This window comes from Amblyomma maculatum, chromosome 11, assembly GCF_055883805.1.
Source record: "Amblyomma maculatum isolate TAMU_Amacu chromosome 11, ASM5588380v1, whole genome shotgun sequence".
Lineage (NCBI taxonomy): Eukaryota > Metazoa > Arthropoda > Arachnida > Ixodida > Ixodidae > Amblyomma > Amblyomma maculatum.
Window position 1 is genome coordinate 806,731 of NC_139354.1, and position 288,358 is coordinate 1,095,088.

At 45.8% G+C, this 288,358-nt stretch overlaps 1 protein-coding gene across 1 annotated transcript; it reads left to right on the plus strand.

Moving 5' to 3' along the window:
• Positions 1 to 19,713: 19,713 nt before the first annotated feature.
• On the plus strand, positions 19,714 to 219,097 carry LOC146172637 (potassium voltage-gated channel subfamily KQT member 1-like). Its single transcript, XM_084585629.1, has 16 exons — positions 19,714 to 20,066; positions 40,256 to 40,381; positions 70,837 to 70,927; positions 91,386 to 91,512; positions 105,585 to 105,663; positions 106,964 to 107,060; positions 109,015 to 109,155; positions 199,870 to 199,980; positions 208,359 to 208,454; positions 210,585 to 210,698; positions 211,025 to 211,154; positions 212,567 to 212,666; positions 214,967 to 215,042; positions 217,650 to 217,744; positions 218,513 to 218,609; positions 218,999 to 219,097. The coding sequence occupies exons 1-16, from the start codon at positions 19,909 to 19,911 to the stop codon at positions 219,095 to 219,097; spliced, it is 1,737 nt and encodes a 578-aa protein (XP_084441755.1). The 5' UTR covers positions 19,714 to 19,908.
• Positions 219,098 to 288,358: the final 69,261 nt, after the last annotated feature.

The window sequence follows — 288,358 nt, forward strand, 5'->3', positions numbered from 1 at the left end:
TTCTTGTAGTGGCCAAAAAGAGAAGGAAAAAGAGGCCGTTGAATTTGATTGAAAGGGCTGGCCATACATTCGTCCATATTTTCCTTTCTACTGCTGACTCGCGAACAGAGTCATCCCTACCTTCGTTTCTCAAATGTGGTATATGTATATAAATTAGTTCAAGAACTACTTCACATGAAACGTCCCGCCCCGAAGCCGCATCGCCTTTTTCAGAAGTAAAACGGTTGCATGGCAAAGTGTGAACCTATGTAGTTGCACCGCTCTATAATACTTCCAGTGCGAAAACTCCCATAGTACCAATGTATCATGAAATGGCGGTATTGATTGGTCAAAAATAATTGCGCTGCATACGGATAATGGCGGCACCTGCGGCTATGCATATACGTTTCAAACTTTCAGATTGCTGGTAAACGGACCAGCACCTGAAAAATATAATCAGGTAAAAATTATAGCAGAGAAATTCTCGAAGTGACAGCCGTATAGATACTTAAGATGAAAAAGAAGAATAAACAAAGCAATTTTCAGGTGCAGATGGCGGCAATAGGTTTTATTTATCGCTTTTCGATGGCGCACAATTCAGAATCATCCGAGAAATGCACTTTTAGTAGCCGAGTTTCCCAACTGGTAGAGTGAAATATCTCTGAAATAGTGGTGCTCATTCGGCTTTTTCGAGTACCAAAAGGCGTTGAAAGGTGACAGAAGCCATTCTCCTCACCGTACACAGATACACAGACAGAGCTTGATGGGTTTCATAAGTGCTCCCATATCGAAAACAGAAGCAGGGCAAGCAACCTGCTACTCTATTTACAGGCGGTTCGTCGGTAATGAAAAATGGCAACATTGAAGGCTGTCGGAGTGTTTCAGTCTCCAAAGCTTTTTAGGTCTCCCTTTGTACATAGAAACCGATGGCACTGGCGGCGTATACGTGTAATCTGGATCGATCGAAAGGGTTTGGCGTCACGCTTGAAGCGGCGGAGTTGAGAAACAAATGAATTGCGCTGAAGAAAATTCAACGGCAAAGGCAATTTAACCCGTGACCCTCCAATTCCGAGCCAGACAACGTACCGCAAGGCTATAGGATAGAACTTTTCACACGTAATTTATTGCAAGTGGTGTTGCGCAGGAACTCGCCGCATGTTAGGAATATTTACAAGGTATAGTCATCTTGCGGTAGACAACGCGGACACGTCTATCACGTTCGTGCGGAATGGTTAAAACAAGACTTCATGTCTCCTTAGTGTAGCCTTCCACTTCATGTGGTATCTAATAACTCTATTGTAAAGAGAGTGAGTGAAGTGAGAGAGTTACTACTTTGGGAGCAGCAGATAAGTGAGTGTGAAAGTGCATGCCAGTAGGCAGTAAGTAAACACAAACAAGAAACCACGAGAAGAGGTGCTAACAGACGTAAAGAAAGCTGCCGAGTGATATCCTTTTCTAGTTTTTTTTTAGATAAAAGAATTCTTATAGATATGAGTTATGAACATGCTCTGATTTTAAAGAGAAACACTACCAGAGAATTGTGCTAAACGCACGGAAATGTCAAGGAAGCCATTTATTTCGAAGAGGATAGTTCAGGCGATGAAATATCTGGCTATTTCATGAACCTCTTGAAAGAAAGCACTAGAGCAGGTAACAAAACAAAACATAAGAAGCACACACAAACAGAAGAGCAACACTGCACTGACAATTATATTGATCTGAACCCGCACATCTTATCCTTTCACTTCACGTCTGCAGCCAAATTCTTTATCATGAACGTCCTGCCGGTAAGCGCAAAAAATCTACTTCCTTTTTCAACAATACCACTGAAGGCGTACTAACACATTCCTGATTGCACATGCTTCGAAATTTTTTCTTGCTAACCTATCCTTAATCATTTTCAGAACATTTACATTGTGAAGGTCAGATGAACATTTTTGGTCTCTGCGAATAAAGCAGCCTTTGCAGTGCACCGTGAGGATAGTGCCAGACTTCTCCGACATTGCTGCAGCGTGCTCTCAAATTTTGTCATTAATGCACCTTCCTGTTTGTCCAATGCATTTCTTTCCACAATGCAAGGGAATCTGATAGGCAATTTCCTGGATAAAATTGGAGTACCTTGTCCAGTGCACAGTTCTGCATCTAGACTTGAACTCCTGTGTTTGTGCGTGCTCCTCATGTTTTGTTTTGTTACCTGCTCTGCTGCCTTCTTCCAAGATGTGTGACCAACTAGCTCGACGTTCAACTCTATTGTTGTATCTGAACAATTTCTGATTTGAAATAAAAGCAACTCGAGGTCTATGGCGAATATTTGTTCCCTATTGGCCAGGTTACAGGAAGGTCCTGCACTGAGGGCGTCATTGACGGTCGTGTTTGTCCTCTGAGTAATGAGTACAGATAAGCACAACGACGTCAGTAAAAGTCGCAGCTGCGTGCTTGTCGATCTCTCAAGTAAACAGCAGGATGAATTAAAGCATCTGCAACAAAGCGGGGCCTCTAAATCCCCGCCAAATACTAGGACGAAATGGACTCTCGGCCCAGTTCGCTTTATCTCGAAGCTATAAGGCCGATTGTTTTCCTGTGTCTGTCCAAGCTGTACAAATGTGGACGCAGTTCCCCTGAGACCTGTATGCCATTCTCTTAAGGCAGCCCAATTAACAAGGCGCTTTCTCGGAAGAGGATGGTATAGAGCAAACAACGACGATTAGCGGATTTTGCTGACATTACGCACTAGCTTTGTCGGGAAAGCAATTTTGTCGCCTTCTTTTGTTTTTATTCATGTTCCTGAGTAATTAGATTGGGGTCCAAGTAGACGCAGAGATTGCACGAATCGCATTGGATAAACACAGCCGATGTTTGCTTAAACAAAATTAGATTGTTGTTCTTGGGGCCAGAGAAACACGAATAAGTATTGTCGCTCACGAGCCTATCTAATTAACGTTGTGCATGTGCTTTAGAGACGTAAATGCTCTATTTTTGTAGTCGAATGTCGGGAAAACTGTTTCGCAAACTTTTCTCAGCTAGCATAGAAAGGGTGATTCAAAATCATGTGATACTCTCTGTTGCGCAAAAAGCATCAGGCTAGTTTCGTACTTAGTTAAGGAAACGCGATGCTTAGCGCAACAATAAACATCGTATAGAATACTAATGCTCTCAAGGCACATTTTCACTTTCAGTATATGGAGCCTATACTGATGAATTTCTCTGTGTTTCGTCAAACGGCAAGATAATGGTCAGAGTGAGACATGATTAATGTATAACTTCGGCTTGGTGTAGGATCCACGGTAGAACAAGGGGAAGGAGGTAGCTGTGCGAACTAGAACTTAACGTAACAAGGGTTGAGTAGGAGCCTTAGTATTCATAAATAGGTTTTGACGAGATGACTTATCTTCGTATGGGCAGCACGGTCATCGCTGGCGGATTTTATATATAGTATCTTGCTTAAGAAGAAGACAAGCAAAGGAGGAGAGGGTAGGCGAGTAGCACAAGGAATGAAAGAATGTTTCCTTGGAGTTGGCTGTGTCTGAACTGGGGAATCTGGGGGCCCTGAATTGAAAAATGATATAAAGAAGAGCCAGCAGCACGAAAACGCATGATGTGAGGTACATAATTAATCATCACCAAAGACACGGTTTGGCACGTGTTTCTAGGAAGTGGTTCATAATTTCAAAATGACTTGATGAAAAATACAGCTAAAGTATAGTGATTATGAAGAGCTTTCCAAAAATAGTGAAATACCAACACACACTAAGAATGCTGTCACTAAAAAGAGGTACAGAATAGAACGCTGGTTAGTGATTTCGTAAGAAATGCTTGTGGTGTCAATATTTAGGGAGAAATTGGTGAGTACTCTCAAAGGGTGATAGTAAAATGAATTTAACGGAAGGAAAAAAAGAAGGAAAACAGTTAGGCGAGTTGTAAAAGAAAACGTTCGTGTATTCCACACATGCAGACAGAATACTCCTCAGAAGAACATCATTAAAGAGACGACAAATGTGATTAAACAGCACACAAATGTAAAGAAAGATTAGAAAAACATGGCGGTCGTGCTATATATCATGCCCACTACATAGCATGTTCGATAGCATATAGCCGCATGTTTTTTTTTTTTTTTTTTTTCTGGTAAGATAAAATAGTTGGCCCGAACTTGTTTGTTATTTCTCATCAAGTACGAATTCGGCTCAGCTCATATGTGCTCTGGGTTATTTTAGGCCGGAAAAAAAATCACACAAAACCATCCAAACTTTGATTTGAAGTGTACGCTTCCAGCATTTATTTATGTATAACTTTCCTTGAACAGCCCTTCGCTCACTACAGTTTACGCAAATAATAGAATAAATGCCTCGCTGGGTCGACAGCATGATCGAATCGTAGGATGCAATCGAATGACATGTTTTTGTTATGCTGCTGACAGTCAGTGACTAAGATTATTAGCCTTCTCCTAAAGTTTATTTGTACCACTAATTCTCACAGGAGTGTTTCTAAATGCCTTTTAGTTAAGGTCGTCAACGAAAGCGAACATGAAAGACGTGCTTTATAGACTTTTCATTATTGCGCCATAAACCAAATCGGTCCTGTTTTGAAATAGCTTTTCTGTCGGGACGAATTTTGTTTTCTCTACTTCAGCGTGTAACTCAATCAATAACACACGCTCGTCAATGGCCAGATCTCATCAAGTACCCCTGACGCCCAGGTTTTCGAAGCTTGTTAGGGCCAGCATATCTTGCTGGCGCCATGTTATTATCGTCAACATCAACCCAGAAACTACGGATTCAATCACTCCACTGACGAGCATTAAGCAGCCAAGAGTTCAATCCGAAGATTTTTTTTTAGTTTGATGTGGGCCATACCAACTTGAAATCTTGATTTGTTAGTTTTTGTTATTGCACTCTTCTTACCGCCCTCTGTCTGCCTCCGTTGTGTTTTTTTTTTTTACTGTTTTTAAGTGATATGCGACCAATGCGCTCCGCGCGAAAACAAATTGCGGGGTCGCTTAGCAGCGAATTTCTTAACAAATGTTGGCATTTAACTGCCTTATCTCAGAAGCTGTATGCATCTAAAAATTAATGCTTGCGAGAGGGATCAGAACATTATTATTTGACACGCGAATGCACTAGCTCCTTCCACGTAAAAAAAAAATCATTTTTTTCTTCACGGTTAATAAGCCCCCACTGAGCACTTCTCGAGTGGAATCCGCATCTGGCCGTCTACCATACTGCCTGCCATCCCCATTATACGAGGCAACACAATTCTTCTGCATAACACTTCGCTTTCTCTATTGAGAACATCAACCACCTGCTTGAGCAACAAGGTCATAGACGCTGACGTCTGTCGAGTATCTATCAACATAAACAAAACTGCAGCTGGTTTTTAGCCCTTTGTGCATTCTTTATCTTTCTGAGTACATCCGTCTGCGAAGTACAGCCATATTCACTTTGTACAGAAAAAAGATTGTGCTTACAGCTGGAATACGATTTCTTTCGCAAAATGCACAACTACCAATGCATGAAAATATATGTTGCTAAAAGTTCAGTCACTCTGAATGCATAAGCAGTTATGCCTGATAATTGTTTCTGCCCATAAAATTTTATCAGAAGACAATAATTTATTTCATGATCCACCCTACCGCAATATAGATTATGAGATTTTTAACAACTACTTGCAAGCACGCGGAATTAGTCGTAGTAAAGTACAATATGACATTTACGTGTGATGAGATACTCGTAGGTAAACATATCTGCACTTTTTCGCCTGCCTCGATCAGCACCAATATTTTTACGGAAGATTCTGCAGCCATTTGCGGCGAAATTAGTAAAACATCGTCTGGCTTTTGCAGTGATCATGAGTTTGAAAAGGAAGGCGAGCCATTCAGAAACATTTCTTGGCTAATTGAGACAGATGCCATCAAAGAAACTGCTTAACAGACTACAGGAAACCGAAGAGCCATCGGAAAAATGGTGCGTAATAATTTACCGATTTCTTAGAGCACTCGGCAACCATTCATCCGGAAGGGAGGTGTTATATCTCGTATTGGGACTATGAGTTGAAACCAGTGGCACAAAAAGCTGATGCGAAAGGCGGGCGATCAAGAAATGCTGAATTTCAGGCTGTCTTATAATTGATAGTTATATATTTTAGTAAGCATGACAATAGATTTCTTCTTGGCTATACTGAACGAGCAATTTTGTCTGAAGGCAATATCTTTTATATGCAGCTCAAAAGTACGGCGTCGCATCACTCATTGCCCAGCTCACTCACGAGGGTTTCTAGAGGCTATGCTGCTCTATATACAGCAGAGTGAAATAAAAGATTATTGTGTCTCTCTACATATCTTCACTTACAAATACAATCGAGAGCACTGCCTCTAACGTTGTATGTATCTGAAGGTTAGTTAGCAGGTAGTTTGCTTTCCTGCCATGTCTCGCGACTCTTGACTCCTGAGAACTTTTGCTTGTGATTCAAATAGCATTCAAATCAATATTTATTCTGAAATATTGGCATGCCTAAGTGACTACATTTTTTTTTACTTAATATGTGCTTATATTTTGTGCATTGTCTCCATGTTCAATTATTCATATGATTTTAAACTTTTCATTGACAAAAAAAGCAACGTTATGACAGCTGTGTAGTGCTTCCAGCAGAAACTACAGCCAGGAATTTTCACACCTTATAAATTAAGAAAGTGGTTTAGACGAATCTGTTATCAGCCAGAGAAACAAACTATTTATGCTCTTGAACGAATAACGGACGCAAAGTTCTTTTAAGTCTTTTCGGTCCCTTCTTTTTATATACATTAATAATATTATAAACATTTCACCTCTTAATTATTAGCCCTGTACTTTTGAAAGCATTCGAAACTTATTGAGTATTATTTCCAACTTGAATGTACATTTTTAAAATCACATCTATGTTTTATTATTCGAATTCTGCATTTTTGTAACGAACACGTTGTTAATAATACATAAGGTTGTATTACCAAAGCTTAGCATTAATTTTTAACACGGTAGCGGACTAGATAAACTTGTCATGTCCATCTGAACGTTAAGCAGAAAGCGTGTTCAAAATGGTGCCTACGTCTGGCATTCATTTATACTTACTTCATTAAAATATGTGTTTATTTAACACTATATTGAGCATAAGGTTTCGAACGCGAGGTTTTAAAGAAAAGCAGACAGAAACGCTTGAGATTACTGCAGAAATCTGCTTTGGAGAAATGCGAAAGCATGTGGTCGGCATGTTTTAGCAGCTCCTAGAGTGTCGTGACTCAGCACTTTTGATTTCATAACGCAGAACTTTTGAGTGTCATGATTCAGCACTTTCGAGTGTCATAACTCGGCGCTTTTGAGTCATGTCTAAACATTTTAGTCAAGGTCATGATTTTGATTACTTACACAAGCCATGGACTCTACTCATGCACATTGGATCTTCGACCTTACTGACTCATGAGAAGTGTCTATGACCTATTACTAAAGTATAATGACTCACATGACATGGCTAGACATGAAATAGCATTTATATACCACTTGTCATTACATACACATTCATTACATCTAATGTGACGTCATATCACACGTTACAGTTTGCCTCCAAGTTTTGCTTCCACGTTTTGCTATACGTTTTCGCAAACGTAGCCAAGTAAAGTTTCTGCATTAATAAATAAATGATCATTTTTCCAGATTGATGCATAGGAACACCACATCTCACTATAATTTCACGGCTGCTTTGTCCATGTCCTGCTAGTCAAGCATGCTGTACTTTTTATGCAGAACGCTTTCCGATGCTTTCATGCAAGTATTTTCTGCTTTTCAAAAACCGCACGTGTTGGCCGTTTCTCTTATGCAGCCCTCTCGACTGCTACTTGGCTGCTCCTTTACTAAATTTAATCGCATTTTGGTAAATACCATGCTTATTTTCGTACACGAATTTCTATTAGGTGGCGCCGTGTCCAAAAACCCTAACATTTAGATCCCTTAACCTTCACTACAAGGAAATTACGCATGGGCTATATCTAAATCTTCAATATACAAAGCATAAACCACAATTCGAGCATCGTTGTTTTCACTCGCTCCCCTTAGTTTTTCTTTTTTATGTACGCATAACGCAGCATATAACATGCAAGCTCTGATTTAGCGAATCTCTTATTAGGGGAAATGTTATTATTAGGAACGTATTTCCATCACTTTGAAACATAATCGTAATATTAATTAGCTGGACTATACCTGCTGCAGGGCAAAGGCCTCTCCCATATTCCTCCAAATGACGCGGTCCTATGCTAACTCCATCAACCTGACCCCTACGAAATTCTTAACCGCATCCTCCCACCTAACTTTCTGCCGCCCCACGCTACGCTTGAACGCTGATCACTTTAAATGCTTCGCTATAATTATGTTGTGCAAGGGACAGTAAAACGTTTGCAGTGATTTGAACGATGCACAATTTAGAAGATTTTATGAGGCTGGTAACGAAACATTGCCCTACCTAACTTCAGCAAGTCGCAACACCGATGTTTTTCTGCTCCGTAGTGCAATCAGTTGTGGGTTACACTCTATCCATCGAGAATATTGTTCACCTGGTCTGACTAGCAAGGCCGCATAATAACAGGGCTCACTGCAAACAGTTGGTGAAAATTGAACACAAAAAAAGGCATCGGCTTTGCGCGATATTAGTCACCTGCGTACGGTAGAACATGGCGAGATTAGGACGCGTCGGCAGGAGGCGACCACAGAACATAGCGATAGTGCATGAAACCATACCTTGTCGTTTACCTACGTCATGTTCTCTTATAAGCTGATCGACTTACTTTGGGAGCGCTTTGCGAGCGGTGAAACTACTATTGTTTGGTGACCACTTTTCTTGATTTAGTCTGTTTTTAGCGAGTGCGTTATCCTAATATTTGCGGTTACGCTCGCAATGATAATTTCTTTTCGCATTTAAAGTCCACTGGTGCCCTTGGACCTAATGCATATATGTATCATGATACAATTTCCTCCCGGTAATAGATTACAGCAAATAGTCTCACCAGATATGTTTGTTTGGTTTTCAGGCCTATTACACTCCTGTTAGTATTGCACCGAAGAAAATCAAAAGCATGCTAGGTTACAATTCTCCACTCGGTGAGTGGAGGCCAATAGGCGTCCAAGTGCAGACTCTGTCATGTGGCTTGCATTGTGCGACACTTCTTTGATGCTTATTGCGCACTGCAAGAATACTCTGCTTGTGTTTGATTCTTACCCACGCAAGCCGCGGAATTTTCACTGCGCTTTGATGGTAGGCGGCACGGAGAGGATGCCTTCGTTAGGGACGATTGAAAGTATGGCATCTAGCATGGTCGCTGCCTCCCTCCCGCCTGTTAGCTTAAACAGTGTCATCCAATAATATCTGGCAGTGTATTCTTGTGAGGGAAGTCGACTAAGGACGAAATGACTTCCTAGGTCATGTGGTCTTCATCGACGTACATTATGATCCATTGTTAAAGGGAGCATGAGGCCGTGTTGCTGCCACGCTTTACAAAGCACTCCCGAGAGCCAGCGGTAAACGATCGCATAACTGCATCACACTTTTTTGCTATCAATCAGTGGCACCAGAGTACATAACCACGGGCATGCTAACTTGCTCGAGTGCCCATAGAGCTCATTCATTCTTCGATTCGGAGTTCATATGTAAAGCCACGGCCTTTGAGGACAAGAGTAAGTTAGATTTATTTGATGATCGATCGTCACAAAGGCCATGTTTTAGTTCAAGCCTTGGGAGCGCTTTTGAAGTACTACGTCGAAGGGCTCATTTCTCTGATTATTGCCATTATTGGAATACAACGTCGCAATAGGTTTATGAGATGATCTCCAGCTGTGCGTATATGAAGACCGTCTCATACGGTCTTCACCTTTTAGCCAGAGCGGCCAACGGTTCACTAATGACTGAACAATGGGAACCTCTATCCACAAAGCCAGTTAGCGCACGACTACGGATAGCCATAAGATTTTCATGTTCGAAACCTCGCGTTACACGTTCACCTTTCAGTATGGCGGTGCCATTTTCAAGTGGAGTCCAGCGTCAAAGTCCAGCGTGTGTCCAGCGTCAGGGTAGTGCGGGCGGCATCTTGATGCAGTGCAGTCAGTGTAGGATCGGCATTGCTTTCAAAAAAGTGTGCTTCTTGCGCAAGTCCCAAGGAGCCTGTAAAAAAAGGCCGTCGTACTAAGTGACCACGAACTCGAGAATTTGTAAACGTTGTTTATAAATTGTTGTTATACCTGTGGAGCATTACACATAAACTACATTGTCATATACAATATGCTTTAGCATGTCAAAAACACTGCAGTAAGTCGCATTAAATGCGAAGTCGTCATTGCGAGATGTGAAAAACCAGCCAGATTTAAGACGTGGGGGCTGAGGACGGGCTGACCACTACACGGCGTGTTAAGATCATTCTTCTTCAGCATGTCCAGGGGCGATGACGAGTTGCTCGGGTAAGAACACGCAATGCTGGCTGCAATAATCTGTTTGAACTTGTGGAATGCGACACCCACGCGTTATCCTCGCAGCGGGAGCAGACGAGCAAAGTTCTCTGGGCTAGAAGACTTGATATATAATGCGGTATTTTGTGCTTCCCTGATGAGTGCTTCGGGATTTTCAGGAAAACCAGCAAGGATTTTTGTGTGAAGAATCACTGGGATGAGAGTTTGTATTCCTGCAGCTGTTGGCGTACAGAGCAAGACGTTAACGGAAAAGCGTGCAGGTAGATAGGTGGGACAAAAAACGTTCATGTCGACCACAGAGTTAAAAAGAATAGTTTCAGAAACTGAGAGCTGATAACTTGTGAAACACAGCACCAAAGACAAACCTAAGTATCACGTCGCACACTGCAAGGCTTTGTGTAAAGGCTGTTGGCAGGGTATGCGGATGGTGACGCTGTTATTGATTAATTTTTGGGGGACGGTGTGCTTTATACGATGGCAGTGTGCTGCCCTGCGCAAAACGTCTACCATGACACTTGCATCTACATTGGTGTTCACGAGGAGTCAAATGCCGGTGGCGTAGCCAGCTCGATAGAAGGCGTCCTATGTCCTTAGCCCCGTACTACTTCCCGGTGCAAAAGGTCGTTTACTGCATTTGCTTGAAGCGTTCACAAGACTGTTCCCTGGAAGGCAGAGCAGTCGAAGTCAGATCAGTGCAAGCACATAGCCGGTGGTGAGGAGTAAATGCTCTATGCTCATACTGCTTAGGGCTCCGGAGAACATGAATGGCGAAAAAGACAGCATGACAATGACAAGAGGGCGTCATGTCACCGAGCAAGAGTGTGCATATTATGTTATATTTGTCAAATCTCAGGGATAGCAGCAGGAGCCGACGGCAGAAAGGTACTTCTTCTGAGGCTGGAAGCCAGCGTGTAACCCCTACCTTCATGAGTGAGTTGAGAAACCTTTACAAAGACACGTAAATTGTATTTCTCTTGCGAGGCAAAGGGCAAACAGCTCATCCGGTAACTATTCATGCTGACCTCTGGATACTCTTAGCAGTGGCAGTATAATGGAGTTTGCTGGGAAGAATGCCTGATACCATGCACTGCAGCGATAAGAACCTGGTGAAGCCGAGAGATCTTGGATCGACACTCTCACGCTCTCATCCGAAAGGGTGGAGGGTTCGGCTTTACTTTGCCCGGCATGGTGACAGCATCCGCCTTTCTCTTCATCGACGTCATGACTCAAGGAGGAGACGTAAAGGAAGTTGGCACCGGGCTTGGTCCCATGCCGCGGAAGGAAATCTATCATGAGCGGAAGGGATCTGCGGCTACAGTTACTAAAAAAAATTAAGAGAACGCATAAGCTTCTTCTGAAGAGTATCTGTACACTGGCCCCACGACATATAACGTGACTTACTATGGCCGCATTATCAGGGGCAGACACCCAGTACAAAATAAATGGTTCTATGACAGCTTACATGGCTGAGCTAAATGCGACTTGAGTGCGCTAGCGTGTTTTGGCGCTGTTTAGCTTTATTTCCGATTCGGCTGCGACTTCCCTTGCTGGTTCTCGATCGTGTACTCGCTCTTTGCCGTCGCTTATCAAAAATTTTCAAACTTGTGCCCCTTCACCCAAGCATAGTTGCTGTACATATAGTAGACGTGGTAGTGCTTTTATCACAAATTTTTTCATCCCAAGATTTTTTAAAGAACTGGTGATTTAAAATATCACTATGTTTGTTAAAATATCACTATGGCGTGATTTGAGGCATGTATCGATGGCCCATACCCTGATGTAGAGGATTCTTTGGCTTGGAAAACTGACACAGTAAAGGTAGTAACAGATTACCATGTGCGGGCGGGAGGATGCTCGAAAGCTGAGCAGAGCGTGGTACGTTAAGACGCTGAGCTTCGCCTTCGACATGCACAAAGAGACAAGACAAGTAATTGACCGTTTCTACGCCACCCCCGTGCTCGGTGGAGCAGAGCTAACCGCACACGGGTCAGCGAATTGAACTTTCAGAGCCATCGCGTCATTCAAATCAGGCGCACACTCTGCCAGGCAACGTGGGAAGGAAAGGCTCCGTCCCCATCAAATGTTTCGGCAGGAATAAGACACACCCCAGATGATCACGTTTTCTGGCAAGCAAACCAAAATGTAATAAATTGGTTTGGTTTGGTTTGTGGGGTTTAACGTCCCAAAGCGACTCAGGCCATGACAGACGCCGTAGTGGAGGACTCCGGAACTTTCGACCACCTGGGGTTCTTTAACGTGCACTGACATTGCACAGCACGCGGGCGCCTTGCCTTTCCCCTCCATTCAAAAAGCGGCCGCCGAGGCCGGGATTCGGTCCCGCATCCTTGGGAACAGTAGTCGAGCGCCGTAAACACTGCGCCACCCCGGCGGGGCAAAGTGTAATAAATTACAAGCTTTGCTAAAGCACATTCCGTGCACACCTTGCACGCTACAGAATGGTTGAAAAGTAACGTAACCCGCGTAATAATACCGCCGTAGAAATACTTCGTCTACGATTAAAATGCACAAGTAATGCACTCAGCGGAATGATAAAAAAATCTAGAGGGCACTATGGACCACTAAAGGGCAATGAGGCGAAACCCATTATAGCGCGGTGGATCGTAGCCCTCTACTACGGCATCTCTATCTCCCTCTCTTATTTCACTCCCACCTTCCTCCCTTATGTTACGGCGTGGTATATGTGTCCGCGCAGAATTGTGACAGATACTGCGCCTTCTCTATCTTGTAAATGAATTTTAAACGCCGCTGATGCCTGCTGTACGAACGCCTTCTAGACATCTGGGCTTACTTCTGTTTGCTGTGTCGTGCGGCGTTCGAGGAAGCGGCAAACGAAAGGCGCCGCACGGACGCCTGAACCGGACGCCCGGCGGGGTCAGCTTCGTACATGCATGAATCGCCTGGTGACATCATGACGTGACGGTACATCGAGCGCCCCCTGTCGAACAGAACCAGCATTTCATTGAACGCATCGAAGTTCACCGGCGTTATATAATTCGTTTCCAGAAAAGGAAAGGCGCAGTATCTGTCACTCGCGGAATCCCGCTATTATCCTCACGGTAGACAAGGGGAATTATGAAGAGCGTTTCACGATTCGGAGCGTGACGCAGTTGGTAATGCGCTGGTCTGGGGATCCAAGGGATGGAGGTTCGACTTCCGATGGAGTCAAGGTTTATTAATTTACTTTTAACTATCGCTTTTGAAACCGTGACATCTCTGCTGACAACCTTCTATTGACAACGATTAGGCATTAAAGGCTTTCGCCTTAAAAGTGAAAGAATGCACCGAAGGTGTGATCACGTGAGTCGTACTTTGCTAATTGCCCACAATGCCCACGCAGTGACGCCAATTGGCATACCATCAGATGTTAATAATAGAGAAGCTGTCGCGTGGAGGCGGCTACAAACTAATACGTTCATGAACCCAGTCTGGTCGTTTCATGCGCTACCAGACATCAGGGACAATGATCTGTGCAAACACCGTGGGGCGAGAGGGATCTTCGACCACATAATTCGGGAGTGCCCACAATCTCCAGGGATAGGACAAAATATTACAAGTAGAGTAGCCTGGGATACCCTGCTGCGAAGCGCGGGCCCTGCGATCCAGCACCGCACCGTCCATCTGGCGGAAAAGGCCGCAACAAGCCAAGGGCTACCTGCTAGCCTCTAATCCGCCGGCGCACTGCTCCCCGTCTTCCCCGGCACGCGTGCTGGGGGCGGAGAAGAGGACTCCCATTTCCCATGGAATTAAAAGTTGTACAACCAACCAACCAACCAACCAACTCATAGTGATTGGTTACAACCAAGGCTCGCATGCTGAGTGCCTTGGTTCATATGTTGTGTCAGACCCTAATTGGACCTGTGGCCGTAGTGATTTAGATATTACAAAAGTAGCAACGTAGTAGAAAATGCAGTATCAGTAGGTGATTTCATTCGGCTGATCAATTGTGTACAATCTTCGCGATGCCTACAAGAGCTCTGCATGAATAGCTTGCTTTCGCTATAGGGATAACAAAGTAATGGTGTGAATTTTCAATTTAAATTCAGTTCCAGAAATTGCGTTGACTTCTTAACATGATGAGCCCGGTGTTTAGAGTAGAGTTGATTCTACTTTATGTCTGTCTCATTACACTGACTTACTGCTACTGTTATCAGCGCAGCAGCCAACAGGTTTCGAATGAAAGTCATAGGAGCAAGCATTAGTTTCCATGCTTATTTAGAAAATACAGGGATGACTGAGGGAGTAAGATATGTGCCACACTTTACACTTCAAACACCGTGTTTACTAAATTGCTCGTCTCTTACTGCTGTCTACATCGGCTTGATTTCGCTTGGTTTGTAGGGTTTAACATCCCAAAGTGACTCAGGCTCCGGGAGACGTCGTGGTGGAGTGCTCCGCTAACGTTGACCACCTGGGATCCTTAAAAGTGCACTTACATCGCTCAGCACGCGGACACCATTCCGTTTCATCTATATCGAAACGCAGCCGCTAGTGCTCGGGTTCAAACCGGGACACTCTGGCACAGCAATCGGGCATCTTAACCACTGCATCACTTGCTCTAGGATAATTCTATCAAATTCTGCTAAGTACGCTGTGAATATTTTCCTACCGAGTTAACGAGGCAGCAGAGTAGTATGCTAAATAAAATGTCTTACGTTTGGTGCTCTCTGTACACGGTGAAGAATGACTTTCTGCATGCGTCATAGTCTAACCCAAACAGCAGGAACCAATTTAATCGAATACCGGCTCCCAAGTAAGCGTTGCGCCATCAATCAATCAATGGTGATGGAGCGCAAGAAGGGGAGGCTCTTGGGTTGCCGTATTGAGCGCTTCTGAAACGCAAGATAAGCAGACAATGTTTTCCCACTCTGGCCTCCAGCGGGGCCTGCCCTCTTCAGCATGCAGTAGAGGCCTCCTCAAAGAAAGCTAACCTTTCAGGCACGTGTCCGCTCAGCCCTTGACGAATCCATTTTCTCTCGGGGCAGGCGCAACGGGAGATGAGCGAGGAGTCAACACCAGCTGTCGAGAATCTCCGTCAACGATTGATCCCGGCGACGTCTAACTCCTTGGGCGGGAATCTTACTATTTTCTATTCTGGAATACTCGATTTCTCAGCCGGATCCTGCTGCCCTTTTCCTCAAAGGGCGGATAGGAAGGCTGGGGCGTAAAGCACACGGAAAGGCGCTGCATGGTTAAAGCAACGGCTTCCAGGCGGAAAATTGCTTGTCTTTTGCACACCGTATGAAAAAGATTGCGAGAGGCCAGAAATAGACATCGTTTTTTTAGCCATAGAAACTGCATCATGGTAACTACCTTCACAAAAGTTTTAGTGCATCATTTGTTTATTTATCGAGGCATACGAGCAGGTCGTTTCCTTTAAAACTATAATTTTATTCTGGCTTAAATGTATGCATTGCAATAAAGACTTAAAGGGGAAATATTCCGCTAGCGATTTGGAGCCGTCATTGACCTGTGTAGTAGTTTTAAGGGGTGGTTAGTAGTCGTTGCATAAACGCACGTGCGTACAAGAACCGAAATACATTTCATTACCATGTTCATGGCATGCTGAGACCTTGCTTTCATTTATTGTCACCATGTTGAATCAGCTGATAAGGTGCCAGACTGCTGAATCCAAAGACGCGATATTGAGATTCGGCCGCTGCGGCCGCTTTTCGGCGAAAGCTGAAAGCAAGACGCCTGTTTGCTCGTTTGCTTTGAGATGGAAGTGGACGTTAAGGAACGTTTTGTGGTCAAATTTTCTAGAGCTCTACACTACGGCTTCCTTCAGAGTCTGAGTCACTTTGGGATGCTAAACTTTATAAACCGATCCAAACAAACATCTCGTTCGTTCGATTCGAGGTGGCTGCTCCTGGCCCTATGGGGCTGGTACTGGAAGGTCACCGCCGTTTACGACGGGGCTAGCCTGCTACCGAAATTTGTACCTGTTGTAGGCCGTCATTGCACCCGCCACCACTTCGGTGGTGGACGACGGCTATTGCGACTCGCGTTTTTCTTTCTCCCTCTTTTAAGGCGAAAGCATTTAATGGCTCATGCTGTCCTGGACAAAATGTGTCCCGCTTTTGTGGGCGATCTGATTGGCCAAAGGGGATAGCGTCATAGATGTCTCGACTAATCAGCGCACCACCACAGTGTGCGCGAATGCCTGCTTATATGGCTATATGGTAATAAATGAGCAATTGCTAATTAATGACAAATTAACTAATCAGTAAGTAATTACAATAATGTCTAATTAGGTAATTCACGTATTAACAATTTAAGATCTAAGTAGTTCCGTAATTCAATAAATCTTTAGTGACTAATAATTCACTTAATTAATGACTAATGAATGCTTACTAATTAAGTTCTTAATTAGTGCCGGTTGCGCAGCAGAATGCGGCACTCCGACTTCAGTCGATAAAGTCCCTCGTAATTTTTTTCTTTCTCCTCTATTCTCTCTTCTGTCCACACGAGGCAGCGGGGGTGGCTCAGCTACAGAGCCAGCAGCAGGCCCGTGCATTTTCTTCTCCTTCTTCTTACAGTCACAAGAACAATAACATTGTTCGTTTTACAAGAAAAATATTTTTGGGAGGCATGGCTCACGCAATTCATGCCTCACGAGCATCCACGTTCTATCTTATCTAGCGGACTGCAACTACGTGAGGGTTTACTTGCGTATTTGCAGTGTCCGCCGTCTCCGTAGTTGCAGAGATGAGTTTTCCTTGTCTAGTGTTCCTGCCGTTTCCATGACAACAAAAGGGGCGCGACGACGAGCGATGCTGCACCGTCGTCTGCACGGTTGTCTAGAGCGCTCGAACACCGATCTGTCGCGCAAAGGGAAATTTTAGAGCAGGGGCCCGGTTCTAGGGACAATGATGACGTTAAAACGAAATCACGTAGGCATACTCTTTGCACTGACAGTTGCACTGTGCAGCTTACAGAGCAGCGAAGTCAATATTTCACTTTGTTTACTCCGCAGCACACCGCACTCCAGCATTCTGGAAAGCTGTGCTGACGACTCTACCAACACTACTTCACTTCCAAAACCATTGCAAAGAGCGCGCGCCAAGGGAAGAAAATTTCTACTGTGCGACATAAGCACCGTCCTTGCTAGAAAAAGGTATACAAGGGGCACGCGATGTACCTTGTGTAGCAGCAAGGCTGAGGCTGTCGAATTTCTCCAGTGCAGATTCTGCAGCGCTCTCGGAAGTATTTTATATAAACTGCATTCGGGTTTATGGGGGAGATTAGAGTGGGTACATCAAATGCTTTTATTTCGAAAGCAATACCACGCCAGGTTTCGACCCGTCGCACAGTCCGTGGCCGCAGTCACGAAGGACCTTGAACAGCCGCGAAGAAGAAGAAGATGAAGACGAAGAAGAAAACTAACGAGAAAAACACTCGGTCACCCGCAGCTAATGCTTTCGCGTCATTTGCGGTTCAGCAGCATTGAACCCTTCTCATTTTTATTGCGAAAGCAATACTACTTTTACTTTCAAGCCTTGCGGTGCGACGGCGGTGCACATGAAATGACCTTTCGCATGACCTCTGTGTGACGTCACGCCTCAAAGCTGGGAGACCAACTCGCGCCGTCCGTGAGAGACGGCGGTACGCCTGAACGGCGGTCTAACTCCCGCTCTCTCCGCCAGGAGCGCCACAGGTGTTATGACGTCACGCCTCAAAGCTGGGTGACCAACTCGCGCCGTCCGTGAAAGACGGCGCTGCGCATGAACGGCGGCCTAACTCCCACTCTCTCCGCCAGGAGCGCCACAGGTATTGTGACGTTATACAGCTGTATAAAGCGGCGACCGCCTCGCGCCGTCCGTGAGAGACGGCGGTGCGCATGACTACGACGCCGCCTACTGCTAAGGATGCTTTCGCAACCTAGCGCGCTTCTGCCTCTGCCAATGTTTTTAGTCGGTTACAGAAAAGTGAGCAACAAAAATTATTTCGAAATAAACGGAGACACGAGCTCTCTCACAAAGTGACGCAATGGCACATAAACGCATTTTAGCTTCTAGCGTGGTGATGGCTTTTTGATTAATAATCAGAATAGCTCGTCATGGATGTGCATTCTACATAATTGGTTTCATTGATTACTAAAGGTGCCCATATGCAAGACTGGTAGAAGTTAGTGAAGCGCAAATTCCATCTGTATTAAAATATCCAAATCAGGGCCTCATTTTGAATTATGTTGCCGGCAGCAGCAGGTGTCTTATTTTGTTTGGAGGAACTTGAGTTTTATTATTTAACCATATTAGGATTATTTTTTTTCAAAATATAGGACTACTTGCAGTGACGGCATAATTTCGGGTCATAGGTTTTACACAAGTACAAGCAAGACAGCAAATCAATGCACGGCCTTTTCTAAGGAATCAAAGTCCTGAATGGATGATAATGGCAGGTTATTCCATTCGGTTATGGTGCGCGGGAAAAAAGAAAATTTGGATATGTTAGTTCTGGCAAAGTAAGGTGTTAGTGATTCGGTGTGTGTATTTCTTGTTGCCCTAGACGATGCCGGTTTAAGATACAAATCAGGAGCCATTGATAATTTATTATTTTTTAGTAGAAAGAGGAATTTTAGCCTGTGTAATCTGCGCCGAGATTCAAGGGACTGTATGTTATGTTTAAGCATTAGGGTAGATGGTGAGTCAGTGCTGCGATATTTTGAAAATATAAACCGAACAGCCTTGCGTTGAATTATTTCGGGAACAATAATGTTAGTTTTAGTGTGTGGATCCCAAACAGTGCACGCGTACTCAAGTTTAGGTCTAATCATGGTGTTATATGCTAGCTGTTTGACGTCGGAAGGAGCTTGTTTTAACTTATGTCTAAGAAAACAAAGGTTAAAAAAAGAAGATGAGCATACAGTGTCAATATGTTTCTGTTTTGGGCAACAAGCCAACAATGCTATGTTTTCTCTAGGTTCTTAACTACTGCCACTTATACCATGGATGCTCCGGATGTGCCTGTAGGCTACCAGACCTGGAAATAAATTATTTGTTTTCATTATTGTAGTAATTCCTTCACCCATAGTTGTTACTTGTGTCTAACCCATCGCATTTTCGTTGACAACTGCTTCCACGCTACCAGTGAATGTTTAGCAACGGCTGTCATTGCAAATTACGGGATGCTTGCATACAGGAAACTAGAAGAGTGTGATGCGTTTGCTTGCTTCTATGTGATGGTTGCATAGATACACATCTCGCTTTCTTCAATGCAGGTGAAACACGGCCGTCCAGGACAGTCTGCGTGCGATAACCACGACCATCCTTCAGGATAACGAAGGTTTCTCCGACCAGGGCACAAGGCCCCGACCACGTTCGCTACGACACCGATTTGGTTGGCCCTGGCCAGGCGTTGACCTAAAGACGGCCGAAACGACGTCCTGGGCGTCGTGTGGTGGGCGCCCCTGGCGCCGGAAGTGTGTGTTTCGGAGGAAATGACGAACGAGTTACCCGGTGACAGGTTGCTTCCCGCCATGGACACCGGGTTAAGACCCGACTCACAGCATACATTCGAAATGGAGGGCAAGGCGTCCCTCCTCGGGTACTCACCCTTTTGTAGCCCCATGGTCGATGACCGCAGCTCTTTCGCTAGGTAAGGCACGTGGTATTCGAACTTCTTGAGAAATACTGCGATATACGATGCGTATGTTTCATATGCATTTTTCCTTAAGGCATAAGCATCAATCACCTAAATATGTTCTCTATTAGTTATTTTCTAACATTGTGAAGCATTATCATTCACAGAACGTCAGTACCTTTGTGTTGCATCTGATAATTGTTAACTGCTCACGGTTAACGATTCTGTGACAAAACGAACTGCTGATCACTTACCTCAAAAATGAAGCATTAGAAGTTTTCTTTCTGTGTATGTTGTTTTTCAATAACGACCCAGCTTTTTTACATAGAGGGCATAACGTGTCATGCATCAACACTTATGGTTCTCTTGACCCTGTAGAACTGCTTTAATGGTTTGTTGGGTGCTTTTTGATTTCCGAAAATTTAATTATTGTCCTACTTGCAAACACCCATGCGAGCGATTGGTTTGCTTTTATGCAGCAGAATGTTGTTATAATAAGCTTGGACTAGCAAAAGGCGTCCATGCACTTCTTGGAGAGCAACGAGAGTTTCCTGATTACAATAGGACAATATAGTGTGTACGGTGTATTGGCCTCTGGACAGTATGGAGGTAGAGTCACTGTGTGTAGACGGATACGGCTTTGCGAACTTTGAGTGTAGAATTATTTTTCCCAGAGCCCTGTGGATGTTTACCGTATATATTAATTAGTTGTTAAGTTCTTTCATACGCACAAAAATTGGTATGGGAGAGCAATATGCTATAACAATTTGATGGAATGTAAACATCAGAGGACTCGATCAGAGATATATCAATATGAACCAGAAATTTTTACGAATGGCGTAAGATGCACTATCAGTTTAGTTCTTCACTGAGGATAGAAGCGTTTGTTAATAAACTTGTCTGATTGGTCTACCCAACGCCTATACTTCGAAATATTATAATATTGTTCGCACAATTACCTTTAAGCATGTGTAATGACTAGGTTTTCATGGTTAAATATGCTTCGCAAATGTTCAGCCCCTCTGAGTTCTTAGGTTTTGTCACAATTTCGTGGCTGCCTGCTTTAGCTGGAGAGCGTTAGAAGACCATCCTTCAAAAAATCTGGCATTGCCGTGGTCGGCGTTGCCAATGTCAGCGCTGATGGTGTCGTCGATATTCGCGAAAAAAAGCATGAGCTTATCTGTCTTAAGTGATAGTTGGCAGTTTATATGCCCATGCAAGGATAGGTCGTCATGTTATGTGAAGTGACAAGGTCAGGTCACATGACATGGCAGGTCTGGGGGATTTGCTCTTTTAGACGGGAGCGTATAGTAAGAATACAGGCTTCCAGTAACCCTTTGAGTTCACAGTCGGACAAGTTGCTCCTAGACCATTCAGGCACTTTCATACGGATTAGTTAACCCGGGCTTTAATCAGCGTTGAGTAGTCTTTCACAAAATGCAATAGCTTATGACTGTCTGCTGGCGCTCATATATGAGACATAACAATAGGGAAAATAAAAGATTAGTGAGTAAGCCGGTTGTGTAGCTCATGTACCCAAAAAAATATCTGTCAAGACAGCCGCTTAGAACAGCCGTTGAGAGTCAGATCCTTGAAGGTATATCTTGAGTGGCTCCCTTATTTTCTTTCTTTTTTATTATTATACCGCGTTTTTTAGATATTTTACGCTGGTGGAGGTTTAGAGAAACTTTGAAATGATTTATATGATTATTATAGCAAAATTGTCCTGCAGTACAAGCCATTACAACGTTAGTGTAGAGTGCTATAACGCGAGTAAAATACACCATGAAAATGCCGATGTCAGCGCCGCGGCTGGTGCGTGTACCCTCTGTGGCCTCTACACTTTCGCACAGTGATTGTTTCGACAGTGTACAAAGTGTGAGAAGGATCATTTGACGATATTGAAAACTCCCTTGGGAAGATGATAGAAGATTTAATATTAAATAGTACCACTTGCTTTCTTAACTTTCCTCGGAGGACATCATTTCAGTGCTTTTGTATAGAGTGTCTGTCCTGATAGAGTTAAGATTATAGCAGTGAACCCTTTCCTATGACCGTGTTCTTGCAACGCCGTGCACAGGCTCCTGTGGCAGCGCTCGTATTCTATCGCTTTTTTTGAATGATTTCCCGATCTTCTCTGTTTTCGCACAAGCATCTTTGAAACTGTTGTCACTTTTGCCAGGGAGCCCGAACAGGCGCTACATTGCCACTGTCATCTCTAAGCTTTTTGCAAATCCTGTACAGAAACAATTAAATTTGACCGCCCCACATGGGTCCTTATCGAAGTCGGTACGCATGAAATCGACACTGTGCTGTCTCTCGGCTGCAATCCGGCCGAGGCCTTTTCAGTGCACTGAAGCCAGCCTCTTATTATTTACTTCCAAATGCAATAGCTTTATAACCGAGCGCGCATCAGTATTTCTCGTTTCAGCCGTTGAGGAATTTCATTCATATATACTCCTTTTGTCACGCGAGAATATCTTACTTAAATTAGCGAATAAGAAAGGTTGTTTCAAGAGCTCTTATGCTGAAATTCTCTTATTTATTTAGTGTTTCATCACTTTCATTATTACCAAGATAGATCATTTTCAGAACTAATTCAGTTTACTTTTCTATGCGTATTGCTACAGTTTTAGGGCGATGGTTGAGAATAAAAGAGAAGGCTAGTCTACAACAAAACTTAAAGATGTTTGCTAACAACAAAACATTAGGGCGGATTATATCATCATCGGGCCTCAATGACTCCTTTTTCCTTGATATCGTCTTGCATAAGTCTTATGCACACACCTGGAATCGGCGTTTTACGTGCAGTTGTTGCGCAAGAAAACTTCACTCGCACATACAAACGGTACGAATGAAAATGCGGAGTGCGGCATAGCGATATACCGTCAACAAGAGCGTGCATGTTGCCTCAAAACTTAAAATAACCAAGCGTAATGTGGCCACTTGCATGCACAAATCATGAATTTCGCCTAGCGCTCTTACACTTTGCTCGTAGCCTCTGGTTTAGTTTCGCCTTGGGCTTGCGTTATTTTGCACCGTCTGAATGAGACAAAGCCAAAGACCAATCCGATGCAGCCAGAACTACCCTTCCCCAGGGAATTCGCGGGGCCTGATTTAAAAGGTCTGGCAAAATTACGTCTTCTGCAGAGGTTAGGCAGGACAATTTTGTCACTGACCGTAGGACGACGGCGACGCGAAAGAGCGCAGCGAACGTAAAACCGGCAGCAATAACAACAACGGAAGAAGCACGCAAGGCCGAAACGGCGCAAGTGCGCTCGGGTAGTGTTCCCAAGGCGGCACTTTGGAGAAAGGCTACCACTGCAGGGACCGGTGTACGTTTTATGGTACCAAGAGCGCAAATCTGTTACTATTCATTTTCATTTTCTTCTTTTACTACATTATCCCTTATTCGAAGTCAAAGATCACGCCGAGACAAAGCGAAGAAGGCTTGTCTCACTGCGGACAGCCAAGGTCCAACCGAGGCAGGGAGTCACGTCCATTTTCTCCCCGCTCTACTTTGTTCTCTTTCTGCATGGGAATGAGTCCTTGCTATGAAAACTACTGCCGTTCACGGGCCGTCTGGCGCTCACAGGCTGCTTGGCTATGCGACGCCTTCTGATTAGGTTCCTTTCAACATCAACCAATATATACGTCATGTGTTCTTCATTGTTGGTCAGTCGTAGTCAAGCACGGATGCATTCGCTAAGAAAAAACCTCAACAATCAGCTGCCGGTATAAGAAATGCCAACGTTGCACCAATAAAGTGGTGCAAATCAATTAGTGAAAACAATTACAGGGCTGCGTTTAAGTCTGTGAGTGAAAATGGCGCAAGCCACTTTGCAGCAAGGTTTTCACTAACCTATCTTTATCATTGTCATGACGATCGCTACTACCAGCATTATCAAATGCGCCGTCATCGTGATCGCTACTACCACCATTATCATTGTCACAAACTGCATGGTCATTCTTATCGCTTCCATCATCCTCACGCTAGACAACGAGTATTACGATCAGTCTCTCACGAGCCCGGCGTTGAGTAAAACAGTTTCTGTGTACCTCAGAAGTTTTTTCATGCAAAATTAAAAAACAAAAAAACGCCCAGCGTTGTGTAGTAATTTTCACGCTCAGTTGGAGATCGGAGAGACAGTGGTTCGACTACTGGTAGAGAGTTTTTGTATTTAAATCTCAGTTCGTGCGAACATTCACCATCTACGAACCAAGGAAGGCGCTAGCCTAAAAGGTATCCGGAAAGTGGGGCTAATACAAGATCGAAGAATTTCACTTTCAATGCGATGGCGAATTTTGTTTCTAGGGCACTATGTTTACTTTCGTAGCCTTTGCTAATCTTTCCAGTACTATGTCTTGTTCGGTGCTCAACAAAAATTTAAGAAGGACTGTTTTCTAATGATCTGGAACGGATATGAAAGCGCAAATTCAAAGATCCAGAGAGAGCTGAATAATCACCAGTAAGTAAAACGAGAAGAGCTTCAAACAAAAAATTCCTAAATTTCGTCATCGTCTAATTTACTAAAAAAATGTGCAACAAAGAATGAGGGAAGTACTTCTCAAAAAATACCCTCACACTCTCAAGTACAAGGTGATTCACCGCGACCTCTCCATCATAGGCGGACGCCTCCATTGGGTGATCGTCCTCTCCTAGCCACCTGGGAATGACTGTTTCAGGGTAATCCAGCAAAAATATTGCGCTGGCTTCATCATTGCCAATTCTGTTCTGCCTTATCGAGTGAAATATTACAGCAGCCATTGCTAGTGGCAAAAATTCTTTATCGCGGCTGCCCAACTCGAAGGTTCTATTACAGAGACGAGTAGGATATCATCGACACAAATCTATCTACACTTCTCTGGTTAAGAGTATCTCTGATCCTCACCACTGTGGGACGTTGTGGTTTGAGGCGAGCCGTAGCGATGCATGTATCACAGCTCCAAAACATGTCTTTCCGACCGTTCCTTTAGCCGCATATCTAAAAAGCATCATGGTTCGTGAAATCGATTAGTCGCCTTGAATCCTCCTGGTTTCTTGTTCACTTTGAAAAGGTATTTCACAAATACTGTTAGTGGAGCCAGGGAACTGGAGAATTGCTGAAAGGAAAGGGTTGCGTGCGATGTTCCCATATTAACTGATGCCAAACACTTTACAGAAGGAACAGCTCATCATGGTTGTCTTCATGGCGACACTGTAGTGTATTGCACTTAGCCACTGTTGTTTTTGCTTGAAATGCTTTTGGGAAAAGAGAAACTGAGAATGCACCACTTGTTATGGAGACCTGCTCGCCTATTAACAGCGCTTTTGAGTGGTGCTTCTGAAAAAGCAGCACTTTAAACAAAAATATCTAGTTCCAGGTCGTTGAATTCAGATGTGCATATATGCGAATCCAACATTTTACAATTATAAATAGGAACATGCCTATGCATCTCTGAAAGCAGCAGAAAAATTAAGTTTTTCTGAGCTTAGGTAAATATCGAAATTGAGTAAGTCATCCAACCGATCGTTTGTTGTTATTGGCTACTATCTTTGCTTGCTAAATTTACCGTGACTCAAGTGCTCAAGCGACGTTGATGCTAATGGCATGAATACTCTTACGTTTGCTAACAATACTGATAATTATTCCAAAATATATAACTTTCTGATGGTGGTGTCGCTTAGCGACGCCTACTAATTCTCTCGGTGACAAAAACGTGACAATCAGTCCAAATATAGGCAATGGAGAAGGATGCCACAAAGTTGAAGCGAACTTCTATCATGTTTTGCGCAAATGGAATGTTCGCAAAACAATCACTTATAAACAACAGTTACTGCACAAAAGAAACGACTTGACGGCATGTAATGATATGCCAATCATATTAAACTCACAGGTGAAGGCACATACTATGCCACCAATGCACATACCAATGTACATGCACATTGGAATGGACATACCATAATTCATGCTCCTACTTAGTCCAACCTCTTTTTCACTCATCTCACTCCCTCTGTCTTTAATACATGCACACACACACACACACACACACACACACACACACACACACACACACACACACACACACACACACACACACACACACACACACACACACACACACACACACACACACACACACACACACACACACACACACACACACACACACACACACACACACACACACACACACACACACACACACACACACACACACACACACACACACACACACACACGCACACACGCACACACACACACACACACACACACACACACACACACACACACACACACACACACACACACACACACACACACACACACACACACACACACACACACACACACACACACACACACACACACACACACACACACACACACACACACACACACACACACACACACACACACACACACACACACACACACACACACACACACACACACACACACACACACACACACACACACACACACACACACACACACACACACACACACACACACACACACACACACACACACACACACACACACACACACACACACACACACACACACACACACACACACACACACACACACACACACACACACACACACACACACACACACACACACACACACACACACACACACACACACGCGCGTGCGCGCGCGCGCGCGCTCGCGAACTAAGATGTAGCAGCCGCATTTCGATGGAGGTCAAATGCCAGACGGCCGTGTGCTGAGCAATTTCAGAATACATTAAATAGCCTCAGGTGCTCTCAATTTCCACAGCACTCCACTACGGCATATCTTATAGCCTGAGTCGCTTTGGGACGTTAAACTCCATAAACCACACACAGAGATAACAGTTTACCGAACACTTGGACGATCACGGAGTTAAAAACTAAAGCAAATACACAATTCATTTCACAATGTTTTGATGTACAAAAGAGCAGAATCTTTCCAAAGTACCTGTTCAATGTGTTTCTCACCTTTAAGAGTCAACTAAAGGTCGTGTTACCAATATTATAGTTGCTAAACACAAAGTTAATACTACATGTACTTGATTTATGTACAGCCACCATGCATGTAGCGGCGCTTCAACAATTTATTATGGCCTTGGCAGTATTTAAAGCACCGAAACCATCATTTCTTATACTACGTTTTTAAATTCATGCCTGAATTCGTGGTCCCTGACGCAGCACTGTTATTCGCTCATCAGCTTCAAATATAGTAACCCCATTTCGCATGGCTTTTGGCCTTTAGAAGGCAAGAATAAAATATCAGACAAAAGGTACCTAAGCACACATATCGTCGGAGAGTAGGGAAACGAATTTTTATCGCTCCTTGGACAGACTAAAGCTTCGCGTGAAACATTCAGAGTGCCCTTTGAGGGCTGTTGAGTGTGAAGAAAGAATTTATACGCATATAACTTGAATACACACGTACAGCGCGCGTCTGCATAGCATGGCGTATGTGTGTCATCGAGCGAAGCGGTACGAAATTTACGTGTAAAGCATAGCAAAAGATCACAACTGATTGCTCCTTGTCCTTTACTTGGAGAGCAGAGGGAGGAATGGAGAAGCGACCTATCTGATTTTCATACTTCTTCCTGTAGTTATTTCTTTTCAGAGCGTAAACTGCGAGGTGTCTGAACGGAAAATATTTTTGTCAAGGGAAGGGTTCTAACGCAGATGAAACAGAGCAGAAATAGCAGAGTTTGTGAAATAAAACACAGGTACAGTCGCTGGAACAGTGAAAGCTTGCATAGTACGCCAATAGCACAATACGTCGCATTCCAAGAGGAAGAAAACGCAGAGGGGCCACTACAAATTACAAAAGCGAAATCATTTAAACGCAAACGCGCTCATATTCGCGAGCAGTCGCGGAAATCATCTAAGGATTCGAAAACTATTCGTTGGTTAGACGTCGCTAGGAAGCTCGTTCTAATAACAGCTACCGGTGTATTCAAATGTCTTTGAGAATAGAGTTTTCAAAAAAGGAAGAAGGTTAAACTGATTGTGAGTGGAGGTCATTCTTCATCTTATCTATTATTTAAAGGGGAGGCGGATCTTGGTTTGGTATTACTTCATTTATTATCTGAGCTGTTTATCGCATATACGGTCGTTACTAAGGGAATATTCGATTACATTTCGAAATGGGCCTACTACAGCATGAGCCATTTCAGAAATTTATGACACGAATAGAACTTTTCTCCTGAAAATTCATTTGCCCCGCTAAAATGGTATTATAGGTACTTCTTCGTGTCCAGTGGCAAAAGTCTCTTTGCAATAATGGAAAGATGAGGACGCGCAGTATAGATCCATGTATTCTCAGGACATTTTAAAACATGACAGCTATAACCTATTTCCAAGGAAACAATATTGATTCTATGTTTCCAAGACGCATGCGATTCGATCATTAAATCTAGGTGCTTCAATTTGACGAGAAAATCCTTACGTAGGCTGTGGGTTGAGTGGCTATAGTATATATATATATATTTTTTTTTTTTCTCAGACGAAATATAGTGTTTTTTTTTTGTTTTAAGAAAAAACATTTTTTTGCAACCCACTGGGAGCCATTTCTAAGTTCCTCCTTGCATTCCTCCTGTCACCTAATTATCGTCCCGAGAGAGTTCCAGAATGGTTTTAGTAGGCTTCCTGGAAATTGTTTTCCTCTTAGCTTAAGGAAGCACGTCTTCATGGCCCCTGTTACAGGTTGCTCTGGAACCATTCTGATAATAAAACATTAAGCATCAAGTCAACAAGATCTCGCCTTCACGTGTTGATGCCTCTGATAAAAAAACGATTGGAAGATTGGTAGCTTAAAAGCAGAAAAGTGACATAATGTTAGTAATGTAGAAACAAAAAATCAATAAATAGAATGTTGTTATAGTTAACCAATCTAAAACAATAATTAGGATATAGGGGGAAAATGAGCATGATAGCAACTGCTACCACCCAGTTTCAAAGGGGACGCTCCTATAGTGCATCCATCCAACCTGAGAATTACAGAATGGTTTATGAAGTTTCTTCAAAACTATGAATATTATTGGGAGATTGTGTCTACTTTCCTAACACCTTTCTTTATGGGAATGGTGTTAATCTCTTTACGCAGAAGTATGGTTGCTATGCAGCCACTATAGGTATATTCTAGTACTTTCATATACAACTCGTCTACACCCTGATTTCGCAATGCCTGCATAACTGTGGAGGTTTCGACTGATGAGTCAAGTGCTTTTTCGTAGTCAATGAATGCTATGTATCAAGGGCTGCTTATATTCACAGCATTTTTCTATCACCTCACTGATAGTATCAATGTAATCGATAGTAGGATATATTTTCCAAAATCTTGCTTGATTCATTGGGTGATGGCGGTCTAAGGTAGCCCTGATTCTATTAGCGAATTCCTAAGTGAACACCTTGTACGTAACGGATAGTACGCTGATTGGTCTATAATTTTTCATGTCCTTTGCGTCTCCTTTTTTAGGAAATATTGTGAATTAAGACTATGTTTGCGTTCTTTTATTACCGGTACCGTCGATGTCACGATGTCACCAGGCAATGCGTTCACAGTTTGGCCAGTTTTTATAGCACGATATCTCCCCGTCCTTCAAAACATCTGTAGTTACCTGATCCTATCAGGCTGCTTTCCTCCTTTCCATAGCTCTTAAAGCTCTCTTGACCTCGTACTTCGTAGCTGGCGGAACGTCTGATTGATCTTCACTACTGAGAATCTTAATATTCTCCTGTTTAATTTAGCTACTGTATAGGTCAGAATAGAAATCCTCGGCTGCTTTGACTATTTTGTCCATATTAGTGCTGACATTTCCCTTCTTGGTCCTTGGCGCATACATTTCATTTTTTCCTATGCCTAATTTCCTCTTCGCCGCTTTAAGGCTGCCGCTGATCTTTAGAACATAGACAATTTTTCCCATGGTATAATTCCTTATGAAGGCCACTTTGCGCATAATGATTACCTTTGATAATTGGCCAGGTCTATCTACTGTGTTGGGTTGTAGACTTCCATATTTTGGCGTTTCTTAGTCAAATCTTTCTTTTCCTTATATGTATAGTTTGCCGGTATCCTACCGAGACTTTGAATGGGAGCAGTTAGAAATAGGGGTTGATGGAAAATAGCTCAGTAATTTGGGATTCGCTGATGAGATTGCCTTGATAAGCAACTGAGGGGCTGAGCTGCAAAGAATGATTGATGACCTAGACAGAAAAAGCAAAAAGGTAGGCTTCAAAATCAATATGCAGAAGACGAACATAATGTTCAACAGCCCCGGGAAGTAACAGCAGTTTACAGTAGGTAGCGAAGAATTGGAAATGGTAGGCAATATGTCTACTTAGGACAGGTTTTAACCACAGATCCGGAAAATGAAATGGAAATAACAAGGAGGATATGATTAGGATGGAGCGCATTTGGCAAGTGCTCGCAGATTATGACTATTGTCTTACGGGTATCGCTGAAGAGGAAAATATAAAACAGTTGCATCTTACCTGTACTCATCTCGGCGGCTGAGACATGGAGGCTTAGGAAAATGTCTCTACTTAAGTTGGAGATAACGCAGAGAACTCGTGGTAATGGCATTCTAGTGGAAATCAAGAAAAAGAAACGGGCATGGGAAGGACATATAGGACGAATAGGGAATAACCGATGGTCGCTTAGTGTAACAAATTGGATTCCAATGGAAGGAAAGTGTAGAACGGGGCGGCAGAAAGTTAGGTGGGTGGATGAGGCTAAGAAGTTTGCAGGGGTCAAGTGGATGCAGCTAGCACAGGACCGTTTAAATTGGTGGAATGTGGGAGGAGCCTTCGCCCTGAAAGGGGTTTATTCCGGCTGCTGCTATTGATGTTGATATGAAGTTTTAATTTTTAAACTACGTGAAGCGTACATACATTAGGACTGTTGCGAGAAAGAAAAAGCCTATAGAAAACAAGTCTTTGGGGACCGTGAAGCTGCGATGAAGTTCAAGCTCCATCGAACATATATCTTGCCTTCGGGACAGACAGTCTGACGCATGAATACTAAATGCGTGCTATCAGTATCAGCTGAAGTGGAAATAAGAAATTTGTATCGCGAACAAGGAGTCTATACGATTTCTTGGCTGGTAAGATAGAACACTGCAGCGCTCTACTTATATTTATTCATTTATCCACAGAACCACTAGGGCATTACAGCACAAGGCACAAAACATCACAAAACAGGCTCAAAGTTTTGTGGCAAACTACATCTTCTGGTAACACGTTCAGTCTTTATAGTACGCAGGAAACATGACGGTTTACATAAGTTAGAGCAGCACTGGTATGAACGACCCTTAAATCTATGATCATTTTGAGAAGAAACATAATGCGGTTGCTGTGAGTAAATTGAAGCAGTGATTACTGCTTTATTGTGAAAAATGCTAGCAAAATATTTAAGACTGCCATTCTTGTGGCGTTCATCGAAAGGGTACCAGCAGAATTCATGTTTCGTATTGTAGCACTGAGAAATTGATCAAGTGTTCCTGTAACAAACTGAGGAGCAACAGACTGTATACGCTTAATTGCATCAACAGGCACATGATGGAGCGGGACCCAAACATAGCAAGCATAATCTAATATTGGTTGCATGTATGCCTGATACGCAGCCTACTTTACTTCCATATAAACGATCAACCTCCGTTGCAAAAATCCCCCCCCCCCCCCCCCAAGGCGCTCTTCCCACTTTACTAACTATATTTTGTATATGCGCAGCCCCTATTCCTTATTCATAAAACGTTACACAGCATATTTGAAGCAGGCTTATATACATATTGGGAAGTTTGTTGTGTTTATTTGTGAAGCTCAGTGGACCTCACTTCTTCGTGTCGGAAAACTGAATCTTCCAGACATCCCTTTTCTCCACGAAAGATTTGTCCTGAAGCTTCGTCGAACCAGTCTCATTTCTGACAACAGAATAAAATAAATTCGAGGACACTTTGGCGACTAAAGTGATGAAAGGCGAAGGTCTGAGTGCTGCATTCTGCTACGCGACTGTTGCGCATGTAGCGATGAATGCTGCTATGAGTAAAGCGAGCGACTACTCTCACATTTTGCGAGTGCATTTATTCAGTGAATGCTGCTTGGCAGCGCCGAGATGGCGCTCCTTGTATCTTTGCAGCTGTTCAACGTTTACTGTTGTGTGATTTTTACGGGGTGCGCGGCACCCGGTAGGAATTAATGAGGCAACAATTAGTAATTAAAATTAGTCAGTAGTCATATAATGGTAATTAGTAGGTTATTAGTAATTACCCCTTAGTAATCACTAATTAGTGCTTGATCATTTATTCCCATATGTTAATATAAGGCACGCATTCGCGCATTACTGTGGTGGTGCTCAGTGATTGGTCGAGACCTCCATGACATCATTCCGTCTCGACCGATCAGAGCCGCCGCAAAAGCGTGACACTTTTGCTGACGACAACGATGAGGCAATAAAGGCTTTCGCCTTGAAACACAATAATTGGAATTACATTTTACAGTTTATTGCGTTTGCGATAACATTAATAAAACCAACGAAATGCATTGGGCCCAGAATACACCTCTGCGAGACACCAGGTGCAACAGTGACCGAGCCTGAGCTAGTCCCATTTAATAATACCTTCTGTTTTTGTGAAGTTAAATAACCTGCAATCTATACGGTATTCGTGTCATCTGCGAAAATAGGGACTTTGAAGAGATGGGACGATTCAATGTAAATCTTTATCGATCCTGCCTGCCGTAACAGGAGATTTTTGGTTCTTATTTTCTGTACGTACATAGGACATAGGGGTGCCCTCAAACACATGCCGGAATCACAAAAACGCCCGCACACGCAATTTTGACGTCCCTCAATGAGCTACTAGGCATTGCGGTGCGGATAATGCAGCTTGAGGCTGAAAGCGAAGACGACAGCACTGAGCTCTTAGCCGCATGCTTGTATGGGTCAGATAGTTATTTTGTGTTCCAATTTTTGTGTTCCGAAGCCTTTCGTGGGCACCTGCATACATGAATCGACGCACGCACGCACGCACGCACGCACGCACGCACGCACGCACGCACGCACGCACGCACGCACGCACGCACGCACACACACACACACACACACACACACACACACACACACACACACACACACACACACACACACACACACACACACACACACACACACACACACACAACACACACACACACACACACACACACACACACACACACACACACACACACACATACACAAACGTACGTACGCAAGTACCATCTTTGTCAAAATAAACCAGGATAAATTGTTTGGTCCTTACTTGTATAGTATAATTACTATCACTAACTTTTGGCAAATGCTCTACATGCACGATATCCCACGGCGGCTCAGCTTTGGCGTTCATCTGCCGATCAAATTCTGCTACGTTTGATCCCGGCCGCGGCTTTCATGGTTGTATTGTGGTTAAATGCAATACTCCCACGCGCTATGCTGTGTCAGTACACGTTAATGAACTCCAGGTGGGGCCTTGTTCTGTCATTGTCCACGTGACACTTTAGAGGGTGACGCCCTGTCGTACAAAATTCATAGCGACAAACGCAGGCATAGGTAACCATTGTGGAAAGAATCGAAAAAACGTACAGCCACTCATCGTCTGCAGGTAGTGGCTGATGACTGTCGGACGGTCGTTATAATGGCAAAGTTGCTGTTGACCAGGTACCGTCGAAGAACGTTGTCGGATAGCCTTTGAGACAGGTCACTCAACGACTGCTCCAGACTTACCGTTAAGAAAAGGCGAAACATCTTTCAACTCGGCTGCATTCGTAGCGTTCAATGTGGCGCTTTTCTCAGTGCAAAATATTACGCAGAAATACATTGATTCATGTATCTCTTAGCTGGCTACCCAGCAAGTGAAACTATCCATTCAAACAAGAGTTGCAACATCCATATCACTCTCTTAAGTGGCCTTTTATGCAGCAGTTTCTTCTCATACAAAATCTTTTTCTGTTGATCTACTATATCTACCGAAAAATGAAGGGCCAGAAGTAAACCACCCAGCAGCGCCACATTCGCGCAGGAATAGGTGGTTTTTTCAAAGTCAGTGGATAACAAGCTATCTCGTTAAATCAGAAATCGCGAGAAGGCTTTTAAAATGAAGTTTTTAATGCAAGGCGCGCGCTTTTTTATTTTTCCCCATACACGTTTTGAAACAAGGAAACGATTAGAGAGAGCGAGACTTGCTAAACATGCATTTTCAGTCGCCTCATTTTTAATGACGTGCTCTACCATTGGAAATATCTGAAGGCGCACTCATTTGAATATGCCTTCTGCGTTTCTAACGATTGCTTAAAATAGAGACACCATCCTCGATCCGCAGACGCTACGGCTTGCAATTAGAAGCACCGGTTTATATCCTAGCGAAATGGCCGAAGCGTATGTCCCGTTTTATTTTTATTTTATTTTCAAATTGATCGCCCAGTTTTAGTGTTGTCGCGAAGCACACCGACCGAAATCCGACCGAAATGTAGTGCAACAGAGCAGCCTCTTGAATATGCATGTACCGCCAGGTGGTGTACAAGGGCTGTAATGATCTTTAATGAGAACTTCGGAAAGCTAAATCTTAGAATCATGTGGGCACAATTATTCTGTTTATAGAATATATATAACAACATCCCACGTAATACATGCATGCGGAAATTGCAGAAACAAACTTTACAAACTTTTTGTCCCATGGAAAAAGTTGGCTCGTTCATTAAGAGCTTGAAACAAACATTTCGTGCCATAAAAAAGCTCGCCTCATTTGTTCAGTTTGGGGTAAGTCAACCGCACATAATCGGTTAAAGATGGTAAAAGGGCGCAAGAGGACGATGAAGATTGTTAAGTGATAACGCTCATCCTTTTCGAGCACTTCTTGACGTCCCTTTCCGCCAGGCTATCTTTCCTTGACCTTGGTAACGTAGCTTTGACGACACACAGCCCAGCAGACGGATGGATCGAAGAGCTAATATGTGTTCTTAATGCGTTAGCTATAGAAACGTTTTGTTAATCGTCGTGCACATAGAGCAAGAAAGTTGTGATATTATCCATTTGAATTATTACGATGTGGCTGTCCTTCCTGACTTCCCAGTGAAGCAAGACATCCGCTGTTGTGCATCGTGTGAAGCATCCAGCGCAGACCTCTTCAAGTAAACTGTATCCTGGGTGCGCAGCTATAATATACACCAATATTTAAGCAAAACCAACATGTCCGTTCAAATTAAACTCATCGGAACGCTTTTAATATTTATTCAAAGTACTGGTAGTATTTTTGTTAATCCGCGTTCATGAATAGTGCTTCGAAATTACGTGATTAATTGTTAAATGTAGCTCTAGGCGTTCACTTCCTCATAAGGAAGTTGGCGAACGCCGCAGAAACCGTCCGACCCGGGAACTTTCGACGAAGCAACCTCACAGTATCCTTTTTATTCGGGGAATTATAGAACTGGCAAGACATGCCCCATTATTGATAGCTTGTTCGGCCGAATGCAGTGTGATTACTTGCTCTTAACCACGGCTGTATAAAAGACTGCGAGATTTGCGCCTTCTACGATGCATTAAACTGTGCTTCGCATTGTCGCGCTGTACTGGAATGAGCCCCCGCTGCTGCAGTCGGCTCGTGGAGAAAAGGCGTTGTCATCAGCCATCGAAACTTGTCCGGCACCCAACACTAGAGCGAGTCTCTGTCTTGAACAGAGATGGAGGGGCGAATTTGGCAGCGCTTCTCCAAATCGCATGTCAGTGAAATGTGGCCGTGCGCGTTCGGAAAAACGAAGCTCTCTGTCGGATGGTATTTGCTAAACTTCGTTTGCTTTCATGGCACTCATTAACTTTCCAATGTACAGCACAGTGCTTGGATTGATATTGTTACGTACTGAGTACGTCACAATATATAAAACTTACATAATTAAATTCGAGAAATTGTTTAACTAGAAGGACACAAACACTTTCCGATATTTATTCTATATTGTTTATTCAATGATTACCCCGCTTAGCCCGAGGGAGCTACAGCGCGGGGGTAACAAAGTGAAAAAAAAAAAAAAACATATCTTCATTTATGGAGCACACTTGATGACCTAAAAGCCGAATCCATTCACTAATCGATCGAACAAAAAAGGAACTGGCATACATGTAAGTTCTGGAACGGTATTCCAAAATTAAAAAAAAACGTGTCGTAATAGCAGTCACTGGAGTTCTATTCGGCCGAACGTCTAGGTGTTTTCATAATATTGATCCATTTTACCTCGAACACATTGTGTATTGGTATACTTGGGCGTACAACTGAAGGTGCACGTTGGGTGGACCTTAAAGGGCCACTGTCCAGGGAAGGACCTTTTAAGCAAAGGAGCCCAGTGTGTCGATCAGGTACCGGAGATAGTCTGTGCAAAATACTACAGTGACACGCGCGCCGCAAAGCAACGAAAATACAAATAAAAGTTCTCTCATGCTCTCCTTCGGGAAGCCTGCCTCCCCGTTTCCTGCGCTGGCCCGTCGAGCCACAGTTATTGTATCGGACACGTGTAGTGACTGTTATCAGCGCCGATGCGTATCAGTGATGCGCAGTAGAGACAGCGCGCGTGTTAGTGCCTTTATAAACTGTGCTGGCAATAAACGTCGTCATTCTTGCACTGACCGTGCTGCTGTACGCGTCGTCCCTTCAAGCAGCTACAGTTATGACGTACTTCTCGAGAACGACGTTCATTGGTCCATCTCGCTGACTGACGGGAGAAGGATGGGTGTCTACCGCTCGCTGCGTGCTTTTCCCTCGCCACGGCCAGACTGAATCCAGCGGCGCGCGCTCCCTCGCCCATGTTTTTTTTTTTTTTTCGCGCTCGCGGAGTGCCACGCCCCACCTCCCGCCAAACGCGGAGGAGGAAGGGGAATTTGTCTTGCGGAGGCTAGACGACCTCGGGCAGGAGAGTGAAAAACCTTTGCGAGGGAACGGAGGCAGAGAAGCATGACAGAATCGGGTGATTACTGTGGCTGTAACTGCGTTATTAGTTACTCTCTTGAAAAACATTTTGCGGCCTTGCGTCCTAGGGGCCAAGTCTCACAGTCACCGGGGAAGAAAATATTTTAGACCGGAGGGTGGACAGCCTTTAACATTACATATGCAATGCTTGTCCGCTGCATTAAAGTTAAATCTTATCCGATGTTGTCAAGCTTATGCCCAAAAGAGACATCCGAATCCCCCAAATTCTGATACAGCCAAATAAAGACGACTGAGAAGAACAGTTACCTTCCTGCATCCACGTTAGCGCAGGCACTTTTGTAAGGTAAGCAGCAAACATTATCATGGAAACGGGGGCTTGCTGTGATGACCTTATGAAGGAAGCCATCGCTTCCTGGAAACAGTGAGCTCATAGAAGAGAGCTTTTTTTATTATTGAGTTTTTTGAATGAATAATCAATGGTGTAATCACATCACAGGTGAAAGGTAATTGACTCCAAATTGAAAGCACGTGCTTCCGGTGGGGTGTGACACTGCTTCCGCCAAAATTTATCGTGCATTGCCGTACCAAGTCGGCTACGGGGGTTGTGTTTTATTTCTTATTACTTTCGAGTTGCGTATGTCTCGGGCGGCCTAACCCTAAAAACGTTCATTATGGCTACCCTCGTTCATAGTGACGGATGTAGTGCGGCCAGCATTGATGCCAGTGTCATTTGCAGCAGTATAGAAAGGGAAGGCGGGATATGTGTCATTAAGGTATTATTGAATCAAGACCAAGGTCCTTGTTAGACTACTAAGCAGAAAAGGTAAATCGAGGACTCGTTATGACAACCGGAACACCCAAGTGGGCATGAAAGGATATTTCTATACATATGCTTTATTTGAAAGCAATAAAGTATATTTTTTATTATTGTTGCGTGGTCCTTTAAGTGAACGGGCTAAAACCGTTCGTACTTCAAGTTATTGATCTATTTGGCTTCGCCGTGCTATCTCGTAATCGTTCCAATTTTTCACTGGCAAAAGTGATATCCTAATCTACTGCGGTTCTGTTTTTACTCTTGAAGAACAATATTTTTTTTTCACAGTGAATCCTTTAAACAATACAGGGTCTCTTAAATCTCTCTTAAGAGGTGAACGGCGAAAGCCTAGTAGTATGCAATAGTAGTCAGTAATCTTTTTGCTGATTGCTAAGCACACCCTGTCATTTCTAATCAACTGTTTTCGTTACTAGTCGTGGTTAGACATATTGGTCATTTCAAGTCATTCTTAGATCATTTTAGTCATTACTATTCATTATTAAGAAGTTTTTGTCGCTTCTGAAGAATTGTTGTTGTTACACGTCTTTGTTAGACATGTTGATCAGTACAAGTCATTAGTAATCATTGCAAATCATTAGTAGGTTATTTTAGCCACTAATACTCCTTACTGAGCCTTTTTTATTTTTTATTAATTGCAGTCGCTACAAGTCGTCATGAGATTTATAAGTCATTACATATCACTAGTAATTAGTAGTCATTATAACCTTAACCAATCTCTATTATACCTTCAAATAATCACTATCACTATCAATCATTTTTTCATCTTTAATCTGTCTTCGTACGACGGACAATTCCTGATGACACGTCCGGTGGTTGCGTCCGACGGTCACGTCCTGCGGTCACTTTCTGCCGATGCAGCATGATGCTAGAAAGGATTTCACCTTAAAAAATGCCATATGCATACGTTTTGGCGCATGGCTCCATCCATGTTAACGGTAATGATTTGTCGCTACCACCAGCGCGCCCAAGCGTTTTGTAACAGGGTACGTATAGTCACTCATGATGTTTAACAATCTAAAAGAGCAAATCTAAAGATGATGCGAAAAATGATTCGTGGCCTGAAAAGTGGTGCTTCAGCGCTGAACAACAAATCACCGTTTCAGGAAACAATAACAAAAAAAGCTTCTCCAATGCATCTTCGGGAAACTTGGCTTTGTATAAATATTAAACTACAGGGTTTAACAACATAGGTAAACAAAGTGGGACTTGAGAAAGGTTCTGCCGCAAATGAAACTTCAAGGTGGCGACGAAGTGCAATGTACAGCGCTAGGGTGGGTTGTAGTTGAACACACTAGAGAATTGGCTGCGGCGGTAGCTGTATATACGTGGTTCTGTAATAGTTTTCAGCGAAACATTTCTCGGTTCGGGCCACTTAGCTCGGGCGTTCGTTTTATTCCTAAGCTCTGCAGAGGCTTCACAAAAGATTTGTGCTTGGATTCGACCGTGTAATTATTTCTTGCACACTAAAGCACCAACCTTACGAAAGCATATCCACAGGAGCCATAGCTGGACCATTAAATAAATAACACAAAATGTAAGCAAATTCAAAATGACAGTAGTAGACAGCTTAAGATTTTTTATATTCTTTGACTCCTTCAAAGATTGTCACCAAATTTGAGTGAAAATATTGCCGAAAAAACACTGGACAATTGATGAAATATATCGCAAATCTTACCAAATAAATGAATTAACTTTCTTCCAGACAAATAAAAATAATAATATTACTTAATGTCCAGCGGATGGCAAAACGAGAAATATTTAATAACTGATACCCAACGTCTATCAGATTTCCTCTATAGCGAGTAATCTCTTAAAGCAGGGTTCAAAGTTCGTGCAATGACGTTTCATGCAATAAAATTTGTGCAGTTGAGGTGATCCCGACAAAGCTTCTATTCGCCGTACAGAGCTTCGGCAAATGTAAACTGCATTAGCAAGAACGCAGTGCAGCGACATCAGGTGCTATCAAAGCGATGTCACTGAAGCGAAAGCTCAAGACTCAACAGTGTTCGACAAATAGAATTTAGCTCGATCACTATAGCCGGGATTGAAAAAAAATTCATTCGTGAGCCCCTCATTCATCGTTAGGGACGCAACGGAGGCACTCAGCGTGCAGTGGCCTAAGGGATAAATCCATCTTTCTCACGAGCTTAACTTCCCCCTGGGGGAATATATTTCGATAGAACCACGAAGGAAATTATAGCTTGACATTTCAGCGCATGCGCAAAGCAAAACAAGCAGTCAGCAACGTAAGCTGACGGTGTTGTTTCCCACTAACGCCCTTGGCAAGAAAAAGAATGACGACGACGTGTTTGCTCCTCCTATAAAGGCCTTCCCTTGACGACAACCACAGCCGAGGCTTGGTTATTGCTTTGCCTCGGGTTTTTTTCTTCTTTTGCCGCATATCATTTACCTCTCTTTCTTTCCTCTTTTCCAGAACAAACTTCGGTATCTTTCCCTTCCGGGATGGCTGCAAAAAAGGAAAGATGACCTTTCAAGGAAAGGTCTACAATTTCCTGGAACGTCCAACGGGATGGAAGTGCTTCCTCTACCATTTCTCAGTGTAAGTGAATTTGCGAATCAGTTGAATTTGTTTGCTCTTGTTTCTTTCCACCTTTTTCAACTGCCCCCCCCCCCCCCCTACCTTTGAGGTTGAGAGTAAGGGGAGATAACGTGCTAAGAGTTTTGGCAGTACAGTTTGGTGAGTTGTATTGTGCAGAGGCAATACTCAGGTGCGAAGGCGACTGAAGCTTCGCTCAATATAAGGTTTGGCATAATTATTTTTGACGCGAGACGTAGAGATATATTCCAACGCATAGGAAAATAATTTCGCTTCGGATAACTAACAAGTTACGGCGTAAAACGACTATACTAGTACCTCTTCGGAAGCAGCCTGATCAGCACAAAAGAGCAACCCTTCTTTCGCACGGCACTGCTAAAAAAAAGAGAGAAAACACTACAGAGATGCCTTTTGAGTGCATAGCTGTCAGTGCCCGTTCGGTGAGCCCTCAGAGGAGTTAGCTGCAAGGGGTCAGTTATTTACGCTTTGTATCTGCAGACCGACCTGCTTCTACAAAGAAAGGATATATTTGCCTATATACATCACGCTAATGAGATTTGTGTCCCAGCAAGGCAATGTGTCTCTGTCAACATGTATTTTAAGCGGGCGCTGCAGCATCCTCTAGTCAACACGCTTACTGCAGATGGCTGACTGTACACTTTAGTCCTGTCTGTAAGGAATGGCGATATGAGGCCTGTTTGTTAAAATGTCTGGCGCCATCCTGGCGTGAGATGTTGGTCCAGCGTAAGCGCGTACACCAGTGGCGTAATCCTTGAGCACTTTGGTACTTTATTTCGCGCTGTCGATAACAAAGAACGCACTAATAATAATGGTTTTCTTCGTTTCTATCAAAAGACGTCTTTTAATTAGGCTATTACTGTGCCTCCAACTGCAGAGTGTATGCTGATCGAATGACCGCATGTAAGGATAAGATTGATTGGCAGTGTGTAGTGTGCGAAATGCAGTTTTTTGACACAGTATCGAGAAAGAAGAGCGAAGATTTGATTTTAAATGGTGTAGTTAAAATCGCATCGTATACGTGTCGTATTTTCGCAAATATTGGCTACTATATGGCCCTGCGTTGCAGGCACAGCTATTGCACCGCCTGTTCCTGCATTTTGAGTCGATATTGAAGTAGTAGCAGTCGGCGTAAGCTTAGCATGGGTACCTCACGGATGGTGGTCCCTGTGGGAGGAGAAATCCCGGACTGGAGAATACTAATCTTGGAAGCAGGATGGTAATGCCAGTGCGGACGAATGCGCAATCGGGTAGTGGCCACAATGTAAAGAAGGATATGGTGGAAGCGCAAGAACGCTCCGCTGAAAAGGCCGTTATCACGTTAATCACCTGGAGGGTATTTAAATTCGAAGAGGACGGTATGGAAACATCGCGGAATGAACGAAAAGGATGACTGCCCCGGGAAATCTCCAGAGAGTAGTTACCTAAAAAAAGAGGAAGGGAAGTATGATGAGAGCATAAGGAATATGGCATGGTCCATGCTCGGTGGCTTCTAGAGTGACTCCAGAGGTCCCGACTGAAAAGAAGTAGTGAATGAATGAATATGTGTGGACAACTGAAGAGACTCGTAAATAAATAATACGTTTTCAGATGTGCTTTTAATCCTAATTACCTTCCGGTCAGAAAATATCAATACCTGATCAGCTCTCATAAAATCTAACTTTATGCATTGGTAACCATACACTGTTTCCTTTCATTAACAATCATTACCATGTGTCCTATTCGCATCGTAAGGAATTTTTACAACAAAATAAAACAAAGTTAGGCTTGTTTCCAATGCTTCAGAATGGACACTGTTTTAATCAGTCAGTGTCCTAAAGACAAAGATTTCCGTTGTCAATTGCAAAATTTGCAATATCCGCCGATCCCTAGATTGCACGGCACCGCTGCTCCGCTCCGGTAATGTTTTCCAAACAGGTCTGACAACTCTAACTTGTTATTGCTTATTATTATATTGAATTGTACATTATTTGTTCCGCTCGAAGAACTAAGTCTCTACCGGCAGTGAATAAGAGGCTTTAGAAAATCCTATAGCAAATGCCCCCCATTTTTTTTTTTAAGAAATAGCAGCCATTATCGCACATTATGCTGAAGAATTCTAAATCACTAGTCAGGCAGACTGTTCTTTACGCTCGGTATACACAGAAAATAAATCCAACTAAGTTAATTGCAAAGCTTATTTTTCTGATAAAGAAATAAAAACTCTTTAAACTATTAATGCTACTCTAAACGCCGAAATAATAATAACTTGAGACATTGCTACAGTCAAAAAAACTTGTCAATGCTTTTATTGTTCTTATAATGCCGCCGACGAGGAAGGTAAACAAGCATCCCGTCGCTTGATGGGCCTGCGTATTTTTGCTCTGTTAAGACATAAATTCCCAAAAAAATATTCTAGAGCATGGCCCTATTAACATTCTCAGTGTTCATAGCAACACGACTTCGATAGCTTTACTAAGTTTTTTTTTTTACTGCCGCAACTCCGAAGTTTAGTTGCTAGCGCAGGGCGTGCATGGTGCGTCTGTACTCTCCCACAGTGTCATGTTTTGCTGTGTTCTCGAAGCCACAACTACGGACCTCTAGCGGTGTGCCGGTACTGGACAGCAACTGTTATCACTCAATCAATCAATCCCTCAATCAATCAATCAATCAATCAATCAATCAATCAATCAATTTTATTTGCCAGGAATATCTGGATGGTCACCCTGGGCTAAAAGCAGTGCACATAGCTTGAAAAAGGCCCAGGGGACCAATACATGGCAATGTGAATATAAGAAAAACAACAAAAACAAGCTCTTTGGATCCTCGGCAAGGTTGTTTACCTCAAGGGGGGGGGGGGGGGGGTGACACATGTGCCGTGTGTCACCTGCTGCTGTTGCCTACATTTCATATGAACTGATAATGTCCTCACCGCCAGGGGCAATAACAGAGACCGTGCAGAGGCATGCATTCTGCATTCACACGTTCATATTTTATTACCTCTGTCCTTCTGGAACAGCCATTTGGTCTATTGTCCACCCTATATATAAGGCCAACTTGTTTTATACCGACCATTATACTTGGAGCCTCCTTTTTTTCTTCTGGATGCTGCAATTTTTCACTGTGGCGACGGGGTGTATCGGATCTTTTTGTGACTTGCCACAGAGCTAGTTTTTATGCACAAACATACCCATGAAGAAGGGTTATACGAAAACTAAATGAGTGAATCACCAAAGCAGCTTTTGTTGTGACCGCATCTGGACGCTTGAACAGATTTTTCCGTGATGTCATGAGTCGTGGTGCTCTATTATTAGTTCCATGGCTGTGTGTGTGCTTGCTTATAACGGTGAAATATACAAGCGTTGGATGTATTCAATGTTCCCTTTGGTGGCCTTCTTGGTCTCTACGCAGATCTTGTCTTAATCTGTAGTAGGTAATGAAATGCAAGGGGCAAATGTTATCAAATGTAAGAGGTTCCTCTTCCTCGTTACAGAGGCCGTTATTTTACTTAGGAAAATAAACCCTGAATACTAGCCAATCAAGGGAACGTCGATGAATACGGTTGCAATGAAGCATTTATATTCGTGACAAAGCCTGCCCAGCCACGCGTACATAAGGAGGCACATTTTTAGTACAGTCAACACAGCAATCTGTTGATAATTTTAGATAATATTTATTGAATTGGAAGGCTGCAGATCTGTAACATGGTAAAAACTTGTTGATAGCCCTAAACATGATTCCGCATTTAGCAGTCTTTATTTAAAAAGTAGTGTTCTGAAGTATGGTTAACATTCCAATCAAGACCCCGTCGCCACAGTGAAAAATCGTAAGATCCGTAAGAATAAACTCCCTGTCAATAGGTGGCACTGATCCGTAAGAATCAGGGACAGAGGCAATTAGGATGCTAAATCGTTCGCTCTACACCTTTTTACTTTATATTTATCATTGGTGCGAAACTTGTACGGTCGTCAGCACAGCTGTCAAGAGCGCTAGAGAGGTATACCGTGGAGCAAAAATTTAAATATCAATAGGCTGGGCTGCTCTGCAAGTGGTACAGTGCAGTTGTCAGTGCAAATAGTATACCTACGTGCATTCGTTGTAGCGCCCTCATTGTCCCTAGAACCGGGTCCCTGCTTTAAAACTTTCCTTCCTTTGTGGGACAGGTCGGTGTTCATCTAGACAGTGGTGCTGACGACTGGAAATGCATAATTAGGACTACAGACGAGTTTTAGCCAGGCGCTTCCGCGAGTTTTAGCCAGGCAGCGCAGGTGGCTCAGCTACAGAGCCAGTAGCGGGCTCGTGCATTTTCTTTTCCTTCTTCCTACTGCCACAACAACAACTGAGCATAGCGGCCTCCCACTGCTCGCAAGTGGAGAGCTGCAGATCCCGCGGAGGGGGGTCTCGTGGGCATGCCCATAGTGTGTGGTGTAAGTTGGCCCTCTGGTGGCATAAGTTACAGTACGGTGTGTATAATGCAGGGTATGCATGGGCGTAGGTGACTGGATTTGGGAAGGAATGCGTTTGTAATTTTCGCCAGGTGACCCCCTGTGTCTTTGTAAGAGATTTGTGCCCCGGAGGGTATAGCGTACGCGTTTGACGGAAGTGTAGTGTAATTTCTTAATAGGAAACCATACGGTCCCTCGCCGACCTCGTGAGGGGTTGTCCCGTCATCCGGCTGACGAGTCTTCGGGCCAAATTGAGGGCAGCCTCATTACCAGGAAGGGAGAAATGTGCTGGTGTCCAGATTAGCTGTATTGAACGGTCAGTTGTTTGAGAGGCAAGCAGCAATTTGAGGGCTATAGAGGATATCCTGCTTTTGCTGTAATTCCTTATTGCGGTTTTCGAGTGGCTAAATATATGAAGGGCTGAGATTGAGCTTATCGCGAGGGTGATCGCAGCCTCCTCCGCTTCCTCTGGAAATATGTGTGAAAAAAATGAAAAATGTCTATTATTGTACATACATGTCTTGTACAAAATCTTTGCCTCAATCTATCGAAAAGATGAAACAGCTGATGAGCTGCGCTCAAAATTTGCATTAGTAAGTAACGTAATCGTCGGCAGATATTTAAGGCGAAAGCCTTTCTAGGCTAAGAGAACAGAATCGCTCAGTATGCTATCATCTAAATGCAAGAAAGCGAAGGCGGAATGCCACACTGGGATCAAGACCGTCAACAGGTGTCTCATTGGTGCATTGCACATCACTGTGTATTTTGCGGTAAAAGCTACACTGGCCGCAATGCAGTGATTTCACCGTGGCACCAATTTGCACCATGGTTGCATCGCTCTCACCGCCGCTACCTAGCAACCCCCTCCTCGGTATCCAGCGTGTATATGCGTCCAACGTGTACAACCCCACACAGTCTAGGTGGCGTTGGCGTGTATACGACCAGAGTATTGTAGTTCACTATAGACCACAGCATTTCGCCGTGTGTAAAACACACCTCTAGTGCGCATGCGCGGAAACTGGAGAGGAGCAACATGTGCGCTGCGCATGACATCAGATCGCATAGCAGCAGCAGAGAGAGCATGAACGAGACGCCCGAGAGGAAGAGCCATGCGCCGCGCCGTTTGACGTGTAGGCAGCGGGGGGGGAGTGGCATAAGGGAGGAAAGGAAGGCGGGAATGAAAACGGAAATAGAAAAAGTGGTGCCGTAGTGGAGGGCTCCAGAGTAATTTCGACCGCCTGGAGATCTTTAACGTGCAATGACATTGCACAACACACGGATGCCACTTCGTTTCGCCTCCATCGAAATGCAGCCACAGGCGGTTGGAATCGAGAATCGTCTTACCACTTCATCACCGCGGTGGAGCACTCCGCCGTGTTTGGAACCATGGCAATCGAGTCGGATAGGCTTAAACAAGCCAGGCTTATTCGTTGGAATGAAAACAGGCGAAGGCGACGAACCGAAGAGACCTAACCAAGCAACCACAATAACCTGGACGTGCAATCACGATTAACCAAGGCAAACCAAGCTATGCTTTAGTTTCGCTAAGTATATCCTGACATAGCCGAGCTAAGCCACAAACAATCTTTTCAGTACATAACGTCGCAACTTTTATTCATCCCTTTCAGTTATTCAGTTCAGTTATAATTCTTTTTACTACATTCATACAGTAAACACAAGACCAACAAAACTACCAAGTACTGGCGCTCAATATTGTAGCGTGTGCAACAGCAGCCGCTAGGCGGCTGCTCATCGAGAGTCTCGTGCGCGGACTCGAAGAAGTGCCCTGTGGCGTTCGAGAAGAAGCTGAAGTTAGCTGCCGTCTCTCGGTGCTCCGAACCTGCTTTCTGCGCCTGCTAGCTCAACCCTCCGTTAAAACCCAACCTTCTGGTTACGGGCCTAAACGGCTACGTGACCCTGGTGGAGGTGAGGCCTTGAACTACATGTCTCGGGCCTCTCGCAGCCGCTCATCGAGTCCCAACCGGCTTCCGCACCTATCTACACCCGTTCATCGCTGCAGCCGTCGCCTCCGGGATCTGGCGCCGGAATTCGCTCCTCTACCTGAACCGACGCCAGCTGACCAGCAGTTAGAGACTTCTGCAATGGCCCAGGCAAGTCAGAATCAGTTGCTGCTTCAGCAGCCTCGTACGCCCCCCAGTTTCCATGGCGGTACTGGGGAAGATGTCGACGACTGGATCGACCAGTTCGAGCGAGTGGCGCATTTTAATCAGTGGAACCCGGCTCAGAAGCTGCGCAATGTGTATTTCGCGCTTGAAGACTGCTAAAACGTGGTACGAGAATAGGGAGGCCAGTCTTCAAAACTGGGATTCCTTTCGCCAGCAGCTGCGGGAAACCTTTGCCAACCACGACCGCCGTGATCGCGCACGCCGCCTCCTAGAAGCTCGCGTGCAACTACCTAACGAAAGTGTGGCCATGTTCGCCGAGGACGTGACGCGTCTTTGCCGACGGGCTGATCTCGACATGACGGAATCAGCGAAGTTGCGCCACCTGATGCAGGGCGTAAAAGAACCCCTCTTCGCTGGTCTGGTTCGGAGTCCACCTCAAACCGTCGCGGACTTCATCAATGAAGCTACCCTCATTGAGCGAGCCCTGCAGCAAAGATACCGGCGCACGGAGTCTGCCTGTGGTCAGCCCTTCAGCAGTGTGGCCACATTGAACGGGTCCACTGACGATCACTCTCTGCGTGAGCTGATCCGCGAGGTAGTTCGCGAGGAGCTCCTCAAGTTCAATCTTGGATCGCCTAACCCGACTGCCGTGGCTGTCACCGAAGCCGTGCGGGAAGAAATACGTCAGACATTGTCACCGCCTGAGTCACTGTCGGAGCCACGTTCTATGAACTACGCCGCGGCTCTTCGTCGGCCTGCAGTGCCTCCTGCGCAACAGCTTCGTTTCGAAGCACGGCCGCCGCCCACTTTGCAGCCACCGTTCTACCAACCGTCCTACCAGCCGCCATCCCAGCAGAGCCTCGTCATGCAGCCGTCCGCTCCTCAGCCACTGTTCTACCAGCCGCCATCCCAGCAGAGCCCCGTCATGCAGCAACCGGTTCGGAAGGCAGACGTCTGGCGCACTCCTCGCCAACGGCCGCTGTGCTACCACTGCGGAGAACCCGGCCACATGTACCGTCGTTGTCCATACCGGGAACTCGGTCTTCGGGGTTTTGCTCGTGATTCTCCGCGTCCCCGGGTCGGCGAACGCCCTCCAGAAATCGAAGAATATTTGGCAACCCGTGCAACCTCTTCGAGCGACAGTACACAGTCTCCTCCCGTGCGCTACTCGTCACCCGGCCACCGTGAGTTTAATCATGTGCCGAGGCGCCGGTCGCCAAGCCCACACCGAGGAAACTGAAGGCGGCGACCTCAGGGGGGCAGGTTGCTGACGGACGGAAACAATGTCACGAAGACCCTCCCGTGACGACTCAGCCCGATGCTGTAACTACGATGCCTCCGCCGCCGCATGAACCTGGAACTCCAAATCAACCTCAAGCCGATCACGTTGTCAGCGCCGACCTTTCCGTTCTCGTCGACGGACACCCAGTAACTGCTTTGTTAGACACCGGAGCAGACTTTTCAATAATAAGCAAGAATTTCGCAGATCAGCTCTCCAAGGTTAAAACTGAATGGCTGGGGCCGCAAATTCGTACTGCTGGCGGTCACCTTATGACGCCGATCGGACGATGCACTGCCCGAGTAACCATCGCCGATTCAGCCTTTGTAGCTGTTTTTGTTATCCTGCCGCACTGCTGCAAGGACCTCATACTCGGCATGGACTTTTTACGTGAGCATGGGGCCATTATTAATGTTCCTCGCCGTACTGTCACGTTTTCGACGCCTGCAACGACGACCGCTGACTCCGAACGACGCCACGCACCTTTACGCATCGTTGACGCGGATGTCTCTATGCCGCCACGTTCGTTTGCTCTCGTCACAGTCAGGTGCGACGACCAGTCCTGTGCTGCCGGCGTTGCCGAACAGAACACAGAGCTTCTGTTACATCATGGAGTCTGTGTAGCACGCGGTATAGTTCATCTGACTAATGGTCTAGCTCACGTGCTGATTACGAACTTCGGGAACGAACGGCAACGCATCGCTAAAGGCACCACGGTAGCCTACTTTGAAGGTGTCGCAGAAGCAGCCCACGACTGCTTTGTTTTTGAGACCAACACGTCTGCCAGCCAAACGCCCAAATTCGACCCTGATGTGAATCCCGCTCTATCACCGGCAGAGAAGGACAGACTCGTCGGGCTACTCTTTCAGTTTAAAGACTGCTTCTCATCCGCCTCCGCGGTTAAACAGACGCCCTTGACCAAGCACCGCATAATAACCGACGACCGCACCCGACCAGTCCGACAGAACCCCTACCCAGTGTCACCGCGGGAACGCGAAGTCATTGCTCAACAGATAGACGAGATGTTAAATGACGGTGTCATACAACCATCGAGGAGTCCCTGGGCTTCGCCTGTTGTCCTCGTTAAGAAGAAAGGCGGAAGTTTAAGGTTCTGTGTGGACTACAGTAAGCTCAATCGAGTCACAAAAAAAAGACGTCTACCCGCTGCCAAGCATTGATGACTCATTAGACCGGTTGCGCCACGCGCGCTACATTTCATCGCTTGATCTTAAAAGCGGTTAATGGCAGATCGAAGTCGATGAACGTGATCGCGAGAAGACAGCGTTTGTCACGCCCGACGGACTTTATGAATTCAAAGTCCTACCTTTCGGATTGTGCTCCACTCCAGCGACATTCCAGCGAATGATGGACGCAGTTCTATCTGGTCTTAAATGGCAGATGTGTCTAGTCTACCTGGTCGACGTTGTTGTGTTTTCACCAACGTTCGAGGAACACCTCCAACGTCTCTCCGCTGTGCTACGGGCTGTCAGATCTGCCGGCCTCACGTTAAAACCAAAAAAGTGTCACTTTGGCTATGAAGAGCTCCTGTTCTCGGACCACGTCGCCAGCCATCGAGGAGTTCGTCCCGATCCCGCTACAACAACAGCCGTCACCAAATTCCCTACTCCATGTAACAAGAAGACAGTTTGCCGTTTCTTGGGCCTCTGCGCCTATTACCGCAGGTTTATTGAAAACTTTCCGCGCATTGCCGCTCCGTTGACATGTCTCACCCGGGATGATGACACCTTCACCTGGACGGACGAAGAGCAAAAGGCATTCGACGAGTTACGGCACCGCTTGCAGACAACACCTGTGCTTGCCCATTTCGATGCGAATGCCGAGACTCTGGTCCACACATGCCAGCAACGTGGGTTTAGGCGCTGTACTCGTCCAGTGGCAAGACGGTGCCGAGCGAGTTATCGCATACGCCAGCCGGACTTTGTCCCGTGCCGAATCGAACTATTCCACCACCGAAAAAGAATGTCTGGCTGTTGTATGGGCGGTGATGAAATTTCGACCCTATCTTATAGGCCGGCACTTTCGGGTTGTGAGTGACCATCATTCTTTGTGCTGGTTAACGAACTTGCGAGACCCCTCCGGACGCCTTGCACGATGGAGTTTACGGCTACAGGAGTTTGACATGACCATCGTGTATAAGTCTGGACGTCAGCACAACGACGCCGACTGCTTCTCCCGTTCACCTGTCTAGGCTGCGCGGGAAGACGGAGAACCAGACTTCCCCCTTATCGCAGCCGTCGACGCGCTCACTGTTTCGCAGCAGCAACGTGACGACCCGGCTCTCGCACCACTTATCAATTTTCTGGAAGCGCGCTCTACACAAGTTCCCCGTCTCTTCGCCAGAACGCATTCATCGTTTTGCATGCGAAACAATGTTTTATACAAGATCAACTTCGCTCCGACGGGAAGAGATTGCCTCCTCGTCGTACCAGAGTCTCTTCGCGAAGAAATCTTACAGGCATGTCATGACGAGCCCACCGCGGGTCACCTGGGGTAGGCTCGAACTCTGGCCCGAATTAAAAAGTTATTACTGGCCAAACCTAGCGGCCGCAGTACGACATTACGTGAGTACATGCCATGATTGCCAGCGACGGAAAACACCGCCTGTGAAACCGGCCGGTTTACTGCATCCTGTTCAAGTGCCAAGATACTCATTCGAACAAGTTGGCATGGATCTGTTGGGTCCTTTTCCAATTTCTGATTCGGGCAACAGGTGGATAATTGTCGCTACAGATTACCTCACGCATTAGGCTGAAACGAAGGCTCTCCAGCGCGGTACAGCAATCGAGGCAGCGAAATTTTTCATCGAACGCATCGTCCTGAGGCCCGGCGCCCCGACAGTTATAATAACGGACCGAGGCACTGCTTTCACTGCCAAGCTACTGGAATCTGTCATGCAACTAAGCGGCACTACCCATCGCAGGTCAACCGCCTACCATCTACAAATTAATGGCTTGACAGAACGTCTGAACAAAACTCTCGCCGACATGATGTCCATGCACGTGGATGTTGAACATCGGCCTTGGGATGACGTCCTGCCGTACGTCACGTTTGCGTACAACACGGCGCAGCAGGAAACAACGCAAATGACGCCGTTCTCCTTATTGTATGGCCGCGAAGTTTCGACAATGCTCGAAGCCATGTTGCCCCACGACGGCCGTGACCTCGAAGTTGGCGCCGAGGAGTTCACTCAAATCGCAGAAGCGCGACAGCTGGCGAGGGCACGCATCCGGAACTAGCAAGGTCGAGACGCCCAGCGTTACGATCACCGCCACCGTGTAGTGACTTTCGAACCGGGCGATAGAGTGTGGCTTTGGACTCCGATTCGACGTCGGGGACTAGCCGAAAACCTTCTGAAGCAGTACTTTGGCCCATACAAAGTGCTCCGTCAGCTGAGCGACGTCACGTACGAAGTGCTTCCGGACGGCTTTTCTTCTACTCGTCGACAGCAGAAATCCGAGGTTGTCCATGTCGTGCGCATGAAGCCGTACTTTTCGCGAGGAAATTAGCGCAACCGCATGTTTCTTGCTTTATTTTTTTATCTCTGCTTTCGAATTCATTAAGTTGGCATTTATTTTTTTTAAGAGGGGGGTAATGTAGCGTGTGCAACAGCAGCCGCTAGGCGGCTGCTCATCGAGAGTCTTGTGAGCGGGCTCGAAGAAGTGCCCTGTGGCGTTCGAGAAGAAGCTGAAGTTAGCTGCCGTCTCTCGGTGCTCCGAACTTGCTCTTCTGCGCCTGCTAGCTCAACCCCCCGTTAAAACCCAACCTTCTGGTTACGGGCTTAAACGGCTACGTGACAATATTTATTAAAAGCAAAATTTCTCTTCCGTTTAACTGTTTGCCGAACATGTTGTTACGGAGCGGCAAGCCGAATAACACAGATAGCAAAGAACAGTGAAAGAGAGACGATGACCGATGACTGTGAGATGATTTAATGAATTGCGGTGGGCTAGCACCAGCGCTCCTGCCCGTGCCGCTGCGCGCTTTTTTCGTCCGTAACATTACCCGGGTCTACCGCACGATCATGAACGAGAAAGTTTGTCGTTCTCAATAAGATCCACGGCATGATATGATAGGCGTGATTGGATGGCGGAAGAAGATGAAGAAGGAAGAAGACAACGGCTTTCCGCCACAATTATTTTCGGATGGAGCCTAGCCCAAGACGCTTTCGGGCCACAGGTCGCCAAGACCTGATGGCAGAGGTCCAGGCATGCACCGAATGGCATGGACAGGGGTGATGTCTTCGAGTGTAACAGCGTCTTGAGTCGTGGGGTCTTTGGTAATTGGGGTCTGTGCTCGGCACATCCGCTCAGTGGATTCACATGGTGTTCGGCTCTCTCGTCGTGTGGGTGGCGTCTTATGCCACTCTCGCCTTCGTCGTTGTGATCTGGGCGGTGAAACGTGCGGAGACTTTGTTTCGCGTCCGGCAGGCTAGAGACCAGCCAAGCGATGCCTCCTAGAACTTCTGCCGACGGCGCAAGACGCAGGACGCCGCAGCTTCGGACCAGGATGAGGAGAGATGAATTACCCGCTGCCTCCAACCAAATGTTACGGGGTGGCATGTCGATGAACACAGAGAGCAGAGAGGAGAGAACAGAGAGTGAGAGACGATGAACAACGACTGCGAGATGATTTAATAAATCGCGGCGGGCCTAGCGCGAGCGCTCCTGCCCGCGCCACTGCCCGCTTTTTCCTTGTTCGTAAAAATAATTATGGATGTTCTCGTGCCCCGTTGAGAAAGACTTCTTTTGTAAAGAAAAGAAGTTCGGTTCGAAAGAATGCATCAAAAATGGTTTCGAACCTGCTTGCCTGAAACAACTACAGCTCCCATAAGACGAGTTCTGAAGAACACGTTTGCATTTAGATGAATGCGCGGAGAGTAAGAACTTTGCCTGCTGAACAGGCTGCCTGTTCAGCCAATCGAATCGAGCGTTCTGTGGAGGGCGATTCAGCAAAGAGCTGTGCTACTGTTGCTCGTTGTGGGACGCAGAGGGAATTATTACTGGTTTGGTTTGGTTTGTGGGGTTTAACGTCCAAAAAGCGACTAAGGCTATGAGAGACGCCGTAGTGGAGGACTCCGGAAATATCGACCAACGGGGATTCTTAAGGTGCACTGACATCGCACAGCACACGGGTGCCTCGCTATAACCACAAGAATAGACACTTCACGTTATGGAGTAATTATTTGCAGCCAATGAGGATAAATAGCTTGTAACCTGTGGATCGCCAAAGCCAAATAGGCAAAGTGGTGACTCAAGGACTATGAATCTTAAAAATCTAAATTTCTATCTCTGCGCGCACTTTTTGCGTGTCCGATAGCTCATTCCCGAGACGCATGCAGCGGCCGTTCTGTGGCTGCAGTGAGAGAGTACGAACGTATGGACGGACCGCTCCATAAAGTTGCAAGATCACCGAGTTGCCAATGCATATGCGCGTTTCTGCACTGTAGCTATACTGCTTTCATCGCCATCTTAGTGCATTTCACATTCTAGAAAGCTTAAAGAGCGGCCGCTTAGTGTCCATGAAGCTGGGGATACGGTACAGGCTTGGGAATACAGATTTTTTGAAATAATAATTCTTTTTCTTTCGGATGTCCTGTTGGCAAAACGTGAAAACTTGGATCGATGACATACGCGGTGACTTTGTTGCGGATGTAGAAACGGAACGCCGACTCGTCTGGCTTAATAAATCTTATAACATAAAGTATGAGCAGAAAATCACTGCACTTGCCCTCTTGAGTTTTGACTGTCTTCCCTTGTGGTCATCCGTTTTGTCGCAGTCCAGGAAGGACAAAGAAGTAACCATTTTACGTATGTATGCCGACTTATGAGAAATGTGGGGGTTGGGGATAAAGAGTATAAATATATAACAGTATTGTTTCAAGTTTCGCCTAAGTAAATATTACTGTCTTACAGATATAAGTCTAAAGAAAAGGCAACGTATGCTTTGTACGTCTGCCGTGTCCATAAAATGTTTGGGGGGGGGGGGGGCGCTGCGAGCTCGCGACGTGAGCAGACGCATGTGTTTCGGCCCCGCCAATTTGCGGCTGGGGCCGCGTGCCAAATCATCCTACCCAGGCAAAACTGGCATCGATCGATCCGAACAACTGGATACAAAAGTCGTCCAGGTGGGCCGATTTTCTTCAAATCTACGGCCATTTTTCGACCGACCACGTTGGCGCCGTCGTTACGCCTAATGGCATCGCCGACGCCTGGCCAGGCGGAATCGGCCCTCCGAGGACAAAATGGCGACTTTCGCGGATCAAATACGCGGCTACGACCCTGAGGCAATGTTGTGGACCTCGGTACCCACCACCGGAGACACAAATTCGACGGTTATCCCGAAAATTCCGAGTCAAGCTTTACTTCAAGCGGCTGCACGCCGCTCCCAAGACAAAGCCCAGATGGCGGCGTTCGGCGCCGCCCCGGCCGCCATTTCGTCGGTCGAAAACATGAACGCGCCCGCGACGCGCGCCACGGGAAGCAAGGACAAGGCGTTCTCGAAGTGGAAGCCGCGTCCAATGCCCAAACCGACTCCCGATGACTACGTTATAGTCATGAAGCCCAGAGAAAGTGTTTCTCTTCACGAGGCGTTCACGGAAACCGGCTACGGCACTGCCATTTCGGCGTACCTCGGGCTGAAACGGGGCCGCGCCGTCCCTGTTCAACCCTCACGAGAACAAAACATCATCATTGTGCATACCCCGGACATCCAGGCGGCCGACCAGCTCATCGGGGACTTCGCAGTAAACACCGAGAAGGGGTCGATCCCGCTTCGGGGCTACCTGAGACAAGACGGCGGCAACATATGCCACGGCGTGATCATGGTCCGTAACTCGGACACCACAGAAACTCTCCAAGGCCGAGTGTGCTGGCGCGCCGGCGCCATCCTGGAAATCCAGAAATTCGGAACATCCAACAAGGCACGCATCACTTTCGCGGGTAAACAGAAGCCCCGTTACGTGCACTATGACAACATGGTCGTCTCTGTGCGAAACTATTACAAAACTATTCCTGCGTGCGGCCAGTGTGGGCCCATCGAGCATCGCGCAGATGCATGTTCAAACCTGCAGTCGAACACCTGTGGACTCTGCGGATTCCAAGCTCCGCTAGTGGAGGGGGTGCGGGCTCCTCACAACTGTGTTCCGCGGTGTTCTGTGTGCGGTGGCTCCCATGCCACAAACTCTCGCGACTGTGCGGCAAAATTCCGCACACCCAAGATAAAAAGAGAAAAAAATGGCGCCCAAGAAGAAACGCCGCCATGTTGGAGGATGCGGTATGGAGAATGCACCCCTTCCCGAGAGTGTTGGCTCTGGAGCAGCGTCACTACAACCCCTCCTCAGCCTAAATGACCATGGCGAGCAGCCCTAAGATCAGGTGCTTCCCAAGAACCAATTCGGCCACCCCCGTCCAAATTGACCAATGGAACTGTTAGGGCTTTCGTTCCCGCGCAAGAGGGCGGATCTCCGACTTCACCTTTCAACTTTCGACTCTCTTCCCGCGGTGGTTGCCCTCCAGGAGCCAGCGAGTGGAGTCATCCTAACAAATTACATCACCTTTCAGCAGGACCCCTCTTCTTGCGTCTGCGTGCATAAAAAAAATTATACGGCTACTCTCGTTGACTTAGAACTTCACATTGAATATTCCTACGTGATGGTGACACTTTTTCTGCTCAAGAAACAAGATGCACCACTCCACGTACTCAACATCTACTGTTCCCCCAGACTCAAAAATGTAACGTTCGCAGCACCCTTTAGCCGCGCACTAAAGGCTGCGGGCAGGCACTCACTGGTGATTGTGGGTGATTTCAACGCCCACGGTACACTCTGGGGATACGTGCGTGAAGAGAAGCGGGGACGCAAGCTAGCAGAACTCACGTCCACGCTGGGCCTGACTCTTCACACTGACCCTGCATATCCAACGCGGGATCTCACCTTTACCAAAAGCATTGTACACGCAGAATGGATCAACACCGAGAAAACCCTCATTAGTGACCCCTGCCTTATCAATACCACTGTAACATCTAAACCATTGGCAAGACCACACGCACAAGCTCGGTTACCCGACTGGAATAAGTTCCGGCAAAGCTACATCAATTCGGCCTCTATCCACGAACAAGGATACCACACGTGGGCACAAGGGTTGGTTACACATCTTCGTTTGATGGAAACACAAATTCAGCTCTCGGAGGCCACTCCAGAGGTGGACAACCACTTTCTGCACCTTTGGGAAGCGCGACACAGCCTCGTCCGCAGATGGCGCCGCCAAAAACATAACAGAAAGCTCAAAATTCGTATCGCCGAGCTCACTCAGCGAGCGGCAGAGTACGCGGCCCAACTCGTCGACTCAAAACTGGGTAGACCGCTGCAACACGGCGGCCAGACAAATGTCGAGCCGGAGCACGTGGCGCCTTTTCCGTGCCCTAATTGACCCGACTCAAACCCACGCCGAGACACAAAAACATCTCCAACGAGCTATTCATAGCTTCGATAGAAATATATCAAAATTAGCATGCAAACTGCGCGACCAGTATCTTTGCACTAAGCAGGACCCCGGAGGACCCGCGTACTCGTATGCAGGTTCAGAGAACGCGGATCTGGATCAACCGTTCCAGTTGCACGACCTGAAGGCGGCCTTGGCTAAAATGAAACGAGGAACGGCACCGGGCCGGGACAAGATAACTGTGAAAATGCTTGCCAATCTTCCCGACTCCGCCTACGAAACCCTCCTCGCTTTCATCAACTTGATCTGGCTTGGTGAGGCACCTCTACCAATTGAATGGAAGACCGCCCTGGTAACTTTCATTCCGAAAGCCGGCAAAGCCATAAACACAGACAACCTTCGCCCCATCTCCCTCACTTCTTGTGCGGTAAAGCTGATGGCCATGGCGCGGGACAGGCTGTCTGGGTTTCTGGAAAATAAACATGCATTCGCAGGCACCATGTTAGGTTTCCGCCCGCAAAGGTCCGTTCAGGATGTTCTGCTTCAACTCGACCGAGAAATTCTCAGCCCTGTCGAATATCCCTTCAACGAGAAGGCAGTACTCGCGCTTGACTTGAAGGGGGCTTTCGACAATGTCACACACGAAATCATACTGCAACATCTCTCCCAGACGAACTGTGGACATAACACATATCAGTACATCAAGCAATTTCTCTCAGATCGGCAATCTTTCATCCGAATACAAGACGAAGAACATGGCCCATATAAACTGGGAACGAGAGGCACCCCACAGGGCGTGGTCCTCTCGCCATTACTTTTCAATCTGGCCATGATGAAACTCCCGGCTTAGTTGGCGACGGTCGAAGGCATCCAGCATGCGCTGTACGCCGACGACATAACCATCTGGACCAAACACGGATCGGTTGGAGACATTGAGGCCAACCTGCAGCAAGCGGCGCAGATTCTAGACGCTTACGCCCGCCGCTGCAGCCTTCAATGCTCACCGTCCAAATCCGAATTTGTGCACATTCCCCTGTCGCCTAAGTGCACCACAAAAATGGAACTATCCCTGGCCAGCGGTCCGATACCCGAACACGATGAGATTTGAGTACTTGGTCTCCTTATCCACAAACATCGACGGGCTGATACAACACTAGCAAAACTGCGCAAGGTGGGGGACCAGGTGGGCCGGATGGTGCGCCGGGTTTCCAACAAACGCGGGGGGTTACAGTGCACAGACGCTTTGCGGCTGGCGCATGCATTCGTAACCAGTCGAGTACTCTACTCGACTCCTTACCTCCGCCTGCGCAGGTTTGATGAGAACGCCCTCGAAGTGATTCTCAGAAAGATGTACAAGCGTGCCCTCGATCTGCCGATCAACACATCCAACCAGCGTCTTATGGGCCTGGGGATGCTAAACACATTCGCGCAGCTCCGAGAGGCGCACTTGACTAATCAATACACAAGACTTTCAAAAACGCCGTCGGGACGCCGCCTATTAGCCCGACTACACATCCACCACCCAACATTTACGGAAGAGCGCATACGCATTCCTGAAATCTGAAGATACAGCCTGAACGTACGCCCTCTTCCGGCCAACATGACACGTGACGGCCACAGTGGCAGGCGCCTTGCGCAGGCGGAGGCACTGGCCCGTCACTATGGGAACAAACACGGAATTTTCTACGTGGACGCCTCCGGCCCTCACCATGGGGGGGTGGTACACAGCCGCAGTCGTCCATCAAAAAATCACGGTGAATGGCCTAACGTTCCGAGCTCAAGACATAACACATGCGGAAGAAGTTGCCATCGCGTTAGCCGCCGCAGACAAGGACTCACGAGTCATCATCACCGACTCGAGAGGGGCCTGCCGAAATATTAAACAGAGGTACATTCCTCTCTTTGCGCACCGCATCCTTCAAAACAGTGACTATCTCGGGGCCCCCGCGTCTCGAACGATTGTATGGGCTCCAGCTCACATGGGCCTCGAAGGCAATGAAACGGCCGACGCCGCCGACACGCGCGCTCACTCTCCGGGCAACGCCTTCAGACCCTTATGATACGGATCTCGAACCCAATCCGGCTCTCACGTTTCGAGAAATTACTGAATTATTTCAATTCGGCCATGCAATTTATCCTAAACCTTGTAAGGGCCTTGCAAAGGTGGAGGAATGCACACTCCACCGCCTTTACACCAAAACGCTGCTGTGCCCGACAGTTTTAAAACACTTTGATCCTGCCTGTACAGGAAAGTGCCCGCACTGTGCGGAGAAGTCTTCGGACATCTTCCACATGATGTGAGCATGTCAGTCAACCCCGAACCTCACCCCCAAACCCAACCCCACCCGGGAGGACTGGGAGGCAGCCCTGCTCGGCTGCTCCGATCTGGCAAGCCAGACGGCACTGGTCCACTGAGCCCGAGCCGCAGCGGTCGCCAATGGGCTCCTGTAATGAGAAGCCCCCCTAGTGTTTGCGTGAGGTTGCCCCGGCTACCTCAAGCTTCCTCCGAATAAAGTTTTTACACACACACACACACACACACACACACACACACACACACACACACACACACACACACACACACACACACACACACACACACACACACACACACACACACACACACACACACACACACACACACACACACACACACACACACACACACACACACACACACACACACACACACACACACACACACACACACACACACACACACACACACACACACACACACACACACACACACACACACACACACACACACACACACACACACACACACACACACACACACACACACACACACACACACACACACACACACACACACACACACACACACACACACACACACACACACACACACACACACACACACACACACACACACACACACACACACACACACACACACACACACACACACACACACACACACACACACACACACACACACACACACACACACACACACACACACACACACACACACACACACACACACACACACACACACACACACACACACACACACACACACACACACACACACACACACACACACACACACACACACACACACACACACACACACACACACACACACACACACACACACACACACACACACACACACACACACACACACACACACACACACACACACACACACACACACACACACACACACACACACACACACACACACACACACACACACACACACACACACACACACACACACACACACACACACACACACACACACACACACACACACACACACACACACACACACACACACACACACACACACACACACACACACACACACACACACACACACACACACACACACACACACACACACACACACACACACACACACACACACACACACACACACACACACACACACACACACACACACACACACACACACACACACACACACACACACACACACACACACACACACACACACACACACACACACACACACACACACACACACACACACACACACACACACACACACACACACACACACACACACACACACACACACACACACACACACACACACACACACACACACACACACACACACACACACACACACACACACACACACACACACACACACACACACACACACACACACACACACACACACACACACACACACACACACACACACACACACACACACACACATAGAATGTTTGTTGCCTTTTTATACGATTCGTGGTGGCTTGTCCTTCTTGCTGTAGAGAAATTACGGGGCCGCAGCAGAGCACCCGAAACAACGACCAGCTTGGCAGACTTCTCGAAACGAACAGGCCGTGCCGTGTGTGGGCATCGAGCACGCGCCGTTCAACTTTATTTTCCTCTTTCGCCGGCTGGGAACGCCGATCTTAGGGCCTCCGCTTTACAGCGTCGCTGTGCGCTACATTGCCATCAGTGCTCATGCTGAACCTAAACTCAACCTTGGATAGAAAATTTTGTTTGCATTATATCTGATGCGTTTTCGCAGAATGATCCTTAAAACACACTGTAGAAAGAGCAACTTGAGCTGGACCTACAATCATTTGCAATACACCGTAATACGTTAGGTGATCATTTCTTTACAGTGGTTGATTACGCGTGTCACTTTGGTCAGCTTCGTGTAATGTATGAGAAGCTGACTTGAAAGAAGGCTACCTCGTGGATAGGAGCATGAGAACCTACCTTGTTTTTGGTCTCAAAAATATGAAACAAAATTTAGGAGAACAGTGAGCGTATAGCTTATAACACTATCATCCCAAAAGTAATGAAAGACACAATTCTCCCAAAGCTTTGAGGTAAATGGACGCCCTGCTAATGTAATCAATCAACATCTATAAAATAGTGAGAAGTGTCATGAGTTCCAGGACTGAAAATTTAGTACATTTGAAGACAGAGTTTTGTGCTCGAATTTCATCCCGAAGAAGCTTCACCACGTTGCATTTCGTTGTTCCTGTGTTTAATGTGCTAGTATTGGGGTACGGTTAGGGAAACTTGTTCCACCACTTAATTATCATTCGCTGAGAGGGGCGTGACGTAATTACCTATGGCGACGTTATCAACGAATGAGAGGTTAAGCTCAGGTCTGACGTCCATAGGTTACTTCATTCCCATTTCTCGTCAAAGGATTTGACGCTATTAGGAAATTGTGACCTCAATAAACAGTGTTTGCTTTAGATTATACAGTGTAGAAAGCCGAAGTGACCCAGCTTGTGCTAGATGCCGTATTGGCCGTTTTCGAGTAACTAAGACCACCTGGGATTCTTTGAAGTGCACTGACACCGAAAAATACATGGACGGATTGCGTTTTGCCCCCTCATCTGAAGGCGGACTTATACCTGGCCCTGGAAGGTGGTCATTAATAGTTGGCAGTTGGGCTGGTTATGTTACCTAGCCGTAGGGTGGAGAACTTGGAGGCGGTAGGCTACAGTGCTGGGCTGGAAGCAGACGTCTTAGAAAGCTCCCGGTAGCAGGTTGTAATGAAACGAAAGACACCACCGCGTGTGTTGGCCATAGTGAAAAACAATGAAAACGGGCATGATTGGCCACTTCCACAGTCTCCAATTAACCCGGTACTCTGCTAGCTGCATCGACTTCATCCCCGCAGTTTTAGAGATTCTTATCAGCCTCCAATATGTCGTAGGTTTGTATCGCCTCCGTGGTCAGTTTCTCGGCAGCTGGCTGGGATTAGGACAGGGAGTTTGTTGGAGTAATCATAAGAGGTTGTGGCCAATTACTACATCAGGGTGGCCAAATATTGTTCATGTAAGGGATTGTGTTTCTGGAGACGTTTAGCGGGATCCTGAACGGAACGATCTAAGAGAGCGATGTAAGTAAATTCTTGAAGCATTTCAGTTATTGTTATTTTAGTGAAGCCGAATATTCACAATATACGCCTGCAAAATTTCATACTCTTTAGCTCGTATTTTCTTAATATTAACCTTAATAATAATAATAATAATAATAATAATAATAATAATAATAATAATAATAATATTAATAATAATAATAATAATAATGATAATAATAATAATAATAATAATAATAATAATAATAATAATAATAATAATGATAATAATAATAATAATAATAATAACAATAATAATAATGATAATAATAATAATAATAATAATAATAATAATAATAATAATAATAATAATAATAATAATAATAATAATAATAATAATAATAATATTAATTTTTTTAGCTTGCTGCAAAGAATTTATGAAAGCTTGGAACATCGAATTGTAACCGTAGAAGATACGTGCAGGGGGTTTAAGCATGATATCAATCTAGTCACAGGAAAAACACTCTTAAGCATGATTTTGCACGCTTATTAGCAAGGTTGTACTGTATTTGAAGGTTATAATTATGAGACGCTCAAGATTCAGCTGAAGAGTAGACGCAATTGCGCCATTGACACCACGCTTTCATTCAGCATTTTCTTGTTTCATATTTTTGTTTAGGTTGTATTTTGGGGGCAAAGAAAGGCTGGCAATCTGTTTCCCGTACGGGTGGACACTTGCACTTAGGTCAAGGGCATTAGGTCTGGTGAGGAGAAATCCGAATTAGTATTCCGAATAAAAGACCTTAAGGTCAAGATAGAAAAGAAGTAAAAAATATACATCCCTTCACTGATGGCAGCTGCGTTCAGTTAGAACGTGCCAAAAACGCCAGAACAAGCTAAGGTATGTTTAGCCTGTTTTCATGTAATGAAGAATCAAGGGACGAGACAAGTTCGAGAAAGTTTAGCACCAGTGATAGACATAAAGGATAAGGACGAGAAAATAAACTAAGAAAGAAACTTTACATGCATGTTCCTTTAGTTGTCTTGTTCATTTTTCGCTGTTCACTGTGATAAAGGTAAAAGCAACAAAATGCAGAGAGCACTGTGGAATTTAACTGCAGAATTGCGAAAGCCTAAGCGTTGCTGGTGCAGACAGTGCATCACGTTTGTTCTAATTATCGTTATAATGCACCGTCATTATCATTGCTACTGTGATCATTGCCATTATCACTAACTGCAGAGTTGTCATCGCTACTATCATCCGCACGGTAGACAAACAAAATAATGATGTGCGTTTGACAATCTCGGGCGTGGCACAGTTGGTTAAAACACTTGGCAGTGGGTCCGAGCGATGGAGGTGCGATTCCCGGTGGAGACAAGATTTCTGTTTTTCTAACGACGTCATCAGGATAATTGACAAATGACACATCAGCGCACAGATCCTATGCAAAGGTCCAACGCATTAATCCCACGTACAACTCTCGCGCACGGAATTACGTTCCACGAGCCTAGAAAGACTTTTACCTTAAGAAAGAGCTGCAAGAAGCACTGATACATTATTCGAGAGCGTGAAAATGATACGGTAACGCACACAAAAATAAAACTGGTTTTAAGAGAGTACAGGACCAACAATCTCCATTCCTCTGTTGCGCCTTTTTTTGTGAACGGGGCTTTAAAACATATTGCCAATTTGCCCTACATAATACATAACAGCGGGATTGTTTTCAAGTGAAATCTTCCCTATAGCGTGTATTAGCCGAGGTCAACCTGGCAGGTTGCTTCACCTTCAACGAGCCGCAGGTCACAATGTGGCTATATAGCTTTCCTATGTTAGCGCTTATGATGTACCACCACTGTCAACCTGGCAGGTTGCTTCACCTTCAACGAGCCACAGGTCACAATGTGGCTATATAGCTTTCCTATGTTAGCGCTTATGATGTACCACCACTGTCAACCTGGCAGGTTGCTTCACCTTCAACGAGCCACAGGTCACAATGTGGCTATATAGCTTTCCTATGTTAGCGCTTATGATGTACCACCACTGTCAACCTGGCAGGTTGCTTCACCTTCAACGAGCCACAGGTCACAATGTGGCTATATAGCTTTCCTATGTTAGCGCTTATGATGTACCACCACTGCACATTTGGTCTTTGACGGCAGATACAGCATGATGTGCTCTCTCTTGTAGTTGACGGTGTCCTCGACTTCATAGTCTCCGCCGCAGTGTAGTCACTGCAAGACCATATCAAAATGCCTAAACCTGAGCCTAACCGAAGCAAAACCAATCAAAACAACACATTCGCTTAGCCTAACTTGGTTTGGAAAGTAATCAGCAATTTTCTTGGTGAAGGTGGGAGGTTCATTGAAAATTTTTCTTATTATTTATTCCTTTTTCCATGCAGTGCTTCTTGTTCCTTTATGCATCTCCATTCGCGCACCGTCAAAAAGTACGGGAATTGAGGCATAACTTGTGAAACTTCCAACTAGGGATATAATGTCCAGTTAATTTACTGAAACGAAACGATATGTGCAACTAATGTTTTGGTAAGTCCACGAAAGAAATGTTCAGTTTACTCCAGGGTATAAAACTTATGGGACTCATATCAGACGGCACTCATGTGGCTAGTATTTCAGTTATTGCACAGTTGCCTAAACGTCGAATGAAAAAAACTCGAGCGGCTTGCCATGAAGGCGGAGATATGAAACTGCACTGTTCTTTATTCGCGGTAACGCGTCCTTTGGTGGAATAAACGGATCGTATATCTATACTTCAGTTGCAATATGAGCTTGAAGCTCGATATAAGGCCCGAATCTCTGTCGTATGCCTGTACTTTTGCGTTTATTAGTTCTGGTGGCATTGTTTTTTTAACAAACCATTCTAGGACAGCACGAAGCTAGTGAAAACATATGTTTTAAAGTTTAACTGATATGAAATGGCTGCTATTTTTATTCTAGAGCCCCAGTACCACAACATTCGCGGAAAAAAAAAATTCACAATGCATATCATTTGTTACTGTCTAAATAATATATATTGCTCGGGTTGAAAATGCTTGCCGCGGAAATGCTAGCAGCCCGAGCTGAAGAAAAGCCAGAAAACACTTCCTAAACAGTGCAAGTTGCGTACTCCAGATGTATTACTGTTGCCGAGGAAAACGTCAGTTTTGAGTGCGGCTCTTGCAGTCTCTCGAATTCCTTGCAAGCTGTCGGATTTTATGATAGGTTCGCACTCAGGGCGGTGTCGGGGACTGGCACGCATTCACACTGCAATGGTGAATTGCATAGCCGACTTTCATTCAGCGTGATAGACGATGGCATGTCTTTTGAATAGAATTCAAATGCAACTCGCAACTATGAGCGCAACTCGCATCGAGAATTGTAAATACGGCTCGGCGCTTATTTCTGCGACTTCCGGCTCAAAACTGAAGCAACCTTATTTTTAAAATTTTTCTGCAGCGAGGTACTTTTATTCGCTTACATTCAAGGCCATTTCGTTTTATAGGTTTAGAAATATTTTACTAGGTGACGTATTGCGTACAGCGGCAATACAGTTGCAAATTTTGGCGTTCACGGAAACAATGAGGTGCGATATTATGGCGTGAATATTATTAAAGGTCACCTGTGCATAAAGAGAGATCCTTCTATGGATTGCTGTTGTGGTAATTAAATAATGATGGCTGGCTATTATAGCATGATACATATTTTCACACCTCTTTCTCAAAGTAAAAAAAAATATGTGTTGGTCCGCTGATAATTTCGGGGAAATTTGCATTTTCGAAAAAGTTTGAAAAGGAGCATACCTGTAAGGTGATTGGTTTCTGCTCCCTCAGCGAACTCTATTGGCACAGCAAGCAAACTCGAATAAACTTACAAGTGCGAAGTACTTCGTGCGTACCCGTGGCACTGAGATAACACGACAAGATCGAGTTAGAGGAATACATTACGGTAAAGCTGTTTCAGTGCATATGGTGTGCTGGTTTGGGAGACAAATTAAGTTTGAGCGCAAGATTTTTGCTTGGAGTACGCCAACCTTGTACTACGAAGACTCACAAGAAATGAAAGCTGATGGTGACAAAGGGATTAAAAGACAATTGAGTTTCATCGTGTCATAACTCCTGTATTAAAGGAGATTGGAACGACAGTTTCCATGAATCCCCCAGTGTTGAACTACATTTAAATGAAGGACAAAAATATATATTAACCCCCTTTCAAGCATGAGAGCATGGCTACAAAGAAAAAATAATACAACTTTCAGGGCAAAATTGTTCTTAATGAAAAATTCGCCCTTTTTAGAGGATTGATTCCTGCGTGGCTGAAGAATGTTGAGGAAAGTATTTCTGCCAAACTACCCATTCGCTATGAAAGCTGTCCTGTTCGGTTTAATATTTATGGAGCTAAACTTATCAGGACGGCTCACCTCTCCCAATAGAAGCACCAGAAACGACCAGGCGATGCTGCATTAACTGCAATGACGCAGGTTTCCTCTAGGACCTGCTAGGAATGGTACTATACACACTGTCCCGTAGTATGAGATTCCGCGTGACTAGTAAGGTGAGCAAGAATACGACATGAGTTTACTAATTGGATTACACGGCCTATTGGGACGTGTAGGTAGGACCTTAACTGGGAAACTTTTGTTCCACACGGTATTCGGTTTAACTGTATGACTCTGCAGAAAAAGGAATCTTTTTACGAACATTCCAAGACTCTGGTAAATATTGTTGATATAATGCCTTCCCTTTCAATCTTTTCAGGTGCGATGCATATATTTGTGTCTTCTCTCAGCCTTAGTATTTATCCCCCCATTTGATTAATGACTTGTAAATATTATTTGTGCATACTCCTTCTTGCACATAACAGTGTGAAACAAATGTCTTGTCGTAAGGAAACATATTCCTTGCAGCTTATTTGGTAAAGCGGCTGTTTCTGGCAAGCAAAGGTCTCGGGTTCAATCCTGAAGCGCACAATCTTTTCTCAGACTTGACTTCGGATTCCTGACGGTATTTTTAGATTAGTGCCCAACGACGTGTTATTTTATTAAAACTTTACTGACTTTCCGTCGAAGAGTCTAAAAGTCTCCTAAGAATTCGCATATTTTGTTTCTATACCTCTATTCCTGCAAGGGGAATATGACATGTGCAGAACGTTTTCATGAATTTTTTAAAGACGTTACCAAACTATTTATCCCGAGAGAGCCTTTCGATGATTATGCAGACTATGTATAACCAGACACGCGCCTGTAATCCTAGAGCAAAGTGGGTAAGATATACAGCACTTTTCATTACTGAAAGACGTCAATCTTGATGGCCAGGATCGACATAAGGGCCTGTTTATTATTTCTAATGCGTACCAAGATCACTGTTAATTGGGAAACTATTCGCACATTTGGTATTCAATGCAAAGTTAAGCGTTGGTATCAGGAAAAATTGTCTCTTCAGCCTAACTCGGAATAATTTTTTTCAGAAGGATCGATAACTGGTACCGAATAAAAGTAAATAATTCAATATTACGCCATGCAAGAAAGTTGGCGAGGCGCGAGGTCTTTTAACGGTATCGGATATTACAAAGACCTTTATGTCGTATCTATTGTATTCAGTTCGATCACAGACAATCCAAAATATTAAGGCGACCAATTTGTAAACACTTGCAGCAGACTTCAAAGTCCCTCTTGAAATTAGCTCTTTCCTTAATGCGCAATTATACAAATCATGTCATGGGGCCAGTTCCATTCATCTGTATGTAGCTTTGGCCGCAACGTTCCTTTTCACGTTGTTGTAGAGATGTGTAAAACATTTTCACGGTGTCCGGTATTCATAACAAACATGTTACTAACTGGACATAAGCCATGATGCTACATCCCAGAGCCATAAAACAGTGTCTTGTAGTCGCCTCAAACTGATTCAGTTTTCCCCCACTTTTTATTTTTGGAAAAACTCGATTAATAACTGAACAGATAGGAAGCGGCTGTTGAAAAGAAGGGCACCGGAGAAACCTTTTTCATGGAGACACGGATGCATCTTGCATAATGCGACAATCACAAGGTTAAATACTTCAGAGCGTTATTCTTACCGAGTCCTTAACTTTTTTTTTGTGAGTAGTCACATTTTTAAGACGCCCCTATATGCGCGTTATGCTTTCCTGATATGTTAGGAAAGCATAAATGAGAACGCACGAACAGTCGCGCCCTATGAACCCCTATACACCCTATGAAAGACAAAGGCAGCTACTGCTTTTTTATTTTTACTGAAGCAGAAAAAAAAAAGGTACAAATGTCAGTGCTATTCAGATACGCTGATGCGCGAGACGTTACGCAAGGAATAACGCTGTTAGCATGGTTTTCATGCTTGCATAACATTCACGCGGCAGAATCTATGACTTATAAACCGGAACAGCAGTGCTGTATTCTTGTACAGAATTGTAACGTGCGAGATCAAATGTTTACAAAAACAAAATATATTACAGCAGCCCTTCCTGAAGTTTGTTGCAATGTTCTTCGTCTTTTTTTCAGGGAAATAAACGATTGGCTCAGGAACCGGCTCTGACTCTTACTGACTCTAATCCGACACAGAGATTTATTGCGGTTTTATTTATTGTATTTTTCCGCCTCGTATATAAATTTATTCGAAGTATTTCGACGTCTTAGTTGGGAAAACCAAATTGGCTGCAATGCATGTGCATCAATGTATGCATCAAAGTTTGGCGGGGAACTGTGTGAAGGCAGCAATACTTATTCGTGTTCAGCACAAAAACACTGAGATAACCCAAACGCTTTTCAAGCCTATTGAGCAGTGACGTCTAAATGCTTTCGGATTGGTTCCTTTTCTTAGGCCTGTGATTCTTTACCAGGTATTAGGCAGCATGCGAGATGATTGCTTTCTCTCCCGCTGTATCTAGCAGTGGTAAGTTTCTAGCAGTGCAGGTTCTTTAACATACGCACAGAAGTACACAGAGCTACTTTTATGTTTCACCTCCGTGGAAATGTATGTTCGCCACTGCCAGATTTGAAGCCAAAAGTTCATAGCAACAGCCACCATGACTTAGCATTCCGTGCGGAAGATTAAAATAGTAATTCCTATATTCTAATTGGAATAATTTGAATTTGCTTTAGTTAAGCGGCACATCCAGCGACTCAAGCCATGAGAAACAGCGACCAATGAATACTTGGGATAGACGAAAGGTAGTCTACTCGAGCAAAAATGCACTGACGCAAGTGTACGTGATTACGATTGAAGTTAATTGAGTGACTGATTGATTGATTCAATGATTGATTGACTGATAAACTTTATTGGGGAAAATTGGGAGTTAGAGTTAGTGGGTTAGAAAAGAGCAGTGGCCGGCGGTCCTCTGTCCACGAGTCCCTTGGCCTCAGCAGCGACTCTGGCTCGCTGCACCAGCATGAGTTGATTCTGCTCGTCCGCGTCAGCTAGGAGGTCCTTTCACTGTTTAGGAATAGGGCACACTATTTTAGGCATTATGGGGCTTGCCTTGCGACCCCATGTTGTGTGGTATTGTGTAGCAGTGTTTCCGCGCCAGACACATTCGCTTTTGTGTCGTGCTGGCCATATCTTGTGGTGCACGGCTCTGTTTGAATCTGTTTGTTTGTAGGCGCTTAATTGTAGTGGCTTGTTGAAACTTAAAACGGCTATACTTGTACAAGCTCAAGCCTATCCGCTGCAGGCAGCGTCTCTACCTCTATCGTTCGTCTTCAACCTAGCCAGTTTTTTCCCACAACATAGCTGCATTCGTCATTTTAAACATCATTGCATGGTATTGTGATTGATATAAAACAATTGTTTCTGTATTATATGTCAAATATTTGTATTCTTGTAAATATTAGGTTCTTACTTAACACGTCCTGTAGAGAATAAAATTTGGCGCACAAATCCATAACTTTTTTACAGTGTTCTGTGCCTCCCCGGCCACACGAGATATGCCGTCTAGTCAGGGCAATGCACTCTGTGTTTTGTATCAAATACAGACTTCTACTGTAAATATTATGCAAACATCCTTCTTTCATTCATCAACACAAACCTGTTAGGTCCAAGATTGTGTCCCCTAGGCTCTTTTTGCGCTGTTCTGACAATTTCATTTTTTGGGCGCGATCAATATCATGTGACTTTTTCGTTTACTACATCTGGAAGAACTTGTGATTTCTGTATGTGCGCCATGTGTATAAAGCATATTTTGGTACAAATAATATTGTGATATTGCCTTCCTGTACGCTACTGAATGACTATTTCAAATGTGTTTATTAGAAGGAACGAAGCTAAAATATTCATCAGAGTATTATTTCGGAGAAAGAATTTAGTAAGTTAATTGACTTAATGCAGGAAAAATTTTGAAGTGATAAGACGCTGCTAGTGGGGATTTCTCTCTGTGTTCGCATCAAAATATATACACTTGCAATTACTGCCGCTTGCGTGAGTGGACAGCGATGTTCTAGGAGAGGTCTTTAAATTGCCTCTCGTGTGTGTATTTTGTTTTAGATTTTTAAAATTGTATCCTACGCGCTTGCACAGCAAAAACGCAATAAGCTTACAACTCAAAGGAGCTTCAAAGGCATTGCCGTGCCATTTATTACAATGCGGTCTCAGTGTAATCAAAACCTGAAATTACGTTCGAGATGACACTAAAAAAGCTCCAAGCAACTTTTTTTTACCATGTTTTCAGCTTTCTTAAATTAGCTTTTCATGAATGCTTCCAAGTGGAATGCCAATGCCAAAGCATGCGGCCTTTAAACATTTTTAAAATGAATGTTCATCGTTGTCGTCGTAGTATGTCTTGTAACATTTTCCTTTTATCTTTTTTGCTTTGCAGATTTCTAGTTGTTTTGATTTGCCTCATCTTCAGCGTCCTGTCAACCATCGACCAATACAGCGATTTTGCCATGTCATCTTTGTACTACATGGTAACGTACATTTCGCTTCCATTTAGAACAGATATTATGCGGTGTTAATAAATACACACAAAGCTATAAAACATCAATGTTAGAGATCCTAGAATGCTGACGCGCTTTCGCTTTCTGGTAGTGTATATTTTTCATCTGGCGCTGATATATATAGTTTTCTGCTGTTTGTGTTCAGTTTTTGTTGTTGCCTGGAGCGTCGGTACGACAAATTGCGATTTGATGCATTTACGAGAGGTGCTTGCATTTCTTATATAACGCCAAGAGACAATGGAGCAGAACTTTTTCGCTCATGCTTAGCTTAGACTACCTAATATTACAGATGAAAACGAAGAGATGTTAACTGCGCGTATTATGCAAAGATGCCTCTCATTTTCAGTTCTTTATGTCGTGATGTAACACATTTCGAAAGAAACAGGTGACCGAGAAGTAAAAGACAAGTAACAAAAATGAACGGTCTGCTCGAGACATTTTTTATTCGCTCCTCTGTTGCTTCATCTAGTCCAGCCAAGTGAAAGCCAGCGTACTCCGTTAATTGGGTGCACACCCATGACGCAGTTTTGTTCCTGAGATGTGATCAGCGGCGCTAAAATGCGTCATGTCAACTACGTCCTCGGGTTCTGTCATTTGCTAGCGCTAGTGCCGGTCTGCCAATGCTCCACGCTTATTGGGAGGGAACCCAGTTGCTTCATTTCAATGATACTGCCCCACGTATTTCAATTAAGTAACGTTACTTCGCAAAAATATACTAAATTTATTGACGTCTGATAAAAGAACAAACAAGCGGACTCATCTGCGCAAAATTCGTAGACATGAATTCACGTCCTCTCACCTAGTACAACCAGTTTCGCTTTATTAACATCAGGAATGATTGTGTGACATGCGTATTGGATATCCATCCACCTTTGAAGGGAGTGTCACACCTTTTACTATAGTTTTGGAGGTGCTTTCAGCAGAAATGCCCTGCTTGAAAGGCTGTCAGCAAACTACTGGGTGCAAACAGAAGGTCCGCCTCCACGGGGCGCAGGAGTAACCAAACAAAAAAAGATCAGCATACGTGACCGGTTCCAAGGACGCCGCAGCGTTAGCGCATGGTGCTGCAGTTCAGCTATTCGCCGGTAACGATAGTCTTAGACTGTTCTTACTCTTGACAGTCATAGTGACGTTCAGCAGAGATTCATCTGCTGTGAAGAAGTTTCGAGCGGAAACTGTAGTGTGCGGAGCCGCAAATCCCGTTTCCCGGGTGTCGCCGGGAGACCTTAAGACTTCCTCGTCTGATTATACTTCTACTTAAACCTCTCAGGGGTTTATAAAACGATATTGATTAAAAAAAAACTGATTTATTTATAGGAAGGGATATTACCTCGTCTTCTCTTTAATCTTCTGGCTGAGGATAAAGATACCTTTGAGCGGAACTCCAGAGTTCGCTGGATGTCGGTGATTGACCTTCAAGGCCTCGCAAAAGGAAACTAAATATAAAGTAATTGGTTCACAGGAAGGGAAAGGCGCAGTATCTGTTACACTTGCTATGTGGACACCTGAACCGCGCCGTAAGGGAAGGGATGAAGGTGGGAGTTAAAGTGGAAAGAGAGAAAGGGGAGCCGTAGTGGAGGGCTACGGAGTAATTTCGACCACCTGGGGATCTTTAACGTGCGCTGACATCGCACAGCACACGGACGCCACTTAGATAGTCGTTTTGGTGGTAAATTAGTACAGCCCTTGTGCAGTACTTTCATAACAGAAAACCAATCAGAGCAAAGAGAATTTGTACAAGTCAGGTTCTAACCCTGGTACGTAGTCTCAAGTAGCCGAAAGTCTTAACCACTGAGCCACAGAGGCATGTGCTTTAGATTGTTGTATAATCAGGTTAAGGTAGAGTTGAAACACCGCCATTTTTATTTTTTTCTTACATTGTACAATTAAGGCGTAAGTGAAACCCGAAAATTCTCCACCATGACATTTTTTTTTTTTAGAGATGGTTGGTTGGTTGGTTGGTTCATAGGAAGGGAAAGGCGCAGTATCTGTCACACTTGCTCTGTGGACACCTGAACCGCGCCGTAAGGGAAGGGATGAAGGTGGGAGTGAAAGTGGATAGAGAGAAAGGGGAGCCGTAGTGGAGGGCTACGGAGTAATTTCGACCACCTGGGGATCTTTAACGTGCGCTGACATCGCACAGCACACGGACGCCACTTCGTTTCGCCTCCATCGAAACGCAGCCGCCGTGGTCGGGTTCGAACCCGGGAACTCCGGCACAGACCAACGCTTTTTCGCCACCGGATTTCATTCGGAACTGGAAGACATCAAGTGCTGGATCCCCTGGATGCCATATTTCAAGCGGTAGGACCATTTTTTCGGATCTTTACCGGACTTGAAAGTTCCAAAGCGGGCGCCAGCCCGCTAACCCTGACGGGACGCCCAGCACGACATCGGGAGAGCGTGGGACGCTAGGCTTATTGACGACGGCGGCGCCTAGCACCGACGCTTCTTCAAAGAGAGACCATATGGCAGGGCCAAGCCAAGCCCCAAGTGCGTCGCCACAACCACCAAATGCCTTTCTTGACGAATTCCAAGGGATGGATGAAGACGACTTTGGAGACGCCGAGTCAGGAAGCGAAGACGGAATGCCGTCAGATTCCTCATCGGAGCGCGCCGGGTACAACAACGATGCCAGTTGGGAGCTTGTTCAATCCAAGCGCCAGAAAAAAAAAACTTCAGAGACAAGGACAACGGAAAGGCACGGGAACCGGCCCGGACGCCCAACCTCATGATCGAAAATCACTGGGTAATGCGACCGGCTGCAACAAGACCGGAGAGGTGGAGCAGAGGAGGCCTAGGCGAAGACTGCCGCCACTCCCCAAAAATGACATCAAAATAATTTTTCGACCCAAGAAAGGACTCATGGTGAAATCACTCACCACACACCAAGTAGCGCGCGCCGTTATCATGGCGTGCGGCCAACAATGCAAGGACGAGGACATACTTGTAAGGCTTCGCACAGGATCAAATATCATTATCGTTAGCACCCCACATGAAGAAACGGCTCACCTGGTGCGGCGCATTACCCGCCTTAAATTCGCCGGAAAGTCGTACGAGGTCAACGCTTACGTGGCAGCTCCGGAGGACGTCTTTCGCGGCGTAATTCACGGTGTTGACCCAGGTACGTCTCCCAAAGAGCTGAAAGCACACCTACGAGTCAGAACTCAAGGAGTAACCATTCTCCAGGCAAGGATGCTTGGAAAATCCAAGACCGCCGTGATCACGTTCGACGGCCCGATCTTGCCGAAATTCGTAATATACTACGGAGGTGAACTACCGTGCTACCAGTACCGCCCCACGAGGCAAGTGTGCTACGTCTGTTTCCAGCAAGGACACCGCTCCGACGTGTGCCCCACACCGGACATTATTGTGTGCGGACTGTGCGGAGATAAAAATCCGACGAAAGACCATGTGTGCGAGCTCAAGTGCCTAATATGCGGTGAGGCACATCGCACCGGATCCAAAGAGTGCCCCGAGAGACTGAAAAAAGCAAGACCAAAGCACAGCGGGGAAAGAGGGCGCAGTGGCCAACGCGGGCGACCACGCAAGCGATGGTTCAGCTCAGAAGGAGAGACCTCGAGGAGCCGATCAAGGTCCAATTCCTTCCCACCTCTGTCGCCGGCCGGTTCACAGGAGGGGAACAAACAAGAAAAGCAGAAAACGAAGCTTTCCCAGAAAGGCGGCAGCAAGGTAAGCTGGGCATCCACCATTGATCCGCACTCGGTAGAAAATAGTAACACAAACAATACAAACAACAAAAATATTCCTGTCAAAGAAGCTAAAGACGCGAGCAGTGATGCACTCAGACGCGAGCTTGAACTCGCTCGACTTGAACGCAAGGTCGAGGAACTAACAAAAACACTAAAGACACAACAGCGGGAGCTTGAAATCACTAGAGCCTTTCCAAAACAGCCACAAGCATCCAACAATGGAGAACTTGAAACACGAATGCAAGAGATGATGCAGCAGATGATGCAGGATATGATGCGGCAAATCCAATCTCAAATGCAACAGATGCAAGCACAATTTCAGGGGCAGATCTCAGAAATCAAAAGTGCTTTTCGAAAACAAAGACATAACGAAAACATTAGGGAAAGAGCGTACAACCGTCCAGCGTTAACGGCGTTCGCTGTCGAACAAGGCAACAGCACGAACACGTAAACATGACCAAGACGCGTCAGCAAGACCAAGAAAACTTAGAAATTTGGCAATGGAACTGCTGAGGCTACCGCAAAAAAACAGGCCCTACTAAAACAATACATAAACACACAGCTTACACCCCCCGATGTGATTGCGCTCCAAGAGACTGGAACCAGGCCCTCTTTACAGGGGTACGATGTTTACGAGAGCCAAAACGGAGGTAAAGCAGCCGTTCTAGTCATCAAAGCCATCACCGCAATCAGGCACGATACCATCGCCGACACGGACATCGAGCACGCGCTTGTCGAAATCATTCCGAAAAAGCGAAAGGGAAGGAGCACATTCGTACTAAACGTGTACAGCCCGCCAAGACAAAGAAAAGCCAAATTCTTCGAACTCTTCCACGGAGCGCACAAGCTGGCCAAAGAAAATGCACTCATTATCGTGGGAGATTTCAACGCCATGGACACGAGTTGGGGATACCGGAAACAAGATATCAAGGGAAGAACATTAGCGGACGTAGCCGAATATTTTGGCTGTAAGCTAATCACAGATCCCGCGACCCCCACGAGAATCGGTAATAGTGTGAGCACGGACACTTGCCCGGACCTCACGTTCGTAAGGAAGAGCAAGGAGTCACAGTGGGAAAACATGATGGAAAACCTAGGTAGCGATCACTTTATCCTCCGGACGCGAATAGCATCGGAAAGGGTAAGATGCCGGATCGGACAAGCAAAACTCACGGACTGGAACGCGTTCCGCGGGGCTTGCAAAAAATCTGAAGGCGGCATTCAATCACTAGAAGACTGGAGCGGCATGTTGACAGAAACGCGAGACAAATGCACAAAAAGTGTAAGACGAACAACAACAACGCCCGAAGTAGACGGGCACCTTCTGCGACTATGGGAAGCCAGACGCTGTCTCACCAAAAGATGGCGGAAGCAAAAACACAACAGGAAACTAAAACTAAAGATAGCAGAAGTTACGGCAAAAGCTGAAGAATACGCAGCGCAACTCGCGAGACAAAATTGGGAACAATTCAGCGACTCGCTTAAGGGAACCTTAGGTACGGCCAGAACCTGGAATCTCCTAAGAGCACTAATCGATCCGACCAAAACAAAATCAGAAAACAATAAAAGCATCCACAGATTCATCCACTCCTTCAAGGGTTAGGACACCGACCTTTTAGAGAAGGCACGAAAAAAATGTTTCGGTGATCGCAACCCCTCACGATACCAAGGAAACTATCGCGGAGCCGAAAACGAGAGACTCGACCGCCCAATAACTGTGGAAGAAGTTTATGCGGCCATAAGGAATACGACCAGGAACACGGCAGCAGGAGCCGACAGAATCGACAATGCCCTGATCCGAAACCTGAGTGACGACCTCATACAAGAGCTCGTAAGTTTTCTAAACAAACACTGGGAGGCGGAGACGGTTCCCGAAGACTGGAAACACGCTGAAGTAATTATGATACCTAAACCTGGCAAACAGCTCCAAATTGAAAATCTCAGGCCCATATCGCTCACGTCGTGCCCCGGCAAGCTTTACGAGCGGGTGGTGATGCTCAGACTGCAAAATTTCATGGAAGATAATGAACATGTACCCCATACCATGTTCGGCTTCAGAGCAAAACTCTCGACGCAGGACGTGCTGCTTCAAATACAAGAAGATGTGCTCCGCAACGTACCCCGAACAGGTGAAAATGTCATAATGGCCCTTGACATCAAGGGAGCATTTGATAACGTCAGTCACGAAGCGATCCTTAGAGGCCTAGACGACCTGCACTGCGGACGCAGAATCCACGGGTACGTCAAAGCCTTCCTGTCAGATAGAACTGCCACCATCGGCATGGGAGACCTTCGATCGAACAAAATTCACGCGCCAAACAAAGGAACACCACAAGGATCAGTCACCTCACCTATCCTCTTCAATATAGCTATGATAGGTCTAGCACGAAAACTAGAGAAGATCGAAGGCATCAGGCACGCCATGTATGCAGACGACATAACAGTCTGGACGAACACCGGTTCCCTCGGGGAGAAGGAAGAAAAACTACAGGAAGCGGCCTCCTGTGTACAGAAATATCTCGGAGAAAGAGGACTCGCATGCTCGACCAAGAAATCGGAACTGCTTCGAGTGTGGAGAGGCAAACAAAACCGGACCGTCCCAACCAGTGAGAGCCTGAAACTCAACATCTACCTGGAAGGAATGCCCATCCCTAAAAAGACAAAATAAGAATATTAGGTATGTGGGTTCAATCGAACCAATGCAGTAGTCACACTTTTACCATGCTCAAAACTACAACGCTACAAGTGACACGCATGATCACCCGCATCACCAACAGGCGGCATGGCATGCGCGAAGAGGACACACTAAAACTAGTTAGAAACCTGGTAGTGAGCCGAATTATGTACAGCCTGCCCTACCAGTGCCTCAACAAGAGTGAAATACAACAAGCTGATGCCCTGCTACGCAAAGCGTATAAGACGGCGCTCCGATTACCGCGCAACACGTCTACAGAAAAGCTCATGGCGCTTGGATTGCAAAACACATTCGAAGAACTACGCGAGGCGCAGCTTGACTCGCAAAAACTCAGGCTGCTGCAGACAACGACTGGAAGAGCGCTTTTACAGAGACTCGGATACTGTGAGCAGATGCGAGAAATAGCGAGGACGGTAACGATCCCCGACGAACTTCGCAAGTCCCTCAAGGTAGCTCCAATCCCGAGAAACATAGACCCTAACCTCCACCAAGGTAGAAGAGAAGCAAGGGCCAATTTTATTCATAAAACATACGCTCCTGAAGACACGACTGTGTATGCAGACGCGTCCTCGAGAGGAGGACAGAACAAAATTGCAGTGGCCACGGTGGTCAATTCGTCTCTACGCGAAGTGACCAGCGCCTCTATCCGACACTGCACAGCAGCAGAGGCCGAGGATGTAGCCATTTTTCTAGCGGTGGCGGAGGGCTATAGAGCTGGGCGGTCGCTAACGATACTCACGGACTCTCAAACAGCCTGTCGAAATTTCATGAATGGTAGGATTGGTCGTCACGCGCTTCGTATACTCCTCGAAGCGAGCGACAGATTTACAAACCACGAAGAAAACAAGACCAGACACAAAATTATATGGGTACCGGGGCACATGGGGGTGGCAGGGAACCAAGAGGCTGACAGGATAGCTCGAGCATACACTACTTTCCGAGCATCCGACGGGTCCGCGGAACTTTTGCCAGCACCCAAGGCATACTCGGCCACACTAGAAAACTATAGAGGAAGAAGAATGCGATATCCCCCACCGCACAGTTCTCTCACCAGAGAGGAAACTGTCATATGGAGACAATTACAGACGGGTTCATACCGAAACCTACACATACTAAACAAAATGCACCCTACCATATACGCTGACAGATGCCCGTGGTGCTATGAAAAACCAACACTATATCACATCACACGGGCATGTCAAAACATAGATGTCGTCTCCAAAATTTGAAACCCGAGTGCGGAGCAATGGGAGACTCTGCTGTCCAGCGACCGCTGCGAAGACCAGCAAGGTCTGGTACAGCGAGCCCAACGGGCGGCAGCAGCCAGCGGAGCCCTGGACTGAGGGCAACCGACCATTGTAAAAAAGTGGACGAAGTCGACGGAGAAGACAACAAGCAGACATCTCTGAAGACGTCCAAAAACCGCCAAATAATATAGGACTAAATAAAGTTTTTCCTCCTCCTCCTCCTCGATGGTGGACGACGGCTGTTGTTGCGGCGCGCGTCTTTCTCTCCCTCTTCCTTTTCTCTATTTTCTCTTCTGTCTGTAACCCCTGCCACTGCAAATGCTCTTTTTGGAACTGCATACTCAGCCGCATCAACGTAGATAACACCCGGTTGGTGCTTATGAGTCTTATGAAGAGCCAAGGCCCTGGCCATCCTCCTACCCTCGTGGTGTATAGGATGCATGTTTTTGGGCAGAGGCTTAATGGTGAGCCGCTTCCTGATTGGTGCGGGTAGATCTCTCGGTTCATCTATTTCTGGCTCTGAATTTGCGTCCAGTGCGCCGAGGATGCTCCTGCCTGTTTTAGTTTTTGTCAGCCGCGCCATCTGTGTGGTGATGTGGGCCGCGCAAAGTTCCTCGAGTGTGTTGTGAATGCCGAGTTGAAGAAATTTTTCTGTAGATGTTTAATGAGGAAGCCCTAGTGCCGCTTTGAATGCTTGTCTGATGAGGTACTCCAGCTTGGTCTTCTCTGCGGCATAGAGCTGTAGGTAGGGCACTGAGTAGGTGAAGCGACTGAGAACAAATGCCTGCACTAATCTGCACAGGTCGTTCTCTCTCATGCCCCTTCTCCTGTTGGCAATTCGTTTAATCAGACGGATTGTATGATGGGTAGTGGCAGAAAGCCTGTTAATCGTCTCCGCATTCTTGCTATTACTCTGGATGAAGAGGCCCAACACCCTCAGTGTCTGAACTGCTGGTATGGGTTGTCCGTTAACTAGTAATGGGAATAGAATCTTGATGTGCTCGCCTACCTCTCCCCTTACCTCGAATGACGAGGAGTTCAGATTTAGGCTGTGAGCAAGTGAGTCCTGCTTGTGCGGCGTAATTTTCTACCTGGTCATTTGCCAATTGCAGAGTTTCCTCGATTTCGCCCTCGTTACCTTTATTGGTCCAGAGGGTGATATCATCAGCATAGAAGGTGTGGTGCAAATTTGGAATTTCGGCTAGCATACCCGGGAGGCGGATGAGTGCCAAATTGAAGAGAAATGGGGAAAGGACCGAGCCTTGCGGTGTACCTTTTGTTCCTAACGTTATTGGGGCGGATGTTATGTTTCCTAGTATTATGACGGCTGTACGTTTAAACAAAAATGATTTGATATAATTGTATGTTCTGATGCCTGGATTAATGCTACTTAGATTTTCAAGGATGATTCTGTGTGAGACGTTGTCAAAGGCCTTGTTTAAGTCAAGGCCCAGGACGGCTCTGGTATGTTTGTTTCTGTCCCTGTCGATTATATCCTTTTTGAGACGAATCATAACTTCCTGGGTAAGTTTGCCCTGAAACCAATCATTGTGTCCGGGAGGAGACCGTTGTCCTCAACGTAGTTCTGGAGCCTAGTAAGGATAATGTGCTCAAATAGTTTTCCCAGGCTAGAGGTCAGGGAGATGGGCCTCAAATGTTCTAGCGCTAGCTTTTTGCCATGTTTAGGTATGAAAGTAATTTTGGCATGTTTCCAGCTTTGTTGGAGGGTGCCTGATTGTCACAGCCTTCTCGGCCTCCCTCCGTGTACGCACATCCGCAATGGCTGAGGAGGCAGCCATCGCTTTAGTCATTACAAATTCAGAGGCAGATATTATCATCATCGACTCCAAGACTGCCATACACAATTTCGCCCGAGGTAGAATTGCACAATCTACTCTAAATATTCTTAATAAGATTCCCTTCCCAGATAGGGACATTGAATTGATTTGGGTACCGGCACATTCTGGCAACCCTGGAAACGAGGCGGCTCACCAGACAGCCCGAGGTTTAGTCGGCCGGGCGGTGACCACCTCCGCTCTTGGGACAGCTAAGGATAATCTTATATCATTTCATGATTTAACCCATCACTTCCGCCTTGAACGAAGGAAGTTTCCGCCCCCGCACAAGCGTCTGAGCAAAGAACACGAAATTACCTGGAGGAGACTCCAAACAAACTCCTTCCCAAACCCGGTAGTTCTCTCACATATTTTCCCCAGCCAATTTTCTCCTGACTGCACACTGTGCGATGAAAGAGCTACCCTCAACCAAAATACTCTGGGGATGCAAGGAGGACCCCCCACCTCCAGAATTAGGAGAAATCCTGCATCCAAATGACTGGGAGACCCTGCTGCGCAGCTCGGACCCGTGCATACAAGACCGGATCCTCAAGCGCGCCTACGAGGTCGCTAACAGGCTTGACCTGCTGGCCATCTAGTAGGGCAATATAACTCGACCCTATACTATCCGGCTAAATAAAGGTTTCCTCTCTCTCTCTCTCTTCTGTCTGCACGAAGCCCTTCACTACGGCTCCTCTTTCTCTCTTTCCACTTTCACTCCCACCTTCCTCCCTTCCCTTACGGCGCGGCTGATGTGTCCAAAAAAACAAATGAGACAGTTACCTCGCTTTTCCCTTCCTATAAATCAATCAATCAGGCAGCGGAGGTAGCTCAGCTACAGGCTCTGTAGGAGGCCCGCGCATTTTCTTTTCCTCCTTCCTACAGCCACAACAACATCGCACAGCACACGGACACCACTTCGTTTCGCCTCCATCGAAAAAAGCACAATGTAGAATTTTGGGCAACATCTTGCGCGCTGCTGCACAGGCCTTGTTAAAGATCATGCATGCAGAAATAAAAATTGACAGCTTGGTATCCGATATGAAGGCAGCAAACGCACAGAAAAGCAAGCTGAAAATTTCACAGCAAAATTGTCTGAGCCAGTGTACACACGGAGAAACGTCTGGCTATTGTGAAAATGTAAATAATTTGTAACTATTGAAATAAAACCTTGTGTGCACTGTGCCTTTCTATTCTCCATTTTTTCGTGACCTGAAGCTTAAACCATACACGTGGCACTTGCTACATATGCGATATATTTCTGATGCCCCTATTATTCGACGCGAAAATATTCCCATATCCAACGATCCCTTCTTTTTAGAGTGCAACTAACACCGCACAGCTGAAATATTGCGCTCCTTCAACTTTCACGGAAGGGAAGCAGGAGAATGGCGGATGGATCATGGCGCGTGACATCACGAAGGGAGCGGGCCGGTGTTCAAGTTTCTTAGCGGCGTTGATGAAAACCTATGTTGAATCAATATGCCGATCGGTACAGGTGCAGAGGTGCTCGTCTGGAGTCTCTTCTCCTTTGTGAGGTGGCCAGTGTCTAGCGCAAACCTTGTAAGTACAGGAAGTTTGCCTCTCGTCCAGCTGACGTTGTCTGGTCGCCTATGCCTACTATGATTCAAGAAATCAGTGGTTAACAAAAATAGCCTAAAGGAAAGAATTAGACTACATAACAATATTGAAAGGAACATAAGAAAACACCACCCCGTGGCCAACATTCCGGTCTCCGCCCACACAATAAACTTTAAAGAGACATCCGTCCTGGAGACCGAGACAAATTATCGAAAAAGGCGCCTTCTTGAATCATGATATATACAGATCTTAAACAATGTCAACCGGACGATAGGCGGCCTTCCTGGTGTGTACCTACATGAACTTCGCTCAGCAGTGCCTACAAAAAAGCCTGCAGACTGCGCAGAATTGTCATTTTTCATCGCTACTATCATCATTATTAACAAATAAATGCGCTGTCATTGTCATCGTTGTCATTATTATCACTCTCACTGATTGTATCGTCATGATTATCGCTACTATCCTCCTCATGCTAGACTAAGATAATTAGGATTTGCTTCTCACGACACGACGTAGAGTAGAATTGTTTGTGTCCTCGGCTGGGGATCTGAAGAATAGGGATTCGTTTTCCGATGGAGAAGACCTTTTTTTTTTTTTTGAAGTGGCAGTGTGATGGACGTTTTCTGATCACACCTTCTTTGCAAAGCATGCATCAGTCAAGAAAAGGTGTCGCCTTGAAAGGAAGCCAGGCGAACACCACAGTCCACCCATCTGCCAGCCCCGTGACACAAAAATAAGTTTTAAGCCACCTCTCACCGTTCTCTCCGTTCTTAACACCCACTCCCACTGCTGCATTCGTCCCCTTCTCTCATCTACTTTGGTTTGCTTACAGCTTCATACAACAAGCCCTAATTCACATTTAAAATAAAAAAGTGATGGTTGGAGAGTTCTGCAGTTACTAAAACAACCAGGCATGCGAATATGCCGAAATGCATAGCTATGGTTATAAAACCTATATACAACACAAAAGTAAAAAAAAAAATAAAAAAACAGCTTTCAGAGCACAGCAGAAACTGCACTGGAAAAATGTAAAACCCCTAGTGCGGTTTCTGCGCTAATTGCGACACTAGATGAGTTTTCATATTTTTTCATTCCCGGTTTCTTTTTCGATTATTAGGTTTTTATTTTTATGTGGGTAGCCAACAACTTTGCAAACGTTGCTACCGGTGGACCTTTTTTCAGTTGCAAAGAAAGGAACGGCCTGGCACTGTTGCTATCAAAACATTCGTAATCTGCAGTACTGCGCGGTGGAAGGAGACCATGTCGACGCTGATGGTGTGGCGTTTTTCGGGTGGGAACACCGCAGGCATCGCTGTGGGCCGGCACTGCTGTTTCTATAGCTGCGAGCCGTGCTGCGCAAGTAAATGGGGACTCATCGCATGAACAACTGGGCAGCAGCGTTTCTTTTGAAGCCAACACGAGGTTATAAATTATTTGCTATCGCACGGGCGCGTTATGTCTGCGGCGACGACCGTGCCAACGCTTTCTTCGGGTAGCGCTGTTTCGCAGCTATATTCCAGGGAAAACTGATTATCGCAGGTTTCCAGGCAGTTCATGTGTACTCCGAGGCGTGTGAGGAGCTTCGCATGACTGAAATTAGATGGCGCTGCATGCCAGAATGAGTTCGCGCGGGCATCGTGTTGTGTGGTGAACACTGCGGCCTAATCATTCTCACAAAAACAGGCGAAACTGAAGTTGCTCACTCATAACGTAGCAGCGGAGGGGTTAATACCCACACGCGAAATGGCGGCGCCACAACAGTTTTCGTAGCAGAATGCTGCGAGAGAGGAGGCTTACGCACGCCGGCATGAACTGTTAGTACTTGAAGGAGCGTCGTCTTTTTTCTGATACTGCGTCCACAAATGTGACGAAAGTTTGAGGCTGCAGGGCAGTTATGAGTTGATATCCGTGAACAGCGCGAAATCAGTCGTCATGTGATAAGACGTCAGGTTCTCACGGTCAAGGATTTCAGGAAAGTCTTGAAGGGGTCAGAGTTTATAATGTTACAATTTTTCACGACCTCTAGGAGAGCTGTTTTTATTGTCATTTATTGCTTCCAACCATAGCCGGCCTGAGCTCACATGTGTGCTCCTTTGTGTGCGTCTGAGCACTTTACTGGGATCGAACGACAGACACGACCAAGTTTTCACTATTATAAATTTATACTTACCTCCATGCTGCCGCCAGTACGAACCTTTCAGCATATAAATATAAACGATAGCGAGATTTTTTTCATTACCTGTCTTCCACACAGACGAAACATTTCAGGATGGTGTTGCACCAAAAAGACAGAGTAAGAAGACTGTTGGTGATGGTAGCAAGGCTTGGGGCCGTGGGAGGAAAATAAAGGGTTGGAAACCATATTCATAGTTGTCACGTGTCACTGGACAATTGCTATCATTAAGGCGCCGTAAGAGGTGCAATCTATGGTTGAGGCAAACTAAAAGCATCCAGGCTGATTTGTCGGCAAGTTCACATTGCACCCATTACACCACAAAGGAAGCCGTGTTTTCCAAAGGTTAAGTGTGTATCAGTTGTGCGGTAAGGTTAGCTGGCAAAGTGTAGTAGTTAGAGCAGTAAGCTGCGGCCTGAACATGCCAACTACATTAACGAATAATGAGATATTTGCTAGGAAAAATCATCTTTCAAATGTAGCCTTTGAACGGCATTTCAATACCGACTGAGTCTAGTAAATAATTCATCATCATCATTATCCTCATCATCATCATCATCAGCCGGGCTATATCGACTATATCGCTGACCAGATAAATGGTGTTGGTGGGCTTGCGACACGGCAGGACAGACTCCGTCACAGAAGGAAATTGACTTGGCTAGGACCTTTATGGTTTATTTGGTAAAAAAAGGAAGCCTCAGTACGAATCCAATCCAATCCAATCCAATCGACAGCAAGGCAAATGCCTTCCCCCGATTCCTTTAAATAATCCTACCTTGTGCTAGCTGTATCCACTTGACCCGTGCAAGCTCTCTAACCTCATCCTCCCACCTAATTTTCTGCCGCCCCCTTCTAGGATTCCCTTCCCTTGGGCTCCAAATTGTGACTTAGCGCACAGTCAAATCGCCTCCCTTTGCATTACATTCTCTTAAATATCAAGAAATGGATGTGTCAGCCTCGCCGATTTCAGCAATCGCTACCGTTGCGAAAAGGCAACAAACACTGCTTGATTTGAGATTGAACGTCCTGATTACATGAATGTTTGGGATATGTACAAACGGATGACCCCCTCGAAGCAAATCAAAAGAGGAAAAGAAATAGCCAAAGCAATGCCTGATCTCGCACGGTGTTAATTACGCGGACGCTGCGTTCTCCTACACCTCATTTTTGTCAATGCGCACCGCGATCCTTAACGAAGCTCAGGGTCGAACAGTGTGTTTGCTACAGTTTAAATTGATAGTAGATGGTTACCGCACTATATTCCCCTGAAAGGAGAATGAGTGCCAGTTTGCTTCTTATAGGATTTCGCCGTTGTTTCTACTAAGAGGAATGAAAACGCTGTAAAGAAGGAAGAGCTATGCATGTGTAGTTTGAGTTGCTGTAGTGGAAGGTTACCTGAGGAGCGCAAGAAATGCCCATGGAGTTACTTACCTGGAGAGTAATCGAGCGATTGGCTCTCCTTCAAGGTCGGCTTCTATGGCTATATTGTAAATTCGAACTTTTGCGCCGGACTGACGTCACTACACCGATGTTGAGTGGTCATGTGACCTTTACTCTTTCTGACTTCCCGAGCAACTAGTTGCACGCAGATTCCACTAGCAGTCCTTCGCCAACAACTCGAAAAGCCGCTCTTCGCTGCAGCCGGCAAGGTCACACCTCCGTACTTCCCTGCACTTCGCACCATGCACTTCGGTGACGCTGTACGGGTGAAAGCATGAGCAGTGACAATACCCAGACATCCTTAATGAGTGAACACGAGTACCGGGGTGATCTCGTTGGTTTATTTGCCTTAAGCCTTATGCCTAACTGCCAACATTTACAGACCCTTCATCAGTGGCAGTTACCTCATGTGCAAATCATTTAGGCCGCGGGAAGACAGACAGTGCCAGCCAAGCGCACGAATCTGTGTTTCTCAAAGCGCGCGTATTAATTTCGCATGAGGAATGGCTGGTACTCTACGTTCACTCGCCGGTAGAACAGCTGTAAACTGAACGGTGTTCCCACCCATTCGCATAACAACCGATGTCAGCGCCGCCTAAAGGGGCTTCGATATGCTTCCGCCACCTCCACGAAACCAAATGGAAACGAAACGCGAAATCGTATAGGCTAACGACAAACTTGGATGTGTTCAATCGCAAGATATTTCTATACCAAGAAAACATTCAGCTAAATTCTCGGAAGCAGATGTGGCGTGGAGTGTCTCCTCGGCAAATCATTACGGAGTAGCGCAGCTTCTCTGACCTAAGTAGACTCGAAGCAGAATATGTCAAGAGCGGGCTCACAAAGGGCGCGTAAGGGACCATGAAATGCACTTCTATAGCACTCGAGTGCAAGAAGTGAGATTTTTCATCTCTTTAATTCAACAAGACGCCTCGTTTTGTCCCACGAGATCTTTCGTTTTGCCCCGAGGGTTGGGGACTATAAAGAAAAATGCGACGTCTTGCAAGCGGCAAACATAATTACAGGGCTTCTAAATGTCTCAATTCTACTAACAGCTTAGCAAAGGTGCTGAGGAATGCATCTTGAGTACGTATTCTCGATTTGAAAGAAAAAAAAAAAGAAGAAAGTTTCCCCACCCTACGTTACATTGGTGCATTGCGTTCTGCTTTTTTTTTTTAAAGCGCGTACGCCACTGCCTGGATGGAGCCCAGATCTCCCGGTCCCTTAGTCGAGCATCTTAACCGCTGAGCTACTGTGAGAGGGGAAAAGAAGAAAATGATCATAACGCCCCTTGACACTGATGAGTGAATTTCAAAACCGAGGCATGCAACCTCGAAGCACTGGCCACGAGGAAATCTAGAATCCTTAGCAGAGTTTTCCGCACTAGCTTTCAGTTCAGTTCAGTTCAGTTCAGGCGTTCAGTTGTGTCCGACTCTTCGTGACCCTATGGACCATGTCACGCCACGCTTTCCGGTCTCTCACTATCTTCTTAACATCACATAGCTTCATCTGCAATGCCTCAAGAATGCCATCTAACCATCGCGTTCGCTGCCTACCCCTTCTCCGGCGACCCTCAACCTTTCCCAACATCAAATCTTTCTCCAGCGACTCCTCTCTTCTCATCAGATGACCAAAGTAGCTGAGCTTTAACTTTAGAATTTGACCCTCCAATGAGCATTCAGGGTTTATGGTCGACAATATCGACTGATTTGATCTTCTGGCAGTCCAAGGAACTCTTAAGAGTCTTCGCCAGCACCACAATTCAAACGCGTCAATTCTTCGGCGGTCAGCCTTTTTCACAGTCCAACTCTCGCATCCATACATCACAACTGGAAAGACCATAGCACGGGTTATACGGATCTTGGTTGGCAGACTAATGTCTCTGCTCTTTACTAGGCGGTCAAGGCTAACCATTGCTCTCTTTCCCAGAAGCAGGCGTCTCCTAATTTCATGGCTGCAGTCTCCTTCCGAGGTAATCTTGGCGCCCAAGAACAGAAAATCTGTCACAGCTTCCACTTCTTGTCCATTGATGCTCCAGGACTTGATAGGGCAAGACGCCATGATCTTCGTCTTTTTAATGTTCAGTTTAAGCCCAAACTTCTCACTCTCTTCTTGTACGCGCATCAGAAGTCTCTTGAGTTCCACTTCGCTTTCTGCCATTAAAGTGGTATCATCCGCATATCTAAGGTTGTTGATACGTTTCCCAGCAATTTTCACTCCAGCTGAAGACTCGTCCAGACCGGCCTTCCTCATGATGCACTCCGCATATAGGTTAAATAGGCAGGGCGACAGTATGCAGCCTTGCCTCACCCCTTTCTCAATTGGAAACCAATCAGTAAGACCATGCCCAGTTCTGACTGTGGCCTCTTGCCCTTCATAAAGGTTCCTGAGGAGACAGATGAGGTGAATTGGAACTCCCATCTCTTGGAGAGCTTGCCACAATCTGCTGTGATCTACGCAGTCAAACGCTTTCGCATAATCAATAAAGCAGAAGTAAATGGGTTTCTGGAACTCTCTTGCTTTTTCCATGATCCAGCGAAGGTTGGCAATTTGGTCTCTAGTTCCTCTGCCCTTGCGAAACCCAGCTTGCACGTCCGGAAGCTCCCGATCCACATACTGCTGCAGCCTACCTTGCAGGATTTTTAACATCACCTTGCTAGAATGCGAAATAAGCACGATCGTGCGGTAGTTGGAACAATCTTTGGCACTGCCTTTCTTTGGAATGGGGATGTAAACTGACCTCCTCCAATCCTGCGGCCACTGCAGGGTTGTCCAAATCTTTTGACATAATGTATGCAGTGTGTTAGCAGCATCGTGGTTTTGAAGCAACTCAGCTAAAGCAACTAGCTTTAGCGTATGTTTACTAGTTGGTACTTCAAAATGAACAAAAAGGTTTGGTTAGTAGATCCCGCGGAGTGCGTCTGCCTTTTTGCGCAATGAATAGATTACCATGTTAAGCATAACGTCATTTTATCACGCATTGCCCGAAATCCTCGACTGGTAGTGCAGCGTGCTTTCTAGTCTGGGAATGGTTTCAGCATTGCAGTAACTGTTTCCAACTCACATTCTCTTGGGACTACTTGCCTGCTCCTCTTTAGAAGAAAAATGCTGTCGACGCCAGTGGTTCCTAATTTGCTTGTGAAATTGATTGATCCGATTTTCTTGGTACGATATAACCTACTGAATTGTTCCCCGCATTTCCCTAAATACTACATTCCAATGGTGACTGTTAAACAGGTATCATGTGACCTCACGTGTTCTTTCAATGGAGATTCCATAGAAAAAGCCCGGATGTACGCCGCACCTTTCCTTAACGTTCACGCTTTTCTCTCTCATCTTTCGACATTAAGGTACGCCTAAGTGGCTTGCGTATATTTCTAAAAAGATGTCAATAGATGTAATGGCAATGTTAATAATCTGTGCGAATCCTATCATATCCCTTTCTCCTTTCACTTTTCTTAACTACTGTTATTTCATTGCCTAGCAGAGGCCACAGATTTGGCCGCTGGTAATTATTATTCAGAAGACTTTATTATTGAGCTAGCCGAAGATTTGTTTATGTATATGCACCTAGTTTGTCTGCTCATGCTCCGTGTGTGACATAAAGGAACTTGAAAAGGTGCGAAAATTTGCAGTGTGCGCGACGGTCGAAAGAAAGCCTGTTTGTTCGATGCTGCTGTACAGAAAATAACGAGTGCATTCTTGTGTTATGAAAATAAAGAATGTTTTTAATAATTATGCTTTGACGTCACAGGGAGTAAGTTACCGAATCAAATTTCTCGTCGTGCGGAGATCACGGCATTACTGAACGCTTCTGGTTCACCGAGATACCAGCACCCCAACGCTGAAGTTGGCTGTATTGGAGAAATAAATAAACGGGGACGTGAACATAATAGGCTACTTGAGGTTCAATTTCGATATCTTTCCCAATTAGAGCGCGCAAGTAAAACACAACTTACATCGTCATTGCCACTTAGAGGGCCTCTGAAAAGCTATCTACTAAAACTAGAAAACGCGCACAAGCAATCGGAATCCTATCAGGTCTCTCCGCAACGATAAAAATATTAAGCTGGCTTTATTAGGCCCGAATACGTCGGTGATAGAAATGATGCTGCTCTCTCCCATCGCAACTCAGCGTACTTCGGAGCGCAAGACAAAATGAAAAAAAAAAAAAAAAGAAACAAGACGCGATGTACGACGCCCCACCACAACCTGTCCAGCCTTCGTCACTTCGGAGCTTCCAATGAGTTGGGCACCCAGGAAGCCCTGATGACGTCATTGGAGAAAGGGGACGGGAGAGGGAGGGGTGGAATCCCGCTAGGAGGTGTCGCCCTAATCGGCTGCGAGCGGTCGAGCAGAGAACTTTCTAAGAATTATTCGCAAACTATCATCATCATCATCATCATCATCATCATCATCATCATCAGCCTGATTATACCCACTGCAGGGCGAAGGCCTCTCCCATATTTCTCCACTTAACCCGGTTCTGTGCTAGCTGCATCCACTTGACCCCTGCGAACTTCTTAATCTCATCCGCCCACCTAACTTTCTGCCTCCCCCTGCTACGCTTTCCTTCCCTTGGAATCCAGTTTGTTACCCTCAGCGACCATCGGTTATCCTCTCTTCGCACTACATGTCCTGCCCATGTCCATTTCTTCTTCTTAATTTCCACTAGAATGTCATTAACTTGAGTTATTTCTCTGACCCACTCTGCACGCTTTCTATCTCTTAATGTTACCCCTACCATTTTTCGTTCCATAGCCCTCTGGGTTGTCCTCAACTTAAGTAGAACTCTCTTGGTTAGCCTCCACGTTTCAGCCCCATAGGTGAGTACAGGCAAGATGCAACTGTTGTACACTTTCCTCTTGAGCGATACCGGTAAGCTGCTAGTCATAATCTGCGAGTGCTTGCCAAATGCGCTCCATCCCAATCTTATTCTTCTTGATATTTCCTTTTCATGGTCTGGATCTGCGGTTACTACCTGTCCTAAGTAGACATATTCGCCTACTATTTCCAGTATTTCGCTACCTAATGTAAACTGCTGTTCCTTCCCGAGGCTGTTGAACATTACCTTAGTCTTCTGCATATTGATTTTCAAGCCTACCATTCTACTTTTTCTGTCTAGGTCATCAATCATTATTTGCAGTTCATCCCCCGAGTTGCTTAGCAAGGCAATGTCATCAGCAAATCGCAGATTACTGAGGTATTCTCCATCTACCCTTATCCCTAACTGCTCCCATTCCAAGTCTCTAAATACTTCCTCTAAACAAGCTGCTGCTTGTAACCTTGTAACTATAGGCTGCTTGTAAACTTGACTCGAATTCTAACAGAGACTATCTATAGGCATTTCTGGCATTAGGTTTTACCGCACGTAATGTTTCAGGGGCCGCTTACTTTTCTCACTCAAAACAAAAAATGAAGTCATGACTCCCGTCTTGTCTAAAAAATAAAAATTATAATTGAGGCATGATATCTGGGTGGCATATGACTGCGGTGCTTCCCTTTTTATATTTCTTAGGCACTCTTTTATTTACTTAGTTATGACCGGAATGACTGGGATATTGACGCGTGCTAATAGAAATAGCTATCCGAATGAGCTAGGTGAAGTTCTGTGATGAAGTTTTGAAATAGATAAAAATATAGCTGTGGATGCAGGACAGAAGGAACGGGTCGAATGAGAGAAAGAAAAGTATAGAATTTACTAAACACGCGCCAACGCCTCTTGTCTGCTTTCCCTTTTCCAGGAGATTTTTCTCGTCGTATTCTTCGGAATGGAGTACTGCGTGCGGCTCTGGGCAGCAGGATGCCGGAGCAAGTACCTGGGATTCTGGGGTCGGCTTCGCTTCGCGCGAAAGCCCATCTCCATCATCGGTGAGTTCCATGGTGGCTCCCATCTCCTCCTCTTCCTCAGCTCATTTCTTTCCCGCGTGAAAAGGGCTCAGCGTCACACTCGTGAAGGAACAAAGAGTGGGATGAATTACAATGCACAAGCTGTTTAGTCTTCTGTAATTTTTTGTTGATGACGATCATCATACGATTTCATTCCTGCAAGGAAAGATAGAGGAAAAAACATTCTGGTTAATCCTTTTTTTTTTGTCTGCGCGTGCTTGGATTTGATAACGGCTTTTCTTCAAGAAATACACGCATCTGGAGCTGGCCACAGGAATGCCGGACAGCTTTCTCTATTTAGAAAGAGCGACTGCTTTTTGTTCTATACCGATACTAACACAAATAATAGTACTACTATTTGCGAACGGTTTCGCTCATGAGAGGCTCAAAGCTGTCGTTCGTTTCTGTTTGTTTCTAGCCAAAGAGTTCCTTTCTGTTTTTTTTCCAGCCAAAGAGAAAATGAATGTTAAGGTTGCTCCGAGTACGTAAGATTACCTGCACACTTCGCTGCAATAAACGCGCGCACGCACGCACGCACGCACGCACACACATACACACACACACACACACACACACACACACACACACGCACGCACGCACGCACGCTCGCGCACACACACACACACACACCGATATATATATATAACGTACTTGGTCGCTTAAAAAAATATACAGCGAAGGGTACACTTCATTTAAATAAACATTTTATTGGACACGACGTTTCGACCAGAAGCTGGCCTTCATCAGGAGTCACTCCTGATGAAGGCCAGCTTCTGGTCGAAACGTCGAGTCCAATAAAATGTTTCTTTAAATGAAGCGTACCCTTCGCTCTCTCTCTCTCTCTTTATATATATATATATATATATATATATATATATATATATATATATATATATATATATATATATATATATATATATATATATAGAGAGAGAGAGAGAGAGAGAGAGAGAGGGAAAGAGTTACCTAATAATACCATCACTTTCAAATTACTATAATTCAATTCGTTTTGATCTTTTCACGGCATCCTGCAAAGACCTCCGGGAGATGTTTTCGATTTCTATGTAATATTGTCTAACCCTGCTGATGTTTTTGTTTGCTTTTGTAACAATGCGTTTCTATATTGTTTTCATATAAATATTAACTAATGATTACTATGTTTACATAATATTAAATATGTACCTGTATACTTGTTTTAATGAAGAGTATGTGTGCATATGTGATGCTGCCATGCTGCCGAAGGAAAAGAAGGGATTGTGGACCCGTCAAGCTGTCCATGAACAGCTTTTTTTCTACAATCCCCCCATCTGTATTTGATGGCAAATAAAAGATTTCATTTCATTTCACATATATATATATATATATATATATATATATATATATATATATATATATATATATATATATATATATATATATACATACATAGTTGTCACACATTTTTGTAATTGCCAAGAACGAAATCGTAAGTTGTTTCCTGTCGTAAATAGCATTTGAAAATTATTGTCTCTTTCCAGAGTTTTCAGGAAAACTGGTAATACTTTAATAGAGAAATTGAAATTAAGGTATACGCGGAAAGTGCTTAACGCTATTTGCATGTTGGTAAGGAGAAAGCATTAATTTGTCGTCCTAAGTTCTGTTGCGAGATGCATCGACCACACGGTATGCATACTGAATGTTTTGAGCGAACAGTTGCTAAAATTCCTAAAGAGAGGAATTGTTCAAGATAGAAACACTTTTTACAGCAGTGAATTTCCGGCATAAACGAACACAACTTGCCGTAAAACTCTTCTAATTATGCAAATATTTACCTAAAGCTCTTCATTACCTCGATAATTATAGCTGCTCCTGTTTAGTGTCAATGGTCAATTTGAAGCCATGCAAAAAGTGATGCTGAAGCAACGAAAATGGAATTTCCTGAAGATCTACAGCGCATAAAATTCCGGCACTTTTCTTCCGTATCAAACCGAAACATGTTGCCTTAGACGCGCAGAAAATTCCCAGCAGAGTTAACGACCATTCATGACGGGTTGAGGTGAATGCGGTGTTCAATTCGAACTGCAAGCCGAACAGTGACACGTCCTGGGCTTGTACAATATATCGTGTTGAAGCTTGCTGCACCAAAACGTAGTTTTCTTTGGTTTGATTTATGGGGTTTAACGTCCCAAAGCAACTCAGGCTTTGAGAGACATCGTAGTAGAGGTCTGCTGAAATTTCGCCCACCGGGGGTTCTTTAACGTGCACTGACATCGTACAGCACACGGCCGCTTTGCTTTTATCCACCATGGAATAGCGGCTGCCGAGGCCGGGATTCGATCCCGCATAACAATGACTAGCAACTACTTGGTTAGTATTTTTTAGAGCGATTTAACAAATTGAAGTGCATTATGTTGCACAATAGAGCAAGCAGTTTGAATTTGGCGCCGTTTTCATGGCAACACAGCACTGCGGACCTCCTATCTTTCCGGTGTATGTGAAAACGCGGCGGATTTTCTTTCGTTGCGGGGCTGGAGAAAATGATTTTCCTTCATTTCGAAAACTGATACGGCATGTTTAGTTCGGGCTCCGCATTCCTTATTCCCACTAGCTCGAACAGCGGTTAAGGGAAAAGGTAATTAGAGAGTTTTAATTAATTAGCTGTTTGAATAAATGAATCTGTAGTAAATTAAGATCGCTGAAACTGAGAGTTCGTTTCTGAAAATATTATATCCTGTTTTCAATTCCTTGCGTTTTTAAACATTTTGAACGGTTCGCTCAAACATTCAGGTAAATCCGGGTTTGTTGAGAGAAGTGTGCGGTTACGGGGCCTGCTGGTTACCGTGTCTAGCTTAGAACCGAAGAGTTGCGAGTTCGAACCTCACCTGTAAAATTATATTTAGGCGGTAATCAATCGCTTTATAAGATTTCTCTTATGTAATACGTGCGGCGCCTTTTATTTCCAATTTTAGTTTATTGGCTTAGAAAACAATTTGACAAAAACTGGTGACGAAATTATCTGGGCCCTTAGCCAGCTGCTAGTTCGCGCCACAGAATAGAGCACCCAAGCCACAGTAACATAAATGCTACGTACCTTAAAATTCATAAAAATTGTAATATGAGATTTTATTCACTTTCACTACAAGCGTGACGTCGACTTGAACATCAAAATTTGTTTGAAATTCGCGCCTGCGGTCACGTGGATGGGACGTCACCACAATTTCTCTATGAGCCTTATGAGGTTTTCCCAATAAACGTTTTACACGTTATGGTTGGCTAACTAGCTATATGTGGCCGCATTTTCATCGACTAACGATATATTGATATGGGCATCAAAGTGCTATGGGCTGCCATCTATGACCGCTGGATTCCTACCTCATAAATATCTGGACATTATTTCTCGCCAAAAAGCATTATGCGTTTCAACCCAGAATAACTACGTACGAAAAACAATTATTCTAATGCGCTTTGCGGTTAATCAACTATAGGCAGTTTTATCAATATTAAAAAAATTAAGCGACCTATTACAATAGCAATTACTCCACGTGAAATATATTTTAATGTAGTGGTTCCTACAGCCACTGGTGAATAATTCAGCAATTACTAGAAAATAATCGAATGCTGTTGGTTACTTTTATTCCAACATTATTGCCATCACCAAAATCAACTAGTACTAGTACTGCGTCGATCATATTTTGTATCCTTTTGGTCACTTACAAACACCGCTTATCGCTTACGTTTCAAATCTTTAGCCAATTTTTCAGATTTGTTTTCTTCAGCATATTTGTGCCTACACTAAACAGTGTCTCAGTGCGTGTACTGATAAGAGGAGTATGAAGTATGAGGATTTGCGATTGTCCTTCCTTTGCATCTTCTTGCCATACGACATTTGACAGCGCGGTGGGTCCTTATATATTCTGAGTGCGTATTATTTCTCATGCCGCTAATTGACGGTCGGGACACTAACACGACCATGCGCAATCCTGCTCCTCAATATCCGGTTCGTTTTCACTCTGTCACAAATAAAAAAAAAACTTTCAGGTAGACTTAATATTTAGAGGCAAGTTGAGGTTTCCAAATTTGCACTAAAGGTTGGATCTTCTTTTAGAACAAAAGGTATCTCATTTATGTTCAAATTACATAACTAGTTTCACGAAACTTACTGCGTTAGTGGGAATGTTACCGTTCGTGAAATTTAACAGAACAATTGAAGAAAGAGCAGAATAACTGACTACAGATTATCAGTTACTTGCAACGCATCACGTACAAGGTTAGGGGCTAGTAGCCTGAGACGCTTATAATTACCGCGTAAGCCCCGATTGTCCGCGTAAGTCCCGAAAGCTATCAGGATAACCCGTCTCAAATTTAGCGAGTAAAAGAAGAAGTATGATGGTTTTTGTCGTTTTTTGTTGGCCATCCTACGCTTCGATAATGGTTTTGTTTTCCACGATACTAGTTTTGCATAGTGAACTGTCCTGCAGGGCATTCATATTAAAGACGCTATAGCTCAAGAATACTGGTTCCAACTATTCCAGAGACAAATTTCACCTTCCATGATTAGATTAATTTAAATTAAAAACCTTGGCAGGATTTTTATGTTTCAGAAATAGATGACATCAAAAAGCAAAAGAAAATGTCAGCAGGAATTTAGAAATACCTTGAGCTAAATGGATTCAGCTAATTGCCTACAAACCACTCCACTTTTATGCTCCGGTTTTGTCGTTTCCGTATGAGGTGAAAGCAATGAAGACAAGAATAATGTGATCGGTAGAGTGCCTTGCTAGAAGGTCAGGAGAGGGGTGTTCCTATTCCTTCAATAGCGCGCACGTTTTTTTTTTCTTCTTTTTTCAATAGTTTCTCTCTTTAGACGAATGGTTGCATCCCAATATGCAGTTTGTTAGTATAAGGTGTAAGGGCAACCCTCCTGATATATAGCCTTCAAGGCCAGTGATATTTTTGAGAAACTTCGACGCAAGAAGACTAACCCTCACGTCCCTTCTTGTCCGAAATTAAATTAAAAAAAAAATTGCATAGAAGGTAGTATATAACATTCGAGAATTCGGCTCTGAAAATTTGCTCAAAGATTGTTAGATTTTAGAGGATCAGAACATAGTTGCGCTGTAGTTAACCACGACTGGTATAGAAATTATAAGTGTGCGACAATAATACAGTAGAACGTGGTAGTAGTCCTTGAGCCTATTCAGCTGCATGTTTCATCATATAAGTATGGCTTATAGTAAAAGGGATATTATCTCGGCAAATGGCCTCCTAAATTACTGTGCACATATCCAACATCCACAGAACCGTTTGTTAAGAGCCGATAAGTACTGCAGAATATATTACATTAAAAACATATTCATTTTAGATGTAAACATATTTTCTAAATCAATTAGATTTACTAAGGTTTCATTTATTTCCAAATACCAGTCATTCAAAAAAGCTAAAACGAAAAACATGCAAATGTTTCAGTTTTTTTTTTTTTTTCAGTTCAAAAAATTCTCATTTTTATGCCTGACATGAAGAAGCAATATTGTTAAAAATGTTGTTTTACGCTGTGTCTGTGCGGGCTTCAATATGATCTACTTCTTGATCTTCTTACAGAGATACACGAGGATCGTGACCAGTACCTAATACTGATTTCTATAGTGCAAGCACATAATTCAGCTCCATAAAAGGCGATTATAAGAAAAAAAAAGAAATTGCGGCAATCGAAAATCTCCCGGTTGCAAAAATATTTTGTTTCAAATTTTTAGAGGAATTAAGGAGGAGGAGGAGAAAACACTTTATTTAAAAAATCTAAACACTCCCAGGAGGACCTTTTAGTCCAGGAGCCCTCTGGCTGTTCCTTCTAGCTTAGCCCGCTCGACCAGCCGCAACTGATCTGCAGGTTGCGTGGCTAGAAGGGCAGCCTCCCAGAAGCAGGGGGGGGGGGGGGGGGGGGTTGACGGGAGGAACGCGGATGGTATGTGGGCATTCCCATAAGTAATGGTAGAGGGTGGGTGGGGTGGCATTACATTTGGTGCAGTATGGTGGGAAGTGCGTGGGGTGAAATATGTGGGCAAATTGAGGAGATGGGAACGAATGTTTTTGGAGTTGTCGCCAGTACGTGCTGTCGATGTGAGAAAGCGTGTGATGTGGTGGCGGGTACGTGGCACGGCAACGACGATAGTAGTGAACAATTGTATTGTAGTCAAGAGGTTCGATGGTGGTGTATAATGAAGGTTGGGGAGGACATCCACCGGCGCCCGGAAGCTTAGTTCTCGGGCAGCCGCATGAGCGCGCTCATTTCCGAGGATGTTCTCGTGCCCAAGAACCCATGTGATGGTGATGGGATCGGGAGGGGTAGGTAGAGTAGATAAAATTTTAGCAGATGAGTGTGGGTTCCTCGCAGTAGATATCTGTATGCTGTTTGGGAGTCTGTGCATATTGTGGTGTGCTGAGTCTGCAACTGACTGATGTGTGCAATTGCGAGTGTAATGGCCAATCATTCGGCCTCCGTGATGCTAGTGCAGTGGATGGAGGCGGCATTGAATGTTGAGCGGCGAATGTCCGTGAATACAGCAGTGCAGATGTGAGGAATGTCCGGATTATGTGAAGCATCCATGTAGATGATGTCCTGGCGTGTAAAGTACTGTTTGAAAAATTATGAGGCACGGGCTGCGCGACGGCCTTTCTGGTGTTCGGGATCCATATTTCGTGGGAGGGGTTTGAGCTCGAGGAGGCTCCGCAGATGAGGAGGGATGGCTATATGAGTATGAGGTGAGGGAGCAAGGGTATTGGAGCCCATTGAGCGCAAGAGATGAGTGCCTGTAGATGTTGTGTGGAGTCGACGTTGTTGGAGTGCGCCTATACGATCTCCTCAACATTGTTATGAATTCCTAATTGAAGGAGCCGAATCGTACTGGTATGACGAGGTAAATGGAGGGCAGCTTTAACGGCTGGGCGGTGTAGGACGTTAAATGTATTGAGTTGGGTTTTGGTGATGTGATGGTAGAGGAGGTGGTATGCTAGTCGACTAACGATAAGGGCATCTACGAGTCTTAAAGTGTCTTTTTCCTTGAGGCCATGATTGCGGGTTGAAATGCGACGAATGAGTTGTGTTATCTGGTTGATTTGGCGCTGCAGGAGGTGTATTAGAGGAATTGAATCGTACAGAAATAAAATTGCCTTATGTTTGAGTCGTTGCCAACAAAGGGCTGAGGTACGGCGCTAAGGCTCGGAAAAGTAATTGAAGCAAAAACAAAATCCAAATTGTTTGAATATAATCTTTTGATCGGATTACAGGAGTGCATTGAGAAATTCCGTCTGTGCGAATGATAACGAAGAAATGCCCTAACATGTTTAATCAGAAAATAAGAAAAATGGTTCTTTTTTTCAGACGAGTTGTTTAAAAAAAAACAGGAGTCTGAAGAAACATTGTAGTTTTTTCCTAAATTTTGTCAACATAGCGATTGCTCGCCTTACTCTTTTCCGTGTTTCAGCTATACGTGTCCTCTGCTTTCAACTGCATAAATTTTACTTAGCTGTTTCGTTGGTCAGATATTTAATTCTAAAATTAAGTCCTTTGCTGTATTGAGAGCTAGGATTTCAAATTGCAAACATTTAGATTGTCACAAGTTTTGTGCGAAAACCGTTTGCGACAGCATTCATCTCCAAGGTTGCCGAATAGAGTCTTTATGAAAAATACTCACCGAAACATTAATCTTGCAATTCAAGTCAGCTTTTATGCGCTTGCTGATTGCGGAGAGCTGCTTTCGCATGTATTTGATACATATAAGTACTCTACTATATACATACCAGATGCATATAGGTACTTGTTTTATCCGCGTACAATAGAGAGTGGAACTCACTGCCCATTGAAATACTAACAGCACATACTATAAATAAATTTGAATACAATCTGAATGATCTTTTTTCAGTGGATCGAAATACGCAGCTAACAATTCATTGATGGTGCATTTATTTTCAATATGTACATTTATTTCTAATTGTAATGTATCTGTTTAATTTACAGCTGTAGAAAGATGACATCCTGATGAATTTCTCTTTTTTTTTCTTGCTTTGTAGTTGTGCCATTTCTTGAACATTCACGCTGTGCTACCTGCTTTAACCATAGCAGTACTGCTTTCTTTGTAATTTTTTTTTGTAACCATCCTGTAACGGCCTCAGGTCAACAGTATGAATAAAAAAAACAATTCGAAAATAAATAAGCAGATTTTCCACTAAATCTGCATCTCTAGACTAATCGTTCTTTTCTTCGGAGCACATCATGAAAAGAGGGTATTGACTGAAAGAGAGAAGGCACAACTACTATCTCGCGATAGTCAGAAAACAATAATTGTGAAGGAAAATCTTCACAGCTGCTTAAGACAGCGCGCTCTTAAAGCTGGCTTTGAATGAACGAAGCCCTAAGGATTCAACTCTGAGAAGCATGAACGCAAGAGCACAACACTGGCTCCACGGTGGGTGTTGTCTGCGAATTGTTAGCAATATGCATAGTTAACACCATCGGTGCACTTGTTAACACATCTAAAAAAATTCTTGATAATTTATGCATCTTGCAGTCTTGTAGTTCAGCGAAGCGAAGAGATTTTTTTACACCCGTGAGGCGTGATTTAAGCCACTGGTAGGCAGCTCATATTCTCCCGGTCCACAAAGCTCGTCGTCTTTGTCATGATCGTCGTTTTGCTCAACTTCGCGGCTACAACATGGACGTTAATGTGAGCGATCTCACGTCGCCGGTGCTGGAGTTAGCGAAGGGGGGGGGGGGGGGGGGGCTGCACCTGGCCCTACGAGGCTGGGACTGGTAGGTCACCGCCTGCTTTCGGAGTTGTATCTGTTGCAGGCTGTCATTGCACCCCCCACCGCTTCGGTGGCGGACGACGGCTATTGCGGCACGTGTCTTTCTTCCCTCTTCTTATTCTTTCTTTCTTCTCTATTTTCTTTTCTGTCCACACGAGGCAGTCGAGGTGACTCAACTACATAGCCAGCAGCAGGCCCGTGCATTTTCTTTTCCTTCTTCCTACAGTCGCTACACAGAAGCTAGCTGGGGGCGTCTAACGGTTCAGCAAGGCAATTTACAGAGTGCCAAACACACGCACACACACACACACACACACACACACACACACACACACACACACACACACACACACACACACACACACACACACACACACACACACACACACACACACACACACACACACACACACACACACACACACACACACACACACGCTTGCACGTCCGCAAAGTATCACAGTCAGTATCGCTCGATAGCGTGTGTGTACATTTCTAGCGATATCATTTGTGTGTGTATGCGTGTGTGTGTGTGTGTGTGTGTGTGTGTGTGTGTGTGTGTGTGTGTGTGTGTGTGTGTGTGTGTGTGTGTGTGTGTGTGTGTGTGTGTGTTTTGGATAACGGTGCTTGTTTCTGTATATTAGACAAAATTCGTTAAAACGAGCCCTTTCCTGCTCTTTTTAATTTATTTGCGCAATAGCATGAGCTGTGTTTTAGAAGTTCCCGCTCGCTTGTTAAACCCTAATTCATCTTTACTACTGTTACTGAATGTTTTATTAACGGGAAGACGAGGGCCCTTCCTGAAATAGATTGGAAGCTTTCACGTGCGCCTGCATGGCAGAAACCGATGCTTCCAAGGGCAACCCATACGATATAGAGCATTTCGTCATGATATTTGATGCTCAGAATAACACACGCTTTGTAGCCAACTTATAAATGCAGCAAATCCCTGCTGCTTGGAAGGCGGAGAATACATAAAGTTAGTTAGAGTCAGCATACATCCATGACACTGTTGAAGCAACTTTTTCCGAGATATCTGCAATGTGTCGCACGACATACGCCCTGGCGCGCCGCATAGTACCCTCTAGCTGGCCTTCCACGAAGTATCGATTTCTACATTGATTAAGGTTGCCAAAGTGGCGTGCGCTGGAAAAGCATGAAAACACCTTTTTTATAGACTGGGGCAGAAATCTACGCACAAATCTCTTCAACTGTCACATAACGTATGTAGAGATGGAACACCTGAGTTTTATGCGCGGGAGCTGTCATATATATTGCTTGCGCGCCAAAGCCAGGAAAAAGGTCCTGTTAACGTTTCTGCGCCTGCAGTGTATAAGCGACGCTTGCAGCCTGCGCTGTTGAGGCATGCGTAGGTGCACTTTGTGCACGCAAGGATAACAGAACGAACGGTCGATTTTTGTTTCTTACGTACAAAAAAAAAAAAATCGGATTCATATTTGCACATGGAAGCGGTTGGTGCCGATGGTATCGTGGACTTTTCCTGCAGGTGCCTTTATAACAAATAGACGTTTGCCCAAAATTTAGGTTACTTGCTTGCATTTAGGCGCTCTTATACCAGAATTCATTTCTTTCTCCGGTGGTAGCATCGCAGTTCTAGTCCGAGCAAGCAGAGGCTGTAGGCAACGGGAAAGAAAAAGTAATACCGGTAAGGGCATACAGACTGTGGAGAAATGCGCAAACGGACAATTGTTGCTACGGGAACCATGTAAGGAACTATTTTCGTATGAGGAGACGGAAACCGTTACAATGCGGAGTGAAGAGTATGACAAGAGAGGAGAAATGCGTACGCATAGCGACGCTGCCACTCGAATAACGTTAAAATGCCCCGGAAATGGTGCTTCAATCAATCTTCTAATACAAGAGATCGATACAGATTTTCTTTTTGAGTACTTGAGTGAAATTTAAAAGCATGGCGTTTAGCCTATAATTTGCAAACAATTTTTATGAAGGGCTTCTGGCAACCGCTCGTAGCCGATTTGGGCGACACATTCCCGCGCGCAAACCACCGCGATGACGTCACCAGGGCTGGATGGGTGCGCTCTTTCACTGGACGTGTCCAAATGCCGTGCGCAGGTGTGGGCGTGATGGGGCGACATCGCGACTGGCTTCTTTGATTTTTTCTTGCGCGCCGGCGTGCGCTCCCTTTAGAGGAGAGAGGAAAAGCAGCTTCTTTGATGGTCAATATGATCAACGCTAAGAAGCTCGACTGAAGAGCTTTGCTTTGCTAAGAGGACTGATGGGATACGTATTGCCTTGCGCGTTTTCAAGGTCAAGTGAATAACTTTTCGTGGCCTCTTTAATGGCGGCTACCCAGCAAACAAGTACGGGAGTTATCTTGGAAACAGAAGCTTGTGGGGCGAGGACGGAAGGCTCAAGCTGAGGATACTTGCACACAAAAATCACAAGCAGTGTTCTGACCGAATATGGAGGATATGACAGGTGCTGAGGGTGCCAAGTAACCGCGTGGCTGCCACAAGTACATGATTGGGCGAGTTGGTGCAGAGCCATGATTACAATAACACAGTGCACTGCAAAAGACGAAGACTAAACACGTAATGAACAGGACAAGCGCTGACTAACAACTAAGTTTATCTGAAGAAACGAAAGAAATATATAAAAACCAGTAAATCGCAGACACACCTACGCGAGATGCAAGGAAAAAATATCAGCTAGCATACATTTCATGTTTTATCGAGATATAAAAATTCACGGTCTGCAAGGGAGACGGAAGGCTGGCTGATGCACCTATTACTTTTTTTTTTTTTTATCAAGCAGACTTCCTTAACCTCTCGTGTTAACCAATCTCGATTTCGGTAAAGAATGTTTTGTTTGCGAATACAGCGGGTAGCAGCCTCATTCACCTTTCTTTTACCTCGCTTATTTTTTTGTTTCTTTGAATTTCCTGCAATGTACAGCCACGTGCGAGTAAGGGTCGGATGACAAGGCCCCCAAATGTTCCTTCAGACGTACATTTATACATCGGCCCGTCTGGCCAACATACACCTCACCGCATGATAAAGGGAACTCATACACTAGCGCACACACGCAAGGGGAATGCCGTGTTCTGTGATTAATAATACACACGAAGGGGCTAATATTATGAGACAAATTAATTGTACTTTGTACGCGGGGACAAAATCTGGCCACTTTTAAGGGCTCAGAAAAAACTGTAATCCAATAAAGATGGGCCACGTTCTTTATGTTACGAGACAGTTGGTGCTGATAAAGGATGACAGAAACCTACTCCACATCACGTGGGTCGCTACGCTGAGCGGCTTTGCCCTGCGCTTGAGCTTAAGCTTGAGCTGCGCTTGCCCTGCTCATTACCTGTTTAGTATATGTCTTTTGTAGCGCAGTGCGTTATTTCAATCATGTCTCTGTACCAACTTGCCCAACCTTCTACCTTACCGTCACAGGTACCAAATGAACCATAGTTCTCGTTGATTAATTCAAGAAGGAAAAGGCGCGGTAACTGTCTCATTTGTTTTCTGTGGACACCTCAACCGCACCGTAAGGAAAGGGAGGAGGGCGGAATTGAAAGTGGAAAGAGAGAAAGAGGACCCGTAGTGGAGGGCTACGGAGTAATTTCGACCACCTGGGGATCTTTAACGTGCGCTGACATCGCACAGCACACGGACGCCTCTTCGTTTCGCCTCCATCGAAACGCAGCCGCTGAGGTCGGGTTCGAACCCAGGTACTCCGGCACAGTAGTCGGGCGTCTTACCACTGCCCCACCCCGGTGGGGCATAGTTCTAGTTGAAGGAAGCAGCGAATGGTTACCGTGAAAGGGAAAGTGTAAGGTGAGATCAAAGGGGCGAAGGGCAACAAGAGAGACGCTGCTGCACGAATACTCTGAAGGTCCGTACCCATTCAAGGATGACGAGACAAAAGGGAAATGGTTACCGCTAAAACAGAAGAGCATGGGGAGATTGGGCTGAAGAATGCTCCGGTGGGCGTTGACTGCGCTAGGCTCTCTAACCACGGCGGTGAACACAATGGAAAAATGAGGATGAGGATATCTGCCGCGGAAGAAGGAGGGTATGACGAAAGCGGCGGAATGCTTTACCGTAGAGTGGTTGACCTAGAATTCAGTTATCTTGTGGTCCTAACGAAAAAGCCTAAAGTTGGCTTACAGTAGAAAGAAGAGGGCCACATTGACTAGAGTGAAGGAGTTTGTCAGGTTCGTTCTGCCGCTCTGCTATGGAAGGTGCTGACGGGGATGAGGTTAAGCTGCGCTTAACCGCGTACCTGGGCAACGCATCAAAGAGGAGCGCTATCGAAGATGACTATGTTCATCAGCTAAAAGGACTGCGCTGCGAACATTCGTAAAGCATGGTGCCTCATATTCAAGTCAATTTCTCGATAATTGAGAACACTTCACCCACTGTCACGATATCTCGCTATACACAGATGCAACCATCCCGTAGAATTTTCTCTAGCATCATCTTTCAAAGTCTTCTTACAGAAGGTGCGCCTGATTCTCTGGCCTCCCTTTCTCACTACCAGCAGGACACTAAACGAGCCGCAAATAACCCCAGGAGCAAATATTCCTACGCACGCCTCCTACGCATGGCTTCTTTCTCTGGTGTTTTATATCCTGGAACACACTAAAATTTCAAGTAGCAAGCTTTGTTCGAGCGCTTTAACATAATAATGTTGCTTCCGTTGCGTGCCGCATTTCTGCAAGATATTTGTATTTTATTACCGCAGAATTTTTAAACTTCTGCATCCTGGAGCGGTTTTTGAAGCCATCGCAACTAGTTGGAGTGAGCATACACATGGACCATTAGATAGGCAAGAACCTTTCTGCATGTAGAGAATGTAGGATTCTCCTCCGCACATGTCTGCACAACATTGCCGTCTATTGGAGTAGGTTTGTGAGAACAGCAAAAAAAAAAACAATATCCCGTTTGATTTAAACGGCGTTTGTGTCAAGCGTTCGACAGATGACGTCAGAGCAGAGTCTTGTGTAGCTTCCACTGCAGGGGCCATAACACAAGGCTTTTCGAGATCGCTCTCTGCAACATATCTGGAAGCTACCTCAACTAGATAAGCTAGTTCTGACGCATCTATTCAACGTATCTCACATGATGAAACATCTCTAATCGCATTATAGTTATTAGTTCAATTCGTAGAACATGTTGTTTATGAACGTTAATGAAAAAGTAGGAGCAGTTTATTCGCTACCGATCAGATACTTGTGATTAGTGATTGCGGTATTGACGCAAGAACATTTTTTCCCTTTTTGTTTTCAGATCTCATCGTTGTTGTCGCTTCTGTTGTGGTCCTTGTTGCTGGCTCGAACGGCCAAGTGTTTGCTACCTCAGCCATAAGGTAAAGACATTTATTGCATATTTCGCACACTTATCGTGTTGGGCACTCTTCACATGAATATAAAGCCGCGAAAGAGCGAAATACTAAAAGCACCTTAAAATTTTGCTATGTTTTTATACAGTAGTGCGCAGCACCGTATTCGCTCTGCACTAGCAATTATTCAGACACTTCTGTCAGGGCTTCCTAGCTATGGTTTAAGTATTGGATCGCATATGAAGTGCTATTACATGCAAAACGCGAGAGCTCTTACCGCTTATTACTGTGCCTAATTAATGCCATTGTTTTTTTTTTCTTTTTACGCAGCTTAGATTTTTATGATAATCTATCGTTTCTTGTTATGGACCGATAAACTTTACAATAGATGGCTGAGGCGAGAATCTGGCTAACCTTAGAGCATGAGAACCCGTTGTTGTACTGTCTGTGTGCTCCCGATAGGTGCTTCACATTTATTTTCATAGAAATATATATACTCTAAAACGTATTTGGCGCTCCAGGGCGAATATTAGAGGCCTTTAATCTAGAGGGTGCACAAAGTGTAAATGCACTATCCGCATAAAGCCAAATAAGTCATGCAAAAGGAGTTGCTTTTTTATCCAGATACCAATCATACTGTATTAGAGAGAAATTTTGGGCGTCGATATGGTGCCGCCTATGCTTACCGCAACACAATAACGTGTCTGTCATGGTTATATGCCAGATTGCAAAAACAAAACGCATATCCATTCCGTAGTCTCTTTGTCTTTAGTAGTACTGGGCCTTATGTATGCAAACTGTACGCCACAAAATTATACACACCGCCATCTAATTGGCTATTTTCCCTTATCCGCTGTACTATTTCTCTCACAAAGTAATTCCAGCTATACAAGGACAAATGCGTATTTTGGGGCAACATTGAACTACAGTTATCGAGACGAAGACGAAGAAATAATGTTGCTGGGGGAAAATAGTTCCGACTTACAACAAGATCACTATTCTTAGAAGAGGACTGCATCGATTTCTTTCCTCAAAGCTTTCAAAATTTAAGTGAGCCAACAATGTCCAGCTGCAGATTTTGGCTTTGCAAGAATATACAAAAAATGATCGCTATCGTCTTCAGACAACGTACGTTAAAGAAGCTGTCCATTCGTTACTCTTGTGTGGTGAGCCATTTTTCGAAGATGTATCACGGCCGGTTTGTTTAGGCTGCGGAGATGTTGTCATGTCAACTAAAAAGACAAAGATTTGCCTGTCAGATAAGCAAACGCTCCTCTTTTTTTTTTTCTATCTCACTGTGTGATTTTGTTTTTCCTTGCATTCGCAGGGGAATCCGTTTCCTTCAAATCTTACGCATGCTTCATGTGGACCGACAAGGCGGCACCTGGAGGCTGCTGGGATCCGTAGTGTTTGTACATAGACAGGTTGGTGACTGTGACAGCACACGGCACATTTAATACGCCTGCCTTTAACCTCACGACAACCAGTAGGAAAACAACGCACATGAAGATAGAAATATATTAAGCCGGTAGTGTTGAATACCCCGCTTCTCAAAAAAAGCGACGTCGTTGTTCTCACATACAAATCACGAGATAGGCAGTAGTTGGCCGGTCATTTGGCCGCAATTTAATCGGTTATGTGTGACGTTATAACATCAGCCATTCCACACGTGCTGTCCTCTGAGACTTTAAGCACCTTTGAGAAGGGATGGTAAGATGAGAATGCAGCCCTCCAGGACCTCTCGGTGACGATTTTGAAACGTTGCTCCAAGGCCATGCTTCACGGCTTGACAAAACAAAGCATTATATCAACTATGGGTGGTCTTTCAAATGATCTTGTATCTTATGACCATATGCTAAATTTATTCGCATGAGAGGAATAATAAAAACAGAGAAAAAGATTATCGAAGTACGAGTAGAAGATTGCAAGTATGTACATGAACGAGGATTCGCAAGGGAGCCTGCATACAGGAGTCGTTAAAGCTGTTACGTCATACTATGAAAGGCAGAGCTTAAGTGTGCCGCCAGTATTTTCAGCACATTACGTGGTGGTACAAACTCCTAAATTTGTTTTCTATACATATACAGCTGTGCGCGCAATATAAGAGCTGCGCTCGAACCCAATAGTTGGAATTCACACAAGCTCCAGTACATTTAGTGGCAACCCGATTAACATTCAGGCGATTCGGCACAGCGCCGCTTCTCTGCTTCCCTGCCCTATACTAACTCATTTTTTCACAGTGCATTTTAAGTCCAAAACATCTACGCTACGGGGTCAACTAGGAACAAATTAGTTATGCCTGAAGCACCGACAATTGAGGGTATCTCTGGCAGGCGCCATGACCGGGACGCATTTGTCGGCAGGTTTTGTGACGTCACCTGTCTTAAAGTTTCTTTTCTTTGTATTTTCTTACATTAAATATGTGTGCGGAGCCAGTAGTGATGTATGTCACGTGATTTAGCCCTATCAACTAATAGGATGAGCCAGGTGAACTTAGTCTGCTTTAGAATGAATAGTAAGCCTGCTCCTTCGCGCCAGTAGGCGATGGTCAAGATACGAGCCATACGATGTGAATAGCTAAAAGACAGCGACAACGTCGTATACATCGATCATTTACCAAGACATATAAACTACGCCAAAGTGATGATTTTGGAAGTTATATTAGGTTAAGTCATGTTAAACATCAGCAATATTTTTTTTGGCCGCTCAGAGCCGCAACGTGGCCTGTCGTGTCCCTTCTTACTCGTCCTTGCCTCGTTGTGCGCATTACCACCTTAATAATCATGTGTGACCGACTCGCACAGCAACGAATTCTTTGCTTTAATTATCATAACGAAGCTTTATCCCTTTATGAGTTAAGATCCGAACAGCTATATTTCGAATAACTGCAGTCATGCGCAACTCCATTTACGTGGTTTGAGATTGTTCTTATTGCTTGCGCGGCTTATCTCAAAAGTTCATTGTGAGTGTACTCAAGCGGAGCGTAGAGCAGCGCTGATTCGTCTATTCCGATCGCTCTCGTTGCTATCGCCTCTGTTGAGGTTTTGCCTTTTTTGTGGGCGAAGCACAGCTATAAAAAAAAATGTATTTCACTCCAGTGGCACGCCAATCTGTTCACCTTGTGTGTGCGGCTTTATGCCCATTACTTGGGAATATTATTTCCTTAATATATTGTCTTCCCGAATCTATCCAACCTTGTCCCTCTCTGATGCACCCCTACATTTTTGTGTCCAAGGGGACCCTTCCAAGTTGTTTAAGCTCAGAAAACGCACGCTGCGATGCTATTGATGACAATAGTAGAAAATTTCATTAGCAAGTGAATGTGGCATTTGTGTTACACCAGCGTGACCTGCGTACATGTTTTTCCCGCCTGCGCAGGAGCTCATCACCACGCTGTACATTGGCTTCCTGGGCCTGATCTTCTCATCCTACTTCATGTATTTGGCTGAGAAAGATGCAATGGGCATCGAGGGGAAGTCCGACTTCACGAGCTACGCCGACGCCCTCTGGTGGGGAGTGGTGAGTGCCCCAGGCACGCATGTGGCTCAGGCGAGATCGCATCCGGTACCTGACTGACTGTGTTCTGGGGGTCCAAAAGTTATATATCCATCAATGGGTTCTCAGATTACTCGTTCGGCTCTTGGCAATTAGGGCTTATTTCAATCAGCGTTCATATGTGTCTCGTTTTAATCCTTTAATCTCCTTTGTGGTTTTTGTTCTTTCGGAAAATTAGACCACTGCAAGGCTGCAGTGCTGCGTGTCTTCCCTAGAAGCATACAAAAAAAGGTAGCGTGATTATTGCCTAAAAAGGGTCGAATAAGTGTTTTTGTTTCATTCTTCTTAGCGAACTATAGCACTAGTTTCGTGAGCCTAGAGTGAGGTTCTGAGGTAGAATGAGAGAGATAAAATGGCTACGCAGTATGAAAGAGCACTGAACAAGGGTAAAGGGGTAGCCTCAGTTCGCAAGCCAAGCCAAAGCCAAGCCAAACTCCGCAATCATCACTGGCGGGAGTTTAAATACGCTCTTGCTTCCGGAGAAGAAAACCTAGAAAGGGTGGGAGAAAGGAAGCTAGAGGGGGGGGGGGGGGGGTGAGAGGAGGAAAAGAAGTGGGCCAAGAAATACAAACATGCTCATTCGGTAGAGAGTAGACATACCGTTTCTGCAAGTAGAATGCAGCCTAACCAGCACGAGGCGCGGGTTTTTGCGCGAGAATAGCACTTACCGCGGGAACTCAAGCTTATGATCCGAACTTCAACTTACTGTCTGGCCTTCCGTACTTGTTATGTGTGCTCCAAGAAGTGTTGATCTCAACGTGGCCATGCCAATTTCATGGTGCCAAATGTTCTGTTACTGGCGTCAGTCCCGACATCCGCAAAACATATTCAATACTGCCAAGCATCGTTCTAATGTTGCCTTTTACATATGTCAAAGGATCAGGCTTACTGCAAATAATGTTTTTCACACGCAAGTACTTCTGTGGTGCTCAAAATTGTCGTAAGTGAAGTAGTAATCTTGCATTGAATGTTTGTCGCCCATTGTAAATTTAAAGTGCACCAAACCGCCAAACCGACAGCGAACCTTCTTTTTCCGTCCACTTACTAATTTCTTGTGGAACTAGATCATTCTCCAAAGAGACGAGTTTAGTTCTACTCACACTTGCCCTTATGTCCCAAGCCCGTTATACTTTGTGGCACGGGCAGAGGTTCTTTATTTTTCTTTCCTTTTGCATGCCTAAGCATAATATATGTCCTTATGTCCCGACGTTGTCTGGATTGACTGCATGTCCATGGCCCCTGGGATAATAGTGTTGTTGCGAAAATAAGCGCTGTTTGCGCGCTGATATTCTTGCGCAGAAATAAAGCATCGCATCGAGGTATTCACATGAATTTTTCCACGATCGAACACAAACATCTATGCCTCCTCAATTCTTGAAGAAGTGGAAGCCTAAAAAAATAAGAGCAGTGATGAAAGCCTATGTAATATTACTACATGTTTGCTGTTACTTGCGCAAGTACCAGTGATCTATCCCGAAAACAATCTATCGGTCAATATTTCTCAAGATGAAAGGATGCGTATGGATGTGTGCTGCTGCAGTTCAGCATGTCGGCTTGTTCTTGAACACGGCATAATCATTACGGTGTAAAGAGAAAAAACAAGATCGCACCGCTGGGATATGAACAATTACGGCTGAAACAATCAATTATGTGGAAAAAAAAAACGAAATAGTTGGGTCTAATTTATGTAAAACGTAAAGACGTTAAGGTATCCTTAGATCTGCGTTGCATGGGTATTACGCATTCTTGCCAAGGAGTTGTAGTAATGTCTAGAGCGAACTAATACTATTGCCGTTTTTGTTTTACCCTACACCAGCTACACCGGTGTAGCAGATCTCCAATACTTCCAGTGGTGTTTTGCTACTCTAGAATAGCAGGTGTAGATTAAAAAATAATGGCCTTAGTGTTGCGCAGTAGCGTTTTCTACTAGAGCTGCTGAGTGTCCCCCTTCATGGATCACTGCCTTGTCGTGGCGGAGGGGCTTGCGAAACTCGATGAAGTCGTGAGCTCTGCTGTGTAGGGCCACCCAAGATAGACAGGTCACGGCAGATAATTCTGACAAAATGTGATTCACTGGAGAAGGTAATGGCAACCCACTCCAGTATTTCCTGCCAAGAAAACCCTATGGCCAGTCACAATACCATTATCGATATGGCGCCGGAAGATCAGCCCCCCAGGTTGGAAGGCGTCCCACATGTTACTGGGGATGAACAAAGGGCGATTCCTAGTAGCTCCAGGACGAATGAAGCGGCTGGGCTAAAGCCAAAAGGACGCTCAGTTGTGGATGTGTCGGGAAGCGACCGGAAAGTCCGATGTTGCAAGGAGATATATCACATAGCAACATGGAATGTAAGATCTATGACGCAAGGTAAACTGGATATCGTCAAGCGAGAAATGGACAGATTGAACATTGATATCTTGGGTATCAGCGAGCTCAAGTGGACCGGAATGGGAGAATTTAACTCCGGCGACCATTATGTCTTTTATTGTGGGCACGAATCCAAGAGAAGGAATGGGGTCGCTCTCATAGTAAACAGAAGAATGGGCAAAGCAGTGCTAGGGTACAACCCCAAAAACGACCGAATGATTTCACTTCGGATCCAAGGTCACCCTTTCAACATAACAGTTATCCAAGTCTATGCACCGACCACTGCTGCTGAAGAAGCTGACGTTGAGAGATTTTATGCGGACCTACAATGCCTTTTAGACCGCACCCCATCATCAGACGTCGTTTTTCTCATAGGAGACTGGAATGCTAAGGTCGGGAGTGAAGAAATATCCGGAATTACAGGCAAGTTCGGTCTTGGTGAGCCAAATGAAGCTGGGCAGAGGCTAGTAGAGTTCTGTCAAGAAAACAACCTGACCATAGCGATTACTCATTTTCAACAGCACAAGAGGCGCCTGTACACATGGATTTCACCGGACGGTCTGTACAGGAATCAGATCGATTATATTATTTGCCGGCAGAGATGGAGAAGCGCTATACAAGCAGTAAAAACAAGGCCTGGGGCCGATTGTGGCACCGATCTTCAGCTTCTTGTTGCCAAAATTAAGCTTCGATTGAGGAAAACGCAGAAAACTAGAAGGCCTTTCAGGTATGATCTGGATCAGATTCCATTAGAATATGCTGTGGAAGTGAGGAATCGATTTCAAGAATTAGATCTCGAAGACAAAGAGTCCGAAGAGATGTGGACTGATGTTCGTGATATAATACAAGAAGTTGCTACTAAGGTAGTTCCAAAGCAAAAGAAATGCAAAAAAGCAAACTGGTTATCTGAAGAGGCTTTGCAAATAGCTGAGGAAAGGAGGATGGCAAAAGGTATGGGGGAAAGAGAAAGATACAAGGTTCTCAATGCGGATTTTCAGAAAATAGCAAGGAGAGATAAGAATGCCTTCCTGAACATACAGTGTCAAGCAGTTGAGGACAACAGCCAATTAAGGAACACAAGAGCTCTGTATAAGACAATCAAAGATATCAAAGGAAGCTTCTGTGCTAAGCTGGGCGTGATAAAGGACAAACGAGGCAAGGACCTCACTGAAGCCTCAGACATAAAGAAGAGGTGGCAGGAATACACAGAAGAACTGTACAAGAAGGACCCGGATGTGCAAACCCAACATAGGACGGTTGTGATTACTGATCTCGAGCCGGGCATCCTGAAGAGTGAAGTTGAATGGGCCTTAGCCAGCCTTGCTAAGAACAAAGCTAGCGGAATTGATGGTATTCCAGCTGAGTTGCTTCAAAACCTCAACCACGACGCTGTTAACACACTGCATACATTATGTCAAAAGATTTGGACAACCCTGCAGTGGCCACAGGATTGGAGGAGGTCAGTTTACATCCCCATTCCAAAGAAAGGCAGTGCCAAAGATTGTTCCAACTACCCCACGATCGCGCTTATTTCGCATGCTAGCAAGGTGATGTTAAAAATCCTGCAAGGTAGGCTGCAGCAGTATGTGGATCGGGAGCTTCCGGACGTGCAAGCTGGGTTTCGCAAGGGCAGAGGAACTAGAGACCAAATTGCCAACCTTCGCTGGATCATGGAAAAAGCAAGAGAGTTCCAGAAACCCATTTACTTCTGCTTTATTGATTATGCGAAAGCGTTTGACTGCGTAGATAACAGCAGATTGTGGCAAGCTCTCCAAGAGATGGGAGTTCCAATTCACCTCATCTGTCTCCTCAGGAACCTTTATGAAGGGCAAGAGGCCACAGTCAGAACTGGGCATGGCCTTACTGATTGGTTTCCGATTGAGAAAGGAGTGAGGCAAGGCTGCATACTGTCGCCCTGCCTATTTAACCTATATGCAGAGTGCATCATGAGGAAGGCCGGTCTGGACGAGTCTTCAGCTGGAGTGAAGATTGCTGGAAAACGTATCAACAACCTTAGATATGCGGATGATACCACTTTAATGGCAGAAAGTGAAGTGGAACTCAAGAGACTTGTGATGCGCGTACAAGAAGAGAGTGAGAAGTTTGGGCTTAAACTGAACATTAAAAAGACGAAAATCATGGCGTCTTGCCCTATCAAGTCCTGGAGCATCAATGGACAAGAAGTGGAAGCTGTGACAGATTTTCTGTTCTTGGGCGCCAAGATTACCTCGGAAGGAGACTGCAGCCATGAAATTAGGAGACGCCTGCTTCTGGGAAAGAGAGCAATGGTTAGCCTTGACCGCCTAGTAAAGAGCAGATACATTAGTCTACCAACCAAGATCCGTATAACCCGTGCTATGGTCTTTCCAGTTGTGATGTATGGATGCGAGAGTTGGACTGTGAAAAAGGCTGACCGCCGAAGAATTAACGCGTTTGAATTGTGGTGCTGGCGAAGACTCTTAAGAGTTCCTTGGACTGCCAGAAGATCAAATCAGTCGATATTGTCGACCATAAACCCTGACTGCTCATTGGAGGGTCAAATTCTAAAGTTAAAGCTCAGCTACTTTGGTCATTTGATGAGAAGAGAGGAGTCGCTGGAGAAAGATTTGATGTTGGGAAAGGTTGAGGGTCGCCGGAGAAGGGGTAGGCAGCGAACGCGATGGTTAGATGGCATTCTCGAGGCATTGCAGATGAAGCTATGTGATGTTAAGAAGATAGTGAGAGACCGGAAAGCGTGGCGTGACATGGTCCATAGGGTCACGAAGAGTCGGACACGACTGAACGCCTGAACTGAACTGAACTGCTGAGTGTCAGGAAGGACTATAGGCATGACGTATTGCTGCTATTGTTTTGATGCCTTCATGGCGCGTCGAATAATTGTACGGTTGCTCCGTGCGTGAGAACCAGAAGTCCTAAACTTAACTAAGCCTTGTTATATCCTAGTGATTGATTGCTGTCCACTCGAATGTACGAGGTGGTTACATGGGATCTCGCACTAAACTATTTCTGCTCCGTGGTGCTAGAGGAAGCGCAATAGGCTCAATTACAGATCGAGCACTGTGGCTTTTCTGCAAGGCTACTTTTCGTACTTAGGAAGCCTATCGCAGGGCTGGTTGAATGACGCCTCACCGATGTCATTGACCTCATATTCACCAATTGGGGAGTATCAAGGTGACTTCCTGGCTTTCGGTTAACGGGCTCTGTAAGGCTGTCGGTTAATATACGCTGCGTTAGCTTTTAAAGTAGAAACCCCTATGTTGTGTTATGTCAACGATAGTGGCACAGATACCAAAGAACACTAGTTTTATATCTGGTGACAATTTATATGAAGCTTTTATCTTCCGTTTTATAGTGAAAGATGACTTATTTTAGCTGAAAAAAAACCCGCTCTCCCGTCAGAAAGCACCAAATGCATCGCACTACCGGTGCAGTAGAATCCAGAGGCCGAACACCGTTTCAAGTGTAGGCTTGGCTACAGATCACTTCCGCCCCCAGCGTCGTTCGGGGAGGCAGAAAGCAGCCGTCTAGGACTTCCACTGTAGGCCTCCCTCACTTTGTACAACTTGTTTCACGCAACGCCAAAAGATGGCGTCAGAGTTTCGAACGTGCCCAGTGTTCCGCAAACGCATGGATTTGGAAACACGCGCGGCGCCCTCACTCACTCTTCACAAGGACTGCGCTTGCGCCGCTCAGACTGCAGAACAGAGCCTAGACTCTTGCGCGCTTCGCGCTTGCTCCCCCCTCGCAGGAGCACGCTTCATCCTATAAGTAGGTTGCAGCACTGTGCACTCTATGTCAGTTTGAGCCAATGAGACCAGTTTAAAATCCATGGCGAAAACAGTGCAAGCCGCATAAATTTAGTCATCCGGGCACGCCATCTCGCGCTGTGTAGCTGCACTATTGTGAAGGAAAGAGAGCCAGTGTACGAGTGCTACACTCTGGAGACTAAGCCTATTGTGAGAATTTATTTTTTTCCAAGTAGCGGCATATCAATCCTCTGCAAGCCTCACCAAACCTGTGGTACTTTCCAATAAAAACAGCCAGAGTCTGAAATTTAGTTTCACCACTGCCCGAGTACTCGGTGGCTACTTTGAGAGGTCCTGCTGCTCGCGTTGACGCAACAGTTGTAGGTTCCATATTTGTTGAACACTACCTACGGGACGGAATTATTAAGACGCTTTTGTTGACACTTGCGCTGCTGCGGCGGAAGCGCCGCTGGTAGGCTCCAGGGAGCAAATAGAAATTTCACCAAATTCCATTAGGTTCTCCTTTCTGTACCACGCCATGTCCTTCCATCGTTCAGAAACGAGGGCAGCTCAAGAAGTGCAGCGTCGTGCACTCTTAGAGTGAACACGCGAGAAGGTGGCTGCTCTCTTCAGTATGTCCCTGCGTTTCGCTACAGCAACACATCAACGCAAATTGGCGAATGCACAGAGGGACCAGGAAGGGCTCCTTCGCATGGCATGCATATTTGCATCGTTGCATTGTCATGTCAGACGCAGTGGAGGATATCGTGCTTCCGTGTTCATCCTAAACATTGACGACCCTGTACCTACAATGGGAGCCAAACGTATATAATCCCTAATAAATATTGTATAAATGCCGCGAAATGGGCTGCGCGAAGCGGACACGTGGTCTGGAGAATAAGCGCGACCTTGTTGGTGCGTTACATGTGGCCTTAGAGCCCGCATGCGCTTGGTAAGAACGACTCTGTTCAAACGGTGGGATGACGCACAGTTTAGAACACTGTTATTGAAGGAAAAAGGAAAGCCGGAGCCAAACGTATATAATCCCTAATAAATATTGTATAAATGCCGCGAAAGTTTCTCGTTTTGATATTTCGAGCTTCTATTAGAACTGCATCCATACCTGAAGACTGGAAGACTGCGCGTGTGGTGCCCGTCCTGAAGAAGGGGGACCCACTTTTATTATCTAACTACCGACCCATATCTATATTATGCTCTTCTTGTAAATTCATGGAGCATATCGTAGCCGACCTCATTTCTAAATTTCTCCAAGATAATAACATTTTGTCGGAACACCAGCATGGCTTCAGGAAAGGGTTTTCTACGGTCACACAGTTAGTCACTTTATTTCACTTTCTTGCTTCCGTCGTGGATAGGACCGGCCAGGTAGACTTAATTTTTTTGGATTACAGCAAGGCGTTCGACCTAGTACCGCATAACAAACTAATAGAGAAACTTCAAATGATAGGATTGCCCGATTTCCTAGTTGCCTGGGTTTCTATGTATTTATTGCAACGCAAACAGTATGTTACAATTAACGGAGAAAGTTCTTGTGCTCTTCCGGTTACATCTGGTATCCCTCAGGGCAGTGTTCTTGGGCCGCTGCTGTTTTTGATATATTGCAATGATATTGTCAATATAGTTAATGAGCCTGTGCAGATCCGCATGTATGCTGATGACTGCATTATTTTTAATGAGATCCGGTCAGTTGACGACCAGGTAGCACTAAACATGACCCTTAACAACATATTCACATGGTGTTGTAAATGGGGAATGAAACTAAACTCGGAAAAGACGGTGTTACTACGTGTTACAAGAAAACATAATCCGTTAAAATACTCTTTTTCTTTGGATTCAGGTCTAATAGCTGAAGTTAACGAATTTAAATATCTTGGTGTGACATTAACAAGCAACTTAAACTGGAACACTCATATCTCTAACACTTGCTCGTCTGCATTTCGAAAACTTTGCTTGTTGCGCCATAAGCTAAAGGATGCCCCTCTCAAAGTTAAAAGATTAGCATACGAAACTTTTATAAGGACTAAATTAGAGTATGCCTGTATTGTATGGGACCCGTATACTGTCACCAACATAAACGCTCTAGAGCGGATCCAAAGGAAAGCCGTCCGTTTCATGTTTTCGCAGTACTGTCGAACAATCTCTGTCTCTACACTGATGCAATCGAATTCAATACCTACCCTTCAATCCCGGCGAAAATTCCTTCGACTGAAATTTTTATACTTATTGTTTAACCATAAACTTGGAATAGATTCTTCACCGTACCTACTAGTATCGAACACCAGACAAACCCGACACTCTCACCCCCTTTCTCTTACCCCGTACTTTGCTAAGACTAGGTTATTTCAACACTCTTTCTTTCCGCAGACCATCAGTGATTGGAATAACTTGCCAGCTACCTGCCTACAGTCTCTTGACCTGATTTATGACCATGTTTAGCTTTGGTTATGCTGTGCCATTATCTTTTTCATTTACCGCTGTTTGTGCTTTGTTTTGTTCGCATCTTGGTATTATTGCTCACTCGTAATAACTTGTTTGTAATCCACTCCTGCTTGGGCCTCACGGCCTGCAGTATGTACTAAATAAAATAAATAAAATAAAAATGGGCTGCGCGAAGCGGACACGTGGTCTGGAGAATAAGCGCGACCTTGTTGGTGCGTTACATGTGGCCTTAGAGCCCGCATGCGCTTGGTAAGAACGACTCTGTTCAAACGGTGGGATGACGCACAGTTTAGAACACTGTTATTGAAGGAAAAAGGAAAGCCGGTGAAAATCGGGTTCTGTTCAGAGCGATTGGGAATAGAAATGAATAATACCAGACCAACTCTGACAGTTCCTGAGAGCATTGAAGGAAGTTTTCCTTATGTTTCAGACTTTCTACCAATGTTTCTGGATATAGAAAAAGAAGATATCAACAAAATTTCTTTGAATGCTGTAATATTCAGTCATTGTTCATGAAGAAAACAAGGTTATTTTTCAGAACTATCCAAAGAGCTGCTTCACTCTCAACGATCCAGTACTTTGGTGCTTGCATGCCGACACGTTTCGTTGTGAGAGCCTAGCAGACTGATTTCGAAACCCCCTCTGTCACGCCACTGTGTTTCGCAGTTCATTAACTTGGGTCTCGAGAGCCCATACCTGAAGCCACAAGGCACACAAAGCAGGGATTCATTCCGGAATACTGGGGAAGAAAACATGCAAAGAAAAAAAGCATAATATAGAAACGTTTATTCGAGCCCACAGCTCTGATGGTGGCGTTCCGCCTGACATCACTCTCGACAAGCTGCAGAGCTATATATTGACACGAGCTTCATATAGCCGCTCGCAAACCACGCGAGAGACACTTATCCCCGCTCAGGCGAATGTACCGATCGATACTGCCTTGAAAGCAAAGCGCTGTCTGAAATATCTCTTCTGAGTACGCTGTGTATTGAGGCTGTGAAGCTGAATATCGGAGTAAAGTGCACTTAGGGACACCCTACGCGCATCCATTGTTGGGGCATTCATGATATTCAGGTGCAGCCGAGTATCCAGTAAGGTTGTGGAACATTTCAGCTTCGAACACGTGAGTTTTCTTTCCGTTTCTGAGCCAAAAATGTTTTTCTGTCAACCAACATGAGTTTCGGCACGCAGGATCATTAATTCATAAGGCCAACCATTATGCTTTTACTTTTGGGTCGGAAATAGCTAACGTCGAATTCTAGATTCACCGGAAGCCTTTGATCTCGTTTCGCACCGTATGCGCATGGTATAACTCACTCGTACTGCAACATCACCGTCTTGACCAATGCTTTCATTCCTACCTTTCTGAACGACACGTGTATGTATCTCCAGGGTCTCTGTTCCTAAGCTCAACGCCAGCTGCAATTAATTACTGAAGTTTTCCTGTGCTCCTTGCTCAGTCCATCGCTGCTGCTTATTTGTTAACTGCAGTAAGTAGACATATTCGTCTACCATTACCAGTGCTTTGCAACTTATAAACTGCGGTTCCTTCCAGAGGCTGTTAAACATTACCTTAGACTTCTGCTGATTACTTTTTAGGCCTACCTTTCTGCTTTTTCTGTCTAGGGTATCAATGATTCTTTGCCATTGATTTTCTAAGTTACTTAGCAATTTAATGTCTTCAGCGAATTGCAGATAACAGGTATTCTGGAGCAATCCTAATCACTAACTGACCCCATTGCAAGTCTCTGAATACTTAGCAAGCTTTGAATAGCACTAGAGAGATCGTGTCTTGCCTCTATTCATGGGGATTTTATTACCTTGTACTTAGCTGTAGGGGCCGTAAATCAGGACCACGAAATGGAAATAATGAAGAGAGTACGATGAGGATGGAGCTGCGAAATACTCGCAGGTTATAACAGCTTACCGCTGTCACTCAAGAGGAAAGTACACAACAGCTGCATCTTACCTGTACTCACCTGTTAGGCTGAAGCGTGCAGGTTAACGGAAAGGGTTTTACTTAAGTTGAAGACAACGCAGAGAGTTATGGAAAGGAAAATGGCATGTGTAAAGTTAAAAAATAAGAAGCATGTGGAGTGGGTCAGAGAAATACCTCAAGTTAATGACATTCTGCTGGAAATCAATAAAAAGTGGACATCGTCAGGGCATGCAGTACGAAGGGAGATAAGTAATGGTCGCCTACGGCAACAAATTTCATTTCAAGAAAAGGAATACGTATTAGGGGGCGGCAGAAAGTTAGTTGGGTGCATAAGGCTAAGAAGTTCGCAAACATCAAGTGGATGCATTTTGCACAGTACCGGAAAAATTGGTCAACTAGAAAATATGGAAGGGGCCTCAGCCCTGCAGTGAGCATAGTCCGGTTGATGATGATGATGATGGTGGTGGTTTGTTTACCTGAGTATGTATGTATGTATAACTTTATTAGGGAGCCGGCAAATGACGGGTTAAAGCGTCGTGACGCTGGCCAAGCGTCTACCCGGGGTTAAGCCCTACTCTGCACTACCTCATTTGGCCCGTTTGTGGTGGGTTGTGAGGCTTGTGCTTTTCGAGCGCACCCCGGGCCTGCTAGACGGCCCATAGGTGCATGTCCTTGTCTGTATTCTGCACAGCCCTTTGAAGTTCCGGCGGGTATGTCCTGGATGAAGCTTCGGTCGGGAACCTGGCACAGTCCCACATTATGTGCCATTGGTCCACCGGACCCACTTGGCATACACTGCACATATCACTCGTGTAGATGTCTGGGTGGAGGACATATAGCATTGCCGGGGCTAAGAGTGACCCGGTTTGCATTTGCCTTAGGATGACCGCCTCCTCCCGACTAGTGCCGGGTGAGGCGGCGGCATTGTCCGTCGAGCTAGGCGGTAAAATTTTGTCACTTCCTCGTAACTGGTCATTCGGTCTTTTGTTTCGAACCACCATTCAGAACGGTCCCTCTCGGGGGCGCGGAAGGTAAGCGCTCGCGCCGCCGAATGGGCCGTCTCGTTGTGATTCGGTGAGGATGCACAATCTCCCGCGTGCGCCGGGAACCACTTGATGCGGATAGTGTTGCCGCGGTCTTGAAGCTGGAGCTTACTGATGTGGAATTTTGATTTAACAGCGCGCCGCTGTTCTTGTTCAGAAGACGGCGTTACATGTCTACCAATTAAACAGCCGCCGACCATTTCATTTAGATGTATAATCTATTGGAGAATTTAAGTGGTGTCAGCCGGGACAGCTTCTTAAAATAGCTCTACGCGTTCGAAATAACGACAACGCGCAAGAAGGTTATTTTATATATACACACAAAGCTGTCGGTTCAGCCGTTATTCCCGTAGACGAGTACAAATACCTGGGAACAGTTTTCAACAGTAACTTATGTTATAGCTTGCCTGTAGGGCGTGACGTTTTTGCTAACCATCTACCGCTTACTAAATACCTCTGATTATTTTAACACTAATTTATATATACTTAACAAGGCACCAATAATTTACCTTGCCATTAACTAGGTTATAGTGATTATTGTATCACAAATGAACTAATCTGTAATTATTTACCTCTAACTACCTATGAGTAATCATCTATCACTTATAAATTGATCCTCAATTGTTGGAACTAGTAACTAATACCTATTTTATCGTTGTGTTTTCATTATTGATCACTACTATTATATACTGCCACCTGGTGTCCCCATATTCTAGCTGCGCCTGGAAGAAGAGGACACTGAAGTTGACTCTCGTGCTGTGCGCCGAACATTTTGCCTGCTGGTACAGCTTCGTCCCGTCCTTTTAGTCAAGTCTAGCCCTGTTGTCCGTGACATATTTTGGTGGAGGTGCGGGATATCGATCCCAGTATATGTCCCGAACTCCTCCGCATACCCAGGATTCAGGTCCTGTGCCAATCGACACTCCTGTTCACCGCGCTAGCCGGAGGAACCTAGGCCTACCACCTGAGCACGGGCCGTTGGAATTCACCACCGCAGCCGCCCCTCGACCTGTCATGCAAACTCCAACGTATTACACTCTACAGAACCCGCGACTGCCTAAGGCTTTCCACGGCTGTCAGACAGAAGACGTCGAAGACTGGCTCGCCCAGTTTGAACGGGTGGCCGCATTTAATCAGTGGGACGACGCCGCAAAGCTCAGGAACGTCTTCTTTAGCCTGGAAGATGGCGCTCGTACTTGGTACGAGAATCGCGAAGGCGCCCTAACATCATGGCGCGAGTTCTGCCGCTGCATCCTGGACACCTACACCAGCCCGGATCGCCGAGAACGAGCGGAAAGAGCTTTACGCTCTCGCATACAGATGCCGAACGAGACCATAACCATGTACGTGGAGGACATGACTAGGCTGTTCCGACGATCTGACCCGGCCATGCCCGAAGAGAAAAAGGTACGCCATCTCATGCACGGCGTTAAGGAACAACTGTTGGCTGGGCTCGTGCGCAATCCGCCGAGCACAGTTGCCGAGTTTCTTTCGGAAGCAATCACGATGGAAAGGATGCTCCAGCAGCGGTCTACGACCTACGACAGGCCAGTAATCGCCGCTTCGCTCACGGAGCCGCATTCGGCCTTCGGGGCTAGTCCGGATCACCTTCGCGACATAATCCGCTCCATATTGCGGGAAGAGCTCCAGAAGCTTTTCGGTGCTCCCCAGCCGACGGTCGCCTCTGTCGCTAGTATTGTACGAGAAGAACTCCAGCAGGTACTTCGGCCTTCGGTACCATCTGGTAACCTGCCATCCTTTTCCAGCGAGTCCTCTCGACCAACGTATGCGGACATCTTGCGACGTCCCCAAACTGATTCCACACAATTACTGCCACCCGACCAAGGCTCACTGTATTCAGCCCACCCCGAGCCGCACATCGACAACCGCCGACCACCCCAGCGAAAGGCAGACCTGTGGCGTGCTCCAAATCGGCAGCGCCTGTGCTTCCACTGCGGAGAACCTGGTCACCTGTATCGACAGTGCCCATATCGTCAACTGGGACTGAAGGGTTTCCCCATCGACATGCGTAGCCCTCCTTTAGGCCAACGACCCCGGGATATTGAGGAATACGTAGCCCAACAGCGCATGGCGCCAACTTTTCGACGACCGTCACGATCTCCGTCTCCACGCCGATCATCCTCGCAGCCCAGCTCCTCCGGGATGGCGCAGCGACGGTCGTCTAGTCCGAGCCGGGAAAACTAAAGACAGCGACCTCAGGGGGCGAGGCCGCTTCAAATCGACGCGACGAAGACCCCCCGACAACGCGACCTGTGAGCGACCGCGACTTGACGGCACCGATGACAGTTCGTACACGTGAAGATAGACTCTCGCTGGATATACCCGTGCTCCTCGACGGCTATAAGGTTAGCGATTGGTAGACACTGGTGCTGATTTTTCGATTTTAAGCGGGAAGCTAGCGGCGATTCTAAAAAAAGTGATGACGCCATGGTCTGGCACGCAGATTCGAACCGCTGGCGGACATGTCGTAACTCCGAGCGGTCAGTGCACGGCGAGAGTCCAAATTCGCAACTCCACGTTTGTTGTCAGCTGCCTTGTGATACCTGACTGCTCCCGCGACTGTATCCTTGGTGTCGATTTTCTCCGAGAGTGTGGGGCCATTATCGATCTCCGGAAGCGTACCGTGACCTTTTCGACCGAGAAAGGTGATGATACTGACACCACAGACCGCCAAAGCCGTGCCCCTCTTCGAATTTCTGCAAAGAGCGTTTATATTCCGCCACGTTCCAGTGTTTTTGTGACTGTTAACTGCGATGAACTACGTGACGGAACGGCGGTCGCTGAGGGCAACCAGTCTCTTTTGCTCACCCACGGCATCACCTCGGCGCGGAGTCTCATCCATCTGAATAACGGCCGATCTGAGCTCCTGGTGACTAACTTCACGAACGAACCCCGCCATCTTTTCCGCGCTACCGCAATCGCATTCGCCGACGCCTTAGCGGATGTTTCTGAATGTTTTACGTTTGGAGAAGTTGAAAATGTGCGCCCATCCCTTGATCGTCTGGATATTAGTACAGATCTCTCGGAAACACAGCAGCACGACCTGCGTTCTCTCCTTCTAAAATACAGTGCTCGTTTCGCGACGTCATCGAAAATTCGGCAAACGCCTCTTGTGAAGCACCGTATAATTACTCCCGACGATGCCCGCCCTATACGCCAGCAGCCGTACCGCATCTCAACGACGGAACGTGAAGCAATTGAGACACAGGTTCAGGAGATGCTTCGTGATGGTGTCATCCAACCCTCCAACAGTCCGTGGTCTTCCCCTGTCGTGCTGGTGAAAAAAAAGGATGGCACCCTTCGCTTCTGTGTTGATTATCGAAAGTTGAACGACATCACTAAAAAAGACGTCTACCCGCTGCCCCGTATCGACGATTCGCTCGACAAGCTTCGTCGCGCCCAGTACTTCTCCTCCATTGATTTGAAGAGCGGGTACTGGCAGATTGAGGTCGATGAGCGGGACCACGAAAAAACAGCTTTTGTCACCCCAGATGGACTGTATGAGTTTAAAGTGCTGCCATTCGGCCTATGTTCAGCGCCGGCTACTTTTCAGCGCATGATGGACACCGTTCTCGCCGCCCTCAAATGGCAAATCTGTTTAGTTTATCTCGACGACGTTGTCGTGTTCTCTGAAATCTTTGGAGAACACCTCGAACGCCTTCGCGCAGTATTAGATGCCCTCCGGTCAACTGACTTGACGCTCAAGCCCGAGAAGTGCCACTTTGGCTACAAAGAGTTGAAGTTTCTCGGTCATCTTGTAAGTGCCGCAGGCGTTAGGCCAGACCCCGACAAAACTGCCGCTGTCGCCAAATTTCCCGTTCCTGCCACGAAGAGGAGTTTAAAACGTTTCCTCGGTTTGTGTGCGTACTACCGCCGCTTCATCGCCGACTTTTCCAAGATAGCGGCACCCCTGACCCGCCTCACGCGGGATGATACACAGTTCGTGTGGGCCGCCGAGCAACAGGAGGCTTTTGCGGAGCTGCGCAGACGACTGCAAACTACCCCTGTTCTTGCGCACTTTGATGAAGACGCTGCCACCGAAGTCCACACCGACGCCAGCAACATCGGCCTTGGCGCTGTACTCGTTCAACACCAAGCTGGCGTGGAAAGGGTCATTGCGTATGCCAGCCGCACGCTCTCCCGCGCTGAAACAAATTATTCCACTACGGAAAAGGAATGCCTCGCGGTTGTGTGGGCAACTATGAAATTTAGGCCTTACCTCTATGGCCATGCGTTTAAAGTCGTTACTGACCACCATTCTTTGTGCTGGCTGGCCAATCTCCGTGACCCATCGGGGCGCCTAGCACGATGGAGCCTTCGCCTCCAAGAATTTCATTACTCCATTGTGTACAAATCTGATCAGAAGCACGAAGATGCTGACGCGCTCTCCCGGGCACCCGTCGGATTTGTCGATAACGTCACGGATGACAGGTTTTCTTGGACTAGTGAATGCCTCAGACATAATGACCCGACAGCGAGCTGACCCAGACCTTCGACCTGTCATTGACCACCTGGAGGGTCGCGCTGCTGACGTCCCCCGCCAGTTTGGAAGGCACCTGTCTGCATTGTGTCTTCGGAATGGCGTTTTATTCAAGAAAAACTCCAGCACTGTTGATCGAGCGCACCTCCTTGTCGTGCCGGCCGACCTTCGCGACAATATCCTTTTTGCTTACCACGATGAGCCCACCTCCGGCCACTTGGGCTTTGCACGCACACTCGCTCGAGTTCGTCAAGGCTATTATTGGCCTAAACTTTCTGACGCCGTCCATCGCTACGTCAGAGGCTGCCGCGAGTGTCAACGTCGAAAGGTGCCTCCTCTCAAGCCCGCGGGTTTGCTCCAACCTATTATTCCACGTCGGACGCCGTTTGACCAAGTCGGCATCGACCTACTGGGCCCATTTCCGCTGTCATTGATGGGTAACAAATGGATTATAATCGCGACCGACTATCTCACACGTTATGCGGAAACCAAGGTAGTGCAGCGGGGCACATCAATTGAGATCGCTCAATTCTTTATGCAGCAAATCGTGTTGCGTCATGGCGCGCCGTCCCTAGTCGTAACCGATCGAGGCACCGCGTTTACGGCACAGCTCATGCACGACGTGCTCAAGCTTAGTCATACCAGCCACCGAAAAACTACTGCATATCACCCGCAGACGAATGGCCTCACGGAGAGACTCAACAAAACCATCGCCGACATGATCGCAATGTACATAGACTCGCAGCACAAAAACTGGGATGAAACTCTCCCCTACATCACTTATGCCTACAACACGGCCACCCAAGAGACGACGCGTTTTACACCATTTCGCCTAGTCTACGGACGTGACGTTCAGACGATGTTGGATGCCATGCTTCCGAGCTGCCCAGATGATCATCCACTCACGCCAGACGCCGAGCAGTTCGCTCAGCGCGCTGAGGAAGCACGTCATCTTGCCCGCATTCACATTCAACAACAGCAGGGCACGGATGCACGCCGCTACAACCTCCGTCATCGACACGTCGCATACCATCCTGGAGAGAAAGTTTGGGTGTGGACCCCGGTCCGTCGGTCCGGCTTGTGTGATAAACTGATTTCCCGTTACTTCGGACCTTACGAAGTTATGCGCCGAGTCACCGAAGTAACATACGAAGTTCTTCCAGTGGGTACTGTGCAGCCCTCGCGTCGGCAACCACGCTCCGAGGTCGTGCACGTTGTCCGCATGAAGCCCTATTTCACGCAGTAGTGCGCTATGCGCTTGTTTCGTTGTCGCGTAGGACACCTTACCCCGCCTCCGTTATCTATGCTATCCATGTGCTGATCTTTCTTTTCGCTTACATTGGCCGTCGCTCGCGCTCCGTCCCTTATTTCTTTTTTTTAAGAGGGGGAGTAATGCCACCTGGTGTCCCCATGTTCTAGCTGCGCCTGGAAGAAGAGGACACTGAAGTTGACTCTCGTGCTGTGCGCCGAACATTTTGCCTGCTGGTACAGCTTCGTCCCGTCCTTTTAGTCAAGTCTAGCCCTGTTGTCCGTGACAATACGAATCACTCCACATGATATCACCAGGTGAGGACGTCATATCAGGCGACACATTTTTCTGACAGGTTTTGCGGTCACAACGTGGCTATCGCCTTAATAATACATTTATGAAAGGGCCCGATGTAAAAGCGAGCACTCTGTGTATACTTAATGTAGGAGACCACTTTGATGAAGTGTTATTCTTAGGAAAACCAATTTTCTAAATAATATTATAAAAAAGCACGCAATCATTTCTGAATGATTAGCGAGAAATTACGCTTCAAACTAAATCCGTTCCAGAGATACAACTAACTTTGTAACTCCCTATAAATTTTGCAAAACCGAAATTAACAGTTGTGGTTCCCACACATTGGAGTATGTTGCATGTTTTCATGGTCTTGCATTTTGCCTTCCAGATATTTCAATTTAAAACCATAATATTTATTTATAAGCACGTATGCCCATGTTTGCCTGATTTCAACAACAAAAATTACGAGTGATTGATTTATAGGAAGGGAAAAGCGCGGTAACTGTCTCACTTGTTTTTTGTGGACACCTCAACCGCGCCGTAAGGGAAAGAAGGAAGGTGGGAGTGAAAGTGGAAAGAGAGAAAGAGGAGGGGACTTTAGCGACTAAAGTATTGAGCCTGAGAAGCCTCATCTTGTCAAGCGTCCCTGCTATCTGCAATCCCACACTTGAAGGCTCCAACGAACGCCACGCGACAGGAGCGATGGGGCACCACCCGAATGCACACTTGTCGGAGAAATTTTGACAGGTACTGCGCCTTTCCTGCAGAAGTCTCATCTTATCTATCGCTGTTGTTGTGGTTGTAGGAAGAAGGAAAAGAAAATGCACAGGCCTGCTACTGGCTCTGTAGCTGAGCCACCTCCGCTGCCTCGTGCGGACAGAAGAAAAAATAGAGAAGAAAGTAAAAAGTTGGCTGAAGGCTTAGCTTGGTTGATTGAATGTCCTTTATTGAATGGGAAGGCTCATGGCCATGGATGGGGATAAAGGGGAGTAGACAGAATCTTCATTGTTTAGGTCGTCACTCAAATCACATTACTCTAATCAGGCCACTAAGCGAGCCATACTTGGCAAATATCATCTGTGTGTTAGCATCAGTTTCTAGAAGGGAACGGTAGTTCAGGCGGTAGGGTTTGATCTCGGAGCGTCCAGTAGAAAAAGCAGGGCAATCCCAGAGTAGATGAGATATGCCGCCGCGAGTTAGAGTTGTACAGTGGGGGCACGTAATCATTTTCTCTGTATACGGACGCCAGCGGGCCATAATACGTGGCGCGTAAGCCGCATGGGCAATGAGCTTGTTCAAAAAGACTTCTTGACTTCGCATGAGGTGGGTTTTTCTCATAAAAGGTGGGTCTGGTGTGGCCACCTGCATGCGATGCTGACTTAGGCTACGAAGTGTGGTCCGACTATAGTGCATAAGGGCAAGAGAAGGGGTGGGTTGCCCGCCCAAGGTAGAGTAAGGATTAATCAATGGGGGTAGGGAAGTAAATGTGGACATCCCACCTGCCAAGGCAGCCGCGGCGTGTGCCGCCGCATTGCCCCCTGATTTGTCCGAGTGACCTGGGGTCCAGTGAATAGCGACAGTTCTGGTCGCGAGTTCGTGGCGTTTAAGGAGTGTATGGCCGTAGCTGTTGCATCTTGTGAACCCGGAGTAGCGATTTCCTTGCAAGCTTCATAGGAATCAGTAAGAATACATATTGAACCAGTTCCGGTGCAAGGCACTCCTGACAAGGCTCCCCAAATCGCGAGTTCAGCATGAAGAGGGCTACCTTGAGGTAGATGGCATACATAAGCGCCTGAAAGGGAAGGGTTGTCATCGCATATCCAGCCTATAGATACAAATTCGCTTGTAATCGATGCGTCGGTGTATATGTCAGTCGAATCAGGGGTTCGCTCTTGTCGGTGATGGGCAGCGAGGAGCTCTCGGGGAATGACAAAATCGCGGTTTATAGGTTGGCGATGGAGGCGTGTGACTACTGGCATCTCCCAAGGGGGAAGAGATGCATATAGGGGATTGGTTAAGCCTGGAAGATTGCGAAAGCAATACCCTTGGCTGCGCCTTGTTCGGCGGCTGCGCCCCGACTACTGCGTAGTTGTTGTTGTGGCTGTAGTAAGAAGGAAAAGAAAACTTTGGAGGATGCTTAAGCTTCGCCTTCAAGAGTGGAACGCGATAGCGTTATTGCACCTCGTCGAGAAAACTTACTAAACGCAAGGGTATTGGGTCATCCTCGCACCGGTACCCGCGCGGCCCGAAGGGGAAAAGCGGATGAGCGAAGATAGTGATCTAAAGAAAGGAAAGACGCTTGATTCTACAACCTGTGAGGGTGCACGGCGAAACGTCAGGGGCGAGTGGCGCGCCACGTGTCGGGGCAGCGCCGCACATTGCGAGGAGGGGTTCTTCTGTGTTTGCCGCAAGATGGCTCTGCATGTGCGCAGAGCGCAGAAGAAATGTAGCGGAAACGTACTTCGCTACTCGTGTAACTGCGACTTCTGTAAGTAACATGCTCATAATTATCGATATACACTGCAGTATAACGTTCTACGGCATGTTTCTAAGGCAACACCGCATTCACTAGAAGCGCTTTTGTACCGCTTTCAAGCATCGAACTCGTGGCTGAGTGGGACTCCACTTCCGGCCGCCGTAGCGAACGGACGTGTTATGTTGGGCTCCGTTGGAGCGGGTACAGCGGTCATGTCTGGCAGCGGAAACAGGCTTTTTGTTTCGGACAGTGATTATCAGGTTGTACTGCCAAGTTTGCCTACAGGGCGATTTGTTGAAAATACTGTGTTTTTGCACGGTGACATCAGGGCCCGCTCATACCGGTTGGAAGACTTTCGTGATGCGCTTGCTCCGCTTTCGCTCATGCCGGATGTTATCGCCCTGGGGGCGTACCGCATGAACCACGTCTGGGCCGTGACCTTCCAGGACGCTGACTCGATGAAGAGGATACTTCGCTTTGCAGACCTGCAGGTTAAAGGTGCTCGGTGTCTCGTCATCGATCCTGCTAACCGAGACGTCCGAATGAAGGTACACTGGTTGCTGCACAGTGTACCAGACGAAGACGTGCGGCTCGCCTTTGCTGCTTTCGGGAAGGTGACAGATGTTGCAAAGGAGAAGTGGAGAGCACAGAGCGTGTCGGATAAGGGTTCAACAACAAGACTTGTGACACTCAAGTTGAATCCAGGTGTCAAGCTCGACGACCTTCCGCATCAGGTGACCGTCAGTGGCGAATTGGCTCTAGTGGTAGTGCCTGGCAGGGCCCCGCTTTGCCTGTGCTGCCAAGGTACAGGTCACATACGGCGTGAGTGCCGCATTCCGCGATGCAGCTCTTGCCGTCGGTTCGGACACGAAGAGAGTCAGTGTACTCGCACATACGCAAGCGTCACCGGTCCCGGCAAAAGCGATGAAGCGTTCGAGCTGTACATGGATGAGGCGGACGCTGAGGAGACTTCGAAAGCAGGAAAAGGACCAGCGGTCAAGGAAGTATTGCAGCCTAATCTTCAAGTCCTTGTGCCGCAGAAGCCTAGTGTTCACGCTAGCCCACCGAGCAAACCAATAGTTACCGACCAAGAGGAATCTGCGTTGGATAACGCGACGAACGACGACGAATCGAACATCGAGGGCGCCGAAGCAGCCGCAATGGACGTTAATCAGGGAGCAGCTGGCGTTGGTGCTGGTATACTTCCCGGAAAGCGGCCGCGTGACCAGAAAGATACCGAGAGTGAGCAACTGGATGGCAGTGGCAGCGGGGAGCCGCCACCAAAAACAACCGGGAGGAGACGGCCGGCCGTCAAACCGCGGCCGAACCCGAACGTCCCGTCCGAGGCCAAGGCATGCGGTGAAACCGCCTCCATAATCCTTTGGCCTGTGTGGCCAGGTGGACTCAGTAAAGACGGTGCTGGCTGTGATCTGTACGGCGCCTGCGAAAGACTGGATTGGGGAACGCTGCATGGAGGCTTTATGCACTGTGAGTTTAGTGTTTTGTTACCCGCCATGAACTCTTATTAGCGGGGCTTTTGTTACTAAACATGGCGGTTAATCTCGATGTAACACTTCGTCTAGCATCTTTAGATGTCCGGGGTTTGGGAGCAAGAAGACGACAAAGCCAGCTGCGACGCCTAATTCTTGAAAATGACCTTGACCTAATCGCTATCCAAGAAACTAAGATTGAAAGCGAAGAGCTAACTGATCATATGGCGTCGTCCTTTTCTGCTTTGTATGACGTATGCGTTTGCCATTCCGTCGGCGCGTCGGGTGGCTGCGTTTTGTTTATTCGTAAAAGTTTAGGCATCAACGTTGCTTCCGTTGTGGCTTCCCAATGCGGTCGCCTTCTTGTTGTTGACTTTTCGTTTTCGAATTATAGTTATCGTGTTGTCTGTGTTTATGCTCCGAACGCGGTGAGCGAGCGCAGAACATTTTTCGAAAGTCTCGAAATGCATCTTAGGTGCGACAAGGTAGTAATATTGATAGGAGACTTCAACTGTGTTTGTTTCGCTCAGGACCGCGCAAAAAATTTGCCAGTGAGGGATAAGAGTGCTCAGCTGCTGCACTCTTTAATTAATGACTTTAATCTCGAAGACGTTGGCTATTTGTTCTCTTACGACGCACACCCTAAATACACGCATTTTCAAAGGGATAGACACGCCAGATTAGATCGAATTTATGTCTCTGTTGAACTGGCTTCATTGTGCACAGAGTATGACGTTAAGCCCGTAAGCTTTAGTGACCATTGCATAGTAATTGGAACATTTGGCAGGAAACAGCGGAGGTCACGATTTAACTGGCACCTGTGGAAATTTAACGTGAAGCTTTTAGAGGACGACAGTTTTGTAAGATACACAACGAAAGAACTCGATAAATTACTTTCGACGCAGGCCGAAAGCTATATAGTTGAGTGGGAGGAGCTAATGCAGAGAGTAAAGCTTTTAGCTATCAAAACTGCAAGCGCAATTCGATATGACGAAAAAAGAAAAGAGAAAGAAATGCACGAGGAGCTCGAGTTTTTGCTTAGCATGGATAGCATCCAGCTGGGAAGATATGCACAAGAAATAAAAGCCTTGAAACGACAACTTGAAAACATTGACACTGAAAAGTATAAGGCAGCAGTGATAAGAGCAAGGTCTGAAAAATTTTGGGCGGGGGAGACGCCAACTAAGCGAGCGCTGTCAGATGAGAAACGGCACGCGTATCAAAAGGAAATACGGCAAATTGACAACCGAGGTGCTGTAACTAGTGACCCTGCTACTATCAAAAATATCTTTATAGAACACTACAATGAATTGCTTGGCCGTAAACGCGAAGTAAAAAATGGCTTTCAGGCAGAATTTTTGCGCCAAATGCCAAAGCTCGATGAGGATGTTAAAACGCGTCTAGAACGACCCATAAGTTTGACAGAAATAGAAAGTGCGATAGACGGGCTTCCAATGGGAAAGTCGCCAGGACCTGACGGGCTTGGCGCTGCTTTCTACAAAGCATTTAAAGATTACACAGCCCAGATTTTGCTTAAAGTGCTAGACGAGTCATACGAACGTAAGCAGGTCCCACCTTCGTTTTCTACCTCGCACATTGTTTTGATTCCGAAGTATGATGAGCCAGGAAAACGCCTGTTGGTGGGTTCTTATCGGCCGATAAGCCTCACCAACGTGGATTACAAAATATACATGAAAGTGCTGGCGAAAAGGCTTCAAAGTGTAATACCGAGTCTGGTTGGGCCACACCAAACGTGCGGCATTAAAGGTCGAAGCATCGCAACTAATGTGCACGTGGTACAAACTGTTTTCAAGTGTTGTGACGCGATTGGATCTCGAGTGGCAATGATACAGCTGGATCTCGCCAAAGCATTCGATCGCGTTTCGCACGATGCCTTGTTCGAAGTATTGACACACTCAAACATAGGGCGAGTGATTGAGGAAGGTGTTCGAATGGTGTATGCGAACTGCACGACACGGTTAATTGTGAATGGAGAGCTCACTGACAGCATTCGTGTGCTGTCGTCAGTGAGGCAAGGCTGCCCCCTGTCACCCCTACTGTTTGCGGCCTACCTCGAGCCTCTCTGCCGGTCTATCATAAACAATGAACGTATAACTGGTCTTATGCTGCAGTCAGCACAGGTCAAAATGCTGGCATATGCAGATGACATCGCTGTATTCTGTTCAAGCAGAGAAAGCATTCAAGAAGTTACTGCCCTTGTTGAAAAATTCTGCCGACAGACAGGCTGTGAAGTAAATTGGAAAAAAGTGCCGGTTTCTGGCATGGAGACTGGGATGTTACGCCTGAATACTTTTCTCGTTTGCAATGGTCAAAATTGCCGACCCAGTATTTAGGCGTGCCGCTTGAATCGTACCAAGATCCCACCCCTTTCTGGGCTGGCCAAGCAGAGAGAGCGAGAGAGAAAGCTGATTCATGGCAGGGCAAGCCGTTGTCAATGTTCTCACGCGCTTATGTGTGCAATGTTTTCCTTGTGCCAAAGATATGGTACGTAATGAATGTGCTTTCGGCGACGCGTGTTAGCATTCAAAAAATTCATCGTGTCTTTGCCGTTTTCATGTGGGCATCAACATGGGAAAAGTGCAGTAGAACCAACCTCTTTCTTCCTATTAAGGCGGGAGGCTTGGGCCTTGTGCATCTCTTTTTGCGACAGGTTGTCTCGCGTTTTTTTTCCTTCGTGATCAAAACGACAAATTCTTGAGGACGGTCATGCAAGTACGACTGTGTAAAATGCTTCCAGAATACGTTGTCTGTTCTGGTGAGAATATGAGTGGCGCTTTAAAAGGGTACATGCGCGAAGTTGTCTTGTCTTTCAGAATGTTGCATGCGCGTTTTTCAATGGAATACTTGAGCAAAGTGTGTAAGAAGAAGCTGTACAAAGATCTTCTGGATGTGACGATACCGTTGCCGATTTACCGTGCACCACACCGTGGAGGCCCCGGACAGGATGTCTTAAAGCGTGTGAAAAAGATGCCAGTTAGGCCTTCAGTTAAAACGTTCTTCTTTAGGCTACATTCCAACACATTACCTGTTAAAACCTGGTTACATGAAAGAGGCTTATTCGTTCCCTGGACAACAGACTGTCTCCTTTGCAAAAAACCAGAGACAATCGAGCACGTCTTTCTGGATTGCTGGGACCCAGTCTTTCACTGGGATGTTCTCCAGAGAACACTAAAGAAAGACCTTCCGTTAGATCCGTATGGCATACGGTTCCTTCCAGTCGAGAATGAGGATATTCCTTTGGATTTAGTCATGGTCTTGGGCCTCCACAGCCTGTGGAAAACAAGGATGCAAGTGCAACATGCAGATGTCAACACGCGTTCTGTACGCGAGAACTTTATCGAGAGTGTGCTGCTCCTTAGAGAAACGTATCGGGTGCTTTCTGATCCACCTGACTGGATCAGTGTGCTCGATGAACTGGCTGTCCTCAAAAAAATTTTAAACCTTTCGTGACAGCCGAAGTCTGGTTGTTGCGAGTTTTACCATTATTGTGGATCTTTTCTGAATTGATGTGAACTCAAAACAGGCAATAAAAAAAAAAAAAAACTCGTGGCTGAGTGGTAGCGTCTCAGTCTCACACTCCGGAGACCCTGGTTCGATTCCGACCCAGCCCACCTTGGAACTTGCTTTTTATTTATGAAGTGCATGTTTATTTATGAAGTGCATGCCGGGATTTATCGCTCACTGGACGCCGACGACACCGGCTTTTCTGCGACACGAGCTCCTTAACGCTACCGCGTTAAAATGCACGGGCCTGCTACTGGCTCTGCAGCTAAGCCACCACCGCTGCCTCGTGCGGACAGAAGAGAAAATAGAGAATAAAGAAAAGAAGAGGGAGAGAAAGACGCGCGCCGCAACAACAGCCGTCGTCCACCACCTAAGCGGTAGCGGATGCAATGACGGCCTGCAACAGATAAAAATTCGGTGGCTGGCTAGCCCCTGCCGCAAGCGGCGGCGTTGACCTACCGTCCCAGCCCCGTAGGGCCAGGAACTGCCACCCCCGACTACTACGTAGAGCTATAAGTGGAGCCGAGCCATAGCCCCATTTATCCTCCATACACGGCCCTGTGTCGCAACCGATAGAGGTTTGTTGTTGTTGAAAACCTTTATTTCCACCGAGAAGAAGCTCCGTTTTGGACTCCCCGGCACGCAGGCCAGATGGAGCCTTACTCAGGAGCCTCGCGAACTAAGGTCTGGTGAATATGCATTGTTGCTTCACGGCCTCAGCCGCCAGGCGGATGGCTTGCTGCTGCTGAGCGGGGTCCTCGCTTCGCAGCAGGGTCTCCCAGGCGTCTCTATATTTTCTTTAGCTCCTGGGCTGTTGTTACATTCCCAAATAATATGATCTAGAGTGCCCCATCTCCCTCATGTTATGCAATGTAGATCCTTTTCATCTTTTGAAATTGTTGCATACACTCAAAAGGGACCAATATGATTGCCCCCTTGTAGTCTCCTCCATGCAATTGCCTCCCCGTTTCCGAGGGAACGCTCTGGTGGCGGATAGACCCTTCTGCTTAGTTTATAGTGCTCTGTAACCTCTTTATACGAGATTAGGCTATCTCTTATATCCATGCAAGAGGGCTGCTCGGCAGCCGCCCGGTGATAAAGAGCTCGGGCAAACTCGTGAGCAGCCTCATTCCCTGCGATGGATTCATGTGCTGGTATCCATATAATTTCCACGTTGCGCTCAAGCGGCCTCGATTCGAGGACTCGTTTAGCTTCTTCTGATATTCTTCCCTTCCCAAAATTTCTGACCGCATTTTTGCTATCGCATAGTATGAATTTAGCCTTGGTACCGACACAAGCGAGCGCTACTGCCAATTCCTCCGCCGCGTTGGCATCTCTCGTGCGGCTTGAAGCCGATACTACAGGTGCTCCTGTTCTGTCGACTACTGCGGATACGGCTGCTCCTTGCCGTCCACATGAAGCATCTACGTAGGCCACTTGTTCTGCTGGTTGTTCTCCCATCCTTTTCTCGTAGGCTCTGGCTCTATGCCCGCGCCTCTCTTTGTTACATTCGGGGTGCATATTTTTTGGCATAGACGGGACGCGTATCCTGGCTCTTATCTCTTCCGGGATATCCACTGTCTTATGAGCAGTGTATCCCGGTTGGATGTCTATCCATTAAAGTATTTTGCTTCCTGTTTCAGATTGGCTAAGTCGCTCCAGCTGAGCTATTCTAACTCCCTCAGCTAGATCGGCCCATCTGTTGTGGATACCCATTTTCTCAAGACGTTCCGTTGATGTGGATATGGGAAGTCCCAGAGCCCTCTTGGCACATTTCCTCAGTATCCTGTCTAGCTTATCTATGTTCTCTTTGTTCATATTTAAGTACGGCGTTGCATAGCAGATTCTGCTTGTTATGTACGCCTGTGATATTCTTAGGAGGCTTCTCTCTTTTAGGCCTCTCCCTTTTACTGTTATCCTTCTGAATATGCCTTGCACTTGATCCGCATATGTTGCTAATTTCTTTATGGTATTGGTATTGTTGCCTTTATGATTGATAACCATACCCAGGACCCTCATCTCCTCGACCTTCGGCACCTCTAGGTCCTCTACTACCACTTTGATGTTTATTCGCTTTTTGTCTCTGCTGTTGGTGTTGTACCTAAAGAGCTCCGACTTCTGCGGTGAGCATGCTAGTCCTCTGTCGGCTGCATACTTCACCACGGCGTCTGCAGCTCTCTGCAGGCTCCACTCAATTTCTGCATCACTTCCATTGTTCATCCAGATGTTAATATCGTCAGCATACATGCTGAACTTTATTCCAGAGATCTCATTCAGCTTAGCTGGGAGGCCTCTCATTGCTATGTTGAACAGAAATGGAGATAACACGGCACCTTGAGGGGTTCCTTTGCTTCCTAGCCTTATGCTGGGAGACTCTGCATCCTGAAATTTAATCACCGCCCTTCTGCCCTGAAAAAAGTTCCTAATGTAATTGTATGTTCTCTTGCCTACGTTTACTTCCTCAAGACCTTTTAGTACCGCGTCATGTCTGATATTATCGAAGGCCTTCGTGTGGTCTAGGCCTGGGATCACCTTAGTGTCTAGCCCTTTCTTGTCTATGATATCATGTCTTAGTCTGAGCATTATGTCCTGCGTGCTGAGCTTAGGTCTGAAGCCTACCATCTCATGCGGCCATAGGTTTTCATCCTCCATGTATTTTGTTAATCTCGCTTGCACTACGTGTTCCATGAGCTTCCCCACACACGTTGTCAGAGAGATTGGTCTTAGGTTTTCTAACTTTGGTTCTTTCCCCGGCTTAGGAATGAGAATCACTTCTGCCTTTTTTCATTCGTCCGGTAATTTACTTTCTTTCCATACTTTGTTTATGTATCGTGTGATTGCTTCCACCGAGCCTTCATCTAGATTTCTAAGCATGAAATTTGATATCTTATCTGGTCCAGTGGCCGAGCGAGTTCTTAACCCCGCAATAGCTGTTCTGACTTCTGCTACCGTGATATCTGCATCTAGTTTGCAATTCTCTAGACCCCCATATTCCGCTTGTTTAATTTCTGTTGTTTCTCTTATGTATATTTCTTTGAGTCTCTCCATTAGTTGCTTATCCGTCCCATGGAAAGCGCGCCTTCACTTGGTTGACGCTAGCTGTCTGTTTTGAGTTGTTCGGGTCTAGGAGGTGCCTCAGTAGGTTCCACGTTTTGGCTAAGCTCATATTCCTATCCATTTCGTCACACGTGCTGCACCAGTTTTGCTCGTTTAGTTTTATCGCGTAGGTTTCAATGTCTTTCATATTCCTGGCTGCACTCGCTGTTTGTGAGGTCACGCTAGGAGGATAAATGGGGCTGCGACTACTGCGAGGAGCCGAGCTGCAGCCCCATTTATCCTCTTAGCGTGACGTCCCGAACAGCGAGCGCCCTCTCTCGGCTGCGACACAGGGCCGTGTATGGACTTGCCGCCACCATCCGATGGGGCCCCATCTCTCGGTCTGGCGTAAGGTCACACGGTCACGTGAAAATGGCGTGACGTCACCGCTGCGGCTCCTGTAAGGACTCACCGCCACCATCCGATGGCGCGAGCTGGGGCCCCGTCTCTTGGTCTTACGTGACATCACACGGTCACGTGAAAGGTCATGTATGAAGGCACCACGACACGCCATATGCTCGAAGTGCTAGCAGTATTGATAAAAGAAGAGGGAGAGAAAGACGCGAGCCGCAACAACTGCCGTCGTCCATCACCACCGAAGCGGTGGCGGGTGCAATGACTGCCTACAACAGACAAAAATTGGTGGCTGGCTAGCCCCCGCCACAAGCGGCGTTGACCTACCGTCCCAGCTAGAGAGCCCACATGTCCGTCTTTTAAAAGACGGATATGTACCCTATCTAGTCCCAGCCCCGTAGGATCAGGAACGGCCACTCTTCACCACCTCATCCCCAAACCTGTCTAGCGATCCTGCCATGTGCAATCCCACACTTGAACGCGTGCCAAGGAATGCCACGTGACAGCCGCCGCAAAAACGGGTCGAGCGCTCCTGCATCTGCAATCCCGCACTTGAACACGTGCCTAGGAATTCCACGCGACAGCCACCGCAAAAGCGGGACACATTTTGTCCACGACAGTATGAGCCAATAAAGGCTTTCGCCTTAAAATTAAAGGGTGTCTGAAAGCGTCCCCTTCCTATCCTAAAATTTGCCTCCCATCGTTAGCCTCTTGTCGGCATTCGTTGCAGTGCTACATATAATTATAATTGGTTTACAGGAAAGGAAAGGCGCAGTATCTATCACACGCTCTCCGGCAAACGATTGGGACGGTACACTATCGCTCCTGTCGCGTGGCGTTCCTTGGCGCGCGTTCAAGTGTGGCATTGCAGATGGCAGGGACATATCCCACCTCGGCCAATCAGAACGCTTTAAAAGCAGGACACACTTTGTCCACGACAGCATGAGCCATTTTTCGCCTAAAAATGCTCACAAGAGGGACGCATCACATTTTGAACACGTAGGTTGCAAGCCGATAAACCGGCGGACTGTTTGAAAATTTTATTCCATCAATTTACATATCCCATTTTTAAATCATCGGCAAAGGATTATACATTGGAATAAAACCATTCCGAAGATAGTCAAGTTTGCAAACCTCTATGCGTTTTGGTATACCGAAACTGTCGTTTTCATTTCCTGCGTATCAAAAAAAATCTTTTCTTGTTTTAGTGATCTTGTTTTTGTTTTTTTTTAAATTTTTTATTTATAATCACACCTGTTTTCATGCAAAGATGTCAGTTTTGGTTTTGCATTTAGGAGTGAGTGAGTGAGTGAAAACTTTATTGAATATTTTAAGGGTTTCGCGGTTGTGAAGTCTCCGTCGTCTTCTCTGGCGCTGGCGACTTGAGACTTCTCGTCAGCAAGGGTGGGCCCCTATTCCAAGGCTCCACTGAGTCGTGCTGCATCAGTCGCGTGCTGCACTAAGGCCCTTTGGGTCGCGAGCTCGCCGCTGGTGAGCCGACTCTCCCATTGCTCCGCACGTTCACAAGAGGGATGCACGCCATTTAGAACACGTTTTTGGTGTGCACTGGACCGTTCCCGCTCCAATTGAACCTGCAGACTACCGCTAAGAGCGTCGTTTACTTCTAGGTCTACACCTCGTTGTTTAAGAACTCTAAATACATGGGAAAGGTGGAAGCTTGCCTCACAAGCGACCAACAAAAGCGCATCAAGAAATCTTGCCGTCATTCTATCAATGCCGCAAGAAACTCGAGGAAAAAACGCGAATACACAGGCAAAAAGAAGTAAAGTGAAGTCTAAGGAGAACCTTGGCTATACATTTAGCCGAAGTTAGTCCTTGTGGTCTATTCTATATGACATGTAGCTATAGCAACATTTTAAATTCTTTTTTTCTCGAAACTCAGTTGTCTGGCATGCCAGCTGACGCGAACATTCGTAGCGTTTTTCCCCAACAAGATAATTGAATGCAACTTTGAGCGCTTATTCTTCACATATTTGGCTGTGCAATGAACGATGGAAAATAAAATTGTGCGGTAACATTTAATATGGTTGCATTTGTTTTAAATACATTCCTTATTAAAAGTGTAATATAATTGGTTCACAGGAAAGGAAAGCCGCAGTATCTGTCACACTTCTTTTGTGGACACCTGAACTGTGCCCTAAGGGGAGAGAGAAAGGTGAGAGTGAAAAAAGAAATAAAGATATGAGTGCCCCAGTGGAGGGCTCCGGAGTAATTTCGACCACCTAATGATGCTGCGTTTCGATGGAGGCGACAGGTGACGAAGAGTAGCTGTTCCTGGCTCTGCGGAGCTGGGACGGGTACGTCAACGCCGCTTGCGGCGGGGGCCATTCTGCCACTGAATTGTAGACCGTCATTGCAGTCGCCACCACTTCGATGGTGGACGACAGCTGTTGCGGCGAGCGTCTTTCTCCCCCTCTTCTCTACTCTTCTCTATTTTCTCGTCTTGGTCGAAATTACTCCGTTGCCCTCCACTACGGCTCCTCTTTCTCTCTTTCCCCTTTCACTCCCTTCCCTTACATCGTGGTGGCGGTTTCCACAGAAAACAAGTGAGACAGTTACCACGCTTTTCCCTTCCTATAAAATAAACCTCGTCTGTCCGCACGAGGCAGCGTAAGTGGCTCAGCTACAGAGCCAGTAGCATGCCGGTGCATTTTAACGCGGTAGCGTTATGGAGCTCGTGTCGCAGAAAAGCCGGTGTCGTCGGCGTCGGCGGCGTTGGCCGTGAGCCATAAATCCCAGCATGCACTTCATAAATAAAAAGCAACTTCCAAGATGGTCTGGGTGGGAATCGAACCAGGGTCTCCGGAGTGTGAGACGCAGACGCTACCACTCTGCCACGAGTACGATGCTTGAAAGCGGTACAAAAGCGCTTCTAGTTAATGCGGTGTTGCTTTAGAAACGTGCCGTAGAACGTTATACTGCGGTGTAAATCGGTAATTATGAGCATGTTACTTACAGAAGTCGCAGTTACACGAGTAGCGAAGTACGTTTCCGATAATTTCTTCTGCGCCCTGCGCACATGCAGAGCCATCTTGCGGCAAACACAGAAGAACCCCTCCTCGCAATGTGCGGCGCTGCACCGACACGTGGCGCGCCACTCGCCCCTGACGTTTCGCCGTGCACCCTCACGGGTTGTAGAATCAAGCGTCTTTCCTTTCTTTAGATCACTATCTTCGCTCACCAGCTTCTCCCCTTCGGGCCGCGCGGGTACCGGTGCGAGGATGCCCCAATACCCTTGCGTTTAATAAGTTTTCTCGCTCTCTCCCCTTCCAACATCCAGCGTGCGTCACTCAAACAGTGGTGTTTAGGCGACGCGGCTCCTCTTTCCGCTCACAGCGCGATTGCTAGGTGCAGCGTCTGATGCCGGACGCCTCTGACGTGAGCGCTGCGCCGTAGAGCTTCTGCTGGGAAAGCGTCCCCTGCGATGCGTGCCGAGCTGCTTCCGAGGAATCCTGCTTCTGCGTGGTGCTCCCAAGCGATTTGAAGGAGTCCAAAATGACTTACACTACGATGATTGAAAATGCCAGTTTGGTGTGTGTGTATGTGTGTGCTGACTGACCGACATACTCAGTGCGTGTGAACGCTAAAGGAACACGGGAGCAAGAACGTTGTAGTGTGCACAACACAGTGCGATAATGTAGATTGTGAGAAGCACTTGTTTGAACAAATAATTTGAAAAAAGTTATAAGTGCACTTAGAAGTGTTGAGTATGACAACTTTGTCTTTGTGTGACTCAAGAGCATACCGAGCGAATGAGTGGGCGGTGCGAACGAGGTGCAATAACGATATCGCGTTCCACTCTTGAAGGCGAAGCTTAAGCGTCCTCCAAATTTTTTCTTCTCATTATTCCTACAGTCGCAACATCATCATCAACAATGGAGGCGAAATGAAATGGCGTCCGTGTGCTGTGCAATATCAGTGCACGTTAAAAATTCCCTGGTGATCGAAATTACTCCGCGGCCACCCATTGATTATGGTACTTAAGTCATTAAATATGAAAATTGATGTGTCGTTGCTATTGCGAAAACATTACTGGGGGACTATGTTCGCATATTTCTGTCCGCAAAATCGTGTCCGCAGCAGTTGTAATTGAGAAGTGGTAGATGGTAATGAGTGGTGTCAATCAATTTAGGGTCACGTAATGTTGTATTCAAAAAATAATTAGGCCAAAAAGGTTATTAGGTAAATATTTAGAATAGCTGGTTCACAGGAAAGTAAAGGTACATTATCTGTCATACTTGTTTTGTAAGGAGGAGGAGGAACATTTATTTCCGCCGATTATGGCGTGGCAGCCACCTACGGGTCCGCACACAGGCGTCCGGGGAGGCAGTCTGTCGCACCGCGGCCAGAGGACACCCGGCCCCGTCTAGGAGAAGAGGTCTTCAGCCTCGGCCGCCAGGCGGACGGCGAATCGCTGCGTTTTTTCGTCGGAGCTTCTTAGCGTAGTCTCCCATTCATCGCTAGTTTTAATCGCGTTGCGCCCTGGGGCACGAACGCATCTCAATATTATATGATCTAATGTTGCCACGTGGCCGCAAAATTTACAAATTTCGGTTTCTCAGCCGCCGAGGCCGGGATTCGATCCCGGGAACTCCGGCACAGTAGACGCCCGACTACTGTGCCGGAGTTCCCGGGATCGAATCCCGGCCTCGGCGGCTGCGTTTCGATGGAGGCGAAACGAAGTGGCGTCCGTGTGCTGTGCGATGTCAGCGCACGTTAAAGATCCCCAGGTGGTCGAAATTACTCCGTAGCCCTCCACTACGGCCCCCCTTTCTCTCTATCCACTTTCACTCCCTCTTTCATCCCCTCCCTTAGGCGCGGTTCAGGTGTTCACAGAGCAAGTGTGACAGATACTGCGCCTTTCCCTTCCCATGAACCAACCAACCAACCAACCGTCCCTCTTCCGCCCTGTGGCACCTGTCCAACTCCTCCACAGAGGCGAAAAAAAATTTCGAGCTTGGAGTCTTCTTCAGTCGTACGATTCATGTTTACTCAGGGATCTAACCGGTGGCGGATATATCCTCCGGTCTTTCTTCAGGTTGTCAGTTACATCCCACAGGTACCAATACATTCTTTGGTTTTAGATGTTGTGGAGGCGTCCGCAGCACCCCGAGGTAGCGAGGAGCGGGCGAGCATGTGGGCAGCCTCGTTGCCGGCGAGACCGGCGGGTGCTGGGGTCCAGATTATGGTCACGCTTTCGGCGAGAGACGACTCATTCAGAATTTTTGCAGCACGATTGCTGACTCTACCCTTGCTAAAATGTCTAACCGCCGCTTTGCTATCGCTGACGACGTGTTTCATGCCTGGTTGTGCAATGGCAATGGCTATTGCAATCTCCTCCGCCTCTACCGGCTGTAGATCTCGGTTTCTTTTTATTCCTATGGCGATCCCAGTGTCTAATAGGGCGACCGAGGTTACGTCGCCTTCTTTCCCCATCGCTGCATCGGTGTAGGCGACCGATCCCGGCGGGAGTTTGTCCAATTTGTTAGCGAGGTGCTTAGCTCTACTTTTCCTCCTCCCCTCGTCGTGTACGGGGTGCATGTTCTTCGGTATGGGCGAGACGTATAGATGCTTTCTGATTTCTCGATCTATGCTTTCTCTGACACTTTCGCCTTCCCCGGGCGTTAGTAGGTTTACCCAGTCGAGGATTTGCCTACCCGCCGCCGTTCCTGCGAGTCGCTCTCTTTGGGACAGCCTGACCGCCGCAGCTAGCTCTTTCCACTCATTATGCAACCCCATTTTCTCTAAAATTTCGTTAGAAGTAGTTATGGGGAGTCCTAGAGCGCACTTCGTGCATCTCTTAATTATGGTGTTTAATTTTTGTGTTCTTCGGTCTTGTTGATATTTAGGAATGGAGTCGCGTAGCACATTCTGCTCGTGACAAAAGCTTGTACGAGTGTGAGTCTACTAGCCTCCGTGAGACCACTCCTTCTGTTGGAAGTCTTCTTATACACTCTGACTACGAGCTCCGCCTGACCTTTTAATTTCTTAATCAGGCTTTTGTTACTACCCCTGTGGTTGATAATCATACCTAATATTCTAATTTCATCTACTTTCGGGACTTTGTTTCCGTTGACTTTAATTTTGATATCTGGAGTTATCTTCCCACTATACTGCTGGTCATTACCAGGGGTTCCGATTTTTCTGGCGAACAGCATAGACCTACGTCCTCTTCGTGTTTACTGATTATATCTGCTGCCTCTTGGAGCCTGGATGTGATGTATGAGTCGTTCCCTTCGCACATCCAGACGGTCACATCGTCCGCGTAGATGCTTAGTTTTAAGTCATCGAGATGGCCAAGCTTACAGGGGAGCTTCCTCATTACGATGTTAAAAAGGAAAGGTGAGAGCACAGCCCCCTGCGGAGTGCCTCTGTTACCCAGCGGGAACTCCTCCGAACATAAGCCCTGAAAGCTGATGATCGCCGTCCTGTCTCGCAGGAATGATCTAATGTAGTAGGTTCTTTCGCCTAATCTTAGCTCAGCGAGCCCGTCGAGAATGGCGTCGTGGCTGACGTTGTCAAAAGCTTTCTTAAGATCTAAGCCTAGAATAGCTTTCGTATTTTTTTTCCTGAAGTCTCTGACAACATCGTTATGTAGTCTGAGCATGGTATCTTGTGTACAGAGGCCGGGCCTGAATCCGACCAATTCAGCTGGCCACGCATCATTCTCTGCGGTGTATTTGGTTAGCCTCCTCTGAATGACTGTAAAAAAAAGTGACATCTGAACCGCGCTGTAAGGAAAGGGAGGAAGGTGAGAGTGAAAGCGGAAAGAGAAAAAGGGGTGCCATAGTTAATGTGACGTATCGGATATGACGTCAAGCAACCGGAAGCAGAGCCTCAAAAGGGCATGGGAAGGAATTGGCGCGCAATTGGAAAGTACTAAAGACTAAAATGTGTAGGTGGTGGTGGTGGTAACAACTTTTATTGCCACAAAATGAAAGGAATTATTTCGGGCTGGGGCGAGTCTAGGATGGCCTCCAGTCGGGAGCGACCTCTTGAGCTCGCGTGACGAGGCCTAGTTGAGTAGTTTTTATGCGAGGCATATTAACGTAGGTTTCGGGCCTTCGCGCGACGCCCCAGCGGTGGCCACCATTGACCCAGAAGTGGGGTCACGTGACATGACGTCACGTGATGACGTCACACCGGCTGCAGATGGGGCCTCATATCGCGCCGTCGGTCGCCTCCCGGCGGTGGCCACCGTTGACATTGAAGTGAGATCACATGATGTGACGTCACGTGATGACGTCACACCGGCTGCAGATGGGGCCTCATATCGCCCTGTCGGACGTCGCCCGGCGGAGGCCTCCACGCTTAGGTTCGCGCCGTCGCGCGCGATGCGCGGCGGCGCCACCATCGCTGCATCACGTGATATGTGACGTCACGTCAGGGATGAAGCGGTGAGCGCCCGCCGTCGAGTCAGTCTCTGTGCCCGCAACCGCGCCTGCGTCTTTGCGCCGGGCGTGTATGCGGTCAAGATGCCTCCAAACGCTAAGGACGTTAATAATAGGAATGTAAAACGAAGTGACGTGCAAACCAAGTCATGCATTTACGGACCATAAGAGTGTGTTTGTCGGGCTGCAAAGAATAAAGTACGACGATTAACCTAAAACTACGTCTCCGTTACTTAGCCCCATCCACACTGAGGCAGCTGCTTAACATGCTTCGCATCCACTGGGCTTAACCTTGATAAGCCTCCAATTTTTGGGGGGCTGACCAACAGCTTGTCCCATTCCTCCGCTGAGGGAGCTGGCAGGAGTGTCTTTGGAGGGGGATTGCTGGCGCACTCCCACAGTATATGGTCTTGAGTGGCCTGCGTCCCGTCAGCGCAGTGCCGGCATGCAGGGTTGAATTCTCCGTTGGTAATTAACGATAATCGGTAGGGGCTAAGAATGGCCTTTGTTTGTAGGCGTCTGAGTGTCGTGGCTTGCGCCCGGTCGAGGTCGGGGTGAGGGGCGGAGTACGTGCATCGGTCGCTATAAAAGTTTGTTATCTCCGCGAACGTGCGCGGCGCCTCGACAGGCGCGTCCGTTCCCGATAGATCTCCCGTCTCCCGGTTGGTTAAGCCTCGGGCTAGACAGTCAACCCCTTCGTTTCCGGAGTTACCCGCGTGAGCCGGAACCCATACGAGATTGATGTTGTGATTAAGAGATCGGTTGCGCAGATTTCGCGCCGCGAGTGCGCTTCCAGAATTTTTGGCGAAATTTTGAACGGTGCTTTTTGAGTCGCTTAGAATAGTTTTGGTGCGGGGATCCGCGATGGCCAGTGCGATAGCTACTTCCTCTGCCTCGCATATGGAGCTAGCATGAAATGTTATGGCGTTAATGAAGGTTGACTTTGGAGTAGCCATACATTCCATGTATGCTCTGTTTTTGATGTGTTGAGCTGCATCCACGTACACTACTTGTGGATCGTCCTCGTACTGTTTCTCAAGGGTCTGTGCCCTTGTTTTCCTGCGGGCATCATGTCTGCCTGGTAGCATGTTTTTGGCTATCGGTTTAACAACTAGTTTACTAGTTATGTCAGCTGATAATTGGGATCTTGCGCACACCTCCTCAGTGGGGTGCATGGGGAGCTTGTCGAGAATTACGCGTCCCGCAAGGCTGCGTGACAAGCGGGTCACTTGTGCTGTCTTATGGGCTTCAATTAGTTCAAATAGCGTGTTAAAAATTCCCAACTGCGGTAGTCGATCTGAGTTAGCGTATACTGGCAAGCCAAGGGCCGCTTTGTATGCTGTTCTAATTATGCTATTAAGTGCATCTTCGTCCCTACGACGCAGATGACAGTACGGGCAAGCGTACAGCCGCCCTGATTTTTAACAATATAGCGCGAGCGTCGACCAAACTGCTGCTCAGCGCCTTGTAACGGAGGTAAGCGTGCAACACGGCGAGAGTTCGCGCACGCGCACGAAGAGAGAGCGTCTTCTGCTACGCTGTTCGGATCACAAAGAGACATGCTTTGTCACAATATCTGTTTGCGACGTTCCACATTCTTGCGCATGCACGAACTCTCGCCGTGTTGCACGCTTATAGCCGTTATAAGGCGCTGACCAGCAGTTTGGTCGATGCTCGCGCTATATTGTTAAAAATCAGGGCGGCTGTACATGATTCTGCTTATCATAAAGACTTGAATGATCCTGCACAGGTCGGCTTCTCTCATACCCCTGCGACGTGTGGCAATGCGTCTCACCAGCCAACCTATCTGGTGCGCCGTGACGAGTAGCCGGCGTATAGCTTCTGTATTCTGCGTATTATTCTGAATCAACATTCCGAGAACTGATCGTGGCTATCGGGGGTATCGGATGGTTGTCAATGTGTAACTCGATAGGTTCTCGAGAATCTGGTTCTGCCTGTGAAGCTTGTTTGTTCCTTATAACTAATGGTTCTGATTTAGCTGGTGAACAGGTAAGGCCGTTTTCCTGCACATAAGGCTGTACCGTGTCGATAGTTCGTTGTAATGACTGTAATATCTCCATCGGAGCCAGAATTGGTCCATATGGGGATGTCGTCGGCGTATATGGAATGATGTATGTGTGGGATATCATCTAACAGACGCGGGAGGCCGCTCATAGCGATGTTGAAGAGAAAAGGTGAAAGTACGGCGCCTTGCGGTGTTCCTCTCGTCCCTGGTGTAATTTTGTCGCTAGCTTTGTCAACGAAATGGAGCGTAGCCGTACGTGCATTCAGAAAGGCAGCGATGTAGTCGTATGTCCGTTTGCCTACGGTCAACTGTGAGAGGTGAGTGAGGATGGAAGCGTGTGACTCATTGTCGAAGGCCTTACTCACATCGAGTCCCAGGATGGTTCGCGTGGCTCTTATGCGATTTGTATCTAGAATGTCTTGTTGAATTTGCCACATGATGTCCTGAGTAGAAAGACCTGCTCGAAACCTAATCATGGACGGGGAAAACGTGCCTTCTGCATCGGTGTGCATAAGGAGCCTGTTTAAGACAACGTATTCCATTACCTTCCCGAGACATGACGTTAGCGAGATTGGGCGGAGGTTCCCCATCTCGAGTCTTTTGCCCGGTTTAGGTATGAAAATAATTTTAGCTTGCTTCCATTCCTCAGGGACGCTGCCCTCTGTCCGGTACTTGTTGAAGAGGTGCGTAAGAGCCTCTACCGATTGGTCTTCTAAATTGCGCAACATTTTATTGGTGATGCAATCTTCCCCCGGTGCCCAGGTGGTGTTAATTTGGTAAAGAGCAGCTCTGATCCCTGCTACGGTAAAGACGCTATCCATGCAAGGATTATCCAATCCTGAGTACCCATCTAGCGTGGGTATATTCTGGGAGGTGTTAATGTATTTATCTTTTAATGTGGTCATGAGCTCTTCGTCGGTGCCTTGGAAAGATTACGAGATCCTATGTAGGTTCTTGTGAGATTCGGCCTTAGTTCTCGTAGGATCCAGTAAATGTCTAAGTAAAACCCACGTGTTCTTGTTGCCCAGTTGCCCATCAAGGCGGTTGCAAGTCTAATGCCACTGCTCTCGGCTAAGTTCCCATGAGTAAGCCTCCATTTCCTTTTCAAGCCGGGTTAGCCGAGTTTTTAAACGTCGGTTGTGCTTATTTTTACGCCATCGAGCATGGATACTTCCTTGTGCCTAAATCATGTGCACTAGCTTAGCGTGCGGGCTGGGACTGCTGTCCTCCAGGGTAACAGTTTTTGAAGTGTTTGCGGCGTCTTGCAACAGACGCTCCGTCCATTGTCTTAAATCTACTATACCTTCCGCTGGCCTTTGCGATCGGACATATCTAAAGGCGTCCCAGTTTGTGTGCTTCACTTCCTGGCGACGCATTTTGCAATGTGTGGCTTGGAAAGTGGTACATAGTACATAGTGGTTGCTTCCTATGTTTGCATTTAGGTTTTCCCATCTCGCATCGGGGATATTTTTGGCAAAGGTAAGGTCAGGGCACGTATCCCTGGTTACGCTGTTACCAATGCGCGTAGGTTTATCAGGGTCGAAGAGTAAGGTATGCCTTAGCGCCTGGACTGTCTATCATAATTTAGTTCCTTTTCTACTGTTAACTTAGTAGCCCCATTCTGCATGGGGTGCGTTAAAGTCTCCAACAGTCAGCAACATTCCATTATGAGCGGCTACATGCGCCTTACGGAAGAGTGTGGCTATTTTAGTGCTGTTGTCTTTAGGTGGACTATATACGTTTAGAATGTAAAGGGGAGATTGTGTTCGTTTGTTCGGCAGGATTTGTATAAATGTATGAGAGACCTCCGGTGTTTCCAAATCTAGTTGGTTTGCAGTTAGATTACGGTGTACAAGTGTAGCTGTGATCGGCCGGCGCTCAGCCGACACTTTCTCATTGTATGCTGTATACCCTGCAAGCTTTTGTTTGTTTGGGCCAAAACTGCATATTCCAGAGCCTTGCGCTTGGCTCGGAATCCCCTGAAGTTCCATTGCCACACTATAACAGGTGTACTAGCCATCGCGTATCGGGTAAGGTTCCACTTGCGCGGGTTGCAATACGCTGGGTCGCAGAATGCTGCTGGGGGACGGACGCGCCGAACCACCGTCGGCTGGGCGTGAGAATGCAGTGTGGGCGGGAAGCAAAGAGCCCGCATTCAGTGTTGGAGATATCAGGTTGCTAAGGGACGCTAGTGCGTTAACCCTGGTTGTAAGCGTGTCGAGTAGCTAGGACAGTTTCGAAAGTAGTTGGAAACTTTTCCATTGTGTCAGTTACTTTGTTAAGCTGTGGTATTAATTTCTGGATAGTTTTCTCCACCTTGGCGATCTTCGGTCTATTTCTGCAAATCTCTCTCCATAATTACTCTCTAAGTCATCTGTATCTGGCGGAGGTACCAAAGGTGCCTTTCGTTTGTTACGGCGGTTTCGATCTACTTCCATGTCCTCATTGCGGCTGACTTCAACGCGAGCGCAAGCAACAGACGACTTTTCATATTTTGATTGCGCATTTGCAGTTTCTAGCTGTTTGATTTTTGCGTTAGACTGAGCTAACTGTTGTTGCAGTTGTCGGGCGAACTCTGCCAGCTCCCTTACCTGTGGGTCGGGTGCTCAGCGTTGCTTGTCGTCTGTAAGTGGCGTCTTCCATGCCAAATGTTTGGCAGGTCTTCCTTCCTCTCTGGAGTTGGAGTTCGTCCGCGAGCTGCGTCTCAGTGACTACGACCTGCTCCTATCTCTGCTCCCACTGCGTCCATGTAGAGGGGGAAAAGAGTCATCTTTTGGTTCCTGCGGCTGAAGTGGTTGGCTTGTGGCGGGGACAGTTGGGGGACTGCTGCTTTGCAGTGGCGGGAAGGATTCATCCCTGGGGGGTGGTTGTTGGTGGCCGCGTTCTCGGGGACGGGACTGGCGGCCTCTTGGCGAACTGCCTGGGTCAGTGGCAGTGTCTGTGGGGGATTGTGAGAATTTGGGCTTGTGGCTAGACACGAAGCGGTATTTACAGCTTCTGCTGCCTGTTGGATGTGAGCCTTTGCATACGATGCACATAGCTTGACAGGTAGGTGGTTGGCCGGCTGGTGGGGAGTCGTGGGTGTCGCCGCAGCGGTGGCAAGTAGGTATTCGTGGTTGGGGGCACACGCCCGCTCGGTAACCCAGCTTGCGACAGTTGAAGCACGTTTCCGGGCGAGACTTCAAAGGGAAGACTTGGACAGTAAATCCCAAGTACCGCACGTATCGGGGCATCTCGGTGTTGGCGAACGTGACGACGAAGTGCTGCGTCTCGCCCATACGACGCGCAGCAACGATGGGGAGATCGGGATTACGAGCGCGGAGCTCAGCCAGGATCTCGGCATCGTTTTCGTAACTGTAGGCTCGGTACAAATACCCCATACGGAATTGTCCGTGGCTGGGGCGTAGGCGGCAACCGGGACTACTGTTTTGTCGATGGTGATGGTGCCGATCTTGGCGTAAGACACGGCACGGACATTGTCGGGCGCGCTCACTGTGATGGTGTTGTTAGTAAGGTGGATACGGACTTGGTCGGCAGTAACCGCCAGGCGGTGGTCGACGTTGGCAGCTGCGTAGATAGCAAGTGCAAGTCGTGCGGGGCCTACGGTGTGGCGGTTCAGCGTGCCCTATTTACTGAGGACGATCTTGAGGTGTTCCGAGGGCAGGTGGGGCAGAGGACGCTTTTTGGTCAAAGGTGGCGGGCGTCCGCGTGGCCGCGGATTCGGTGGATTCGATGTCGTGGCTGGCGTCTGGGCCTCGGCAGGTTGTTTCTGGGGCAGAGATGGTCTTCGGTATCGGCGTTGCATCTCGAACGCCGTCCATGAGCCATCGGATAACTCCGCGGCATTAATGTCGGTGCCTTCCGCAGTGTAAGGCATAGTCAAGGAGGTGTTGGCCTTGGCGGGACCGGACGTCGCCCGCCGCTGCGCGCGAACGCGCCGATGTCGTGAGGCAGCTGATAGGCTTAGCTGTCGCAGCTGTTGCAGCCAAAAACGTTTGGTCGAAAAATCATCAAGCTTTGCTTGCCTTGGTCTGGAAATCACCACACCGGGTCTGAAGCGATAGATGAACGTCCAGGGCAAAGTTGGTGAACGCAAGTGGCAAAAAACACGGAATTTTGCTGGGAAATCACGGAGCTCATGTGAGATGCGTCCACTCGCTCCACGATTCCGAGTCACTCCATCCCTAAATTGTGTAAACAAGAAGGGAATTATGCAACTAGAAGGAACCGAAAGCAACCAACAGCAGTATCCATACTTTTGCATTACTCCAATGTGCATTCTGCAGTGCTCTTTAATTTTTATTTTAGTTTATTGGACAGCTGCTACCTTTATGCAAATAACTGCAAAAGGAATTTTTGTTTCTGGACGCATATTGGGGACAAATATTTAGTACATTTTTAACAATAAAACTAAGAAAAAAATTACCGACGATTACGTTACTTCCTAATGCGAAATTTGAGCGCAGCAAATAAGCTGTTTCACCTTTTCGACAGATTGAGGCAAAGAAATCGAGCAACACATGTATGCGCTATCACAGAATTTTTTTTTATTTTTCACACGTATTCCTTTAACAAAGACTCCACTAACAGTTCTGGACAGTCATGAAGGAAGTTTTGTGGTCGGAGAAAGAGACTGATATATGTTCGACTTGGTACACCAATGCTTGATTCTCAAAGACGAGATCTATACAAGTGCCTCGCGAGGTTGTCACAGCCGTGGGACGCGTTACGAGCGAGAGGAACGGGATGTTCTCCCGCATAAGTGTGAAGAAATTCCTGTTTGTCTTTAAGTCAACATTCGTCTCGCTCATGGCTCAGAAAGAACTGGCAGATAATTTCGCAGTGGCGAACGGCAGCGGCAATTTCGGCTCGGGCGGTGCACATATACAGATCCGCCGCCACCGATCTGGCTTTCTGATTGCCACCGCACAGGGGTTGCATTGGAGGAGGAGCGAAGAAAGGAATTAAGTTCGAGCCGGCGCTTTGACAACCGGAGACTCGCAGGAAGAGGGGGAAGGGGGCGGCGTGTACACCCAGCGGCAAACGATGGGGGCAGAAGCGCGCGCAGCAAGCGGACAACGCGATAAAGGGAGGAGGCAAGAGATAGCAGCGACTGACTGATGCTGCTGACGCCGATAGTGAGTCAACCCCAGCTGCGGAGTTGGTTTCAGGGACAACGCCGCCGATGCCGACGCAAACAATATCATACCCTCGCTTCCGCAGCGCCAAGAACAAGGTCTAGCCGTGGGAAGGTGGTCACGTATTCGTCGACGTGCCGGGGCCTACGTGAAATAACCGGCGCGTCGGCAACTGAAGAGCACCCTATCCGCCACACAGGAACAGGGGGGGGGGACCCTCCCCTCCTCTTTCTGCATGGCGGCGACGGTGTTCTATGCAGTCACGTTATCTTGACTCTCTAGCGGCGTCAGCGGCATCCAGCGGTATCAGTCGGTCGCTGCTAGCGCTGGGGGGATGAAAGGGGGGCAGAGCTGGTTACGAGGCCGACGACGCCGACGCCGACGCGAAACCCAGGAACGGACGCCAAAGAGCTGCGCTCTAAAAAGTTCTTTGTATATTTCAACTTTTTGATTCGAATGCAAAAAGAGTATCTTTAATATAGCCCGCTAAATCTTTTTTCGGGATTGCAATTACAATTTTTGTTTTCTGAAAAGGTGCCTCTTACCCTTAACAGTACGATTTAACGATGTAACTTTATTGTCCTGAAGAGGTGACACCGGAGTTCCGGTACCGCTCGCAGGCGTCCAGGGAGCCTGATGCCACCATAAGGGGCAGGGGTTAGCAGACGAAGCGGTTCGCCACTTCGGTTGTCAGACGGACAATTTAGAACTTTACATCTACTGCTAGCACACTTCAAAAGTGTGGAGGAGGAGGAAAAAAATTTATTAAATGAGCGAGTTTGGACCCTTCAAGGGCCCAGGGCCACCGCACGGCCCTCACATTACGCGCATGTGTCCAGGTCACGTGGGTTCATGGCACTGGCACCCCGGTCCACACAGCGAAGTTGTATGTCCAGGTCCTGCGACGTAAGAAGGGCCTCCCATTCATCCCATGATCCGATGGCGGGCTGTCCTTGCGGGGGAGAATCGGCAGGGCAGCCGAAAAGAATGTGGTCCAAGGTGGCGTGCAACTCTCCACAGAGAGTGCACACAGGGGAAACGGGTCGGTAGTAGGATAGGCGTTGAGGGGTGAGAAGCGTTCGGGTTTGTAGACGCCTCCAGAGGATTTGTTGGGAGTGAGACAGCTGGGAGTGGGGAGGGGGGTAGAGTCGACGGGTATACATTTTCTGAGCTCGCACTGCAAGCCCGTCGATTCAAAGGTGTGTTATTCTGAAATTCGACCTTGAACAATTGATCGCATAGTAACACGGCAACAGCGTGTATTACATGAAGGAAAGGCGCATTATGTGTCACATGCCTAGGTGGATTAACAATTAACAATTGGTTCACAGGAAGGGAAATGCGCTGTATCTGTCACACTTGCTCATGCTTTAACCGCGCCCTAAGGAAAGAGAGAAAGGCAGGAGAGTAAGAAGAGAAGAAGGTGCTGTAATGGAGGTGTATGGAGTAATACCCACATCTTGGTGATATTTATTACATGCACCGACATCTCATAGCACTAAGACGCCTTACTGTTTTTATAGTGAACACTCATTCTAGTTCACTATACCGTTTCTTGATCGAAACACGACCGCAGCAGTCCGGTTCAAACGCGGCTGCTCATGATTGACGTCAGCGCAGGAAATCCTCGGGTGATCGAAATCATTCCAGAGCCCTGCACTTAGGCACCTCTCTCTCTCTCTCTCTCTCTCGCTCGCTCTCTATCTGTCTTCTTACACTCGCCCCTTCTTTTCTTTCCTTAAGGCGCTGTCAGATGTCCACCCAGAAGGGTTGCACGTAGACTGCCTTTCCTTTTCTGTACAAGAATTTACAATCCTAACATAGAAAGCGCGGCAGCTGCACATGACAAGGCGGCTTTCATAATCGTTACAGCATGAAAGAAATCAGTGAACTAAGCGTCGAAACCACCTTTAAGTCTTATATAAAAAAGCTATTTTTGAACACTGGGCTCAGAGAGAGGAGGAGGTGAAGGGCGGCTGATCCTGGCCCTGATGGGGCTGGGACAGGTAGGTCACCACCGCTGGGGTGACGCTCGAGATCGTATGGTCACATACCACGAGATCACTGTGCACTACCGCGAACAACGTCTTGCTTATCCACCTCCACACAAGTCTCTCACTAAATTGCAGCAGGTGACGTGGCGCTAGCTACAATCCCGCACTTTCCCCTGCCTACCTCGCCCTTGTTCACCCGGGACTGTTCACGCCAGAATGCACCCTCTGTGGTGCTCCAAAAGCGGATTTTGCTCACATTCTTTATTCTTGCCCTGAGCATCTTCCACCTGCCGAATGGCAGCTCACAAACCTCGAGCGATGGGAGGCTGCGGTGTCCAGTTCTGAGCCGGTTGCCCAACGGCAGCTGGTGGACTGGGCTTTGGAAGTCGCCGGGAAACGTCACCTTCCGGCCACGACACGCACCCAAGAGCCATTCCATCCCTAGGATGTCACAGCTAAGGCTCATCTTAATAAAGTTTTTCACCACCACCACCACCACCGCTTGTGGCGGGGGCTAGCCTGCCACAGAATTTTTATCTATTTTAGGTCGTCATTGCACCCGCTACCGCTTCGGTGGTGGTGGACGATGGCTGTTGTTGCGGCGCGCGTCTTCCTCTCCCTCTTCTTTCTTGTCTATTTTCTCTTATGTCCACACGAGGGCCCCGCCGGGGTGGTGCAGTTAAAGGTGCAGTGGTAAGACGCCCGACTACTGTGCCGGAGTACCCGGGTTAGAACCCGACCTCGGCGGCTAAGTTTCGATGGAGGCGAAACGAAGAGGCGTCGTGTGCTGTGCGATGTCAGCGCACGTTAAAGATCCCCAGGTGGTCGAAATTACTCCGTAGCCCTCCACTACGGCTCCTCTTTCTCTCTTTCCACTTTCACTACGGCTCCTCTTTCTCTCTTTCCACTTTCACTCCGATCTTCCTCCCTTCCCTTACGGCGCGGTTGCGGTGTCCACAGAACACAAGTGAGACAGTTACCGTGCCTTTCCCTTCCTATAAAATAAATCAGTTATGAATCTGTCCACATGAGGCAGCGGAGGTGGCTCAGCTACAGAGCCTGTAGCAAGCCCGTGCATTTTCTCTTCTTTCTTCCTACAGCCACAACAACACCGACTGGACTCAGTGGTGCTGAACTCCTCCAGGTTTTTATCTTTTAATTTCAATTTTTATTCACTATAGCGGCCATTTTTGTTCGAACACCATACAAAAATATTTCCCACGATTACGTTACTGCCTAATGCGAAATTTGAGCGCAGCTCATCATGTTTCACCTTTTTGATAGATTGAGGCAAATATTTCGAGCAAGACACGTATGTACAATTACAGACATTTTTGTTTCAATTTTCACACGTATTCCTTCAAGAAACACTGCACTAAGTTGCGGAAGGTAGCGCGTGGGTCCATAAGAACGTTGCGCGACGAACAGATAGCAGCGACTGACTGACGCCACTGACACCGCTGACACCGCTAGCGAGCAAAGCGAGTGAGAACGGGATGCACGCACCGTGATCCGTTGATAGCAAGCCGCGGCGTTTCGGCAACCGCAGAGCACCCTCGTTGCCACGCATGAAGAGGGGGAACCCCTCCTCCTTTTTCGGCACGACGGCGACGGTGTTCTACGCAGCACGTTGCCCCCGCCGGGGTGGTGCAGTGGTAAGACGCCCGACTACTGTGCCGGAGCACCCGGGTTCGAACCCGACCTTGGCGGCTGCGTTTCGATGGAGGCGAAACGAAGAGGCGTCCGTGTGCTGTGCGATGTTAGCGCACGTTAAAGAACCCCAGGTGGTCGATATTACTCCGTAGCCCTCCACTATGGCTCCTCTTTCTCTCTTTCCACTTTCACTCCCGCCTTCCTCCCTTCCGACGGCGCGGTTGCGTTGTCCACAAAAAACAAGTGAGACAGTTACCGCGCCTTTCCCTTCCTATAAATAAATAAATCAGTTTTTACGCAGCACGTTGTCTTGACTCGCTAGCGGCGTCAGCGGAATCAGGTCGCTGCAAGCACTGCCTCCGGCGACCCCGCCCTGCCCTCTTTCCTTTCCTTGTGTTCTCCGGTTGCTGCACGCGCTCGTTCCCCCATTGTTCGCCGCTGAATGTACCCTACCCCCCTCTTCTTGCGAGGCTCCGGTTGCCGAAGCGCATGCTCGAACAGGGGGGCTGAAATGGGGGTGAACTGGTTACGAGGCCGACGCCGACGCTGCCGCGAAACCCAGGAACGGGCGCCAGAGAGCTGCGCTCTAAAACGTATTTTGCGCACCAGTAGTTACGGCTCCTATATTTTTAGCACCCTAGAAAGGTCGAATATATCGTTTGTATTTTGCAAGTAACGTCCGCACGCATGGCCGCCACCACAGCGGAGAAATATACTATATTAAGGCGAAAGCTTTTGTAAGCTCATGAGTATCCGTCCGCGAGCAGTGTCACACAACTTCGCGATATTCCGCGGGATAATGCGAGATTGTGATGGCATATTATCTGGTCACGTCATCGGCTATGACTATACGTGGCGTCATCATGACGTCATTTCCGGTCACGACAGACCACTTCACCAGGTGGTTCACGCGGTTCACGCGGGCATCCGATCTGGGCGTCGGGAGACATCACGAGACCCGGAGCTGAACGAACGTGCTTTGCATGGGCTCCAGGACTTTGACTTGTTCTACCGGTTCTACCGGTTACAGGAACCTAGAAGAAAAACTCAATGCAAAATTTCAAGAAATGCAGGCGCGCTTCGAGGCAAAATTTAGCTCCATCATAAATCAGCTCACCCACCGATTTGAACAGCAGATGGAACAATTATTCACCCGATTGCTCCAGACACTGGAAATGAGCTTAGTACCTCCCCAACCCCCAATCCTCAAACCCCCCACGCTCCAATATGGCGGGGCAGACCTTTAATTCCAACATATTACCTCTCCTGCAATGGAACTGTCGCAACTTCCGGGGCAAGCGCGCATCCCTTCAAGTTCTCCTCCCCCCCTTCACCCCCACACCCCAAATCCTCCTCCTACAGGACACCAATACTCCCGCCACGCTCCCTAGTCATGTTTCAGTTCACTCCGACACCACCCTTACCCCTCGAGCATCTACCCTCTTACACCGCTCGCTCACATTTCAAACCCATGACATAACATCGGACGTTCATTGCGTCCTCACCGAGATTATACACCACACACACACTATGCCATCTATTTTTATAGCCAACATATACCATCCCCCCTCCCGCCCAATGTCCTCACTGGAAACGCTCCTGCAAGATCTCCAACGACTCGCAGGGAAGCATTCATTCATCATTGGGGGGGGGGACTTCAATTGTGCACACACAGATTGGGGCTATCGGGCCAACTCGAGCCGAGGTCAACGCCTCTGGTCCTTGGTACGTGGGCTCCGTCTCACTGTGCACAATAATTTTCACACTCCCACGCGAATCGGCAATAGCATCTGCATGGACACCAGTCCAGATCTGACACTCAGCCGCCACCTCGTGGACATCACCTGGAACAGGACACACCATACACTAGGCAGCGACCACTACATTATCTTTCTCGCGGTACCATTTACACAGCCTCGTAAGAAATTCCTTGCACACAAGCTAACAAACTGGGATGCCATTCGCAAAATGCGAATGGACTACCTAGATTCAACCATCACAACCATCGACCAATGGGTGAGCTCACTCATGACCGATGTCTCCACACACACCCAACACATCGAAACAACACAGGACACTCCTACATTAGACTCTAGCCTCGCCTACCTCTTGGAGGCTTATCACAGCCTCCTAGAGCGCTGGAAAAAGAACAAACTTATCCGCAAGCTGAAAAAGAGGCTGGCCGCACTGCAGTCACAGATCACCCAACATGCAGAGGAGCTCTGACGGTCCAACTGGGGACAGGTTTGTGACAGCATGGCCGGCAATCTGTCCACCAAGCGAGCCTGGCAACTCCTTCGACATCTCATCGACTCTACACAGTCCAAAACAACTGCGCAACATCACGTCACTCGGCTCATACACAACACGGACTTAACCCCGGACGTCCTTTTGGACAACCTAAAACAAACACATGCATCACCCGGCACATCCGACCCCCTTCCTCCCTTTACAGGCCAACCACAATGTTGAGATTATGGAAGCCGAGGTTCGAGCGGCCCTCCTGACTCTCCGCACCTCTTGCGCTCCTGGTGTTGACAGAATCTCCAACTCCATGCTTCGCAACCTGGATGATCAATCGATCACCCAGATTGCGGACTACTTTAACAAATACTGGGCGGAAGGTACCCTCCCCCAGTCTTGGCGTCATGCCAAAGTTATATTTATTCCTAGACCAAATAAACCACTCACACTAGCAAACTTCCGACCCATCTCCCTCACTTCGTGCCTGGGAAAACTTTTCGAACGCACTGTGCTGGCGAGACTCACTCAGCACATGACGGACAATGACCTCTACCCCCCCGGCATTGTCGGCTTTCGCCCCCGTTTTTCCGCGCAGGATGCCATGCTGCAGCTCACCACCGACATTTTTGACCCGGCTATCCCAGGCCATACAAAGGCCGTCCTGGCTTTGGATTTATCTAAAGCATTGATCGAGTTGATCACACCGCGATCATGACAGCCCTCTCCTGTCTTGATGTGGGTGTGCGTACGCACACCTATATCGGAGCTTTCCTTAACAACCGCACGGCTGTGGTCCACTTTGGCCCAAACACATCACCTCCTTACTCCCTTAAAGGGGTCGGTACTCCCCAGGGCTCTGTCCTCTCCCCTTTCCTGTTCAACGCGACAATGATCTCACTCGCCCGCAAACTTACCACGATACCACACCTCCGGCACACCCTCTATGCCGACGACATAACGTTGTGAACCACCCACGGCAGTGATGGCGACATAGAAGCCACACTACAAAGCGCCGCCACATTAACACAAGAACACGCACGAAGCAAAGGACTCTCATGCTCCCCAGATAAGTCCGAGCTCCTCATCCTTCTCCCCACCACCCGTAACCCTCCCAGCGCCCCCCATAACCGTTGCTTTGGATGATCGCCCCATTACGGAGGTGGACTCTCCGGGTCCTGGGGCTTCATATTCAAAGCAACGGTAGAAACAGCCTCACAATAAAGGAACTCAAGCGGGTAACAGGTGCGATCTCGCACCTCATCCGCAGAGTTTCGGGCCAACATAGGGGCATGAGGAAGCACGATCTATGTCGTCTCATTCATGCCTTTATCCTCAGCCGATTCTTATACACGCTTCCTTACCTCAGACTTAGAGGTGAACAGATCTCCACCTTGGACGCGATGCTTCGTACCGCGTTCAAAACCGCCCTCCACCTACCCCTCAACCCTTCAACAGAGAAATTACTTCAGCTGGGTCTCCACAATACTGTTGGCGAGCTTGTGGAGGCCCACAGACAGACCCAGTACATCCGATTGACACAGACTGGCACCGGACGTCACATACTCAGAACTCCTGATGTTCACATCCCAGCTAACGACCCCACACTCCTCTCCATCCCACGCCTTATCCACTCTAACCTTATTGTCAAACGCCTTCCCCGAAACTCCCATCCACAACACCACGAGCCCCGCGGCCGAGGCCGGGCAAAGGCGCTCCACAAATATTACGGCTCCGAGACGGATGCCGTATGGGTGGACGCCGCATGCTCGGGCGATGAGGCGACGGCAGTCGCGGTGAACAATACCCTTCAGTCCATTGCAACTCTCCCCCCCCTCTGTTACCTCCTCAGAAGTGGCCGAGGAGGCAGCGATCGCCCTTGCAATAGAGGGTTTACAAAAGTACGTCTGGCAACCGTGAGCGGCACGCTGATCCCGCGCTGGCCGCCATATTTTGCTCGCTCCATCCGTTCGCTTCGTGTCCGTCCGTCAGCGCTCGCCGTTCTGTTCGCGCTTTTCACGTTTTAACCTAGTGTGCTGTGCTTGGACCTCTCTTCGGTCCCTGGCGGTTTCTGTTAGCGACGCCTAGAAGCGTATTTTGACAGCCGAGACCAGGCGGGGCCCACCAGCCGCGCTGCCGAGCGCAGTTACAAATTGCTCTACGAGTCGTGCATGGGCCCCTCAGCAATCCGCAGTGTCATCCCTATCGAGGTACAGTATCTAGAGTTCTGTAATATGGATTTTTTTTTGTCTGTGCGCCTTTGCTGTTTACTTAAACGCCTATGAGAGATCATCGCGAGTTTGTTTGCTTGGTTTGCGCAATCACCGTCGCTCATCCCACTGGAAGATACTTGGTTGCTGAAATGAGCGAGGATGCATTTTATTTTATGATAAAAGCATCGCGTAATTTGACGTAAGTTGGACTAGCGCTTAGCACTTTCCTTCCCATGCCGTCGACGCAGTAGTTGGCATTAGTCTCGGAAATAATCGGGGGCTGCGTAAAAAAAAAAAAGTGTCATGGTAATTTGTGCTTCCAGTGATTGAATATTGATTGGTGTGCGATAGACAATGATGACATAATTTTTGTAATTAATTGATCAATTGATGAAATAAAGAAACGAAAAAAAAGAAAAAATTGGAAAGTAAGGGTTTAAAGGTGTCAGGTGATGCTAAGGAAGAAAATTTAGAATGTGTAATTGATTAATTGAAATAATTGGAGAATGTGTTCAAAACCCGATTGTTGCTGACGCATGCGTATTGGTGTATAAAAATATAAAACGTCAAAAAAAAAGAAATGATAGAAATATAACATAACATACGTAAGAGAAATATAGCATACATAACAACATATAACATACTACACTTGTGTGTAGTATGTTACTTTTGATGAATTCATATTTCACTGCATTGTATTATTTTCGCCCCTCCTGCTAGGGCCAGTTAGGGCTTGCAGTAATTGGTGAAATAAAATAAATAAATAAAAGAGCTAAAATATAAAACGTGAAGAAAGAAAACATCGTGCGTGTGTGTGTATGAGAGAGATACACTATCGCGTTATACCTTTAACGGCGGAGCTTAAGTGACCCCCTAATTTTTCTATAACGATATGACATAAAATAAATCTGATTTTATGACACAGCCAGTTGCACAAAGCACAAACACTTCGCTGTGATGTGAGTTGACTTTTCAAATTTCTTTTCGTTTCAGCCGAGTTCCTCCTCCTCCGAGTTCCTCGAAGCTTCCAATGTCAGCGCTTTCATATGAAATTACGCTTCAAATGTTTACTTTCTGACAAAGGGAATAAACAAGAAATCGACATAATTAAAAATTCCAGTGAATTTCAGGTAGCTCTGAATTAGCGAACCATCGGGTGACTCGAAAAAACACACAAAAGTGAAGCGCACGCTTGTTATTTTATCAGCCGCGCTGGCAGGTATAAAACCTGAGCTGCGCGCTCTGGACGTGGACCGGTCGAAACGGGCTGCACGTGAGCATGTTACAACACACTAGTGGGATGTCATCTTTTCCTGCTTTTCTAGACGCTGCGGGTTTGGCAGCCGCTTGCTTTTGCAGCGTGAAACACGCACCTCGGGCGCACTAGACAACCGTATTGCTCTCTGCACCAAGCACTACCATTTCGTACGACTGTGAAAAGTATTTTCGGTAATCATGCCCGTGTCTTAAATCCAATGCAAAATGGTAAATGCAACCTACGTACAAAATCTTTCAAAGAACGTATTGGCACAATAGCGTTCGTTATACATCCATTGCTCCTTCTCCCGTGTCCTCCATCGCAGCATAAGCTTATCCTTCATGTTCACAAGGCTCCATAGCGCGCAAAACAACCTTGCTGTTTTAGGTGATAGCACTATCTCTGAGCTATCTCCCAGTCAGAGGGACGTGCAGTAATGCTTTACATGATGCAAGTGACCCTTGTAAAGCCGATTAGGACTGCAAACGAACGGTCGCATACACGCGTATGCCTTGATTCCGTGCGCGTCTACGACGGTACGCTGGCTGCAGAAGGGCACGCAACAATATGCTGGCATCATTCCGAATAGAGCTTGCAGCTAACAGCAACTGCTGTGATGTTAAAAGATGAAACAATCGCTTGTGAGCATTCCAATGCACCTTTCTGTGCATGCACGGGTTCTACGAAGGCGCACGTTGACGGCGTACTCGATGGGAGGCGCAGGCGGACTGAGCAAAACATGGCCGCCGCGCACAGTTTCTTTCACTAGATGGCGCTAACTTTTGTAAAGCCTCTATTGCCCACACGGAAGCTAAATATATACTCACAGACTCAAAAACTGCACTACTAAATTTCGCACGTGGGCGAGTTCATGTTTCTGCTTTTTGCATACTGACCTCGCCCACTGCCAACCCGCCCCGCCACGTGGAGCTTATCTGGGTGCCTGCGCACTCGGGGAACCCTGGCAACGAGGCCGCCAACAGCTTAGCCCGAGGTCTAAATACGCCGGGCACGGGCGGTCCCCACGTCGGAGTACTCCCGGGAGCGCATGCACACGTTTAAAGAGATGACTCAGGCCTACCGGGTCGAGAGACAGATCTACCCCCCACCTCACTCCTCCCTCAGCAATTACCACCAAACACTATGGCGCCGCCTCCAGACGCGAACCCTCCCATTCCACTACCTGTGGGAATGTCCTTCCCCCCAGGCAGTGCCCCCTATCCCTCATCCCACCTTTTCTTTCTGGGAGGCTGCTTTGCGGACAGCTGAACCCGCCGGTCAGAAATGGCTGGTAGATCGGGCTCTATGTGAAGCAAAAGCCCGTGGACTCCTGGACTAGTAGGGGACCACCCTAGAAGACTTTTTTTTTAAATAAAGTTGTTTCCATCCATCCATCCCCTTACATTAGGTCCCGTTACCACCCCACTCTTACCGACCCCTCCTGCACCCTTTGCAACCACCCCACTGCCACCCTCGCCCACATTCTATTCTAATGCTCGGCGGATCCTCCCCCGCGGGGTCTGGAGCACTTCACCACCTGGGAGGAATGGGAGACCCTGCTACGCTCTAAGGACCCGGTCCGGCAAAAGACCGCCACAGACCGAGCTGCCGACGTCACGAACCGTAGGAACATTAACGTTTGAGTGTAGTGGGGCCGCGCGGGGGCCCAGGGGCCTGCGCGCCCCGAACTCTGTTAAAATAAATGTTTTTTACTACTACTACTATCCGGGCGTCCGTGCTGCGCCTCTCATTTGGCGCTTCGTCAACGACGCGTCACACGGTATGTAGAAGCAGACGCAGTAAAGCAGAAATCAGCGGGGTTTGAAAAAAAAATGTTTTCGCCTCATCGCAATTTAGTGTTCCTAAGTCCCCGTAGAAGGATTTTGTTGTCGCTGGATATTGTTCCTAAAAAGAGAGATACGAATGAAGTTATCCGCCCCGCAGGGGTGGTGCAGTGGTAAGACGCCCGACTACTGTGCTGGAGTACTCGGGCTCGAACCCGATCTCGGCGGCTGCGTTTCAATGGAGGCGAAACGAAGAGGCGTCCGCGTGCTGTGCGATGTCAGCGCACGTTAAAGATCCCCAGGTGGTCGAAATTACTCCGTAGCCCTACGGCTCCTCTTTCTCTCTTTCCACTTTCTCTCCCACCTTCCTCTCTTCCCTTACGGCGCGGTTGAGGTGTCCACAGAAAACAAGCGAGACAGTTACCGCGCCTTTCCGTTCCGATAAAATCAATCATTGAAGTTATCCAGCTTCAACCACTTCTACATGGATAAGAATTGCAAGGACCTGTGTCAAAAAAGTAGGCACTGCGTTCGACTCAACGTATTTGAAGCCTAGTTTAGTCTTAAAATACGCGTCTGTCATAGCCTGAGTCGCTTTGGGACGTTAAACCCCACAAAACAAACCAAAGCAAACCAGTCTTAAAATACGTCATCATCATAAAATGGCTTTTTGGGCATCTCCGGCGCATAATGCCAAAAAAGAATCTCGTCCTGAAGCCGCCCCAGATCAAGCTTTTTGACTAATGCATAGCCTCACGGAACTAAAAGGGCTCTTATCAGCCGCCAGGATGACAGCCGGTTACTCACTGAGACCCGTATTTACGACTATAGGTTTGGCACGGCTCACCGATGTCTGTCGTAAATCCGAGCAGTGCGGCTTTATTAGCCATTTTACGCCTATTAAAGCCTGGCAGAGAGATCGGTTCAGTTCCGAAGCAGAGAATGTAATTTGAACTACGAATTTACGCGCCAACCATAATTAGGTAGGCACCCAGTCAGGTCCTAAGATAACATCTTGACCAAAGGCGCAGCAGTGACTTACCTTTATTTACCAAACCTCTTGAGTATCACAGCAATTTAACATGACACGTTTATTAAGCACTGAATGCGAAATATATATTGAAAACAGAAGACCCAGTGTGAGGTTCTTTTCTTTAAATCTTCTGGCCACCTTATTCTGTGGCTTATTCAGAAGCAGCAATCTAAATATACGACCAGACTGACCAAGCTAACAACGAATACTTTTATGTACAGACATGGACGGGACGAGAGCAGAACGAGCAGGTGGGACGATGGCAAAACATAAATTGTCAAAAAGTCACCAAGTTGTTGGATGGAGAAGCCGGTGCAGACGCTCCGGGTAGTCAGAGTTTTGAAGGGTCGGTGCAGTAGGGCCTCAGTAAGCCCAGCGGAAGGCTAGGCCACCGGACGGGGCCCAGTAGAGGCAAGAGGCCTCGAGTTGCCTTTCCACGGCCGATGCGTCAGGCCTCCCCGACGTGCCTGGGCTCAGCACGGCGCCGAACGCTCGTGCCAGTGAAGAGCTGGCGCTGTGGCACTCCCGGGCCCGACCACCGTTCCGAGTTTCGTGGACGACAGGAGAACAGGACAGGATACGGCCGGTAGGCCCCAGGTCTGGATCCCCGGGTCAGGCTTGGCAGAAGACGCACCGCTCCGAGCTCCTTGGACAGCCGATCGGCTCCGCTGCTCGCCTGTTCTCCCCTGCTCGTGCCTCGCGCTCCTCGAGCCAACCTCCACGTTTTTCTCTTCTTTCTCCAAACGTCGTTTTCTATCTTCGTCTTGTATCAAATTATCATATGTTCTTCACACCCAGTTAGATCACGCTCAATATTTCACCTTCTATAAAACACACTTACCAAAAGGAAGATACGAAGAGGCTCATTGCTTCATAAATGCACGAGGAGTGAGCATAATGGAGACTGTGTTGGATTTCATTGCCTTTCCAACATTTATTGCGTGCAGAGTATCAGCTTGCAAGTGAGCAGACAAAAATGGGAGCAGCCCAAGAAGCAGGGAAAGATTGCTGAGGGTCCCAAAGAGGCCTCTTGAAAGCAATGCAACTGAAGACAAAAGAACGTGCTGTGCTGGGTGAAATCAATGATCCCAGCATATATGGCTTCAAATCGTGTAACAGTGAAGACTTAGACGCTGTACGTTAAGGAGCCGTGCTCGGCACCTGAATTGCAAAATGACTACATTTGTAGCCTTAGAAAAATGTTTATATTTCACTGGTATAGTGCGCACCGCGGCGGCTGCATTTCGATTGAGGCGAAACAAAGAGGCGCTCATGTGCTGTGCGATGTCAGCGCACGTCAAAGATCCCCAGGTGGTTACAATTACTCCATAGCTTTCCACTACGGCTCCTATTTCTCTCTCTTTCCACTTTCACCGCTACTTTCCATCCTTCCCTTACGGCGCGGTACAGGTGTCTACGTAGACAAGTGTGACAAATACTGCGCCTTTCCCTTCCTGTGAACCAATTATTAATATTATTATTTCACTGGTAGTGCACATAACTAAAATCTGATGAAATACTAATGATTGTGATTAGGCGTTTACCAATGTTTCGCATATACCGAGAAAGTAGAAAAGTGTTTTCGTAAGATTTTGCGCATCTAGCCGCTTCTGAGTGGCGATGTTTTGCGGACGTAATGAAAACAGGCCTAAATAACGTTTATTTGTGTATTTATTTTCTTTTTCTCGCGTTCCAATAAGTCACCTAACCACAAGTTCTGCAATTATTAGTTGTTCCATTGGGCAGAAGGTTTTTGTAGCCTGAAGAGGATAATGAAGCTGAAGAACCGATTCGGTGCAGAGAGCCAACCGTTTTTAAAGCGAAGTCGACTGTGGTGCATCTTTTCTTGTTTTCGTTTGATTCCTCCACAAATTTCAGAAACTGCGTCCGCGCCGACCAGAAGGACGCTAGTGCAGTTTCACGGTGGGCTTCGCTCCGGTACCAAGCTAATGAACGATTCAGTAGGATGACTTGAGAGTGCGCTCTTTTATTCAGTTCGCGCGGACGTAGCGGCACTTCTTTCCTATTAGTGAATCGAGTTGGCTCGCACAGTATTGCGCGCTGTCCCTCAGATCTCATTCGGCATTCCAGCTTGAGTGCCGGATCGACCAATGTGAGCTGGGAAGAGCCGGGAGGAACAGCTGCACGCAACAAAAAGAAAAAAAAATTGATGCACGAGGGCAGTAACTGAAGTGACGATGCACTCCCCATAGCGAGAGACCACTGTCACTTCACCGTAAAACTTCGGTTTTATGTGACATTGCCGCCACTCCCTACGCCTCGTGAACAATTAAAGTGCGCGACTTGAGCGACAGAGTGCACGCCAAACGGTATATTGCATTGCAGGATATGGTAAATGAGAAAGGCGACATTTCGACGAACCATGCATTAAAAATAAAGTAGCGGACATTTTGCAATGCTCAGAAAAAAAAAACGAATTCTGAAGAAACATTTTGAAACGACGGCCGAAAAACTACTCGCGACCGATCAATCAGAACATTGCCCATTACAAATTGCTTGAGTGTGTCGGTGCGTCCTGGAGGATTCGTATTGAAACTTATAAATTCATATGTTCTTCAAGTGTTTAATATTCAATCTTTGGTTAGGTTTCGTTTCTTTAAACCGTTTTTCTTTGTATAATACTAACTGGAAATAAAATGAGGGGGTGTAAAAAATGAGTTAGGATGTCCAGAAAGCTGCACTTCGTGTGAATACCTCAATGAACCGGGTTAATTGGATAAATATGGGAGAGGCCTTCGCCCTGCAGTCGGTAAAGTCAGGCTGCTGCTGATGATGATGATGATGACCTCAATAATTAATTGTAGTTTGAGCTTCGTGTTCTCTAATTTTTTGTAGCCCTATATTGTTTATGCACTAATGTGTCTCTTATTGCTCGGTCTTTGAACTGCGGAACATTATCCATGGCTCATGTGTGCGATATTTGAGCAACAGTCCATTAGGAGTGCTTCATTATGCAAACATGCCTTCTCAAAAATAATCTCCAAGATGCACACAACGATATTTATGAGATAAGAACGCAGATAGGGGGTTCTCAAAACAGGGAAATGAAGCAATCAAATTGATTGATTTATGATTGATTTATTGATTGTTGTCGTCGTGTACTTTTTGCGCTATTTTTCATCATGAACTTTCATCAACTCGCCCACCTTTCGGCACTGCCTAAATAATGTAGACTGTTTATTTTGTTCCTGAGAATAGCTGGCCGAACAGTACTGATGCTGAGGGAAATTTTGCTAATTTGGCCGCTTTCGCTCTGATAAAAACTAAATAATATCAAGAAGAAGAGAATCTTGCCCTTTGCTGTAAACATTAGAGGGTCTCTTAGATGTCTCGTAAGAGACAAATGGCGAAAATCTACCCTTCCTCCCCTATCATTTGCCGCTCATCGTTTGCCTCTCATCGGCGTTCGATGCAGTGCTACATATAATTATAATTGTCTTACAGCAAAGGAAAGTATCTGTCACACGTTCTCCCGCAAGGGTGTTTGAACGCTAACTTCATCGCTCCTGTTGCATGGCGTTCCTTGCGCGCGTTCATGTGTGGGATGGCAGATGGCAGGAAGGCTTGACAAGGAGATTACGTCTCGTGGAATCTCGTCCTCATGCACTCAATAAAGGTTGCAATCAATCTATCGCGCACAGATACAGTGCCTCCTAACTGGAGACGACGACAGATCTCGTGCACTGATCTCGCGCACATATCTCGCGCACAACACTCGCACACGAGATTTCGTTCCATGAGCTGTTGCACCAAGTTGTGTGTCGTTTAATTCACGTAAACAGAACGCGCAAGGTAACTTTAGCGGCCCAAGACATGAGGCACGATCTGAATGTTCTAATCGGTATCATGTTCGGGCGCGCACTGCTTCGAAAATACGTGAGAGCAAAGACACAAAGGTTTGGTGGCCACCATCGTACATTCTTTCGTGTTTACGCTCCGAGACAGTGCTACTCAGATTTTGCGTTCGATAGCCTCTTCCGTATCTACTTACTGGCAAATAGCTCGTCGGCCCCACATTTTGCATTCCGGCATCCGCCCACGCATGCATTTTCGCTAACGCGTTGATTATGTGGGTGTAGACCATGACTGTATAAAAGAAGGTCGATTGGTAGGAGGAGGAGGAATCAACATTTATTAAGCCCGAAATAATTCGGTGGTGCATGCTTGCACCAGACGGGGTGGTTCCCTAGTTGCGGGACCCATATGTTTCCAGCAGCTCCTGGCCCCTGTCTGTCAGTGCGAGCTGGATCGATAGGGCGGGGCTGGACAACAAGGTCTCCCATCGCTCAAGGGGTTGGGGATTGGGGGTGTTGGCGGGAAGGGGAGGAGGGGGGGTTTTGAGTTGTTTGCATTCTGCCAAAACGTGCGGCAGGGTGCCCTTTTCTTTTTTACAAAAAGGACAGAGCATGTCGTGTTCCGCAGGGTACATGCGGCTCATCAATACGGGATGCGCAAGCGATCCCGCCTGCGCTCGGCGCAGGATCGTCTGTTGTTGCCTGGTGAGCTTGGGGTGCGGTTCTGGCAGTCTGCACCTTTCCTCTCGGTACATGCTTGTAATTTCCCGAAAGCTGGTAACCGGATGCGGTAGCTCTTCCGGCTCGTTCTCGCCCCGGATTGACATTTCTCGGGCATGGTAGTCTGCGATGATGTTGCCTGCTACCTGCGAGTGAGCCGGGACCCACACGAGCTCTATAGCTCTTCCCGGAGGCTTGCACTTGGATAGAATGGCTCGGGCCGCGGAGGATATTACCCCTCTGCGGAAGCTTCTGTAGGCTGTCTTTGAGTCAGTGACCACGGTGTCCACGCTCGGCTGTGCGAGTGCGAGGGCCATGGCCGCTTCTTCTGCAACTGCGGCGTCTGTTGTCTTTATGGACGCGCTGACGATCAGCCTGTCTTTTGACGTAACCACCACTGCTGCACGGTCACTGTGTTTTCGGAGCGAGGCGTCCGCGTAGAGGACCCTGGGGTTCTCTTCCAGCTTTCGGGCTATGGCTTTGGCCCGCGCGGTGCGCCTCTCGTCGTCCTTGCCCGGCGTCATGTTCCGGGGAAGGGGTTTGGTCTGAATGGCCGTCTTCCAGTCTTCCGGAAGGGCTTCCTTGAGGGGTACTGGCTCAATCTGCCATCCTATCTTGCGTAAGACGGCTCGTCCGTGTTTCGTATGACTGAGCCGGATTCTCTGATTAGAGAGGTGGGCTTCAATGAGCTCCTCCACCGTGTTGTGGGCGCCCATGTCCAGCAGTCTTTGTGTGGACGAGTATATGGGAATGCCCAGTGCTTGCTTCGTTGCCTTACGAAGCATCGTGTTTAGGGTGTCCTTATTCGCCTTCGTGAGCTGGAGATAGGGGGCGGAGTAGGTAACCCGTGACACGACGAATGCGCGTATCAGGCGCATAACATCGTCCTCTTTGAGGCCTCGGTTTCTATTAGATACCCTTCTGATCATACTGAGTATCTGTTCGGTTGTAGTTTTGATCTTTGTGACTGCGGCGTGTGCCTTCCCGTCGGCCTGAAGTAGTAGGCCGAGGATCCTAATCTGCTGTGTTGGCTTGATAGCCGTTCCGTCGATGGTGACGATCACGTTCGGCGGCAGCTCTTTCTTGGATTTTCCCGGTTGGATAATAAGCAACTCTGATTTCTGGGGAGCGCAGCTCAGTCCGCATGACTTTGCGTACTCGTGCACGGTTGTTGCCGCCTTCTGCAAGGCTTCCTCCATCCAGGCATCAGAACCGGCTCGAGCTGTCCACACCGTAATATCGTCGGCGTAGAACGCATGGTCCACGCCTTCGATTTGCTTGAGTAGACCGGGCAGGGGCAGGAGGGCCAGATTGAAGAGCAGGGGCGACAAGACCGATCCCTGTGGGGTGCCCCTATCACCCAGCTCGACAGGGTCTGACTTCTCCTCCCCTATTCTGATGGTCGCTGTTCGGTTTGTCAGAAATTCTTTGATGTAGTCGAATGTCTTTCGGCCACACCTGGTCATATTCAGATTCCGCAACACGCTCGCGTGGGACACGTTATCAAACGCTCCCTTCAGGTCGAGGGCGAGTATCCCGCGCGGCGTGTGCCTCGTTGCCGGCTTGACGACCAGTTCGTGAAGTTGGATCATCACGTCTTGGGTGCTGAGATGTTGCCTGAAGCCGTACATCGTCTCCGGCATCTGATCTGTTTCTTCGAGGTGCTTCTGCAGCCGGCGAAGGACCATACGCTCCATCACCTTCCCCGCGCAGGACGTGAGGGAGATGGGCCGCATGTTGTCTATCGTGAGGGCTTTGCCGGGCTTTGGAATGAAGCAGACCTCGGCGTCCTTCCATTCCTTCGGCAACCGCGAGCTCTCCCAGGCTTCGTTGATGTGCCCTAGGAGGCCGCTTTACTGCTCATGTTACTGAGTAGTTTGTATGTTATGGCATCCCTGCCGGGTGCACTTTTCTTGTTACTTTGATCTATCGCTGTCCACAATTCCGTCATGGAAAACGGCCGGTCCAGGTCTTCGTTGTCGGGTCCTTCGTATCTCTCTGGCTCCGGGTACTGTCCCTTCTCTGTCTTTAGGTACTTCGCCTTCAGGTCTTCCAGGAGCCTGCGGCCGTCTCCCTTGTACATGTTCAATACTTTGGTAAGGTTGCGATTGGTCGCAGTTTTGCTACTCAGCGGGTCGATCAGATGCCTCAAGAGGCACCACGTCTTCCACGTCGAGAGCTTGCCCTGCAGGCCGTCGCAGGTCTTCAGCCAATTCTCCCTGCATAGTTTGGCCGCGTGCTCGACGATCTGCTTGTTCAAGGCTGCTATGCGCTTGGCCAGTTTTCTGTTGTGCCGCTGACGTTTCCATCGCCGCGTTAACGAGTGCCGGGCCGCCCACATGTGGGTCAGTCTGGCGTCCACGTACGGTGTCTGCGAAGTCGTTGCGATTTCTTGGGTAAATTTTTGGAGGGTCTTCTTCTGGTCCCTCGACCATTCGGTGTAGGTCTGTTGTGTTTCAGCTCGTCCCGATTCTTCCTCAGACGCCTCTTCTTGTTCCTGGGTGAACTTTCTCATCTTGTCCCAATCCGTGATCCGCGCTGTCCCCAACACAGCCCGATATCGGGAACCTCGGATCGTGATGCCGATCACGCTGTGGTCAGAACCCAGGTCCACTTCTTCGCTTCTCCAGGAGACGTCTAGCGTTCCCGATAACCACGAAAGGTCTGGCGTAGTGTCCCTCGCGGCACTGTTGCCTCTTCTGGTAGTTACGTCAGGCTCGTTCAGGAGGGCAATCTCGTGATCCTCCATTGCTTTGGCCAATGCTTTTCCTCTTTTTGACTGGAACTTATAGCCCCATGTTGTGTGAGGGGCGTTAAAGTCGCCGAGGATCAGGAGCGGCCTGGTCGCCGCCAACCCTTTCGCCTGACTCACGATGCGGTCAAATTCGTACTGCCGTTGTGACGGCCGACAGTACGCGCTCATTACAAATAAATTGCCCGCGCTGCCAATTTCTCTTGCATGAATTTCGACCAGCGTGTGCTCGCACCCGCCCTGCGCCGTAACATGTTGAGTTGCCGCCACGTTGCTGCGAACGAGCACCGCCGTTCCGTTCTCCGTGGGGTCCGTGTAAGTGACGTACCCCGGAAGTCTTGGTTTCCCGTTCGTCTCCTGTAGAGCAATTACATCAGGCTTGTTGTCTTGCCCGTCAATGTATAACATTAGTTCCGCTTCTTTGTTGCGAATCCCACGGCAGTTCCATTGGTAAATCACGGTGGTTTCCCCCCCGGTCTTCTTGTGCTTCTTACTTGGCTTCTGCATCATCCTTTCCGGCTGTCTCGAGTCGATTGCGCCTTTTCGCGATCGCGTTTTTTATTTTTTCGGCCCGCTCCTTTTTCAGGGACGCGAAGTGGTTCCTCACCGATGTTGAGGCTACTTTTAGCGCTTGACGTTTGTGCTTCGCCGATGGCGTCTGAGGCTGACTCTCGACAGCTTTAAGTCGGTCGTCTATTTTGCTGAGCCTTTCGTTAATTTGGGAAATTGCGGCCAAAATGGCCATAAGCTCTCCTTCTCGCGGGATCTGTGTCGTTACCGTGGTCGCGGTCTCTGCGTTCGCAGTTTCCTCTCCGCTCGCGGGGCTCTCTTCGGCGTCCATCGCCTCTAGGTTATTTGCTGCACGTTGCATGGCCTCAGCCTCTCCAGCTGTCCGCCCTTGGCGGGGCGAGGGGGGGGCCCTCCGCGGCACCTTGCGCAAGCCTGCGGCGTTGCTTGTCGCCGTGTTGTCTTGGGGTCCTGAATTTGCCAAGCTGCCGTTACTCGCTAGCGTTTCGATCTTATTCATAAGCGCCTGTATTTGGGCGTTCTGTTCCTGGATCTGAGCGTTTTGGCGCTCTATGATCCTCTTAAGCTCTATCACTTCGCTACTGTCCTTTTGCGGATTCGCTTGTGAGTTAAGGGGTTGGGAGGGGGTGAGGGGTGGGAATTCGGTGTCGCTGGTTAGAGCGACGGGAGACCTGTTGGTCCGGCCCACCTTTTTCTCGGCGATCCCTCGGTGTCCGGTTGACTCTGGCGACTGTTGTTGACAGCCACTGTTGTTGCTGTTGCGGCCCGGCGTGTGTGACCGGCCCCGTTGTTTGGAGGCGCTGCGGTGGGGTCCGCCTGCAGGACCTCTCTTGTCTTGGTTCCTTCTCTCGATGTCTTCTTCCTCTGCTCGGCGCCGTTCCCAGCGCCGCCGGCGGACGACGTAGGGTGTCTTGAAGCGGGCTTTGCAGGCCTTGTCCGCTGTCAGGTGTTTGCCTCCGCACAGGCCACAGTTCGGGACACATTCGTGATCTTCGGCGGGATTGGAGATTCCGCACCCTCGACAGATCGTGTTCGAAGGATCCGGGCACACGTCCATTCTGTGGCCCACTCTTCCGCACGCATAGCATACGTCGATTTGTTTTCTATGTAACGTGCACTCCATGAGCAGGTTGCCGTATCTCACGTATTTGGGTACTTTATGCCCTTCGAAAGCAATGACGACTGATCGGGTCTTACCGATCCGGTTTGCTTGTAGCGCCGTTGGGTTATGCTTGTGCACAACATTGTCCTGAATATCCTGGGCCGTATCCTCGAGCGGGATGCCCCTTATGACGCCCTTCACCGTGCCGTGGGGGGCCGTTTCGTAGGTACTTACTTCGTGTGCCGTGCCGCGTATGTCGATCCTTCCGACTGCAGTGTATAGGTCGGCGTTCTCTCTCTTGGAGGTGCTCACCACAACGATATTCTGCTGGAGGTTGGGGCACACGACATCTTCACTTGCTTCATTGCCGGGGATCTGTGCCGCCGCCACAATTGCACGACTTAGTTCAACGCGGGTCACGTCGCTCACGTGGAGCCCGCCTCGTGGTCGTAATACGATCTTTATGTCGCCGCGCGGCAAGTCTGGCATGCGCGCGCCCTTCAACAATTTGCCCTTGTTTATACGTTTCGCCCTTGAGTGACGTGTATCGCTGCCAGTGGCAGCCATGGCCTTGGCGCCATCTTGGTTCGTTTGAAGTACGGCATTTAGGCCTAACTTGCCCATGCCTTTGTGCCTGACCCTCTCGCCGGCAGTTTTCCAGCCTTGCGATCTTGTGCACTGGTCCGGCGGAATTTCGACGCCGTCCACCTCTACTCGCATAGCTGTAGTTATCTTAGGTCAATGCTCACTTGCGTAATCACCGATGAATCGATGTTCCGCTGGCGGCCTCACCGAGGCTCGGGCTGTGCCTACCGCTCCTCCGGCCAAGGCCGGAGTCGGCGTTAGGCCCAGCTGCGGGCGCTCCTCTCGGCACACAAAAGTCCTTTAAATTTGGCAAAAGCGGTCCCCTACCTCGGAATTCGAGTTCCCGGTGGTCCACACAACTTCATGCATCCGGTCGACGCACTTTCATTAAGGTGCGACTCAAAAAATCTGGCAGTTCAATGAAAAAAAACACGGAGCCCAGGTGATTGGTAGCACTAGGTTGTTCAGGGGGCAAGCGTGCTGCAACCGCCATAACGTGTTTGCGCGTCGATTGTAAAAGTCAAAAGACAGCTTTTGGAAGTGTTTAGATTAAACCTCTTTTTTTTTTTTGTTATTCTCGTTTATGCATCCCTATTGGCTTTCAGAATCAGTCATTTCGAACTCTAACAGTTTCAACTAACTTTCGTTAATAAGTATTGAATTTACCAGTGAAAAGGAAGTATTGGCTTATCAAAATTGTAATTAGGAGATTTATTGAAGTTATTGAATGTATATTTGGCTTACCTACAGATTCGTCTAGCCTAAATATCAGGTTTGCAGCAGTATTGGTCAGAAGACCGGATCCAATGCATGAAGTGTAGTAGTAACATACTTATAAGGGGCATAAAAATCAACGGACTCAGTTATCGCTAATACTCATATATATATATATTTGTTCTATTTCGATGCCAACTGAGACTCATAATTCGCCATATGAATATTAGAGTCATACTTTTAGCTGAAGGTGTCCCTGTCTATTCCTTGTTTTACTCTTCATGAGTTTGTGGGGCCCTTAACTGTCGTCTGCGTAGAAGTGCCAAGCTTTGTTTCAGCAGTGAAAACCAAAACCTATATATATCAGAATACCTTGCAAAAGAAATCCAGGTGATTTGCTACTTCAGAATATGAACAATTGCTGACCCTTAAAGAAGTTGTGAGCTAACTCCAATTTCACGTCACGATTATGTTTGTATGTAGTGAGTAGATACGGCGAGACTGTACGTAAAGTGTTTCGCCTTCAATGCAGGAATTGGTTTAAGAGGCCGATTCGCAGCATTTTGCTGGCAGTCCTAAAATGTGTGTTTCGTTTGAAAATCGCGGAAGAAAACAAGAGTGTCTGTAGCAAGAAATGCAGTTTACGTCGATAACTTCTCTTTCATACAATTTTTACTGATGTTTTAAAATAATAATTTCTTCCTTCCACCGATTGTATGAAATTATCCAGTAGTATCTTGTCGAAGCTGATAAACATAATTTAGTGCAGTCAGTGCAGTTTTACTGCACATAAGGGCTGAGATTATTCATAAGCCAACATCACATCAACATTTTTGATTAATGTAGACAGCTCATAAAATGTGAGACAACCCTGGTTTTCAGAACAAAAAATCAGAATCAGCATCTTTGGTTGCGGTATGAGAATAGTTTCGAAAGCTGGTCACAAATTCTTTTCCGATATCACGCGTTAAATAAATGGCATCACTTCGATAAAATGTAGTTGCCCTTTAAGGTCCCTTATGAGGCAAAACACATTTCCTTTATGAGGCAAAACACATTTGCACGGCCACCGTAACACTACTAACACCCCAGGAACGCAATTTTAGGAAACCATTTAGCGGCGTAATCAAGGTAGCGTGCTATAGAAAAGTATTTCCTAATCTGAAAGATTGGTCCAGCTCGTGTTACATTTTTCTCGGTACACCGTTAACTAGACAGAAAGAAAGGACGTAAACAGTGGCCTACGTGTACGTCTTTTCTTCCGTCTGTATCTAGGTAGGGCTGCGTCAATGATGCATTTTTGACGCTCATGTCGGGCCGTGATGTTGATGATGAGATTTTATCAACCTATTTCGCGTTACATGTGGCAGGCTTTCAGTTTCGCATTGTAATCTTGGCCCTCAAAACAAAAACCTAAAAGTTGATGGCATCTTTCCTAATTGCCTGTTTTTATGGCATTTCAAGAGTAAACGTTGTCAGTCTCGTCGTATCGTCCAACTATCAGAGGGAATCGGTGTATCGTTCAGTGAGATTGAAATAAAAATCCAATTTGAATAATTTAATATAAACTCTGCAGTGAAAATCCATGAGGCCAAGGCTTTCTACTGAACAGTGAACCGACTCTGAAGCAAAGTGTCTCGCCTAAAGTTCAGAACTTTTTTAAAGGACGGAAGCGCATCGTATCTGCAAAAAAATATATATATATAGTTGGGCTTTTAGAGCGCAGCTCTTTGGCGTCCGTTCCTGGGTTTCGCGTCGGCGTCGTCGTTGGCCTCGTAACCAGCTCCGCCCCCCTTTCATCCCCCCAGCGCTAGCAGCGACCGACTGATACCGCTGGATGCCGCTGACGCCGCTAGAGAGTCAAGATAACGTGACTGCATAGAACACCGTCGCCGCAATGCAGAAAGAGGAGGGGAGGGTCCCCCCCCCCCCCCCCCCGGTTCCTGTGTGGCGGATAGGGTGCTCTTCAGTTGCCGACGCGCCGGTTATTTCACGTAGGCCCCGGCACGTCGACGAATACGTGACCACCTTCCCACGGCTAGACCTGGTTCTTGGCGCTGCGGAAGCGAGGGTATCATATTGTTTGCGTCGGCATCGGTGGCGTTGTCCCTGAAACCAACTCCGCAGCTGGGGTTGACTCACTATCGGCGTCAGCAGCATCAGTCAGTCGCTGCTATCTATTCCCTCCTCCCTTTATCGCGTTGTCCGCTTGCTGCGCGCGCTTCTGCCCCCATCGTTTGCCGCTGGGTGTACACGCCGCCCAACTCCACCCTCTTCCTGCGAGTCTCCGGTTGTCAAAGCGCTGGCTAGAACTTAATTCCTTTCTTCGCTCCTCCTCCAATGCAACCCCTGTGCGGTGGCAATCAGAGAGCCAGATCGGTGGCGGCGGATCTGTATATGTGCACCGCCCGAGCCGACACCGATGTTAGTAGTGGGGGACTTTAATGTTAACATAAAGACAAACAGGAATTTCTTCACACTTATGCGGGAGAACATCCCGTTCCTCTCGCTCGTAACGCGTCCCACGGCTGTGACAACCTCGCGAGGCACTTGTATAGATCTCGTCTTTGAGAATTAAGCATTGGTGTACCAAGTCGAACATATATCAGTCTATTTCTCCGACCACAAAGCTTCCTTCATGACTGTCAAGAACTGTTAGTGGAGTCTTTGTTAAAGGAATACGTGTAAAAAATAAAAAAAAATTCTGTGATAGCGCATACATGTGTTGCTCGATTTTTTTGCCTCAATCTATCGAAAAGGTGAAACAGCCTATTTGCTGCGCTCAAATTGCGCATTAGGAAGTAACGTAATCGTCGGTAATTTTTTTGTCATGATAATACCTAACTACAATAAACTGTATTGAGCTTATAACAAAGCGGAACTTAGCTGAAATTTTCTACTTAAATGCTACTTTATTGGTAGTCAGCTGTCGACGTAACAAAATATTCCACCACAACAGAAATAATTACATTATGAGACATTCATTCGCCCGTTTGAGAAGAATGCTGCAACATTGTACATAAGATGAAAAGCCGAAAAGATAAACGCCGAGTTTGTTTTCAAAAGACAAATTTAAATTCAGTTCCTTTTAAATGTAAAGCTGCGATGAAATTTATATACCTCACTTTTTTACCTTAACTTAAAATAGAGAGCCCATCTCTTCCTTCTGAATTGTCAGTAGACAAAGTAGCAATGCGCAGCACATGTTATATCGTGTGTGCATGTGAAATAATTAGCACAGTTATTTCATGAATAATTAGCTTTTTTGTATAATTTTGTTTTCTGAAAACTGTCCGATCAAGCATTAAGCGCCCAATAATTTTGGAGCAACTATACGATAGTAGCGCTCACCGCCGACAAATTGAAATGCCAGCTTTTGACGACATTGCTACGGGGAAGTTAGCTTGGTGAAAACATACACTTCAATCTGATTTTTTTATGCTCCTTTACAGCATTCACAAATATTTACTAAGAATTACTGCAATTACTATTTAATATATTAGGTCAGTTCGCAGACAAAATAAAATGGAATTTTAAGTATGGTTTTCATCTAAGAACCAGCCGTGTTTTTTTTTTTTTAAAGAACAGTTCCAGTTTTATACTAGACATGTCGTACAAAAGCCCCTCGACTACTGATTGTAACAAGGTATTATTGGCTCTATATCTTCAAACATGCAGGCACCTCAGTTCAGACTCTTCGCAGAAAACTCTATGTTTCTTTCAGGAGACTTATGAATGCTAGCAGATAACATTACCTGTATTCCGTGTCTGCGTCGTTTTTAAAAGTATCATTTTGGTGTCACCTGACTAGAGCAAATGCCGGAAGGAGATAGATAGAGATAGATGGATCAAGATATTTATTTCCTTGAACATGGGGGAGACTAGCTAAAAAGCCGCTTTTCGCCGCTTAACTGGACCTCGTCCCCTACAAACTTATCAACTTGGTTGCGACTACTAGAAGCGGCCGGGCGTAGGTGTGTTTCATTTGTAGTAGCGAAACTTCTAGCAGCACCAAACTGCACCAGGGCAATTTTTTTACTTGCACTAGCTACGCCAATGTGGCAAAGCTCTAATACCTACAATGGGGTTTTGCTACACTGCTGTGGCCAGTGTGGGTTATGAAATGACACTTATATTGCTTCTACAGGTATTTCTCTTTGACTAAACGTACGGCTCTGCAGTGAAAGATTCTGGTCGCTGCTGCCGCCAGGGGTAAACAATATAAAGCAATATAAAGCTAGCTTGTTCACACAAGACTGAACAGAAACAATTTGTCGCGTGCACTCACTCGCAACAAGAGAACGCCCGTTGCTGCACTAAACGAACAAGTTGCCATGACAACTTGCCATCTGACACGTATGTTGCTGCTAGGTCAGACGGTAATTTAAGTTTTCCATTCCGTTTAGGCAGCCGCTCCAAGAACGACGAGAGATTGCTGCCATGCTCTTATTTTAAATGCAATAAAGAAATTCATGAAGAAGCTGAAATTTTTTTTATGCACACCTGAAAAATTTCGCAGACAAACGATTCAGAGGATCGCGTGGTGCCAAGTGCGCGCTTGATCGCAGAGTGGAAGGGAACGACAAAAATTACGAGGGACTTTAGCGATTAAAGTAGTGAAAGGCGAAAGCCGGAGTGCCGCATTCTGCTACACAACTGGTACTAATTAGTAATTAATAAATAATTAGTCATTAGCTATAGAATTAGTTATTGAGTATTTAAATAATTGTTTATTCAATAATGGGTGTAATGATGAATTCCTTAATTAGGTAATAATTAGACATTATTGTGTTAATTATTCAATTATTGATATTTATTCATTGATTGGCATATGGCCATATAAGGCACGCATTCGGGCATACTGTGGTGATGCGCGGTGATTGGTCGAGACCTCTGTGACGTCATCCAGCCTCGGCCAATAAGAGCCGCCGCAAAAGCGGCACACATTTTGTCCACGACAGCAAGAGCCATTAAAGGCTTTCGCCTTAAAAACGTCGCTTACAGACAGGACAGCATAGAAGGACCAAGTACATGCGCTCCTGTCCCTGCTGTCACCTCTGCAAACGCTATTTTCTTCAGTTCCTTCCAACGTGAACCTATCAGCCTGACCTTATCCTCTTCTGGGATTTATGACCACAGACGCTTAAAAGGGTAACTTTCCAGCTAACACGTGAGCTCCACTCTCAGGCATTGCAGCACGACTATAGAAAACCGTAAGTGATGCCGGAAAAGCAACTCTGGCACGCCCTAGACACCGGCTGAAGGACACCTCGCTGGCGAATGATCGTCCACTTGATGAGCGCGTTCATGCTGCCAGATGCAGCACACAGTGATGGCGTGGGACTTTAAGAAGGCTAATGGTGTGTTCTAGAATATCAAATGCACGTTCAAAAATTGGCGTTTTGTGTCACATTACCCTGCATGTCGCTTAGTTCAACATTCGCAGACTCCTACGCAATAATCGCTACACTGATCACTCTCTCTGGTTATCTAAAAGCGAACCATTTATGCAACAAACTCGTGCTTCACTTTCATACCTGGTGGTAGCGGATAGACAGAGAGGATAATGTGATCTGCTCACCGCCCGACAAGCAGGTCAAGGGACTGGTGCCGCCGCCTCAGATGTAGGCTGGGAGGTCTTGGGTTCCAGCAGCCAAACTTCTCGCGAAATGAAAAAAGACCAAGCTTCTCGCCTATGTAATCTGTCGTAAATAAGGTAAACTGAAGCGAGAGTTTTGTATCCAATTTGTGGTCTGCTAACGAGTCAAAGACTCGGTAACATTGTCGAGTTAACGCCGAATCAAAAGGCTCTGCCTAACAGCACACATTTTTATCTAATCAGTTTGGAAACACTGGATCAGAAAGTGACTCATTAAGGTATGCATTGATCAGGTGGTTACGGATTGCTGCGACATCCAAAAGCGGCCAATAAAACCTATATCTCCTTATCGCCATTACCTTCTGAAAATCGCATCTTTTCTTTTTTCTTTTCCAGTTAATTATTTTCAAGGCCGTTTCATCTAATATTGCTTGCTGGTGCACCTAAAAATTTAAATTATTTCTCAGGTGGTTATGTATTTATCACCAATCTCAGAGCCTGTCACTTCGGGTGCGGCCAGTATCCGTAAACACCAGAATTTCGACCAATGAAAAACCACCGTTTTTGGATACATGGATTGGCCTATGGGAGTTTTGACACTGATAATATTGATGTGCTTTGCTTCAGAGCGCGTCGTCATGTTAGCCACTTTAACTCGCTAACGCTCTTGGGCATCTGCGATCGGGGTTAATCCCCTTACTCTATGTGAATGATGCTATTTTCTGATTTAATCAACGCTTTCCGCTGCTTTTGAGGCGCCACATCCGGTGACACGTTTCCACTAAGCAGAGGAGGACGCCTGCGACACTTTTTAAAATAGATAAACTCAGTATACGGGTCCTGGATAGGCAGTTAGGTCACCGCTACCTCTACAAAACCGAGGAACGAAGGTGCTCTTTGTTTTGTTTTTCTGAACGATTGCTGTTCAACCCACGTATCCATTTCATAAAGCGTTGTCAAACAAGAAGGGATCATAACGTGCACCAATGCTTAAGAAGTAATGTATTCGTTACCTCCAAATATTGGTTGCCTAGTTTGACCCTGCGTTACATTTCTTTTCGTTTTATTCTGATGCAACCAATTTTCTCCTTTTGGCATAAAATAACATCGAGTATCCTTAGGTCCTTGGCGCTGAATATATCAGCTATTTAAAAACATTACGAGGGACTTTAGCCACTTAAGTAGTGAAAGGCGAAAGCCTGAGTGCCGCATTCTGCTACGCAACTGGTACTGATTAGCAATTAATTAACTAGTCATTAAATAGCTAAATAATTCTAACCTTATTGATAATTCATTATTTGGATAATTATTTAATCAATCAATATTATTTAAATAATGAATTACTCAGGTAGTCATCAATTATAAATAATTCATTTATTATTAGGGCATTATTTAGTATTGATCATTGATTGACATATGGCCATATAGAGGCACACATTGGCGCATACTGTGGTGGTGCTCTGTGATTGGTCGAGACCTCTATGACGTCATCCCGCCTCGGCCAATGCAGAGGCGCCACAAAAGCGGAATACATTTTGTCCACGACAACATGAGCCATTAAACACCTGGATAAGAATGTATTGAAAAAGAAACTAACTAAGAAGGTTCGGGTAGAAAAGTCAAAAACATACGTTTTACAGACAATGCACTAAAGGGTAGCAGAAATGAAATTTGGTTTTCGGGTATGTAAGCGCTTCGTCTCTGCAATTCTTACATTCGATGGCCCAGTTTTATGCTCTGGTATTTGACTGCGGGTTGGTTTCTCTGAACGTTGTGCTATTTTACACTACAGAAATGTATTTCAATGTTGCAACCTTGGCCACAGCAGAATGCTGGTATGCGTCCCTGAGCAGAAACAACAACATGGAATATGCTTAATTATGTGAATGTAGAGGACACAAATTTTATATTCCAGATGGCATATATAAACACTATTGTACCTGTTATTTTATATATATATGTCTGAGGTGCCTGTTTGAATACGGTGTAAAATATTGTCATGCATTTGAGGAAAGAAAGAAAGGATACGAGAAAGCACCTATCAGTCTAAAAACAAGTAGCATAAAAAAGGCATCAAATATACCCGTCAAGCTTCGCAGCTGTAGGCTTATGGAACAGCAATTTGCCATGTTACATACGGCTTTGTTAATGCTGCTCGAGCGGTTTCTCCTCGCGAACCTCCATTCGCTTTTTCAAATGCAGCGGTGGGTGTTCGATTTGTTGTGTAAAAGCGGGAGTGACGCATGCGGTGCTTTCACTCAGTTTCTTCTCTTCCTTTCTGAGGGATTCCAGCGAAGCCAGGTTTCACAACAGACTTGGCATCGATAAGAACTGCTTTCCCTTCCTTTTGAGTTTTATCTGTGGCTGTTTTTCTGCCCACTATACACGCTGCAGGACTTCTAATAACAGCATTTTCGTGTTGAACGTAGCTTAAGTGGAGCGAGATAGTGTAATGTTTCAGACTAGTATCGATCGGTGTATACTTAATTACTTTCGTTTGCAATATTGATGCATTCTACAACACTGGAGCGCTAAAACCCGCCTGGACACACTGCTGCGGGGCTTAAACAGTTACCTCAGCGTTATCGTATATGCACTTTTTTTTAATAACAAATGGGATTTGCCAGAGGGCGAGTCACTTCATTGTAAATTCATGAAAGGAGGGCGCTTGCTTTGCATACAGGAAACAACTCCTTGTAGTCGGCCTCTCAGCGAAAAACATTTCGAAATCCAATTTCTGCTCTGTGACATTGAAATGACGAAACGATCGAATTTGAATTGCAACACGCTGTCTACTACGCTTGTGGCTTTGCGTAAGAGTGCCGGAAATTGTTCGCCTGTGCAGTGGGACAGAAAACGAGGCTTCGGTGATAAAATCTACCGGGGGGGGGGGGGGGGGGGAGGGGAGTATTGTGTGGCACTAGCTGTTGTCTACACGCCTATTTCGGGCTGTAACGTTCACAGGCGAGGCAGTGTGTCGACATTGCATTTCGAATGAAAGTGGGCTGCTGTTCACACTCGACACGCGTAGCTACTCTGAATAAGATATTTTGCTGTCGGGGGGACAGAAATGGCGGTGTTTGAAAGCCACAGGCTTAGAACAGCGCGGAGTCCGGGCATTGGGGTTGTGCAAAAAAAAGTTAACATAAAAGCACAGAATAACCAGAACCTTTGACGACATGTGCGAGTTTTTAAAAGGAGTTTCACTCGAAAGCACTATGTACCTTATTACGAGGAATAATACAGAACAAGATAAAATCGAGTAAACTGAGTCCAAATCACTCGCCATGGATTAGGCTTTTAGATTTGAATACTTGCGATATGCCATTCTACGTAAACCGATGCTCGTGGTCTACCTAGTACGTGGTTTTGCTGGCGCTGCGCGTTGTGAGCGTCGAAAAACAATGAAATGACAAAGATTTCACAGAGAAAAAGAGGCTCATAATCGTGATCGGTATGTGGCAGCTTGTTATGAGAGTCAGAAGCTTGCCACTATTTGTTGCTTACTCGTCGTTCCTAAAAAAAGCAGAATTGTTTTCTGAATGTTTTTTAAAGAATTTCTTTATCGACAAGTTGTATAAACTCGCGTAAGGGGCGATGATGATGGCAGACACCAGCCCAGTCTGCCGAGAGCACTGTTTCGCTCAACTAAAGCATTTGCGATTTTAAACACAATGCAGCTGAGAAAAGGCTTTTATACAGCTGAAATGTTGCAAACTGATTATTGTCGAACATGGAGGCGTAAACGTGTTTGCAAAATAAACGTCACGGTCAACGCCGTCATCAACAACGTTTCTTCAGAACTATTGGCGCATATTTGCTTACATACGCAGATTTCCTTTTAGCGGTGCCATTAAATATTGAGCGGTTGGCTACCCCAAAAGGTGAATTTACTTCTACGTCAGTCCATCTTGGAAGTGATCGACTTTACTAATCATAGCCTGAGTTGCTTTGGGACTTTAAACCCAACAAACCGAAGCGAACCGTCAATCAATGAATGCAAATAGGGTCGAAAGTAGAAGGTTGATTAAACCTGTTCTTTATTAAACCATCGAATCAGTGCGAGTTGGACCGTGTGCAATAGCCGTGAATGTTTGATATTTGTGAACTCTGATCCATGTGGACTGTATTCATGCTGAATACAAAAAAGGATCTCTATGATGGAGGGGATAAAAATATACTGTGTAGATTTTGCCTTCTATACCTGAATAGGATGGCCAATGATTTCGATTAAGAATGCAGCAGGCGTTATTGGAAAAGCTGCAGTACGTTAAGGACATGTGACATAACAGGGTAGCTTGAATCATTCCGTACAACAATCAATAATACAAAAAGCCAGTATAATAACCATACTTTGAACAGCAGCAGTGCGTTTGTCAGCAGACACAAATACCAAAAGTCAACTTGTAGTTTATGCAAACGCTGGGCAGTTGCTTTCAAAGCTTTCGTGTAAAGCGGATCCCTCCGAGCTAACGATCAACGCAGAATAAGATAACACACCCTGGGGATGCAATGCTTTTGTACGCTCGGAGTTAAAAGGCGGCCTCTGCAGATTCTATACTGAATAAAAGCTGGCATGCTTGCTTGAGTCGTGAAAACGAACAAATGGGACACCGCTTACTTCTGCCATCCTTTCTTTGTAAGTATCTTCGTTCCAAAACAAAGACAGAAGGCAATTAAACATGCCGTGCTATGTCGCTTTGTTCCCACTCTTCGCTTAATCCCCCTTCTCTTAATTGCCGTCCTATCAGGAACGAACATTACCATAAAATTAGCGCATTGCCTAGGTGACGAGAGATATCAGAGCCATGGCACAGACAAAAAAAAAAGAAGTAAAAAATGCACTGTACTGAAAAACTTGCGCTTGGGGACATAAGAACATGGAAGTAAACGAACTCATCTGCGTTTTGAATGAAAGAAGCCACAATGTAAAAAGTGAAATGAACGAAAAGAAGACGAAATCTTTTAAGGCGAAAACCTTTAATGGCTCTTATTGTCGTCGACAGCTGCTGTCCGCGCGAGCGGCGCACTTGATTGGTCGACAGAGAAGTGACGCCACCAGCCGCCAAATTTGAAGTAACCAACCAGAAGTCTCGTCTTGCTCCGGCCATCTGCAATCGCACATTTGAACTCGCGTCAAGGAACGCACGCGACAGGAGCGATGGTGTACCGTCCAAACGCACACTTGTAGGAGAAAGTGTGGCAGATACTGCGCCTTTCCTTTTCTGTAAACCAATTATAATCATATGTATTACTTCGACGAACGCCGATAAAAGGCAAACAATGAGAGGAAACGATAGGAGAGGAAGGGTAGGCTTTCGTTATTCTCCTCTTAAGAGACATCTAAGAGACCCTAATTTTTCACTTCAGCTGCCTGCTCAAACAATGGCCTGAAAGGCGCTGAGGTTGGTTGGTTGGTTGGTTCACAGGAAGGGAAAGGCGCAGAGTCTGTCACACCTGCTCTGTAGATACCTGAGCCGCGCCATAAGAGAAGGGAGGAATGGGGAGTGAAAGTGGAAAGAGAGAAAGGGGAGCCGTAGTGGAGGGCTACGGAGTAATATCGACCACCTGGGGATCTTTAACGTGCGCTGACATCGCACAGCACAGGGACGCCACTTCGTTTCGCCTCCATCGAAACGCAGCCGCCGAGGTCGGGTTCGAAACCGGGAACTCCGGCACAGTAGTCGGGCGTCCTACCACTGCGCCACCCCGGCGGGGCGCGCTGAGGCTCACGTAAAACTTTTAATCATGCTGGACACTACTACATACACTAGTAGGTTGCCTGCCTTATATCTTGCAATATACAAACTAATTTCTGTACATTTGATTTACCTCTTCTCTGCATACAGGTAGTAACCATACAAGTGTAAGATGTTTCCTTGATAGCCGCAGCCTTACAATCCCCAGGGGCCGTGATTCGTGTGCGTAAGAATCATCATCATCATCATCAGCCTCACTATACCCACTGCAGGGCGAAGGCCTCTCCCATATACTTCCACTTAACCCGGTTCTGTGCTAGCTGCATCCACTTGACCCCCGCGAACGTCTTTACCTCATCCGCCCACCTAACTTTCTGCCGCCCCCTGCTACGCTTTCCTTTTCTTGGAATCCAGTTTGTTACCCTAAGCGACCCTCGGTTCTCCTCTCTTCACACTAGATGTCCTGCCCATGCCCAATTCTTCTTAATTTCCACTAGAATGTCGATAACTTGAGTTATTTCTCTGACCCACCCTGCACGCTTCCTATATCCTAATGTTACCCCTACCATTTTTCGTTCCATAGCCCTCTGGGTTGTCCTCAACTTAAGTAGAGCTCTCTTGGTTAGCCTCCACGTTTCAGCCCCATAGGTGAGTACAGGTAAGATGCAACTGTTGTATACTTTCCTCTTGAGCGATACCGGTAAGCTGCTAATCATAATCTGCGAGTTCTTGCCAAATGCGCTTCATCCCAATCTTATTCTTGTTATTTCTTTTTCATAGTCCGTATCTGCGGTTACTACCTGTCCTAAGTAGACATAATCGCCTACTACTTCCAGTACTTCGCTACCTAATGTAAACTGCTGTTCTTTCCCGAGGCTGTTGAACATTACATTAGTCTTCTGCATATTGATTTTCAAGCCTACCTTTCTACTTTTGCTGTCTAGGTCATCAATCATTATTTGCAGTTCGTCCCCCGAGTTGCTTAGCAAGGCACTGTCATCAGCAAATCGCAGATTACTGAGGTATTCTCCATCTATCCTTATCCCTAACTGCTCCCATTCCAAGTCTCTGAATACTTCCTCTAAACAAGCTGTGAATAGTACTGGGGAGATCGAGTCTCCTTGCCTAACACCTTTATTTATGGGAATTTTGTTACTTTCTTTATGCAGAACTATGGTTGCTGTGCAGCTACTATATATATCTTCCAGCACTTTCACGTACGGCTAGTTTACCCCCTGATTTCGTAATGCCTGCATCACCGCCGATGTTTCAACTGAGTCAAATTCGTTTTCGTAATGAATGAATGCCATGTATAAGAGCTGGTTATATTCCGAGCATTTTTCTATCACCTGATTGATGGTATGGATATGATCGATAGTAGAGTACCGTTTCCGAAAACCTGCTTGATCCTTAGCTTGATTGCAGTCTAAGGTTCTCCTGATTCTATTAGTGATTACCTTTGTAAGTACCTTATACGTAACAGACACTAAGCTGATTGGTCTATAATGTTTAAGGTCCTTACAGTCCCCTTTGTTATGAATGAGGATAATGTTTGCTTTGAATGAGGATAATGTTTGCTTTGTTCCATGGTTCCGGTACCATCGACGACACCAGGCACTGCGTATACAGGGTGGCCAGTTTTTCTAGCATGATATCCCTCCCATCGTTTAGCAAATCTGTAGTTATCTGATCCTCTCTAGCTGATTTCCCCCTTTTCATAGTTCCTAATGCTTTCTTGACCTCGTCCTTCGTCACTGCTGGATCGTCTGACTGTTTTTTCCCTGCCGCCAATCTCGTTACGGTCCTTTTCTTTCTTTCTTTCTTTCTTTCTTTCTTTCTTTCTTTCTTTCTTTCTTTCTTTCTTTCTTTCTTTCTTTCTTTCTTTCTTTCTTTCTTTCTTTCTTTCTTTCTTTCTTTCTTTCTTTATTTGTTCCTTTCTATTACAGAAAGCCGGAGCGAAAGCTAAAGGCTACAGAGCCTGACAAAGGCTTCCGCTCCGGATGACGTTCAGCGTGCAGTTTGAAAAACGTATACAAAACATACAAAAGAGCACTTCGAATCATAAACACAAAGCGCAAATACAGAAATTTGATTGCATGAAACTGAGTCACTCCAAATAACTATGGATAGGAAAAAAAGAAATACAAAAGATTGGCATTTTATTGCGGATTGCTATGTAATAAACCAACTGCAATTAATGAAACAGATGAAACATACCGCTGTAGACGATATCAATAAAACCGTTTGTTGAACTTAGTGATACAGTATAGAACACTTGCGAAATAATAAAGAAAAGCACATGTAACCTCTGATACAAAAAAACACAAAACAAAAAATTAAACTATGCAATTGCGATGTCATGCTTGAGTAATAGGGCTTTAAGAAACTTTTTGGTGACAGGTTTGTTAAAGTTTACGAGCGTATCTACACGATTCAACAGAAACGGTATCTGGTAGTCTGTATGTTGCCGGCCGTAGTTTGTTCTTGTGACAGGTGTCCTTCTGAGTACTCGGCGAAAAGAATACTGTGAACTTGGGTTTGAATCAGAAGCTTTATATAACTTATTATTGCTAATGTACTGTATGAGCTTGTAGTAGTAGACCTGGTTTGCTTTGATTACCAGGTCCTGACTACTTTGGCTGCTGTAGAGGTCTGTATAGAACTCCTCGGCTACTTTGACTATCTTGTCCATATTCGTGATGACGTTGCCCGCCTTGTCCCTTATCGCATACATCTGGTTTTTGCCTATGACCAATTTCTTGTTTACCGCTTTAAAGCTTCCCCCGTTCTTTACAGCATGCTCAATTTTCTCCATGTTATACTTCCTTATATCAGCCACCTTGCGCTTATTGATTACTTTTGATATATCGGCCAATTCGATCTGGTCTTTTCGATTGGAAGCTTTCATACTCTGGCGTTTCGTAATCAAATCGTTCGCCTCCTTAGACAGCTTACCGGTATCATCTCTAACTATCCTACCGCCTACTTCTACCGCACACTCAGTAATGACATCTCTGAAATTATTGTTCATTGCTTCTAGGGTATTGTCGTCATCCTCGGTTAGAGCTGAATATCTATTTTGCACCGGGATCCTGAATTCTTCTGCCCTCCCCCTCACCGTTAATTCATTGATAGGTTTCTTTCTAACTAATCTGTTGCGTTCCTTCTTCAGATTTAGGCTAATTCGGGACCTCACCATCCTCTGGCCACTGCATCGCACTTTCCCGATTACCTCTACATCTTGCACAATGGCGGGGGTTAAACACATTATGAAGTCAATTTCATTTTTAGTCTCCCCGTTAGGACTTTTCCATGTCCATTTCCGGTTCTTCCGTTTGCTGAAGAAGGTATTCATGATTCTTAAGTTATTGCGCTCTGCAAAGTCAAGTAGTAACTCCCCCCTGCTATTCCTAGAACCAATGCCATAGTCACCCACTGCCTGGTCTCCTGCCTGCGTTTTTCCTACCTTTGGCATTGAAGTCACCCATTAGTACAGTATACTGCGTCTTTACTTTTCGCATTGCCGATTCTACATCTTCATAGAAGCTTTCAACTGCCTGGTCATCATAACTACATGTAGGTGCATAGGCCTGTACAACCTTCAGTTTATACCGCTTATTAAGCCTAATTACGATGCCTGCAACCCTCTCATTAATACTATAGAATTCATCTATATTACCCGCTATATACTTATTGACAAGGAAACCTACTCCTAGTTGTCGCCTCTCTGGTAAGCCTCGATAACACAGTACATGCCCATCTTTCACTATAGTATATGCCTCATTCGGCCTCCTAGCTCCACTAAGCCCTATGACATCCGATTTCATACCTTGTAGTTCGTTAACCAGCACTGCTAAACTAGCTAGGGTTCTAACGTTAAACCTTGCCAGGGTCAGTTTCCAATGGCAGCCTGTCCAGCGGAGCCAGACTTTCTTAACACCCCCTGCTGCGTCACAGGTCTGACCGCCGCCGTGGTCAGTTGTTCCGCAGCCGCTTGTGACTGAGGGCCGGGGTTTTATGGAGCTTATCATGAGAGGTTGTGGCCAATTACTGCACCAGGGTGGCCAACTCCTGTTTTGGTGAGGGAGTGCGTTTCCGGAGGTGTTCACCGGCACCAGGTCGCACCCCAAACCTGTTTATGCAATTCCATCGACACGCGGTTTTTTTTTTTTATTATTTTTTTCTAATCCGGTGGAGAATTGCGCGGCACCGGGATTTGAACCCCGGTCCTCCTGCATGCGAGGCGGATGTTCTACCGCTACGCCACCATTGCACCGCTTGGGTAAGAATAAGCGCAGATAAAGTTTGTACAGCGCAATTTTTCGTCTTTGACCGCAATGCTAAACAAAATGTGCCACTGTTAAAACTTCAGGAATTCCGAGGAGCCTCTCCTACTTAGCATGTTTGCCAAAATGTGCAGGAATGACATTGATGTTGCTTTCGTAGCTTGACCGCTTACAAACTACGGACAAATAGAGTTTTGGGAATGCTTTAGGGCCCTACCGGCATTGAAGGATAAAGATGCCATTATCAGCTAGAATGATGTTCTACGCGAAGTCAAATCTTGTGCTAGCATGTGTTATGAAACTGCATAAAGAGAAGTTATTTTTGAGTCGTTTTTGTATGCAAAAAGTTACTGCTCTCTGAAGCTACAGAGGCAATATTTGACTTCACTCTACATATATTTGCAGGAACACTCAGTGATCGTACTCTCAAGGAAATTATAAGTTAGATCTGCTGACATAGCTCTCAAAGCTGCACCGTGCATTATGAGTTTTAGTTTGCTTGTTGGACACTTGTTTTAATCGATCATTTTTAAAAGCTGTAGTGTGGTAATCTTCATTGATATAACCACTGACATGCGTCGCGTGCTGCCGCTCTCAAGGACGAAGAAGTTGTTCGCTGCCTTGCTCTTTCGCCACGCCTGACGCTTCGCTGCGAGTCTCCCCTGAGAGGCTGGAATCATCTGGGTTCACCGAATAAACACACCCCTACAGTTGGTGCAGGTGCTGCTGGGTACGTTCCCGTCCACCCTGGAACTAAGAAGCCGCACGTTACCCTCTGCTTCCAGCATGCCGGACGACACTGCCACGACATCGTCGCCCCTCCCAACCACCGTGCTGTGTTCTGGAGCTCTACGGCAGCGTGATCCGTGCTTCTTCAGTGGCACAGCCGACCAGGACGTCGACGATTGGTTGGCGGCATATGAGCGCGTCAGTAGCTACAACAGATGGGACGACGCTATCAAGCTAAGCAATGTAATCTTTTATCTGACTGACGTGGCGAACCTCTGGTTTCGCAACCATGAGGCAGACCTGCCATCTTGGTCTGCATTTAAAAAGAATTTTTCAGAAGTGTTCGGCCGCCCTGCAGTTCGCAAGCTCCGGGCAGAACAACGCTTGCGTGAGCGCACTCAGCAAGTCGATGAGTCGTTCACTAGTTATATAGAGGACATCGTGGACCTATGCAAGCGTGTCGATCCGCTAATGACTGAAGCGGATAAGATCGAGAACATCATGAAAGGCATCTCTGACGACGCGTGCCAAATGCTCTGGGTAAAAAATCCTGCCACGGTGAGTGACGTGATCAAGCTTTGCCAGAGCTACGACGTGCTTCGTAAGAAGCGCGCTTCTACCCGGCGGTCCGGTGTTAGAGACGACGCCATTTCTACACTTGCGCTGGGCGGTTCTACCCCATCAGAGGACAGCCCTTTACTTCAGCAAATCAAAGCCTTCGTTCGAGAAGAGGTCGCCCGCCAGCTATCGCTGGTCCCTCAGTTACAGGATAGTGGCCGCCTTGTTCCTGACATGGCTCCGTCTTTGGCCCCTACCATACGGCGTGCCGTTCAAGATCACATCGCTGACGTCCTTCCTCCCAGCTCCATGCTCCCGCCCAGCCCTGTGCTGCCGCCCAGCCCCGTGCCAGCGCAAGTAACGGCACCACTGACTTACGCCCAAGTTGCGGCCAGGCCGCTCATGCCATCAGCATCTCTTTCCTACCAGGCCGCTCCTTCCAACCTTCCTTCGCCTTTGCCTGGGTCTGCATTCCATGTCCCTATTCCAAGGGTACGCCAACGCCCTACGAACCCTTGGCGTACCGCGGACAACCGACCAATCTGCTACTCTTGCGGGCTGCCGGGCCATGTCGCACGCCTTTGCCGCCAACGCCTTCCACCTTCTCGACCTGAACTATGGAACTACTCCTACAATACAGACCAGCCCTCGCCGAGAAATCCGCCCAGTTCCGAATTTGTATCTCGTGACAATCAAACGTACACAACTCGCCGATCACCTTCCCCTCGTCGCCGTTCCCCGTCCCCACTCCGACGTTCTACCGGCACCGTTGAGGGAAACTAACAGTCGCAGTTCCCGGGGCAAGAACTGCGCTTGGTTCGAACTCTTCAAGTCCTCGGTGTTCTCCCACTAACGTAATTCAAGTGTTTGTCGACGGCGTCGCAGTACTCGCTCTAGTCGACACGGGCGCTGCCGTATCAGTCATCAGTGAAGCTTTTTGCCTTCGTCTTCGTAAGGTGACCACCGCACTTTCCGACTTTTCGCTTCGCACCGCCTCATCACAGCGCATTCATCCCTCAGCGGCGTGCACGGCCCGTGTTCTCATCGAAGACGTCTTATACACCATCGAGTTTATTGTACTGTCTCGCTGCTCACACGACATCATCCTGGGCTACGATTTCCTTTCCACTCATCATGCCGTTATTGACTGCGCCCGCGCGGAAGTTTCCTTTTTACCTCTTTGTGATACCGTCTTGTGTGACGTCCCTACCCGGCCTGCAAAACTCCTCGTCGCCAGTGACACAGACATTCCTCCATTTTCTGCTGCCCTCGTTCCACTCTCCTGTGAAAGCGTTATTAGTTCGACTGTCTTCTTCACACCTTCCGACGCCGCTTCACGCCATCCCTGCCTCCTGCTTCCATTTGCGGTCCTCAAGTTCGAAGATGGCCTTAGTGCAATGTACGTCTCAAATCCATTTTCGTGCCCGTCCGTCCTGCTACGCGGCGAGTGTCTCGGTCGTATTGAAGAACTTGATCCCGCTCTTGTAAATACTCTTCCTGCAACGCCTACTTCATTAGACGTTAATGTGCTCAGCTCTTGCGATACAGCGACCGCTTCGACACCACCCGATGTTCTTCAACAAGCTATTGACGCAGATCTCCCACCCGCACAACGCGATCAACTCACTGCTCTTCTACAGAACTTCACTTCTGCCTTCGACCTTCCTCACACTGCTCTGGGTCGCACGTCTGTCGTTACGCACGCAATCGACACTGGTACAAACGCACCTTTACGACAGCGTCCTTATCGCGTGTCGGCCTCTGAGCGCCAAGTCATTGCTGACAACGTGGACGACATGCTTCGCCGGGGCGTCATACAGCCATCTAACAGTCCATGGGCTTCTCCGGTTGTTTTGGTCACCAAGAAAGATGGTTCCATCCGGTTTTGCGTCGATTACCGTAGGCTTAACAAAATCACGCGCAAAGATGTCTATCCTTTGCCGCGAATCGACGACGCCTTGGACTGTTTACAGGGAGCCGAGTATTTCTCCTCTTTGGATTTGCGCTCCGGCTACTGGCAGGTACCGATGGCTGATAATGACCGCTCGAAAACTGCCTTTATAACACCGGATGGATTATACGAGTTCAACGTTATGCCCTTTGGCCTCTGCAATGCCCCGGCTACTTTCGAGCGCCTAATGGACACTGTTCTTCGTGGACTCAAGTGGCAGACCTGTCTTTGTTATCTGGACGACATCGTAGTTTTTTCTGCCGACTTTTCTTCTCACCTTCTCCGCCTAAAGGATGTCCTCACGTGTCTCGCCGGCGCTGGGCTTCAGTTGAATTTGAAGAAGTGCCACTTTGCCGCTCGAAAACTCACAATTTTAGGCCACGTAGTTTCTAAGGACGGCATTCTTCCCGACCCCACCAAACTTCGCGCAGTTGCAGAGTTCCCGAAGCCAACCTCCCTGAAGCAGCTTCGGAGCTTTATCGGCCTCTGCTCCTACTTTCGACGTTTCATCTTGAACTTCGCCTCTATCATCGCTCCTCTGACCCAGCTCCTTGCCGGCAGCTCCGACCTTTCCGCCTGGACTCCAGCCTGCGATAAAGCCTTCGACACTTTACGCCGCCTTTTGGTTTCGCCGCCCATTCTACGCCACTTTGATCCGGCTGCGCCTACGGAGATCCACACTGATGCCAGCGGTATTGGGCTTGGTGCCGTCCTTACCCAACGTAAGCCTGGCTACAGCGAGTATGTTGTGGCATACGCCAGCCGAACATTGACAAAGGCAGAATCTAATTATTCAGTCACAGAAAGGGAATGTTTGGCCATTATTTGGGCTATCGGAAAATTTCGTCCTTATGTGTATGGTCGACCGTTTTACGTTGTGACCGATCACCACGCTTTGTGCTGGCTTGCCTCTCTGAAAGACCCATCCGGTCGCCTTGCTCGCTGGGCTCTTCGTCTCCAGGAGTTTGACATTCATGTCATATATCGATCAGGCCTGAAGCATACGGACGCGGATGCTCTTTCCCGCTCGCCATTGCCTAGAGATAATTCGTCTGACCACGTCTGTGCCTACGATTTGTCGACTCTTACAACTATCGACATGGCTACCGAGCAGCGGAATGACCCCTGGATCAATGCACTTTTGAATTTTCTCTCAAGTCCTACTCCCGGTCATTCATCCAAAGCGCTCGTCCGCCAAGCACACCACTTCTCCATTCGTGACGGTCTTCTCTATCGCCGCAATTATTTGCTTGATGGACGGAAGTGGCTTCTAGTCATCCCGCGTCATCTCCGCGCCGACATTTGTGCTGCGTACCATGGTGACCCACAATGTGCTCACGGTGGCGTATTGAAAACCTACACACGCCTACGTCTGCGATTTTACTGGCGTGGAATGTACCGCTTCGTAAGACATTTCGTGCGCGCTTGCGAATCTTGTCAACGCCGAAAAACTCCTCAGAAGTCCTCTGTTTCGTTGCAGCCGTTACCCTGCCCTGCTCGTCCGTTTGACCGCGTTGGCATAGATCTCTATGGCCCTCTTCCGACTACTCCTGCTGGAAACCGGTGGATTATTGTGGCAGTAGACCATCTGACTCGCTACACTGAAACATCACCGTTACCCTCTGCCTCTGCAAGAGACGTTGCTTTGTTCATTCTCAACAACTTGATTCTTCGCCACGGGACTCCGAAGGAACTGCTCAGTGACCGCGGACGCGTTTTCTTGTGCGACGCTCTCGAGGCCCTACTGAAAGAATGTCGCATCATTCATCGCACCGCTACTTCTTACCACCCTCAGACGAATGGCCTGACAGAACGCTTCAACCGTACTCTGAGTGACATGCTGGCCATGTACGTCAACGACGCTCATTCCAACTGGGACCACGTTCTTCCCTTCGTAACCTACGCGTACAACACTGCGATACAGACCACCACTGGATTCTCTCCCTTTTTTCTTCTTTACGGGCGCGAGCCAACCTGCACAATGGACGCGCTTTTTCCCTACCGCCCTGATGTTTCTGAATCGACGCCACTCTCGGACGCCGCCCAGTATGCAGAAGAATGCCGTCAGCTCGCTCGTTCGCTCACAAAGGAAAATCAGTGGCAACAAAAACACCATCGTGACACTGGTGAGGCGCCTTCATATGCGCCCAACTCCCTGGTGTGGCTTTGGGTTCCTGCCACAACCGCCGGCCTGTCAAAGAAGCTTCTTGCTCGGTATCACGGTCCATACCGAGTCCTTCAAAAAACATCTCCTGTGAACTACGTAGTTGAGCCCGTTACGCCATCTGCGGACTTGCGTCGCCGTGGACGCGAAATAGTTCATGTGGACCGAATCAAGCCCTACTACGATCCGTCTGTCCTTTCGGCACCATGAGTCGCCAGGATGGCTCCTTCTCTGCCCGGGGGGAAACTGTAGTGTGGTAATCTTCATTGATATAACCACTGACATGCGTCGCGTGCTGCCGCTCTCAAGGACGAAGAAGTTGTTCGCTGCCTTGCTCTTTCGCCACGCCTGACGCTTCGCTGCGAGTCTCCCCTGAGAGGCTGGAATCATCTGGGTTCACCGAATAAACACACCCCTACAAAGCTTATGTTAATTACGTTGTTACAGCTATATCATAAATTGGTAGATACTTGACTATGTATATATTACCATTCTTGTTTAAAATCTTTTTCGTTGAAATTCATCCCTCTCAACCAATAAGTGTGAGTAGAAAGAAAATTTGCTAATATTTTCTGCTTGCCACCAGAATAGTTCTTTCACGCTTCTCTCTTTCGGGGCTTTCCAGTGAGATTTATTCAGAACGTTTGGCCCATTTTTCTTAAATAACTTAGAATATCGCACAGCAACTGGAGAAAGGGTTCCTAATTTTAGCATCAGCATTTGCGCTCTCCTTCTCTTTTCAACCCTATGCGACATTCAGAGTTTCCCAGTCTTCTTCGCTGGATTCGTAGAGTGGGGGCATGGTTTCGGTGGAGTCTCCAGCAATGCGAGTCTCCTTAATATGCCAACATTCTGCCTTAGTCCTTCTTAGCGCGTGGACCGCAAGGACATAGCTGAACATGTTCTCCTTCATAACCCAGCGAAGCCTCCTCTACACTGGGCAGTGGGCTCAAGGCGTAACTAATCTAGTGTTTTGAAATTTGGATTAGCGTCGTTCTAAAGTTAATCCGCGCTTCTGCGAACGGCGCAGTTAGTGCACTTTATTTCAGGCCGGCCGAAACACGCGGCTTGTTTTTGTTCACTTGCTTTAATGCCTTACGCAGGTCCGTTCCTGTTACCCCATTTTACCTGCCAAACTGAAAACAGCTAATCAAAATCGGTGTTGCAAGCAGACAACTTTGTTTCTGGTACCCTGGGGCGATATTACGCCTGCACTGCGAGCTCAGGATTAGAGGAGAGCGGCTTCGTGGGAATTTGTACTCTATGTTAATTTCCTTCCCGTTATCGAAGACGAAAAGAAGGTTGCACTTTCTCGCTGGACCTTTAATCGCTGTTAAGACCCAGAGCTCTTTATGTGGGTCTTACGCCGCTAAGTTTAGTGGTTCCTTCCCGGAGACTAGGGATTCTGCGCAGCAAACTAAGACTCACTGAATACTGTGGGCACAGTACGTTGATATTTAGATACGTCGGTTTCTTACTACCTTCTGTGGCGTAACAGTGCGTCCATTCTTGCATTGCGAAATCTGAGATTGAGACACAAAGCTCTCGTTTCGGTATTTTACAGAGTTGCACAGCAGCCTCGTCTGATGAGGTTTTGCAGCTTGAAAATGTAAAATGTAATGGTGGTGATGTTCTCGCACAAACGTAGTTGGACAGAAGCCTGCTATAAAAGCTACTGAATGCCATGGTGAATACATAGAGTTATGGCAGTGCCTTTTATTTTATTTGTCTGTTCTTCTTTCTCGGGGGTCTTCTATTTGAAATCGTTTCCCAGCGTGATAACTCGGAACGTCTAACAAATTACTCATTTTTCAGCTAACCGGAGCTTTTGTTACAAGATGCATCAGGCATGAAAGAGCAGTGTTTAAGAGGAGAAAAACGATAATTAGCCGGAGAATTATAACAATTACTCGTCATTTCATGTAGGAACTTGAGGGTTGTTTATATTTTTGACGTCAAAATGCAGTAGAAGAAATGCTTGAAATCTATAACAAATTCTCACTGTGCACCAAACAAGCAAGTGCAAATAAGCCCGCAGTTTTGTAACATGTCGTTTCGTAATCGAAACTAACCACAAGTATTAGTAATACTAACTTTTTTTTTTCATGAAATGAATGGAGGAGGCCGTGGCTAAAAGCTGTAAGACGGCTTGAAGAGGCAGGATCATACTCAAGAACTATTTATCTACTTTTTTTGCTTGAGAACGAAGCGTTGCCCGACACAAAGGGGGAGGTATGTTTGGCAGGGCATATTTTTACATCACAAAAATACGACAAGGCTGCTTTGTTTACAGGGTATTCATCGTGCTTACACAGAGCTGAGGCACTTTCACAGTCCAAATAAAGCAGGTTTACATTACAAGACAGTGCATGTTCCGCATTTTAATGCGCTAGATAAGACTGTTCTTAAGGATTAAACACCTGAAAAAAGTCTTCTCTAGTCCATTTGCTGTAATATTTATCAGGCTGACACCATTTGAGCGAATGAGTAATACACAACATTATCTTATATTGCAATCAAACGTAGGACTTGCGGGTTGCGCGTCAGTACCGTGCTGAGTGGTGAAGTAGCGAAGAACGGTTATATATGTGTTTTGAAATGTAGCGGTCTTCATCCCTGAATAATTCGTTCGCCTTCTCTTTGCACAGTCCTGTATGCAACTTTCAATAGAAAATATTTAATTTTTCGCAGTTCTTGCGGGCAAGAAAAAAATGTTGAAGCTGAATCTTAATGATAAGTGTGTAGCTTTACCAGTTGAGCTTGTGAGGAAAAGAATGCATGTTTTATTTAATGTACCCTATTGGTGAAAGCGCACCACAGCAGGTTCGATTATTTGAAACCGGTGTTTTATCGTATTTATACTTCGACTTACAAGTGCAGTTTGATCGGACGGGAAGACACTGCCATACTAAAACCCTCGTAAATACCTAGCGGACCTCTGCTGCATATCCTGCGATCTTTACTATGATGTAATTGAAATCGATTGAGGGAGCCGAAAAATGGTTGAGATATTTCTAAAACCGTGTCAGCAGTATCTAAGGGCAGCAAACGCGTATTTGAATACAAATATGGTGTTTCCTTTATCAGACAAGGAAAGTGACTGACAATGATGGAAATGGCTTTAATGAGCGAGCGAATTGAAGCAGCAGAAACAAAGCTTCGTATGCATTGCCATTTGCTCAAAACAACACTGGCAACGTTATAATGTAGCCATCCTAGCCGAGGTTCACTTGAACCTTCCTGTATTAAGCTGTGTCCTTCCGGCTTCGTGCATTATACAGACTAGGTGAATTAGAATTTAAGTCTTTTGGTGCTCAAAAGGAAGCAAGTAATGGTTTCATGTGTTTCAAATGAAAGACACGTTTCATTACAAGAGATAGGTTGGGGAAGAAACCTGTAGATACAATTAAAAAATTCGAACTAAAATTGCCTCTTAGCTCCTGATTTTTCCCGATGGTTTCCGCTCATTCTACGTTATGAGCACTTGCGTAACCGCTACGAAGCACTGACAACTGTAAGCTCGAAAAATGAGGATGTTTTGAGTCGCCAGTGTTACAACTGTTACCTGACCGAGGTTTATAGTCATCCACAAAATGTACAAAGTTGTCGGAAAACGTTTTTTTTTTTTTGTCTTTTGTCGAGCAGCACGCTCGAAGAACAAGCGCGTTCTTTTCAGTGAGATAATAATTCCTGGCTTCATTAGGTTTTGATCTTTATAAAGGTTATTATTTTATACTCTGATCCATGAAATCGCAAGCGCCTTAGTGCCATATCTCGTACTTTGCAATCTCTATTTTTTTCAATCGCTTTACAGATTTCAGCGACTCCATTGTCGCCAATACCCAGTCGAAAAATCTTCAGAACGTTGTCAAAAATACGACAAGATATCCTGTAGTTCTGTCGTAACCATCAGATTTTTCTGTAGTTCTGCTGTACTTCTCTGTAGTTCTGTAGCTTTTCTGTGGTATATTTCTGTTGTCTGTAGTTCTGTAGCCCTTTTCTGTTGTAACTACAGAAGTTTCTGATGTTACTACAGAATGTTCTGTTGTCACAACAGGTTTCCCGTCAAAAACCGCACAGAAATTCTGTCGTAACATCAGAAAAATATTCCGTAGTCTTTTCCGACTGGGTATATTGTGCCTCTGCAACCTTAATGTCTTTTTTTTTCTCTCTTCTGCAGATAACGGTAACAACCATCGGCTACGGAGACACTGTTCCTAGAACATGGATGGGGAAAATTGTGGCCTCTTGCTTTTCCGTTTTCGCTATCTCATTCTTCGCGCTACCCGCGGTGAGTTTTCTTCCTTTTAATCATTTCACTCTAGCTTATCATTGCTGTCCTTCTACCCTGTGTAATGTGTGACTGCTTCATGAATATTCAGTTTAAACGAGCCAAACAATGTTTTTGGCAATCAGTGCTTGACTGTGACGACTTTGTTTAAAAGTTCTTGCCCTTTCTAAGGCCCAAGTTCGTTTACCGACAAAGTTTGTTAAACGAAACAATAATCTTAAATTGCTTCTCCTATGCAGTTCTCATCTTTTTAAAGCAAAATATGCACAGTTGTGTACAAAGTGAACTCGCTGACGGTTCTAAGAGTGCGTTCTTGCTGGCGCTTTTTATTCTTCTCGGGATAATAAACATCTTTCGTGCAGCTATTCATATGCCTGCTAGTGAACGCTGCAAGATATATTTTGCAAAATAATTAGCATGAAAGTATGTCCTTCTCATTTTTTTTTTGCTAGCAGCTTTTATAGCCATAAAACATTCTTATTCATTCTGGTATTTCTTGTGTAATGTGTATATTTATAACGCAAAAAATCTTCAGGGTGAGCTGGAGAGCCGAAAACCCCTAGTTTGCTCCGCACTCGGGAGGGATAACTAACAAACAGTCCACAAACACAAACAGCAACCGCGAACAACCTAGACAGGAGGACGCGGAGAAAACAGCGCTGAGACGCGAATTAGAACTATCGCGCGCTAGGCAGAGCGAGCTAGAGCGCCAAATAGCAGAGCTCACGTAGGCAGTACGAGACCTTATGTCGAACAACCCTCCGCAGCCACAAACATTACAAACCCAAGCTCCGTCGCAAACAGGCAACGAGGATCTCACTAAATTTAAGGCAGAAATGCAGCAAATGATGCAGCAAATGATGCAGCAAATGATGCAGCAGATGATGCAGCAACAGCAACTACAAGTCACAGAACTACGGAGTAGCATCCGCAAGCAGAAATTCACCGAGAACAATACAGAAAAGGCCCGTCCTGCGCTGGCAGCCCTCGGTAACCCGCCCACAGACAACACTGCAGCTTAAATATGGCCAACAAAACCTTAGGCAAGCAAGAAACCTTAGACATATGGCAATGGAACTGCAGAGGCTACCGCAAGAAGCAAGGCCTACTCCAACGACACATCCATGCACAACAAACACCACCCGACATCACAGCGCTTCAAGAGACGGGTACTACGCCAACACTCACAACAGGATATATGAGTTACGGGACTAAAGAGAAAGGAAGAACGGCAACCCTAGTCAGTAAGGCGCTCATCGCCATAAATTACGCAAGGATAACCGACACCGACGTAGAACACGTGATAGTAGAAATTGTACCAAAGAAGAAAAGGAAGAGGGGCAGCATCTTCATTGTGAATGCACGCAGCCCTCCAAAACAGAGGAAAGCAAAATTCCACGAACATTTTCATGGCGCACGCAAACTCCCAAAAAACAACAGGCTAATCATACTAGGAGACTTCAATGCCATGGACAAAAGCTGGGGATACCAAACAGCTAACCCAAAAGGTAAAGCACTAGCAGAGGCAGCAGAAAACACTGACTGCAACCTCCTCACATACTCAGACACTCCAACCAGAATCGGAAACAGCGTCAGTACCGACACCTGCCCCGACCTCACATTCATACGGGGAGCGGAACAGGCAGTGTGGGAGAACCTGTTAGAGAATCTGGGCAGTGACCACTACATACTCAAAACGCAAGTAACCTCAGACAGACTAAAGCGCCAGCTGGGATCGGCAAAACTCACGGATTGGAGCGCTTTTCGAGAGGCATGCGACGGGAATCTCGCCGAGAACGGGATCCAATCGATAGAAGACAACGGGAAACATGCTCAAGGAAAAACAGCGCAAGTACACCAAAGAAATCGCATGAACGACGCAGACACCCGAGGTAGACGCCAGGCTGCTCAAGCTGTGGGAAGCTAGACGCGGGCTCACTAAGAAATGGAAGAAACAAAAGTACAGCAGAAAACTAAAACTTAAGATCGCAGAGGTCACAGCGAAGGCAGAGCTAGAGTACGCGGCGCAATTGGCAAGGCAAAATTGGCAACAATTCAGCGACTCTCTCAACGGAACTTTGAGCACAGCGAGGGCGTGGCATATCCTCAAGTCTCTCATAGATCCAACCAAGACCAAGGCAGAAAACAACAAGGCCATCTACCGGTTAATCCACCAGTTTGAGGGACCAGACTCAGAACTCCTGGAGAAAGTACGCGTTAAGTGCTTCGGGGACACAAACCCAGCAGATTACGCAGAGCACTACCGGGGAAGATAAAACAATACCCTGGACAGGCCCATCACGCGAGAAGAGGTCTAGGCAGCGATTCGAAACACAACCAGAAACACGGCCGTGGGTGCGGACAAGATCAATAACGCACTCATCCGCAACCTCAGTGATGACCTAGTCGCTGAATTAATCGACTTTCTCAACAAACACTGGGAAGCGGAGACCGTTCCCGAGGAGTGGAAGCATGCGGAAGTAGTCATGATTCCTAAACCGGGCAAGAAACTACAAATTGAGAACCTCAGACCGATCTCGCTCACATCGTGCTTTGGGAAACTGTACGAACGAGTAGTGACGCTGACACTGCAACAGTACATGGAGGACAACGAACTGTATTCCCACAGCATGTTCGGTTTCGGAGCAAAACTATCGACACAGGATGTACTACTTCAAATCAAAGAAGAAGTACTCGGGAACGTTCCCAAGAGCGGAGAAACCATAATAATGGCATTGGACATCAAGGGGCTTTTGACAATGTCAGTCACGAGGCTATCCTACGGGCATGAACGACCTGAACTGCGGGAGGAGAGTCTACGGCTACGTCAAAGCCTCCCTGTCAAACAGAACGGCAACAATTGGCCTGGAGGACCTCAGATCAGACAAATTCCTTACGCCAAACAAAGGAACACCTCAAGGATCGGTCATCTCTCCTACGCTCTTCAACATAGCTATGATTGGCTTGGCAAAACAGTTGAAAGAAATCGACGGCATACACCATGCCATGTATGCCGACGACATCACCATCTGGGTCAACACAGACTCGCTCGGAGAGAGAAAAGAGAAATTACAAAAGGCAGCCACCTGCGTAGAGAACTACGTCAGAGCAAGAGGGCTAGCATGCTCCACCGAGAAATCTGAGCTCTTAAGAGTTTGGAGCGGAAGACACAACCGCACAGTCCCCACTAGCGATGACTTAAAGCTAAACGTCTACTTCTAGGGGAAGTCGATACCAGACAAAACACTCATCAGAATTTTCTGGATGTGGATACAGTCAAACCAACGCTGTACCCACACCCTCGCCCTACGGGCATCTCACGCAGACGTCATGGCATGCGAGAGGAGGACATACTCAAGCTGGTTAGAAGCCTGGTAGTCAGACGAGTGACATACAGCCTCCCCTACTACAACCCCATCAAGAGTGAGGTACAACAGGCGGACGTGATTCTACGCAAAGCCTACAAAACCGCACTCCACCTTCCTCACAGCACTTCAACCGAAAAGCTCCTAGCCCTAGGACTACACAACACTTTCGATGAATTGAGAGAGGCACAACTAGTCTCCCAAGTGCGCAGACTAGAGCAGACCCCACCTGGCAGGGAGCTGCTTAAGAAACTGGGCCGCGCCGATTAAATTCAAGAGATACAGAGGACACAAACAATCCCGGACGAATATCGCCACACACTAAAAATAACGCCCATACCCAGGAACATGGATCCCAACCTACGCAAAGCACGCAGAGAGGCAAGGGCTGAATACCTACAAAAGACATTAGCACCCCGAGAAACGACGGTATACGTGGACGCAGCCACATACACCAGAACAGCGGGGCAGCAAAACAGCAATGTGGTAACAACGGTGATTGACTCGACGCTACGCGAGATCACCAGCGCATCACTACAAGGGTGTACGATAGTCGAGGCTGAGGAAGCGGCCGTCACTCTAGCGGCAGCGGAGGGCTATCGAATAAACGGTCTGTAACAATCCTTACAGACTCACAAACAGCATGCCGCAACTATCTTCATGGCAGAATCGGGCACAGAGCGCTCCGCATACTCTGCTCTGGGGGCCGCATAACACAACGACAACCAAACGAAGAACCAATCAAGCATACGATAGTATGGACGCCGGCACACGCGGGAGAAACAGGGAACCAAGAGGCGGACAGGATAGCTCGAGGGTACGCTTATTAAAAAGCATCCAACGTAGGCGACCTCGAGGGGAACGAACCTGTATCCCAAGATTATTCGGTGATACTAAACCATTACAAGGGCTGCAGAAAGCGGTACCCACCACCACAGAACTCCCTCAGCAGAGAGGACTCAGTCGCGTGGAGGCAACTGCAAACGGGCTCGTACCCGAACCTACACGTACTCAACAAAATGTATCCCACACAATACACTGACAAATGCCCTTGGTGCCAAGAACCACCCACGCTGTACCACATACCGTGGGCATGCCAGACAATAAGCGTGGTACCCGTTATAACAAACCCGAGTGCGGAGCAATGGGAGGGAGTGCTCTCCAGCGATCGCCGAGTCGACCAAGAAGGTCTGATTCTGCGAGCACAACTGGCAGCAACATCCAGCGGAGCCCTGAACTAAGGGCAACCGACCTTTGTCTTAGAAGATGGACGAAGCCATCTGAAAACCGCAGAAGACAAGCCAATCTAGAGCTTAATAAAATTTTTCACTCACTCACTCACGCTCTATACCATTCATATTCGGACGCCAATGTTTTAGTATTACAGACTGCTACTTTCTCGAGACTTTGTGCTCAGAGGTGTATGGGATTGTAAAGAATATCGTTTAGTATTTTTGTTTTAGAAAGCCAACTATTGAAGTTTGAACGCTATTGGGCTACAATTTATGTTTTTTTTCTATGTAAATGGTATATGGTGCCTAAACGGGCTATCGCGTCGCAAACTGTGCTACCACACAAATGATCAATTTTGCCGCCATATGATAATCTGGCAAGAAGTACTTTACTCTATATGATATTGTCGCCAGAAAAACTGCACCTTTAAAAAACAGCAGAAATAAAGGGTTAAATATAAATGCGACTAAGAGAGAAGCAAAAATGTTAAATGTAGATTAAAACCCAGACTTACACCCCTTTACTCGCACAAGGGCCTGACGCGGCACCGCTATGTTTGGAATTTAGTGTTGTGGCTCTATTTTGTGTTCTTGATTGGCAGTCCCAGTAAAGTCGTCGCGGAAAGACACTTTAAAAATCCTAGCTAAGTGCCATCGGCTAGCTTAAGGTCCGTGTGCTGAGTCTTATTATAGACGTAGGGCCATCGCGTTGGTAAATAGGTTTTTGCACTGTCTATAGGAACGCTGAAAATGTTGTTAGGTGTAGTGACACGCGTAAAAGCAATACCATGCATAAACGGCAGGGAAGGGTTACACGCTGTGACATTGGCGACGAACAAGCTATGATTATATTGTTTATGCCAGCTCTCAGTCTATATAGGTAGAGCATCGCCTTGCGTTTTTCTACTACTGCGCGCTCATTTAATGCCGACATTCAGATCAATTACGAATGTGCAGCCATCAGAATTTTTACCAAATATATTGCAAGAGCGCCACCTGACCGCGGTTTTCGCGCGAGAAAACGAAAGCAACACGAAAGAATTGCAAAAGAATTGTAGATTGTGCCTTAAATTCTTTCAACTGAAGATAACATCATTCCGCAGCGGCTTCGATTAGGTAGAAGCAACACCTGCCAAGAATTACATTGTATGCATTGCTGCTCGAGGATGCTGAAATTGTCGCGTTTAGTCTCTGCATATAATGCAGTTAAGGCCAACAAATGCACATATTTCCAATATACAGCCTAGCATACACAAGAAATCACTCGCAATCGCTGCCGACGCAAGCTTTATTGAAGGCAAACCTCGGTATTGGCTCCTTAATTAAGTTTTAAGGAAATGACTGATCAATAGCGTTCACCCAAGCCCAGCCATAACACTATAAAACAGATATCTGACTCTCAAAGACACTTAAAATTCAACAAAAAGATTTCTGAGGCGCGGTTGTAACCTGGGATTCACGCCTAGCAAAGTAGTCACTCTACCTTCTGAGGGTACCCAGTAAGCGAAAAGACCTTATGATATTGCAAGCACGTACTTAGTAAAAACTCATAAAACACTCATAAGATGCAAAAAAAAAAGAAAAAAAGGCAACGCTGTTAGAACTCTTCGATAACCGATGCTTTATAGGCATCGCTTCGCACGATGGAGAACTGGTAATAGCACCACGCTATCTCCAGTCGCATGACCGATGCGTATGCTCTCTCCCTCTTCCGATTACTGCTCCACTTCACAGTTATTAAAAGTGAAGGCTCTGCAACGGGTAACTATTAGCCTTAAGAAGATGTTTTTCATGCTAACTATTGTTGGAGGATAAATAAGGATAAATTATTCGAGATTATTAACGAGACGGAGTGCTATCGCTTATATATATTTCATGATAATAACGAAAATTCCTATGCGGAAAATATAAGATCGCCGTTTAAAACACGAAGTTGCTTTTTGATATAAGCGGGAGAAGGTACGACACATTTTTAGCAAATAAACATCAAACAGATATATGCTACAAATTTTTTGCGAGCTCCTATGAAATGAGTGCATTGTCAAAATACTGAAACATGAAACAAATAATTATGTGCCAACTGCTTTCTCTTACCTACAAACTGTAAAGTATGCTTGGGGCTTCTTGCTAGAAAAATGGTTTTGAAGAAAACACGTTTATGTCCAATTGGTACCGATGCGCAAATCGCCTTCATATGCCTATCGCAGAAAAGTGAACCTGAAATAGGTCGATGGCTTGATCATAATTTATTCTTGCTTGCAAGATATGTGCGCAGCGTGCATAAGAAAAATGAGGCATATTCTTTTATGCTTTGCGGCTCTGGTTGAGGAAGATGTCAAAACCTCTATGAAACATTGTTCCGAGAAAGCAATTGTCTTGTTTATGATTATCGGTGCCCAGAAGGAGCCGCCGCCATAAGAACTACGCCAGAGTACTAAAATAATTCCTACCATTTATGGAAGGTTGTGTTCATGCGGTGTGTCAGGAAGCGCAATAATGAGAAAAATAATGACTATAGGAGGCATTCAAATGACATCATGGGCGCCATTTGTTTGGTGTAGAGCACAGCTTTAGCAGTGCAGGCCGGAAGAGATGAGGATAAGCTGATTAGATGTGCCTGAAGCCCTTCGCCGTACTTCATGCGCCACAAAACGGCCGCCACTGTGACGTAGGTGCATACACGATATAGCATTCAAATCGACGACTTTTAACAAATAACTCATCATCATCATCATCAGCCTGATTATACTCACTGCAGGGAGAAGGCCTCTCCCATATTTCTCCACTTAACCCGGTTCTGTGCTAGCTGCATCCACTTGACCCCTGCAAACTTCTTAATCTCATCCGCCCACCTAACTTTCTGCCGCCCCCTGCTACGCTTTCCTTCCCTTGGAATCCAGTTTGTTACCCTCAGCGACCATCGGTTATCCTCTCTTCGCACTACATGTCCTGCCCATGTCCATTTCCTCTTCTTAATTTCCACTAGAATGTCGGTAACTTGAGTTATTTCTCTGACCCACTCTGCACGCTTTCTATCTCTTAATGTTACCCCTACCATTTTCCGCTCTGGGTTGTCCTCAACTTAAGTAGAACTCTCTTGGTTAGCCTCCACGTTTAAGCCACATAGGTGAGTACAGGCAAGATGCAACTGTTGTATACTTTCCTCTTGAGCGATACCGGTAAGCTGCTAGTCATAATCTGCGAGTGCTTGCCAAATGCGCTCCATCCCAATCTTATTCTTCTTGTTATTTCCTTTTCGTGGTCCGGATCTGCGGTTACTACCTGTCCTAAGTAGACATATTCGCCTACTACTTCCAGTATTTCGCTACCTAATGTAAACTGCTGTTCCTTCCCGAGGCTGTTGAACATTACCTTAGTCTTGTGCATATTGATTTTCAAGCCTACCTTTCTACTTTTCCTGTCTAGGCCATCAATCATTATTTGCAGTGCATCCCCCGAGTTGCTTAGCAAGGCAATGTCATCAGCAAATCACAGATTAAAGAGGTATTCTATATCTAACCTTATCCCTAACTGCTCCCATTCCAAGTCTCTGAATACTTCCTCTAAACAAGCTGTGAATAGTACTGGGGAGATTGTGTCTCCTTGCCTAACACCTTTCTTTATGGGAATTTTGTTACTTTCTTTATGCAGAACTATGGTTGCTGTGCAGCCACTATATATATCTTCCAGCACTTTCACTAAATGTGGTCAATTGTCAGTGCTAATGTGGGATCGCTGTGAATTAATAACCTTTCTCAAATGTGCATTGCGCATTGTGCAGGGTATTCTAGGATCGGGGTTCGCATTGAAGGTCCAACAAAAGCAGCGGCAGAAGCACTTCAATCGCCAGATTCCAGCGGCAGCCACTTTAATACAGGTATTGGTAACCAATGACATGAGGCATGGCTTTGTGTTGATATTTTCTGTTTTCTGTCGCTTTGGTGTCTTTGGTGTCTTCGGTGGACCCCAGCATCTCTTTACTCTGAGTTGAATACAAACATTGAACAGCGAAGGAACTGTCAGAAGTGGCCGTCGAGTGGCCGAAGGAGAGCGCGGGAGATCAGCTACGTGCAAACGTAGACGGGTTCAAGCGTTTCGAACTTGCACCCGCATTCGGAGTTCGATCTACTCTACTCTCTGCAAACAACATCTGCACTGACTAAACCAGCAGCACTCACGCTATACCTGAACGAATAATGCAACCACACCATTTTCCGAAAAATGCGTTCGTTATAAGAAATCTCTGTGCCACCATAATCCTCTTTCAAGAATATAAGCACATCACTTTGAACACGAGAAAACATTTACTTTAATAAAATGAGGCCCCACCTGCACCCAATTTTTCGTGCAGGCTTTGTAAGAAGTAAACACCCCAGTAGCTCTCGCTCGGGAGCATTTTTGCGTGTCTTGGTTTGGACTACCGCTGGTCGGGCTAGCTTTGAAAGTAATGACATGTCTAGCAAGCATCTCTTTGAAAATTAGGACTTCGCTCCGGTACACGAGGTCCACTGTACGGATTATTAGGAAATCCCTTGGGATTTTCGGTTTCCAACGGTACATTACTGTTTCAGATAAGTAAAACATTTTCAAACTACTCAGATTTACTTGAAACTGTTTTTCACAACGCTAGTAGAAACAAAGTAACAGTGGTTGAGTGCTACTGAATCTAAATATTGTTCGTTAGCTCTAAACTACTTGGTAATGCGGGAAGGCGGAGTGGGTTGCATAGTTGCGAAAATTGTTTATTAACGACTATTTTTGTACACGCTGCAGTTCAATTTGATTCAAAATTGTTCTGTGTCAAACTTGGGAGTCAAGTTTGGAAGTCACCACCACGTTCACCATAGTGAAATTACACTTGACATCGATTTCGGTCCGAATTGGCTGAGATAAAATTTTGGCGGTCACCCAAGCCAAGTTTGAATGTCATTATCGTGTTTATCATAGCAGAATTTGGTTGGACATCTGTTTTGGTCCAACTCGACCTAGGTAAATTTTGGGGGGCAACCCGTACCAACTTTGGGAATGGCCCAAGGCAAAGTTGGAGGTCACCATCGTGTTCGTCAAAGTCTAATTAGGCAGGACATCTTTTATGTTTTATATTGGCAAAGATCAATTTTTGGGGGTGGCCTAGACCAAATAGGTGGTCACCATTGTGTTCACCATAGTCGGATTAGGCTGGACGTCGATATTTTGTACAGATGGCGATGCGGCCGGGAAAGCACCCTTGCTACGGCGATGGAACACGTGACTAAAGAATGTACTCCTTTGTTAGAGGTCAAATCTCGGCATCATTTGAACTTCAGGAATGGTAGCAGTATATAGCTAACGCTTCAAAAAACACATTCCTTGCTAGTGCTGTGGACTGTACCAGTCTACCAAAGGATATTGTGATGTCTAACATGAGTGTGCTTATTATTTCAAAATATTATAAATATAACTGAGATCCCGTCGAACCTGCAGCCTTTCGCAGTCAAGGAAACACAATATATGGCAGAATCATGCGGAAAACTTCCATATACAGGAACGCTTATGCAGCGCGTCCTCATCAACGCTACTGGCTTGCGTCAGAAGACTACAGTGACCAGATTTGCGCTGTACTCCCCTCGTTGCGCACATAGCAAGTAAGATAATAAAGATGTGTACAAACATTATCTGTGTTTTCCGCGTCATTTTGTCTCGCTCATTTATTTGGGACGTCGTGAGCCTTGTGACAAATTTTTGGTTTGCCAAATGTATTTAAAAAACTAAGTCTTTTTGCTTGTTAATTAAATTTGTTAGAAGGTTTAGGTCAATCTAGAACCCTGTAAAAAATTTATAAACGCACTAATATAAAATATATTCGTGTGGGAAGCATGGAGTCAAGATAATGCTCCTCATTGCGGTTTAGAGCTATCGTCTGAATGAAAGCTTTCAGAACAATTTAGGTACTGCTCCAGAGAACGTGACCACCACAAAGCCAATGTCGTTTGGCCCTTGCCAGGAAGAGTCTCTCATTGCATTTCAGTGCCTGTGGCGGTGCTATGCGGCAGAGAAGACTTCCCGGTGCGAAGCCACTTGGAGGATTCACGTTAAGGAATCCAACCACGGTGGCCTCAATTCGGGAACGCCACTCAGTAGGGTATGCTTTCTTCTTTCATGGCTCGCTGAGATTTCTTTTGCGGTTTTACGGAAAAAAAAAATACAGTTGTCGACTCCTTCTTATCTCGAAATATGTGCAAATATATATATATATATATATATATATATATATATATATATATATATATATATATATATATATATATATATATATATATATATATATATATATATATATATATATTACTGAAAGGGAGTACTGGATCTCAGCAAAATGGTCTCAGTAATGAAATCTGACCTCTGAATACCTTTCATATTCAGCTAAGGCTTGTGGCATTGACTTCTTGCTTTCATTGGCGCTTACAGGTGGCTAAGCGGGCGAGTGTTCTGCGGCGGCGGAAGTCCAAGCAGAAGATCGACGTACCAAACTATTCGGCCAACATGGCCGCCAACGAGACCGAGGGGGACTCGCAGGCTGAGGATGGCGGCAAGCTAGGTCAGTTTGAGATTATGAGTCCATTTGGCCAGGATGATATTATATATAATGCATCACTTGGCGTTGCTGTCCACTAATACAGTGGGGAATCTCTCAAGGACGCAGCACTGGCAAGTGACCTGCTGACGAGGTAGTTGGAACTCACTTTTATTTTCCGCTACAGACCACAGAAGTTCCGCATATATTCGTAAGGAAGTATAACCAGTTACGGTTCGTCTTCCCTCTACATTGAATAACCGCCATTTTTCTCTGACAGGACACTAAAGTGGAAACTACTAGCCTTAGCCCTAATGAGAAAGTTTTAGTGGCCTGAAATGTTTCTTTTTAATTTGTAAATAAAATCACAATAATGGGTGATTTCGTACGTGAATACGAGCGACTGCTTAAGACTGCGTGAGATTAGTGACACGTATGTACATGATCAATTTTTTTGTACAGCACAGAGCGCCCTAAAAGATGTCGGATGTTTCGAGAAAATAAATTATAGCCGCTTTTGAGGTCAATTTTTTAGTAGGGTGAAAATTTTGTGGTCCTTAAAAAAGCTTCTCCTGAATCTGCATCTATTCATATAAAAATAAAAACTTCAAATCATTGATCACTCATTAAAAGGTTATTAGTCATTAGTTAGTCAGGTGTCGTCCGGTTGTTGCCACAAAGCTTTCAAAGGGTGCACGGAGTCTTCGATAATTTAGCCTAACATCAGTGGCCTTTCTCATTTACGGAAGCGCAGTGCTTACAATGTCCTCGTATTGGTCGCATTGCGAGCGATTCCGTGAAATACAACCGCTGCAGCCAGCTTATAAGGGAGGAGAAATGGATTTGTTTTTGGCGCTGCGATTTGCATGTGGTGGCAACTACCATAGATGGCAGAACATATGTATGTTGTAGCACTTACTCCAATATACCAGAGGTACCATATTATATGTTCGGTGTGCAATATTCTGTTTACCATCAACGTCCTCTTTAGGTACTTGACAAATTTATTGAATGCTTTTTTTATTTGTCTTCTTCACAACGTAAAATTGCTCGAATTACAGTAGAGCACAAGCATGGGCAGCATAATGTGAATAGATGAATGTGCATTATGATAGCTATATTTCTGAAAAACGAAACTATGCCACAGTGGTAAATACAGCGTATGAAGGTTTATTGATTTGCACTGAGCACTACTAAGAATAGGTGCGGGTTTAAACAAGAGAAACTGGAAAGGGGCTAACTGTATATGTTTTGCAAAATTGGCATGGCTTTTTAAGAGCAGATGTTCTAATAGCGGGTAAGTATTACGGACGGTCAAGATTCCACGGAAAGTGAGAGATGTTATTCCTCGTACTGGGTTGCCTTCTCTGTGAAACTAAGCAAGTCTGCCACTAATAGTCTTTCATCGCCCTTCAATCTTTCCATCTTGAATGCAGGACAGCGAAGGAAAACGATATCAACGCCAAATGCAAACTGTCACGACGCGAACAACGAATTCGTCGAAATTGACATGGATGAAGCGCCGCAAGTGACCAGGTAGTGGTAGTAACTTGGACTGCGTCTTGTGTTACTCTTGTACAGCCGCTAGCTACTTTCCCGAGCCCGTAGCCGTACCCGGGTAATACTCTGAGCCCGCAGGAGAAGCATGAAGTGTAGAACAACAGGTTGTCTGAAGTAAATATGACGAAATCGCTGTGATTTATACCATTTTCTGATGGCGTTCTATAAATGGTCGAATCATAAGGAGCTGCATTATCTTTTCATAAGATCAGCGGCAGCATTCAGAAAGCACAAACTATATTCAAAATGAGCTTGGTTGGAAGAAAATTGACCGTTGCATTGTGATCTCAACAAAAGAAAGTCGACCACGTGTGCTTCGTGGTGGTAATGGAGAGGCGTGAACCGCTAACAATAAAGCAGATTCGCGCGCTCAGTACGGGTTACCGCGCGAGGAAAAGCTAAGAAAACAGCTTTAAAGGAGATTGAACCCTGGTGATAGGCCTCATGACCGCAGGTTTTTTTTATTATTTTTTATTCCGTGTGTAGAAAACCTGCTGAATTAATCTAGAACTCACCACTAGAATGTGTTGTTTTGGTACATCATGAGGTCTTTTTCACATTCAGGAGAAGTAAATATTCTGCAAAAAACCAACCTACTTACGCTTGCGGCGTCTCTAGCTCAAAATGTTACGGGTATAAAACTAGTAGTTAAACCAAGCTCATGCTTTAAGCCTAGAGGACGCCAGTAGATGCACTGTGCGCCTCCCTTGCATCCGCGTCTTTTTTATCTGGTTTATCAGTATTTTGATCTGAATTTAAACTAAAACCATGTGTGATTTGCTGCCATGAGTGCCAATCAAACTCGATTTCAGTTTATGTACTCGCATAATACGAGTCTTTCACTTCATTTATTAATACTGTCAGCCACCATAAGGGGCTGTAACAGGAATGGAAAATACAAAACGAAAAAATTAGCAATATAGAACAAGATGAAAATCAATGGTCAATCAAAAATTGTCTCTGAATGCACACATAAACAAAACAAAAATGAATTACACAGAAATCGGAACAGCAGCCATCCTACACAACAGCAATAGAACCTCATCACCCTGTGGTAGTGCCATAGATGAAATTTTCTAAATGGCGTACAAATTCAGATAATGATGATGATCGAACAGCAGAATCTGGAAGAGAGTTCCAGTCCTTACAAGTTCGCGGAAAATAACTAAACTTGAAGCAATTATTTTTTATAGCCGGCAATGGATTGAACCTACTACGACGATGCCTTGATGTCTCATTAGTTTTGATCTCAAAGTAGTCTGATTTATTAATTTTTAGATAATTATTGATAATGAGGTAAAGAGTTTTTAGTCTTTCATACCTGGTTCTGCTTTCTAACATTGGTAGTTGGGCTTGTTGGCAGAGGTCTGTTGAAGAATGGTTACGGCGGTATTTATTATATATAAACCTTGCAGCGAGCCGCTGAATCCTATCTAGCTTGTGAATGTTAGTTGCTGTGTGAGGATCCCATACTACTTTGACATATTCGATAATTGGTCTGACTAGGGTTTTGTAAGCCAGGCACTTTACATCCGGGGTAGCACTGTGCATTGTGCGCCGCAGGTACCATAGTGTTTTAAAAGCTTTGGAGATGACATTTTCAATGTGGGTATTCCATCGTGGGTCTGATGTAAAAGTTAGGCCTAGGTATTTATACTGATCAACTCTTTCGAGCATGTAACCATTTATTTGATAATTGAAATTAAGAACATTCTTTTTCCTAGTTACTGACATGAACACAGACTTTTTTAAGTTTAACTCCATCTGCCAGTCGTTACACCAATTGACTATTCTTTGTACTATTTTTTTATACAAGCTAGAAGCTATAAACATAGATGATTACGTCGGGCATTGTATGAATTGTAAGGCTCAGACAAGCACTCAGTCGTGCTGATGTTATGCGTTAAAAACATACGGCAGATATAATAACTGGTTCTTTTTAGAGCTACAGAAACAATAGTGTGCCTACAAGCGCGTACTTAGCGAAGTGTAGCAAACTATCTCCATTTTCGCGAGCTGCCTACCTAAAATTACCAGCTATAGAATGTGAAGGCTTGTAGAAGACACCGATGTGTATTCTTATAAGCAAATAATCTTCTTTTTTTTTCTTTCATTTCTAGCAAGGAAAGCGAGATTGCATTTAGTTGCCTCAGCGCTTCTGTCTATACGTCAACCACGCTACCAATTCTTCGCTTGTTTCGTATAAATACGAAGAACGTGAAGGCATCTGAAATATATTGTTTACAGAGCTTCCTGTCTTTTATTTCTCTTTGAAGCCTGACCGAAGCCCACAAGAACGCAATACGCGCTATTCGCAAGATCAAGTACTTTGTGGCACGCCGGAAATTTCAGGTGGGTGTTGGCGAAACTATGTTGCGCCTTGTTGCTCACCCTCCTTATCCTTGGACCTTAGTGTCTGGCATGGAGAATGCAGTCTTGAAGCATTTGCTCTTCCTTACTCCCGCCCGTAATTGCAGTGTGCATCGGAAGTTGAAACATCCAAAGATTACGGCATGAGGACGTTAAATTTGTGCAAACGCTGTTACAAAAAAAAAATGAAACAAATTTTTGAATGTCACATAAGTATCGTTTTTAAGTTTATAACACGACAACGTAGGAGGCTTCCGTTTGACAACTCTCCTTGCGGATTCTTGTTCACGTGCATAAACTTCGCAACTCTTCTAATTGGTAACACTTTAATTTGGTCCTCTATTAGCTCGCACGTACTCTTCAGATATATTCATGTGTTAAAGGTCATCCGATACATGTCGATAGAGAGCTGCACTTAACCGAGCTCTGTGAACGTGTTTACGCAATCTAGAGGTGGCGGAATTTTAATCAGAGTGCAAGAACCCTAGAAGGCTGATTCTGGTCTCGCATTGCCATGTGAGAAGAGGAGCTTGATTTTTGAGCTATATCCTTAAGTTTTCGGTCACAATGCCTACGTCGGCAATGCCTACATCAAATGTTTTGTTCAACGGGGAAATAACGCTACACGTCAATATTGCACGTCCAGAAATTGTGCCAGTGAATTACAAAGGTGTATTGTATTGTACCTGTCGTCTCAGTCTGTACGGTACCTTACCCGCATACCTGATTTGTGCCTACTATGACCCAATGTAATGTTGGGCGACTGGGAGCAGATGAGGTGGTGGATCCGGATGCCGTACAGTGAAGAAGGCCTGAATTGTTTAACATCCTTCCACCGCAGGGATAGAGAGAAGTGTTTCTGATATTATTCGCAAATATTTATGAAAGTATGTAATGCGAATTGAATGTTGTTGGAACAATTAGATCGTTAATTGATACTGATATTTTCTCCGCATGGCACGTTCATCCTGCAGGAGTTACTTTTGCGTTTAGGTAAACATATTACACTTCAGGGTATTCGGTGAGCACTAGTATCAGACACTTCTCACCTTAACCCTTTTACCCGTGAATATTTATTAAGACCGTACAATTCTGAGCCGGTGGATATGTCATCACATGAACATGATTAGATGAATTCTAAATAAGTATTTCACAGTTTTGCTTCTGGGATGCTTTTGGCATCGCTTTGATAGCAACACCACCATAGCAACAGTCGAAGCGGACGTGCGCAGTAGCATGGTGTTATTTAAGCAGAGTTATTTGAAAGGTGTCCAGGGCGTTGTCATGTTCGTGGATGTAGCCAGATTGGAAACGGCGGTGTAACGGCGGTCTGTCTATTATTAGGAAAAACTAATTTCACAATAGCTTTCACGGTCGAGACTGCAGCATAACTGAAGCAGGTATTCCAGATGTAGGCGATGCTCCTCTGATAAAATGGCTTGGCTTCACATGCTGGATTATTTGTGGCTGGAATTAAGGTATATGCATGCAACGCGGTCCAGATTCACGGATGGATATCACCATCGAATTGACGAATCCTGCACATCAAACACAGTTCAGTCGCAGCAGCAGGTGTTAAAACAATGACTGTTAACGTTAGCATGTGTTGCAGGAGTGTTTTTCTGAATATAGTTTAAGAACATTTTTGCACGAGTTAATTGTTTATTAAAGCAGCAATCGATTGCGGTTTTTACCTACAGGTGAGGGCGGTTTTTCGTTTATTCAATAATGGAATAAACGTTTAAGATTATCGCTTTGAAGGCCTAATTAGCTTAACCTAAATTTGCCAGCGATGTATTGTTACGGGATGTCAGCTGAACTTTACTGCACGTTGTGTCGACTTTGTGGCAACATAAAAGTAAGAGCAGACCGAAGATTTTTTTTTCAGTCACATGTTAAGAATACTGAAAGTAATTTTGAAATACTGTGAGTAGAAGATTCTTCATCTAAATTATGATGTTTTAAAAATTATTGTTAGTGTTTTGATAAGCTACAAAGTCAGATTAGTTTAAAATGAACGAGGGAAAAAGACTAATATGGGTCATTTAGCTCTGTGAAGTGTAGACAAGCTATAGTGCATTAAATGTGCCCATAAGCACAGGGAAACCCCATGGCAACTAGAGGAACAGGAAGATGCAGACTTGCAACAAAAATGCATTTCATCCCGCTCGTTGTAAATACAAATTTCGACATTTTTTCTTACATGCCAACCAACCTGTCGAGTAGGAAAATGATTTTTGGCTGCGAAAATGGGGCATTCATTTCAAGAAGTGTCATTTATATATTAAAAACTGCAGCTTAACTAGATTGCGATATATAAATCGGTTTGTCTCCTCGGCGGCAATTTTTGTAATACATCATAAAGAACAAGACAGTGCCTGACCTATGTGACTGATTGAAACCTTAATATTATGTTTTACACATTGTTCCGATGTTTATACCGTTCATCTGTGCGGCATCAGGTCTTTCAGTATTTTTTTCATACGCCATCATAGCTGAAACATTGTTCTCAAATTTGCGGCCTGACGTTGAATTCTTTTCAGCAACAAGGTATCTAAATAGCGTTATCTCTTTGGTCGCTCTTTCCAGCAAGCACGGAAGCCTTACGACGTTCGCGACGTCATCGAGCAGTATTCCCAAGGTCATGTGAATATGATGGTGAGGATAAAAGAATTGCAGCGAAGGTAAGTGGTGTTCAGTAGCGCTACCTGGAATCAGATGCTTGCTCGGAACGGAAAATAAATATTTTGGTTGGTGGCCACTGTAATACACTCCTCACATCCGCACTCCAGCAATAACTGTACAGCCGGAGTTGGTGCATTGAAAACTCTTTAATGCGCTTAGGATACGCTTCGCAATATTTTGGCTGGATAGCCTCCAGAGAATATGCAGTTCAAGCCAGCAAGAACACGTACAATAAGAGAACAAATCTTCAGTCCACTGAGCAGCTAATCATGAAGGCAATGTGTCCATCTGAATCCGGCCTATGTGAAACTCGAACCGTTAGTTAGCATATAAATACCAACTTGCACAGCAAGGTAATATAAAACACCAGAAGTCAGGCTGGGACAAGTGTGAATGTTTACATTGCTATATTGTAAAGAAGGCGGTGGAAAAAAAAATAGCGTCCATGCGTTCGACAGGACTGGGACATGCTATAGAGCTTGTTTGTTATCTTAATAAAAAAATTGAGTTCCATGACAAAATTAGCTAGTTTACATTCAAACTGTGCCTGTTGACTTCCAAGGCTTGCGAAGAATCGCATAAAGCCTGTAAATTTTATCAAGAAAGCATTGGTGCACATCTATTACGTCATACAGTTCTATGCCATAGCAGAGCTTATATATCATGTATACATGTTATCAAATACCGTTAGACCTTTGCCAGTCTATCAGGTGCTTATTTAATCCATATGCTGAAAGTCTGGTTGCATATATCATTCTGTTTTACAGGCTGGATCAAACGCTTGGAAAACCGGGCTCCTACTTGAATGAGAAGGGTATGAAGCCAATGACCGTAGGAGCCCGCTTACATCGCATGGAGATGCAGGTACAAAATATTCATATATTGCAAGCAGATCTTGCCGTGTTCCAGCCCGACGATAAGCAAATGACTCAGTGTTAAAACTCCGGCTTTAATCTCTTACCAGTCTATCGTGCTGGGTAGCAGGTTAAAAAATGATGATTAAATTTAAGGAATGAAGGTGTATAGAACGATTTATTAGAACTGCGAGTGGAGGAAGTTTGAAACTAACCTTTCGGACGTAAAAAAGCGTGTACAATCCAGAAAGCTGAAGAGATGGCCACTAAATTCTATCTTACGAACCTCTTGTTCGCTGTCACACATGTGTCTAGCGGAATGCGATGCAAGCTTCATCACGTGATTGCACACACGGCATTCATTGGTGCGTCTGCGCAATCTGTTTATTGTTTTTTCAGCTGATGAGCCTGGAGCGAAAGGTGGACAGAGTTCTCTCCATGCTCGAGCTCATCACGAGCGACCACAAGGGAGACCATGGACAGGAGTACGACATATAAGGGGCGTCAGTATGAGGTAGAATAACGAGAGTGCAACCGCTTACGTAATGCAGCCCGTGCTTTTGCTCCGGTTTCATTCATCGGTCGATGAGCACGGGCGAGGAACATTTTTTAGCCTCCTCTTTGATGCCATTTGGGTCGCTGAAGCGCCGAGGCTGGAACTCTATGGATAGTAGAAAATGAATCGTAGCAACTTGTGTTTCTTTTTGGGGCCATCACCGGCGGCGGTTTACAATAGAAGACGTGGCTCAAGAAAGATGCCGAAGGGGCAACAAACCTTGCTTGCATATTTTACCCCGCCAAGTCTTACAAGTAACTATGGTATACCGAACTCAAAAGAGACTGAAAGCCAGCTCCATGTTTTTATTTTCTCCACGAGACGTCACATCTTTATCAGAAACCCTACACGATCTCCTAATCACCTGTGATTGTATAATAATGCTCTGGCGACAAATGTCTGGTCAGCGACGTACAGGAATAATCAACACACTGAAAATATAATCCTCTGCACTGTGGTTGTTCCCGCCTGACACACCTGACTATTGCTCGACTGAGATTGTAATGTTAACTGAAATCAATATAGTGAAACTTGGGTGATGCTACTTTATACACATACATTGGAAAACAGCTCAGTGTAATGTTCTAGGTACCACCTAATTGTTTTCTAACAGGAACAATCATAACGCTGCTTTCTATGTTATTGCAAATTACCTTGTCCTACAGAGATCTAAGCGGCTGTCTAGCCACGAAGTTTTCAAAATGTGCAGGTCATGAAACTTATTGTTTGACTGCACAGCTGAGGTCCCTTAGACTAGAGAAATTTTTAGTGTTACCTTCCTTCGAATTTTCGGCGCTGCATATTTAGATGTTTGCTAGTATTATACGTCAACAGAAGTTTATGCAGAAAAAGTCCTATAGCACACCTTCAAAATATCATGCATGAAAAGCACTGCATATCTCCATGTTGAGCTATGGTGAATTTGAGGCTTTTATGTTGAGTAGCTGTTGTAAATCCTCCAAAATTATCTTGTCACATTCATCGAACCGGTATGCAGTAGAGGTGAACAGGCTGAGCGGAGGCTGTAAAAGACTTTGGACGTTGCTGCGATCAAGCCTTTGGGTTGTCCTTTTCTAAGGCAGGTGTGTATTTAGTCTCCATTTCCCGGAAGGCAAAGTCTACTGTGCTTTTCAAACGAAGTAAATGTTTCATAAAATGAAAGGACCAATTTTCATATGCCGATCTTAGCGCGTGCTCTCTTGATAACATACGCTGCATACGCACCGTAAAAATCAATTTCTCATAAATAATGACCACAGTTACAAAGGAACCATTATAGCAAGCAGTCGGCCATCTGCTGTAAAACGCTCCAAGGCATTTTAAACTTTCGATTGCTGTTAAAGACTTAAGAGCTGACATCAATATTTGTCTGGCCACATTTCAAGAAAAAACTTCGAATAACTGCGTGCCTGTAGCCATCTGTGGGTTAATTTAGACATCGATCACAGGAAGGAGCTGTGAAGAACACTGAAACATTCATACGTCTAACCGGGCATGGTTACCCATATAAAGTCCCGTGCACTATACAAAATCGTCGCTTTCACTATCAAATAAATATAAAATTATAAACAACGGAAACTGGAGATGCTTTGAATGCGAAACAGGTGAGGTATTGAAATCAATGAGCATTACCTTTAGAGATCATTTAATAGACAATAGGCTCTTCACTAGTTGTTTGCACGAAACTTATTTTTAAAGAAGGCAGTCTGGTTTATATGAGTACATTTACATTAGACGAATATGCAATCAAACATGCAGCCCTGTTTAAAGGCCTTCATTTTCTAAGCATGCCAGTTATGCTCGAAATAAACAGCTTAGGCAGCGTTCGCATTTGATTTTGTAGACGATAAAAGCAGGCGGAATAACTACAGGCGGAATAACTACAGGCGAATACGAAATATTGATTTGGCTACGTGTATTATTTTCGAATTTGTTTCTCTCAGCTACAGAGAGTCCAAGCTCCTGTGCCCTAATGAATGAACGCTAAAACTTTATAAGAAGGCTCCGAAGATGATCGTGCTTTGAATACCTAAAAAAAAAACGTCATTTTTGTTTTGTTGAATAAACAGTAAAAGATTATATCTCCATGAAAACACTAGTGGTTACTTTATATCGTTATAAGAGAAATAGCTTTCCTTAACCCGGTTCATATCAGAACTTCTAGAAACGCTGGTGCTCAGATTAACGTTCCATCCGCTGTGACGCTCTGAGACATCTTCAGAATATAGTGAAGCGAATCTATTATGTGGGACGCCTGAGAGCTGAGGTCAAGAGCTACGTTCTGCTTAAGCCAGCTACCACGAGTTGCTTGTGATGTCAGATACAAACACGCCGAGGAAGTTATGCTCTGTGGCAGCTACCATAAGATAGCAACTGACAATACAATTCTAGTTTTTACGGTAATTCGTTAAGTCGCATTTAGCTATAACCGTGTTCATCCATGTCGCCAATATACCCTTTTAATATCTAGAAAAGCGTTTTCTTTACAGTACCACCTACTGAAAATTCTTTCAGGGTACAGAATGCTTCTTCTTTATTTTCACATATTTACGTAAAGTAACTATATAATTTGTCGTTATCTATAACATTTCAAGTAATCAAATATGACTATCTCTTGCTCCGTATAATGCATACATCTCTAGCCAGCGCCAGGCTGTGCTCAAACCAGTGATGAATCTCCGACAAAACACGTCCCTCGTCCTGAAAACTACCGTGACTAATCTTGAAAGACTACGCATATTTTATACAAACCACTTTCTATCCAGACTTTACAAGAGCGCGTGTCATATCAGTTCTTTTAAATGCTTAGCACTTTTAGCGGAAACTCTTTCAGCTGACATGACGGACGCACTCCATTTTGTATATAGTCTGGAATGCGCCCAAGTTAGCCATGACACGATAAGGTTCCCTCTTATGTCTCCGTTTCCCAAATTACTGGCTTCTTTTTCCACGGCTCACTAATAGGCATTTAGTCGATGTGCGGGCCTATGAGTTTTTATGTCATGCCTACAGTTAATGTCACATTTTAAGCAGTAGGAAGTGTTACAAGTCCAGATCAAGAGATTTCTTTAGCTGGTAAGCGGAGCAGGAACAAATTGCATGAGGTTTTATTGCCATGTGAACAGTAATTTATCTTATTCTGTACAATTATAGGTCTGCAGGGATGCTTGGGCTTCCGCCAATCCCTAGCATATCTCTATTACCCATTCAATTCGTTTTGAATTTCTATTATATAGAAGATTCTTGAAGCCATATACCTGGTAATCTTTAGATAAAACATGAACAAATGAAACAAAAACAGGCCACCACCTTTTTCATAAGCTTGAACGCGCCGGTATTACTTGTAAACGTGTTCTATAGCACGAACAAATGTTTCATATAGCCAGCGCAGAGCTGCGCAGTATTTCTTGAGCACGATGACCGTCACATCCTTGCACATACCTGAAATCCGTGATATATAAATGTGAACTGGGAGTTTAGCCTAGTGAAGGGCAGAAGATATCTCCTTATAAAGCATTTTCACCCGAAATATCTTCTTTACAACGCCTTGAAAAGAGAGACACATGTTATGAAAGCATGCATTTTGAAGCAGTCTTCGGGAACAAATGTACTGTACGCGGTAGATACGACAAGAGGATGCAGCCGAGATGATGCAGTTGCTGCGTGAGACCAACGATGATGGACCAATAAAGAATGTTCGCCGAGGACTGGTCATTTGTTTCTATCGATGCATAGTTTGAACATCCTAAGTTGAGCAATATATTTAAAAATGTGTCTCTGCTGATGTTCCAACTAACAGTTTTTCTCAGAAAATCGCTATTTTGGTCTGCGACAACAACTGGGAGGCATATGTATTAACAACTATCTTTAGGATAGTTGCAACAGGGATAGCAGCGAGATGCACCAAGGAACCAGAGTTCCTCGCCGTCGTCTACATCTACTTCCTGCGCGGGGACAGGCAATGAACGCTTCTTCTTAGTATTCTCGTAACAAGACCCACTACGCCATGTTTCGCCAAGGTAACTCGGCATGATATTTTTGAACTTCATCCGGAGGAGCACCGAGAGTGTGTCCTGACGTCATACTACGTAAAGTGGCACAGATGCTACCGCTGCGCCACCTCGTCGCTGCACCTCGCACCAAGGCCTGCTCTGCCAGCTGCGGCCGTGAGACGAACCGTGTGACTCGCCGCTCAATTAGGAGAGAGCCTGTCATTGGGTGTGCGTCTCGCCATAGAGGAGAGCCTCAAAGTACCGTTTTCAGTAGCCCCGACACCACTTTGTCGCGCAGGAGGCAGGCTGCTTCAGATCACCCGGCAGACGTGGCGCGTCTAGCTGCTTCGCCAGAAAAAATGAAAAAAAAAACGCTGAGGTTTCCATCTTCTAAACCAAGTAAGACAGAGCAAAATTTTCATTACACTCGGCTGCACATTCCTAAACCTAACCGAACGTAGTCAAGTGTAACGAAGCTTTCGTTCTGTCTTGCTTGGTTTAAATGAGTTAGATAACACCGTTTCCTCTGCGCTGGCATGAGTCGTAAGTGGCCATGAGGTACCGGATTGTGCAGTGTAGCTGAGGCGGAAAGAAACAGCACCTTTTGCGATCGTAAGCGTGAAACAAACCAAAGACGGTCAGCTGTCAGCAGGTTATACAGGTCCTCACTGACATGACAGTAGAGAAACTTGTCCATGAGAGCAAAGTGGTGCAGGGACAAATCCGAGCTTCCAGATGTCAGAACATCAAAGATGGGCAGAAAAAAATGGGTCTTTGCGCTGTTCGTTGGTTATGATGACCAGATTGAAAATAACTCAAAGGCAGGAAACGGCATCCGTGTCTCTGCGATCAGGCGACTCTAGAGGATAGACAGACTCCAGACTCTTGATGAAGACGCCCATACTTGTAAAACGCGATGTATGAGTATTCCTGTAGGCGCAGTACCCAGCGACCAAGGCGACTGGAGGAATCCTTCAGCGAAGACAATCAGCAAAGGGCGTGGTGGTCAGTTACAACGGTGCAAGGATGGACGAACAGGTAAGGTCGTATTTTACCTGTTGTTCATAGAATGCTGAGACACTAGCTCTCATTAACTGAATAATTACCTTCGGCGTTTGAGAGAATCCGGCTAGCGTATGCAGCGCTCTTCATCAGGCTGACGTTGAACGAGTGTTGCACCGATCCCATATAGGCAAGCGTCTGCTCGACATTACAGTTTAACTCGAAGAACCGAAATGGCACAAATGTGCGGAGACGTGGGGAAGCCTACAAGCGCTAAAAACTCATCCTGAAGCGTTATTGTTCTCTTGAAAAGGCATCTGAGAGAACGAGGTATACAGGCGAAATCTTTGATATAACGGCTGAAGGACTGGGGCTAAAAACACTGCGCATGTTTTTCAATTACTCGGGCCGTGAAAAGTCTTCGACGGCTTGAATTTGAGCAGTATCCGATCACACACCTGAGCGGTCAGCCATGTGTCCCAGTTTGACGAGTTTAAGTTGGTGGCAACAAACTGGCCTTTAGACGAATTTACCTGGAGCCCGGCTGTACAGAACATAGTAAGGATATTTGTGAAGCTATTGCCGCGAAACCTTCAAAACTGTACTTGTTTTTTTAACAGCCGGCGGCATACAGGCTTATCACTCTGATTCTGGACCGCGTAATTGTTCCGTAATCTTTGTTTGTTAATGCTCGATGTCTCGAGTCACACCTTTATCAGTTTTGTTGTAGCGCAAGATGCACCGAGATCTATCTCGAAGGTTCCGGCCACTCGGGTGTCTTTCCACAATGTTCCAGCCCGTGCTGGTAGCTGTTTGCGACGTTATCTAGATTGTTCTGTGCAGCCTTTAAATTGAGCGTTGACGAGTGTGACGAGTATTCTCTGTTCGACGATCAACCAACACGTTTGCTGCTATCGCCGCCGCCGAGTTGCTTAGTTCTTTTGCGGGCGCAAGTCAGCCCAATAAAGAGTTAACTTCCGTACCATCAAGTCTGTGTCTTCATTTGTGTCAACGACCCCGGTCACCACCACGTCACACTATAAAGGTAGGAAAAAATTGCAAAACACCCTAATTAGTATTCACGTAGGTAGAGGCAATCCAGGGCGTCATCAATTTTGGCGAGAGATAACACATTTTTTTCCCTGATGCTGTAGATAGACGATAACCTACGCGGAAGTGCCAGCTGCCCTCTTTATTTTTAACCGGCACGACTGACAATGGATACAGAGTGGACGAGGGATAAACAATATCCTGGCGAAGCATTTTTGTCAATCACTTTTAGAATGGCTTGCCTTTCTACACTGGACAATTCATAAGATCAGCAACGAATAGAGCCTGTATGGTCGGTGTTTGTGCGATGCTGCTAAAGAGCTGTGCGAGCCAAAGGGCGCTCATTAAAATCCAGAATGCTTCAGAGGCGAGAAGACGTCAAACGGTGTGAGCTTTTGGAGAAGAACCTTTCTTACCCAGCCTTATCACTGAGATCGATTACCCTTTTCGTAGCCGGAGCAATAGTTGTCTAAATTTCAAAGCGTGAAAGAAATATTGCGCGCTCATGCGAAACAGACGCGAAGGGCGCTGTCAGCTATAATTGCAGACATAACACACGAACTAGACAGCATGTTTCCAAGTTTATGACTCCAGCTTCATAGCTTGGTCTTCCACTGGCTAGAATAGGCTCCTCAATCCCATGTATTTGCCACAGGCGGCTCTCTCACTTCTGGTTGTCTGTACACCTGCTGTATATGCAGAACATGCGCGAAACCCGGCCAATGAAGGGGTGTACATGGCAAGGTAGCACAAGGTATTGACTTCTTGAAATCGGCTGTTAAGATGTTGCAGTTAAGGAAGCGTCAGCGTCTCACTTCCCGTAAAATTCAATTGAATTGCAGCAAGAGTTCGCATTATGTTTTTATTTTTTATAACGTTGATATCACACGAATCACAACTGGGCCTGTGCAAAGAGTTTTAGTATTGTTTTGTATAACGATTCGTGATATTCGATGGTCTTTAATAATGTTTTCTTTTTTTCTTACTCCCTCTTCTGAACTCAAGCCATGTACTACAGGCAACGCAAGTACGGTCATTTTATTTTTATTAATTTCAGTCTACTCACGTTAGGCCGTAGAAAGTTCTTGCCATTATGGGTAAACTGGAACACGTGTGCTTCTGGGCTGAAGCTCCCTTTCAGTACAGATAAGTAGTGGTAGAGAGCTACTTCGATTAAGAGGTATAGCGTACGTCCCCGGCTGATATAATTTGAGCTTTGCTCTGGTGGCTGGACGCAAGCTCGAACATGACCACAATACCTTCAGCAGTGCAAAGCAGAGGAACTGTGCAGTGATAATGACCGAATGATTTTTGCAGAAATTAGAGGGAGACTTTCTTAATAACATGGTTTAAAAACTACCAATAGCACTTGCGTACTTCAGCGTTGTGATCCCATTCACTGTTATCATCCGTGAGATCAAAGCCCATTGGCTGGATTAAAATAACCATTTGGAAAGTGGAAATTATGGGAAGTTTACACCATTCCCTTCACCTCAACTAATCTCAGGAATTCACATATCCCCGCTGAAAATTTCCATATGATATGTTCATATGCAGTTATGAAAATAAGGAGTCCAAATGATATGGAAATATTTACGAACTTCCATGTGCTTTCATGTATTCTCCATGAAGTTTTCATATCATTTCCATATTGGGTGGTGGTTGTGGTGGTGAAAACGTTTATTGCATATTTGGAGGTTTGACGCGGAGCCTTAAGGGCTTCGGCCTTACAATATTGGGTGGAGACCATAGTCAGGGACCCCATTGGCGGTTGCCGCCGCTCGCGCACGCCGCTTTAAGGCCCTTTGGGCCTGTAGGTCGCAGCAGCCGAGCAGGGTCGCCTCCCAGTCCTCCAGGGAAGGGTTCGAGATGGGGTGAAGGGATGGCTTTTGTTGGCAGGCCCATACCATGTGGTAGGCGTCAGCCACCTCCCCACAGTACTGGCACTGGCCAGTGAATTGGGAGTCAAAATGTTTACGTACTGCCGGGCACAGCATCGTGTTAGTGAAAAGGTGCAGGAGCAGCCTCTCGTTCGCTTTTCCTAACCCTTTGCAGGGGTTAGGGTATTTGCTATGCGAATTTTAAAATATCTTTGAATGTGTAGGCCGGATTGGAATCGATGTCCTCAGCCGATTTGACTCCCTAGGAAAATGTCCGGAGAAAAAGTGCGCGGGCGGCTGCGCCAGCTGCCTCGTTCCCTGCAAGACCCTGGTGGCTAGGAGCCCAGACGAGATATCGGCACGCGGGGTCCGTGTCCCGACAGCAATTTTGAAATATTCTATAGGCTAAGGGGGTGGTCCACCCTTGGGCGACATTCCGACAAGCCTCTCGTGAGTCGGTGATGATATATTTAGAAGTGTGGTCTGAGGCGGCGAGTGCAATGACTACCTCTTCAGCGTGTGTTATAGATTTGGCCTTGAATGTAAGGCCATCGACTGTGTTCCCGTTGTGAATGACTGCGGCCGCATACCAGCCCCCCGGATGGGGGCCCGAGGCATTCACGTAGAACACACCTGATTTGTTGCCATAATGGCGGGCCAAGGCTTCCGCCCGCGCCAGGCGTCGCCCATTATGGTCTTCTCGTGACATGTTGGCAGGGAGAGGCTGCACTCTGAGGGCGCGTCTCCACTGTTCTGGGATGCAGAGCCTTTCCTCTGTGAACTGCTTATGTTGAATGTTCCATCGGGCAAGAAGGCGGCGACCCGACACTGTCTGTGTGAGGCGGGTATATTGGTTGATCAGATGTGCTTCCCGAAGCTCCCTGAAAGTGTTCGCCATCCTAGGGCCATGAGCCGACTGTTAGAAGTGGAGATTGGAGGTCGAGGGCACGTTTCATGATTTTTTCGGAGGATCACCTCGAGGGTATCCTTCTCGTGCTTCCGCAAGTGGAGGTAAGGAGTCGAATACAGGATTCGACTGGTTACGAAGGCGTTTGCCAGCAACAAGGCATCCTACTTCGCAACCCCCCGCGTTTGTTAGACACCCGGCGGACCATACGGCTCACCTGGTCCCCTACATGGCGGAGCTTGGCTAGTGTTGTGTCAGGGTGTCTTTGGTGGTGGATGAAGAGACCGAGTACTCTGATCTCTTTTGATTCATCAATCGGACCGCTCGCAAGCGAGAGCGAGATTTGTGTACTGCATCTGAGATAAGAGCGGAGATGCACAAACTGTGACTTCTGGGGGGAACATTGAAGATCACAGCGCCGGGCATAGGGGTCCACTATGCTCGCCGCTGTTTGCAGGCAGGTTTCAATGTCGCCCACACTGCACTGCATTGCCCATAGGGTGATGTCGTCGGCGTAGAGCGCGTGCTGCACGCCTTTGACCTCAGCCAGCTGGGCCGGTAGACGCACCATGGCAATGTTAAAAAGCAGTGGGGAGAGAACTGCACCCTGAGATGTGCCCCGCGCGCCCAGTATGAATGGCCCGTGCTCCTTGTCTTGTATTTTGATGTAGGATTGTCGGTCTGAGGGGAATTGTCATATAATGGAACGTATTGCTGCCACAGTATGTTTCACTTAGATGGGTCAGTACGACTTCGTGTGTGACGTTATCGAAAGCGCCTTTTAAGCCTAGGGCGAGTACAACCCGGTCATTGTGGGGGCGTTCGAATGGGTTGAGAATTTCTCTGTTAAGTCGGAGAAGGACATCCTGTGCGGATCTGTGTGGGCGAAATCCGAACATGGTGTCCGCGAACGTGTGCCTGTGTTCGAGATACTCTGATAGCCGATCGCGCACCATAGTCTCCATTAGTTTGCCCACACAGGAGGTAAGAGAGATGGAGCGGAGGTTATCCGTGTCTATTGGTTTGCTAGCTTTCGGGATGAAAGTCATAAGTGCCGTTGTTCAATCGATGGGTAAGGGGATTTCCCCTGTCCAGATTGCGTTATTGTATTCGAGTAGACACTGGTACGTCGAGTCAGGCAGGTTCACCAAAAGCTTGACGGTGACCTGATCCCGACCAGGCGCGGTGCCTCTCTTCATTTTGACTAGACTGGTCCGAAGATTGTGAAGCTGGAAAGGTTTGTCCAGCTCCGAGTTCTCCTTGTCTGCCTAGGAGTAGACCGATCCTCTAGGGTCTTTATCTGTGCACAAGTAGCGCTTCCGGAGCGATTGTGCCAGCTGCATAGTGTTGCCTTTAAAGGAGTGGATTGCTCGGTCTAAATGTTTTTGGGTTTCGGTGTGGGTCTGCGTTGGATTGATGAGAGCTCGGAAGAGCCTCCATATATTACGGCTAGATATTTGTCAGGCCTCTGTATAGCAACGATCCACCCAGTTCGAGTCATCGAGCTGGGCCGCGTACTCGGCGGCTCGGTGGGTGATACCGGCAATACGTTCTTTAAGTTTACGGTTGTGTTTTTTGGCAACGCCAGCGGCGTGTAAGGGTGCGGCGAGCTTCCCAGAGGTGAATGAGGTGGTTATCCACGTCCGTTATTGCCTCTGTGAGCTGTATCTGCGTTTCATGTGTGCGAAGGTGACTGGGACCAGTTGGTGTACCCTTGCTCTGCTATGGCAGTGTTGGTAGTGGCGGGAAAATTTTGTCGGAAGGTAGTCCAATTAGGGATGTGGGCTTGTGTGGTAGGACGCTTGAGGGGGCGTGCGGAAATCGTGGTATTAAGAAGGAAGTGGTCGCTGCCGAGGGTTTCCTCGGTGTTAGCCCATCGTATGTTGCGAGTGAAGGTAAGATCCGGACACGTGTCCCGCGTCACGGAGTTACCTACGCGTGTTGTGAAACAGGGTCGGTGTGCAGGGTGAGGCCCAGTGTGGACACAAGCTCCGCCAGTTTGCGTCCTCGCACCTTCTCTTTACGGTACCCCCCCAGCTGACTGGGGGCATTGAAGTTACCCAATACCAGGAGGGGGTCTCGACCCGCTGTCTTCAGCGCACGGCTGAAGATGTCTGCGAACGTCACTCGCTTTACTTTGGGGAGCAGTATATGTTCAATATGTGCATGGGAGTATCTGAGCGGCGGAGGGGTAAGATTGTCACCATGACATACGAATAGGGAAGTGTTAGGTCTAGATTCTCTTCTGTGGCCGTGTATGATTTGTGTACGAACAGAGAGGACGAGGGGTCTCGCTGGAACGTCGTGTAGTTTGTTAATCTGGCCGCCTCTCCTGGCTCCTGGAGGGAGATACAATTTCAACATGGTCATACGGAGTCTGGATATTTCCATATTTCTAGTCCATTTAGTCGACATGGACTCGATACGATACATTTATTATGCTGTCCGTGTAATCCATATTGAAAACATATGAAATGATGAGACACATTATAAAGTGTCAGTAGGAATGCGGTTCAAAACATCGCCTTGTGCTGCTACCTGTTTGTTGCGTTGCACAGTCGAATAGCGAAAATTTACAGAGACTGAAATGAAGGAGCTGCGACGAGTAATTCACTGCTCAGGAGCGGTGTAATGGCCACAGCTTCGTTAGCATCTTTTTGAGACTTGCCAGGAAGGGTACGTAGCGGTAGATATTATCTGGCGAACTCTTTCGCCGCATTTATTTCTTAAGTCTATCGAGCAGTATCAGCACTGCTTTATTTTATTTCAAACGCACAGGAATGTTTTTTGCGAGAATCTGAGAAATAGAAACGCCTTGGCATATGTGAGCGTAGCTAAAAGAAATAACGTCTGCAACCTGTCATACGAAGTTGAATATGGAAGAAGGAGGCATAAAACGCTCAGTATTTAGGCGCAAGTAGAGAGGCTATGCTCACGCTGCTTCTTCTCCGCTGTCTATAAAAGAGGCATCTGCACAGGTGTGAGGTCATTAGGAGGGTGCGCTCACATGAATGAGAGTGATTTTTACAATAAGCCCGTTAAAATATATATCCGAGAAAGAAACTTTAACATGGCATTATTTTGCTGAGAGATAATACAGTGAATTTTATTTGTAAATAGTGTAGAAAAAACCATCGACTGGAGTGTAATATAATTTAGAGGTTTCTAAAAAGAGCAGTTCGGGTTTCTTTTTTTTCAGTATATAAAAGTTCCCGGTAAAATGCAAAAAATATGATGCTCCCAGTCAACTTACCGTGTAAAACGCCCCTTCAATGAAAGGCGTAATTCCCCTCGATCATTTAAGAAAGTTGCGCCAGACACTATCCTTCAATTCTTCGCTAAACGTTGAAATCTTAAGTCTGCGGCATACACAACTGCTTGCTTTAATGATGGAGGCGGTTTGTCCCAACTCGCATAAATACTTACTCGGCCATTTATAGTACCATCCGTTTCTTAGAGTGCGTATGTTGAATACGGAAAACTATTTGTCACGTACCAGTTCGCGCAAGAAAGCTCAGCAATCTGCGCCGCATTCCCCAAGGCGTGGTAGATCCCTAACGAGCCACTTGGGAGCCATAGCGTGCTTGACGGCTGAATCAATGACTATTCAAGCATTGCTGCTATTTGCTTTCATCGTGCAAGGTTCGACGTTTCAATACCCGAGATATGCATTGCTCGATCATGTGATTTCCTTGGCGCAACAAAATAAGCATGACAGTCGTTCTGCAATGTGTCACTTTATAATTACGCTGTTTTTAAAAGGCAATTGTTGGAGCAGTAGGATGGACAGTTAGGCGAGTTGGTACAATTGCATAGTGGGTGGAACAGCGCGAAAGTGCGAAACACAAGAAGAGACGCACAACCGACGAGCGCCGATACGCACACCGCATAGAGCGTTGCGATGCACGCTGGATTAGTGACGTTGAAGTTTAACCAGTTTGGAGCAGTCACTCGCAATTTTGGCTATACAAATAGTAAACACCTAAACAATTTTTGTTTCTCGGCTATCATGTCTTATTCTTAAAGGTTTAGGTGTAGCAACAAGTTTGGTCGCATAAACGGTTGCGTTTCTTTATCTGGCGTCAGAACAAAAAGAAATGCAACACCTGGGTCTTTAGAAGAATGAGTTGGAGCACTAGATAAGGTATCCCGCTCCTATGCTGTGTTAAGTTCTTTTGCGTGTTCCCTTTAAGACTCAGTTGTTCTACTCCTAATCTGTTATACAAAATGCCTTCTTAACGCGCGCTTTTAATTGAGCACCACTAATAACAAGCTGCAATCTAGTTTGTTTTCATATAGGAAATCTAGGAAAAACAAAACAGTAGATCTTTTTGCTTATTATTTATGACAATAGAACTCTTCTAAACTTCATAAGGGCGAGCAACCGATTAAGTCGTTTTCTAAGCCCTTCTATACGAATTCAGCCTTAAATATAGCTAGAAAGAAAACGAAGGAAAACGTGCAGGCTTTAAGCGTACTTAAACCGAGTAGGACGCGTTAAACCCTTAGCACAGACATGCAAGTTCTTGAAGACAACTACCTCCTATGCACAGTGCAAGAAAAAAAAAAAAAAGCTACGACATTCTGTATTCACTCCACAGGACAAATGCCTCGGTTTGAATCTCCTCCTCTCGAACGGCTTTTTTTTTTCCTTGTGAGCTCAGCACATGTACGCCAAAACATTTTTGGTTCGCTTTGACTGTGTGAGGTAGTGCAACCGCGCTATATTTATCTGGGGATAACCTGTCTGGGCGGATTACATGTGCGAAAGCCTTGTTTTAATTGCCCGAGCCTAGCCATGTAGACTGCGACGTCACGATCGGGATCTTGGCGGGCTGATTAGGAGGCAGGAACAAGCGAGATGATTGCTCGCCTATTATGATTGGGGTGCTTTCACGCTAAATTATTCGCAATACGACTCCTTTTGAACAGCATCGCTTTTGAGCGCGATCGGTGCATAAATTTGCTATACATTTAACTGTCGAGACCAGCTGCCTACGCGCGCACAATAAACAACGTAGGATAAAAGATTTGTGTACAGGATGCCGATCGATAGATGGCGTAAGTTGGCTAAGCACTCGGCTTGAATGTTCTGTGAGAGGTGTGATATGATGTGTTTTTAAAACAGGGAGTTGCACAACATCGACGATAGCAATATATCATCTAGCGGCATTCCCCCGCCCCTTCTGCAAATGAAAACAAAAAGGAATGGGAACTTTCTATAGCTGGTCTGAAGCATTATCATCCAGTACGTAAATAACAACCTGGAAAAGTGCGTAAGAAGTCAGACTTGAACACGTGTCTCAGGTTTGTTGCGCTAGCGGAACCCAAATATATTATCTTCCGCGGAGAAATGGTTAGCGTCACCACGGGTGTGATTACGTCGAGAGAAGCGACTAATATATCTAACAGAGTGAAAAGCTTGATACTTTAGAGACCGATAAATACATTCAAGAGACGTTTTCAATGTCAACGTGAATCTCTTTACTCCACATAATAATTCATATTGTAACGTTCTTGACGTCACATTGTAACATACGGTTACAATGGCTCGAGCACAGAGGCCAGGTAGCACCTCAACACACACGTTTTCTTCCTCGTCCTCCCACACTGTATCCTCATCTTCATCTACTTGTATTAACAATATTGTACCCAACATATCAGTCAAATTGAGCTGTTCTACGGACAGAAGTGGACCTCCCGCCTCGACGCTACATTTTTTGTAAATGTGCGGCGGTTAGTCTGCACACCTGGCCGCCTTCGAGCACGTATCACGGTACTTGCCTTACACACGTTCTGCTCGGAGGCAACATGCAGATCGGAGCTTTCAGCTTCTCATATCAGTCAGGAAAGGTTCTTACGCTTAGGCATTTTAGTTCGGGGGTTAGTTACAGACTCGTAGGCGAGCTGTCTAAATGGAGCGTCGACCTGGAAGTAAACCTGTCGCGACTGTCGGGAGAACATGCCAGTACGTATCCCCTAACAGAAAGATAGACTGGCATACAGATTACAGATAGTGTGGCCTCTACCACGAGGGCTTCAAAGAAGCAATCTTAGACTACCTGAGCTAATCGCGCTAAATATCGCGAGGCTCCGAGAGGAGTATCACCTTAACGTATAGGTCACGTCCAGTCTCCTCACTTGACGCCGCGGTAGTAGTGCCTCGATACAGGTCTGGGCGAACACCGAAGGCAGACTGCGAGAACGTTTTGTTAGTTTGCTTGGGGATTTACGAACGAAAGTCCAAACGCAAATAAACTATGCCCCACGAAGTGTGACTCTCGAACTTCCTCCGTAGTTAGCCTGTTTAGCACTTATCTAGATTAACTACGTATGCTTATTCTCCAAAACGCGTACTTTCCATGTGTATTGGCACGACGGTTAGGAGCATTCACATTCACTGCCTCGATGCTGAATCAATCTAGCAGACTAAGTGCCACATTCTGAGATACGCAGTTTAGACGTTGCTCTGCAGCTTTGGGAGTGACAGGTCTTCAGACCGTATCCAAATAAATAAATGTCAGGTACGTATGCTCCCTTAAATCATGCTTTCTTCCAAGGGTAAGTGAAGAACACCTCTTCAGCGGCAGCGGTCAAAGCGCTTGGCAACATCTTTCAGGCACCACTTTAGCTGATGCATAAAACATTACACACGACAACAGAATTGCCTGGCGTAAGAGATACCACCGGCTACATTTGACAGCAGACCGCAAATCAATGGACAATTCTCTGGAACTCAAGCAATGAATGCAGATAATAAAAACATACTTTAAACTAAGCACACGCGAGCAGGTAAACAAAAACAAAAAGAATTTTACTTTCGTTAGCTGAGGCGCACAAACGCCCCGGCACCATTAGCACCTGCTAACTTCGTTTTGCGCTGCTTGATGGGAATATTTTAAATGCTAGATGCATCTCATATGCCACTGATAGAGAACTATAGTCAAGCCAGTTAAGTACCCTCTTCAAAGCAAGCTATGAATTCATTTCAGCACGCAATGTACCGATATATGCCAGATAGCAATAGATCCGAACAAACATATTATTACAAATACGCTATGTGAGATTCCTAAAAACGTAGTTTAACCTTAATAAGCAGTCGAAACTGAGACCTATCCTACGTCTCTCAAAAGACCGCTGCTCAGTTAGATGTTAAATCTTTTCTCTAGAAATTTGTACACATATTTATCGTCCAAGCCTTTTACGCTCTCCTTTGAGCCGGAAAGATATGTAAAGGCAAGCCTGGATAGTTTGGAATACACCCACTAATATTGAGTACACTCTCCTTCCAGGAGCGCGATCTTCAGAAAGGAATGTAAAAATATCCAATACCGAGCCGTCTTTTGCCCGGAGAAGTGGAGTGCCTCTGTGCAGTACTTACCGAAGTTGGCCAAGACAGCGCATCGCTTTAAGTTTCCTTTTTCGGGGCGCATTTGCTCTCGAGTCATTAAGGAAAGCGGTGCTCATTAGGTGACCCGCCAAGCGCGAAATTTCCGCGGGCAAGTGTAGCGGTCTAAGCACTGCCTTCGGGCAAAAAGTTGACGTTGGAAGATTAACCACTGCGGCAAGTAGTTTTAATCCGCGCACTGCCATCTGAAGGGCCCGACTTTTTATGCACTTCCACTAAACATCGGCTTCTTTCATACTCGAGAGGGTCCGCAAAGCACGTGGACCTTTATTGCAGTAGTTTTTATTTTACCTAAGTTATTTTCTCTTTGGAAAAGTGTTGCTCCCATCAACATCTCAACATACTCATCGGTCTTGCAAATACGCTTCTCGACGCGGTCGAATATGTTCCGAGAGCAAAGCTAAATTTTTTAGCTGTTACTTAAGGCAGAGCGGCGACTCAGGCATGATGTTTACTCAATCCTCGTTACTTCCTTCATACATGTTGCCGTTTATTTCAGAGGAGAGTCGTCGGTGGCAGATATCGGGTTAAGAAAGTTGGGGGATGCAAAAAAAAAAAAAAAATTCGTCATAAGGCGCCAGTGCTGATTCCTATCCCCTCACCGCTATTTGTGGGGGTGTTGCCGTGGTAACGAGAGAAGTTTCTCTACTACGACGGGGGTTGCAATAATTTCTTCCTGAGAAAGCAGTATTGCATGTTTTGATAAAGCACTTCTGGTCTGTTATAGTTGTTTAAGGAGGCAAAGGCTTTGTTCCGCGCAAATAGAAAATTTTCAAACATCAAATCGTTGTATTTTTTGTATTTCTAGAACTTTTGCATTCGCTTTTTCCAACTAAACCTTGTTGTGGTGTTTAGTTGCGTCCTGGAAATTAAAATTAAAAGAATTGTGTTGCAGCGCCTCGGTTGAAGCATTGGAAACTGCTGTATACACTTAGCTATACACCGGAGGCACCGAACTACCTGATATGTAGGACTGTATACCTGAACCGCTTCACACTAGATTGAGGTGATCAAATATTATCTGGCATTCTATTCAAAGCATCTATGAGAAGCGAGACAGTTCGTTCCTCACATAGTTTCAAGAAATCAGATGTTCCTTAGTGCGCTTTACCAGGCTAATTACCTTTTTTTGTTCTTACAAGTACATGAGCAACTATAGTAGTATATAACGAAGCATCGGTGTCACTATTTGAAAGTTTAGGTGGCGCTTTTATTTTATTTTTGAAAGAAAAGAAAGCGCTAAAGATCCAAGGCCTCTAATAAAAAACAAATTTCCGGATGTTTTGTTCTAAATATGAACACAATTCATCATTACAATAGTCGTAATCACAATTACAACAAACTCGTTTAGAAGTCATTGTTTTGGCTCCTTTGGGAAACATGGTTCCCTCTGTGAACACTCTACCGCTAACGTATTTACATTTTGCCGGTGGTAGCGAAGACGGTGTTTTCCTAGGATGCATTTTTTGTGGATCCAACGATGTGGTCCGAGGGCTCCTTTACCATCACAGAATAATACCGGCAAAAAGTTGCCACGTTCAGAAGCATGTACAGCCTGCGAATATAAGACATTGAATTATTCCTTTATTTACACTGAGTTATAAGCCCGCTCTTCACTCATGCCGCTACGCCAAAGCGCCATTGAAGTACTGCTGACAAAGAGATAATTATAGAGACAAAGTTCTGCTTACTTTACCAAGCGAGGCTGAGTGAAGATGTCAAATGTCATGTGACAGCTAGAAAAAAGTCTTCGTGCATCTGAGGAGATAACAAGTATCCATGTAAACGGGAACTCATGAGTTTACGTAGTAAAGTAATCATAAAAACGTAAAACGTTATTGTTCCTTCGTCTCTGTTAGTAGTCACGGGTTGAGCTAAGCGAAGCTGGACTGTGCTCCTCCCGCGGCTGCTTCGTTTCGACGCAGGTGGCAGTCTAGCGCGTACATGTTATTTCTAGTGTAACTGCCTTCTAAGAGGCAGTCTCACTCATAAACTTTATGCGGTTCCGTGTCTCTTAATCCCACGCATCATTAGCGGGAATTGGGGACTTCACGGGAAGCGTTTGAAGCAGTTTACACACCAGTAAGAGATGTATTGTGCACTTTTGTTATCCCTAAGTATTAGCAGGCTACAGGCACCTCCTTCTATCTGTATGTTAATGCAAACCGAGGCAAAGCACAGCCACTTACTCTGAAGCATGTGCAGCAGGGATATGGTTCGTTTCTTTGGAATTCGTGCAGCGACGACGAGCAGTGCTCATGGATTACCACTAGTCCAACCTATAGATCACCTGAGAATTTAGAAACAAATAACACACAATAACAAGCACCGGAAGAGGCATCACTATTTCCTGGATATTGCGTTGGCAAGTATGCGTCATTAGTGAAAACCTTTCAGAAATATTTCTTTTCCATAAAAAAATATCCGCACATCGTTTTCTTCTTCGCCCCGCCACGGCAGGGGCCAAAGATGACCGACTACTGTGCCTGAGTACCCGGGATCGATTCAGACCGGCGCCGGCTGCGTTTCGATGGAAACGCATTGCGCTCAATCACGGCCTTACCAAAACTTACCCCTATCCCTATTCTTCAAGAATTTGCACAGCTGAATACGTTGACAGAATTAATTGAACAACGAGACGCAACAAGGAATATGAAGCGATAGTACGTTATGGTTATAGCATCCTTGTATGACCAAGTGACAGTGCAAACACCAACAATGGCTGACCCCCCTCCGCGGGAATTCACGACTATTATGACAAACAAGACTACTCGGCTTCGTCGTAAAGAAAAGCTGGCATCTCGACATTTGGTTGATGTACTTGCAGGTACCTGCATTGCATATACGGATGCATCGATTATATAAAATGGCGGTAGAAATGCAGCTACTCGCCCACCACACAGGGAATTAAAGTACACAGTGAATATATAAGAGAATACCCGGACTCACTTGTGATGGAGCTTTATGCAATCCGCGATGGCATGGAGGCTTTAAATAAAATAGATTCCATAACATGAGCCCACATCTATACAGACTCAGTAGCCGCCATAAACAACTGCAGAAAGTGACAGACACTATGTGTAACATAGGAAATTCATACACTCAATAAAAACGGATCAATGCAAACGGATCTGGCAGGCTGATTCTGATATCACTCTCCCACACGAAAGCAGCGACCCGAGTTTGCAGCTCCTGCCCGTGGCATAGGGGTAACGTGAATTGAAAGGTCATGGCAGGCTGATTTGTTTTTATGAGGAGACCGTAGCTACACCTCTTCAAGACGTTTGCTGCGGCCACCTGAGGTCTTGAAGGGGGAGGTGCGGAGGGTGGCTGATCCTGGCCCTGATGGGGCTGGGACAGGTAGGTCACCGCCGCTTGCGGCGGGGACTAGCCTGCAACCGAATTTTTATCTGTTGTAGGCCGTCGTTGCACCCGCCACCCCTTCGGTGGTGGACGACGGTTTTTGCGGCGCGCGTCGTTCTCTCCCTCTTATTTTTCTTGCTTCTCTATTATTTCTTCTGTCCGCACGAGGCAGCGGAGGTGGCTCAGCTACAGAGCCATAGCAGGCCCGTGCATTTCCTTTTCCTTCTTCCTACAGCCACAACAACAACAACGAGGTCTTGTTGTTTTTGCTGGATTTTCTAGTGATGATGTTAACACTGAGTGCTTTTAGTACTCAGTGTTAACAATAAGCGTGTAAAAAATATTGGACTCGGCACGCAGCGTTCGCCTCGTAGGGGACAAAATAACGTGCCGGACAAAATAAGCATATCTTTAAGTTGAGGAAAAGAACGCGTTCCTGACAAACACCAAATTGACGGCTTCTGTTTTAGTTTCGAGGCTTTTCCTATAGGTTCGCTAATGAACGTCTCTGAGATATCATTTGATCCTGTGGTTTCGTCTTGCTTCCTCATAACAAGATTGATTGATTGGTTGGTTTGCCGACCACGTTTCAAGTAGAGAACGCATTCCACAGCATAGCACAGGAAGACAACTTGGCCTCCATGCAAAGTGGTTGTATACTGCTACGACCCGAGCGCAAAGTGGTTATGGTTACGACCAGCTGAATGCCACTTCTCTCCTTCCAGCAACAAGTTAACTAGTATATGAATAACATTCTTAGCAGAAGGATATTCGTATTATTCACTGATATACTTATTTATTTATTTATTGATACCTCAAAGGCCCCATTTAAGGGATATTACATGAGGGAGTGGTTGACGAGTACATGAATCATTCGATGGATGATCTGAAAGTTCCTGGGTCGGAATGAAGTACGACGGTATTTGCCAAGTCATTCCAGTCCCGTGGGGTGCGAACAAAAAAAGATGACAGATGCGCAGATGTCCGGGCAGGTGGAGGGTAAACGGCCTTTTCATGGTGCGTGCGGCTGGATGTATGGTGGGCGGGGCTGATGACTGACTTGAGCAGGGGGTGATGGTAAAACTTGTGAAAAAGGCAGTCTAGCAATTTTGCGTCTGTGCGCTAAGTTAGTAAGGTGAGCATTTTGTTTTAGTTCAGTGACACTTACATGATAGGAATAAGCCGAGTATATGAATCTTGCCGCGCGATTTTGTGTTGCTTCTAGTATGCTGGCCCATCCTGAGACCCATAAAAATGGAGCCAGATGTCCAATGTAAAAAAAGGCCAACCTTCACTCAAATAGGACAGCACAACAAAATATCTTTTTTTTTTTTAATCAAGAATAGCGAATTAGCGGCCGAAATGCGGTACTGTCCCACACTCCTCAGTATTTTCGGTTGAGCAGCATTACCTAGCAACCTGTTGGAGAAATGTTGTCAGGAAGAAATGTAGCGCGATTCCGATAATTTCTGGCTAAGCTGCGACACCAAGCGGCACAAAAGAGAATTTTTATAGAACCGAACGATTGCGCAAATAAACTTCACGGTGATCCTACGGCGCAATGTATAAGCGCTGCAGTTTTGAGCCTATAAAGGGGTAGCTCGAATACACTTGTTCCAAATTTTTATTTCTGGATTTTATGCGTTACTCTACCCCATATTTTCATCAACGTGGAGAACAATATTGGAAAGGGGGGGCAGGAGGGGGGGGCATTTAAGCTGTCTTTTTAAGTACAGGACGCGATAGTTTTGAGGGGTCCCTCTGGTTTTCTACGCCTCCATTCACCTGAGTCTCCGAGACGTTAACGTTCATTTCGTCTTGAAGGTTGGTCTTTGCCAGTTTTAGTGAGGTGGTCACCCAGGGTACCCTAGCCCAGGTAAACTTCAGCTTCACCTTTAGGTGCACAATGCGAAAATGTTTAAAAGGTCCCCCCCCCCCCAGGATGCCAACATTGCGGTTCACTCGATTGTTCAGAACGCCTGTGTTAGGAATGACCATGGTGGGTTGGCTAGTGTTTTTTTTTTTCGTCTCTATAATGAGTCATTTTGTCTCGGGGCATGCCTGGCCTAAAAACTACTTTTGCCGCCCGACATTTGTACCATAGGTTTCTTTTTCTTCTTATTGGCTCTCCTTAAATTTGGTCTTGAGAGTTTCCCATTTTCTTTTTTTTTTTTTTTGTCATCTTGACAGTTTAAAATAAAGGGTTACAGGAGGCTTACCAGATGAGCCCAATGTAGGCAGTTATACGGTGTCCCTCTAGGCCACCCAAAAGCTGGCCACACGTTGAAACTGGCATCGAAAAAAGGCGAAAGGAAGCTGCGGCCGTCGAAGATCTGCGCTGTCAAAAAGAAACAAGCTTACGCTCACTTCAGCATAAGCGCGGATCAAATTCCCGTGGACAATGTCCTCGAAAGAGGGAAACTCCATAAACACTCACTTTTGCGGCAACTTGGGAGGACGACTACTAAAGGACCTCGTCAATATATCAAATGGCGCGCCCCATTACCCACGGACTACTTCGCGTTACGTCAAGAGGGCGGAACGGAAAACGGCATCATTCCGGCTGCCTGTCTGCATTCAGTCACTACGTTCCTCCCCAATTCCAAGACCCTGGGGGAACAATACTGAGTTCGAGAACTCCGCAAAAAAGCACAGTAATACGGGAGACCATTCTGAAGTTCACAATAACCGACGTTTGGCGGGGAAAACTGTGTGATCGAGGGAGAAAAGAATAAGCGGGAAGCACGCGTAAGGCACCATGCATCAAAGACTTTCGAGTCGCTGCACTCTCGCTACCGTTCATTAGATGGAGGTTCCTAACCCGTGATGGCCGCACATCTCGGGGATTATTTGTGCGCTTCAGTCTGCCCTCTGAGCCCTTTGTGCCTCGCCGCCTTACACTTTGTTCTCACTGACTCAGATAATATGCCGAGCTTCCTGAGAAAATGCGACTGCGCGGAATTGAGAATAGAAGTCTTTATACTCTGCTCAATATCAGATCCTGGCATTGATCCCACCGTGACTGGACCCTTTATTCCTTGCCTCGGAAGGCACCATGGTCCCTGTGACGGAAGGCGGGATTCAATACATCCAGAAACAAAGAATGAAAGCAAGAGGTGCTGAAAAGAGAGAAAAACCTCTGGCAATGGCACAGCGAAAAAGTGTGCTGCGCTGTATAAGAAGCAAATGTGCAGGATGGTACGGGCGAATTGAAAAGCAAAATTACAACAGGCAACAAGAATCATTTCGTTATACCAAAGCTTTACTCATAGCTTGACATCACACGTCTAAGTGGCTAAAATGTTAAAAAATACGCTTAACTTATACATTACAAAGCGGCAAGCGTCATGGTTTTTCTTATGGTCATGAAATGATATTCGACCGAGACAAATACATTATCGCCAGCTGGCTATATTATTTTACACAATACAAGCGCTTTATTATTGATATTTTGCCATTATTCGTCATATAGTTATTCGCGAGGGTGAGATTGCATGAATTATGTTTCTAGGACTTGAAACAAATTCTGCTTTGCTTCTTACTTACGCTTGGTGGGATAAACTGTGACTTGACAATGTTGTTGGCGAAGCATCAGGTGTGTCTGAACGATGAATGGCGCCACCGCTAGAGGTGAAATATTTAACGAATTACCCAAAAAGGTCGCCATTTTACGAGAGGTATTAGTTTGAAGTTAACACCATGCCTTGTCCTCGTGTTTGGAGAGCATTTTGACTGGCGAGGAGTCTAAGTCTTTGAAGCTTGTATGGCTGCAGGATTTCTCTATAAGAAAACAATCTGTCGTAGCCGGAATATATAGCGGGAGGCTGCATGACCCAGCTAGGCGGGACAGTTCTCGAGCTAGGTTATGAGCCACCTCATTACCAGCACAGGATGCATGAGCTTGCGTCCACATTAAGCGAATGCGCCGAGGGGGATGATAATTTTGCTGAATACGCGTTGCTTGTGGGGAGATTCACACAGCGACTGAGAGAGCCTTAGGTCGATTGGGTCTTCATAACAACCTAAGTGAGGTTATTGAAGCGGTCACCATCTCGCCATACGAACGGCTATCGGGCACACCAACTGGCAGACACGTTCTGCCCCCACTTGGTATAAATTACAAACGACAATGCGGATAGATAAGTTAACTTCCCAAACACATACGCAAGCTTTTGTTCATGCCACCGATGTCCTGAAACATGCGCCCAGATTTCCACGCTGAACACCGTGCAGAGAAAGCCAAATCATTGGCCAAACGTTTTCTTAATGATACGTCTGTTAGTGTACGTTGCTGCAGCTGCATCTGCAGCTGAAAAGGTGGTACCGAGCTGGGGTCACTAAAGAATATGATACAGTCATAACTGGGGGCCCTATACGTACTCAGCGCACACATTTTGGAGAAGAAATAGTCATCGCGGAATCCTCAGTGCAATCGTTTCATGCTTTGCCGTAGGTCCTCTCTCTTTTTCTTTCCCCCTCTCTGATGTAGCGTTCTGCGTGTCATGGTTGCCAGTAAAGCTGCAATGACGTCACATGAATAAGCTCTTTTGAAGCCGGGCAGTGCGAGCAGATCATCTTCGCTCGAAAATGCATCAGTCCACTGCGCCATCGCCACATATCTAGCGGTAATTCTATTCCTTGCAAGAGTGGAACACCGGCGGAGTGTTCGCATCCGACTTCAGCCTGACCTCAATGTCACTCGTTCGAATCAATCCATAGGAATACGAGGGTTGTATCGTTGAGTAACTTATGTCGAGAATATTCGAGCTTTCTAATTACGCGTCAAACTAATTAAAGTTAACTAGGTGAGTGTTATGAAATTGAATTCTGCGCTACAACACCGTAATTATCGTGGATAACTTTTTTGAGTACAATAGCACTACGCTAAGTGAAGGGTTTTTTCAACTACTGCTAAGTATCATGGCTATAGATTGAACTTGACGGTGTGCTCTAAAGTCTTATATAGTTGAAAATGTCTCGGTCAGTGGAATTTAAAAACAAAACCTAAGGAGCTCAAACCAATCAAAACGGAGCTATTGCTTTTCTGGGTTCTACCGTGCTGAAGCCGGTACCGTAACAATTTTTATTCATTATTGCAGGTAACTGCCGCAGTCTTGTCTAGCTCTAAGAGCTTCAGTATTGCCTGAGGTGCGCACATATATTGAAGAAAGGAAGTCAGACAGGCGGTCGGTTTTGCGCATCATATGTCGCCAGCACCAAAGCGCACTGCTCTCTCGACAAAAGCTTCTATGAAGCTTTTGTCGAGATGGTTCTTTTCCCTTTCTTAGTTTAGACTTCGATCAAAATGCCACCGTGGCGCCGACATTTACTATTAGCAATATCTCTGTTTCTTACTCTGAGAACTCTGCATCAGGGAGCCGTGCTAAGATTGGGTAAAACTAATCTGAATTTTGGTGGTTTTGTCACTTGAGATGCTTACAATTTTTAGCCTGCTTCTGAGAAAAGTATTTACCGTCGTTTCCGAACAGTCATCTTTGATCGACCAGAAGAAGATTTGAGAAGAATAAATTCTCTTTTAATGCGAACGCCTACGTTCAATTCTGAGAAAGACACACCCTACGCTCAACCGCCAGAGCAATACGCCGGTTCGGTCTGACGGTAAAATCCTTGCGTTATATGGGCTTCAATTGCAAAACACAATGTGTTCTGAATGTGAAGATTGCTCGTTCTCTAATTTTTTTTATAAATCAAACTTCGGCACATAGTGAAATAAGGATTCACTCTCGACTATACTGCAGAGATAAAGTTAAAACGCAAAGAATATACAACGTATATTGATTGAATTTGTCATTCTGTTCTGGCGCCCTTACATTGGGCTGGGATCCTTTATTTTTACCTTGGCCTACAGCCTGCGATTCTTCAGGCATTCGCAAAATAAGACGGCCTGTCTCTCTAGGTACCTAGAATTCAAGAGGCAATGTTTTTCATGTGGCACTATTCGCTTGAAAAAAACAGCGGCCAACCCTATCAGATAGCGCAGGAGAAATTGCATAACCCAGCGCGCGTTCCACAACAGTAAGATAGATTTAAACTCTCAGGACCAATAAAATCACGTTTTAGTACACAAAATATTGTGCACATAAAATCAGTGCGCAAAATTTAAAGGTAAAAAAGTCTGAAGCTGATAATGAAACAGGATTGCTATGGCTAATTTCCAAGGCGGTGCTTTCAAAAAACGGAAGTATTTCGTAAAGCAGCCAAGCTTTTATTGCAGTGGAGGCGCAGATCAGTCTCTGGTCAAAAACCGGGGCACGCGTTTTGTTATTTTACCCTCACTATGCTTTCTTATTTAGTTTGAGTATTCTTATTTCTTTTCAAGTCCCCGTTCCTTTAATTCTGATTTCCAACTGCAAAGTTGCATTCAGGCAAATCCAGATAGCTGTCATTTTTATGGAGCTAAGTGCACCAAGAAAGGTAAAGATCATGTTCATTTCGTGCTGTTATCTTTACCTTTTCATTATGTCTACAACGACATGGAGGAGAAAACTGGCATTCGCGAGCAGTATGACATCCATAGAGTTGCAAGCTACGGTTCTAAGAAAGGTCACTTGGTATCTCAATGGCATCGTATTAGGCTTCCAATAAATTAAGCTAATATATGTGCACGCACGTGGCACCTGCTTTTAAATCGGTGAGATATGCACTGAGGAATAGAAAGCGCCAGTTGTGCACTTTTGCCTTGTTGGCCACAGAATAATGTGTTATTTAAGAACAATATTGAGTTTGTCGACAAGTAAATTCAGACAATTTGCACCTTTTTTTTTCTACGGGCACCGTTGGATAACTTGTACTTTAAAGTCTTTCTTTCAATTCAGTCGAATCTCAGACTCATCCTCTCTACGGCCCAACGTGTCCAGTCAAAAAGTGAGAAAAAGCAACACACATCTCATACTCGCGATGACCATATCTGCCTAATCGAACACAGAAAATGGAAAACGGATGCACAGCGTCTGATGGTTCCCAGGTAGATTATTTTCCCTAGGTGTATATCCAAAGAAGGAAGACTCACCTATCAATCGGTAGCAGTGGCGTAGCCAGAAATTTTGTTCAGGGGGGGGCTCACGTTGCAGCGCGTCCTCCTCCATATAGAATTTGTCGATGGATCAAACATGATTATTTCTAGCCAATAGCCAATAGCCATTGTGTATTAGGTGCTGCAAACGAATTCTTGAATGCCACGCAGTACGCACTGCCAAGACAAATGTAAAATGTTAACTTTATTATAAAAGAACATATATGTATGCGACAAACATTGTGGCAGAGATAACTGACATCAGTGCTTCCCTGATTCTGTCTGTTGAATAAGTACAGAAAATATCAAACGAAATCTAGAACTATATCAGTTCGAAACCAGCAAAGCAGAGCATTCCGCTGATATGAAAACGTAAAGGCCAAGAAATGAACACTTTGACGAGAAATGCTTTATTGAATCAGTCATCCAAGACGCTTGTTTACATTTTTGTACACGTCCAACGGCCAATGACGCTCTCCTTTTTTCCATTTATTGCACAGGAACACCTGTCACCGGTCGTATACTGTGGGTAATTTAAGTGAAATTATAGTCGCAACAGAGAGCGCACAGAAAAAGCAGGAGAGTTCCGAAACATATGTACATACAAATGCGAAAATATAATGGAATATTATAAATGAGATGATACAACTTGATAAGGGCAAAAAATTACCACTGGAAACAAACTTCACTATATGTATTCCCTAGCTGGGGAAACAAAGTTTAATCTGTACAGTCCAATCAGCGGGGCACTAGCATGGACTTGAGATGCCGCCCACTGCTGAGGGTGGTGCTTGAGCCTCCTCTCACATCTTTCAGTGGCGAGGGCTAGCTTCTCCGATGTCGATGACAATTTTGAGCATGCTGGCGGTGGAAACCCTTCACTAAGGTAAAGTAGCCGGAGAGGTCGTCCGTTGGCTGAGGTCATTTCCCTGGCGTTACTTCTCAGAAGTTCACCCGCCTGCTTCGAGAAGTCGGCAAGCAGGGTCAATGCTGATCGGCGACGCGCCTCCGAACCTATAAACAAAAGATCAGGTTCCCGTGGTCGTCGCCGCGGGTGCCAATAGGATTAAGGTCTGAAAGAGCAGCTCCTCTCCATCTCCATCGCAAAAGGAGAGGGGGGGGGGGGGTCTTGGGCGCCGCAGCAGGAGACAAAGGATCAGTCCGCCGCTGTCGGCGCCGCTTCGGTGCCTTTGGTCACGGTCGCTCACCGGCGCCCGCAAGGTCAGTTTCTGTTTTAAGGGGGATTAGGGCCTGAAAGGGCAGCTCGTCTCCGTCTCCATCCCGAAAAAGGGGGTGGCGGGGAGGGGGCTTGGGCGCCTCATCAGGAGACAAACGGTCACTCCGCCGCCATCGGCGCCGCTTCGATGCCTTTTGGTCGCGGTCGCTCACCGGCGTCCGCAAGATGCGTAGGGCGGCGTAGAGCGGTGTAAGAAAAAAAACGAGGTGAAATAAAAAAACCAAAACGCTCCTGGGCCAATGTTCAGCTCCTTCTCTTCGGCGCGTAGGAAGAAGCGTGAAAAGGAAAAAGCAACAACCACAAACAAAAAGCGCAAGCACGGAGAGAGCATAGTGTACGGGGAGAAGGGCGAGGGAGTACCACTAAGAGCTGCTACAGCACGGTGAGGATTCGCAGAAGGCACGAGAAAAAAGAAATCCCCAAAAGAGAGACACAGGGATTTTGAGGAAGCGGGGAGTCGAAGGCGAGGGAAATACCGCCTTTGAAACACTGAGCGGGAATGGAAACCTGTCTTGTTTCTTCGTCCACCCCCACCTCCGCGGCCGGCGCGAGTTGACGCGACGAGCCCGCTCGCTATCTAAACGCCCTTGAAACTTAGTGCTCGGAAATGGTTCCTGGCTTTACGTGACTCCGTCTGCATGGGCGTTGCTACGAAATGTAGCCCCCAAGTTCGTAATGTTCGTGCCGAAATGTATTTTCGAACGAACCGGAAAAATAGATTGCAGACAAAACCCAGAATGCTTTCGAGCGCCGGTGGTTGTTTTGGTCGGCGGTGCATGACAGCACGAAAACATTTCGGGGGGGGGCTGAAGCCCCATAAGCCCCCCCCCCCCCTGGCTACGCGCCTGATCGGTAGCTGTGTAACCACGAGCGAGCAGCTTTATTTGCGTTTAACACGGGGAAGACACAGTAGCTCACTGGCAATGCGCTTTCGAAAGAACGACAAAAGTATTTAGGACCGCAGGAGACCAGTCAAGCGTTATGGGCTTGAAATAAGTGCTCCAAGCAAAACAACCGCTTCACTATAGAAGTTCAAGATCCTGAGCTTTCGTCTTTCACTGGAATATGTCCGGACTGCGCTATCATAGTCAAGTAGCCATCGGGGTTGGAAAAAGATACAATTAAGATATGAAAAACCCAGGCGAAAAATATACAGAACCCTGTCAAAAATACGACAAAATATCCTATAGTTCTGTCGTAAACGTCAGATTTTTCTGTAGTTCTGTAGTGCTTTGTTCCAGTTTTGTGTTGTTTATAGTTCTGTGGTACTTTTTTTGTAACTACAGATTATTCTGATGTTACTAAAAAAAGTTCTGTTTTCACAATAGGTTTTCTGTCAGATACTACACAAACACTTTGTAGTAACAGAAAACTTTTTGTAGTTTTCTCCGACTGGGAGACCACTATAATTTCATTAAAATGAGCGACAACTGAGCAGATAAATGGTAGTGGTATGCCTAAAGCATGTGGATAAAACGTGCTAAAGTCACACTTGCCCCCTAAATCTCTCTGATCATGTACTGTGGAGCACAGTTCTTAATCGATCAGTCAGATCAGAAGCCCTTGTTAAGCAATTCAGCTAGCAAGTGCAGGGATTGAATTTGTTTGCATCTAGTCCACCGCGGAAGTTTGCTTCATTTGGCTTGCAAATTTATAATCGGCCTCATGAAGAGGCATTTCGAAAAGTATATCAAACTGGCTAGAGAGCTGAATCTATCCACTTCACATCCTATTCCTAGGAAACTTCCTTTGTGTTTCAGGCGAATAAACGTTTCTCACGAGCAATATAAACAAACAGAAACCCTAAATTTTAACGGACTAATCGACGATTGCCCCGCCGGGGTGGTGCAGTGGTAAGACGCCCGACTACTGTGCCGGAGTTCCCGGGTTCGAACCCGACCACGGCGGCTGCGTTTCGATGGAGGCGAAACGAAGAGGCGTCGTGTGCTGTGCGATGTCAGCGCACGTTAAAGATCCCCAGGTGGTCGAAATTACTCCGTAGCCCTCCACTACGGCTCCTCTTTCTCTCTTTCCACTTTCATTCCCACCTTCCTCCCTTCCCTTACGGCGCGGTTCGGGTGTCCACAGAGCAAGTGTGACAGTTACTGCGCCTTTCCCTTCCTGTGAACCAATTTAACTTATTTAACACTAAAAATCGCTGCTGTTCACCACGAAGAAGTTGCTGAAAGGGTTTGGTGTTTTGATGAAGTTTAACTTTTAAAGGCGACTACCCTATGAGGGGTGCCGTGGCGGATTCGTTCTAAAATTTATGCCAGTCGGGATTTCAAACTTGCGCTCAATTCACACACTACATGTATGACTTCGAGAAGTGTCATCCGCGATCGGGATTAAACCTGCGTACTTGGGTTCAGGAGAAAGCGAAAAATCCGTGCCCCCTTTGAGCTCCTCTCTAAAAGTAAGGAACAGTTTTCAGCGCTTAAATTAATTTCAACCGTAGTTATCATGGACTGAGCGTTCTAAATTACCTAAGCATGTAAAGCAATACAATTTTCTGCCCATTAAGTGCTTTTTTATACCATCCTTGATCTCCAGCGTTCCTTTCTAGCCTACAATCTTGTTATGGGCGAAAACAAGCTTAGCACCGATGTAATCGTTCTGGAGATAGTGCTTTGGTACAACTGCTTTCATAATTTTGAAGATTTATGTCCGGACAATATTTATCATGGAGCTTTCGCTGACATCTGCAGGCCCATGTTGACCTGCTATGCGTTTTTTTTTTTTTTTGGGGGGGAAGGGGAGGTGTTCAACGTTAAAGAGCACAGTGTGATCACTTCCGCTCATGTTATGACTGCCTTCTGTCCGGACCCTTCTAAAGGACAAGTATCATAAGAAGACGTTCTGCTGGTGGGGTTTTAGACATTACAAGCAAATCAATGTCGATATAACAGTCGCTCATTTAATTATTGTGAAATGCCTAGCATACGCAAAAGAAATGATTTGAAGTTTTGTAATAGTGACGACTTCCAGCCGACTTGTGCGATGAGTTGAAAACAAATAACAGACTGATTACAAGGCTAACTTTAGTTTAGTCATTTCTGAATAAACCGCCTCCTCTCAATTCGGTCATAGTTTTCTCGTACACTGTGCGCATTTTTTTTCCTTTTTGATTAACATTTCTTCCCTTTTGTAATGACTGAGTCGCTACAACGATTAGGCCCATTTCAGACATTGAGACATACCGTTAGACTGTTAGAAGTCATTCGTTTGGTCTCTACTGTTTGAACCTAGATAAGCAGCGTGGGACCATTTTCGTGTAAAAGCACCAGTTGGGAAAAAGTATTGCGCTAGGGATAAAACTGCTCTACCACTTTTCACTGGATTATCTCATGAGCGCAGGTGGATGATAAGAAATGCAAACATATTGGACCTAATTTGGCGTTATCAATGCACTTGTCCCTCTAGCTTGGAGGGCAACAAGAAGACGCACTGAAACGTGTTATGGAAATGGTGGTTCCACTGGGCTTGAAACTTTTAGCTTCAAACTGCATATCTAGAATAAACTAGTGTCAAAGACAAAGGTACTTTTCAAACATTGTGCCCACATTCCTTCTTATGCAGAAAATCAAAGCAATCGAACACGTCCTTTCAGATTGCTTCGACTGTGTCATTTTTTGCATGGGGTCCTGCAACATGCTTTAAAGAGATCGCACGCCAAGAGACGTTCGGTTTCCCGGTTGTAACCGCAAGTCGATTCTATTTGATGCGTTTTTCCAGTAGGGTTGGTATTTGGTATAGCGGAGTTACATAGGCGTCAGAAACTGTGATAATGACGCCTGCCATGGTTTTATTTTTTTTTTAATATTTGCAAGCTACGCGATATATTTCGGAAGAATGATATGCCTGGTAAACTCACTACATTAGTGGATGTATTCGTAAAAACATTAACTGTGGTTTAGCTTGTGGTTTAACCTGGAGTTACGCCACAGCTATCTGCATGGCTACGCTTAGGTTCGGCTTGAAAGCAAAGACATGGTTTTTGCACGCAGTAGTTCACTCCATGATTTCAGCTTTATTTATGCTATAGGGGAAATTTGTGACCATTAAAGTGCGGTGAGGCGAAAGCCTCAATTGCGGGGTGGTCCGAAGCACTCTCCACTACGGCACCTTTTTCTCTCTTTTTTCACTTTCACCCTCGCGATGACGAGATAGCGTAAGCTACCAGCCAACAAATAAATCCCCGCATCAACCGAGCCTTAGGAACGTGCCTGCGGGGCCTAGGAATAATGTGAATGCAAGGGTTTTGGCAGGCTGATTGTGATATCAACTTCCCATATGAACAATGTTTCGACAAAGTGCTTCCTTAAATAAAGTAATTTTCCAAGTATAAAAAATGCAAGACATGTAATTTCATCCTATTGGGAACGTATTTCCTCTTTATGATTTCTACAACTGAATTTTCCCGTTTTTCAGGTGTTTGTTCCTGACCGTATATCAATAAAATATTTGCGGATCCATTGATGCGCCTATAATACCACATGGCCAAAATATTCCGGGAATATAGGTGAATAACAAGTGACCATTGCAACATTTATTGTTGATATAAAATGTTTGTGTTTTAGTTACTAATCTAAGCAGCTGGAAGTTTTTTTTTTTTCGATTTTGCACAGTAGCGCGAAAATTAGCCAAATATTCCTTTTAAAAGATACCGAAAAACGAAGAATTTGATGGTCTTGCAATGATTTTAGATAAAGAAAGAGGAAACAAATTTAGATTCGTAGTTCATTACACATTATTACCAAGAATGTTTGCATGGGAAAAACAACCAGTCAAAGTGGTCCTTGAAACACCCGATATTTAATTATTTTGTTCCCCAAAGCCTTAATGGCTTAGTACCTGAACCGAAAACATTACACAGGACTAAAATGACAAAAAATATCACTTTGAAGAGAATTTGCGGCAAAATGAATTTTTATATGAAATACAAGAGCGTGAAAATTTCCAGACAGATCGGTAACAGTTTGGCGCATCACATGTATGACATATGATATGAAGCGATTCTTTTGCCCTGCGCCGTTTATGCCCCGTCCAAGGTGGCTGACGCCGGCTTCACATTTTGAGCACCACTTCCATACCGGCAGTTTTTGAAATCTCCTTGGTGCCAACCTCCGTTTGCAAGATTTATTCTTAGATATTTTTTGTCCTGCCCTGTATAGGTAATGATCGCGGCTTAAATGTAGATTACATTTTGTTTTCTTTGTTCCCGGTCGTCATTCGCTGGCTCAAGCGACGTCACGGCCCACGTACGTAGCCGACCGGTAAATTATTCCCTCCGAGCACAAAAACGTAATGACCCTTTCGAATCCTGCGCAATAATATCGCCCACTTACAGACGAAGTATATGTTTTCAGCGCCCCACTCAGACGACAAAAACGACAGAACCGTGTCAAAATACGATAAAGTATTCTTTACTTCTGGAGTAATTTTATGTGGCAACACTAAATTCTGACGTTACTACAGTGATTTCGTTTGTCACAACAGGTTTACTGTCAAGAATTGCGCAGTAATTTTGTTGGGACAACAAACATTTTGCGATAGCGCTTTCGACTGTGCTAACTCTAAGAAAAGACCTTGTATTGATTATGCCTGAATGTAAGAAGTCGATGTTTAGCGCTCATATGTCTGATCACCGCTAAATACAAAACATCTATATATAACGCAATAAAAGACTCAACACACAGCATAAAATTGGATTGTTTCGATGACCCTGTCTCTGAAAGAGGGCCAAGACTACCCATCGGATCGCAAGCGTAGAATTCTTCTCCTCATCTAAAACAAAAACCGGAAATGCCGAGACTAAAAACAGAATATTTAGTTGCTTTTCTTCCTACCTCCGCTACAGCTCTGCTTTTTATTTTTTTATTTCTCTCAGTTTTTGCTCCTTAGTATTTATTTGCTTCCACTGGTGCAGCAGTAACAAAGCCTCATCTGCTTGTCCGCTTTGCGTCCACGAATATACGAGCATGGCCGCCTTTCTTTTACAGCTGAACGAAATCCATTTTGGGTTTTGTTGTTCACATATGTTGTTTTCTGAGGTGGAACTGTTGATACATTTGACAGCTCGACAGCACTGTATCGTGCACTTCGCCTGAATTAATAATGCCAAGGCAGCTAGTAGCTCCACAAAAAAAGCAGTTTAAATGCAGACATTCATTTTGCAGCGTCCGGTATCCCCGAGCACCTCCACGGTCTGTCTCTCGGGCAGCTTCCATGTGGAAGGCTTGTTTTGCTCTAACCACTGCTTTGTTTGCTCATTTATTCTTACGTTTGAGTGACTAGCACTTTTACAATTGTCTCGGCGTGTCTGTGACCACTCTGCCTTTTTTTTTTTTTTCTTGGCTTGTATATAGGATTACTTAAGGGTGGCAGAGCAGAGGGTAGTTAAAAATGTACACATGATGTAACGCCTGTAGCAGCGTAGAAACGGCGGCTAGTAGACGTCACGTGCTTGGATATTCCTGCCTTTGCTGCCAGTTTGGGTGGTTGCTTATTAGCATAATTAACTTTAGCGCATAACTCGCTCGGAACGTGCGTTGTTGGCTTTGGTGGCTATCTTGATAAGGTTGCAAGCAGTCTAACGCTATGTTGCATATGATATGAGTTGCGAAGTGCTCTATGGATGCATAAATATTGTTACGGTGATGTACTTAATGTAACGGCCCTGCGATGGGCTGAACTAGACGCTAAGACTTCAGTAGCCATGCAGTATCCACTCTGTCAGCGTCGTCCTCTTTCTAAACGCTTCGTCGTGCCCGCGTTCCTCGGTCGTCGTCTTCGTCAGTGAGCACATCACTTTGGTCCCGCGCACGGTGTAAGAAGTGGTCCCGCGTTTCCCGGTAACACTACCCCCTTCGGAAAAAGGCAACGTCCCGGTGCACAGTACCCCTGCGCGTTATACCAATTAAAAACTAAATGTTCCTCCTCGAGTGGCGGCTTTTTTTTTTTTTTTCGGTTGCTGCCAAACAGGGCATTCGTGTACTGTGCACATGTTGGTCTTAATATAGGAGGTGCTGCACATTTTCGGAGTCCTCGATTAGGTCGTCCCCTAATACTCTGAGTTGCTTTGGGACGTTAAAGCGGAGAAATAAACAACTGTCTTTGTTATCCGTTTAAGAATATCTCAAAACAACGCATCATCACCACAAAGCAAACAGAAATAAGTGCTCTATGACATCTGGCTTCTGACACAGGCGGACGAACACTTTAAGTGGCACAGAAGTCCTTCAACATGAAGCCCTCATTTTAGCAGGTAAGGTAAATCTGCAATATATAAAAATAACGATTATGCGGCAGACTCAAAATCACCCTAGCACAGTTTATTAAGATGTTTTTTTAGATAGGCGAGGTAAGGCTGATAATACAGCAGTACAATGATTAACGTTTCAATGAGAGATAAAATCAATAGAAGTAAAATAGGTATGTTTCAGTGTATAGAAACCAAAATTCGTATGTAAATTCTTCATAATACTCAGAGGCTGCCGAGTTGTTTAGCATGATTGTAGCTCGACGGTGAGAACTAGCACACTGAATGATTTCATCGAGGTTCGTTGCAATAAAAGCGATTTTCAAGATTTTTAGGGCAACTTTGTTTTCAAATATGCGGTGGAATTTAGGATTGTTCACGTTATCACAAGGAATTGGATATGTTTACAACAACGACTTCGCACTATGCGCTGCGAACGTAGTTTTCATTTTTTTGCTTGAAGTTGCGTGGCTAGGGATAAAAAAAGAGAACAAAAATTTCTTTCTATGAAGTAGGCATATGCGTCCGATGATTTCTTCCTGTCATCTGCAAACTGAAGGGTCGTGTTAGTAATCAAAAATGCAGGCGACCGTATCGCAAGAACTCACAGATGCAATTCCTTTGCACTCCTCGACAACAAAATACTTGAGCTCATCTTGCCTGTCTGGCCTAGCATCTGAGTTGCAGTGATCAGCTCATCAAGAGACTTCATTAAGCCGAAACAATAGGCTTCAGCTTTTGCTGACTTTTGTTTAATGAGACTGCTGAGGCTTATCATATTAACGCAAACACTTCGAACTCCAAAGCATGGCAAAAAAAGAGTGATCCTCCTTCTTCCCAGCGGCTTGGTTCTAGCAATAACATCTCGTGCCACAGAGCAGCATTTGGGGAAATTGAAGTGGGCCGATGCTCGCGTGCTGAAAAGAAGCACGCCACGGGGATATTTCTGTATAAAGAAGTGGATACGGTTTGCGAAATGCGAAAATCGCAAGGGGTGAGCAGATGGCAGGATATTTTTCTCTCACGGTTCTCTCTTTATTTTTTGCGACTGAGATTCCTATAGGTAACCGATACACGCCACGCACGCGACCGATGGCTACTATACACTTCATAATTGCCGACATGTTGCCGACGGTGGGCATATTAGAGATGAGCGACCTGCATAACGTTTTATAGTATTGCGCTTTTGGTAGCACAAACATTGACGTTCTCTGCTCGATAATTCGTTGAAGAGAAACAGCATGCGGAATGAAATTGAGACTACTCAAACGGTGCGGCTTCTCAAAAAGTTTCATAAACTGTAAATCTGCCTGAATGATTTCAGCAGTTGCGTAAGTGTCCCGGTAAGACGATTGCAAAGTTAGGAGAACACTGTTCCTAGTGGCTGGTCCACCCTTCTTAAATACGTATAGACATTGCAGGGTTTCGTTTACTGAAAATAATATATATTTTGAAACTAGTGCTCATTCTCGCTTTTGTCGCGCATTCTATTGGTGTTCCTCTGTTTTATTTCATTTTCTTGAAGGAAACATATTTCAGCTGAGAAGATGATGAAGACAAATACTGAAACCTAGTCCACAGCCCCATCGTCTAGAAGGATTTATAGCGACTTTATGAAAGCAGGTTCATTTATTTAGGCTTTCATTACGTTTATAGTGGCAAAAAAACTTCACAAAAGAAGGTTTCAGAAGTCGTCCCAAAAATGCTAACTGCAACTTAGAAAGTACATGTGAGAAGACGCACAAGTCAAGCTTCCTTGTAAACCCCTTTTATTTCTTAAGGGTCTGTACAGTACTTTATGATACCGTTATTAAGATATTTATAACATCGGTCTAAACATCCGATGAGTAGAAAGACTGATTTTACACTTGGTCTTGTGCTTGCAGCTTTTAGCGTGACTCTCTAATGAAATATTTGAGACAGTCGTCGGATGTCGTAAAGAGAGTGATGAAAATTGAACGATCTTCCTGTTGATATAAAACCTTGGATTTAGTGCTTTTCCAACGTTCTTACTGACTACTTAAAACCTACATATAAAGCCAACACAATGCGCAGTTACACTAAATGGTAGTAAACGCCACACGTGCCATGGGTGGATTTCAGAACGTATTCGTTGTTATCGCACACTTGCGGTGTGTGAAAAATGTATTGATACACGTCCTCCCATTGAAAAATTTACAAAAACAACACTCTGCGCTACTTTACCATTCGACCTAACTGGTTAGAGCCTAAGCAGAACAGCCGCGTTACATGCCTACGCATGGAGCTCAGACTGCACTGAACTCTCTTGGATCACGTGTCATTTTACACCTTCACAAAGAAATAGGAGCGGTCATTTTCAGAGGCCAGCCCCACATATCAACTGTCCAATAAGGAAATATGCTATACTCGGGGACACCTTTTCTTGGCAATGAAGCCAATGCTACAGAGCCAAAACGCACCATCTTCCTACGCAGCTGAATATAGTCCGTAGTTACATGAGTAGTTTCTGCAAAAACAAATTGAAATCATAGCGCTAGTTATTTACGGTGTATTTTTTATAACAGAACTAATTTTTCGAAATGAAGCTGTTATGCCTAAAAAACTTGTCTTAGTTCCACCAGGTTTTCTTCTGCGATGTCTGTCGGAGGTTTTAGAGACGCCTCGACTTTGCAGACAAGATGGCGACTGCCGCCTGTTCGCGTCGTTCCGGTTCTGGTTCGTTCACCCCGCAACGACTTTTCACCGGACAAGATTCGAGTCAAGTTCAAGAGACGCTGGCTGTCGAAGCAAACGAAAGAAATGATCTGCAACGTCTATGCAGGCCGAAAGCCGCGCGGTCGAACTACCTGGCGGAGCGACACGTTTAAAGGCCCCGCCTCCCTACCTTTGCACCCATTGCCAAGAAAAGGTGTCCCCGCCCTATTGAAAAAACCTATTTGCGGTTTTAATAGGTCCTGTATGAAATAATATGGGAGTATGCAGGAGCCGAAATGGGGCATAAAGGACCCATAAAGACGCATTCAGGACTAGTAGGAGGACGCGCCAGATATGCATATAGGTCCTGTTACTCCTTTTCAGACTCCTTTATCTCCTGTATATCACATGTGGGATATATATTAGGAGTTATCGGAGTTGTGAATAGGTCCTGTGTACCATGATACAGGAGTTGGATGGGCTCCTTAATCAGGATTTGTTTATGGAAGTTTGAAAAGGCAAAGTTTGATATACGCATGCGGTGTCCCCGCTAAATTCAATCAAGAATTAAAAACAAGAAAGCCTTTTTCAAATTTGAATGAAATGAACATGAAAGTTTGTTTTACATTTCGATTTCTGCATGCGCTGCTGTGAGCGCATGCGGTAATTACAATCAACAATCGCTGCACGTCTTCCGACCTTATGACGCACGTTCATATCTGTAATTGATGACGATTCTGCAATACGGAAGCGCAGGGAATCAATTCGCCTTTCCACATGAACATAAGTATGTTCGAGCATAACTCAAAACACACGTCGCCGCCTACCGAACCATTCATTGATAGCTGCATATCAACAGCGATGCTTATTTAAGGGTTTGCATAATCAAAGGGAGCGATGGGAAGTGAAATACCACCGCCGCTGCTCCGCTGGCAGCATGGGAAGTTAAAAGGTCATATATATGACAAGCGGATCCGTACGAGATATCTCTGTAGTAGAAAGAAAAATGCGCTCTAACACGGCGAAAAAATAGCCAGTACGTAACATATTCGCATATTCTTAGGTGTACGTTCAAAACACTGATACGTTTGAATGATAGATGATATTGCCTATGTGTATTGATAGAAAAGAAAAAGGTTCAGCATGTTTACAGGGCAATCGTCGAAGGACGACCGCACGTAAGAAAAAGATGCAAAGTGCGAAACAGAAAATCGCAATAGAAAACGACGAATATAAGCATGCAAACCATCTGCCGCCGTGGTGTAGTGGTTAGCGCGCTGGGCTGGTAAATGGTGTAATCCGTAAGATCATGGTTCGATTCCTGGGGAGGCAATTCATTTTTTTATTTACGTGCATTTTTTTATTTACCTGAACGTCCTTTTAGCCTGCATCCTCATTTTCCCCACAACGAGGGGCGCTGACCACATTCGACAACGCACATAGCCTGCGACTCCTACTACTCCTTTTACTCCTGCCACTCCCTCAACTCCCACAACTCCCATGTCCAATAACCCCATATGAATAGGTCCTATATACAGATTTTTTTCAGTAGGGCGAGTATAGATGGGTACAGCTCCATGGGTTGGCCTTAGCCTCTAACCCAGGGCCCCACTAGCAATATAAATTACAACAAACAACGCACAGAGAAACTTTTTCCCCAGTGAGGCTGTCGAACCCTCTCCTCTCGGGAGACTTTCTTCCCCCTTGTCTCCCGCACACCGCCGCCTCATCCACGCTGCTGCTGCTGGCTGAATCCTTTCCACAGTGCACTGCCCCGCGCCACCCATGTTTACCACTACGAGCAACGACACGGAAAGGAAAGATCAACCAGCCACCATTCTGCAGGCCTGGCGCCAGATTAAAGGGGAGCTTCTGGCTTGCCCGCTCTGAGCACAATACCCGAGTCAACTCCTGAATGCTTCTTCGGGCGCTCTTTTGTCGCATCTGCAGACAGGATAAACTTTTTCGCACTGCTCAAAGTCGCTGTGTAAAAAAAAAAGGGGGCCGAAGGGTCATTTGGGTGCTCACTACCGGCCAGTACGAAGGGTGCCATACATGCGAGCACCCGGCAGCATGTTCCGCTACGCATGTTCCCATGAATGACAGTCGGGCTAAAACGGTACCGCAAATCCTGCGCCGATGGTCCAGTCGGCTCTCCCCACCCGCGGCACGCTTGTAGAAGGGGGACCGCTTCTACAATACCAGAAGCAGACAGGCGGGTGGCGGCGCCGTGCAGAGACGCGCACCTGCAAGTGATTATCCTTGGGCACAGCCCTACAGCAAGTTTGCAAAAAAAATACTTTTGCCGCAATCAAGACGTTGTTAAAGTTTTACTCATAATTACTTTAAAAGAATGAGTCATATAAATTACCTGTTTGTCCATAGGCTCCCTTTAACATGGTGTCTTGAGCAAGCTCCTCTTCTTTCTTAAATTTACTGCTTAGCTGTATTTTTCGGTTGGTGTAGTTGTCGCCCAAATAATCTTCACCCGCCTCCGGTACGACAGTTCTGTCCATGTGGATATAATGTTTATCGATAGGAGCTACATACAAGAAACACAGACCTCGCGTAAGAACTTGCCAGGTTGTGGGCAGCAGAATAAAAAACAAAGCCTGAAAGCACATCGGGGTATAGGTCGTCCGAAGCCATCGCCTGTATTAAAGGTAGCGGCTATAGTCGAAATATTTTTTTTTTAGCTCGAAACACAGGTTTTACTCAACAGCTTGAGGCCTTTCAGGTAGAAACTGAGAGAACCGACGCTGGCAAGCACTGCAGGTGCATTATTTATCTACGGTGTTACTTTCTCGCTCGATCAAGAAGGTAACGTTAACTTGCGCAATGCTCTTCAGTCGAATGTGCCGTTTTGTTTTGATTGCTTTTGGTGGAAATAACTGCAGTGAATAATTGGAGACGTAATCCGGATTCCAAGTGGCGAACACATCTTTCGCTGAAACTACGTGTCTTCACTGATCATGTAACCGACCCCCCATCAGAGTTAGTTTTGAATTTCATATCCTATTAAACATGTGGTACTCGTTTCAAGAAAGCTCTAGAGATTACGAAAAAGGGCCCTGAACTTTTTGCCGACATCATTGCTAGTCATCTCTTCTTCCTCCTAAGGATTTTAAGTGCAAAAGGCGAATAACCTGAAGTCGTCATCATGCAGTTTTTGGTTTTATCTGCCGTTCATGAATACAGCATGTCATTGCGTTATTAACGTTATTTTTTCTACATGATGCTTTAGGAATTCGCGTATATAAGGAATTAAAGCTTAGAGCGAAGGTTTGCTGTTACAGAATCAGTGTCATACCTACCACACATCTAGATGTGATCGGGGGTTCAGTGCGTTCTCGAAGTTTCAATTAGTGCTGCACTGCCTTACTTTCACCTGTAATCATCATTAAAGAGTCGAATACGAACTACCACTGAAGCTTCTCTGGCACTCATCAACACACCCAGCACAAGCGCTGTTCACTTTGAGAATATGTTGCGTACCCTTGAATTCGTTACCCAGCGGTGGCCTTGCTTTCTTCAGGTGAACGATAAAAAGGACACAGTTCAGGTGAAGAATACAGAGCGCCCAGTAATGGCCAGTCTGATAGCATCTTTCCAACTTCTATGTAGTTTCTTACTTTAAAACAAGTATCTCCTCACATGTACCATTCGCAGCAACAATAAAACACGATTTAATTACTCCATACCCACGTTTATAAAAAAAAAAAAACTGTTGTTGTCATTCAAGCGCGAATATTTTGGCTGCATATGCTATTTATATCATCCACTTTGAATTATTATTCAGTATGCACTTTTATGTCCTCTAGAAAAAACTACGTTCTACGTCAGTTCCTTTTCGCAAACGAAGTTGATTTCAAAATGACATTTTTTCAAGCTAGTTTAGGGTCTGATAGTCCAACGTGTTTGTGAACCACCCTTAAGTAGGAGTAGAATTTTTAATAAGGAAGCGGTTACCCATTGGCATCCACCTAAGCGCAGCCATAGAGCTACAAAGTAAAACTGTATAGCTTTCTCAGAAACTTCGTAATCAAACAAAATTTCGTCCTGGTACAGATTCAAACTTAGGACAATCGTATTCACTCTACCGTCCACCGTATGCAAGTCTTCCTGGTTAGCTAAGTTCGTAGAGTGAGTATCCCGGACCGACGGTGGTCCACGGTTAAAACCCGGACAAAGACGAATGTTTGTCTTTACCTAAGAAATTTCTGACACAGCTGCGTAGCTGAGCTTAGTTAGATGCCAATGAGTAATAAATCTCTTATTACTTTAGGGGCTAGGATTGCAGTTATCTTTTTAATTGCTGAGCGTTCATCTTGCGTTTGGTGCTCTTTGGCCCAAGATGTCCTTGCGCCATAAAGAATCAGTCCATCGTCATCATTGCAGGTTTTATTGCAGCAATCGGTCGGCCGTAGTTCCTTTGGTACTAATCGTGTCCGGTGATTGGTAAATCTTAGTGACCATGCCTACGTACAGCAGCGAGCAAAGAGGTGTGCTATTATAATTGAGAATGTTCTAGTAATACAGCATAAATTACCTAATTCTGAATATATTTTCATACATTATTTCCCTCTTTCTCGATAACGAGTTTCGAGGTGCAGCTCTTCCAACTTGACGTTTCATATGCTTTTCTCAATTCGTCTATTTTCTGCTTTGTGAAATGAATAATTTCCAATCCTTTTTAAGTGACATGTTGAGCGCGTAGAGATATCACTAGCCAGTTGGGTAAACAATTGGCCAAGTTCAGTCGAATGTAGAGTCACCGGTTCCACATAATCATGGCAACAAAATGCCATCAGCATTCTGTGCTTTTGAGAGGAACGCAATTAATTAGCTGCTTCAACAGTGCATGCACTTACATTTTCGTGTACACAACCATACACAATAGTAAACAGTTGATGTCATCCTTTTCGGAACAGAACACAATACTGAAGGAAGTTTAAAAGGAGGACTAGGAGTGAAGCATTCATCTTACACGACTGTTTGCATCCAAGTGACCAATGACAGAAGAATGTGTAGCGGCGCTACGAAAAGCAAGACCAGCGTGATATTGCGGTCTGATACATCCAATGACGAATGTAGCGGAGGCGACGTCAATGCCCTACCTGCTTGCAAATCGTAGCTAACGTACGAGCAAAGACAGTGTTCAAGTATTTCAGCAAAGTGGCTTGATATCGTTTTAGCTTGGTTTCTTTACATACGGCTTGTCGGCACATAAAAGCTCAGGAGCATTTTTTTTTAAGATTGCCTCTATCAGCTAAGCAACATTTCTTGATGGATTTGCGGGAACCGCTTCATGCGTGGGGCTGTCGTTCATCTCGTTGCTTGGGATAGACCTGAAATGGCATCCGTTGGTAAAGTACAGTCATAAAATTTATTAGCGTGAACACGGCACATCGTGCCACACTGTACAATCGGCGCAGCCTGGCGTGAACTGCCAGTGACTTCGCGAGCGAGATAACGCCCAACAAGGGTTGTTAGATGAGTAGCTGCACTCCCTACCAGCTCCCCCTTGATGACTGCCTGCACCAATAACTGATAACAAAGGCACATGCAGAGCTCATGGCATTTCTTGAGCTAGTTATCCACAGTATGTCGCTTTGTTACACCGGTAACGCAGACGGCTAGGCGGCCCAACCGGTGAATGGGCGGAGAAGAGCTGCGCTTGGAGCCAAAACACGGAAACTAGAGAGTTAGACAGCACATCAAGAATCTCGTCGCTTCGCACTGGTCATAAAGCATTCATACGCGTGCGTCTTTTTTGAGCTGTTATTGCCACGTGCTGTAAGTAGCTAGCCAAGCAGACTGCCCGGATCGACGAGGAAAAAGACCACATGGGAAGTGCACCCGCTCATCTAGCAGCTTTTGCCGCGTGCATCTCGCACGCGATCTCCCTGCCAGCGGTTGCTTGGCTGTGGTACAGCGCGACATACTTTGCCTCGTACACGCTCATAAATGTCATGACTATACAAGTTATCTCGCGCTGCGCAGATTCTGCACTAAGCACAAAACCTAAGAAACACATTTTTTGAGGCTACCCTACGCTCTAAAACTTCAAAGGCATGTTTACAATCCGTCAGGATCAAAACAGACCGAGCCGAACTAGAAGCTAGGTTTCATGAGACCGCCTGATAACAATATGCTGTGCAGTGCTGAGAGCACTAGTCTAGTAAGATATACTGACCAGGCGGTATGGCAGATTAAAAAATAATATGGGGGTACTTACTTTCAGGGCATGACGCAGTACTGTAGGCCACCAGCCCACATGTAAAGCCCCGCTTTAAGCGAGCCGTATAAACGTGCCTGCGTGGCCTAGGGCTAACATGAATGCGAATGTCCTGACAGAAAACCCGGACACGCTAGTAAGAACCCCAAGTTGGCAGCTCCTGTCAGACGTAGTATCAGGCAACCAGTTAGTGCTCGGCCATGTCTGCTGCCAGCGCCATGCTCGTAATTTTTTGCCCAGACCGCCAACTCAGCGAACGGCCGCCGACGCCAAATTTTCGGTGAACGAGGTGTTTTGCGCTATCACGTTAGTATGAAACGCTCTGGTTTAGCTCTCCTGAAATCGGCGCATCATTGAAGCTCTCCTGGCTTGCGCGGAACAATCAGCGCAGCATTGAAGAGGACAAGCGTATTCGATTTTCAATGATAAAGTGTGAGCGGACGCATTTGATCAAGAGAAGAACTCCGCTTAGCCCGAACATAATAGAAGGGTCAATATACATTCACCACACCCATATGGCCCAAGGTGATTTCAACCACCAAGTTTTTCGTTGGTAGTCAAGACCTAAGGCAGTAATTGTGTGAAGTAAAACCTAGGCTCTGGACGCCAACCTCTGTGAACCGATAAGGCGAAGCGATTTTAGAGCGACTAAGAGAACTGCATTTTCCGCGGTAAACTGCGAAATTCCACCAGCTCTCCTCGGGGAATGTCTGCGCGAAATATATAAATGCTGAAAGTTTAACGCGGAAAGGGGGGGGGGGGGGGAGCTGCAGATTAAAGAATCTGGTATATAATGCCAGTTATCCCTTGGGCTTTGTAAAGTGTGACCTTTGAGAAAGAGTTCTTTGGCATAAGCAGGTTTCGTGCTAGAGCTTCGGGGTTAAAATTCACCTTTTTTGGGCGATACAGAAAACAAATAAGCGGTACCCAAGGCTAAAGGAAAGCTTGAGCCCATCAACAAGCTGACGGCACAAGGGATGGCACCCCGCGCATCCTGCTTATGATGAGAGTGCTGCAACTATTTATAATTTAAATGATAAAGAATGTAGAATACAGTTCCCCTTCCTATCCGGCGACTGGCTGAATGTCATCGCGTTTCCTGGCTAGTTCTTTACAAGTATGAAGGCTAACGGCAACTGACTCTCCAAATACATCGCAGCAGTGAAACATCACGCCTTATAAGCACAGAAATTTCTTATATTTTGCTCATCGAAGCAGAGTATACTGTTCTTTGAATCTTAAGCTTCCGTCAACAGTTTAAATTTGTGATGACCTGTTAAATCTCTTTTTAACGGAGGACATGTATCTCGCAGCGACGAACCTGATGCCAGAATTTCAAATTTCAATGTAGGTTGCTGGATACTTTTAGGCTGAGGCCATTGTTAGACTCGTTACACAACTTTCATTTGCAAGCGTTGTTGTTGAGGCTGACATGGTCCCTAAACATGAGGTATCAAGCCGTCGTCTCGCACAGCGCAGCGGCAGCAGAGCTAGGTAATACGAAGAATGAGACCAAGTGAGGTGCACGCCTTGCAGCTAGATCAGGCGCACTGCACTGGGATCAGGTGGCGTCGAGGCTAGGGAGAACGACCCTTCAGCCTCGTTCACATTGAGAGAGAGAGAAAACTTTTAATGAGCATATAATCAGTAAAAATTCGCAGAAGCTGGGTGGTCGGTGCCCCTAGTCCCGGGCTCCGCTGGCAGCAGCTGACTTGCGGACTAGCTGGATAATCCAGGCTTGCTGGTCCAGGTTGTCGCTGGTCAGGGCCGCCTCCCACTGCTCGTGTGTCGGGCATGGCACTATTAACGTTGGGTCAGGTTTGTCCTGGCATTCCCAAGAGATGTGAAAGAGTGTGGGGCTTGCACCGCACTAAGGACAGTAACTCGTGTATTTTGTTGGGCTTATCTTATTTAAAATTTGAAGATTAGGGAATGTGTTTGTTTGTATTTTTCTCCATCTATAGCGTCCGAGGAAGGAAGGTGTTTGTGTGGTGGTGAGAAAATTCTTCTTTCTAACCGTAGGTGTTCCAGCCTGTCGCCGTAGGGTCCTAGGAGAGGGGTGAGGTAGGGATGGGGATCCGCCCGGTTTGTGAGAGCTCGGGCTAGATCATTCGCTACCTCATTTCCTTCTAGGCCTTCGTGTCCAGGTGTCCATGTAATTGTGTGCGTCTGGGAGATGGAACGTAATATTGCACACGCTCTTTTGTGAGATTTTCCGGCCAGGTAGTCCCTGCAGGCTGGTTGGGAGTCCGTCACTACGTGTGATGACTTATTTTGGTTGTCTTGTGTTTTTATGGTGATGGCTATTGCCAGTGATTTCGCTTCCGCAGGATCCTTGGCATAGATTGAAGCCTGAATAATTGGCCTCTTCTTGTGGTCAACTGCAGCTATTGTGAACTTGCCAGGTTCACCGTAAGCCCCTATGTCCACGTAGACAACTTCCGCGTCTTTAGACAATTGTTTTTCCAATGATTTGACTCTGGCTTTCCTTCGACCCTTTTGTAACTCATGGTGCATGTGCTTGGGTATAGGGTTCACATAGATGTTGTTTCTTGTGGATGTCGGAATTTGTGATTTGATCTCAGAAGTTCTTAGTGCCTGCCATAGCCCTAGTTTTGACAGGATTTCCCTACCCGCCTGCGTTGTTGTTAGGCGTTGTTTCTGACTTTCTAGAACCGCCTCCTTGAGCTCCTCGAAGTTGTTGTGCACTCCGAGTGTCCAAAGACGTTCCGTTGATGTTGTTGGCGGGAGGTTTAGGGCCGTTTTATAGGCTCCTCTTATGATAGTGTCAATGGCCCTTTTATCAGTGAATCTAATTTCGTGATATGGGAGCCCGTAGGTAATCCTGCTAACGACTAGGGCCTGTACAAGGCGTAGGGTGTCCTCCTCCCTCATCCCTTTCCGGTGCCAAGTCACCCTTCTAATCATTCTGGAAATTTGGTTGACTGTGATTTTGAGTGTTTTGATTGTATAATCCACTCTCAAATTGCTTTGCAACCACAGCCCCAAAACTCTGATCTTGTCCTTCTCTTGAATTATCTGGTCTCCTAGAGAGAGCTGAATTTCTCCTGGGGACTTGTAATTTCTTCTGTGTAGCCTGATAAGTTCGGATTTTTCTGGGGAGCATTGAAGACCGCTCTCCCCGGCAAATTCCTCGCGTAGGTCTATAGCGGCTTGCAGAGCTTCTTCTTTTTGCGCCAAGGATCCCTGAGTAGCCCAGATAGTGATGTCGTCCGCGTATAAAGTGAAGCCAATATCAGTGCAGGTCAACAGTTTTTTTGCTAAATTTATCATTGCTATGTTAAATAGCATTGGAGAGATTATAGAACACATTGAGCATTCGGCGGAGCGAGCGAGCGAAATCCGCTGCCGCCGACACGCTCCTTCTTTCACACTTCTGAGCCTTCTAAGCCAACATATTGCCGCCGTCGCCGCTTCGACTGCGAGCTCCTGTTAACCCTGACCTGTCCGCTCAACTGCAGCTACGAGTGCCACGAAAAGTATACAGCTATGCTAAGTGCCGAAGAAAAAACGCATTATCATTCAATTCACTAAATCATTGCACATTTTACCCACATAATGTGGCAACAAGAGCTTCAATGTGTTGTTTGCAGGCATCGTAGACAAAAGGGGCTTACTTGCCACTCATAGCAAGGACATCGTCGATATTATTCCAAATGTTCCCCTATTGCATCCTTCCCTATTGCGCTGGTCACCCGGCGAAAAAGGAGCTCGGATAAAAAGTAAAAACTAAAAGGTAACGAAGCACCTCAAATACATAAAAAAAAATCAATTGGTAAAAGAATGACAACGGCAGCGCTAGAGGGATTCGAACTCATGACCATAACGCTCCGTAGCACTCTGTGCTAACCACTCGGCCGCGCCTTGGTTTTTCTTTTCATTCTTTATTGCACGGAAGTACTTTGAGCATTTTAACCAGGTGGCATTCTGCAACCTGTCATTTTTTTTCTTTATTGTCAAATTTATAATCAGATTTTACACATTAAAAACATTACTTTACATACACACAACATGGGTTAAAAACACGCGATTTCGGGCTGCGTGATGCATTACTAATCAGGCCATGTGCAGCAACACTTCCATTCTTGAAGCTACTCAGTCACATCGTCTTGTGTCTTGAGTATATTAGTAACACTCGCAACGGCTTCGCGAAAATACAGCCGTATTTTCCTCTATGTATTGAAGAGCACAGTACGCGACACCCTAGCCTGTCAATATACCGGTAAACCAGCATCGAGCCCTCACTTTGGCCACACATTAAAATTCTGGGAGACATATGCATGCATCTAGTAAAGGTAACCAGGCAGAAGTTCGATCCTGCGCAGCATATATTCTCCACACCATAGCCCATTGTTGTCTGACTTCGATGAACGTGGTGGCTCTGCGTGGCGATCTGTCATTGTCTGTATTCGTGTCCATTGCGCCCTTCCATTTGTCAGTATGAACCAACTAGCCCTACAGCAAGTACTCCTTCAACGCATTTTCGAACGCAGCAGTTTCATGCTGCCAGCCCCTTGCAGTAAAATGGAGACCTCCTGCTTTTGGTTTGGTATATATATGCGAATATATAAAGGATATATGAAAACTGTTTTATGTTAAAAAAAAAAACGTTTCTATGCATAGAGAATGCACTGAGAGATATTGCATAAGGTTTGAGAAAATACTGAAAATGCAAATAACAATGTTCATTTTTTATCAGTAGCCATGACGCGATGGTGCTCACTACAACGTCGTATAAAAATGCTTAATGTTAGGAAGTCTCAGCAAGTCATAATTACAAAATAGCAATATTAGTACTTTTACTCAAACATTCTTTATTGCTGAAAATGTTTCGTTAGCTTTGGTTCCCATGCAGTCAGGGTATTGCTTGGGTGTTGGCTGAGAACTGCTTGATTATTCGAAAGGAACGCGATAGTGGTTCATACAATGCTTAGCCGTTAGGAGAAGCATTAGGGGCACGAATAGTATTAGAAAAGTCAGCACAGAAGCGTTGCTGATGCTTATAACAAACAGAACAACCTTTATCAATATCTTAGTCTGAGTAGTTGGTTGTCACTTGCTTCTGAGGCGCGGTATATCCTTCTTTTCTTTCAAACGAACGACGGATACATTCTATTAGAGCGAAAGCTCTACTTTGCAAAGTAAAACCTTATCCAGATTGTTACGGCTTGCTTCTTCGAGCTTGAACGAAAAAAGAAAACACAGTGTCGGAACGGAACGGATACGAAGCCAAGATTTTCGGCATCTAACTTAATCGGTGTCGAACTTAATTTGACTATGGTTAACTCAGTGGTAACCTCCAAATTTAGTTCGACACACTAAAAAATTTCATGCTTAAGCATGCTTCAAATTTCATGCTTCATGACCGCATTGGGTCGAACGCGTAAACCGTTACACGTATTGTCTCTGTGAACTCTCAGCGGTTCATTTTAAGTGCAAGACTTCTAAAGTTGGTTCCCTTATCCAGTTCCATGTGCACTGTGAAACACAGGTTGCGGTTTCGTAAAAAAACACTGGCGGCCGTCTTAAAAAAAAAAAAAAATATCCTCGTCAGTTGAAAGAAGAAAAGCCGGTAAATACACGCGTGCCAAACAGAGAGCCTAAATTTAGAACCCTCATCGGGTTTTCTCCAAATCGAAATCGACCGTAGAATAGGAATGAAGCTATTGCAGTTTTTCAGTTTGTTTCTTCTTCACCTCCGCTACTTTTCTGCGCGAAGACAGCACAAATACGCTCAAACCGAAAGCGTGAAAACAGCTCTCAGAACCACACAGGTGCAGCATTGCAATTCAATATTTCTTCTGTGAGTTCTGCATTTTTTAAAATGGAAGCGACGTCGTCGTCTCTCCCTGGAGTTTCTTTTCGGTCTCCATATCTGCAGAAATGAAGCAGTCTGCAATGCAACCGTTGCGTGTGGTGAGAATGACGCCGGCTAAAACGAGTAAAAATTCGTTCATCACGGCAAAGACCATTGTACGAAAAACTACAAGTGATACGCGCCACACCGCAGTGCGGCTTTATTTTGCATTCTTTTCCCTTTTATCTTTTTTTTAGTGAACATTCATATTATAAGCTTTGTACAGTAACAAAAGGCTTGAACAATGATGACTCTGCGATGGCTTGTGGGCACTGCGGCTTGGTTCGTTCTGTTGTGCTCAGAGCAGCAGCAAAATTTGTGATCCAGTGATCGCCGCCGATGTGTGCGGTATACACAAATTCAAAATCCCAAAGATGAGTTCATTCAAAAACTACGCGTAAATCAAATTACTTGAGTACAGCCGAAGATCCTGTCCAGTTTTAAAAGAAAAGCTAGGGTCAACCGCGATACACCCCTGTCAAAGCAGATGATAGGACGTGGTACTTCATTTCAAAGAGGATCTATATTTTCATATAGATTACAGATTCCAGTGACCCAGATAGGTTTGTATAGTTCAAAGTGCTATGATTACGAATTCCAGAAATATGTGTTGCTGGGATAGTTGGTTCATGCTTACATAAGCGCAACAGAGACGGCACAACAAGCATGAAAGACAGGACACAGGGGTCTTTCTTGCCTCTTGTGTCGTCTGTGTTATATTTATACAAGTTTACGTGGTTAGGAAGGGACAGAAAGTAGCGAGCGGTTACGGAGCGTTTTTTGTCTCACCGTTTGACTTAAGGGAGCAGATGCTGACCACAGCCGCTAAGAGATTGTTGTTCATAGGAAGATGTAAAATGTTTTGCTGCCCAGTTTTACGTAATAGTATAGACAGCTCGTTCGGTCGTAAAAGCGTCGCCGTGGCTTTAACCTAGAACTCGGAGGAAACGTGTCAGAAAAAGTAGGCAATGTCGTAAAATAAATAAATAAATGTGTCGCCATCACTGTTCGAATCTAAGCACTCTGCATTTAGGAGGATAGACAACGTTTATGACAACTAAGGTTTTTCTTTTCTTTCAATATATTTCCCGAGGCAATATTCGTCCAATTGGCAAACATGATCCAACGTACAGTTAGCACGGTTCATTAAAAACGTGCAATTTAGTCGCTCTCTTCTATGCACTAATAAACTCAGATATACAAGGCTAAATTTTCAAAACACAAATTAGCTGTCACGTAGAATCCCCAGAATAATCTCGTATAGTTGTGACGTGAAGATCAGCGTTGAAAACCGCCATTCAGCGTTTCCACATGTCATGCAAACCCAATAGCATCAGTATATTATGCGGAAGTCCATTACCATTCTCTACTCATAAAAACCTAACCCCATTGGTCTGTAAAAAATATTTGTGCAATGTTCGCTCTAGAACAACCCTAAAGAAAATCCCATTCCAACAATTTATGAACACGTGCTGAGCAGTCACAGCCTTTCTACATTATATACAACTGACGCTCCATGCCACAAATGTTGCTTCTTCTTCCTCCATCAATGTCTTCGCAGACAGAACCACAACGTGCATTTTAAAGAAAAAAAAAGTTTTCACGGGATGTTCAACAGGCATTCGCTTTGCACGATTCAATACATTTTGCCCCAGCCCTAAGGAGCCTAATGGCCGGTAAATAGTAACAGGCAAGAGCACTTTAAGTCTGTATAAAAACGTTTATTGCTGACTGCGCTTAATTGTTCCACTGATAATAGGGTACTTAAGAATCGTGTTGCTTGGACAATTTTATAAAACTACCTATAATCTATTTTTATAAAATTTGATAAAAAATAATTATACCAATGACGAAAATAGACACCCTTGCAGCACTTAGCGTTGACACTTCATTATCTCACTATATATCTCGTTCACAATTAGTTCGGCACTGCACGTCCTGTCCGCTATGCATACGCTTTCCACGAGGACGATCCAATGTTCATACGCTCTCGTGCTTATTTTCCTGCTTTCCCTCGTTTTCACAAAGCAGTTTGATGTACTTTACAATGCAAAAGTTAATTAGAAGTACAAAGCCATATTTTCCCATCTTTTGCGTTCAGGTGCTCCAAAGTAACCTACCCACAAGGATTGCTGTTTCCTTCCGCACTAATTTACCGAAACTCGAGGAGTGCCGGCCAAATGAACGCAGGTGTTTCTTCACGGACATCTCTGGTCGAACGATAAGCTAATAAACTATTCAGGCAGAAGTCGAGCGCACCGCCGATACACTCTTTTATTCAGTTTGCCGAAGGTTTATTCACGCTTCTCTCCTGATGGCAAGTCGAATTGGCCACGCTCTGTAGATGCGGAGGTTCTCGGGGCTTTTTGGAGCAGGATTGGACCTCGTGAATACGGAAGTGGTTATAGGTGTACCTAAGCTCAACGAAACAGGGGTGGCTACTCGGACTGGATCAGCAATTGTACCGACGTCTCCCTACATGGGAGGCCACTTTCCCGGTGTTTGCAAAGGCGCTTTATTTGCTATTTCTTCTTGTGCGCCCACCGGAGTGACGCCGTGGTTACGGCGCTCGACTACTGTTCGCAAGGATGGGGGATTTAATCCCGGCTTTGGCGGCCGCTTTTCGTTGGAGCCGAAAGCAAGGCGCCCGTGTGCTGTGCGATGTCAGTGCACGTTAAAAAACCCCAGGTGGTCAAAATTTCCGGAGTCCTCCACTACGGCGTCTCTCATATCCTAAGTTGCATTGGGACGTTATATTATGCGTCATGAAAACAAACAATCCAGAACTTTCAGCAAATTTGTAAGATGGCACTTCTTAGGAGGGCAGTGCTTTGCGATGTGTGAAATCAAAGGAGCTATGAAATGCTACCTTTTGGGTAAAAAAGGCGAAAACAAGATTAGAATTGTGCAAGGAATTTAACGATGCAGCGGAAGCGTACCTGCTTGTGCGGGTATGTTTGTGTGTAGGTATGTATTGTGAGGCAGTTTTGCCAGTCAATTAAAAATCAAGTGTGTGGCGTCGTTTTACAAATCACTCCGCAAGTAACTTGGCCCGGTAAAGAATTATTTGCTACTTTGACGACCACAATATACATAGCATTTTTCCATAGCCCATATAGTGATACCACATAGTATTTTTGTAATGTTTGGCACCATGGTGAAAAACTTCACAGCGTAAATTAGCTACATTTTAAATATTTTATTGTCTGTTCACACGTTAAATATAGTTTCAGATCGACAGGTTTCGCTCACACTTCATGACAGTTGCTTCCCTCACAAACTTTGCCCAGTGTCAGCAGCAGAAAAACAAAATTGACTGTGTATAGAAGCATGAAATCACAGATGCCACAGCCATGGAAGGAGGTTTATACCAGTAAAACCCTCTTTTCTGGGCAGGTTTCAAGCATGTGCCTCACAGGTATACGCCGATTTTTATCTTTTGTAGCGTAAAGTTACACTACGCGGGTCACAGCTGAGTTTCGCATGAGTGTACGCCGCCCGTTATGCGCATGCGCGAAAGCCGCGTGAGGTTAGCCGGCGCTACGCCTAACAGAAGAAGAAGAAAAAGAAGAAGGAAAAGGAAACGAAGAAGATCACTCGCAGCTAATGCTTTCGCTCCATATTCGGTTCAGCAGCGTTGAATCCTTCTCATTTTTTTCCTACTCATTAGAATCTCTTACCAACGTCCGAAGGAGAATTTTCACGGTGTGGGTCAAGGAAACAAAAAGCACATACTTGCACAAGCACTAGAATAGTGGATAAATAACTTTTTATAGAGTGAACTTATGCCAGGCACACGCAGAAATAGAGCATGGATGAAGTCCGTCGATGTTTACTGATCAAAGCAGCCAAGAATAAAATGTAAGCGAAGAGATACCAGCAGCAAAAAAAGTAACACGGAAATAAATTGGAGCCGAAAACACGGACTCCCTCGCATAAAAACAGCCAAAAATATACCTGTAAAATGGTCGTGGCGGCTTTCCTCCTTATCGCTCTCGGCATTCATATAAGTCTTTGAACGATATCACTGTAGGCTCATGTGCCGCCTAAGGTTAATTTTCCTTGCTGCTCGCTACCTCTTTTCTAAGTTGGAGCTTTAAACATTCATCGCTTTCCTTAGCCGCCGAAGTTCGAAACCAAAATTGCTCGACGAGAGGGGCTGTGGATAAAATACCTGTACGGGCGTTTGAGGAAGCCTCCATTTGTGCTACATTGTATGCGAAAGACGTTTCGTTGCGCTCGCGAGGCTCAGGGCTGGCATAAAAGATATCAAGGTGTACTTGCCGCCGAGCTCAAAGCGGGTAGGTGGTACAGCAATACCGAGGTGCGATGAGGGAGAAAAGCTTCACAAAAGCGAGACTGGCGTGGAAGACGACAAACAGGCACTGTACTCTAATGTTTCGAAAATTCCGTGCGAGTACAAAAGTGCATGCAAATGACCAAGAATTTATTAGAGAAGCCGGCAAATGGGAGCTAAAAACACCTAAAAGCGGAGCTTTAGTGTCCTCACAATTTTCTATTGTGCCAATTATTGACCCCGCACAAGAAGTGTAATGATCACTGGCTTTTCTGTCATTTTGCTTCCCCAGCGAATTGAGCATTCTTTTATTTATATTCCTTCTCTTTGCATCACTGTCTTCTTCTAGTTTTGTGCAGGGTGGAGAACTGGCCATTATGTTTTGGCAAATTCTCTTCGTCTCCTTTCTTCAGCCTGCCTTCGTTTCTTTCTCTCGCCTTAGAGCGCGAATACGAGGCAACCGATCTTTCCAAGCCGTCGGATATCACGCAACTCGCTTCTATGAGGGCAACAATGAACAGGGAGAGAAAGTATGGAATACTGGCTCACATCTCGCTCATTCCTTTCTGTTTACCCGGTTAGATGGCAGACACGGAGAGACGATCGATAACGCTCTTTGTGAGGCGGTGCCGGAAATGTTTCCACAGGCACTGCATTGTTTCCACCAGCAATTGCTCAAGCATACAGATGTCGCACTCCCATATATTTCGGTACACAAGACAGTGGCTGAGTAACGGGTCGATCGCTTCTGCTTGGTTATCACATAATAGCACTGCAATCCTTTTCACATCGCGCATAGCAATTGTGTTTGCGATCCGCGATAGCCTAATTTGAACACACGTTTTTTATGAGGGTCGAGTGAGGAACAAAGTGGTTATAATCGTTCATTAATTCCTCTATGACATTCTAACTGTTCTCATTTGAGCGAGGCCTTCGGGTGCGGTGCAACTATGTTAGCTAGTGCTGGCTATGGTAAGGATGAAACTACATCTACAAAATGATTTGCTTCTTTTATGGTTGCCGTCTCAATTTGCAACAGCCCAAAATAGTGAGACTTGGCAATCAAATTTATACAGGCATGCGGCGCGGCTACAGATTTTGTGCCGAAGTTCCACAGAGCAAGTGTGACAGATACTGCGCCTTTTCGTCTCTAAACTCAGTCCCGATACTACATCGTTAGACCTTACCAGCCATCTAAAATCAGTGAATATTACCCCCATTTCCTGCCGGTAGCTGGAAACAAGGTACTATTCCTACTCGTCCTTCCATATTGAAGTTGATGAAGAATCCTACAGTAAGCTTGTTGAGCCTTCGATGTGGCCGATGGGTTGCATATACAAGGACTTTCGTGGGAAGCTTTACGACGATATGCTTCATCCCTCTGAACTGACGAAAATTTGCAGTGGCCCCTAATTTGGATATCTATTATCAAAACGCCCGAGGTCTTCGGACTAAGGAATCTGAATTTTTTTCTAGCGTCTTGTCCTCTTGTTATACCGCTGTTGTGGTTACCGAAACCTGGCTGTCAAGTGATATTCCTTCCAATAATTTCTTTCCAAATAATTACTCTGTTTTTCGTAGCGACCCCCCTGAAACAGGTCCCAAATCAAGAGGAGGTGGAGTGCTCATTGCTATTGACAGTTTTGTGAAGTGTGTTCGACGTTCCGATCTGGAAACTGTTGAAGAATGTGCGTGGCTCGAGCTCACTTTAAATCGACATGAAATACTTTTACTTGCAACTTTCTACATTCCTCCGAATCTTCCTCCTCCAGCCTATGATGATGTTCGGCTCTCAATCGAACGTGTTATAACCCGTCATAGCAAACACAAACTTCTTAATTTAGGCGATGTTAATACTCCTGGTATTAACTGGAACTCATTTATTTCTTCTCACAACAATCATTACATATAAGTAAGTGTAACGCTCTACTTGATTTTATAGCCTTTAACTCTTTGCAGCAACACAATTTCATTGAAAACTGCTGTGGTAATATTCTTGACATCTGTCTATCGAATTTTGAAAGTGTTCGAGTCTCGAGTTCAGACATACCGCTGACTCGCTGTGACAAATTTCACCCTCCGCTTCTAGTTACTACTGCTGTCTCTGCCTCACCTTCTACTAATTCAGATCGGGTGAGGAATTCGCCCCGTTTCGCGTATGCACGTGGTGATTATGTCGGTCTTTTCAATTTCTTCTCTTCCGTCGACTGGTCCCTTTTAAATGACATTTATGATTCAGGTGGACAAGCCAGTCGCTTTACAGAAATAGTTCTTGATGGTATGCGTCGGTACATACCTTTGCATACTCCTACGCGTAGGAAGTTACCTTCCTGGTTTTCAAGGGAACTATTAGCGGTGTTAAAACTCAAGGAACGGGCCCATCGTAAAGCGAAACGCCCTGGGTTTCACTATTGGGCAGATGAGTTTCACCGTGTGCGTTCTCTTTGCAAACGCTTATACAAGCGGGACTACGACTCCTATCTTGAGTCTTTAGAGAGGAGTGCTTCAAATCGTCCTAGTCAGTTCTGGTGTTACGTTTGCAAGCGTTGCATTAAATCAGATTTAAGTATCAGCTTAGTTGACTCTCAGGGTTCGGAAATTCGGGATGTTGCCGACAGTTTTGCCCAACATTTTTCCTCCGTTTACAAACATCCACATTGTGATTCCGTTTGCCTCCCATCTGGTGCACTATCTAATTCCATTCTCTTTGACGAGGAGTTGATAACTGAGAGTCTTAAGCATCTGAGACCATCTTTGTCTCCTAGACCTGATGGCATTCCAGCTGCCATAATAAAAGCCTTCAGTTATATCTTTGTACCAGTACTGACTGCCATATTTAATAACTGTTTAAAAAATTCTGCCTTTCCTCGCGTGTGGAAAATGGCACGCGTGTTTCCTGTCTTCAAGTCTGGAAACAAATCTGATGTTTCCAATCATCGTCCGATTTCTCTTCTATGTGCAACCTCTAAGCTTTTTGAATTAGCTTTGCACAGCGTACTTTCCTTCCATCTCAAACATATCATAGTACCGAATCAACATGGCTTCATGTCGGGTCGCTCTACTTCTAGCAACCTAGTCACGTTTATGACGTATGCCTCCGCAGCAGTCCTTCAGAGGGGTCAGGTTGACACTGTGTACTGTGATATGAGCAAAGCTTTCGACGTTGTTACTCACTCACTACTTCTTGAAAAACTTCTACTCTCTGGCGTTGAAGTCTCTCTCGTAGCCCTCCTACGCAACTATCTCCTTGATCGCTTCTGCTTTGTCAGTGTCAATGGACAGACTTCTTTCGTTTACCCTGCAACGAGTGGAGTTCCTCAAGGTTCAGTTCTAGGCCCGCTCAGTCTTCTCCGTTTTTATTAACGATGTTTCTTCGGCGATCAAGAACTCCTCGTTTCTTCTTTATGCTGATGATATAAAAATATTCTAGGTAATACATTCTTTTCAAGATTGCTTGTTGTTGCAATCGGACATATCTGCTTTTTTTCTGATTGGTGTGCGAAGAATCGACTTACCCTCAATTCTTCCAAAACTAGGGTTGTGTCCTTTACTCGTAAAACACATAGCTTCCTCTACCATTATTCTGTGAATTCTGTGCTGTTGGACAGGGTTGATGAAATTAATGACCTTGGTGTACTTTTTGACCGCACCCTCAGCTTCTCCTCTCACACTAAACGCATTGCTCAGCGGGCTATGCGCACACTCGGATTCGTTTGCAGACTTTCGAGAGAGTTCCATACTCCACTTCTGTTCCTAAAACTGTACCTGTCCATATGCTTGCCGGTCTTGGAGTATGCGTCGGTTGTTTGGAATGGCACTTGCAAATCGAACTTGAACAAGGTTGACAGAGTACAAAAAAAAATTTTCCGGATATTTCATTATCGCTTTCCTTGCGCAACCTCCCCCTCTCGCTCCACCAGGAGCGCCCAACTGAATCTTCCTTCTCTTCACTGCCGTAGTATCAGACTTGATATCATATTTCTGTACAAACTCCTCCATGGCCACATTATGGGCCCTCAGCTCTTAGAGTACATCCTACTGCGCGTTCCGCGAAAGAGCATGAGGGAATTCAGACCATTTCAATTTCTCCTCTTCATTCCCACTCCCCTCTGGGCAGGATGCAGTGGTTATTCAACTCTTTTTGTCCTCACCTTGACATCTTTCAAAACTCGCTCTGTTCATTTACAATGAATGTTCGTAGCGTTGTATTCTTAATAGTACTTTATCACATATAACTCCCACTTTCTAGCCTTAATATTGTATTTACTTCACTTTTTGCTTTTTCTCCTGTTCAATGCTGTGTGTATCTTGAACAACTTTGTATCCGTTTCTTACTTATATTTCAACTTTAAACTTTATATTCGAATCTCACTGGCCCTTGTTCAATTTTACTTCTTTATTGTATTATTCTGTATTTTTAGCCTGTGTTTTAAGTACCATGCACTTGTTGCGCCTGGAATGATTGTTTATTTTATGTATATTTCTATATTACTATAATCAATGTCAGTTATTTGTTGTTGTTGTTTTTTCTCTTCTATCTACCGTTCTTTTTTTTTTCTTTCCTGGTGTGCTCAAAAATTCTCTCACTGTGTATATAAGTGATGCTACTCATTGATTGCTTACTTTCCGTGATACTTTTCGTCTCAGTTTCATTTCATGTATTGTTTAGTTCTTTTTTTGTGTTCTCTCTGTGTGTGTAAACATGTTTGTGCTTTTTCATTTTTTTTTGTGCTGCAGCACAAAGACCCCATGGTTGTTCCTGCGCACATTAAATAAAGATTGATTATTATTATTATTATTATTATTATTATTATTATTATTATTATTATTATTATTATTATTATTATTATTATTATTATTATTATTATTATTATTATTATTATTATTATTATTATTATTATTATTATTATTATTATTATGTTGTTGTGTTCCAAGTGCTGTGCTTGTCCGTTCTGTGACTAGAGCAGTGCGCGCTAATGAACAGGCCCGCACCCCCCTCTTCGCGCTTCGCCGGGAGGACTCGCCGCCTGCCTGCGCTTAGCGGGACGCCCCCCCTGCGGGCTCCCTCACTCTCCTCTAGTTCTGGAAAACAAGCCCCATCCCCATCTCCGGCCTCCGTTCCCTCCGTTCTTCGCCCGGCAGTTCGGCCTACGCCTCGGCCGACGCTGGTCGCACCCTCTTATCTAGTGAATAAACAGCGTTAACAGTTTAACAGTAGCGCGTACGTCTTTTCTGCATCGACGACGCGCAAACACGACAGTGGCGACGAGGAAGTGGATTTGACCCGCGCTACGCAACGCTGTTCACAAGCCATGGCTACGCGAGGGTTAATAACAGAATTCAACGGCTCATCTTGGTCATCGTGGGTTGGACGCCTCCAGTTCTACTTCGAGGCTAACAACATCACAGACCCAGCCTTGAAGAGGGCCAACCTGCTAACTCTGTGCGGGGAGCAGACTTACGACACTGTCTGCGCCCTTATTCAGCCAAGCACACCAGCGGAAGTGCCTTACGAAGTAATCGTTGCAGCACTTTAAAAGCACTACGACCCGAGGCCATCTGAAGTTTACAGCCGAGCCCGCTTCCAGCGACGAGATCAGCTGGAAGGCGAAACTGTGAGCGCCTACGTAGCAGCGCTCAAGAAGCTTGCAGCTGACTGCAATGTTTGGACGCTGACCACAGCCAGGACAGCTAGACTAGACAACTGGAAGAACGCTGTTACAGCGACTCGGATACCGCGAGCAGATGCGAGAAATAGCGAGGACGGAAACAATCCCCGACGAACTTCGCAAGTCCCTCAAGGTAGGTCCAATCCCGAGAAATATGAACCCTAACCTCCACCATGGTAGAAAAGAAGCAAGGGCCGAATTTATTCAAATACCGTACGCTCCTCAAGACACCACCATGTATGCAGACGCGTCCTCGAGAGGAGGACACAACAAAATTGCAGTGGCCACGGTGGTCGATTCGTCTCTACGCGAAGTGACCAGCGCCTCTACGCGACACTACACAGTAGCAGAGGCCGAGGAAGTAGCCGTTGCAATAGCGGTGCCAGAGGGCTATAGAACCGGGAGGTCGCTAACGATACTCACGGACTCTCAAACAGCCTGTCGAAATTACATGATTGGTAGGATAGGTCGCTACGCGCTCCGTATATTCCTCGATGTGAACGACAAAATTAAAAACGACGAAGAAAACAAGACCCCACAGCACAGTTCTCTCAACAGAGAGGAAGCTGTCATTTAGAGACAATTACAGACGGGTTCATACCCAAACCTACACATATTAAACAAAATTCACCCTATCATATACTCGGACAGATGTCCGTGGTGCGATGAAAACCCCACACTATATTACATCACATGGGCCTGTCAAAATATAGACGTGGTCCTCAAAATTCGAAGCCAGAGTGTGGTGCAATGGGAGACTCTGCTGTCCAGCGACCGCTGCGAAGACCAGCAACGTCTGGTACAGCGAGCTCAACGGGCGGCAGTAACGAGCGGAGCCCTGGACTGAGGGCAACCGACCATTGTGTAGAAGTAAACGAGGTCGACGGAGAAGACTCTCGTGGATGCAACAAGCAGACACCTCTGAAGACGTCCCAAAAACCACCAAAACAATATAAGGCTAAATAAAGTTTTCCCTTCCGTCCTTCCTTCTCGTACAATAAGGCGCCTTATTTTCTTCCAGGGATGTGGCTTTGTGTCTTGACCGACCAGACAATGTCGTCAAATGGCTTGGAGGAAAACAAAATTATACGCAACAAGAGCACACATGCCGTAGTGCATTTTCTATACAAAAATAATCATGAGCTACAATATTTTCGACCAAAAAGCTACTGCGAACATTTCCTTATCATTTTACGGTTAAATCTGAAGCGGTCTGGATAGAATCGTGATTCGGAAGATTTGATTCACCTCAAAGAAGATTCTCTCATCGCAATAAGCATACTCAGTGTGGAATACAGCGTTGGGAGCTCAAATCATGACGATTATGCAGTGTTTTTCGCTTCAAAACCAGCTTCAGCCTGTAAATTTGTGGCTTAATCCGTGCAATGCTTAGAATATTTCACTGCGGAAACGTATGTGTTCTCACCCGTGTTCTGTTCCTATAAGCAAAGTATAGCTTTTTAGGAAACGTGGTTTTAATGATGCGTGTGTTAACAGCATCAAGGGATGCATAGAGCAGAGCGTTTGAATCGAAGGACGCTTGACTGTGTTGGTGTCTCACCTTGGTGGTTCAGTGGTCAGGGCGCTCTGACTGCTGACCTTCGGGACGCGGGAATGGCCCGCGGGATTGATAGATGGAGGCGAAAAGCAAAACCGATGTATAGATCGTGAATGAGTGTACATTAGACAAGCTCAGTTTGTCAAAATAAGTAGTACTTCCCATTAATATACGACATCTCAAGTAACCTGAATTGTCTTGGGAAATTAAGCACCATACGAAATCAACGAATTCAAAGTGCTGGTGAGTTTAGTACTGCAGACTGGGATATCAACAAGCACCTGTCCGTAATAAAAACGACGCTTATAATAGGAACGCAAAAGTTTCAGAAAGTGGTATAACAGTTGTTATTACCAGTTAAATCGTCATCAGCAGTATGGACAGCAACATTATACGTTGATTTAGAGCGAAGAGTAAATTGAGCAGCCCTAGTAGTTACGTTGTGAGCGAAAGGTGAAACATAATATTTGTGGAAATATAAGAACATTAGCAGTACTTGCTTGGGGGGGGGGGGAGAGATATTCATATGCAGGGAAATATTAGCTGCAGTTACGGCGCTAAGTGCCAGCAGCGATAGCTGCAGTGAAGGTACCAGGACAGATATCAACAGGAAGATGAAATGCACAGTCAAATGCGGTCTAGATGTTAGATTAAACCACCCGTAGACGTATTAATATCTAAAGTGTTACATAAAGTAAACCGTATTAACCTAAATGTAAAACGTAATAGAATGGTCAAAACGGTGTAAATAGCCCGATACTTCAAAGCAAATCGCTTAAATGAAAGGCTTGGCATGCGGTCTTTCTCACGCTGTTCCCTCGCATCTGACGTTTCAAATAAGCCTTTTAGTAGCCATGAAGCTCGTGGAGCTAAGCCAGATGAATTTAATACAGCTGTTCAATGTTTTGAGATTTCTTATCGTCTGCATAATATATGAGTTTACTCCTAAACAGCGACTTGAACGTATATCTGGGCTGCATAGTGCCGCTGCTAAGAAACCAGATGCACTGCAATGACGGCAAAGCTGGCTTCTTTGCATAAAGACTAGTAACGAGGCAGAGCACGCTTTACAAGGCGCCTTAAAAAAAAAAATCGGGCAATTTTTGTTGTGTAACCACGAAAGTGTTAAGGATCCAGCGTCCCAACTAACTTTAAAGTCGGCGTACCTGTCCATGAGAAAAAAACTCTAGTTCGTCAACAGGAGTATGACGTCATAGCCACATTACTATGCCTGAAAATTTCCCACGCCCCGCAAAGCTTACGTTAAAATGTCACGGTTGCTGTGAGAGTGAAGGAAACCGGGCAAAGAGAAATAAAAGTTTTAATATATATATATATATATATATATATATATATATATATATATATATATATATATATATATATATATATATATATATATATATATATATATATATATATATATTTAAATCTATATAAAGTTTTTTATTTATCTTCCGAAAAATTAAACCAATATAAGCACTGATTCGAGGAGACACGCAAAGGACTATAGTGAGACAGGCGCATTTTATAACAGGGCATTTCTATAAAGAACAAACTTGTACAAACTTTGAGGGCAACAATGTCAAATTAACGGGATTCAAAATATGACACAACTAGGAAACATCTATAAAATGAGCACTGCAGAGCAAATCACTAACAGCGGGTGCAATTCAGGCCACAACTCAATCTGGCTATACACACTTCTAAAATGAATAAGTAAACCGCTGAAATGGTTTTTTGCAGAAATATCAGAATCACAAATACGCTTGTAAGGGATCAGAACAAACGAGCATTTCGTGTACCTTATGAGCTTTCACGCAAAATACCATCTTCCCACACTATAATATTAATAGCATGAGACTAATTACAGAGCAGTATTTACCGAAACACATTGCAAATAAGGCATGGCATATTCGCGCTGAAAGTTGAGGTCATCCTAGCTCCCCAGATTTGGTGCACGCGCTTCCTGTGAAGATGGCATGCGAGTAATAAAAATAGCGAGTGGTATTCGACTGATTTCTCAATGATAAACCTGCGCCCTGGTGCAACAAAACCTTTCTGCCTTCATCATTGTCGATTAGAAGGCGAGATTCGAAGTATAAGCTACGCATTTGCATTTGAGCATTGCATACTAAAGCACATGGAGGACAGCAGGCCACTGTCGCTTTATATCCTTAAAGGCGAACTGCAATGAGATGTTCATTTGGCCACACTGCCTGGCACTGTTATCGATTAGTCTTGAAACCAGTCGTAATGAGGGTTTTAAGTTTAATAGAAAAGTAGTTTTGTTCTTAAGAGTTTTAAAGTCTGTGTAGTAGAGGTTGCGTGATCGTGTTGGGTTCTCGTGGAGTTGGGCGATCTACAGGATATGACCCAGAAACTGGCACCCGAGAGTTTCCAACTCGAGAGACAGCATTTAAGACGACCATGAATTCTCCACATTTAGGATTTTGGTTTCTTCGAAATTTAATTAAGTGAAGTTGCGGAAGCCTTCTTTTCTATTCTGCCTCATCCTATTGCTTCCTTGTCTCGGGTAGTCTTCTGTGGCCATCTACGCGTTCATGCCCATCGCATCCGACTGGGCTATACCAGAGCAGCCCTCGTCGTTGCCCCAAGCGCCATTCCGCTCCTTGTCCAGAAGAGACGGAAGACAACAGAGCGACCAGACTTTCAAGCCCTAGCCACCTGTCAAATTATCCAGACATGAGCACACAACCCCCTTGCCCATGTCGTTCCTTGTATCTATTGCCCTCGGCCAACCTCGCCTGAAGAAGCTTCAACAGATTCTTGATGCGATACTCATGTGCTCATTGTTTCATCCGTCGATCAAACAACCCTTCCCCTTCTTTCCTCCGCAAAACATTGTGCACAGCCCACCGTCACTGCGACTTGTCGCCGTTAGCGACTCGTTCAGGTTTAAGATCGGCATGAAAGTTTGGTAGTCCCTGATCAAGTTCCGGACTAGAAGACGAGGCGGACATTTTCGTGAGACGAATTGCTGTGTTGATGTCCATAATCATTAAATCATGACATTAACCAACCGTTATGTAATTCTCTCTTAATTTTCTGGCCAAGCTATAACAATGAAATAACTTAAATATATAAATATTTAGGTTATTCGTGGAGCCGGCGCTAATAGATCAATTCCGGTCTTTGTTCCAGTAAAATGCAGTTCCGCTTCTGCGAATGTTTTGGACGTTTATAGGTAAAACGCAGACTTGTGGATACCAGTAGTACATCAAAACAGCTGTTTTCAATGCACTTCCTTTATTTCACGTCGCCTGTACGCCTTTATTCTGTCGTCATCAGTAACGAGTAACACCCTAGAACAAATTTCAAAAGTATCAAACATTATATTTAACTGGAAGTGTTTTCGTATACCTCGAAACGCGCACATTGGAAGGCGGCAGCCGCCGATGGTACGAAGTGTGAAAACCTGCCTCAGAAAACACAGGCAAGCGGAGCTTTCCGCATCTCTTTTAATACTGCGCACATCGAGGCGACTGTTTGTGAGGGCTAATTATCCTTGCCGTCACTGGTATTATTAAATACCACCTCGCAAGCACGGCGAACAAAGAGAAAATGCCACCTCAGCCTATTTTTTTTATTTTGGGACATGCAGTAGTATCAGAATTAAATCTCACCCTTCATTGTAGGACCCCATAGAACAGCTATCACGCTGTGCGCGCTCCTCGTAAATCGGAGGCGGCGGGAAAAAGCACACCCATTACTGCCAAAATGTTCAGTACTTCTCTGCATTGCTGGATCATCTGGTACAAGGCCACTACGCAGGAATATGGTAGCAGTAGCTCTTCCAGCGAGTAAGCAAGCGTGGGTTGGGGCTCATGATCAGGACTAATCATGCTTGTAGAACAGGGATAGTACTTTCTACTCGGCGACTATAAACTTCAAAATACACGCCGGCGCTACAACTGATTTCACACAAATGCCAGTGTCTTTGCTCTCGAGAAAGATGTGATGTTCTCACAGGATTGCAATGTGTTTCTCGTGATCATATTTTCATAAGAGATGCATATATAGTTGTAAAATGGGAAGCCTGCTTGAATGGACGGGGTGCAAACCTCTACTACAGGGTATTTTAACTTGAGATCCTAAATCTGTGTTTCTTCCTCTTTGCATTAAAGGCATTGGGAAGCTCCATTCCTCTCAAATAGCGTGGCCAAGGCATAAAGATTTTAATTGTGGTTGCGGAACGCACCACACAATAGCCAAGATGCGTGAGTGATGGTACAACGCTGGACAGCTGGGATGTGGTTAAGCCTGAAGGTACGCGAGAGCAATTTACATGACTACGCTAAAGTTCGGCTTGGAAGTAAAGACCTCGCTTTTGTATATAGTACTTTACATTTTCAACGTTATTTATGCCTTAGGGGAATCAGTTCACGTTTGAGCACCCCTTGCCTCTCGTCAATGACCAGTCTCATCTTTCTTCTTCTTCTTTTCTTTTTTCTTATTCTTCTTTTAATTTTTAATTTTCTTCTTTTGCTTCTCCCTTCATCGCTTTTCGCACAGGCACGCAAAATGACGAGACTGTGGTCAGTGTAGCTCTCACTGCAATATTGCTGACCCATTCTTGGTTAGTCAACCGCTCGTGTAAGTCCTCACCGGCTCAAGTTCCGAACATGCGGTGCTCGTGGAAGAAAGCAGACTGTAAAGACGTCGATTTCAGAGGTTTCACAGCTGAATAATATAAGGCATCGATTTCGTGTACCCAGTACTTCCGCCAAGATGTTACGAGAGTAGGAACTAATACCGAAATGGGTCAATTTAGAGGACCTCAGTTGCAAGTTGTTGTTTTTTTTTTTTCAAAGCCTGACCAAAATGTGCCAAAACTTTTTTTATCGTTATAGCAAAACAGCACATCTATGCATACACTGTCTTTGGAAATTATATTTGCTCCTTAAATTCAGTCATAGGTTACATCCAATATGTCAGAGAAAAATATCACGGGTTCACACTCAACTTCGTCTAGATTAACAATGGCAGATTCCTTGTACATTTCAATGTATACTCAATTTTTGCTTCTTCCGTTACAATACCTTTTTTCTGCGGTGCATGCGTTCTACGTCAACGTCACACGCCCTTTCCACGTTTCACAAAGCTAGGGGTTGAGGTCGCTCGATGCTAATGAGGCACTATATAAATGGTTTCTCTCTGAACAACGTGTTGTGATATGCAATATGTTTGTTAGGAGAAGGAATTATCCTGTTTACCCCTCACCATCTACACCTGCGCTTTTTTACTGAATCTCTATACACTTTATAATAGTCCTTTTGAAGTGACTGTGTTTCTGCTTGCTTTACTTAGATTTGTTGAGAACGGCGAATGTAGAATAATTTGATGGCTGTCATTGTACTTTCCAAAACGAAAACAAAAACGTTACTGTAAATTTTGGTTACATACATTTCAAGGAGTAGTCCTCTCGACCCGTACCGCACTGCGTTTTGCGGTGTTTTAAAAAGGCTCCCTCTTCAAAATGACATTTTAAACTTTCACGATGTTTCTAATGATATTTTGGTTGTTCTTATCCAAAGGACGATATCATAGGTCCCCTGTGAAATAAAAAAATTAGCCGTGGCTTAGCTAAGAATAAGCCTTGATATCTCGAAGCGAAAAGTGTTCATCTCGTTATTCTGGCATTTCAGCCGCTCGTCTAGCCTTGCGCATTTCATATTGATTGATTGAACGTCCTTTATTGAATAGGAAGGCTCATGGCCATGGATAGAGGTAAAGAGGAGTAGGCAGAATCTTCATTGTTTGCACAGGTCGTCCCTCAGATCATATTGCTCTGACGAGGCCACTAAGGAGCCATACTTGGCAAATATCATTTGTGTTTTAGCATCAGTTTCTAGAAAGGAACGGTAGTTCAGGCGATAGGGTCCGATCTCGGAGCGTTAAGTAGAAAAAGCAGAGCATATCGCACTGAGTTTGTATAGACAGAGTGCAAAACAAATATAAAAGTATTGTTTTTCTTTATTATCATGTTCGACTGGGTATGCTGCAATTCCGCAAAACGCACTATGACCAAAAAAAATTGCAAAACTCAGAAAGGCTTGCCCGATGCTAGTCATCGTGCAGCTGCACTCATCAGATGTGACAGGCGAACTCAATCCAGACAGCAGACTATGCAATGATCGAAAGGCTCACCTCACGTGGTTTTTACGGGGCTTTATATTTCCAGCAGCACAAGATGAAGCAAAAGCGACCATCTGCGGACAATCTGCGGAACTGTTTATACTAAAGGATTCTGCTCTCTTGCAGTTGATACGTCGCAGGTATCTGGCTTTGTTTTGTTTTAGCTCATCTTTAAGGTTTAGCACAACTCCATGTAGAACCCAGAGTTTCGCCTGGGTCCGACTTAATGACCTTGAAACCAGACCAAGGTCAAACCAAGTACACTCCTCAAGACTAACAATATATCGTGTAGGACTACATACTAGAAAAGGAAAGCGCTGTACTTTTCATACATCTCGGTGCAAGCCTGGATCGCATCGCAAATGAAGGGAAGAATATTGGGTGAAAAGGGTGGGGAAAAAAAGAGAGAGGTATATGCGGAAGTGGAGGGCTCCGGAATATTTTCTACCAACTGGGGTTCTTTAAAGCGCGCTGAAATCGAACAGCACACGGATGCTTTTTTTACCTTCATCGAAAGGCAAAATGCGGATTCTTGCGCTGTGCTATGCAATGCCAGTATTCTTGTTTTTTTGTTTCTTCTCTATTTTCTCCTCTGACCGCACGAGGCTACGGAGGTGGCTCAGTAACAGAGCCAGTAGCAGGCCCATACATTTTCTTTTGCTTCTTCCTACAGTAGCAACAACAACAAATGACAACAATCCCAGTGCGAGGAACGTAACCATGCTAGAAAGGCTGCTGAAACACATGAGCAGCGAAACGTCAGACTAATGCGTAAATGCGAGGGTAATTATGGAATGCACCCTGAATATAATAGGCAAAGACGATAGAAAAGGACAGAAATACAGAACAGAGATTCGAGGCAGGAAATCCAGATAGAATTGCATATGTAGACGATGCATACTGCGTCTAAGGAAAAATAAATGCACACGTAGTCAATGGCAAACGAGAAATGGTTACGGCAATCTCTATAAAAACAAGATCGATAAAGACAGCGGAAGAGGCTGCAATAGCACTGAATCAGACCGAGGCAAAATACATAGCGACAGTAAACGCGCAATCAGGAGCTACACCGCAGAAGTCATAGCGACGACCGCGGGCAGAATCCTCGATCAAAAGCCAATAGAAAGCAATAGAAGAGCCACGCAGGCTTGCCCGGGAACGAGGCGGAACACAAACTAGACCGCGGGAGGAGTGCCACCGGAGCAAGGCAAACAAGAGGACCTGACAGCCGCTTTTCGATGGAGACGAAAAGCAAGGCGCCCGTGTTCTGTGTGATGTCAGCGCGCGTTAAAGATCCCCAGGTGGTCGAAATTACTCCGTAGCCCTTCACTACGGCTCGTCTTTCTCTCTATCCACTTTCACTCCAACCTTCCTCTCTTCCCTTACGCTGCGGTTCAGGTGTCCACAGAAACAAGTACGACAGATACTGAGCCTTTCCCTTCCTATGAACCAATTATTATTCTTATTCTTATTATTATTATTATAGCTTAGCCGATATTTTCATCATTGTGCACCATTGTGGATCATAACTGAGCTCTTTTTTGCGTTCTATTCTTGAAATTAGTCTACTGGCTCTGATTGATTGATTGAATGTC

What these genes read in the sequence shown, in the direction of transcription:
- LOC146172637 (XM_084585629.1), top strand. Translation starts at nt 19,909, where the DNA reads ATGACGAACGAGTTACCCGGTGACAGGTTGCTTCCCGCCATGGACACC. An exon ending in TTTGCTACCTCAGCCATAAG is followed by an intron (nt 105,664 to 106,963) that starts GTAAAGACATTT and finishes TTGCATTCGCAG; the next exon opens with GGGAATCCGTTTCCTTCAAA. An exon ending in CATTCTTCGCGCTACCCGCG is followed by an intron (nt 199,981 to 208,358) that starts GTGAGTTTTCTT and finishes CGCATTGTGCAG; the next exon opens with GGTATTCTAGGATCGGGGTT.